Source organism: Chrysemys picta, chromosome 10 (genome assembly GCF_011386835.1).
Source record: "Chrysemys picta bellii isolate R12L10 chromosome 10, ASM1138683v2, whole genome shotgun sequence".
Lineage (NCBI taxonomy): Eukaryota > Metazoa > Chordata > Testudines > Emydidae > Chrysemys > Chrysemys picta.
The window spans coordinates 86,637,029-86,872,507 of NC_088800.1; the positions used below are offsets into that span (position 1 = coordinate 86,637,029).

The following is a 235,479-nucleotide window of genomic DNA, read 5'->3' on the forward strand; positions in this document are numbered from 1 at the left end:
AGGCCTGAGCTGTGGAACAGTCGATTTCCAGCAGAGCCTAGCCCACATTAGTTAAATGGCTATTTACCAAGGTAGCATTTCATCCCCCCCCCCCCCCCCCCCCCCAGTTAGAATCTATATTTGAATTGTCCTCCTCCCTCTTAGAGAAAATTTCCTCCAGTGCAGGGGCCTAGTCAATATTCCCGAAGTAGCAAGTAGTGATACGTTCTGTAGGCAAAGGGAAATCATAAAAGTTAGAGAAACTATTTCCTGAGAGATGTCTGTTCCCCTGTAAGGCCTGGAAAGCTCGAGGAGCCTATGACTGGCAGAAAATGGGTGCGCCTCCCTCCGCCGCAAAAGTGCCTCACGGAGAGGTCAGGGGAGACACTAGCTCCTATTCTGCAGGAAGCACACCCTCAGTGAGCCCAAAGCCTGGGTCTAGGCTCCTGCAACACTATAGAGGGAAGCTGTGAAAGTAGGGTTACCATACGTCCGGATTTTCCCGGACATGTCCGGCTTTTGGGGGCTCAAATCCCCGTCCGGGGGGAAATCCCCAAAAGCTGGGCATGTCCGGGAAAATCGGGAGGTCAGCCGGGCCGGCGGGGAGGCGGGCCGGCGGGGCCGGGAGCCGGGGGATGCGCCGGGGGCCGGCAGTGCTGGGCGGGCCGGGGGTGGTCGGCGGGGGCCGGCATCCCAGGGCCCGAGCCGACCCAGGCTGGAAACGCCGGGGGGCCAGCCTGGGCCGCGCCTCCTCCCCCCACACCCCCCTTACCTGCTTCAGGCTTCCCGCGAATCAAATATTCAGGGGAAGCAGGAGAGGGGGCGGGGTGGGGAGGGGGCGGGGTTGGGGGCGGGGCCGTGGGCCTTGGAGTGTCCTCCATTTGGAGGCACAAAATATGGTAACCCTAGTGAAAGTGCGAGGGGGGAAGGGAAGGGAAGGCTGCTCTCATAGCTTTGCATCTGGCGGGAGAGTGGCTGGGGCTAGAGCGGCACATCTGGGGTGCGTGGCTGGGTCAGAGCTGCACATCTGGAGGGAGAGTGGCTGGGGCTACAGGGGCACATCTGGGAGAGGGTGGCAGGGGCTAGAGCGGCACAGCTGGAGGGAGAGTGGCAGGGGCTACGGGGCACATCTGGGGGTGCGGTGTCTGGATCACAGCAGCTGCACATCTGGGGGTGCGTGGCTGGGGCTACAGGGGCACATCTGGGAGAGGGTGGCAGGGGCTACAGGGGCACATCTGGGAGAGGGTGGTAGGGGCACATCTGGGGGTGCGGTGTCTGGATCACAGCAGCTGCACATCTGGGGGTGCGTGGCTGGGGCTACAGGGACACATCTGGGAGAGGGTGGCAGGGGCACATCTGGGGGTGCGGTGGCTGGATCACAGCAGCTGCACATCTGGCGGGAGAGTGGCTGGGGCTACAGGGGCACATCTGGGAGAGGGTGGCAGGGGCTACAGGGGCACATCTGGCGGGAGAGTGGCTGGGGCTACAGGGGCACATCTGGCGGGAGAGTGGCTGGGGCTAGAGCGGCACATCTGGGGTGGCTGGATCACAGCTGGGGGCAGGAGAGCGGCTGCCCGCGGGGACGAGGTGGCAGGGCGAGACGGGGCGTTCTGGAAGCGGCTCCTTGCTCGCGGCGCAGCGGGCGCGCCTGTCCCTTTAAACCGGGCGGGAGGGGGCGTTCCCATGGTGCCTAGCGGCGGGCGGCTTGGATTTTAAATCCTAGCAACCAATGGGGAGCGCGCTGGGGGCTTGTAACGCTCCGGCTCGAGGTTTGAAATTGTTACAGTGTCGGAGCGGCCGGCGGCGAGAGCGGGGCGAGGTCAGCGCAGGGCCGGGCGGGGAGCGGGAGCCGCGGGCAGGGGCAGGATCATGAGTGCGGTGGCCGGGAAGGGGGTGAAGCCGGCGGGCGCGGCGGAGCCCGGGAAGGCGGCCGGGGCCGGCGCTGGGGTCGGGGCGGCGGCGGCCAAGGAGATCCCCAAGGTGCTGGTGGATCCGCGCACCCGCCGGAGCTACATGCGCGGGCGCTTCCTGGGCAAGGGCGGCTTCGCCAAGTGCTACGAGATCACGGAGCTGGAGAGCCAGGAGGTGTTCGCGGGCAAGATCGTGCCCAAGTCGCTGCTGGTGAAGCCGCACCAGAAGGAGAAGATGTCCATGGAGATCTCCATCCACCGCAGCCTGGCGCACCGCCACGTGGTCGGCTTCCAGGGCTTCTTCGAGGACAGCGACTTCGTCTTCGTGGTGCTGGAGCTCTGCCGCCGGAGGGTGAGGGGGATCCCGGGGGCGGCTGGTGGGGGGCCGAGCCCCGACTCCGCGAGCGCCCGGGTGTGGGGGGGGGGGTGGGGGGACGTTGGCTCGCTGCTGAGCCGCTCTCGGTTTGCCCCGCGGGTGGTTGGGATGCCCGCTGGTACCGTGGCCGGGGCCGGGCTGAGGGTGCGGGGCCCAGGCAGGGGACCACGTTCCACGGGGGGTGGGGGCGGCGCCACTGCCGGAACCCTGAAACTGTTTCTGCGTTCCACCATGTCTGAGCGTTCTAAGCGCCTTAAAGGGCCAGCAGCGGGGAGCAGCGGGGAGGGAGGGACCCTCCTAAACCTCCCCATGGCAACTCTCCTCTCAGCGGAGCTAGGGCGGGCTGATGCCCGCGGGGCAGAGTCCCCAGTCGAGGCACCAGGGGGTAGAACGGTGAGGGGGGCAGGATGGGTAGGGCCTGGCCCAGGGGCTGGAGATACCTGGTTTTCAGGAGGGTGGGTTGGGATGTCTCACCTGGGACCCAAATGGGCTGGGGTGGGAGGGGGCCGCTAACTGGCTCTCAGGGGGTGTTCATGGTCCTGCCTCTCTCCTGGCCCCCAGTCCCTGTTGGAGCTGCATAAGCGGAGGAAAGCATTGACCGAGCCCGAAGCGCGGTACTACCTGCGGCAAACCATCCTGGGCTGCCAGTATCTGCACGGCAACCGGGTCATTCACAGGGACCTCAAGCTGGGCAACCTCTTCCTCAACGATGACATGGAGGTGAAAATAGGTATGGACACCTGCAGGGCCCATCCCTAGCCACCTGCCTGTGGAGGGGAGAAGCCTGTCCAGGGACCCCTTCCCTTAGTCTCTTGCTGCAAAGATTCCTTGGGATGCTCTCCACTGAGCGCTCCTAGAAAGGACAGCAGAGAGAGGAGGATGCTCTGCTACCACAAAACCACATGATCGCTTCTTAACTTATGCCAGAATACGTCCCCCTATCTGGGCGGGCTACCCTGAAACCAGCCTCTCTCGGGCAGTTTAAGACTCAATATTTGGAGGCTGTTGCCTATAATTCTGCCACTTGTGGCTCAGCAGCAAGGTCTGTGACCACGGACTGTCAACTGCTGAGCTAAGGAAACAAGTCTTGTCTGCCTGGTGCGTAACCCTGACCGACACACACCTTCTTTCAAGGTGACTTTGGCTTGGCAACCAAAGTAGAATATGATGGTGAGCGTAAGAAGACCCTGTGTGGGACGCCAAACTATATAGCTCCTGAAGTGCTGGGCAAGAAGGGACACAGCTTTGAAGTGGACATTTGGTCCATCGGCTGCATTATGTAAGTTTTATGACAAATCTTCACTTTTTGTTTGTGTGCCCTTAAACTTGGGCCTTCAGCATGTAATGGGCTTAAGGCTGCCGAGATGAGCCAGCTCAGTGAACTAGACTGCGATCGGTTCCAGGTTAATCTTAGATTGTAAAGAGCCTTTTTCTTAAAGGAGACGCTGTAAAGCAAAGATGACCAATTCCAAGCCAGGACCTGGTTAAGTGCAAACTAAGAGTACGTCTATGCGACACCAGCTATGGCATTGCAGCAGAGCCGCTGTGGTGTTACAGTGCAGATGCTTTCTACATCGACTGAAGGGTTTTTCCGTCGATGGAGTTAATCCACCTCTCGGAGGAGAGTGCATTAGCTACGTCTAGGGAAGAAGTCTTCCATTGACCTAGTTGTGTCTAAACCACAGCACTTGGGCATGGCATTTTTCACAGCCCTGAGCGACGTAGCTAGGTTGATCAGATTTTTACACGTAGACCGGGCCTGAGGCTCTAACTACCCTGAGACCCAGCTGTGTGCTGTTCTCTAGCTACAATGCTGCTAACATGGTTAAAATCTCTGTACGGACTGGGTCTTAAATGTTACAATTTAAAATTAACTGTTTGAAAATTCGGCTGCCCTAGCAGGACTACTCCCATAAAGGTAGTAATTGAGGGGTGGAGATGGGTAATGATTCTCCGCTTCCTTCATGGCTCGTTTGCTTTGTAACTGGGATTTGACTATGTCCAGAAAATTCCTCAGATCTGACCATCACTGCAATTTTTCTGCTTACCTTGACCTGCCAGCTGTTGTGTGTGCACCCACTGCATTTGCAGACTAACTTCCTGTTGTAGGGCAGGTTATCTCTTTAAAGTCTCAAGTGCCACCTTCTAGCTGGAACTCTCTCCAGAAGGTACCAGGTTCCAATCTCCTCCCTTAGGGAGCAGGGAACTGGAAATCGAACTGGCATTTCAAATTCACTTGTCTTCTGCCCTTCATCTCCTGGGTGTGTGGTGATTTCCCCCTGCTGCAAAAGACACCTCGTGGAAATCTTGCGGTCTTCTCCTTGTGACCGGCTTTTATATTTCTTAAATATACAGGTACACTCTCCTGGTAGGGAAGCCACCCTTTGAAACCTCTTGTCTAAAAGAAACATACATCCGAATTAAGAAGAACGAGTATAACATCCCCAAGGTAAGGAGCCTGTTGCAGAGGGGAGCATTCGTCCTCCTGGCCGATCTTTGTCACCTTAGTGAAAGAGCCGATATCATGGAGCTGTGCAGAAGCCAAATTGCTTCTCTGGTGCCTGCTCATAACCATGGAAATGGTTTTCAGCATCCTGAAAGGATGAGGAGACACCCGGCAAGGAGCTACATTTGTGTTAGACCTTTCTAGGTCTTAGTGCAGGGGTGTTAACTTGAAAGGCCAACTTCCCAGGGGAAGGGAGGGGGTGCTAGCCCCCCAAACTGGCACGGAGATGCATTACAATATTTTGTTGGGTGATATCGTGGGCATGTAAGTGGCTCGAACTCCCTTCCTACCATTGGCCTCCTTCAAATTCTGAGTCCAGCCACAGAGGAGAACTGGTCTGGGTATCAAACCATCCCTGCCTGCAGCCTGTCAGGCCCTTCTGCAATCATTGTACTTGCACCAGGAGCTTTCTCACTGAGAGCCATTTAGAACTCTGGTCCTCCTCAGCTCCTCCAGGCCTGAGTCCCAGTGTCGTCGTCTCCTCTCTTCCCCCCCCCCCCAACCATGCACACCCTCTGCTTGGAGCAGGAGAGCCTCTCTAGTTGTGGGGCTGACCTATCCATTGTGCACACCAGTGCTAGGTTGTGCTTATCCCCTGGCCCTCACTCATGAACCCTGCCTGTCCCCTCTTTCAGCACATCAACCCCGTAGCTGCTAATCTCATCCAGAAGATGCTGAGATCTGACCCTGCCACCCGCCCTACTATTGACGAACTGTTGAATGATGAGTTCTTCACATCAGGTTACATCCCCACCCGGTTGCCCACCACCTGTCTAACCATCCCGCCTAGGTTTTCAATTGCCCCCGGTGGATTTGACCCGAGTGGACGGAAACCTCTTACCGCTCTCAACAAAGGTAAGATTTGGGGAGGGGGCGGGATGTAGGTTTTCACGGTGTGTGGCAATTACCAGAGAGCCCTGGGTTACAGTGGGGAGGCGGAGAAGACTGGGGTTGAGAGTAAATTGCAGATGAAAACCCTGCTTGGCGCTCTGTGACACACGGTTATGCCTAGTGAGCTCATGTGGCGATGCTGTGCTGGAAATCCAGCGCTGCCCCTTGCAGGAGCAGTCACTGCTCTTCTGACCGATCCCCCCACCACACAGGAGGCTAATGCCCTAAGGGAAGATGGTGCCCCCTGGCAGCTCTTAACGCCGTTCTCTTCCTTCCTACCTCTGCCCACTAGAGGAAGTGGCTAGTATCCCAAGCAGGGTAAGACCATCTCCTCCCATGAGGTATGGACACTGACACGGTCGTCAGCGTTAGCTGCGGTAATGCTGCTCTGATGGAGCAGGGTGAGGCTGGCAGAACTGTCCATTGCAGAGGTGGGTGTCTGCTCTCAGCCCTGTGGGGTGTCCTGCAAACTGCCACAGCTGGGTTGGAAGGTAAATCTAACTTCTCCTGAAACCATCTGCCAGCTTTAGCCTTCAGGCTACTAACACAGCTGTCGCGCTGCTCTTCTCCTCTGGCTCAGGCCCGGACAGCCCTGCCTTAGATAAAGCCCATGAAAAGGAAGACGAAGCAGCACTGCGGGAGCTGGGAGAGCCTGTCGACTGCCACCTAGCTGACATGTTACAGCAGCTGAGCATGGCCAATGCAGCGAAACCCTCGGAGAGGGCAGTAGTGAGACAAGGTGAGCTACGGTCTGGGCTGACAGATAGCAGGATCCCTGCACAGCCTGCCTTGCTATCAGACATGCTGCTTTTTGACCTCAGAGCCTACAAGTGCTACGAGGTGCTGGGATTAAAATCTCCCAAGGGGAGGGTTGGTGGAGGAGCTCCTCGCCCCTCCCCTGCCTCCCCCTTGCACCCAGCAAGTCAGCGGAGGGTTTCACAGGTTGCTTTACAAACATTATTTAACAAACTCCATTTCTGTTGCAGAGGAGGCTGAGGATCCGGCTTGCATACCCATCTTCTGGGTTAGCAAATGGGTGGACTACTCGGACAAGTACGGATTAGGTAGGGAGCGTCTTGGCGTGGCCAGCAGCCGAGTTCACTTCAGCTGCTTCCCCCAACTTCCCGGGTGGGGGAGATCCAAAGGCCCAGGGTGCAAATCATCCATCTGATGTAGCGGGTTCTTATACCCTGTTAACCAGTTAAGGTGCAGTGCCTCAGATGTTGCCATCCCTGAGAGCAGCACAAAATACTCAGCTGATCGAAGGAACCGTGAACATCCTGCGGCAACCCCTTACAGTCTAAAGAGCCTAGGATTTCCGATCCGCATCCTGGCAGGCACTGAACACCTTATGCCCCAGCGACCACATGGCTGGGTGGGGTGAAGAGGCTGACCAATGAGGCCAGCTGAGACAGCATTGGCATTCTGAGGAGGGCAGTACGATGAAGAGGGAAGCTCACTGCATTTATTTGTTAAATGACTGACTCTTGCAGGGGAGGTTTCCCCACATAGTCCTTTGAGAACAGGAGCTCTAGACTGTGGTTCTCAATCAGGGGTATGCAAAGTTTTTCCAAGGGGTACATCAACTCATCTAAATATGTAGCCTGTTGTAAAACTAGACCAATAAAAAGCACTAGTGAAGTCAGTACAAACTAAAATTTCATACAGCCTTGTTTATACTGTTCTATATATTATACACTGAAATGCAAGTACAATATTTATATTCCAATTGATTTATTTTATAATTTGTATGGTAAAAACGAGAGTCAGCAATAGTGTGCAGTGACACTTTTGTATTCTTATGTCTGATTTTTGTAAGCAAGTACTTTTTAAGTGAGATGAAACTTGGGGTACGCAAGACAAATCGGACTCCTGAAAGGGGTCCAGCAGTCTGGAAAGGTTGAGTGGCCCTGCTCTAGAGAGCGGAGAGGCACCAGGGTAAGCCAGAGTGGGGGGGGCTTCTGCTAAGGCACCCTTACAGCTTACAGCATCCCAAGCCTGGAGACATTCAGTGTGTGGAGATCTAATGTGTTCCCTTCTCTAACCAGGCTACCAGCTGTGTGATAACAGCGTTGGGGTTCTCTTCAATGACTCCACCCGTCTCATTATGTACAACGACGGGGACAGCCTACAGTACATTGAGCAAAACAGCACCGAGTCCTACTTCACTGTGAGATCCTACCCCTCTACGTTAACTAAGAAGGTCAGTCATTCTGGAGATGCAAATTTTAACAGCAGCTAGGAGCTGTGTCCTCCTCCTTCCCCTGCCACACTGTGGGTCTGAACGGCTATCTAAGCAGACAAAACATAATCAACATATCTAGGGTCTGGCTAGAGAGGTTACGTCTTTGCTTCCCCCCCCCCCCCCCCCCCCCCAAAAAGAGCACTGGCAGCCGTTCAGGTGGTTTCCACTTTGTAAAAACCCAGTGTGAATGCAGTTTCACAGAAACATTAATAGTTCCCTGCAATGCTGGAATCAACCTGGACTAAAAAATAAACCCATGAAGTGAGGCCAGGTATAACCACCAATCTAGGTTCATTGTCCAAGCACACTGTTCTGGTTTGTTCACATCTCACGATAACCTGGCAGGTTGACGTCAGGATGCAAGTCCTGATTTCGTCTCTTAGGTCACTGCCTCGTCCCGAGGTTTCACTGCTGAGGGCAATGGAACTAATGCTGATCGGCCCACTTGGGCCATGCAGCTATGGAAGCAGACACTGCCTTGGAAGTATGATCTTCCCCACACAGCCTCCTTCGTCCTGCTAACCCATGTGGCTGTCTCTATAGATAACACTACTGAAATACTTCCGGAACTACATGAGTGAGCACCTGCTAAAGGCTGGAGCCAACATCACGCCCCGGGAGGGGGACGAGCTGGCGCGCCTCCCTTACCTCCGCACCTGGTTCCGGACTCGCAGCGCCATCATCCTGCACCTGAGCAACGGCACCGTGCAGATCAACTTCTTCCAGGTGAGAGCAGCTCGCATGGTAGCAGGAGCCAAACCTCCGGTGGCAGCAGCTCACCGACCACGTTGGGGGCCTTGTCACCATCTTCTGCATGTGACATCAGGTGGTCCCAACTTAGGCCAGAGTTCAGACTAGCTGACCCAGGACTGAAAGGTCCTGTAGTCCATTTCTCAATACCTGAGCCACCCAGACTCACTAGCACGGCTCACTAATCAAGGCTATTGTGCCTTATTAATCCTTAGCGCTGCTGTTTGCCAGGGAGCCTGTGCAGATCTGGCTGGCCACGTGGTGCTGGCTCCCTGTTCTGTTGTCACGTGCTGAAATCCTTTAAAAGAACGAAACGCAGTAGGTGCTTTCCCGGTCCTGCTTCTCCATGGCAGCAGAGACAGGCGAGGTGATTCTACCTGGGGTGCACATGGGATGTGCTGCTGAGGACCCCCAGGGCTACCTGTGAACCAGTGGGCTCAGCCTGCCGAGGGACCTCTCCAGCTCTATGCGTTCTCTCTGTAGGACCACACTAAAATCATCCTGTGCCCCTTGATGGCGGCGGTCACCTACATCGACGAGAAACGGGACTTCCGCACGTACAAGCTGAGCCTGATCGAGGAGCACGGCTGCTGCAAGGAGCTGGCCAGCCGGCTACGCTACGCCCGCACCATGGTGGAGAAGCTGCTTAGCTCCAAGTCTGGCTCGGCCCGTACGAAGCTCTCCGCTTAGAACCCAGCTGTAATGGACTCCGCGTCTGTGCCAAACTGTTACGGCCTCGGCCGGAGGGGCCTCTGCAACAGTAACCTCCCACCAGCTGGGCCACCTCTCTGCTGCCAGCTGCACTGGGGCCGCAGGAGGGGCTGCTGCTGAGGAAATGGTCACGCTGGCCCCTCAGCACCCATTAGAAAGTTGCTTTTATTGAATATCTAGTTTTTCTAACTGTCCAATCCCCCCAGCCCTTGTTCCACGGCCTTGACGCAGCCTCCTTGGAGAACAGAGCATGGGCAGGGCGGAGTTCTGTAAGTTATTTGTATGTTTGTGATGCTCTGGGGCTCCTTTCCCCCTCCTGTAGCGACTGTAAGATATTTAATGTGCTCACATGCTGACTCTGAGCAATCAGCCTTTTAATATTGAAACTAATCTGCACCAAATTAAACTCTTGTATATTACGTAACTTGACTAAAGATTGGTCTCTGCAGCCCCCTCCCCCCTCGCATCTCTCTGGGTCCCACCTACTGTGCAGTGCCCCCGCTCTGGATGAAGGGCTTTGCCTGGCCCATGGGGGAGACCCTATTAAGTACAAGGTAGAAGGAAGATTTCTCACTCTGCTGCGTTCCATCTCTAACCCAGGAGGTAGGGTGGACTCACCTGCACATGGTCTGTTAATACAGCCTGTAAGGAATCCCCAGTTCTTCCAAGGGGCTGCTGTTTAATTCTGTGATGTGCTCTCCCCACAGCTGCAGCAGCCTTCTAGCCTGCAGTGCTCATCCAGTCTGTGTGCACACCTGCCTTGTCAGAGCAAAGCTATTAAAGGGCCATCTGCCTTCCTTCCCTGTGTGTGTGTGTGTGTGTGTGAAGACAAGCACCCTGCTGTTAGTTCTAGGGCAGGCACAGGAACTGAGGTAGTTCTCACCCTCTAGGCACCCTGGTGGCTGTTGTATTGCTGGTGTTTGTCCCCATAAGAACAGGAAGAGGCCTGGCCCCACCTCACCTCTTGGGGGGGTGTTGCAGGAGTGACAGAGACCATGATCTGTCCCCTCCTCCCAGGGTGGGTTTTAGGAGGGCCCCTGTCCCTCCTAGTCCTACATCCCCTGTGCTTTGGCTCTTGCTGTGCCTGTAGCCCATAGCATGGCTTCCAGAAGTGCTACAATTCAGCTGTGGGACTAGGCCCTGATACCTCTCAAAGAACTCACCATGGCCTGCCTGTCACAGATCCCCCAGAAACACTGCCTAGCCCAGTGCCAGGTGCTCTGAGTCAGTCACAGCTGCAGGGAGGGTTTTGATCTTCCCCTGTTAAGATGCAGGATTGGGCTCTACTGGGGGGGAGGGGAGGAGAGAAAGGGCTGCACCTCAGCAGGGAGTCCCTCTGCCCATTTGAGGCCAACCTGAGTAATTCTTCCTCCCTCCCTCCCCCCCCCCCCCCCCCCCCGGGGGAACTGAGTTACTGGTTTTGTCTCTTCCCTGCCTAACTCTGCTATTCAGGGGCAAGGGGTGAGGTCTCTACCATGCTTTAGGATGAAGGCTCATCCCTGAAGAGCCTGTGTGGGGCAGTGCCCTCTCTAGATGATCAATGCCCCTGCCTGCTATCTCCACAGATGAGGTTGTGGGAGTTCTGCCCAGAGAGGAGGGGGCTACTCTACCTCACATCACCTCCAGTTCCTCCAAGCTAACAGTGTAGAAAACATGGAGCTGCCTCCCCCAGCAGAAATGGATATTAAATATCCCCTAAGCTAAGTGCTGGGACTAGCTGTAACCCCGCACAGCCCAGCACTAATACCCCAGGGGCTGGGGGCTGCCTCTTCAAGCTCCGGGGGAGCTATAGACCTATTTCCCTGCATGCACAGGAATCTTCTGTAACTCACACCAGTTCCAATCTTGCTGCTGGAGGCAGTGCTGGGTCAGCCATGCACAGCCTCCTGGGTGGAGGGAGCTCTGCCTGGGGAAGCTAGCAATGCCAGCACAAGGCCTTCAGCCTGTCAGGCAGCATCAACCTGCAGTTAAAAAAAAAAATCTCACTGCTTTCATCGCACAGAGCCAGGAAAGCTGGGTTATTAACCCACAGGGGGGAGGAGACAGCTTCCTCTGAGGTCTTTTAAAGGGCCAGTGCTCTACTCATCCACCCCCAAAACCCAATCTGCCCAGAGGGAATCTGAGCTTGGCCTGACAACAGGAACAGTCAGGCTGCCTTGGCCCAGGGAGAATGTTTAGAGGGGCCTCGCAGAAACCCCCTTTCTCTACTCACAAACCTGTTACCTCCACTGCTACTGCTTCATTACTAGCAAATCCTAGAGCTGGTCAACAAATTTCCTCTCACAACAGTGTTTGATGGCAAATGGAGAATTTAGTGAAGATAGTTGTGAGAAATGGCTGTTTTCTCTGGAAAGTTTTGGATTTCTCAGAAAAGAGACAGGTCTGAAAAATGACATTTCAGTTTGGAAATGGTGCCTTGTTCCCCTGTATGGGCTGAGCTCCCTGGCCTGACTACATCTCCCATGATGCTCTGCCTCCCCTCTCCCAGAACAGAGACCTCGGTGGACCTTGGGAGACGCAGTCCAACAAGGCAGCCTGACCTCTAAAGGAGAATGGGAACACGATGCACCACAGTGACCTTCCAAGGCTGCAGCTTTTGCCCAAAATTGTTCAATATTCAAACTTTCTGCCAAAACCATCACAATTTCCAGAGCCAGGGACACACACACACACATTTTTGATCATCTGGTCAATCCCTCAAGAGGACAATAGCTACCTGGTTTGAACCCAGATCTCTTAGAAGGCAGTTCTGTAATTTAGGTCTGAGCAGTGTTGTGTGGGTCACTGAGGATCCAAAAGGACTCAACTCTGGCAGGGCTGAACATGTACATTTTGGGGCCTCACTACCTGTCCCTGTCCCTTTCCTTTGGAGATACAGCTCCTAAGCAGGGCTTTCAGACAGCTCCTAAGCAGGGCTTTCAGACAGCACTCCGTGCTGAGTTTCTTTCCCATTTTAACAAGTCCAAACTTTCAAAACAATTTTTTATTTACAACATTTTGTATAAAATATTCTCTGCCATATAAAATGTTCTGAATATACACAAGTACAAACTGATTGTCACCAAAGGAACACCCCCCCAACACCCACATACAAAGCGAAATCAAAACATACAAAACCCACGCCCCTAGAGAGGAGAGCACTGCCCAGGGGAGCAGAGCTAGCAGGAGACATTCAGGCATAGAGCCCCCAGACCCAGCAGCAACAGTGGCATGAGTTATCTATAGGCTCCCACACTGGCTCCAGTTGGGATCAGTGGAAACGGTATGTGGGTTGAAGTCTGGCCAGGGCTGCGTCCCAGCAGAGTGAAACCCTGCTCCCAGGCTCTGGGGATAGAAGGTCAGACCTTGAGGATGCCCACGTCCCACCTCTGCTGAAGGGGTATTTTTCTGTCCTTGCTGGACTGGAACATGCCTTGTTAGTGGGAAGGCTCCAGTAATCTCTCCTCCCCCATTTCTTGACCCAGGCCCTTGAGAAGGAGTTAGAAACATCTAGTTTGTAATTCATCACTTGAGACCCCAGGCCTGCAGAGAATTCTGCCTCCAGGCAGGCCAGACCTGCTCACTGACTGGGTCCCAGGAGAAGGAAAAACAGGAAATGCTACCTCCACCTCCATGTTCTCTTGGGCACGGGGGTCAGATTCTGCCTCCGCGGTGAAGAGATTCCAGCTCAGACGCTGCCAAGATGCTAGAGCCAGAGCAGCCACAAAAGAATGTGGAAGCGGTGGCCATTTCTCCAGAATCCTGGAGGCCCTGGGAGTGGGGGAGGCCAGGTACACCTTACACTCCAAGGGACGGGCTCTCTGCATGGATGAGGAGGCCCCCCTCTATACAAAGGGCTCCTCCTGAACAACAGCATCCCCCATCAAACGGGAAACAATCACTTGGGGTTCCAGAGATGTGACATCTGGCATCCATCTGAGACCTTCAAGCCTGTGAGCTGTGATGAACATGGGCTGCTGCAGACTGAGAACGGAGAAAGTGTTTGACTCACCAGAGACACAGGGACTTCATCATTGAGATTCTGTTGGGATCCTCTCCTACCTGCCTCCAGAGCTGGGCAACCCCACTCCTTTAATGGGCCAGGTGGGGCAGAAAAGAGGCAACAGGAGGTGCTCCTGCACCCAGGCCCTGAGGTTACATCCTGTAAGCTGAGCTTCTACAAATCCACTCGATCCAGCCCCAGTGACATCTACTGGCCCCTAAAACAGTGGGGAAGGGCCACAGTGAGAGAGAGAGAAACCTCTCATTTCAGCACTGCCGGTGGCCTACATCTTCTGTAGATCGTGGACAAAAAACCCAGCACAAATGCCAGGCGGGTATGTTGTCCAGCTAGGGCATAAGACTATATCCAGTGTCAAGACCACATCAGTCCTGCCATTCACATTGAAGTTTTAAACAGACAATCAGACAGACCCCAGTTTCCAATAGATCAGCACAGAAAGGAATCAATGAGAGAAGTTTGTTGCATCAGCCTCTGCCCTAGCAGATGCATACAGGCAACAGAGGACCTTGCTGTTTCCCACTCTGATGCTTAAGGGCTGGCACGGGAAAGACAGTGTCTTGGAAGCAAAATATAAATAGGCGAAAACATTTTCAATTAAAAATGGTAAAGCATCTCGATGCAGCTGATGGTGTGATGATTGCCACACTACAGCCCTATAGGAGAAGTCTCTTCCATTCTAATCCCCCCCCCCCTCCCCGCTCCAATTATCCTCTTAGCTGAAATGTCTCGTGATGGAGCTTAAACCAAACATTTACGTTTGGCTAAAACCCATTCAGATTCCCAAGAAAAAAGAGAGCCCGTGTCTACAGGCGTGTGTGCGCATGCACATACCTACCTCTCCAGGGATGGCTTTGCTCGGGAGTCACACCAGCCCAGTCTGGATTTACAGCTTTGCACTTAGTGACCGGGCCTCCGTCAGGGCCAGGCACACGCCATGGTTGAGAGAATTGGCGGCACCCTGGGTGTGCTTCCCTGTCTGCTTCAAGCCCACACTGCGTGCTGTTATCTAGCTGGGACACTCCAGCCTGGGTCAAACAGGTGACGGTCCATGAAGCAGAAAGCAACTGTTCTATACATGTCCCTAGCTGCTGCCCTCGGTGGCCCTGGCCCCGTTGACAAACCCATTTCCCACAATGCTCTACAATCTGCTCAGATTCCTCTGGATGGGTCACCTCCCTGGGAGAGAGTTTTCGTTCTCTGAAATGATTCAGGATCAATAGCAGCAGAGAATGAGCAGGATGGACACAGGACATTCGGGCCAGTCTCTGGCTGAGCCAACAAACGGAGGTGTTAGGGTTGGGATCTTCAAGCCAAGACACCGCTTAGACTCTAGGCAGTTTAAGAGGCGCCTGTGAAGGGGAAGGGTTCTAGCCCAGAGGATTCAGGGGACTGGAGAGGAGCCCAGTGGAACTGCAAGCTCATTGAGATCAACTAACTACCGTGGGACCCACCTGCCCCATCAGCACACGTGTGAAGAGCAGAAGCAAGAGGACCTGTCGGACTGGCTACAGAACCATTGACAAGTCCTGGTTCTGCCCTGGACTGCAGCTGCTCAGCACGGGGAAGAGCTACAGTAATGTCCTGTAAATACCATGGCCAATGCCGTTTTCGTTTAAAAGACATTCCCGAGAGAGCTCACTCCCTTCCACCCCACCTCCAGAGTCTCTCTGTTTCCCCACACGAGGCATTGTGGGGAGGGATAGCTCAGTGGTTTGAGCACTGGCCTGCTAAACCCAGGGTTGTGAGTTCAATCCTTGAGGGGGGGCATTTAGGAAACTGGGGTAAAAAATTCTGTCTGGGGATTGGTCCTGCTTTGAGCAGGGGATTGGACTAGATGATCTCCTGAGGTCCCGTCCAACCCTGATATTCTATGATTCTATGCGATTGAAGGAGTAGCCCCAGAGAGACGAACTGCTGAGAAAACTCCCTTGGGTTCCCACCACAGGCCTCTCCCTGGAAAGGTAGGCAGTGACATCCCCAGAGTGCTAGTGCCAGGGAGTGTCTGGAGATGCCATCCAGCTGCTCTCCAGGGAAGGTGGAGCTCCAGAACCAGTTTAGGGTGGTTGGCGGGGTTGTGAAGCTGTGCTAGGTCTTGGCAACTTAGTCGGCAGGATAAAATCCTGCAGAAATCTCTGCATTAAAAAAAAGATAAAATTGAGGCACATGTTGTCTGAGCCCCACCTGCTGGGATCCCTGTTCCAGCAGGATTCACCAGAGAGCAACCTTAGCAGCATAGGCCTTCACTCTAAGTTCTCTCCCAGGTGTGGCTTCTCCACTCATCTCCAAGGTCTCCTGGCTGCTGATGATAATAGGGGTGGAAGAGCCTCTCTGTGGCACAGATCTGCATGGCTCTGTGTGTGTGAAGCAGCAACTGGGGGAAGCGAGAAGTAAAGTACTGAACAAACTCATCAGGAACAGCCCCAAGAGTCTCCTGGACGTCTGTTGGCAGCTCGTGGTAGTGATGCTTCTACATGGGAAACAGTGAGATTAAACACGATTACCTGGGGTCACTGCACGGGGCACGCTGGACCTCACGCTGCTGGGGGGTGACAGTACCTTGTTCCTCATGGCCCGCAGAAGGTCACGTACTGAACTGCCCTTGTATGTTCGGAACTTCCTCAAGTCTGGAAACAGCAAGAGACCCAAATAAGCATCAGCAATGTTGGGCCTCTGCGGTAATTTGCTAACAGGGCATCAGAGCGGGAAATATTTTCCACTGGGGGGATGCACGGGGCTGTGGGACCGTCTCCCGAGGGAGATCTGCTTGGGGCATTTAAGACTGGGCAGAACAAAGCCCTGTCGAGTGGAAGGGCTAGTTGGATTCATCATCCCTTCTGGGTCCATGGGTTTCAGTGCTGGTCATTTGATTTCCAGCTGCCAGGAAGTGACAGCTGTCATTACATGAGCGCACGACACAAGCACTGGAAAGCTCCATGCAAACACTCCACATGGCTCAGCGTGAAACGGCTCTGTGAGGTTACTGCCAAGTGGTGAGCCTGACACCTGAGCCTTTACCTGTCTGCAGCGGGACAGAGATGTGAGCTCTCCAATTCAATTTCACGACCGAGCGCCCCCCGGACTCCAAGGCAGTAAGAATGGGTCCCTCGGCAGGTTCCTTCTCAATACGGTCGCTGACGTCCTGAAATCCAGAGAGGGGTGAGGTGGTCAATGGAAACCTCACTTTGTACTCACTTTGTACCAGTGCTGACATTTTCCAAAGGCGTATGGACACTAAGGGGACGTAGGGCTAGTTCTGCTCAACACTGGGTGACAACGGAACTTAGCAGCATGGTCCACCTACAGGAGAGACTGGAACCGAAGGCAAGGCCTATCGGCTAGGACCCGGAGGATTCTGGGAAAGGTCCCCCACAGTTGGCTGCAATGAGGTCTAGCAGAAACCTGACCCCTGACAGACCCCAGCCTCCATCACGGTGAGATGAGGTATTTGAAACTGTTTTTTCTAGAGGAGAGATGGCTCCACGCCAAGGCACTTCCCTCCACAGGGTCACTGCCCCCAAACCTGAGAGAAAGCTTTTCACTCTCCTTGCATGAAAGTCAATGGCTCACAATTAACGCCCCCTGCGCTCTGCAGACAGCTGGACCTACAATCTATGGCAAGGACCCTGAATTCATTTAACTTAAAAGGTGTGTGTGTCAAGTATCAGGGGGTAGCCGTGTTAGTCTGTATCTACAAAAACAACAAAGAGTCTGGTGGCACCTTAAAGACTAACAGATTTATTTGGGCATAAGCTTTCGTGAGTAAAAACCTCACTTCTTCGGATGCATCCGAAGAAGTGAGGTTTTTACTCACGAAAGCTTATGCCCAAATAAATCTGTTAGTCTTTAAGGTGTGTGTGTGTTTTACTGCTATAAACACACAAGTGCATGATCCAATCAGCACCGCAGTCTGTGTTGTTTATTTTTGCATTCAATTCAATCTATTTGATCCTCTCCACGTTGCCAGTTTTCAGAGTGCTGCGGAGTTCTGTGCTGACAATGAAGGTGGGATGCTGGAGATTTGACAACTGGCTAGGGGACAGCTGGGGCTTTTGGCACAGGGAGCAGTTTGGTGCTGTGGGATCATCATATTAGCTGGTGTGAAAGTAGAATGAATTATATTGTAGAAGTGGAATGAATTAAAGAAATGCTGTATGTTCCTTTAAGCAGGAATGAGGAATGTTGAGATAAAGTTGTCAGGAAGAGGAACATTAAGGTATTAAACAATGGGTTCACTTAAGCTGATAGTGGGACATTAACAGGAGATTGTTGAGAGTTAATAAGGACATGAGATATGTGTCTAGCCCCAGGTAAACTTATCAGTTCTGCTCCCTTTGTAAGCTTGTTAATTTCACCTTGTATGGGGCTCACGTTTTCTGGGTGTATTAGCAGAGAGCTTTTGCTAATAAACTGAGTGGTCTGACAAATTGTGAGTCCTGAGTCTGACTTTGACACTGGATGTTTCTGAAAAATTGATCAGCAGCGAAATAAACTGTCATCTTTAGGTTTCAGAGCCAATACTTCATTGAGCTCAAGGGGACAGTTCACACCTCTCAGAGCTTTTGTTTCAGGCTCGCTGTAGACTCAGGAAGACAGCACTGTGTTGGTTATGCTCTGATCGTATTTTCAAGATCTTTGTAACCAAAAGGTCTAGAAATAGTGTTGGTTGCTTGTCTTAAATGAAAGTTCAGAATCTGCTGCATGGAATGGAGCCCACAGCTAAAGAATCCTGGAACAGAAGGAGCCCTGCTCACAAAAAGGCAGTCATTGCAGGGGGTGGATTTTATAACCACAGAGCACCAAACCAGCTGGGACTAGCTGAGAATCCCGGGCTTCAGGAAAAGCACCAAACAGCTTGTTTTCTGATGTCACAGAATAGAGCTTTCATTGCTGAATTTGGAAATGGGGACAGAAGGACTGGGATCCACCCTGCTCAACCAGAGGGGTCTCACCTGGAAGAACTGCAGCTGCTTCTCCCGACTCCAGAAGAAGGGATGCATGAGGACCTGCGGGGCCGATGGGCGCTCCTGGGGCTCGTTGCTGATCATCACTGAAATCAATTCCCTTGCAACAACGTTGTCTTGGATGTGAGAGTGAAAGCAGAGAGCAGGTTACTAACACCCTTAGGGTTGAAGGGAGCCATCCACACCTTGAGCTCAGAGCTTTCACTACAAGTCACAGCTCAACTCAGGTTACTAACTCTCTCCGTGATCTGATCTGAATCCCAGATCATTGCGAGACCACGAAATAAAACAAAATATGTCTGGCTCCTTCTATACACCAGACTCACCGATGCCTCCCCATAGGCAAGCTATGGGGCAAAGGAATATTTCAGACAAGTCGCTGGAAATACTAGTGAGATCTAGTAGGCTGTGGAGTCATCTGCCAAGGAGGAACCCCGCTGCTTGAGACATTTACAACTCAACTAGCTACAGCGCCAGAGATTACACTGCTGGCCATTAGGGAATGGACTAGACACGACCGAACAGGCCTCTCCCATTGTTCTAGGGTTCTAGAGCTGCTGCTGCGGACATGCAGTCTCTGTCCTCTGGGCATCTAAAATGCTGGTCCTGTGGCTGCAGCATGAGACAGAATCAGGAAACCAGGCTCTGTCATGATTTCCTGGGTGACCTCAGGCAGGTCATTTCATCTCTCTGTGCCTCAGGTTCCCTAGCTGTAAAACAGGGTTAGCAGTACTGACCTGCCTGCCTTCCTCGCCCGGGCTAGCGAGGCTAGAATAAATCAACATCTGCAAAGCGATCTGAGAGCCTCCGATGGAAGGTGCTGCAGAGGAGCCGGGCCAGAGCGGTTCTGCAGCACCCAGATTCTACAGGACTGGGAGCTCTATAAATGTTCAGACAGCCTCAGAGAAGGGTCCTTACCATGAGTGTCTTCCAACAGCCATGCCAGGTGGTAAGTGCCCAACAATATATTAGCCTGTCGCCGTAAGCTGTCCCCGAAGGGGTGCTCCCCACCTGACACCACGTAGTAAAACACGCAGCCGGCTGAGAAGATATCCACCGCACACGTCTGCAAAACACAACCAGGGCCATGGGAGCGCTCAGCGTTGGTGGGGGAGGGCCTTTGAACTTCCCCCTTGTCTCTATTTCTGAACGCGAACACTTGATTGGCTAAAGATTTAGCCAGGCAACCGCTTAGTTTGAGCTCCAAGAATGACCACCTAGTGGTCTCTCTCCTGATAGGCGCGAGCTGCCTGCTGGGACCAGACTTTTCTCTGCAGAAAGGTGTCACGTTATTGATTTGAACTGGGACCATATAGAACATGGTTGCAACTAAAGTCCTGTAGTGGCACCAAATCTTGTATAAAGGGGGTCAAATGGGGTGTCTAAGACAAGGTTATGGTTTGCTGGTTATGATTATGCTGTCTATATGTGTGTAGCAATTTTGTAGTTGAAGTTATGAATATTGGCTCTATACTGTCTGTATTTCAAACTTAGGCTATGCTTCTGGGAGATATCCCAGACAAGTTGATGTTAGCTCTGCCTAGCCTGCTTGGTGGCCCATTAAGGACCATCAGCTATACAATTGACCCATTGAGAGAAGGCAGATACTGGTAACTCAGCAAAGTATGCAGGAACTTGCCCATGTGACTCCAAACTCCATTTTGCTGTAATTTTCCACAGTAAGAACAAAGAGGTGTTTTTGCACCTGGAAAAGACTATAAAAGGCTGATGCCTCATCTCCATCTTGTCTTCAATCCTGCTTCTTACCTCTGGAGGGACTTTGCTACAAACTGAAGCTCTAAACAAAGGACTGATGCCCCATCCCAGCTGGGGATGTATTCCAGAGACTTGATTTGAACCTGCAGTTTATTCTATCATTGGTACAAGACTGAACCAAGAACTTTGCCATTACTGTATGTAATTGATTCCATTTAATCAATTCTAGCTCTCATCTCTATCTTTTTCCTTTTATGAATAAACCTTTAGATTTTAGACTCTAAAGGATTGGCAACAGTGTGATTTGTGGGTAAGATCTGATTTGTATATTGACCTGGGTCTGGGGCTTGGTCCTTTGGGATCAGGAGAACCTTTTTTCTTTTACTGGGGTATTGGTTTTCATAACCATTTGTCCCCATAACGAGTGGCACTGGTGGTGATACTGGGAAACTGGAGTGTCTAAGAATTGCTTATGTGACGTGTGGTTAGCCAGTGGGGTGAGACCAAAGTCCTCTTTGGCTGGCTGGTTTGGTTTGCCTTTGAGGTGGAAAAACCCCAGTCTTGGGCTGTAACTGCCCTGTTTTAAGCAATTGGTCCTCTCCGTTGGGTCCCGCCAGAACCGCATCGTTACAGAAGGGAGTTTAACAGAACTCCTGGATGTATGCAAACAGTTCTCTCTGGAAGCTCTTTGGAGCAGGGACTGTCCCTTTCTCTGTGTCCGTGCAGCCCCTAGCGCAATGGGAACCTGATCCTGGCTGGAGCCTTTGGCTGACACTGCAGTAGAAATACTGAGAGGAGATTTTCAAATGCTCAAATGGGAGCTGGGCCCCAGGGTGCCATTTGTGACCTTTGTGGGGATTTTTAAGTTAAGAACAGGTGCAGGGTTTTAGGAAACCTGCTTCCAGCCCCCAGAGACACCCACACAGACCAGTAGCATGGGGGCCAACACAAGGACTTCCAAATCCTTAATGCCAAACTATTTGATTCTCTAGCAGTGATTGAGGCACCAGCTCTGAGGGCAGCTGCCTCCCTCCCTCGCTCCCAGATGCCCAGCACGGTCGCTGCCTTGCAGCAAAGCAGAGAGTTGGAGCCTTAGACGTGGGCAGAATGAACACCCCTCTGCAGGTGCAGGGGAGGAAGCGGCAAGGACAGAAACTGAGCTCAGCAAGCAGGGCTGAGAGGACACGGCAACAGCACACTCACGGGGTTCTCCTGTGGGTTCTCTCGCAGCACCTCCGGTGCGATCCAGCCCTCAGTGCCTGGGATTCCAGAGCGGAGGCTGAAGCTGTGCCGTCCCCCCTGCAGCTTCTTGCACAGGCCGAAGTCGGAGATGACAGCCCGGATCTGCCCGTGGCTGTTTGGGACAGAGATGAGGATGTTGCAGGGTTTCAGGTCACGATGAACTGAAAGAAACATCGTCCAAAGTGAGCTGGAGTTACCTGCAGAAGAGGCTGTGCAGCTGGAGGGCTGGGGTGGGGCTAGAGCGTCACCAGGGAATAACCTGCATGCCACCAATGCCACCGCACAGCGTGGGTCAGCGAGCAGCAGTCCTGCCTCTGAAACTGAAGGCTGTGGGTTCAAGTCCTGCACCAGGATTTTGGGCTGGAGAATTTCCCTTCCACAGACAATTCACCAGAACTGAACCTATTGCTCTAAGGCAACAGGCATCCCAACCAAAGCTGGGGGCAAGAGCTCCCTTACCTATGTTCAAGGAGTGCAGGTGTGCCAGGCCTGATGTGGTCTGATACAGCAGAGACACTGGATCCAGGTTCCGACGATCAAAGCTGGGGCTTTCCACATACTAACACCACCACATGAGAAAAAAACCAAAGAGGAAGTTCACCCAGGTCTGCATTTACCAGAGTCAGAGATTTATAAGGACTTTTTCTTCTGCAACCATAAACCACATCTTTTCCCAGCTTAAATCCTGGGATGTAGAAGAAAAGGACCAAGCTTTTGGTCCTTGGGGGAGGGATAGCTCAGTGGTTTGAGCATTGGCCTGCTAAACCCAGGCTTGTGAGTTCAATCCTTGAGGGGGCCACTTAGGGAGCTGGGGCAAAATCAGTACTTGGTCCTGCTAGTGAAGGCAGGGGGCTGGACTTGATGACCTTTCAAGGTCCCTTCCAGTTCTAGGAGATGGGATATCTCCATTAATTTACATTTATTTAAACCTCGAGTCTGAGGTTTGCATTCCCCTGGCAGAACCTCTCGGTTCATACAGCAGACGGAAGCAGCAGCAGCAGCAGCACCACACTTCACTGCAGGCCTTACAGAAGGGGACAGGAGCATGCCCCATTAGCTGTCCCGTGTGCACAGGAAGCCTGATGAAGCACTAGCTGCACTGCCACCTAGTGCCAAGGGGATCGAATAAGCAGGTGAATGAAGATGGTTGCCTAACGTATACATTTATATCTTCGGGGTGCCTTGCAACTCCCCCGGCGTGAGCAACGCAAGCATTATCGGTTCTCTCTTGTTCTGCAGGTGTGGGAACAGGTGTAAAGAGGTGGAACGACCTGCCCTAAGCCACACAGGAAGTTAGGAATTCCTGGGTCCCATCCCCACACTTTAGAACATGCTACCTCCTGTGACAATATGGCAGGCTGGGCCATTAGTAGCCGATGACAAACAAGCGATGAAATAGTTCCATGAGGACCCCTCGACCTGGACTGCATCGCAAACACAGAGCTAACAGCCTCCTTGCAGCACCAGCCCGCTGGCTCACCTCCTGCAGCGTGGCAGAGCAGAGCTCAATGGCAATGTAATGGAACTGCTTGTCCTTCTCCGTACAGAAGTAGCGCACGACATTGGGGTGCTCGTCCGACTCCCGGAGCAGTTGGACCTCCCGGTCGATGAGGTGAAAGCACTCAGGCAGAAGGCGCTTAACAGCCACATTCCGGCCATCAAACTGCCCCCTGGGATCAGGAGAGAGAGCCACCATCACACCCTGCCCACAGGCCAGCCAGCCCAGACACACAAGAGACTCTCAAAGAGATCCACCCAGGTTCTGGCCTAGCCCAGGAACTAGTCCCCGAGGGCTCCCCAGTGGGACATCAGGAGACGCACCACGAACACGAGGGCAACTGGGCCTCGGCTGAAATCTCTGCAGCCACCGGGAAGGACCAGATTTGGTTGAGCCTTTTCTCAGAGAAATAAAGTCCCCCCGGCCTTCAGAGCGAGTTCAGTCCTGGGGAAAGGTGCTATAGCTACAGCCCAGGGGATTCTGCTCGGCGTCAGGCAGACCAAGCAACGGAGCCTTTCTGTGCACCAGAGCAGACACCGCATGGGCAGGGCGGCACAGTGCAGCGCAGGCTTCCTCCAGTGTGTCTAGACGCCAGCCAAGAGGGGAGCTCAGTCCTTGGCTGCGACTGCCAGCTGGGGGGCCTGCTGTGCCAAGTGTGAGGGGGGCAGGGCTGGTAGCGGCCAGCTTTGTTTTCTACAAAGGCCACTGAATTCCAGTCCAACAGGAACCATCTGATTTGACCTGGGTGGGTGAGACAGGAAACCTCGATACCCCATTACCAGATGGCCCCAGAGCCAGACAGATCCACCTGTAAGGTCCTTCAAAGTTACTGCCATGGCTCCCAGCTCCAGGGAGGAAACAGTCGTGGCTCCTCCAAACCAGACATGGCATTAGCAAAAAGCAGGGCATTCTGGGGTGGGGACGGGGACTACTCACCTGAATACAAAGGTTCCCCTGGCTCCATGGCCCAGCACTTCCTTGGGGTTAAAGGAAACCTTCCCAACTACAGTCACATCGGGCTCTGCATCTGCAGAGAGTGCAGATCGGATTAACATCACTCACCATCCCCTCACTCACTGTCCACCTGCCTCTCTCAGGCCCCATCTCTACTTTCCTTCCTCTTCCCTGTGCTTGTCCAGCACCAGCCTCCTCTGTCTCCCCACTGATGTTAGAGCCTTCCCCTCTGCCTCTCTGCACCCCCTGGTCCTACTGCGGATGGCACCGTCTCTCCTGAATGCCCCGCTCTGGAACGGCTTGGGGAAAAACGTCATCCTGACCGGAGCTCTAGAACCTAGTTCTGCCTCCGAGCCTTGGCTTTTCCCTCCTAACGTGGCCCCCTCTGCACTCTGGGGAAGGGGACATGGGCAACCTGCCTCCCACAAGCTGGACCACAGGACAGAAGGCACCTCCCCATTGCCCTCCAGCACAGACCTTCAGCAGCTCCAGACACAGCCAGATCCTGGTCGGCCATTCCGTTGGGCAGGTCCTTCTGTGAGGAGGATGGGCCTGAGCTCCGTGACAGCTGCGAAGATGTTCGCTGGCTCCCACTCAGCGATTCCTCAGAGCTTGGGGGAAGACTCTCCCCAGAGACCTGGCCTGGGGAAAGCAGTCCCTGCTGCGGCCAGAGCTGCAGTGGCTGCTCCAGCAGTTTCTGGGGCACAAACAGCATGGGGATGTCTCAGTTTCTTGGAAAAGCAGGTGATGCAGATGAAGCTTCCGAGGCAGCATTACCACCCTGAACGCAGCAACGCGACAATTCTCCCTCCCCCATGACAGTGAAGGAAACCGGTAAACCCCCTCCTGGGGTCAAACAGCTCCAGTGGGGGTGGGCTCTGTGCAGTGATGGGAAAACTGAGCTTTTCTTTCCCGGGCCCTTGAACCAGCAGAAATGTGTACTTAATATGACCCTGGAGAGGCCTGCAGGGTTAATTGATGGCTGCCGATTCCTCTGGGGCAGCATGGGGAGGGCTGGTGACAGGAACGGCACAGCACCCTGTATGGCCATGCTAACCAGGACACTGTGTACCAAGGAATAGGGCAAGCAGCGACCAGAGGGAACTTCTAGCCCCCAAACCAGGGGGACTGCTGCCCAATCAGTTCCTGCAGCTGCCAGCGAGGGGCACCGCAGAGAGAAGAAACACTCACTCACCCTGAGACCGAAGCTCAGGAGCAGAACGACCCCGCCCAGTAGCACTGCAGTGACCACAAGGTCCCAGCTGCCTGATTCCGGGTAGATTTCCATTTGCTCTGCCTGGGTGGAATCCCAATGGTACCGCCCATCACTGCCCGTGCTGGCCTGATCCTCCATGCCGTTCGGGGTCAGAAACTGCAACACAGAGCCAGGGTAACGGGTTACACCAATGGGGACCCCCAGACAATCTGTGCTCTAGACTCCATCCCCCACAGCTACCCCCCCCATGCAGGAATGCACATGGAGCATGCCTCCAATTCCTCGCTCCCCCTGGTAAACCCCACATGCCAGGATACACCAGCTTGCTTAGCACACGAGACATCTCTCCTTGCCCCTTTGGGTGCCCCCCATGTGCCACAGACCTTTGGGCAGCCCCTCAGACAGTCACACCACTCACGTCATCAAACAGAGTCTTGGGAGGGGAGGTCTTCGGGATGATGGCTTCTGTAGTCTTCCTCAGGGTCTCTGGAAAGGCTCTTAACATTGTGGTATGGACCACAGGAGGCAGCTCGTGGTGCCCTGCGGGACGGAGAAAGCGCTCACCTGAGCACAGTCACACCTCAGTCTGCTTACCTGCTCACAGCTCCAATCTGAGCCCAGCAAGGCCCCAGCCAGACACACAGCATGGGGGTGTCTGCCAGGATGGGAAACATCTGGGCCTCACGCATGAAGGGAATCAGAGCAACATCCTGTTGGCTCAATCCCTGGGAGTGGGCAAGGACCCCTGGAGGGCCATGTCCTCAGACCATGGAGGAGGAGTGGCCCACACAAGACCTCCTTCAGTGGCAGCTTAGGCAGTGACCACTTTAGAAACTCCTCAGCCCAAGGGCCTGACCCCACGTGCCGGGTGTGACCGCTTGCAGTTACACTGCTGCTGCTTCACAACATGGGCCAAATTTTCAAACATGCTGCTGCAGACCTGTTCACTTGACATCACGACTGTGCACACAGTATTGGGGCGAGCACATGCACCTGTTTGCAACGGCTATTCCCCAGGCACGATCTCTGCGCACGCAAATCGGGTGCAGCGATTCATTCACTTGCATGCACATTGGTGAGCCTCACTTTGGTGAGACTCTGCCCCCCATGCCTGCACAGGAAGCGGTTCCCGGCAAGGAGCCAGGGATGCAGTGACGCTAGCTCCCAGGAAAGGGAATCCCAGCCCTAAGTCATTGCAGGGTCTTGCGGGTGCAGATCACAGCACAGGTTTTATTTAAAGTACCATGCAAAGCAGGTTACTCTGCCACAGTAAAGAATACCCCCAAACCTGCTCCCCCTTCCTGGGACAGGCTCCAGGAGCAACGGGACAGGGAATGCCCTGCCGTGCCCTGGAGCCCTCACCTATGAGCAGCCACTCGTTGTGCAGGGAGCTCATGCTGCCCTGCGGATACTTGACATCTGTGCTTGGTGTGATCTCACACTCGCCGGACTCTCTCACTGTCACATCATCCGTGGTGGGGCCATCGATCCTGGCCAGCGTGATCCCCTGGGGCTGGAGGAGTCAGACAGATCTGTAAGTACCAGGCAGGGCAGACGTGGTACTCACACCCACTCGCCTTGCCAGTCAAGGGCACGTAAGGGGCAGGCGGAGATATGGGACACTTACCACAAGTGCCACGCTCTCATGGACCAAGGAGGTCAGGGCGTAGAAGCTGGCTGCATGCTTCCCTACGTAGAGCGTCGGCCTGTGGTGCAGAGACAGCATCAATCCCAGCCTTTGCCACCGCATGGGACAAACTGAGCAACATAAATGCAGTGAGACCTCCCAATGAAACAGCCTTGGGGGGACCCCCAGCTACACCCCTGGTTCTGAGACACAGCCAGTTCCTTCCAAGGTGGAGAGGGGCAGGAAAGCATTTGATCTACCTTAACTTAAATTCCAGCCCTAGCATGTTCCTGGAGAGCCACTGTCCTCTCACCCAAGAGAGCATCGACTCCATCTCCAGAGCGCTCCTCAGTGCGTTGCCACCCTCATCCCCACCCGTAGGTACCAAGGTGCAGCCCCCAGCACGCTGCTACCCTCCTGCCCTGACCTGGAAGGCCCCTGAAACACCTACAGCAGCTGGGTCTTGGTGGTGGAGAAGTCCTTCATGGACTGGTAGTTCCACTTGATGAGGCGGATGTCCTGTGAGTGGAAGGTCAGGTAGCGCAACGTCTCCATGGCCACGTTGAGGTGGGGGACCCGGCGCAGACTGTCTTGGTGCCACATGTACAGCCCCACCACAGGGGAGCCGTAGTTCTGCATCCACAGGACATCACCGCTCTCCTTGTCCACAGTCACTACCAGGCCGTCCCCACTCGACGCAAAGTGAGCCATCTCTAGCCAGAGACACAAGGCAGCTAGTCCCACAGCATTTCCCGGGGAAGGTTATCTCCCCCACACCCCTTCTCACAGACTCTTTAGTCTCCCCAGTTACACACAGGTTGGGAATGCTGTCCACTGATGCTACTGGTGCATGCACCATTTGCTGGGTCACCACAAGGAGCAAAGCCCCTCAATCCAAACCAAAGGCAGCTTAGAAGGATCCTATAGCCCCAGCATCCCCCGGATCCACAGGGGCTGGGAGCAGGGAGGTCTTCCAAGACACGTGTGCTCTTTAGTCTGCCCTTCAGAAGTGTCAGTGACTCTCCCCCAGCCCAGGAGAGCTGCACACAGCTTGGGGCACTGATCAGCTGGCACAGCACCTGTGACAGACACGTCCTGTCGCAGCATCCCACTCTCTCCAGTCAGGCAAGCTCTAGTCCTGAAGGCTGCCCACACACTCCCTGCCCCCTGCCCTCCCGCATGCTATTGTGGGGGGAAACGGCTCCCCGAGGCAGCACTGATTTCAGATCAATCCTTCTGGAAATGGAGAGCCTCCCATGCAGGGACAGCATTGCTTCAAGGCTCCGTGCGCAAGCAAAGCTGACAGGAGCGAATAACCATGGAGGCGAGGGGGGCCATTCTCCCTTTGGAAAGCTGGGACTGCCTCACTTGCAGCTGAGAACAGGATCTGCCCAGGGACTCACTGTAATCGTAGGCCTCGTCGTAGAGCTCTGCTGAGTAGTCGTGGTAGGTGGCATTCCACCGCAGCTCCCGGGACTTGGTGTCGTACATGGTGATGACATATTCTGGGGATCAGACAGTAACAGCTACAATCACGGTGCTGGAACTCAGGCGGCTATTCTACCCAGAATGAGGGGCCTTCCAAAGGGATGGGCGAGAGGAACAGGAACGGGATGCTGACCATTCTGCTAACTACTTCAGAAGGGAACCACCCCACAATGCTGCTAGGCAACATTGAACTAATAATACTACATAGTCAGGAAAGCAGAGGAGAGCCTCCCCCGGAGAAGCCCTGCCAGGAGGTCAAGGAGCATCAGAAGAGCTATAGGGATTGTCCCTTTTCATTGGGTAACCACTCCCCATTTGTAATGGGAAAGCAGGGCCTTTCACTCCAGCACAGCAGAACCGGGAACTTCCTCCAACAGTAAGGATGGATGGCAGCCTGACTCGACACAGGGAACGGCCCTTCAGCCTTATGGCTCTGCGCCTGCAACCAGCAGAAAGGGGGCTTGGCTTACGGGTGCGGCCAATGTAGAGGAGAGGAGTCGAGGGACACAGGCCATCCCAGGCCTCTGTCGACAGCGTCGTCTGCTTCTCTCCCGACTTGGGGTCCACGACGAACCATGTGTCCTCTTTCTTCCCTGGAAAGTCAGAAATGCCTCTCTCTCAATCTCCCATGTGCCTGGTACCCCTCTTTCAGAAGCCACTGCTTCTCCAGGGTCCTTAGGCCCTCTCCCATGCAACATCAACCCGTCTTCCCCTCAGGCCAATGCTCCCACACAGAATCACCCCACCCCCCTCCAGCGAGTTCCCCCGTCCCAGAGGGGTTGGCATGTTCATACTCAAATTCAGATCTCGCCTAACTCTGGCTTGGCTCCAAAAGGGAGCTCGCTATGGCTCCAGCACACAGATCTGCACCCCACTAATTTAAACCCCTGCAGTGCCAGGCTGTCCCAGAATCATCTCCATGGCAGTCTGGAGAAGGGAGCGGCTGCCTTATGCACTGGAGAAAGCCCCTCCTCTCTCCCACAGGAGGGGGTTGCTCATACCTGTGTAGAGGACGCCATCCGAACTGCGACATGGTGAGGACTGGACCAGCTCTGGGATGGTGAATGGGAGTTTCTGTAACAAACAGAGACAGTGCAGCGGCCTGTGAGTGACAAAGAGCCAGGGGAGACAGCCACATGCACCATGGTCCATCCCCCAAGAAGGGGGTCCTCCTCCTGCGATGCACAAAGACAAGCCAGTCAGCCGCAGGAGTATTCCTGGGTGAGGCCGACCAGCCAAAGCAGACAGGGAGGAGACCCACATGGCTTTGCTGTCTCTCCCAGAGGCCATTCCTAAGGTGGCGGGGGTTAGCGGGAAGATCATGAGGCCCTTGCACCTTCCAGCAGAGCTGCCATCTCCTGCCCTGTTTCCATGCTCCACTGCCAGGAAGGATGGAGGGAGCACTCTGTAGCCCCAGGTACTGACCATCAGGCCTTCTTTGTTTTTGCCTCCCAGGATGTACAGGCTGCCATCATTGGGGTCTGGGAGAAATGCCGGTCTGAAAGGAAGGAGAACAAAATGCCAGCCATGTCCTGCTTCAGGACACAAGTCAGCTACGCACAGGGGATAGGGCAAGGATCCCCCTCCGCTGGCTATTCCATGATTGTTCGCTACGGGGGGCAGGTATGCCTTCCGGTGGATCTCCTGGATACCAAACCAGATGAACTATTGGTCTGTCCAATACGCCAATTCCTACACAGTCACTCCACATCTACCCCATTCTGATGTCCCGGCACATCCCAGCTGGAGTCATTCTATTTGCCTCCATGAATTCCCCCTGCAGTTTCAAATGGATGCAGAATTTTTCCTCATTTCTCATCCTAAACTTGTGTGGTGTGTTACTGTGCGCTGTTAGACAGCTGCCGTGTCCACCCTGGAGGTGGCTGCACATTCAGCAGTGGGGGAAGAGAGTCCTACATTGCTGGTATTTGTAGCAGTTCAGGGTTCCCTGGGGAGGAAAGTCAACAAGGAATCATAACTAAGAGTGAATGAAGCCTGGAATATCAGCTTGGGAGATGCCCTCAGAGACACAAGCAGCCCAGACCAGTACTAGAGAGCCAGTGAGTGATCCATTAACAAAGGCCCCTCAGATAAACACCCCCTTCCAGAGGAGGCGAGCTCTGGCTTTGATGGCAAGTTTCTGGAGACCCTGCAGAGAATCTGCCCAGCAAATGCCTGCCTTTGCACTCACATAGGCTTTGGCTGCATTAGGGTCTCTCAGTAAGTTTACTACTGTTGCTCCCACTGGTAGAAGCACAAGTTTAGACAGGGCTCAGGGGCTGCCAGCATGTTGTTTAGCGCAGTTGTGAGCAAGGTTCGATGACACAGCTGCCGGACCTTGTCTACGACAGAGCTTGCATGGCAAAGTGGCACCAGTGCTAGTAAAGGGGGAAAGACTAAGAAAAAGCCCTGGCGTTGGGCAGGCTGCTCAACCTCTCGGAGCCTCCATTTCCTCATTTTGCACCTCCCTGGGGAGCAGCGAGGACTCCTTAGTCAGTGACTTCAAAGGCCTGGGAGGATGAGAAGTGGGAAGCTTTATTGCAAAGACAACGAGGAGTCTTTGTGGCACCTTAGAGACTAAAATTTATTTGGGTATATGTTTTCCAAGTGGGTTCTAGCCCACGAAAGCTTATGCTCAAATGAATCTTTTAGTCTCTAAGGTGCCACAAGGACTCCTCATTGTTTTTGCTGATACAGACTAACAGGGCTACCCCTCTGAAACCTGTTTATTGCAAAGGACACCCTGGGGAGGGGAGGGGAGATGATACTTACTCTGCCACATAAACAGGCACCTGAAGAATGGGATCTGAAAGAGAGAGTGAAAGAGACACGTCAGTTGCCTCCTCTAATGTCCCTGCCAGAAGGGGCCACGTGGCAGCATTCACAGCAGCCTTTGCAATCACATGGTTACAAGCTCAGATCATTTACCTATTTGCATTTCAGACCCAGCGGGGAGCCCCAAGCAGCCACAGCTGCTTGTGTGAAGCTGCCCAGTGGTGCACGTACTCCCCTTAAAACAGCAAGACCCCTGGGACTGGGATATGCACAAGGTGTCATTCACCAGTGTCCCCTGCTCAGAGCAGCACTGGCAGGATCTGAACAGGAGGGAGGGTCTCCAGCCCTTCTCAGCCAGGAGGAGAGTCTCGGGGATGGGGTACCCCCACAGGCAATGGCAATCCCAGGGGACCTGACCCCCATATAAACACCCTCCAGAGTCATTGCTCACCATCCTTCAGGGTCCACTTGATGTCGCCTGTCTTCTTACTCACAGCGTGAAGGTTCCCATCAAGGGTGGACACAAACAGCAGTGTTTCTGGGACAGTCACTGCGCTGCCAGCGAGACACTGAGGGCAGAAACGTGGCAAAGATAATACAGTGCCTGACCAGGACAACAAGATCAATTTAATGGGCATGACAACTGCATCCCCCGGTACACCACTCCACTGTGTCACTGAGAAAGTGCCCAATGGATCAAGAAATGGGGGGAGGAGGGTTCCCCCCTAAATTGATACCACCTTGTACTGTAATCCCATCAAGTCTCATAACTGAAGCAGAGTCAGGATGGGTCACCCCTTGGGAGGGAGACATGGAAAGAAACCCCAAATACAGGAATTGGTGCTATATAGGGTGTTCTCCCTACTGAGTCTGTGTTGCCTTGTGACAGGGTGTCTGCCTCTTTACTGACCAGGGTCTTGGGGCTAGCCAGCCCTGTTTGGAGACAGAGCCCTTTGAAGAACAGAGGGGATGATCAGACCCCGCTGGAAGGGGTCAGGGCTGAAAGAGCTCATTTGAAAAGGGAGCTGCAGGAAGCAGGCCTGACCGCAGGGCAAGAGATGCAAGGGGCCCCCTGCAGCCTGCTTTGGTCAGGGGAACAGGTTTGTGTTACTTTGCGAGTGTCACATTTGATGAATAAACTGTGTCCTGAAGACAAGGTCTGAACAGACTCTGGGTGTAGCATTAGTCCTTCCTGTGCTGGGAAGACAGGCCAGCAGCAGACAACATGTCCCCAGTAGCCCCATCGCAGTGTGACAAGGCGTTGTGCTGCTGGAGGAACGGATTATTTAACAGCAAGTGGTACTGCCAGCAGCAGAAGCAAAAGCTCCTGTCTTCCAGTCCCCTGCTCTAACAGCCAGCCTACCCTGCCGTTCCAGAGCTGGGAACCGAGCCTAGGAGCCGGCCTACCCTGCCGTTCCAGAGCTGGGAACCGAGCCTAGGAGCCGGCCTACCCTGCCGTTCCAGAGCTGGGAACCGAGCCTAGGAGCCGGCCTACCCTGCCGTTCCAGAGCTGGGAACCGAGCCTAGGAGCCGGCCTACCCTGCCGTTCCAGAGCTGGGAACCGAGCCTAGGAGTCCTGACTCTGTCCACTATTTATTTAGATTTGTTGAAAATACCTATCAATAGAGCTTGGTGTGTTTACATAGTTATCTAGCACACAAGAATCAAACACAAAATGCCCTCTCCCTTACTTCCTTAATCTGAATGTATTAGAAATCTTGTAGTTTCCCCAAGAGTCAGGATGTAGACCCGGATTTTTTAAGCCAAATTCCAGTTTGGATATTTACATTTCACTTCCCAAAATTCCCCCTGCAGTTGCATCTGGATATGGGATTCCTCTCGATTTCCTATCCTCAACCGTGTGTGGCTTTGTTGCGCTATGTCAATAGCTGTCATGATCTACCCCAGAGGTGGCTGAGTTTCAGCAGTGGGTGAAGTGGTTCCTGCAGACTGCCTGCTGAATTTGCAAAATGCTTTCTAGGTACTCACACTACAAATAATACTAAAAAAAAAAAACCACACACACAGTAGTTTGAACCCTAACAGACCCCTGTTTTCTGCCCTTCTGAACAGAACATAATTTAACATGGGGACAACCAGCAATCCACACCAGCATGCTCCAGGTGGGGATGAGCTATAGAACGGAGTGGCTGTTTCCTAAATCACATTTCCTGGACGCTTTGCTAAAGGGTGACACAAGCTCACCCAAATACTGGCTTCTCCCAGAAGCAAACTGGCTGGGCGGCTTTTCCTGCCAGAAATGCCAGTGATACTGGCTCAGGACTTTAATGCCATGGATTTTACTGACCCTGACGTTGAGATGGTAACTTCAAATCCCCCACAGAAACAATGCTCTGTGTGCATTCCTTGCACTGCCGATGCCAGCTCACACCCTGCACCTTCCCAACACAAGCCAGCCACACCCATCAGCAAACAGGACGGAGGCTGAGCAAACAGCACTAGGGCATGGTGGGGAAGGGCAGCAGGCACTCTAGGCTGAGGAGGGAACCACCTGCTCTTTCCTGCTGCTCAGGAATCAGAATTAGGATTTGAATTCCTGCTAATCAGCCCACCTGCTCAGAGCACCAGACCACACTGCTTCCAGTTCCCGTTCAGGCTCCAGTAAATAAGCCATTCTGCCATCCTCACGGCCTCCGTTGACTAGCTGCGCTTAGCACCGCATTACAGGAAAAAGGAAAAGGGGTGACCTCTGCTTGGCTCTTGGGCATTGCCAGGAGATTACACTGGTGGTGACGAAGTAGGTAGTCTTTTCTCTAGTGGCTCACCAGCCCAGAGGGCTCACTGGGCCATGTATCTGCCTTGGATTCTGGGTGCTGTCACTGGGTGGCCCAGCTCCCACCTCTCACTCCCTAGGGTCTGCTAAATACAACTAGATGCCAGAGTATAGCCCAGACAGGGCAGAGAAACCCAGACTGAAAAGAAAATCCAACCCTGGGCAGGGTGAAGAGAACAAGAGCAGGAACTAGCCAACAGCCTCCAGTAGGCTCTGTGAGGACAGCTGTGCAGGCTATCAATGGGGGCACCAACCAGAGAGGGACTTGGGCCATTGTTTGCTGAAACTCACTCAGCTGTAACTACATAAACAAAAGCCATTATCACCCAGCACAGTTCAAAAGCCATTCGGTCAACCCACTGGTTCTCTCCCTCCTGTCCCCATTGATTACTTTCATCCAACCCACCTAGCAGAGATGCTTCCGTGCTCACTCCCCTGCCAGCCATCTCTCTCTCTCCCCCACTTCTATCATTCCTTCTTGGTTAACCTGAAGTACATTTAGTGCTGGCTCGGCAGCTCTCACTTTATCAACAGGACAAGTTAAGCGCAGGCAGAAACAGGGCAGGCTCCCCCTCACTGTACCTCAACAATAGGCCTCCACCCACCCCTATGCTGTAGGTGCCAGCAGGCAGTGGTCAGTCTTCATGGACTGTTCAGTCCTTGGTCCCTGCTGAGACTGCAGATGAGAGCACAAAGAGGGCTAATGGAGATGGTGGCTTTTGTGGTGAAGCCACCTGACTGATGGAAACTGGGCTGTCACCAAACTCATTTCACAAAGGCCCCTGAGCAGGCATCAGTCACTATAACATTCTCTGCCCCTTTCTTCCTTTCCCTCCCTAGGCACACTGGAGTTTCTGACATCTCCTCCAAAGCCCTTCTCTTCTCTTCTGTGAAGGATGCCCAAACTAAGGAGCTGCCCAACCCCAGCACACAGCCCCAAGCGCCTGCACAAGTCTTAGAGACAAGGTTCATACACCTGCAGAATCATCCAACCAGCCTGTCAATCCCAGGAGCTGCTAAGCCTGTTCGTTTCATTGTTAAATAGGGTGGGTCTCTTTACATCCAGCAATTCTCAGGCTGCCATGCATGACTGGGAGATGTTCTGGCCAATCTTATACCATGCACTGAAAGGCTAGACTGCCCATTGTTACTAAACCAGATTTTATTCAGGTGCCTATTTACCCTCGGATGTCAAAGGGCTGGAGGTTTCTACCAGAGCCCTGGAGATTTATCTGTAATAGACTTTACCTTACAGACATTGCTGCAGCTGAACTACAGCTTCTCAGGGAATAGGAGGAGTGAAGGCAACACCTGGACACATCTCTCCAGACTCTAGGGGTACATCTACACTGCAATAAAACACTTGCCACTGGCCCATGTCATTGCAGTGTAGACATACCCGAACAGAACTATGGAGGGGGCAAGCTCTCTTCAGCCTGCCCCTGGCAGTAAAGAGTCATGAACAAAAGGTGTTTGTCAAAACTACCTGGGGACAATTTGTACTCTGGCCACTGTGCCCCCAGTCAGGTTTACCACTGGAAGCTGGGTGAGCTGCCCCTGAGTGCAGAGTAGCTTTATCCTGAAGCTTCCCCCTCCCGGACTCCTCACACTGACACACCCCCTCCTGGTGGAGGTGACCCCAGAGCCCCCCACACTGACAGGCTCCCCCTCCTGCTGGGGGTGACCCCTGAGCTCTCCCAGACCCCCCCGCCTGCTGGGGGTGACCCCAGAGCCGCCCGCACTGACAGCCCCCCCCACCTGCTGGGGGTGACCCCAGAGCCTGCCCCCCACACACTGACAGGGCCCCCACCTGCTAGGGGTGACCCCCGAGCCTGCCCCACACACACTGACAGGGCCCCCTGCCTGCTAGGGGTGACCCCCGAGCTCCCCGCACTGACAGCCCCCCCACCTGCTGGGGGTGACCCCCGAGCCCGCCCCCCACACACTGACAGGCCCCCTCACCTGCTGGGGGTGACCCCTGAGCCTGCCCCACACATACTGACAGGCCCCCCACCTGCTGGGGGTGACCCCAGAGCCCCCCGCACTGACAGCCCCCCCCCGCCTGCTGGGGGTGACCCCAGAGCCCCCCGCACTGACAGGCCCCCCCGCCTGCTGGGGGTGACCCCAGAGCCCCCCGCACTGACAGGCCCTCTTGCCTGCTGGGGGTGACCCCCGAGCCCGCCCCCCACACACTGACGACAGCCCCCCGGCGGGGGCGGCCTTTACCTGCGCCAGGTGAGCCGCCAGTGCCCAGAGCCCCAGCAGGAGCCGCCCGGGCAGGGCCGGCCCGGCTCTCCCGCCGCCCATCGTGGTGGCCGAGCTCGGCGGGGGCAGGGGCTGACATGCTGCTCGCCGGCCCCATGCCCCGAGGCCGCTAGCGCCGCCGGCCGCCCCGCATCCCGCCCGGGCGCTCCGCGGGCTCCGGCTGCCACCGTCCGGGGGGCGGATCTGGGCCCGGCCGCCGAGCGGCGCCGCCCCTGGGCCGCCCGGGTGGGCAGCGGCCTGCGCCAGCCCCAGCCGCCGGGGTCGCGTGGGGGTCCCGCGGGCAGGCGGGAGGCTCAGGCCGCTGGCACCGCCGGGCCCCGCGCCCTCAGCCCCGGCCGCCGGCGGGTTAATGATTCACCGCTGGCCTGGCGGAACCAGGATGCGGGTTTCCTGCCCCGCCACCACGTCAGCCCCGCCGGCCCCGCATGGCAGGAGCGCCCAGCCGCGGGCAGGGCGAGGCAGCACCCATGGGTGCGGGGGGTGGCGGCGGCAGCACCCATGGGTGCCCCCCAACTGTCCCAGCCCCTGGAGCTGCAGGGAGAGGGGCAGGGACCCCTCAGCTCTATGGGCCCAGGCGGCTTCCCCACGCTCCTCCTGGGGCAGGGAATTCCCTACACCCCCCTGAATTTCCCCAACACCCCCCACCCCTTTTGTGAACTAGTTACGTGCGGTGTTGCCAATTTAGTGATTGGTTGGAAATTTGAATTGAAATTGAAACATTAATACATTTAAAAATACTTTAAAAGCATATACAGTGTAGGATAAAATGTGTATCTGAAAAACTACAAGAGATTTGAAAAGTACATAGACTAGCTGCCTCATAGAGCTGTTGTTTTTTATGACAATGTTAGTGTCTTCATTTTAGGGATGTTGGCCAACCTAATAATTTCAAATGAGCTCTCTCTGACAGCTTGTAGGGGAGGGAGCGCTCAGTGGTTTGAGCCTTGGCCTGCTAAACCCAGGGTTGTAAATTCAATCCTTGAGGGGGCCACTTAGGGATCTGGGGCAAAAATCTGTCTGGGGATTGGTCCTGCTTTGGGCAGGGGGTTGGACTAGATACCTCCTGAGGTCCCTTCTAACCCTGGTATTCTATGATGGGTTGGGGGGAAAGGTTTTAGGACCAGATTATACGTATGTTTATACCTAATCTACCTAGGTATCCAGCAAACAGAGCTGCATTGCCCAAGTGATAGATTTTGTCTGGGGTTGGGTTACAAATCACTTGAATTCATGGAATAATGACATTTTTTATTCTTATTGACCAAGGACAACACCAGTGAGTGTTAATGAGGCTGTTAAGAATGTTGAGGACACAACACAGTTCATACGAATAAACATGGCTGTGGCATCATACTTTCTATTTAAGCAAGAGATACCACACACTACAAACTGGAGGCCAATGTTAAGGGCATTGGCACTTGTTCATCCTGAAGCTGAACACTGGTTCTGAACAAGACCAGCAAGTGCTCACTATCTTTCTGCAAGAAACTCAACTGACTGGCTAGAAGCATGTGGTGCAACAGTGAAAGACTCAACAGTTGAAAAAGTGAAGAACTCTCTCACCACATTCAAAAAATTCACATGCATGGCTGATGAATGCACCAATGCAAATAGGCATCAAGTATTAAGTCATTGTGTACATTATCTTGATGTAAGTGGTAGACCAGTAAATGCATTTCTAGATGTTCAAGTTATAGAAGACACATGGGCTGCATTTGTGACAACCCACAGAAGAGTTAAATGCTTGTCAATTGGACCCCAAACAGATGGCTGTTTTTGCATTTGATGCTGCTGCAAATTTCTCTAGAAGACATGGTGGAGTACAAGCTTTGATCAGAGAAAAGTGTAACCCTAATCTCTCCTATACACACGGCAGAGGCCATCTATTCCAACTAGTGCTAGTACGAGCTGCAGACTCTTCAAAAGACATTTAAAAAAGCTATAAATGTAATGTCCTATTCTTTTTTCAGTAAGAGTCCAAAAAGACTGAATATCTTGGAAAATATAGCAGACACACAGGGACTGAAGTTCAAATTAGTCCAACCTGGGAAAACCTTCTGGCTTTCTCATGAGCGATCCTTGGCTGTTGTCTTAGAATTATTCCAGCCGTTATTACTGGCTTGGGAAAGTATCTACCAAGATGGGATGGATCTAAGGAGTGAGGCTGGTGGATTACTTTTGCTACTACGTTCAGAGAAGACTATTGCCATTCTCTCTCTCTTGTAAGTCTACTGTTGTAACCACTTGGGTCACTAAACAATGCCATCCAGGCATCTGCTATAACAGTAGTAGATCTTTGTCCAGCAATAGAGGCTACATTTGGATCAATCAGAGAGCTATCCACTGAAAAAGTACTGGAAGAAGCAAAGACTTCAGTCCCGAAGCTGACTAATGAAGGCATTTATATTGAATTCTTAAATGAAGAGGACAAGAAGTGTTTAAGACCACTGAAAAAGTACACAGACTTGATTCTTAAAAATCGACAGCAACTTCTAGACTCTACTCAACCTCTATGTAGCTTTTACAGATCCCTGTCCTATAAAACACCTACAGTTGAGTGGAGTGAGGCACTTCCAGCAATGGGGCTGCCATGTGCTCAGGACAGAATAGAGAATTTGAACACAGAGTGGAATATCATACAACGAATGAAGAAAAGATTTGACTTCAACTTCTTTTTTATCGTCACTAGTGGCTCGACCCGATCTTTGTGCTATGTTTCCTGGGATGAAAGAAGTAGGAATTCATCTCTTGCTCCTCCCAGTCACAACAGCTACAGTTGAGCGTTCTTTTGCCTCATTGAATAGAATTTTGTGTTCTGAAAGAAGTCGCCTTCTCCCTGATCATGTGAATGAACTAATGAGCATATCAATTGAAGGAATGGAGGTACCGGACACATGAGAAGCCACCAAAGATGAACACACTGCATTCAAGAACTTCATTAACAGAGTTGTGTAAAATTATAACAAGAAGCATGTAGATGGTAGTGCTTCATAGAAGGCTTAAGTAGCCAACTTTAATTTGTGTGATGATTTTAAAACATGAGTTAAATCTAATAAAATGGTCATGAAACATTTTTCAGTTTTTACTATAGTGCCATACAGCCCCCCTTCACCATCACAGCCTCACGCCTCATTGGCCCTGACCCCCCCTGTAAATTTGAACACCCCCCCCTAATTTCAATTCCCGGGGAAAACATTGTCCTGGGGAAATTCTGCACCGCTGCACATGCACAGAATTGATGTCCCTCGCAGGTTTCTTTGCTTCCCTGCAGAAAAATGACTTTGACAGGGAAGCAAAGGGAAGCCACAAGAGCGATCATGCGACCCTCCCCAGCAGTATGTTTCAGGTGCCCAGGGCAGCTGGCAGAGAGGTAAATCACTGTGGGGCAGGAGGCAGGACTGGGGAAGACCCAGCTGGTGGCTCCTACCCTGCTAGGCTGGGGAGGATGGGACTTTCTTCCCCTGCACAGCATCCAGGGCCAGGTCAGACACACCCCCAAGTTTCTCTCTCAGTTGCAGGAAGCTCTGCAAACTCCCCCTCCCCACTTCCTGCACCCATTGCTCCTCAGCTGCAGGGGGAGGGACTCCCGTACAGGGAGTTGCTCCCCCATCTGCCCAACCCCCATGTATCCAGACCCTCCTGCTGAGCCTCACCCCCCACCCTCAAAACCCCCCTGATGCACTCCCCTGCACCTGGACCATCCCCATGAGCCACATGAACTCGGCTCCCCACCCCACTGAGCCCCAACCAGCTACCCCTGAATCCCCCCCAGCATCTGAGCCCCCCACATCCAGACCCCCCCTGCCAAGTTCTATCCCCCACACACTCAACCCCCCCCACTGAGCCCCAACCACCTTCACCTGGATCCCCAGCAGTGTCCCATTACCGTTGCACCCAGAACCCCCCAATAAGCCCCTGTGCATCCAGATCCCCCCCAGATTGCCCCCCACAACCCTCTCAACACACACCTGGATCCCCCAACATTAAGCCATTCCACACTCGGAGCCTGCCTTGCTGAGCCTGCCAGCCCACACAGAGGGGCAGGGCCATAGGCTGTTTCTGGGGCAGGCCAGGTCCTTGTGCTGTGTCACGGTTGGATGCAGCCTCACCGCTGAATGTGTGCCCGGGGGCGGGGGGGGTTGGGAGGGGGGCTGCACAGTGATCTCCCACCTCTGTGCAGCCCAGGGCCCTGTGCTCCCCAATGCCATGTTGGAGCCTCCACATTTATTTGACAAATAAAATTTGCAGAATTTTAAAACACTGTGCACAGAATTTTAAATTTTTTGGTGCAGAATGCCCTCAGGAGTACCATGTGTCCTTCCACTTTCACTGCCCTATAGTCCAGACACGTATAAACTTCCAGCAAACTCCCTTCCTATAGACTTTAACATCTTCAGAAAGTAGAGATGCCTTCCTGCATCAACCCTATTTAAATAAACTTTAGTTCCTAAAAATAACCCCACATAGATATCCATAAACATATCTGGTAAAAAGCAACCAAGTTTAAAGCAATTTTAATGAGGTCTAGCTCACACCGAAACCATTTCCCCCCCCCCCCCCCCAACAATTATACTTAAAAAAAAGGCCTGCTGATGTTAGTCTGGAAATGAACACTTAATTTGCTGGGTGGAGGTAGAATGCACTGACACACTGGAAATAGTTAAGATGCAATCTAACAAAGTTTTTACTTACTGCACAGTAGACAGCACTGACAGCACTATTCAACCACAGATCTCAGAGGCAGTAATTTTCTTCATTTTCCAAATGGGAAAAACTGAACTGCAGAAAAGTTATGTGATTAGCAAGTGGCACACTAGGACCCCAGACTGTTTAGAGACTGTACAAACCCAGATTGTGCAAGCCCTGTCTATTACGTCAAACTTTTCCTCAGGGTCTCACTTCTTGTGAATTGGGAAGCTAAAGTGGGACTTTTGACTGAATTTTGGATTATACTTGTATGTTTTTACATTTTTAGTATGTGCGCACTCCACAGGCACATTCTATCATTTAAAACAAAACCTAACCTGATTTTTAAGCATAAGTGTAGATATTTGTGTCTCATAATTGTGGGTTTTTTTTTAAATAATACAAGGAACAAACTACATAGCTAATTCATCCATATTTGGAAGCCAGCATCTAACACAGACACTCTAGTCTATAGAACTGCCAACAGGTATCACTGGAATCCTGACTTCCTGGGCATCAGATAAAGGAGCACAGGAGCAGAAGTGAAACTGTGAGATGACCAGTATGCTGTGGACCACAGACATGCCTTTGGCATCTATAAATTACCTACACCTTGATTATTGGTACCAGGATAATTTCTACTTCTTTGATCAATTCGGAAGGGCTATGAATTTATCAGTGACTGCTAAGAATACAGTTTCTGTGTTGTTTTATTTTAATGAAATTAAAAGGGTGGGGATAGGACAAGAGAAAAAATGTAAAACAGAATGCAAGCACAAAAACCCGAAGAGGGAAAACACTTAAAAGGAGAGCGCAGTAAGGGAGAGAGGAAAAAAAAAAGCACCCACATCCCAATCTATAAGGAAGGGGGAGTTCTATTGCCTGTGTTATACAGGAGCTTGGACTAGATGATAACTATGGTCCCCCTCTCTCCTTGGTACATATGAAGTCATTCTCTAACAGATGAATTTTGAATTCTATTTTCTATAGGAAATAATGTGTGTAGAATGTAAATCACTCAAACACAGAATGCTTAATTATCAAACTTTAATAGATAAGACTAATTTTACAGAATAAAACAATAGGATAACCAGTCAAGGTTATGCTTAAAAAAATCCAGCAGTGCAAATCTAAGACTAAATATTTGTCATCTCCCCCTCCTCCAAAATAGGTAATAGATTATTTTAAAATACCATAAATATGGTACTTACATATTCCATTTTATAATAATTCTGCAGTGAAAACTTAAACATGGTCTTTTTTTTTTAAAACATACAGAACCAAAGAATGAATTGCCTAGAATATGGGTAAGACATAGTAAACTTCTTTGAGCCACACAAAGGAAATCTTTTGCTGGAAGGTAAAATGACCATGTGTTCTACATATGACTTGCTACAGCGATCCTGGCCTCCCTCAAGTATAATAAAAGTGACCCTGACAATAAACATAATAAAGAATCAACTCCTATCAGGCAGTGAAAGTCTAGAGTACGAATCTCCAAATGAAACAGGTGCCTGGGGAAAGCATAGTGACAGAGACAGAGAGAGAGGAGTAAACAGTGAAAGGAGAATTTGAAAGCAAAACTTGTACCACTGAGTTGGCACACCAACCAACTGGATCACAGAGTACAGAGCATGTGCTCTGAGGAGAACACGCCAGTGCCCGGATAGTTGCATCAGCAATTATTCTGAGGTAAAGCTGGAGTCCGGTAAAAGAGAAAAAGGAAGAAAACCCCACCAAAATATGGCACCTTTGATATAAATGGCATTGCAAATGAACTTTTTAATCTTTGGCCCTTATCATATGAAATGGTGGATACAATTTGTGGAAACAGCTACATAATTTATCAGGTTGTATGCATGTGCTACAAGTTAGAGTATTGCAGGTTATCAGTTTCTTAACTGATCCATCCCCTGAACCACTTTTTCTTTTTCTCTTGTGACTTTGCCCAACTAACCACCACAAGAGTATCCTTATCCTAGCTAGTAATACACTATCTTTGAGATGTACTTACTGGTGCTAAGAAAAATGCATGATTTACTTTAAGGTTGAACTTAACATGAGAAACCTACAGGTATTAAAAATTCTTCATACAAAAATGACTGAGCATAAGAGTTGATGTAGTTGATATTTGTGCCTAGCAAAAATTTAAAAACATTTATTGTACTGATTTGCAAATACTATCAGGAAGGCGTTTACACTTGGGATGTAGAGAGTTATGGAGTGAATACTATAATCAAAACAAGCAGAGATAAATGAGAAATCCAGGCAAGAAAAGATCAAAAGTAATACAGTGAAGGGCTTGTACTACATCAGTAACGGTAGCACCAGCTCCAGCACCGTGAGGTGTTCGACTTCAGTGAGGCTCCTCACTTCCATGGGTTGGTGCTAGTGTACTTCAAAGAAGTATGGCACCTAGAATAGCTAAAATGGATACTTTGGCCATACAACATATGAAAAGCATCTAGGATCTGTGTGCATGGAAATACTTTCCTCCTCATTCCCACCAAAAATATCCTCACTTGCATTCCAAATACTTTCACTGCTTGCCAGTAACCATAAAAGTGGGGCAAAGCACCTACGCTACTACTTAATTATGGGGTGCTATATCCCATTTAATTGGGAATTACATTCTTTTAGAATAGGGAACAGAACCCCCTATTAAAGGGTGTAATGTGAAAATAACTGAAGGAACTCAACTTCTGTATTGTTCATAAGCATAATTAAGAATTATTGCAAACTCACTACAGAAGGACTATACGAATGATCTTTAACAATCTTATTCAGCCAATCTAGAAATATATATTTTATTAGTACTTTACCTCTAACACTTATTTTGTAATAAATGATTTTATTACTTAAGGATATACCAATGTACTCTTTACTCCGTCACTGCCCATGTGCTCCTTGGGCTCTTAGGACCAATGGATAACCTGGATCCAACAAGGAATTTCCCATGGTTACATAAGGAGAATTCAGTGTAAAGACACAGAGTAGCCAATGGCTCTTGAACTTGGACTCAGCAGCCTGTAGAACGTATGCTGAAGTTATTGTGTATTTCTAAGTTTTTATGAACAAAGTTAACTATGGCTACGTCTACACTAAAGACCTTACAGTGGCACTGTTGTACCGATACAGCTGCGCTGCTATAAGGTCTCCTGTGTAGCCGCTCTATGCCAACGGAGAGCGCTCTCCTGCCGGCATAATTAAACCACCCCGAACGAGCGGTGGTAGCTATGTCAGTGGGATAGCGTCTCCCACCGACACAGCGCTGTGCACACCAGCACTTCTGTCCATGTAATTTATGTCGGTCGGGGGTGTGTTTTTTCAGGCCCCTGACTGACAAAAGTTTTACCAAAAAAAGTGCTAGTGTAGACATAGCCTAAGTTACTTTTTTAGGTAATACCAGAAGACACAAAGCTTCATGTCACTCCAAATAGTGTTGAGATAACTTGAAGGAGCACTGTCAACTTTAAAATTAATATTTCAGGTTGAATTTAAGAAACTTTCATAAAACCCCAAACCAATAAACATAGCCAAAAAACCCAAAGCCAACAATGAAAACAGGTTAGAACATCTCCCCTTGCTGTGTTGTAACCCAAACAACGGTCCTTAGAATCTGAAAGTAAAATTGGGTGAACAAAAACTAAACAGATTTCATGTTCTAAATCAGATGAAGGTAAAAAGGAAACAAGGAACATAAACAGGGACAAGTACATTTGAATTTAATATTTTTCTTCATTTGTAATAATATAAAATGTTTGTAACACAAGTAAAGATCTAGAATATTTTAACTGACAGTGTCCTTTTAAATATCAGTGATCTATTTTACCAGGCACAGGATGTAGAATCAATAAAGGCCTCAGGGAAGGAGCAAACAGGAACATGAAATGTTACACTGGATTCCGTGCCCTTGCTCTCTTGGAAGTGGTGAGGTCGCGTGTGCACACTACCACAGAACTACAAGCACTGGTGGTAGTGTGCGCTCAGCCACATTATTGAGTGTGAACACTGAGTTCACTGGAGTGTTTAGAAGGAGTTGCAAAACAGGACAGAATGCATTGGGGCCTTTCAAATGAGAAGTCAATGAAAGCACAGGAAAGGGAACCCAAGTGGGTTTATGGACAAGTTCAGGGGTAAGTGAGGCAGCGTGTGGAAGCTGATAGTCGCTGAATCAGCAAGGCTGGGTGAGGGTGTAGGTGAATGAGTATGAGGGACAGAAAATGCTACATGTGTGTCACTGCCTCTTGCTGTGCACTGATGTAGAGTGCGGTTGTGTCTGCTGTAGGTACAGCACATACACCTTCCTTCATATACTGCAGTTTTAGCCTTAATACTAAAATTGGACATTAGAAAATAAAAAGCATGATATCTGCATTTAAGTTTTACATATTGCTCAAAGGTAATGGAACTGACAGCAACTCTATTACCAGAATTAATGTACTTGCTAAGAACTTTCAGAGGTTGTCCTAGGAAACTGACATTGTACTACTTCAAAACTATCCCTGTTATAATGTATATATTATATGGCAAGATACATTAGTACCAGTTTTCATATGAAAAGGAAGTATCTCAAGCTACAAGTGGAACATGCATGTGACCAATTTATAAACAAGGGGAGAAGAACACCTTTAACACCGATTTATACTGCAGGGATGTTCAAACTGGAAAGACAAATCAGAACCAAAATTATGTTGCCACCAATAGTCTACAAGCAGACAGAGAACCTTAATCCAAATTGACTTTCAACCACCATATTTGAAAAAAAAAAAAAGCCATCACCATAACTGACCCCCTCCCCATCTATTTTTATAAAAATACTCATTCAGGAATTTGTATCTGCTGAGTTTCAACATGGTTATTTCAAATAAAATGAAATATAGACAAGGAATATGTTAAATTTAGCCTTTGCTAGAGAGGGATGTTTCCCTACCAATTTCACAAAATTTTGAACTACACGCATCAAACAATACTAAGAAGTGTACAGTGGGTTTTTTTTAAAAAACAGGAGATAAAAATCAGAACAGTGATCTGTTATATGCAGGTTAAACGGATAGCAGGACTGATTCAGCCTTGCTGTGCAATACAATCCGTTAAGGGTGTGAACCTTTCCAGGACTGAAAGGGTCCACTCAGAAAACCTGAGATAAATGGCACTTTAACTTAACTGCTAAGTTGACAGGCAAAATATCATGAGCCACAGATGAGGAACATTACTTCAGAAAGAACTAGGGTAAAGGACTAGAATAATTTGTTGGAAACTTGAGGAAAGAAAAGCTGAAATGGAGCCTTACCATCTTTACCCTTTAAAGATAAAGGTCAGTGGTTGGGTGCATATACAAAACTTCGTAAGACTCACTGAACTATATTACTAGGACTTTTCAAACCCAGATCACAAAGGACTGACTATTCTACCTATTTATGCAGTATCCAAATCAAGTGGCATCTTGGCCAGCTTATCCCAACAATTAATAGGAAGGTCTCTTTGGTTCACTTCCTTTAGCATCATCTTTGTTACAATTGCAGTGCACTGACTCCAGGAGTCCTTTGCAGAGTGCAGATTGAAATATCAATACTAACTCAGCCAACTAGGTCAGTGTTACGACTTTGCTGCAATAGGATTTTGGACCCCAACATAAAAGGTAAAGAAGATGCTCATAGAAACAGAATCCCCCTGAAAGAGACAAAGGGACAGAGCTATGCAAGCAACGAAGAATGACTGAAATTGCATGAAATGGGATAGAAGCAGCACCAAGCCATCTTGGCTACAGAAAGTCTACAGTGGTATCTTCCTGCTCCCAATATGCAACATTGCAAGCATCATCCCAGAGCTGCTGGTATAAAAAAAAAAAAAAAAAAACAGAGGAACTGGGCATCTTTGGGTTTAAAAAAAAAGTTTAAATGTTGCTACTAAAAGAAGTGAAACCTGAAATAAAAGGGCCAGTGTAATATGGCTTACTAAACCCCAATTTTGCATACTGTTTAAAAAATTTTTAAAAACTGTTTTCAAACTCTCAGTCACAACCAAATAACTAAATGAAGTCTGTTTGTAACTGAAGAATTATGAAAATATTTGTCTTTTGTTCAAATCAAGTAAAAAAATCTTCAACCATACATTGTAATATTTTCTTCTGAAAACTAAACTGGAAGATCTACTCTCAGCAGATTTAAGTGTATTACACACAATGTTTTATGAATTGAGATTTATTGATTTCCATTGTATTTACTTTAAATAGGATTGAAGCTGACTGCAGAAAAGGGATGCTGAAATTTTTAAGTTAAAAGTAAACTAATGGTGAAAGAACATCACCTCTGGCTTCCGTCAATGCCTCGTTATATCATATTTTATTAATAAAGTTCCAGGACTGTCAAATCCAGGGATGTCGGAGGCCTCTCCCAGCAGTGTCCTTTGTTTTGTGTCAGTCTCCTGTGCCAGAGGTGAGCGTGCTTTCAAAAATACTGCCATTTGCCCAGGACTGTGTCTTTGATTGCATCAACATATTGAGTGGGGACCCAGTAGACCCAGTAGTAAGATGCTTCCGTAGGGCCCAGTTGAAATGCCTGCAAAATTAAAAGGACAACAGGTAGCATTTACAGATTGGAAACAAACCGAACAAATGGTGTCAGACAATCTGGATGGACAATTCATTTACTCTACTGCAACTACTGCCTCCTCCAAATGCCCCTACCTCATACTCAGAGCAGAATCTGCAGCACAACTCCTAGAAAAAAATCTAAGCCAGTTAACTCAGTGCACAGGGCTGAGGCAGATGGCTGCATTGTAGCAGTTGAAGTTTCAGCAAGTATTTTGTATTTAAATGTTAAATACCATTATCTATTTATTATGACTGATGTAAATAGGAGAGAGAACTATGAAGTGGCAACAGTCTCTAGCCTTGTGGTTTGAGCAATAGTTTATGTCCTAATCTGAAGCCGCTGCTCTTCCATCTGAGTGATCACACATGGAACGTTTGGAAAAGGCATGGAACACCTTCCTCTTGCAGATAATTTTTTGCTCAGGGCATTTTCCCCTTTCCTCCCACAAAGAAAGAAGTGGAATTTCTGTCTAAGAAACTTATCTCAACATTACGAAGTTTAGTTACAGTGATATTCTTTAAAAGAAAAGCCTGAACTGGAAAAAAAAGGAACTCTTGGACTTTAAAAAGCCCCATAGCAGAATCAACATTACCCTTGCCTGATATGTATCCCTTTCCTAAACACATTACCAACCTTTCAGAGATTCAATACATTAAAATGGACGGTGGGAAAATTCTTTACCTCCATTGAGGCAAGTAGAGAAGATGAATGCAACAGGAATGAATACAGAACCAGATACGGGGAAGTACACCGCTACCTCGATATAACGCGACCCGAGATTACACGAATTCGGATATAACGCGGTAAAGCAGTGCTCCGGGGGGGCGGGGCTGCGCACTCCGGTGGATCAAAGCAAGTTCGATATAACACAGTAAGATTTTTTTGGCTCCCGAGGACAGTGTTATATTGGAGTAGAGGTGTAATACCAACAGTAACCTACCAGGAGCTAAGCTCTTTTCTGACAAAGGAACACCACCACAAAGTGTTTATTTTGAGAAAACGATCAGGTGGAAGTTCACTCTAGGACTAACAACTTTCTCCTACTGTAACCGTCAGTTAAGTTCTTACTGAGCTAAAGATAGTTCTGGCAGGGTTTTTTAGTGGAAAGTAATGCTGAAGATGTGGAATTCTTACTGGCCCCAATGTTAGGGACATAAGTGTTGTTACAAAGGAAGAAACTGAAAAGACAAATGTTAAATATGCATAAAATCAGATTACGGCCATGTTTTCAGAAGAGTGCAGCATCCAATCTGCACACAAGCTGAGCTCTTCTGAAAGCCTGTCCCCAACTATAATGATACACCATTTTAGGAAATACTCCAAATGTAAACATTTCTGACAGTGGCTGTGCTGTCATTTCAAGCCATAGGATTTTCAATGGTTTTAAAGCTTGGGTAGAAACGGTTCAGTATCGCGAAGTCATCGCAAGCATTCAGCTCATATTGCTTAGAATATTTACTCGGGAATAGCAGACAATATTGAAGGCTAAAGCCTTTCAGAAGTATTTAAAACCTTCAAGGCTGTCAGCCTTGGCCTTTTTCTAACTTAAAGCTCTCGTTCAATGTATTAGCATGGAGTTATTAGTCCATTATTACTTAAGCAGAGGAATTACTTACCATCATGTGATAATCCTCATGTCCTTCAATAGGTTCATTCACCACATTTTTAATGGACCCCATGGGTATTTTTTCTGTTCTCTCTACATTAAAATGGATAAAAATAATGTTTGATCTATCAGCAGTGCTTTGCTACAGTGCTTCAGATTGACTTCAGACACCATCTCTCACACTCCTGCTGGAGGAGGGACAGGGGGTAGCAGCATACAAGCAATTCAAAGTAAACCCAGTCCCTGCCACCTAAACTTCGATGACTCATATTGTGCCAGATAGCCCCTCTAAATACCAGACAATCTAATTTTCTTCAACCAACCAATATAGGATTCTGATCCTGAAAACACTTATGCATGTGCTTAGCTTTACTACTGTGAGCAGTCGAATTAAAATTGATAGGACTCAACTGTAAAGTGAAGCACGTACATATATGTATGTGGGATCAGGGTCTAAGAGTGTAAAACAATTACCGTATATACTTGATCATAAGCCGGTTCATTTATAAGCCGACCCCCCCCAAGATGGATAAGTAAATATGGAAAATTTTTATGACCCATTCATAAACCGACCCTATAATTCGGGGGTCAGCAAACTTTGGCTCCTGGGCCATCAGGATAAGCCACTGGTGGGCCGAGATGGTTTGTTTACCTTGAGCATCTGCAGGCACGGGGGTAAACCTAAGTAAACAAAGTGTCCCGGTGCGCCAGCTGCTTACCCTGACAGGCCAGGACAGCAACTGGTGGGGAAATTTTGGGGTGGGGAAGCTGGGAGTCAGGGGAGTAACCCCTGTGACCACCCCCATATGACCCCACCCCTAACCCGGGACCCCCACACTCTCCCCATCCCATCCCTTCCCGCCTTATCTGGGAAGGGCCAGGGGAGGATGTCTCTGGCCTGGCTGGAGCTGCTCCGGCAGGCTGGGCAGCATGGCCGCAGCCTGCTCCAGCGGACCAGACCAGGCGGCGGGCCGCAGCATGTTCCAGCAGGCTGGGCTGGGTGGCACGGCCGCAGCGTGCTCCGACGGGCCGAATGGCGTGGCCACAGCCTGCTCTGGGAGGTGGGGCCAAGTGGCGGAGCTGCAGCTGCTTCTGAGGCTGGGGGGAGAGCAGCGTGGCCAGAAGTGGAGAGACTCTGGCCCTGCCTCTTCCCTTCTGTCTCTGCTGCCTCTCCTTGCTCTCTCTGTTGGGGGGAGGGGCTGTGTCCCACCTCTCCCTCTCTATCCCCGTTCATAAGCCGACCCCCTTCTCTGGTGCTTCCCTTTTTTACTACAAAAATTCAGCTTATGAACGGTATATACGGTAACTCTTTTCATCCTTCCAATTTCTGCATAATTGAGCTATGAAAAAGTGTACAACTCTCCATCAAGATCTAGTCCTGTCTCCAGCACAAGACTGCAATTAGTGGTTATTATAAAGGTATTAAAATGATAGGAAGGGAAATATTCATGGGAGTATAGAAGGGAGAGAAAATACAAGAGATATTGAATAAATGACTATGATAACATTACAAAATAATGGATTAGGTAGTTAGCTGTGACCAAGAGGAATTACTAAAGCATAGGACTCACGATGGATTTCTTATCTATGACGTATGTCCTCACTTCTTCCTTTAGACTTTTAACTAAAATCTTTCCTTTTAACTCCTACTTCCATCACCCATGTCAGTCTGACACTCTAAGTTCATCTTCTTGAGAACAGGACATAGATAAAAACAAGCTCTAATTATAGAAGATAAGCCAAGCAATGCACACCTTAAATGAGGAGCACCCTTTGAAGTGCAATGCAGAAAGCAGCAACTGCTCGGAAAAGATACAAAAGGAAATGCAGCAGCACAGAGGCACTTTGTTTTTACACCATAGAGAAGACAAAAATGTAAACCAATATTCTCCATTTTAATGCAATAATTACCCTGGCCCTATGGCTGTCACAGACTAATTCCAATCAAATTGATGGGAGGATGATCATTTACTGAGCAAATTACTTGGCACTTATTCTGCATCCTCCAAACATTAACTGATTACTTCTCATAACATCTCTGAAATTGACAGGTCAGTGAGGCACAGCCAGGGGAAGTTGCTTGCCCTAGGATCAAAAGGTGCTTTAGAAATATTAATCCTCAAAATCTGTAGCAGAGGGAAAGGTAAGTAATTATTCAAACACTAATTAGCCAATAGAGCACACCTATCAATAATGAAATGGAGAGCAACTCTGACTTGACTGCACCAACACCCAGCCCATGCTGTAATAGGACTAGTTCTCCATCAATCATTTAGCCCAACAAAAATGAAATCACCGTACTGAGTGTTGCCACAAGATTGGTGCCACAAATTCATAGATTTTAAGTCCATAAGAGACCATTATGGTAATCTAGTCCGACTTCCTGGAAATCACAGGACCACAGAACCCAGACAGTGGTTTCTGCTAGGCCTTGGAAGAAGACCTGTGCTGTATGGGAGCTAATGTTTGCAAATCTCAATATAAGTATTAATTATTATTATCTTGCAGCAGGAAATTGTTATCCAAGCTAGCATAACAGTCCAGCTAAGCTCTCTTACTCAGACAAGTTCCCCCTATTCTTCTCCCCCATCTTTGCAGCATCATCCCGTTCTGGCCAAGGGGAGCAAGGCATGGGTTCCTTTAGTTATCTGGAGGCAAAGGGGTTATTTGAGAGTGATGTCCTCCGCATACTGTGCTATCTCCACAGCACTTTCAGCTTCTGCTGGCCTGTCTTCAAGATTGTAAATTGAATTCCCTGCAGTGGCACATGCTGTCTTCTCTAAACTAGATTGCAATTTCACAGCCCTGAAACAAGTCACCCAACTCATTTCAGTTCCTAGAACAGATAATGAGAGTGGTGCCAGTATTCCTAGCAGTATTCCAGCTCTGAGAGAGACTCTCTGTGGCCTTAGATAAGTCACTGAGCCTCCCTGTGCTGTGGGGATTAAATGACTTATGCAGTGCTCTGAAGATAAGAAATGTTATGAATGCTAAGTATTATAATCCACAATTGAGAGTTATGGCTAAGAATAAGATTATGTCCCAGAGGTCATGGATCTCCCAGGCACCAGCCCTGGAGCTCCGAGCTGCTGCGGGTGGAAGGGGACCCCGGAGCAACGAGCTCCCGTGGGTGGTGGGTGCTGCCCCCCTCATCCGTGACTTTTACTAAAAATAACCATGATGAAATCTTAACCTTATTTATGGCATAGTAAAACAAATAAACTCAAGCTTTCCAAGTACAGATACATAAAATATTTTGTAATATTCAGCCACCTGAAGAAAGCCTATCTGGGAAAGAAACAGAGTGAACATTTGATTTTGAATGATTAATATAAAAAGAGCAGGAGCTATTCCTTTAATAAAGTTTATTCTTGACTGAAACTGGTCTTTATGATGGGACTGCGAACAATGGCATGCACCCGATATGCGACTGCTAGCAGCAAATATCGCGAACGGCGGGAGACATGATGCTAGATGGGGAAGGCTCCGAGTTACAACAGAGAATTCTTTCGCAGATGTCTGGCTGGTGGGTCTTGCTCAGGGTCTAACTGATTGCCATATTTGGGGTCAGGAAGGAATTTTCCCCCAGGTCAAATTGGCAGAGACCCCGAGGTTTTTTCTCCTTCCTCTGCAGTGTGGGGGATGGATCACTTGCAGGTTTGAACAAGTGTAAATGGTGGATTCTCCATAATTTGAATTTTTTAAATCATGATTTGAGGACTTTAGTAACTCAGCCAGAAGTGATGGGTTTATTACAGCAGTGGATGGGTGAGGTTCTGTGACCTGCGATGTGCAGGAGGTCAGACTAGATGACCATAATGGCCTCTTCTGACCTTAAAATCTATGAGTCTAGTCTGTACATACACAACTAGTCAATACCTGGAGTAATAGTCTTAGTCACTTACCTTTAGTGCCTATCCACAGCTGATCTTGCTCTAGTTTAAAGGTCAGCCTCACTTTCCCCCCTGTTTTGTTGTACATGCCGGATAAGGGCACTGTTGGCAGGCGCTCCTAAAAATACGCAATACGAAAAGTGAAAATGCAAGACTTAAAATGTACAAGAAAAAGCGGTAGAGTACTAAGATAGCAGGGGGAAACAAATCTGGAAAAAGTCTCAGGGAGCATGAACAATGGGCTGGTAATGTATTTCCTGATCAGACAGTGGTCCAAGTGGTTATTTAACTTACCTGAACACCCTTAACAGAAGGCATCACGTCTTCAGGTTTTCCTTTATCCAATACTTTTCTGTGTTGCTATAACGAAAACCAGAAATTAGACTACTGAAACGGGACACAAAGCTTTTAATTTAACCCCTGACCACTTCCTGAAATACTGTGCAATAGCTCTATGTAACGTTTTTTTAAAATAGGGTAAGTCATTTATCAAACAGAAACTGGTTAGTTTTAAAAGTCAACAGGGTTTTTTTTAATGACTGTCTAAAGAAATACCGTGAGAATCAAAACCCAAAGAAGATGCAAAAAAGGAAAAAGTCTTCTATTGTGTGCAGAAGCCAGGCACAAGTTTAATATCACAGAGGAGTTATCCCTTAGCAAGACAATTGTAATAATCAGGTGTTATGTTCAATGACTGTCAAATACTTTATTAAATCTAGGGATTGTAACACAGAAACAAAACCAGAATAAATTAGAGCACTAGTACTAACAAAACACATGCTGGCAACTGACAAGTTTGCGGAGTACCTTTGAACAATGATTAAATGTACAGTAAATGTGAACTATGATAGATTATAAAAAGACAAAAGCATATTTCATAAAAGAGTTGCAAACCAACAGTGAACATTAACTTTTAATGGAATTTGTTGCTGATGAAAAATATGTGGCTGAAAACAACTAGAATTAAAAGCCCTTTATTCAGCCCTACCACAGATGCAGCACAGCCAGGAGAGCATGCTTTCTTACACTGTCGCTGAACTTTCTTATGGGGGGAAAAACACCTTTAGATGTGAGAGGAGTTCAGTGTTCTCTGGGCTGATGAAGCTGCCAAAAAAGGGACCAACTATGAAGGTGGTTTGGGAGACATAGAAACTAGACTGCTAGGAATGGGACTAAGATCATTAAGTTATTTCACATTAGTGACTGACCAGCCACCAATTTTTGCTCACCTGACCTAAAAGAGTAGACTAAAAATTGAATATGAAGCCTGTCTCTTGGGAATCCTTGCTACTAACATTTGTCTTACTGAGTTGCCGAGCTCCATAAGTCACCAGTGCAACACTGTCCTTGCAAATCCAGGGCTTCCACTGGACTAGATAGATACCAATATGTTCTGTTAGAACTCATCTAGGCTGGCCCCTTCTTGTAATAATGATTGTAAGTAAGAAATAGTCTACGTCAGAGTGGAATAGAACCCAAGGGTTAGAACACAACGCTACACAAGAACTGTATGAGCCCAGATTTCCTTGTCCCAGGCCAACAGTTACTGAGACATCACTTACCTTTTGTCTACAAAGAGGCTCTTTTTTATTTTCTTCAGATTTCACCTCTTGTTGAGCAGCTTCTTTGGGAGTATTTACTGCTAGCACATCATTGATAGTTGAACCAACAACCATTATTTTTGCACCATTTGTTACTTTGATTTCCCGTAATGTTTTCTCCTCTGGTAGAAGTCCTTTAAACATGACTTTCTGCATAGTGGGTGGAAGGCCTAAGAGGCAAGAATTAAAGGGCATTTTAAACCCCCATGAGTATATTTGTGGTCAGAAGAGAACCAAACTTATGTGGCAAGTAGTTATGTCTGCATGCTGCACACGCTACACTTTACCTGTGAGTGAGTGGATTTTCTCTTTCAGATCAGCCCCTGTGCTGTCAAGCGGGAACTTCACATCATATTTATTTTTGTTCCAAATGATTTTTAATTCTACTAGTTCCTTCCCAGTCTCGGAATCGCCACCGTTGCTGACTGAAGCCTGTGAAATGTCGGAATCCTCGTGCAGTTGGTCCATTTCCAGGGCTTTTCCAGCCGCGGAGGAATTGCTTTCCCCAGCATCTCCACAGCAGAGCTCCAGTTTCTGAGCTTCTGTTTCCATACCAGGTTCATCAACTTCTAAGGAGACAAACAGACCCAGACAAGCCCAGAGGGAGGCACGTTGGGCGATTAACGCTGCCGAGGGCTCCCGCCGGCGGCTCTGCTCTCCCCCGTCCCCTGGCCCTAAGGCAGCCGCTTCGCTCCGCTCCGCAGCCTCTGCTCCCTCCAGCCAGGAACCAGGGCCCGGGCTCTCGGGGGAGGGACACGCCGCCCCGCAGCTGCCCGGGAGACTCGGACACCCCTTCCCGTGGCGGGGGGCAGCTGCCAGGGCTCCCCCCGGTCCCGGGCTGCGCCTTCCCTCCCGGGGCCCTGTCCTCCCATGGCAGGCTCTGGGGCAGCCCTCCGACCCCGGCACCAGGCCCCATCCCACCACGGACCCTGCCCCGGCTGCCACCAGCGCTCACCCTCAGCGGAGGCAGAGGCGGCAGCCATGATGATTGTGTACAATCCGCCCGCGGGGGGTGCTGGGAAACGCCGTGCGCTGGGATTGGCCCCCACCGGCCCCCGTACGCCAAGGATTGGCCCCTGCTGGCCCCCGTATCCCGCTTCCACCACTAGAGGCGGCTAGGCTCGAGTCCTCCGGCCGCGTTCGCTGCTCTCGAGCCCGGTCCCGTGGCGGGCTGGGCCCGCTCCCCTCGGCTCCAGCGCGCGGGCAGGACGTGGCCCCTGCTGCACCCCGCGCCCCGAAACGGCCCCGCGCCAAACACCAGCTGCCGCCCTGGGGAGCGGGAGGGCTGGGGCCGGCGTTACCCCCCGGGTCTGGCCCCTCCTGCGAGCCTGGCCCCGCGCGCTCCGGGCATGGCTCGCGGCGGGGCCCGGGGAGAGGTGACGTTGACACCTTGCCGGGAATTCGCGCGCTGCGAAGGCACGTAGCCCCTTTGCACGTGCCCCTTCTCCAGCCTGACCCCCGCAGCCCCTGGGAGAACCGGAGTTAGTTGGGGTGTGGGGCTATGAGGGGCCAAGGCGGAGTGACTTGGAGCGCGGCCCCCCGTTTAGACACGACAACAGTGCCTGGGTAAAGGGGACCTTGCGCCTTTAATGGACGCCCCGCCCTACAGTGTGGGGGTGCAGCTGATTGGCTGGCTGTGCAAACCCGGATGCAATTCTCCGCAGCCACGTGGGTGCGGAGCTCCATGCTGGCTGTGCCGGAACGGGCTCTCCTATGGCGCCTGCGCTGCGGGGGGTTGGGCCCCTCCTGCGGGTTGCTCCTCGCTGGCTGCCCCCGCGGGGTGCCGGGGTGTCGTCTCAGGCGGGGGATGTGCCCTGCGGAGCGGGGGTGAGGGTGCGGTTCGCGCCCAGCCCCACAGGTAAAGGACCCCAGTCCCAGCACAGGGCGGCGGTAGCAGTTGGGGTTAGAGTTTCTTGTCCTTGCCTACATCTGAAGTTGTCCCTACTGGGATGGCACATTATTGGCCGGGAGGGGGTTCTGCCCTACTGGAAGGGACACTCGGGGTGGTGGTGGTGGTAATTTGATTGAGAATTGTAAATGTCTCTTTGAAACACCCATTGAGACTTTCCAAAAGGGCCTGACAACTAAATCAAAACTACCGAAATGTAGCTAATATTCGAGAGGATAAACTTGATGTGAGTTAAAAATGAGCCTCATTTGTTGTGATTCAGGAGTGGGGATGTAAATAGAATGGTGAAATTCCTTTGGAATCTAAATATTAACTTAAACTATAAAAATCTAGTACAGAGCCAGAAATAATTTAAAAAAATTAAAAGTTGCTGTTTCATAACCCTTCCCCCATCAATAATATTTTCTGCTCTTTTCCCAACCCACCTGCTTTTGGCATTTGCACTTTTGGAGAAACTCTAATTTAAAAGTTTTCAAAGTACTTCACGAACAATTAGATAAGCTTCACAGTGCCCCTGTGTGAGAGAGCTCTATGATATCACTCTTCTCCTGAGTTTAAAGGCCCAGGGTCACACGCAAAGGCTTTGTATACATACTGAAGTTGCATCAGTTGAGCTAGAATAAATGTCTTAAATCGATTTAGTTAAACCCATGGAAATGGCTCTATGCACTCTTAAATCTGGGTTGTGTCAATATAGTTTTAAGCTGATTCCTTCTCAATTTAAGTTATAATAGATATAAGCAATAGAAAACTGATTTAAGAGTATCCACACAGAGGTTTCCAGTGGTTTAAGTAAATAGATATATTTCAAAAAATGAAACTGATACAAGTTTTGTATCTAAACAAGGCCTGTGCCTGTGGCAGATCTGAGAATGGAACTCCAACTACCAGCTGCCACTTCTGGGTCACAGGAATAGATGCCTTAAAAATAATTAAGGACACAATCTGACAAACTGTTCTATCTGTATGAGCCCCTCAGCCTGTACAGAGACCCATGGACTTCAGTGTGTCAGTGCCGAGTGGTTTGTAGTAACAGCCTAAGATGGCTAGTTCTGCATGCTCAGTACTAGCACTCTCTCCCAGTGAAAATATACGGGTCTATTTTTAGTCCCTTTTGTTTTCAGGTTCTCTTTTGTAGCTTGCTACAAGGGTTTGTTTAATGTGGGTTGCAGGGGAAACCCTCTGAACTGAAACTGAACCTGAACCTTCACGAAAACACTTCTGCGATACCTGACATTTACATCCTTTCGTCTGTGAAGGCTCCCAAAACATTTAAATACCTTTAAAAAAATGTATGTTTTACACCAAACTGACATCGTCCCTTAATAGATCTGTCTTATCACACTTGGCAATTAGTTGCATTAGGGATCAGTTAAACTGCATATGGGTATGTTGTATGCCGAGTCAGGAGCAGATCTTGCAGTGTTCTGCTCCAGCAGTACAAGTCTCCCAAATAAATAAGATAGAGGGCAGTTTCCTTCCTCTGTAACTAGAAGCACCGATTAATGGCCTCAGCTCCTAGAGGATGGGATCATTACAAACTGGCAAATGTTTGGGCAGAGTTGGCAATATGTGCAGACTCTTGTGATCACACAGCCCATCCTGCCTTTAGTATGCCATTGCTTTTGACCCTCAGGTTGCATATTTACTCTTTGAAGACTTGTCTGTAATAGGAAATTGAACATCAATATGAGATCCCCTGAACCAGTACTGGAACTTGTGTAAGTGCTAGTGCAGACCACACAAAACTCTTCAGTGTTTCAGAGTGGAAGACAGAAGCTAGTTATGCCTTCTGAAAGCGTTTTGAGAATGGCTTTCTTCAGTGGACACTGTCATTTAAACCATATTTAGCACCAGCTCAGGGAAGCCATTTCTGAAAACCAGTCAACAGTGCTTCAGTTTCCTAGTGTAGACAGAGCTTTAATGGCCTGCATAGCCATTTGTTGTTTCACTGTGCTGTTCAGGTGCAATAATGTGTTAAATGCCATCATAAACAATAGTTTACAGCTCCTGTTGAAAAACCTCTTTGTCGATTGTATTTAATTTGGCCTGACTTGCTCTGCTTTCGCTCTGATAACCCAGGCTTTCTGCACTTGGGCGGCCTTCGTACTGCTTTGTACAATTACATTTTTGCCAGAAAACACCAAGGGGCTTTTATCTTGAGACTGGAAGATACGGATCAAAGTCGCGTGGTGACTGGGGCTGCAGAAGGAATAGAGGATATGCTGGATTGGGCAGGTAACTTCCAAGTCTACACACTTCCCTTCTTAACTACTGAAACAATCTACACCATGAAGAGTTTTACTATTAAAAAGAACCTCACTAAAATTCAAAGTCCTGTCAGCACTGTCCCTTGCTATTCAATATATTGATCTAGTGGTTATCGTAAAGGGCTAGGAGCCAGAAGGGTCAGACTTTAGCTAATGATTAGGTGAATGTCCTTTGGTTATCCTGTGCAGAAGGACCCATGCATGTTTAGCTGGAAAGAGATGCATCCCTCCCAAAGAGGTGTGTGGGAGGTTGGCGAAAAGGCCAGGAGTTGGAACTAAGAGAACTCAGCATGAGTTAAAAAATTGTGTGTGTGTAATTTGCAAAAAAGGGTTCTGTGACATGTCTTATAAGATTCAGAGGTGGCTGTTCATCTGTGTACACACCAGTCCCCGGGCTGCATCCTTTGCCTTTTTTTGTGCTTGGATGAGTTTTAAAGATACTACATTGGTGGTGAGCGTTTGAGAAGATGGTTTCAGAGTAGCAGCCGTGTTAGTCTGTATCAGCAAAAAAAACAGGAGTACTTGTGGCACCTTAGAGACTAACAAATTTATTAGAGCATAAGCTTTCGTGGACTACAGCCCACTTCTTCGGATGCATATAGAAGATGGTGTTACTGTAAATTCTGTTTACCATGTTTATATTTAAAGATAGAATTCCAAGTACTCTGGTAATCAAATAACTTTACAGTAGAGAAAATAATGGGTTCTAAAATCTCAGCTGTATTTCTGTGAAGATAGTGTAACTTACCAGAGGAAGCTGTGTGCATGTGCCCATACTTACATACCGCCACACTCGGCTACTTGAAACGTATTAGACCTGCTCAAGTATTTGCCAGTTTGTGATGGTCTCGCTTGCCAGTGGCGGGAAACCTGAAAGAGACTATAAACCAGGGGTGGCCAAACTTACTGACCGTCCGAGCCGAATCTGACAATCTTCAGAAGTTCAAGAGTAGGTCTGCCCGGGCTTGGGGCTTCTTCCCTGCGGGCGGCACCTACCAGGGCTCAGGGCTTCAGCCCCGCTCCTGCTGAAGCCCTGAGCCCCAGCAGGTGTGCCTTGCAGGACTGAATTCCCCAAGGCCGCCCCCCTCCCCACTGGGCAGAAGCCCCTACTCCACCATCTTCCTGCAAGACAGAGGTCCCGAGCTCTCTCCTCACCCAAGTCTAGTAGGTGGAGAATGGGGTGGGACTCCATGATCCGCACTTTAACTGTAAAAGAGCCGCATGTGGCTTGCGAGCCACAGTTTGGCCACCGCTGCTATAAATGCTAACACTATTGATGGCCATGGAAGATTCCGCTATAGTTCACCAGGTAGAGTCCCATGCTGCGTGTGAGCAGTGTGCTCTGTGGACACACTCCAAAGTAAAACTCTTGCCTTCTAATCCCTGTTGAATGCTCTGTCATCAAACTTTACCTTGGATTGAGAGCTTGTTAAATCCCATAACTCTGGCATTCCAGGTATCCCACCTGATGAAAGCCCTCACAGGGGAGGCCCGGTCGGGCCCTACCAGCAGTCTCACAGACTTGAGCTGTATAAGAAAGCCAGCGAGGTTCTTCTGGAGAATGGCGCTGCCTACCGCTGCTTTTGCACCCCTCAGCGCCTGGAACTGCTGAAGAAGGATGCGCTACGGAATCGGCAGACACCACGGTAGGGGGCTTCCTGTGGAGTGCGTGCATGCAAAACCAGTGAAGACGTCTCTGGCATTGGAATCTGAGACACCAGCTGCCCAACTACAGGGGCACTGAAGGCATTAACAGCTCAGAATAATTAGAGCTCTTACTTGTCAGTTTGACTTTAGCTCCAAATGTATCTTGTTGTTGAAGAGAAAGTCCCAGTCTCTAGCCTAAATGACCATGTTTAACATTTATATAGCACACACTGTTTCTAAAGAGCATTACACACATTAACTGACCAAGCTTCTCAATCCCTCACCCTCCCAGTGAGGCATGTAAGTAGATGAACATTATAATCACCTCACAGAACGAGGGGCTGAGGCATAGAGGTGAGGTGACTTGACCCGAGTGAATTGTTGCCGGAGCTGAGATTGGAACTCAGGATCCAGACTAGAAGAGAAAAAGCTGACCTTTTGCCAATGGTACTGACCCAAGACCGTTGCTCTCCTGTCCCAAAAGGTACGACAACAGGTGCCGACACTTGAGCTCAGAGCGAGTGGCTGAGAAGTTGGCGCAGGGCTCTGACTATGTGGTCCGCTTCCAGCTGAAGGAAGGTGTGGAGCCCTTTCTTGATCTGGTCTATGGATGGAACAAGCATGAAGTAGCTACCGTGGAAGGAGACCCGGTGATCTTAAAAGGGGATGGCTTCCCCACCTATCACCTGGCAAATGTGGTGGATGACCATCACATGGGAATTAGCCACGTTCTGCGTGGAACTGAGTGGCTTACTTCAACATCCAAGCACCTTCTTATCTACAGAGCCTTTGGCTGGGACCCTCCTCGGTTTGGCCACCTTCCGTTGCTCTTGAACAAAGATGGCAGTAAACTGTCCAAAAGGCAGGGAGACATTTTTCTAGAACATTTTGTTCAAGATGGCTGCTTGCCAGAAGCTCTACTGGACATCATCACCAACTGTGGCTCTGGATTTGCAGGTACTGGGGACAGGCCTGACACACTGGGAGCTGCCCTAGGTCTGGCTACTTGACACGTTTGCTGCTTGTGGAAAGATCTGGTGTATTAATGTTTTAGCACTGTCTGAGCTCTCTTTGGAGGGGGTCAAAAAGGAAGGTCTCAGAAAGGGTCTCTACAACCAAAATGCTGCCAGTTCCTCTGAAGTTCCCACAAGAGTGAAGAGGGTCAGGATACCTCTGGGGAGCTGTTTAAAATTGAGTCCAGTTCCTAGTGGGCAGAGGTCCAGATCTTAACGGCCACCCAGTGACAATCTCAGCAGAGAGGGAATGGATTATGGAGATTAACCCTCTCCCTCCGCTCCCCCCATCTGGGAGGTGGCCCCTCCACCCACGCTAGAGGATTTCAGTCCCCATGATTGTCTGTTCAGCACCAGCTTCACTATAAAATGAAAAGAGCTGGAGGTGGGGTGTCAGGGGAGCAGAGCTCCCCTGGGGACTGTTAAGGACACTTCTGCTGTCCGATTAGTATTTAAAACACTACATTAAAGATTTTCCCCTGCCTGTTTAACCTGAAAGTCCATGGGAAGCTGGGCCAGTCACTCCCCTTCGGACTCTCCTTTTGCAGGAGTCTCAAACAGTCTCATGTTTCAGCAAGACAGCACTTCCTGTGTGTGGCTCAGGAACCCCGCTGCGAATTAACCCCTTCCCAGGGGATGAAACTTTCTCCCTCTGAGCGCTTTTGCTGATGGGTTGATCAACGTGAAGATGATTTCTTTTTGAGAACTGAATCAGAATGGCAAAAAGCCAGAGGGACAAGTCCCTGGTTCCAATCAGCCATAGGGCCTCTCCAGGCTGTCTGGTGCATAGGAGATGCAGTATTGTTCTAGGAAGCTTCGCAGTAATGCTCTGAATCAGTGTTTTCCCCCCAACGTTTGTAACAATTCAGTGCTGCTGTGACATGGCCTGGGTACCCTGCACTGGCGCTGCTGGGCCGACTGCTGCACGGGCAGGTGTTAGAGATGCAGGGGAAATTATTAGTTAGGTAATGGCACTTCTACTCGAATACTTCACTCAATGTCACCCGTTTAAAACAGCAGGAATTCCCTGGGCACTGCCTATAGCTGAGACTTGGTAGAAAAGTTGGCGGAGTCTGCTCTCAGGACGAGACTGGTATTGTGCAAAGTCTTGCCATGGGGGCTCTGCCTTTCTCTTAAGAAGGTCCCCTGCTCTGTGTTGGCACTGAGCAGGTGTGGAGGGACCCTCCAGTGTCACTGTTTCCTTGTCTGCGATGAACAGCAGTGATACTAGCTCTCCATGGGAGTGAATGCATGATGCCAGTGTTGGGTTATTTTGCAGGGAATCAGATGGGCAGGACGCTGGAGGAGCTGATCTTGGAGTTTGATGTGGGCAGAATTACCACCCACTCAGCCCTGCTGGATCTTGACAAACTCCCAGAATTCAACAGGTATGACAATTGGGTGTAGCACCTTATTCATCTCCAACCAACTCTAAAAATTGCCCTCCGTGTACTTAGCTTCACCTGATGACTCAGTCCACCTGGTCCCCTGGTTTGCTATTCCATTCATGACCTCTTCTCTGTATTCTCCACTGTTGGGGTTCCTCTCTCCCTTGAACGCCCCTCCATCTACTGAAAAGCAAATAGTTTTCCAACAGCTCCATATATGCGTCCTGCCCATTGCACCCAATGGAAGGTTCAGCGCAATTGCTCCCTTCCTCTTTCAGCTGATGGAGCAAGGCCCTGAAATCCACCATTTTGCAAATGGATCCCAAATGGGGGGAATTGACCCAACCACCTAATCACACTAGCATTCATGTGCCAGGAGCTTGGATACTATGGTGGTGGTCATGGTAGAAAGCTTAGCTAGATGGGCCATGTTGCAAGGAGAATACAAGGACTTAAGTCTGGGTGAGAAATTACTTTTAAAAAATCATCATTATTAATGATGTACCTCTGTGAAGTGCCCCACCTTCTCCCAGAGCCGTGTATTGAGGACTATTGAATATTTGCACTCACTGTAATGTGGATTTTTCTAAATGATTCTATGGGTTTATTTTGTAAACCTTGTATAATGATGTTCATTAGTCTAAGTCTAAGCCAAAGAGGTCTATAGTCATTGGGATGGTTCTGTTTTCTGTGCAGGATTCACCTGATCCAGCAGATTGGAGATGAGAGGCTACGACGAAAGCTGGTGATGGAGCTGCAGATGCAGGTGGAGCAGGTCTATGGCAATCGGCTTGTGGACAGAGAGGTTCTAGAGAAGGATTATGTGGAGCGAGTCCTCCTACTGAGAAAAGTATGACAAGCGTTAAAGCTGTAGTGCCCTTTGGGAGAGGAATAGAGGGTGGGGAGGGCAGAAGCTCTACAGGTAACCCAGCTGGGTTCTGGGCAGGTCTAGAACTTGAGCTCTGAAGCTCCAAGCCCTCGCAAACAGTGAGAGGTCCTATCCTGGCAGTTCCAGGTACCTGCATCCCTGCCTAATGCCAAAATGTGGAGCTGTGGAGTCAGTCCAGGTTGCAGGTACGACACTCCAAGCATCTCCACTATCTTTGCAGACCTGTGTGTCTATGCAGAATGACCTTGCTGGGTAGTGAGCAGCCATTTGTATCACCAAACCCACCATCACAGATGGTGGTCTCAACAGAGAGACCAAGGACTGAATGGGCCTTCTCTTGCCCCAGGAGGTTGGTTATCTCCAGGGCTTGGCAGTTGGAGAAGCTTGCCTATCTTCTGCCTGTTCTGGGGCTAAATGGCGAGAGCATGTGTCCAACGATGTCAGTGTGGTACTTTGTGGTTAAATCAAAGGGGTTCCTTAATTCAGAGCCCTGATCTAAAAGGAGGTGGCAAAGCAAGGGCTGAGGGGGAGAAGAGGAGATGATGGCCCTGCCTAATGCTACATGAGCAAGACCACCTGGTTTCCTACACTCCAGCCCCATGAGATCACTGCAGGTTTAGGGGTCACTGCACATCTTGCTCTAGAAAGGCAAGAAATACCGTGGCTCTTGAAAATGTGGTTTCACTCTGGCAGCAAATACAAAATTACTCATGTGACTTCCTGCTTCTGCCCTCAGTGAATCAGCGAGTGAATGTGGCGGGAGCCATTTGTAGAGTCCTGCTCTGACTCAGCCTGCTTGCTCTACCGCTGGCCTCTGACCCTGACTCATTGTTGCCCAGCACTTACATTGTCATTTACGCCAGTGGAAAGTGAGTGTAAAATGCGACACAAGCCAAGTGTCAGCATTCTGCCCTCTGAACTGGTGAGAGTGCAGAGCAGTGGTGAATGACATCTAGCTGGAAATAGATTTAATCTTTTCTCTCCCTCAGCTGCCTTGACAGCCCTTCTTTCCATCCCGCAGGGTCACATAAGCCATCTGAAGAACTTGGTGGCGCCTGAATATTCTTTCTTATGGGTCAGGCCCTCAGTGTCCCGAGAGCAGCTGCAAACCATTTCAGCAGAAGTAGATGAGATAGGAAAGCTGGTCATAGGGTAAGTTTTTCAGATCTCTGGCATCATTTTATAATCCCTTGCCTATTGGAGCTAACTGTTTTTCTGGTGCTGCTGAGTTAGTGCTTAGTCTCCTAAAAGCAATAGTTTGCTTGTATGCAAAAGGGTCATTTGGGGCAGCTCCTACTGTCAACAGGAATTCCTCACTTCCATGTGTCACTAGACTGAGAGGGCATCTTCTCTCCCAAAGGCTGATGGAAGGGCAGACTGCTGCTCTGACTACAGAAGGGTTAAATGAAGACCTGAGAGGCCTACAGGAGCAGATAAGAGGGACCACGTACAGCAGCATGATGAAACTCCTCCGGTTGGCCCTCAGTGGACAGCAGGTAAAAGCCATTTGAAGTTGAGACCTTCCCATCCAGTGATAACAGCCTGCTCTCTGGTCACAAGATTTAACACCGAAAAGCCTATGCCACGAGAGAACTCGCCCTGGTTTTTAACAATCATTTTGGACCAGTGGAGGAATTTATTGTTGGTTACATTATGAACCATGACACACACAAGAACCCAAAAGCTAACAATGCCTCTTACAAACAAGCCAGCTGCCTTTCCAACCACACTGTGCTAATGTGAAAAAAGCTCCTTGGCAGAGAGGGATGCTAAGAAAGGCAAGAGGTACCAAGCCATCCCCCTAGAGTTGCAAACCTGTGGTTGGAAAGGCAGCTGGCTTGTTTGTAAGGGGCGTTGTCAGCTTTTGGGTCCTTGTGTGTCATGGTTCATAACATAACCAACAATAAATTCCTCCATTGGTCCAAAATGATTGTTAAAAACCAGGGCGAGTTCTCTCGTGGCATAAATCCTCTGAGTTTGATGGCGCTACCCCAGCAGAGAAGTTGGCCTGATGTTGGGGACTTTTCTTCCCAGACGACAGAACCAGAGTCTTATATTAAATTTCAGGATATTTTAATCGCAGGTGACTGACAACTCATCATTCAGTCATCTCCAGTATAGAGTGATACAGACTTGTACCCACTGGATGTTACCAAAGGAGAAACATAAAAAACTCCAACTTCTGATAGCGTTGTGATGAGCGCAGTGTGGGAATGTGAGTAGAACAACAGAGTGCTGGCTTTCACTTGTGCAATGTCTTTTGTGTGTGTTTTCAGCACGGACCAAGCGTTGCTGAGATGATGGTTTCCTTGGGACCTAGAGAAGTGTGTGAACGGATAAAGAAGGCACTCTCCAACTAGCAAGAAGCTTCCTAGAGGGAATGGCTCCAGCAGACAGCACTCCCCTTCAGATACGCCGAGCCCCATGTGTTCTTCAGTACCCTGGCCTAAATTCTGTGGTCACAGTATTTTCAGAGGAACTGGGCCTTATACCGTGCTGAATTTGTGAGAGTGCCATCAGCACACTTGCAGATCTCTGTGTGTCTTCATGAGGCATAGCCTAGTTCATATAAGGGGTGCAACTGAATTCAGATTCAAACCTGCTTCAGTGTCTTCATCTCATGGGACCAGGCTGGCATTCAGAATGGGATATGGAGTCCTTCATCTTAACTGTATGTTCAAGTCTAGCTTGGCAGTGACTGAAAGTGGTTACTTCTGATGGCTGTTTGATTTCCCATAAGCCACCAGCGTGGTGATCTCATTTTGGAGCTGTGTCCACATGACCCAGAAACCATCACAGCTGATTCTAATTAGCCCCCAATTGGCAATATGAGCAGAGAGGTCACATGTAAATGGGCAATGTAGATTTGATCTCCTTAGCCATACAAAATGCCCTTCCAGGTCTGGCTTGATGCATGTTGGTGGGGACTGTTGTGTGAAAGAAGTGTACACTTTCCACTGTCTCTGGTCTGTGGGTGACTCGAGGACCTTTCTTTCTAGCACTGTAACCTGCATTTTTCATGAATACTTAATTCTACTTTTTAAAGAAGTCCCTGATGTTTTTGTTTTTGAACTGGACTGAGGAAAAGATAACTAACAGCCGTTTCGGTGCTAGAATATCACAGTGCACATTGTCATTTCCAGTTAGCAATTTGATTTTTAAAGCCCCTTTTTTTGGACAAATGCACTTTCATTCTGACATGAAATTGGGATGCAGGATCCTTTCCTTGCAAGTAATCTTACCTGCCTCCCCACAAACCCCGCCCCATTAACGCAGCAGAGAAAACGGGCACATTTGTACAACTGTCTAAATGTGAAGTGAGTGTGTAACTCTTTCCTATATTAAAAATCTGTAAATGTTTTACTGTGGCCTTCTCTCAGCAGTTTGAGTGCATTTGAGGTGGGGAAGTGTCCAGGTCATTCAAGAACTGTACATTGGCACTGCTTGGTTTCACGTGTAGTAAGTTCTCTATAAACCATGGGATAGGTTGGGAATTGAGTGATCCGAGTGAGCATGTGTATTGTGTTGTGTAAGAGACTATACAAAAATACTGCTTGAAGTCCTGATTTGAAATTTGACCTGCAAAATGTTTAAATGTGAATATGATGCTGGGTGATGAGACCAGAAGGCTCTGGGGATTCTTATTAATCAGTTTTCAGAAGGGTGGGTAGTAGCTTTCTCTCTGGAAATATTGGATTATCATGGATAGGTGCTTTCTAGGGAACATCAAGCTACTGTGTGCTCCCCCTCAATGTCCAAGTGTTGCATTTTAAACATATGCGAGTTTACTTGTGGATAAATAATGATGGGCCCCATTTTGTTCTGAAGTCAACACAAGCGTAAGTGCGACAAATTGAATATAGTAACGTGCAAAGTCTGGAACTCGGTTGGGTGTATCCCACAGATTTAACACTTGCTCCTTAGAGCACTGATGGTCACTCAAACATATTCCAAAACTATGCTCAGATCTGAGCTGTATGTTCCCTGTTAAGCCGTGGGAGAAGTGCACTTTTAGTCCATCAGCAAAGGAGGCTCATGGAGTCGAGGTGGTTGGGAATGTTCCACCTTCAAAGTATGGGGCTCTCAGCTGGGGAAGGGGTGCCGTGTGTGCTGTCATGGACACAGGTTTTACTTGTGGTTTGCGAATCATTAGATTGGGGGCCAAGGGGGGTTGCAAATTTCCATGTGCCCTCCCTGCTGTAATGGCGGGGTGAGGGAAGTGCAGACCTTAGCTCCTGTGCGGCTGGAGCTGGTGGGGAGTGCAGCTCCCAGCATATGCTGGCCTAGGGGGACCAGATGTCCCGATTTTTGGGTCTTTTTCTTATATAGGCTCCTACTACCCCCCCCCCCCTCCTGATTTTTCACATTTGCTGTCTGGTCCCCCTACCTGAGCTGGCCCGGGGAGGGCAGGTGGACCGAGATAAAGCCCTGCAGTGGGGGCCTGAGCTTAACAGAGGGCACCTGTGGGCCAGAGCTGAGGGGCGCCGGTGTATCTCGTCTGTTGTACACGGCGCTGGCTCTGGCCCTCGGCGGTGCTGGGCTGCTGTGGGATCCCCATTGCAGCGGCCGGTCCCAGCCCCTTGCCTGGCCCAGGCGGGTGTTTTACCCGCTGTGTAAACGGGCTTGTGCCCCTCCCCAGAGGCGGCTGCCCGTGGGGGCGGGGACCCTGTAACCCCCCGGCCGGGGCCGGGCGCTCGGGAGCTGATCGCCGCGGCGCTGGGCGGAGCAGGGGGCCCGGCCTGGCCCGTCAGGCGCCGCCTCCCTGCGCCGCGGCTGCGTCAGCGGCGGGGCCGGGGCCGGGGCCGGGCCGGGGCGGGGTCGCTGTCTCCGGCCGGGCCGGGCGAGGCGCCATGGCTGAGGCGGGCCTGGGGGCGCTGGAGCAATTGCTCCGTGAGTAGCGGGCCGGGCCGGGGCTGGGCCCGGGGAGTGGGTGGGTCGGACAGACGGACTGGGGGTGCCCCGGGGAGTGGGCGGGTCGGACACTGGACTGGGTGCCACGGGTAGTGGGTGGGTCGGACACATGGACTGGGTGCCCCGGGGAGTGGGTGGGTCGGACTGACGGACTGGAGGTGCCCAGGGGAGTGGGTGGGTCGGACACCGGACTGGGTGCCCAGGGGAGTGGGTGGGTCGGACAGACGGACTGGGTGCCCCGGGGAGTGGGCGGGTCGGACTGACGGACTGGGTGCCCCGGGGAGTGGGCGGGTCGGACTGACGGACTGGAGGTGCCCAGGGGAGTGGGTGGGTCGGACACCGGACTGGGTGCCCAGGGGAGTGGGCGGGTCGGACTGACGGACTGGGTGCCACGGGGAGTGGGCGGGTCGGACAGACGGACTGGAGGTGCCCAGGGGAGTGGGTGGGTCGGACACCGGACTGGGTGCCCAGGGGAGTGGGTGGGTCGGACTGACGGACTGGGTGCCCCGGGGAGTGGGTGGGTCGGACTGACGGACTGGGGGTGCCCCGGGGAGTGGGCGGGTCGGACACTGGACTGGGGGTGCCCAGGGGAGTGGGCGGGTCGGACACACGGACTGGGTGCCCAGGGGAGTGGGTGGGTCGGACTGACGGACTGGGTGCCACGGGGAGTGGGCGGGTCGGACAGACGGACTGGGTGCCACGGGGAGTGGGCGGGTCGGACTGACGGACTGGGTGCCCAGGGGAGTGGGTGGGTCGGACAGATGGACTGGGTGCCACGGGGAGTGGGTGGGTCGGACTGACGGACTGGGTGCCCAGGGGAGTGGGTGGGTCGGACAGATGGACTGGGTGCCACGGGGAGTGGGTGGGTCGGACTGACGGACTGGGTGCCCAGGGGAGTGGGTGGGTCGGACACATGGACTGGGTGCCACGGGGAGTGGGTGGGTCGGACAGACGGACTGGGTGCCACGGGGAGTGGGTGGGTCGGACTGACGGACTGGGTGCCCAGGGGAGTGGGTGGGTCGGACAGACGGACTGGGTGCCACGGGGAGTGGGTGGGTCGGACTGACGGACTGGGTGCCTTGGGGAGTGGGCGGGTCAGGCGGACGGACTGGGTGCCCCGGGGAGTGGGTGGGTAAGGCGGACGGACTGGGTGCCCCAGGTGGTTGCAGGTTCTCTACAGAATTGGCTGCCCGCCTGGTTTTCCATTGCCCCGCACATCAGGGAGGCCTGGGCAAAATGAGCTTGGCAAAGGGGGTTGACAGTCGCTGCCCTGCAGCGGGTAGAGCTCCAAGTACGTCTCACCAAGAAGGCGCTGGGCAGAGCCTCCTCTTGAGGAGCAGACCCTGACAGTCAGTCACTCCTGGGTAAACCCCTTTGGCTTCACTGGAGTTATGGTGGGATGAAGTTTGCCTAGTTAGCTCCCCCTTTGCTCATCTCCATAGCAGGAGACAAATAACAGCGTTCTGTCTTGTGTGTCGGTCTGGGAGAGCAGGCACTGTCTCAGCGCTTGTCTACATTACCGCTTACGTCAATGTAACTTACGTCGCTCAGGGGTGTGAAAAAGACACACACCCCCGAGCAACGCAAGTTACAGCGACCTAAGTGCTGTCCTCACCAGCGCTATGTTGCCGGGAGATGCTCTCCGCTGACATAGCTTCCGCCTCTCATGGAGGTGGAGTAATTATGCCGATGGGGAGAGCGCTCTCCCGTCAGCGTAGAGCATCTTCACCACACGCTACACCAATGGTAGTGTAGACTAGCTCTCAGCTAGGCGCCGAGTGCAGCACTCCCTGGAAGGGTCACCATTTCCAAACAACAAGTAACTGCTCAGGCAGAGACCGTCTGAGCAGGCTGCCCAGAGCAGAATGAGGAAGTAGCACCTCATCTTGTGTTTTCGGTTCAGGGTGACCAGGGAACAGCTCAGTAATGGGAAAAGGCTTCTCAGACCTGCCCTAAACTATCTACCTAGGGCCAGGAATTAAATACTAGGACCCAGGGAGAAATAGTAAACTAACGATGTATCAATTTGGGGCTTTTGGCTAGCTTAGAATGAGGTGCAAACTGCTGCACAGCCCACGTCACAGCAGACAGTCAAACAGCAGCTACAGCTGAATATTTGATTTTAAAATTCCATTAGTTGTTTGTGGGGCTAGTTTTCAAAGCTGTCTAAGTTTTCCTGTAACACCTAGCACAGACCTTGGAGGTGAAAGGCCAGCATTTTAAACCACAGCTAGAGCAAGACCTGTGGGTGTAAGTTTGTTCAAGCAACTACTAATCAAAGTGTAGTCACAGTGGTGTTACCCAGAGGCTGTGTTATTCTGCAAATATTGCCTGTCTCACTAAGTTTCAGGTTGTAAAATGCAGCCTTGTGCTAAGGCATTTAGCAACACCACTCTGCAAATACCTGGCTCCCTGGGACTGCTGCTGTAATGAAGGGGCAACGTGTTTGCTTGGTCATCTTAAGCCATTTGGTTTTCACACACATCCCCCAGAAACCTGAGTCAATCCCACAGTTATTGTAAACCTGAGTCACCCATGAGCCCTGCAAAGTGTAGCTGTGAGCAGTTTGCACTGGAAACAATTGTGAGGAGATGTAACAAATGAAAAGGTCTCACACTTGATTGTTTATATATGGAGATATACCTATTTCCTAGAACTGGAAGGGACCCTGAAAGGTCATTGAGTCCAGCCCCCTGCCTTCACTAGCAGGACCAAGTACTGATTTTGCCCCAGATCCCTAAGTGGCCCCCTCAAGGATTGAATTTACAACCCTGGGTTTAGCAGGCCAATGCTCAAACCAAGTTTATGTAGGCTGAGTTGTATGCCTGGCTTGGCCCCACAGGGTGGTCTGACCGGAGTGGGGGCAAAGGGCCCACCTGCTGGAGGGATGCAAGAGGCTTTCAGCAGCCTACTGTCCACTAGAATCAGGCTCATGGAATGCCTGTGTTTTGCTGCAGGCAGAGGAGGCTGGTACCCTAGCCCTAAACCTAACCCTGAGGTCACTGCTTCATGCCTGGATCCAGAGGAAATCAAAACAGTTTGATGAATGGAAATCAGGCTTTTCTGGTTTTCAGATTTTCACCAGAATTTTATAGGGTTTTGCCCATTGATACTTGAGTATTCTCTGAAATGTTTTAAGTCACCAGATGCGGTTTTCAAAAGTTGCTGCATTACAGACAGAGAAGGGCCATCGAGCTGAGTGTACAGTCTGGCTTTTCTGGGACAAATACAGAGGATGGCATCATGATTAGCCAGAGAAGGTTCCTCAGCCTAGGGATCTATCCTGTCTTTGGTTCACTTCTGTTGCACTGAATTTTGGAAGTTTAATTAAAGCAAAACTTCATCTCCCAGAAATTGTGGGACAGCTGGAATCCAGCTGTTGTCACATTCCCCTAAACAGTTGGGACCAAATTGATCACTGGTGTAAGTAGGTGCGACCCGGTTGACATCTGTGGGGTAGCACCCACTCACACCAGGGGGAAATCAGGCAAAGAGAGAAAGGAGAACAGTCTGAATGAGCTTGGAAGGTGCCTAGACTGCCCTAAGGTCACATAGCTGTATGTAATGTAACTGTCCATAGATGGGCCCTAGGTAGGGGGCAGAAGCCTGTCCAACACCTCTGGGAATTTAATAGCCCCCACTACTTCCTGCCAAGGGTAACATCACTACTTTAACACCTGCCTCATAATTAATGATTGTACTTCTATGTGTTAGTCTCAGTGATGCTGTACTCGTAACACTGTGAGTCTGGCCCTGTATTAACCAGCAGCTCTGCCTGTTTGATAACAGTCCTGGAGCAGAGGTGACAGCGCAGTGGGAGTGAGTATGGAGCCTGGAGGAATTGTAATGGGGAAGAATGTATTTTGAACTCTCTCATCAGTCAGTCACTTGTATACATCTCACACTGAGATGATCTTTTCGTCTCTTCCCTGTAAGATAAAGCCACGGACCCAAGCATCCCTGAAGAAAACTGGGAATGTATCCAGCGGTTCTGTGACCAGGTGAATGCAGACCTGGAAGGGTAAGCTAGACAGAAGGGCTCTTTGTATTCTCTCTGCACTGTGCATCTGGCTCTGAGCTTTTCTGACCTCAGAGGGGGAAGGATAATCTGTAAATTGCAGTTTTGTAAGACCTTAGGAAGAATGGCAGGGAGTGGCTAATTACTGTGACTCCTGGAGATGCCTGTGTAAGAAGTGGGTAGATAAAGAGTGGCCAGATTATTGCGACATTGTGGTAACATGGCAGATCTAGAGGAAAGGACTTTTCATTTAGCAGGAGACTGCACCTTCTCCCCCTCACAGTCTCAGAGGTGGTCAGATCCCACCCTTTGGTGTTCAGAATTCCTGTGCTATGAGTGGGATGCTGATTTCCTCTGGGCTGTGTTGCAGAGAAGACCTGAGCATCTGTAGCTATTGATGTGGCTTTAGCTGCTGGTCTCTGGGAGATGAGGTCTCCACCAGGGCTTTCCCCACCCCTGCAGCTCATGGGATTGTCTCTGATATATGCAGCAAAGCATACACACTGATGAAGTGAAAGGGCTGATAAAGGTCCCTGAGGTAGCATTTCTGTTGAGCAGATGCACATAATTTCTGTCTATAGAACTTGCACTTGTTGCCTAATGAACGTTCCTGCTGTGGGAGACTTTGAGACAAAGGGCCAGCCGTGATGAACAGCAAAGTGGAGCACTTCTGCTAAATGCTGAGTGACCCAGTTGATGTGATGCTTCTGCAAAGAGTACACTGCCCTCTCCCTCCCCACTTTTCCATTCTAGGGGACAGCTCTTAGAGCAGCTGTAATCAGCACTTGCAGGACACTTCTGGCTTCCTTGCCTGCATTAATCTCTTCCTTACTTCTTGTGTGTATAACCCCAGCATTGTGCCGGGCGGGAGGGTTGCTGTGATGTGGTGTATCTGTGAACGTGGTTGCAAGAAAAGTAGCAGTGTTTGCTTTTCTTCAGACTTCCTGCCTGATCTGACTTGCTGCTTCTTCTCCCTAGCCCGTCCATTGCACCCAGGCTGCTAGCACATAAGATACAGTCGCCTCAGGAGATGGAAGCTCTTCATGCCTTAACAGTGAGTGCTTCCATCAGCACACAGACATGGGCTGGGATAAGCTGGAAATGTTTTTCTTGTGATAGATTTTTGTATCTGCCTCTTTTAAAAAAAAATTAGTGTCTCTCCCTTTTAACCCTTCACTGCGTTCAGATTTGTAACCCTGTTCCTGTCACTCATCATGGTCACCAGGATTCCTTGTGCATTCACAGCCGTAAGATTCCCATCATCCCAGTGATTCCATATGCCTCGATAATCCCCTTCATATCAAATATAATTTCCCAAATTACTATCTAATCTGTCCCAGCTCCTCCCACCCCTCTTTCCTGATTTACAGCACCCCTAGCTATTCCAGTCCTAGGCACCTCTTGAGCAGAGATTTCTGGTTCTGCCAGAATGTCTTTTGCTTTTCTCATGTGAACAAATGTCCGATAGGGACTAGACTGAGGCTCCGCCCTCCTTTCCTACTGGTGGCCAAGCGCAGATATGGAGGCTGGCTCCTGGAAGTTAGAAGCCATCACACGTCAGCTCCCTTTGCCACTCAGTCCCTGAAGCTTACAGCCTGAATGTTGTGTGTGGTGATTATGACAGGACATGTCTTAGCCATTGTCAATGTCTGTATTTATACCTATGAAGCGCTGCCAGTTTGCTCTTGCTCATTCATTTTAAACGGGTGAAAATGAGTGATGGATTTGGGTAAAAATGACTCGTGTTGCCTAATGAGCAGTTTCACCGAGGGTACTATGCGTTATCTGTGTCTGTGCTGCTAACAGGTTCTTAGATCTTTGTCTTGATGGAAGAGGTTTTAAAATTGCCTGGTGAGTTTGTTTTATGTCTCATGCTTTCCCCCCCCCCCTCCTCCCAGGTGCTGGAGACATGTGTGAATAACTGTGGTGAAAGGTTTCACTACGAAGTGGCAAAATTCAGATTTCTGAATGAACTGATAAAAGTGCTGTCCCCGAAGGTATGTGCCCAGCCACCCCAATCTAGCAGGCAAAGTGCACTTTTTATCTCAGATGAGAAAATGTGAACTTCATACCACTTCCACATAGGAACTGAGTGTGATTGTTTTGCTGTGCTTCCCTGGGACAATGAATGGCAGGGGACAGGCTATGAATTTCCCAGCAACAAGGATAGTAATTGAAACGTCTCTTTCGAATTCAAAGGGGGAGGGGAGATGGGTACAGAGTTGGGGTGAAATCTAAAAGCATTGAACAACTTGGCGGGCGCCACGAGAAGGCCAGTGTGAGAAAGGTGCTTGGTGAGCCAGGGCCCAGGTCGCGTGGTAGTAACTGTTGGTAAATACAGTAGGTTTTATTCCTGGTTGTCTCTTTCTGGGGGACCTTTTCTTCTTTTTACTGCTCTGAACTCCACTGCAATGTGTCGGTGACCCTAGAAGAGCCAATCTGCTCTTGTCATTCCCCAGCTTGCACTTTGCACGGTTGGACCTTCGCCCCGCACAGTAAGAGGGGGGACTCCATACGGGTGGCAGTGGGAGGAGTGGCTCATGGGCCACGTTTTGGCCTTGTATCATAGGCCCTTCCCCCGCCTTCCTGCTCTCTCTTCAAATTTCAGCCTTTGGAACTGTTCTTCTCAGGCTTTTGTCTTCAGTGCCTACACACAGCACAAGCCCATGAGAACCCCATGGGTCCCTCTCCCCGGGAACATCCCGAAAGCCCAGATAGGGAACTGTGAACTCCCAGTAGGCACCTGGAGACTCTGCCCTGATTTGCTTCAAGTGAGAGATTGGGGGGACTTAATTTGAGTTCTGCAGGGTGCTATCTCTGCTGCTCATCTCTCTTTCTGGGGTGTGCGCTACACCCTGCTCCCACTCAGCTTCCTGGATATCGTCTCCACGTCTCCTGGGAAAAGTAACTGCTAGGAATAGGAATTTTAGCTTGGAATGCTAAAGAAGCTCAATGTGCAGAGAGAATAAGCTCTCCAGTGCACTGACGCCTCCTGTAATAGTGGGAAATGGAGAGTAATTTACATCACTTACTGTGCATGATCATCACCTCCGTTCTTTGGATCAACTAGTAAAACTGGGACCCTTTTCTCAATAATTACAGGGACACTGTCAGGTTAAATATCATGGGCTTGGTTTGCTCTGCATTACCCCAACTCTGTGGCAGAGGACGACCTCCATTGGTTTCATGGGAATGTTTAAATCTAATGAAGCTGTTTTCATTGTAGTTAAAAACCAAATAGGTTAAAGCAAATGCTTCTGTTGAGTTTGGATTTAGGAAAACCTGGTTTTAGTGGTGCTCCACCAGTTCAGAGCTGGGGTAAAGTCATGAATCATAGAATTGTAGAATCATAGAATCTCAGGGTTGGAAGGGACCTCAGGAGGTCATCTAGTCCAACCCCCTGCTCAAAACAGGACCAATCCCCAGCTAAATCATCCCAGCCAGGGCTTTGTCAAGCCTGACCTTAAAAACCTCGTTTAAAAACCTTGAAGAATCAAGCCTCATATTTTAAACACCAGGTATCTGTCTCTGGATTCATAGTAATGTCAGATTATTAAAACTAAAAGAATTTTAAAACTCACATTTACCTTTCACCATTCATCCTGGTTGGTTTTGCATTTTATTCAACAAGGTGTTCGGATACTATGGTGATCGGGACCTACAAGTGTCTAGAAAGATAAAACTTGGGCACTGAAAACATAGTGTGCAGTTTCACTTTTGTTCATGGTCAGTTTTCAGTTTGTTTTGCTCTGGCCAGGTTGTAATGCTGAAGGTGGATGTTTAAATCCAAGCAGGAAACTATTTTCAGTGTAATTAAAAACAAATGAAAAAAGAATACTTTATATTGATCCTGGATTTGGTAAACCCTGACCACAGCAGCACTGAATGTGCCATCATTTTTGTAGAGATAGATTATTTATATAAAATTCAACACATTTAATAATATAACACTTACATATATAGCACTGTAATTGTATGTGGAATTGTATCTTCTGTAAGGTGTACAGTTGACAGCACTCTGAATAATGCATTGAGAACCCATTTTCACCCCAGTCTTTCAGCATGAACGTTCTGGGCAGAATCCCTGACTCCTGTCTGACAGTAACTTGCTGGTTGTAATCACTTACTTTTTTGTTTTCAGTATCTTGGAACCTGGTCTACAGAAAAGGTCAAATCGAGAGTTATAGAAATAATGTTCAGTTGGACGGTGTGGTTTCCTCAGGAAGTTAAAATCCGGGATGCTTATCAGATGCTGAAGAAACAAGGTTTAGTTCTGTTATTTCAGTTTCCTTTTGTCACGTCAAAGTCATGTGGATTCAAACCATGAATTGCTGAGTAATTGTTTCAAAGCTCATCCCATGTGATTTGACTTTTCCATAAATGATTATTTGTACAAGATGAAGGTTTAAGGGACAGATTTACAAAGAGATTTAGGCACTTAAAGATGCCAATAAACAACTAGTGGGATCAATAAAAGCACCTCAGGAAGTTAAATCCTATTAGGTGCCTACCTGCAAACTTATAATAATAATAATTAATAAATCCCTAGCTCTTACATAGCAACTTTTCATCAGTCGATCTTAAAGCACCTCAAAGTCTTTTAATGTATTTATCTTCACAACACCCCTGGGAGGCAGTGCAGGGCTGTTATGCCCATGTACAGATGGGAAACTGAGGCACAGAGCAGCTAAATGACTTGCCCAAGGGCACACAGGAAGTCTGTGGCAGAGCAGGAAATCTAAGTGAAGTTCTTGTCTCCCAAATATTAGGCTAGTGCCATATCCATGCCCATCCTTCCTCTGTATCTGAATACCATCCTAAATAAATAACTTCCTAAAGACCATTGTGCCTACACAGGTCTGTAAATCTGGCCCTGACTCCTGCTACAAGAAGCTTCTGCTTTAGTTGTAAATATTTGGCTACCCGTTGGCCCTGTGCTCTGGCAACAAACATCTTTTGTACGCTTGACAGGCACATTAAAATGCTGTCCTGTTGTGAAGCCGTTTGTGTGGTTGTGTCATGTGCTAGATACCCTTGCTCTCTTTCAGTGAACTACAACGCTGTCAGAGGAAAGCTTCTATATTAATGAGATGAGGAGGGTGTGGAAATGCCCAGGGATTGGGGTGGCTAGAATCGGAGAACCCACAACTGTTAGCTATTTGGTAGGGCTAGAGAGAAGTAGGTTAGTATAGAACGTGCTGCAAGACTAGGTGGGGTAAAGAAAGTGCTGCCTTATTGGATGGGTGGGAAGCATAGGGCAGACAAGGTGTCTGTTCACAGAGCTGCAGTGGGGAGACCAGAGGAACTGTACCCAGCCCTGAGAATAAGAATAACCTAGATCTGCCAGTGGCAACCAAAGCCTCTTTCAGATGGGAGTGTGAGCAGCCGGAAGCTTGGGATTGTCTGTCTCAGTGCAGGGCTGGCACTGATGAATATGGCAGCTGCCCAGACGGGGTGGTTATACCAAACTTGCGTGGTCCCTTTGTCAAATCCCGACTTGTAAGAGTATTTTTTCAGAGGCCAGGGCTAGTGTTTGATGGGGAGGGTTTAGGTTTGTTGGGAAGCCTGCACTAGGCAGGACCTGGAGGTATCAGATTAGGTGGCCTGCAGAGGTCAGGTGGACAGTAAATCAGTCAGCTGGCTGGATAGCACAGATTTTCACAAAACCAGACAGCAGCCTTGTGTGTGACTGGCTGCAATGTCTCCTGCATGCAGCAGTGGATTCAGCTGGGTAAGATGAGGCCCTAAAACATAAGCCCTTGTATCAGAGGCCCGGTATGAGACCTAAAGCCTGAACTAAAGTAATGGTCAAGACTTTGCTAACATAAAGCAAAGTTAAGCTGTGAGCCAGAGGCAGGCCCTGCTCGCAGAAGCTGGCAAGAAGAAGGCTGATGCTGCAAATATACACATACCTAAAAGGTACTAAGCACTAGTAATATAAACATGTGCCAGGATGGTACCAGAACATTCCGGTACTAGCACATTCCACATAGATAACAAGGAGCAGGCTGACCCATCCTAAAGACGGGGGCAGGAGGGTAATATGATGGATAGAGTTGTTTTGTTCCAACCAACATGTACAAAGTGAGAGGCAGCACCCTAACACGTAGACAGGTTGTACCTCTGTACGTCAGGAGTGATGTGTAACTTGTTTGTACCTGTGTATAAGAATGTATCCCTGAAGAGTTGTCTTTGTCTGGCCTAGGGGGCAGGGGAGAATCCCGCCACTGACTGAGCCGGTGCATTATCGGGGGCTCATATTCGTAGTATGTCCTGTAGAGTCTGCTGGAAACTATTACTGTGATTCGTTTGACAATAAACCTGGCCAGGTGCCTTCGTACCTTATCGGAGTCTATGGTCATTGGGGGTTCTCTCAGGTCTGCTGTGCCAGCGATCTGCAGAACCGGGGCAGCACACAGAGGGAACACATGCACACAGTCGACTGTTTTCAACATTGAACAGAGTGGAGCACCACACCCGTGACATCTGATGACATCAGCCTGTCACGCATGTGTCTAGGAGGGAGTGAAAGAGAATTTCACAGAAACTCTGAGGCTGCCTCTGCTGTGTGTTCATGTTAGTGAGCTGCCTGTGTTTTGGCTCTGGGCTCTGGCAGATAACCCTGCAGGGCTAAGCAGGCTCAGAAAGGATTTCTGACTTGCCTAATTCTGAACTAATGGAAAACAGAGCCCTTTCTGGGAGAAAGCGCCACAGATTCCCCTCTAGGGAAACCACCAAGCTTTTATTCCTCATTCCCCCATCTTCCTGTCCTGAAAGCCTCCCCCACCCTTTCCCTTGATCTCAGACAGCCAGGTGAGTCGTGTATTTCTTGTCTGAGCATGTACCTGCTTTTGGGGTACATGCTAAGCCCACTGGTTGCTTCTTCCCCTCATTCCTTAAAATCGTGTTGGGGCACTCCGTTGCCAGCAGACGTGGTAACGGTCAGCAGGGTCCGGTACCCGGCTGAACACTGTGCAATGCTGTATGGGGGCTGGTAGAATCTCTTTCTCTCTCTATTCATTTCAGGAGTCATAAAACAAGACCCCAAACTCCTAGAAGACAAAATTTTACCACCTCCTTCTCCGAGACCTAAGAATTCTATTTTTGATGTTGATGAAGAGAAATCCAAGGTAAATCTCATGTTTTCAAATCTGTGTCCTCCTCTGGCTAGGTTGTATTGTCAGGAGAGTGCGTGTGGTCGTATTTTGGGCCTTTACAGTTCCAGGGAGAAGATCTCCTTAGAATAATGCTAATACTTAGCCTTTGTGCAGCATGAAATGTGCTATCTAATAAGTAACCCTATCACCCTCTAGTCAGACAGGTGAGTATCATTATCTCTGTTTGGAGACGGGGAAACAGAGGCACCGAGGATTATGTAACTTGCCCTATGCCCCAGAGAGAGTCTGTGTCAGAACCAATATTCATTTTTCTAAACATCTGGCTTGTATTTGTCACCTGTTTTCCTTACGCACTGTTGACTATAGTTTCCTTCTGTCCTCTTGCTGACATGTGCAGGCAGCAATAGAAGCTCAGTGAGGCTGGCAGCCTGTGAGGCAGCAGTGTGACCCTGACCAGATTGTGAGACTTGAGTCCACATGTCTGTAGGGCTATAGCCCAGCTATGGCAGTAGGGCCCTGGACACATCTGCATTTATTTGGTGAGTGGCAGCATTCTGGTGCCTGGGGCTGTTGCTCACGCTGTCTGTCTTCTAATGGTCTCCACTCAACAGCTCTTAGCAAGACTTCTAAAGAGCAACCACCCTGAGGACCTGCAGGCAGCCAACAGGCTGATCAAGAGCATGATTAAAGAGGTAGGCACCAGGAGAAGCTCGCAGCTCCCTGTGTCAAAGCAGCTGCTGCTGGCAGGTGTGGGGAGAGGCGGGAGGGGAGGGGAGGGGAGGCAGTTTCACCGTCTGGTTTTACAGTGACACTCTGAAGTACTGTGTGCGTAATGTCTGCCGCTGCTCACAATGAAGCAGAGTTTGGCACCACTTGCCGTTGGCAGCTCACGGGTTTGCCTGGTCAGAGAACAACTTGTTTAGCTATAACAGAGAGGAGAGTTTGAAGACTGCGCAGCACAAGCTGGTGCAGCTGGGGTAACATTCGCCCCGTGGAGAGGACCAGAACAAGGCCCATGCGTTCTGGGGAGTCTGGCTCAACCCTTGGCACTTCAGGTGCTGCCTTCTGACGGGGTGAATTTCACCCACAGCGTCTAGCACTGAGGTGTGTTGTGTGTCCTTTCTAGCACGGGTCTCTTTTTTATGGAATACAGGTAGAAATTACTGGCCAGGCAATGGGATATTGAGGAAGTCCAAGCTATCTGCGTAAGGTGTGATGAGGTCATTGGCTAAACCAGGGATTTCATCCCCCTTTGCCCTGTGTTTTATTTTGTCTCAAAGGAACAAGAAAAATCTGCCAAAGTGTCCAAAAGATTGAATGCAATTGATGAGGTTCACAGCAGCGTTAAGCTACTGGGTGAAATGCTGACCAGCTACAAAAGGCAGGAGTTCTCCAAATCTGACCTAGAGATTCTGCAGGTGAATGACTCCTCCTGCCTGGAGGCTCATTGATTCGGTATCACTGGTGGTGTCTAGCAGCGACGGGATGTGAAAACTGGGGGCAGAGCTGTCTATTAATCTGTACATGTGAGTGTTGTGACTGGCAGAGGGTAGATCCCCCTCCCTCGGGGTGCGGTAAATCCCAGGGAATTCCCTCCAGGCCAGGTGTGGTTAGCCAGATACCACAAAACCTGACTGGATGTGCTGAAAGCTGGAGATGGCGGTGAGCTCCCCAGCTCCTGCTGTAGTCTCCGCAGTCTCCCCCTCTCAGCCTATTGGCCACATCGATTTCACTTCTGAGTGTAAATCGTTCTAAGTTAAGGAAACATCTGAGCCAGCTCATGGGACTCGTAGAGAAGCTGCCCGGCCCCCAAGTATCCACCAGCACCACAAACCTATTCCAAAAGCAAAACGCTTTGGGGGGTTGAATTTATGGTAAGTGGAAAGATCTCCTCCCTTGGCTGAGAGCAACCCAATGAGATGTTGTGTTGGGCTGGTGGGTGGTGGGTCACTTTCAGACCGCAGTGAGAGGCTGTCCTCAGAGTGGAAATGCTGGGCATGGTGCTGCTCTTGGGAGGAGAGTTACAAATTGCACATTTGCTTCCTTTGGTGAGTGCCAGTTTTAGTGGCCATGATGCTTTTACTATACGTTGAATTCTAAGATAAATCCACAAACTCCTGGGTTCCATTTCTTTTAAGTTGGACAATGTTGCACAGTGAAATCTGTCCTGCAAGACCCATCTGTGTGTGTAAAAGGGGTGAGGCTAGTTGGGAGGTTGGATGGGAAATTTCCTACATCAGTCTCTGCACCTAGGACTTATTGCAAAGGCTGCAAGTCTTTCATGGAAGTCATGGATTTCATGACTTTCTGGGACTTCTGCAGTGGCTGGTACAGCTGACCCCAGGACCGCCCGAGCAACTGGGGCAGTCCTGGGGCCAGCCGCACCAGTCGCTGCTTGGGCGGCCCCAGGCAGCTAGTCCTGGAGCAGCAGCGGTGAAGTCCCCTTTTCCCCCCCAGCAGCAGCGGCGGGGCCCCAGGCCCCCCCCAGCAGCAGCGTCCGCAGGAGTGCCCCCCCTGCCCCAGCACCTAAGATTTAGCTCGGGGTATTTTTAGTAAAAGTCACAGACAGGTCACAGGCCATGAATTCTTGGTTACTGCCCGTGACCTGTCCGTGACTTTTACTAAACATACCCATGACTAAATCGTAGCCTTACTTATTGCACATTTGAATGGGGCAGCAACAAGCTGAACTATCTTCTCTGGCGTCGACAAAGCCACCGTCTGGAACTGAGCAGAAAGCGTGGTTGCATTTTACCAGGGCTGCCTGTGTAGCTAACTTCCTTTCCTCTGTGGCCCCAGAGCCTGGGCCGGGATTCTGAGGACCTGTGATCTGACGAGCAAATAGCCTGACTCTTGTTCTCTTCTCCAGAGCCTGTTTGAACGCTGTGAGAAGCTCAGGCCACTGCTCTTCCGCCTTGCCAGCGAGACGACTGACGACGATGAGGCTTTGGGTAGGTAACAAAATATGCTGCTGTTCTTTCCTCGCCTCCTTCGCTCCCCATCCTACTGTCTGAACTTTGGGTATTCGTGCAAGCAGGGTCTGTGTGACTCTGCTGACGTTACTGACCTGGCCTACCCGTTCCTAACTGGCAGCATCCCTGCTGTTCCACTTCAGAGCCCCCCAGCTTTGGAAATGCACCTCCTTCCTCACCTGCCGCACCAGCCCCTGCTGTTCAGCCCCCTGAGCACGGGAGCAAACATATCAAAGGCTGCGATTTGGGTGAAGTGTAAACTATCCCCCCCAGCAAATAGATCAAGATCCCCAAACTCCCTGGGCTTTTGAGGACAGGATCTTAACCAAGAGCCATCTCCATCTTGGGGGTTCCATTTAATGTCTCTCACCTTCGTTTTGGGTTGTGGTGATAGCGCCCCCTGGAGTCAGGAGGCGAGTAGGCCCTTGGCTCTGTCCATCAGGACTCTACCTTCCCACCTAAGGATATCCTGACTCCCTGTCCCCATGTCTCAGACGCAGGCACTGTATCCCTGTGTCCAGTGGCGGATAAATGTTTTTGCTGCCCCTAGGCCCTGAAATAATTGCCACCTGGCCAGCCCCTGGCTCCGCCCTGACTCCACCCTTTCCCCGCCCCCATTCCAACCCCTTCCCCAAAGTCCCCGCCCCAACTCTGCCCCCTCCCTGCCCCTATTGGATCCCTTCCCCAAATCCCCGCCCCGGCCCCGCCTCTTCTCCCAGCGTGCCATGTTCCCCCTCCTCCCCCCTCCCTCCCTGCCCCGTGAAACAGCTATTTTGTGGTGCAAGCGCTGGGAGGGAGGGGAGAGAAACAGGACACGGCGGTGTGCTCGCGGAGGAGGTGGAGGCGAGCTGGAGTTGGGGGGCAGGGCGGGGAGGGGAGCTTCTCCGTGGGTGCTTTAATTTGCCGCCCCTGCAAATTTGCCTCCCTAGGCCTAGGCGTTGTCGGCCTGTGTCCCACGCACCCAGCACTTCAGTCAGGCTCAGATCTAAGCAAACCAGATAGTAACAGAGAAAGGGGCAATTTAAGGGAACATGTCCCCTGTCGCCCATTCCCAGTTTCTGGCATACAGAGGCCAGGGACACCATCCCTGCCCAGCCTGGCTAAAAGCCATTGATGGACCTATCCTCCATGAACTTAGCTAGTTCTTTTTTGAACCCTGTTAAGGTTTTGGCCTTCACAACATCCTCTGGCAAGGAGTTCCATAGGTTGACTGTGCGTTGTGTGAAAAAATACTTCCTTTTGTTTGTTTTAACCGGAGAATCCCAGCTCCAGGCTGCAGCCTCTAGGCAGGGCTCACAGGGCATGTGTGTGACATCACAGCATCTCAGCTAGATACACGTAGGTCAGTCTGAGAAAGAAGCTGGTATTAAATGGACCTATCCTCAACCCCTGCGACAAAAGCTGAGTGGCCCGCTGGGCTTTGCCCGGTGTATGGCAGGTTCCCAGACACAGACTCTGGCTCTGTCGTGACCAACGTGGAATGTGGCATTCCATTACCCTCCTGTTAGAGTATTCATAATTCGTTTCTCTTCCTCTTTCCACAGCGGAGATTCTCCAGGCCAACGACAAACTCACCCAGGCGCTCGGCTTGTACAGGCAGGTTGTAGTGGGCCATGACCAGGGCAGGAGGAGTTCGGTGACCAGTTCCACTGATGCCTCAGGTAGAAAGGATCCCACAGGGTCCCCCACAGCTGCAAAGGAACCTGCTTCCTGGCTGGTTTACGGTGTCTGAATGTGGCTCGGCTGTTTTTAATTTATAAGGGCGGAATCACACTCAGAGGCTTGCTGTGTGAAAGGGGTCACTAAACCAAAAAGTTGGAACACCACTGAGCTGGTGCCTGGGTCAGAGTGGCCGGGGCGTAGTCCCAGAGATGGCAGCCCTTTAACGCTCTCTCTCACTCCCAAAGCACCTCAGTCCCCGCTGCGCGGTACGAAGAGCTACACACTGATCGACTTCTCCGAGCTGGGTTCCATGCTCAAGTCTCTCCCGGAGCAGGGCGTGAACACGACAGCCGCGGCTCAGCACGGCAGCACCTCCGCCTGCCTGCTCGACGAGGAGCTAATGTCATTAGGTCCGTCCTCGGGGCACAGGGATGGGGTTGTCCTTGATCCTTAGGGAATATGGTGTATATTGCAGATTCGGTAGCTTTCTTTTTAATGTTTGTCACGACCCACCCAAAGCCCTCTGAGCCAGGGCAAATGCTGGGAGTTTTCAGAGAGTCCAAGCACAGTCCAGCTCTGCTATTAGACCTCGTAGGTACTTGGCAAATGGGAATGCCCTACCTGCTCTGATTGGTCTGTGCTTTGGTTACCTACCGTAGGTCTCAATGATTCCCCTGTTGGACAGAGACCGTCACCTGATTTCAGCTCCGTACAGGTGAGTGGTCCCCTAGTAGCGTAGTCCTCCATGTACAATCGACAGTTTTCTGCTGACCTAGCCTGCCCCAACATGCATTAGCTGCAGGTTCCATTTCTCCCCCACACATGCATTTTTTGGGGCATAGAATTACAAACAATAATGGCTGTCCCCCATTCCCCCAATGAGAGGTTGGCAATAATGTGCTGATCAATATTTGTGGAAGTCCAGCCACTGGGAGAGTTGATTTGGTAAGAGCACCACTGACCCCTACTGGACAGAATCAGATCTACAAGTGCTCTGATCTTCCTGCGAGGGAGAGATTAGAAGATGCTCCGAGCCCCAATATTGTAGACAGCTAAGGGGAGATTCTCCTTCAGCTTAGGTATAAAGGCACAGCCTTCTGCTACAGAAACAGGGGCCATGTGCTCCCTGTGCCTTGTAACACAAGAGGTCAAGGGACACTCCGTGGGTTTGTAGGTGTCTGTGGATGCAGAGCCACCAGGATGGCAGGCTGGGGAGGCATTTGTGTCCCAGCCCTAGTCTGAGAGTGGCAGTGTTGTGGGGTGGGACTTGCCACTACATTGCCTCTAATCGTCCCGCTTCAGCCTGTGTTTAAAAACAGGTTGTTTCAGCAGGACGTGTGTGGCTTCTGCTGGTGTTCTGTAGCTGCTCAGTAAATCAGGACCTCTTTATTTGGCAGAGTGCTGGGCACAATGGATATAATCAAACTGGAAATGCCGATACCCATCAAACCGTGGTGCTGGGGGACAGCTGGCAGGGCGGCTCGCCAGAGAGAAATGCGCTTCAGGATTTGGCAGGGCAGCTGTCTCCGCCTCCTGTGACCAGGCCATTTCCAACGTAAGCAGACTGTATAGCACTGGGTTGGAAAATGGGAGTCCTCTGTTCTGGCATTGAAGTACGGGAAACCCCTCATCATCTGTTAAACTGCAACCTGCCAGTAGAGGGCAAGCTGCTTGGCGGCTCCCTGTAACTTCGTCTCGTTGGATACAACAGTCATTTCTAGCTTTGCTGACTGGCAAGCTCGGGTCTTTGGGTATAGCCAGCGCCACGTTTTCAAGGAGTTCTAACTTGATGGACAATCCCAAGGGTTAGGAGCAAGCAATGAAAAAGACGGGGACTTTTCAGCTTGGAAAAGAGACGACTAAGGGGAGATATGATAGAGGTCTGTAAAATCATGATTGATGTGGAGAAAGTGAATAAGGAAGTCAAGTATCAGGGGGTAGCCGTGTTAGTCTGTATCTACAAAAACAACAGATATCTGTTAGTCTTTAAGGTGCCACCAGACTCCTTGTTGTTTTTGAATAAGGAAGTGTCATTTACCCCTTCATATAACACAAGAACCAGGGGTCAACAAATGAAATGAAATGGCATCAGGTTTAGAACAAACAAAAGAAATATTTCTTCACACAACGCACAGTCAATCTGTGGAACTCCTTGCCAGGGGATGTTGTGAAGGGCAAAAGTATAACCGAGTTCAAAAAAGAACTAGATAAGTTCATAGAAGACAGGTCCCTCAATGGCAAGTAGCTAAGATGGTCAGGGATGGTCGGTTCATTTCCTTTGAAGCATTGGGCACTGGCTGCTGTTGGAAGACAGGATACTGGGCTAGATGGACCAGTGGTCCGTCAGTCACACACACACGCGCGCACACACAATTTAAAATTGGGTCTTTTTCTAACACTGTAACTCAAATAACACTTGAAGCAGCGTTCTTCAAGTTTTGCCAACATGTTCTTCAAGGCCATTGGAGAAAATGTCACAATTGTCGGGCTAAATTAATCTTCCATCAATTTTAAGGCCCAAAAGGCCCATTGTAATGATCTAGCCTGACCGCTGGCCAGGGGATTTCACACAGTGATTCCTGCCTCAACGCCTTACTTTGTGGGGGAGCGGGAGCGTACTTTAATCTTGCTCCAGCATTACAGGGAGACTGAAAGCAGGGTTTGTAGTGGAGCCTGGCTGTGGTAGTCAGGGAGAGCCACTGGCAGCACCCTGTAACTAAATCTACTCCCTGCGACAGAGACAACAGTTCAGCCTAACGAACACTGAAGCAGCAGCATCTTCAGTGTAACATAGCGCTGCCTGCCTGCCTCCAAACTTGACAACAACTCCCGTAAGTCTTCGGACAGTAGGTTCTTTGGGGATGATTCTGAGGGCAGGGCAGATGCTGGAGAGGACAGGAGGAGATCCCGTACGTGATCTCGTCAGTTAATGTCAGTTATCTGAATGTTTTTCCTTCCAGGAACTTACCACCAGTGCAATTGTCCGCGGCAGGCCTTCCGAGCAGTTTAGCTGCAGACGCTTTGTTCTCTGACCCAGCCTATGAGCTGAAACCTGCTGCTCCTTCGCAGCCAGCCTCCAATGATGCTGCTTTGGCAAACCTTTTTGTCCCACTCATTTCAATTACACCGAGTAAGTGCACTGATCTCTGTGTCCCAGCTCTGCTCACCGCAGCGTCTTTATGGCATTCAAGGCTTGGATTGCTCATGGGGTGGGGAAGGGCAGCTGGACAGATTTTAGGACGACTCTTCCTAGTACTTATCGTGTCTGAGCCCAGCCCTGGAGATGTACTTAGCCCTCCCTACCCATGGCCAGGTTGCCTCCTGTTCTCACGATACACATACGTGAACTGTACAGTGGGCCTTGAAACCTGCAGGTGGCATCATCCTCTGAGCAGCTCTCTGCCGGGCCTGGGCACCGGCTATGCCAGAGTTTGCCTTAACTGATGCATTGGCAGGTTCTCTCTTCCATAAGCAGAGCTCTGCTCTTTTCCCTGTGATACTGGGCCCAGCGAAGCAAGGTACGGCTGAAGCATGTCAATGTCATGTTAAAGGCCCAGCCTGTTACTGCCCCTTGAGCTCAAAGGCTTTGTTACCTCCTTGCCTGCCTTCCCTCTTTTACGTGAAGGACTTCAGCAGACTTTGGAGGGCCTGGACAGTGAAGTCCCAGCGGGATGGTAAAGTCGGAGCTGCTGCTCTCCCAGCCCTGACTTTAGGCAGGCTCGGGTTCCCTGCGCTCTGTCACAAAGGAGCAGCAGGACAGGTGCACACAGACACCTTTGGGCTTTGCACTGACCTGTGATGTTACTGAGGAAGATGACGGTTTGTGAGAACGTTTCCTTTTCTTTGTTCCTCATTCTGTCTCTCTCCTGTTCTCTCTCCGAAGGAAGGGGCGGTTCCCGCTCCCATCCTCTCCTGACTCTCTGTTTTGTCTTTGACAGGCAGTATCCCTCCAGTTACAGTGTATGATCAAGATGGTTTCAAGGTCATGATCCATTTCTCCAGAGACCTAGCCCCCGGGCGACCAGATGTACTGGTGATGGTGCTCTCCATGCTCAGCACATCCACTCAGCCAATTAAGGACATTGTGTTCCAGGCCGCGGTCCCAAAGGTGAGAACGTGAGAGCGGGACCTGTGAAAATTATCCTGAATAAAAGCATTGTCGTTTCTTGCTTAGGGGTTTCCTCAAGCACTTGAAATAACGAAGTAACCAAGCTGCTAGTTTCTGGTAATGTATTCACTAGAGGCTTAATATGCATCTCTGCCCCCTGCTTTGCAGGAGACCTGGCCTGGGTGCATTACTTAGCATGAGGATAATAACCTCGTGAGGAAGCCCACATCCTGTCTTTGTACCTGTGCTCAATTAAAAGCCTTTAATTAAAATTCTACTGAAGGGGCATGCATTGGCTTAGAGCCTCTGCATGCCCCCCTCGCTGTACTGGGCCTTGGGGAAAGCCTAGGTATGTTATACACCTGTGTGAACAGAGCCGTGTAACAGAGACTCCAGGGGTTTGACACACTGGGTCTGTGCTCAGTTTCACCAGGTTTATGCGTGTGCCAAACCCCTGGAGTCTCTACCTTTGTCCCCTGGCGCTCTCTGCATCGTACTGCCTCCCAGTGTCACTGGGATGTCCCAGCCCGTGGACTCCTGTAGCTTTTTGCTCCTTTTGTACAGCCAGCCCCTTGCACTGACCACGCCCTCCAGAGACCACATGCAAGCCTCTGTCCTGAGCTTGCGGGCCAGTTTCAGGCACCCAGGCACAGAACCAGGACACCCCTGCCCCCTGGGTTTTAAGACGATAGTAGCAGCTTTCCTTCCTCTGGACACTGAGGGTGGTTTGCATTGTATGGATCCATTGCATGCTCCTCTCAGCACTCTTCGCTCATGGTGCACTGGTCATGTAGTGGATGACAAGACATGTGGCTGGCATACCCAGACTGGCTCTGAGTACTCCCAGCCCATCTCCAGTGGAGATTAGACTGTGTCTTGTGTTCTCTCTCTCCTGGCAGGTTATGAGAGTAAAGTTGCAGCCGGCGTCTGGTTCTGAGCTTCCTGCCTTCAGCCCTTTGCTCCCTCCAGCCGTGATATCCCAGGTTCTGCTGCTCGCCAACCCACACAAAGTACGTGGCAGTGACTCTGCTAAGCGCTCACCTTGGACGTGTGTATGGGGAACTGATGCTAGGAGAGGCAGGGCCATCTGGGTTCTGCCAGCAAGGCAGCAGCATTGGGGAGCTCTCCTGGCAGCGCAGAGCGCTGAATCCTGTGAGAAATCGGTGATATCTGGAGCTTTTTGTAGGGCAGTGGGGGGGATGAGCCAGGTGAGAGAGGAGAGACTCCAGCTGATGGGCTTGGTGATCTCAAGGTGCGGGGGGGAGAAGCAGGCTGTTGCGGGCTGCAGCTTGAACCCCTTCACTGCCTTACCCCGGTGCAGCCTGTATGCAGTGGTGGCACCTGGTGGGATCCCTGGTGCTGACATGCCATGGGAACGCTGGTGGCTCTTCCTGCTGGAACATGAGGCAACCCTAGAGGAGTTCTTCATGCTGGCCAGGCCCTAGAGGGTGACTCTGCGGTTAATGATTATGGGGTAGACCATGGGTTCCTCAGCCATCTCTGCAGCCAGAGAAGGAATGTGGCCAGGCGCAGCTGTCTGGGAACTCCCTTGGGTGGCCTGTGGGACAGCTCCCTCCCCCCCGTAGCATTACAACTGCTGTATCCCTTGCTTCAGCGTGTTGCCCTCCCCTTGCAGGACCCATCAGTCCCTTGGCATTAGCAGAGGTGGGGTGGAGGGGAGCAGACCACGTAATCTGCCCGTGTAACGTTCTTCTCTCCCCTGTCCAGGAGCCCATCCGACTGCGGTACAAGCTAATGTTCAGGCAGGGCGAGCGGCCCTTCAGCGAAGTGGGAGAGGTGACTGGCTTCCCGGAGGCCGAGCTGTGGCGCGGGAGCTGAACTGCTGCTTTGATGGAACGTGGACATTGCCGCATCGCCTTAGCGCAGCCCTGTGGGGAGCCACCTGGGGGGGCAGGGGGAGGCGCCCGGCACCCGGAAAGCCGGGGTGGGCTCCATGCTGGCTGCTCTCCCCGGGGCCCAGTCTCCCACTCCTGCTCCGGTTTTCCTTGCGGGTATCTGGTAGGAGGGAGTGCAAACCAGCTGCTCCTGCTCTTGGCCTTACTGCAGCATTCATCCCTCCAGTGGCTGGATGCTCCTTTTCTACCAGCATTTCTGCTTTCTTCTGCTTGTTGAGCCATTTCGCCCGCTGGCCTCTTCGAAAACAATTCTCCGATTCAGGCCCTGTTTGCTTCCAGGGCGGAGCAGCTCTTGATGCTGGTGTCCGCAGTGTCTGGGGATCGGTGCTCTGACCTCGCAGTGATGGGTGTGGTGTGAGCACCTGGGAATAGAACGGAACGACTGTGGCTTGAAACAGGGCCGGATCCATAAGCCAAACCTTTTTGGGTATTGCCACAGCCTCAGCACCGCAAGGGCCTGGGTCCTCGCCCTTTCCCCTGGGATCCGCGGTGCCTTCTCAGCCTCACCGTGATTCCTGAGGCAGCCTCCACGCTGGGCAGCATCCCAGCAGGCAGGGCCCCCTGCAGCATGGGGGTTTGTGTCTATGCAAAGCTTAAGTTTCCTTTCTGGTCACTCAAAACTTAAGGGGAAAAATGTATAAAGAATTTCACTGCTGCACAAGTGGAAACATGGATCAAGTACTAAGGCATCTGAGCTGCTCCACGGGGAGAGCTTGTCTGGAGAAATCACTTTGTACATCCGTGTCTAGATAAACCTCTGCTTAGGCCAGCTCTCCCCTTGTCCTCTGTGCCGGGAAGCAGGGGAGAAAGGACCCCCTGTGCTGTTATTAGTGGAACGTGCCCAGCCAGCCAGTCCAGCGTCCTGTGCGTCAGGTTTTATAAGATGCTGAACTTGCACATTTTTTAATCCAAGTATTTTTGACTCCTGGTTGTCATTGTTGCTGCTGGTGACCGAAATGCCATAGCGTTAGTTATCCCCAGCTCGGTGGAGTTTGGCCACACAGGGGCGCTGTTTGAGCTTTTTATTACTTTACAGAGCCCTGGATTCCCAGGTACAATCATAATAAACAGCATTTGCTTTGACAGGTGCTGCTTGCTGGTGGTCCCTGAGTTTGCATGCAAGGTCTCTCTGCCGCTCAGGAGAGTGGCTGAGTGAGGGGGACGAGGGGCACTTGGGCTTTAGCCTCCTCATTTTATTCAAACATGTTCAATGGCACTTCACAGCCAGAGCTGAAGACAAGGCTCCTGCTGCAGAGGTTATCTGCTGTAGCGAGGAACGGGCAGAGGAGAGAGAGCTGGAAGCAGACAGCAGATGTCTGGTTCACGACAGGAGCTGTGTCTGAGCAGTGGTTGTCAGGTACGGAGCTTGTTAAGCCATCCCCAGGGGCTGGAAGGGCCTACGGAGGAGAGGACATGCTCTCCCTGGCTCTGTGTAGCATATCCCTCCTGTCCTCTCTCTTGCCATCTCCCTCACGGCCCTGTGCCTCATCACACCCTGGCTCCTCCCCAAAGTAGCCTGGGGTCTGTCTCAGGTCTCACACCCAGTGCATCCCTGGGATATCCAAGCTCCTCCCTCTGTGCCACTCCCCCCCACCACCTTGCAAAGCCCTCCCTTTTTGGAGGTCAGTGTTAATATTGTCACTGAAGTGCCCATCAAATCCCTGTGAAAGGTGCGGTTGTCCCAGAGCACTGGGTCAGGCCCTGCCCAGCCAACTTCTGGCCTGGCCAACAGCTTCGGGCTTCAGCCGCCACCTGCCTGGGTCTAGAAGGGATTCCTCCCCCCATCTATTTTGGGTTGGTTGTGGGGTTTTGTCATCACCTTCCTCTGATGGCCACAGCTGGAGGGCTCTGAGCATGCTCGCTCTCAGGTGCTGGGCTGGCTGGTTCTTGCTCACATGCTCAGAGTCTAACTGATCACCACGTGCAGGGGTAGGAAGGAATTCTACCTCCACCCCTGGTGAGATTGGCAGTGACCTTGGGGGGTTTCGCTTTCCTCTGCGACAGGGGTGTGTGCAATCACTTGCCATGATTATCTGGGTCTATCTCAATCACTTCCCTGCCATTTGCAGGGACCTTGGGTCCAGGGGCCCCTCCTGCTCTCTGCCTGTGGCACATCATAGTCTCGTCCCTTGTGGGCTGTCATAGTTTGGTCTGACTTTGGTTGTTGGGTTGCGGGTGGTGGGCGCTGCTGGTAGCCTGGGCTATGCAAGAGGTCTGATGGGATGATCTGGCCTGAAGAGCTATGCTCCCCCAGCTTACTAGCATGTTTTTCCACCTGACTCTTCCTCTGTCCCCAAATTCTTTAAGGCACAAGCACTTCACAACTCAACCTCACCCCCATTAACCACCTTAGAGAGCAGCCGCCTAGTGCCTGTGACACTTTCCAATCATCTAGCTTAGCAAATACCCGGTCTGAACACCCCATCCCCACGGTAACTCCCCACCACCGGCCAAAGAACACGCTGTCAGCGGTTCCGATTTCCCCGAGTATGCATGGGGGTGAATCTCTCGCTGTTTGTGCCTCTCCCAGCCTCAGGATCCTTGCGGCTGCTCTTTGCCTTTCGTTTCCGGGCCATAGATGTTATTGCTCCTTACAGAGCAAATAACTCTGGGCAGGCGCCCAGCTAGGAGGAGAGGTCCCAGAACTTGGCACTTGGGCCAGTTACTGGGCATGGACTTGCAGTTGCAGTTTTTTTCTTTTGGTGCCATGAGGGTGGGGAGGGGAAGCTGAGCCACTGGAATTCAGAGTAGGACTCTGCCTCCTGTCTGTCTGTGTGGCTGGGCAGCCAGCGCTCAGCAATTGTTCTCCTTGTCGCTGTTGAGCAGTAACGGGCATAGAAGAAGCAGCCCAGTCTTGCAAAGTGAACTGGGGAAATCCTGTGCCAAAAAGTTAAATATTCTGAAAATAATAATTCTGTGCACAATATTTTAAAATTCTGCAAAATTCAGCGTATTTTATTTGTCAGAATAATATAATCACACCAGTTTCAATTATTTGTGGTCATTTATTTCAAAATACCTGTCAGCGAGTATGTAATACAGACAACAAAAAAAGATTCAGGAAATGTTTTTTTGACAAATAGATTCCTTGCTAGGCATATTAATACAGAACTGAGTAATAATTCATTTAAACTGCACTACAGAACTGTATTTCCCGCACCCCTCAGAAACAATGCAAAAGTTTGGGGGAGTCAGGGGAGGGGAGTAAATTGCTGGGAAGGAGACGGGGTGTGAACCTGGAGGGTTGTTGGTATGGGTGGGAAAAGTATGGAACAGGTTTTTTTTGGGGGGGGGGGGCGGGGAGGGATTGTTAGGGAACTTCCCCCATGCAGACCCTGGCTTACCCCTAGCCTCTCCCATTCAGTCAGGCACATCTGCCCTGTCCCATGTATTATTGCACCCCCATGTGTCCCTCCACCCCCACTCAGACACCCCCTCCCCCCATCCCTATGTGGCCCTGTACCACTCCCCCATCCCCGTGTGTCTCTGTGCCCCCACCCAGCCACTCCCTGTCCCTGTGCAGCTCTGCACCCCTCCCCCATCACCATGTGGCCCTGCATCTCCCTCCCTGCTGTGCCTCCACTCCCATTCAGCCCCTGCCCCAGTCTGTCCTCCCCCACTAGCCTGTATGAGCCCCTGTCTGACCCATTCAGCACCGCATGCTGTCTATCTCCCCATAGCCCCTGTCTCTTGACCTGGTCTGACAGGCTCTCTCTCTTCCCTCGCTGGCCAGGAGCTGCTGCTGTGTTCTATCGCCACAGCACCCTCTGGTGTGCAAAAGGCAGAACTGCAGAAGTTATTTTCTGCTGGGAGCTGCAGCTGTTCTTGCACCACAGCGCCCTGGGGTGGGCAAACAGCAGAACTGCAGCGACATTTTGTCAGCTTTTTTCTGCATAAAAAAATTAATAATATGCACGGCTCATTAATTATGCACATGCGCAGTAGTGCAGAATTTCCCCAGGAGTAAAAGTGCAAGTGTCTGGCCCCAGCTTTGCTTGTCTGCACACGGATAAATGAGCCCACAGACATGCAAAGTGTAAGCTAATAAATTTGGCCTCCCTTCCCATTTGTCAGACAGTTTTCTTTGAAAGTGCAAATTACCCAGTTTCTTTGCTTTCTTTGGGCGGATTCAGTAAAAGCAGTTGCCCACAACTGGCTGAGTCATGGCTGGCTCTTGGTGGGACAGCGAATGCTCAGCGAAACGAGACAAGGGGGGGTGAGGTAATAGATTTTCTGGGACTAGGGTTGCCAACTTTCTAATAGCACAAAACCGAACACTCTTGTCCTGCCCCGTCCCTGAGACCCCACCCCTGCTCGCTCTCCCCAACCCTCACTCACTTTCACTGTGCTGGGGCAGGGGGTTGGGGTGTGGGTTAGGGTGAGGGCTCCGGCTGGGGGTGTGGGCTCTGGGGTGGGGCCGGGGATGAGGGGTTTGGGATGTGGGAGAGGGCTCCGGGATGGGGCAGGGGGTTGGGGTGAGGGCTCCGGCTGGGGGCGCAGGCTCCGGGGTGGGGACAGGGATGAAGAGTTGGGATGTGGGAAAGGGCTCGGGGAGGGGGCAGGGGTGCAGGAGGAGAGTGAGGGCTCCGGCTGGGGGTGCAGGCTTTGGGGTGGGGCCGGGGATGAGGGCTCCGGGATGAGGCAGGGGGTTGGGCTGTGGGCTCCAGACTGGGGCGGGGTCCCAGTGGTGCTTAGCAAGACTCCCAGGAAGCAGCCGCCAGGGCAGCCCGTAGGCACATGGGCAGCCAGGGAGGCACCGCGTGCTGCCCCGCCCCCCGTGCCCGCTGGCTCCGCCCCTATAGCTCCCATTGGTCATGGTTCCTGGCCAATGGGAGCTGCGGAGCCGGGGCAGCGTGCTGAGCCTCCCTGGCTGCCCACGCCCCTAGGAACAGCTCCCTGCCCTACGCCGGGCGCAAACTGGAGCCCGGCAACCCCAGCGCCACCGGCCCGGCCCCTCGGCAGGAGCGGGGCCTGGAGCAAGACGAGGCCCGTGGGTCCGCCGGCGGCTTGGCTGGGCCGCTACGGTGGCCGGGCGGGGCCGATCGCAGAGCAATCCTCGGGGCGGCTGGGTACGGTGGCCGGCTGGGACCGGCACCTGGCGTTTCCCGGCAACCTTTGCGCTCTATGTTGTTCATGACACAACCAACATGGCCGCCGCCGCCTGCGGGGACTGTGAGTCTGGGCGTCCCCTCCCCCACAGCCGGTCTCCTGCCCCTCCCCCCGGGGCCTTGCGTGGGGCGGGGGCGTCTGCCCCGGGTGGGGCCGGGCCTGCGTGAGGCCAGCTCCCCGCTCCCGGGCTAGCGGCGCAGCGGGGGCTCGGGCCGGCGAGGCGGGCGGCTGCGCGGCCCCCGGGCGCAGCGGGGGCTCGGGCTGGGAGGGGCCCGCGGGGGAGGCCGGGCCGGGCGGAGCGGGGCCTGGCGAGAAGAGCCCCCCCCCCGGTGTTACCATCAGCCCCGCTTCCCCCCTTAGGAGCCCGGCGCTGATCGGCGGCGGCGGAGCGGGAGCGGCCCCGGCGATGGATTTCTCCAAGTTCCTGGCCGAGGACTTCGAGGTGAAGCGCTGGGTGAACGGAGCCTTCCGCGCCGTGCAGCAGCAGGATGCGCCCGGCAAGGTGGACGCTCACGCCGCTACCTTGGTGATGAAGTTGCAGCTCTTCATCCAGGAGGTCAACAACGCCGTGGAAGGTGCCGCTGCGGGTCCTTGCGCTCGGCCGGGTGGGGAGGGGGCAGCGCTCGCTGCAGCCAGGGCGGGTGCGAGCTTCCTCCAGCGACACCGCCCTGCCGAGGGGACGCGTTGGGACTTTCCCCACCCTTGTTCTTTTCCTTTAAGAACATTGATTCATGGAAACCCTAATTGCTTGTGGGGCGGGGTCAGTTTTGACCCATCTCCCGATTTGAAAACGGTACATTTATTTGTTGAAATCGTTGAAGCATCCCATGTTGATATTTTGGAAACAAAACGTTTTGTTTTTAATGTTGAAACAACTTTTCATTTTAAAATGGTAATTTATACTACAAAAATTTTCTTTAAAAAACAAAACAAAACGTTTAAAACAAATACAAGGAAGTTCTTCGCACAACGCACAGTCAACCTGTGGAACTCCTCGCCCGAGTAGGTTGTGAAGGCTAGGACTATAACAGGGCTTAAAAGAACCTCCATGAATTTATCCAGTTCTAAGTTCATTAATGGCTACTAGTCAGGATGGGTAAGGAATGGTGTCCCTAGCCTCTGTTTGTCAGAGGATGGAGATGGATGGCAGGAGAGAGATCACTTGATCATTACCTGTTAGGTCCACTCCCTCTGGGACACCTGGGATTGGCCACTGTCGGAGGACAGGAAACTGGGCTGAATGGACCTTTGGTCTGACCCAGTACAGCCGTTCTTATGTTCTTAAAAAAAAAGTCAATATTGAAATGAAATGTTTCAGTTGACCTGAACCCTTTTTGTGTGTTTTGGGTTTTTTTAGATTGGGGTAGGCAACCTATGGCATGCGAGCTGATTTTTCAGTGGCACTCACACTGCCTGGGTTCTGGCCACCGGTCTGGGGGACTCTGCATTTTAATTTAATTTTAAATGAAGCTTCTTAAACATTTTAAAAGCCTTATTTACTTTACATACAACAATAGTTTAGTTATATATTATAAACGTATATAAAAAGACCTTCTAAAAACGTTAAAATGTATTACCGGCACACGAAACCTTAAATTAGAGTGAATAAATGAAGACTTGGCACACCACTTCTGAAAGGTTGCCGACCACTGTTTTAGACTATTAGTTTGAGGATTTTGACTTTTTGTGCTGATTTGGAATAGGAAAAAAAATTGAAATTTTGAAAACTCTTGCAGGACGAGAGAATCTTTTCCTGCCCATGTCTGTCCTGGCCTGTTGCGTCTTCTGGTATTCCAGCCCAATTGTTCTTCCCTCTTCTGCTGTCCTACCAATCCCCCTGCCAGCATTGCTTTACATGCTTTGTCTTAGTATTATTTATATACACTGATAGGCACTTACCAAATGCTCAGAGGATTGTCCCTAATATGCAGCATGCCCTGCTATTTCAGATCTGGAAGATCTTTTTAAATATACAGTAGAACCTCAGAGATACGAACTGACCAGTCCACCACACGTCTCATTTGCAACCAAAAGTACACAATTAGGCAGCAGCAGAGAGACACCCCTCCTTCCCCCCCTCCCTCCCCAAAAAAACCCAACCAAAAAGCAAGAGCTAGTACAGTATTGTGTTAAATGTAAACTGCTAAAAAAGAAGAGAGCAGCTTTTTTCTTCTGCATAGTAAAGTTTGAAAGCTGTCTTGAGTCAATGTTCAGTTGTAAACTTTTGAAAGAACAACCATAACGCTTTGTTCCGAGTTATGAACATTTCAGAGTTACGAACAGCCTCCATTCCCAAGATGTTTGTAACTCTGAGATTCTGCTGTAGCTTCAATGCAGCAATGAAGATTTGTTGTACACCATGCTCCTTGGGAAGTTTGTTCTGTGTGAGGGTTGAGTCCCTTGTCATTCCATTGCTGTTTGTTTCTGCAGAAACAAGCCACCAGGCGCTCCAGAACATGCCCAGAGTCCTTCGGGATGTGGAAGCCTTGAAACAGGAGGCAACTTTCCTGAAGGAACAAATGATCCTTGTTAAGGAGGACATTAAGAAATTTGAAGCGGACACAGCTCAGTCAATGCAGGTAACTTCTCTCCTCACTAAATATTTGCCTGTGATTTCCAGATTTGCTGTAGCTGCCAAAGTTACTGAAGGTGCCACAAGTATTCCTGTTCTTTTTGAAGACTCTGTTTTGGTTTGTGCAATTCCAGGGGGGCGCTGTTAGCTCTCTGCAGCAGTTTGAGCTCTGGTAGATGCTGACAAATAAGGGGGACTGATTTCCTGCTCTGATATTGTGTCCTTTTTAAATTGCCACTGTTAGCCTGTTGCACTTCAGCAAGTTCTGAGGCTGAGATCCTAGATGCAAGGAATCTCTATGCTTTTTTCAAGCAGAACAGTCACTAAAAACTCCTACAATCTGGTAGCTTCTCTGAACTACAGACCGATTGTACTAGGCTTCAGCAATTTGATACCCTGTCGGCTGCTTCAGATTTTTCGTACTTTTGTGAAGAAGTAAAAAAGTTCTGGAGATATTGACTTTTTCTTATTGTGAATGAATGATCGTGCTTATTAAATTGAAGAACTAATAGAAGTGTCTAAAGCGGGATGTAGCATGGGCAGACGCAATGCAAATGTCCCTGCAGATTGTGCCTTGGTTCTGGGCTGCAGCACCCCTGATATTCCAGTCCAAAGCCTCTCTTAAGCAGAGAGTGATGCCGTATGGTGGTTTTGTTTGGGGACAGATGGGAGACTAGGTTGACATCCCCAAAAGCATTTTCCTTGTTAACTCAGCCATGCACTGTGTACTCAGAAGTGAAAAGCTAATGCAGTACCCACCTTACCACCAAGACATAGATGTTAGCAACCCAGACTAGAACTAGCTCTGATCAGACCTTCATGAGCTTATAACTCTCCTCATGTGAGTGATCCATCTTTCATGACACGCAGCAAGCTGCGGAAGCCTTTATTGTCTGAGCTTATTGGTGGTGGTGTTGTATTAATACCATGTTATAGAGTTGCTTTGCATTTTTCCAGACGAAATGGACGCTGATTATATTGAATCCCAAATTCAAACCAGTTTATAGGTGTGCTTGTTTTCTTGTGATGATTCAGGAGTGAGCTGCTCAAGCAGAGGGGCTGATGGTTTATCCACAGTACTGCAGATTTTGGTGAACCGTTTTGCAAGTTGTTTGTGCAGTTTTAGCTGCCATCAGAGCCCAGCCCCTTTTCCCTCGGATCACATATCCATATTACTGTTTAGAGTTGGGTGTAGACCCTGAATAAAAGCAACATTCCTCATTATGTTCTCAAATCTCTACTGATGATGCTCATCAGCTGGTTCAATTTTAAAATGGATTTTAATATCGTCAGCTCCTCGGAGAGATGATCCACTTCTGTGTAAATCCCTAAAATTGATTTTAGCCAACGTCCTCCTGAAATTGCTATCACCCAGTTTCTTAAACCCAAATATAACAGAAATAACCTTCTCCACCCCCCCCCTCCACCTTACTCCCCACCAAATCAAGCAGCTTCCACGTTTGTCCCCAATTCTGATGGGCAGCAGTTCCATCTCTGTTTCAGGTCCTGGTAGAGCTTGATCGAGTGAAATCCAGAATGCAGCTGGCTGCTGAGTCCCTCCAGGAAGCAGACAAGTGGAGCACACTGAGTGCAGATATTGAGGAAACTTTTAAAACACAAGTAGGTACCTGCTTGAAAAAGACAAAGGCTTGAAAATTGTCAATCATAAAGAAACCTAATTTTAAAAAAAGTCCTTTCAAGTCACCTTTCAAATGGAAATATGCCTCTGCTTCCCAGATGTCACTGTGGAACTTAGGATTTGGCATTTTTGATATTGTGTTAACAATCCCCTAACTTCCTTTGGTGGCAGGATGTGTCAGTGATCTCTGCCAAGTTAACAGGCATGCAGAACAGCCTAGCAATGCTTGTGGACACTCCAGACTACTCTGAGAAATGCGTGCACCTAGAGGCTCTGAAGAACCGGCTAGAGGCCATGGCCAGCCCCCAGATTGTGGCCACTTTCAACGCTCAGTCTGTAGGTCAGTACGGCTCTGTTTCCCTTGTCTTCAGCGTAGATGTATTTATATGTAGGTGTTGCCTTCATCAGGAGCGTGAGTCATGGTGCTCTCAATAGCATGCTTCCAGCCCCCCAGCTGCGGTTTGGTGCTCCTTCTGCCAAGCCTTGTACACCTCCCACCGTCTCCTATTCAATTTGTCCTTTCTTCATTTCTGTCTTTTTTTTCTTTTTTGCTTTCTGTCTGTTTGTTTTGGGGTTTGCTCACCAGAAAGCTAAATGCTGCCTGGGTTGGGAGTGTATCCATTGGGTCTCTTTGGGGCTGGGATACGTGCCCTTTCTTGGCAGAACCAAACGAAAAGAGATGCATGGCACAGCAGCCTGCAGCCCAGTACGTGTTGGACTCTCCCATAGTCTGCAGCCTTCTTTCCACCCCTGGATGCGATCCAGGTTGGGGAATGTTTCTTGAGTGTGTTTAAGATCCCTGTAGCTGCTATATCAAAGAGCTGCTGAGCGTATGTACTGTAGCTTGATATTGTAATCAGTGGATAACTTCATTGGGAAATGCTATGACTCTTTAGTGCCTTGTAAAAGGTGCATTCGAAACAAGGGAGAAAGTTATAAAATGGTTTGGGTTTTTTGGTCTGGCCTTGCTCCCTTTCCCCACCCTTACACTGTCCGTTTCTTATTTGTATTTCAGTAGCACCTAGAGCAGAGGTTCTCAAACTTTTGTACTGGTGACCGCTTTCACATAGCAAGCCTCTGAGTGTGATGCTCCCCCCCCTTAAATTAAAAACACTTTTAAATATATTTAACACCATTATAAATGCTGGCGGCAAAGCGGGGTTTGGGGTGGAGGCTGACAGCTCACGACCCCCCATGTAATAACCTTGCGACCCCCTGAGGGATCCTCACCCCCAGTTTGAGAACCCCTGACCTAGAAGCCTCCATAATGACCATGCTATTGTGCTGCACAAACACAGACTGAGACAGTCCAGGCCCCAATGAGCTTATTTTCTACTTGAAGACAAGATGCAGAGTGAGACAAGCAGAGGGAGGAAGGAAAAGGTTAATATGAAGGGTTCATGTGCTTGTGTTCTTTTTCACACTCTTCCTCCTTTACTTCTCTCTTCTTTGCTTTTCTCTTCCCATTTCCCGTCACTCTCTTTCTGGTCTTCCAGTCCATCACACTGGCTCTGTTTCCTTAGGTTCTGCACCCATCTGTCTCAGTATATGTGTCTGTCTTGTTGCTGCTCTTGGGCTGTATGGCCCTTTTGCAGGCAGATGCAGGAGACAGTGATGTTTGAGAATGTTTTCTCCCACCTACAAGGAGAGAGCCTCATAGAAGCTGCATGATATTAATGTGTCCCATATGAGTTCTTTAGATATGTCATGTAGCTGTGGTAGGAAACTGACAGCAGGTGGCGCTTCTGTATTGGCAATGGGTCCATTGCTTGGCTTAGGTATTCAAGAGGTTCTGGCTCACTTTGAGATAAATGCAGCCCTGAGTCTGTTACCCTTTTAATATTTCCTCCAGAGCAGCTGGCAAACATACATTTCCTTTCTGTTGATCGTATTTCACATGTTCTTCTGAGTTCTTCAAGAGATCTTTCTTAGATCTGACCCTGTAGATAGGAACACAGGACAACAAATGTGTCCTTTGGGGCGGGGGGAGGTGCTGTTCTCTCCTTTGTACTGCTCTAGAGCAACCCTAGTTACTTGCTGTGTGTCAGATTTACAGGAAGCCACCTGGGCCCTTCCAGCAAACCAGAAACAAGTTCCTAAATACGTCATTACTAACATCTCTGAACCCAAGTGTGTTTTGTAGACAAAGCCGTCCCCACTGTTCCGGTAATGCAAAGGGAGCAGGGAGACTTTCAGGCTTTGAGTAAATGGTAGCTGGGTCATTTAGTCAAGGTGAAGAGACAGATAGTTGTGGTCCTGGCACCTGGGGGTGAGGAAGGTAAAACTGAGGAGTGCAGTTCTGTTCTACTGACACGTGCTCTGGTCTGGAGGGCACTAGCCCTGTCTGTCTGAAAAAAGCATCTAGTCTTTTTGGGACTCAGTACTGTTACAGGGGGCCTGGAGTTAGAAATGTTTTCCCAAGGGAAGTTTAAAAACTCTTCCATCATCACTTTACTCTACCACTCTGGAATTTCTGTGGCTATGGATTCAGAGGCAGCTGCCCTAGGTGAAGGGAAAGGAACACAGGGAGGCCTTGTCACTTTCTTCACGTATTGTGGTGCTCCATCCCACACACTGTATCCAGGCTCTTCTCCAAACTGAAGAGGGTGGATTTTCCTGCTTAGTCCAGAAGACTTGTTTTGCTCAGGGCAGTACCTCTGTCACACAAGTTAGGAGGGTGACCTGTTAACTAATGTTCTGTGTTGTTGTATTTAGACCAGGCAAAGGTGTTTGTGAAAGTCTTCACTGAAATTGATCGGATGCCCCAACTCCTGGCTTATTACTACAAATGTCACAAGGTATCTAGTCTCTGTCATGGTCACATTTTAATTTGGGGGAGTGAAATGTGAAGTAGTTCCTTGGTTTAGCCTGTAGGGGGGGGCTGCCACTCTGGTCATCTCACTTGTCCAATTTAAACTGAGGATGACGCCTGTTCTCTTCCACATTTCATCCACCTGAATCTTTTCCTGGCTGTGATTACTCCACACGAGGGGGTTTGGGGAATAAGTCTCCAAAGGAGTCTTCTTGTGCCTTCCTACAGCAGCTAGTAGGCCAAATGAAAAATGTACTTGTGCATCCCTCTGTGCCCTGAAAAGGTGTTTAGTGGTTGCTTTTTCCTCCTTTTATGATTTCTGGTTGTTATAAACTTTATTGTAATTTGCTGCTGCTGAATTATGGAAACTCTCTTCAGATGGGATTGGAATTCTGGATGGTTCATTGACCTTAACCTGATCCTCCAAAGCCCTATTATCAGTGGGCCTTGTGCGGATTAGCTTCAGGGCTGGGGCCTGCCAAATATTTCAACTGTTATGGGGTGGTATTGGTTTCAGTCTCATTTATGAGCAAAATACCAAGGTTAATTAAATCTTTGGATAAGCCAAGAAGCTTTTAAAGTCTGAGCCCTCTTGGGTGCTGAATGATCGCAGGGTGGTGCGTTCAAATCTGAGGGATGCTGCCTTTGAGGAAAAGCAGTTTCCCTAGGACATGTCTCTGTTTGAGTTAACAAGGCCCAGTTCTGTAGCGTGAGTGACTTTTATTACCCCTGCAGGTGCAGCTGGTGACAGTCTGGCAGGATCTTTGCCAAAGCGACTTAAGTTTAAATCGGCAGCTGACTGAACTGTATGATACTCTGCTTGGAACATGGCACTCACAACTCCAGTGGGTCATGCAGGTACTGTTACTATCAGTTAACCACATCAGTGCAATGCCTGGGAACGCAGACTGCAAATTCCCATAAGGCTCAGAATAACTGATCAGCTCACAGACTCATTTTGTGCCTCTTCACTAAAGTCTTGGAGCTTGCTTTGAGGATCTAGCTCCTCTGCTGCCACAGAAAGATTAAATGTTTGACTCAAGACCAGTGGCAGTATCTCTGCATTGCTGCTGTTAAAGCTGCTCTATCTCTTTCATCGGTATCGTACATGAAATCTAATTTGTCAGTGTTGCATTTTGTTCTATTGCAAAACATTTGAAATACCTGAATTTCAATATCGCCTGACCTAGAGGAGGCCCTGGAGAGATTGCTTGACTGATTTGTGGTGTTGTGTGTGTGACTTCTGGGGGAACTCCTGCTGGAACCCCTCAGGATTGTGCAGTACCAAGAAAAGCATTTGAATTTGTAAATGCAGAGCTTACCATACTTACACCTGACCCCAAAAGGAGTTAGCCTCTCTTCATTTAGCCTAACAAATTATGTTGGACATTGTTGAGTCTGTCAGCGTTTTCACCCGTGAAGGGTAAGGGAGATCGTTATCTTATGGGTATGAAGCCTGTAACATGGGCTGAGGCCTTTCCTGCAAGGATACCCAGCCTTACCTTGAAATAATGTCTTGGGATTTTTTCCTGCATAACAATTAGTTGTGAATCACAGTTCAGATGCTGGCTTATTCACTAGCATGTGCTCTATGACCGGGGGCCTTGCCATGTGGACCAAAGCTCATGTCACACAGGGCTCTTCTCCCTAGTTCTCCTGCACTGCCTGTGTTAGGAAAACCATTTTTTCTTTCCTGTTCTACTTGCTGATCATGGTTTTACTGCTGCAAGTTGGATACTGGGGTTATATGTTCTGGTACTGCAGTGGTGGGGGCTGTATAAATACCTAGAGAGAATAGCTGACCAGTCAGTCAAAGTGGCGATGATAAAAGCTACCGCAAACAAAGATGAGGGTGATGGATATGAAGGTGAAGCTAGCCTTATGCTGATCTAAGGATAACATTTGCCAGCTGGTTACATTCTCGCTGGGGCTAGAATATAGTGCTTCCCAACTCTCCCCTCGGTCCATCCTGACCAGTCACCTAGCTGCTTATTCATGGGATTCTTTATCCCTTTCCTCATGCCTTTCAAAGGTACCTGTTTAAATTGTGTTTGAAGACACAGCATGCTCTCTACCTTGTTACTCTACTCTGTTGCCCATTATTTGCCTGTCCTCCTTTGGATCCAGCTTCTGCTCAACGTCCTAGATTCTCTGCTGCCTTAGATAAAGCGCTCTCCTTGTCTGGGCTCTTTAAGTGATAATGATCAACTCTGCTTTCATACCATTTAGTCAGCCTCTCCTGCATGCTGAACCAGCAAGGTTCCAGAAATCTTACCTGGCCCTGCTTTTAGTCTGGTAACATTTGTGAGTTTTCAGATGCGCTCCCATTAGTGTTAGTTGGAATTGCACATGCCCAGAGAGGATCCAATGATCTGGCAGTTTCCTGAGTGCAGTGTTCTTGATGTGCCACACAATTGTCTCTTAATGAACATAATTTAAATCTCATCTTTGGGGCAGTTTAGTCTCTTCTGCTCTGTGAATTGTTTCTGGGGGCTTCTGCATGGCTTCTGTTGACTAGGTCATTGTGCTGGTGTCCTTGCTAAAGTGGTGGAGCGTGGGGCTCCTCCTGTTCTGGGGCTCAGTTTACACAGAAGCAGTGGGCTGCTTCTGCTAACATGTTCATGCTAACAGCTTTCTTGTTCATGCAGGTTTTTAAGAACCCCCATGAAATTGTGACTGTGCTGCTGATCCAAACATTAGGTGCCTTGGTGCCGTCAATCCCAGTCTGCCTCAGCACCGCAATGGAGAGAGCCAGCCAGGAAACCAAACTACATAAGCTGCTGGAGCTGCATGACACCACAGCCCACTTTGCAAGAGGCTTGGAAGTAGCAATGGTGTCTAACTTAAGTAGGGACGGTTATTTCAAATATTCCCAGACTTTATGGTGTATTTTTGTGTAACCCTCTGTACAGGCTTTGGGTTGTGTGGTTTGTGTTTCGTTTTTCATGTAAGGGATTTGGATTTCATCCACAGTGTTTGCTGTTTACATAATGTTTGTACTGAACTATATATTTAACGTATCCCAAATCTATTGACACAATCCTGGCTGTGTTTACTGAAGCAGAGCTATTTTGATACTACCTTGTGTAAATAATGCTTAGCACTTTCCTTTTACAGCATTTGTGTGGGTGAATTACAACATCCCTATAAGGCGGATCAGTTTTATCCCTGTCTTATAACTGGAGAAATGGAGTCAGAAGATACTTGACTTGTCTGAGATCACATGGCAATAAAAGCTCAGGAGTTCTTGGTTTAGACCGCACCTCTCTTAACAAGTTCTCCTGAGCATTTGCTTTCTCAAACTCTCAAGGGAAAGTTTGCCAAAATGGTTTTCACTGGAATTTTAAAAAATGGTGGAAACCGTTCTGTTGGTCTTAAGTTTTATGGAAACCATGTTTTAACCAAATTAAACTGCTGGGTCAAATGTTATTATTTCTGACGTGTGCTTTTGTTTAGTGCCTAAAAGTGTGCTGTTCCGAACAAAGTAAAGACCCTCTCCCTGCCCTAAAGCATTTGCAGTTTAATTTTAGATAGAAATCCATGAGTGGTTGATGCAAACCATTGAAGGTAAGAGAGGAAGGAAGGTGAGTTAACAGCAATGAGACCATATGATTATATAGGCTTAGCACAGTTTTAATTTATGAACGTTTATAGTTGTATCTTAATTTGGCACAGTGTCCCTTCAAAGAGAGTGTTCAGGAAATTCACATGTGAAGGTTGATGGGTTATCTTAAACGCTGCATTTCCTGCCTGTGTTTGCTTTGCATCCTACTCCTCAGTTATTTAAACCCAGTTTTAGTAGATTACATTTAACTGCTGTGCCATTCCAGGAAGTGTGGCTGTTGTTCTGTGCTTGTGTTCTACTTTTCATTGGAAGTCATTGTGCACTCTTAACAAATACTTGCTACACACTGGTCTGGCTTAATTGAGGTAGGTAACAAATACCATAGACACTCTATAGAAAGAATTTGGAGAGAAGAACCCGAAGTCTGTAAGATAAGAGAATAGGAAACCAGTTACTGAACTGTTGAGAGTAAAAGTTGCATTCTTTATTTGCATATTATCCTGCAACAAGGTGGCATGCTCATAAAAGCCACACACACAAGCAGAAGCATCACAGGAATGGGGGAGCTGGGTGACTAAGCAGATTGGCAGTGGGGCATTGGGTCAACTGGTTCACTTTCAGGCCAGGTCGGGAGTGACGGTGGCTGTGTAGTAGTCTACATGAAATGAGTTGGCATTGTTTATTTTAGGTATGGATGAAGACTGTGTAGTTTCCTTTTTGATGGGACGTAAAATGAGACTATGCCTTCTGTAGGCAGGCACCGTTCAGACAGATTCCTTGCTTCATCTCTGATTGTGATAGCTGGCTTGAACTCTTGTGACCCCAGATTGTTCTTGAGCAGCCAGGAATATGGCTTAATAATTTCCTGCTGTGCTTGTTGAAATAGAATACCTGGGGATTGAGGAGCCGATAGTGATGATATTCCCATTTGTTTAAAAAGTCTGCAGCTCCGCTTTAAAGCCGCTAGGCAAAGTCCCAAGGGATATGCGCACATGGTAGTGGCTGTCAATAGGCACAACTCATTGAACGAGCCTAACATGCTGCTTTACGGCCACTTTGTAGCAGTTCGTTTATTTCTTTGTACGCTCACTTCTGATTCTTTGTAGAAGAGCATAACCTGGTAAAAGTGATGGAACTGGTGGAAGTAGTGTATGGGCCGTATAAACCCTACCAGCTGCGGTACGGAGACCTGGAAGAAGAAAATCTCCTCATCCAGATCAGTGCAGTGCCCTTGGTAATGTAATGTATTCTGCTCCATCTGTACAGTAATAGTCAGCAGGTCATTGGAGGCTGATATTTATAAGTAGTTTAAAGGATCTTTGTTAGGGTGGTTGGACCCTAGATTTTGGCTAGCATTTTCCAGTTGCAGTTTCCTTTGATATCTTTCTTTTAATTAAATATGGCTTTTTTCACCTAAGTTATAAAATTAATTCCAGCAGCTTTGTCTGCTCCTGGGCAATCCCCCAGTAACTGGTGCTTCATGCATCTGGTGTAGGGGAAACCTTGGGGATAAGCAGACCACTTCTTGGACACTTAAGCAGACTATTAGAAGCAAGGAAGAAAACCTCTGAGTTTGCCTTGTGTCTTTTAACCTTTTGCATATGTGACCTTCCGTCAGGATGAGTGGAGGGTGGGGTATTGTGTTAGGCGCTGTACAGACTAGAAGATAGTCCCTGCCCCAAATTCTTATGCTGCAAGTGGATATACCAAACCACTGCAGGGAGGATGGCATAACCATGACAAATGGTTACATAGACTAGCAATGTGCATTCCTGCCTCCTCTGTTGCTTTCTTACCGTAAACTGAGTGGGTGGGAGAGGGAATCTCCTGTAGCAGTGTTTCTCAACCTGGGGGTTGCAAGTGCTGGGCCGGCTTTGGGAGGTGGCAACCAGGGCAGTTGCTTGGAGCCCTGTGCCACAGAGGGCCCTGCAAAGCTAAGTTACGTGCTTCTGCCCAGGGCGGCGGGGCTCAGACTCCAGCTTAGGAAGGGGCTCACCTTTTTTTTTTTTTTTTTTTTTTTTAAAGTCCAAAGAGTGTCGCCAGCAAAAAAAAAAAAAAAAAAAAGGTTGAGAAACACTGTCCTATGGGAAGGTTAGGTCAGTGTGTTTTGTCTGGAGGCAGTGATGAGAATAGGAAAGGGCAATCTGACTTTTATGTGCTGTCACGTGTAGGAGGATGAAAACAAAGGAGACTGCTAGCCCTCAGTGCACTCCAGGAGACAATTAGACGTTGAGGGGAAGGTTTGCCTGTTGGGTTAAACTTCCTCCTTCCCCATCTGGGTGTTATAGCAACTACAGTGTTAGCTACAGAATGACCTGATACAATGTGGTTACTGCAGGGACACCTGTTGAAGGAGGGTTGGGATCAACCAGTGTATTTTTTGTTCTCCAGGAGCATTGGGAAGTAATTGACTGCGTCCAGGAACTGAGCCACTCGGTGAACAAACTCTTCAGTCTGGCTTCTGGAGCCATCGACAACTGCGTTAAACTCACCGATGGGCTGGGGGTGTGTGGGCTGCTGAAGGCACTGAAAGCTCTGTTCAAAAAGTAAAGCATTTTCTGTCTTTCTAATACACTTATCCCTGGCGAGTGAGCGAGTGTTCAACAGGTGGCTCTGAATGCAATGGGGGGCAAGCCTGAGGTCTTTGTGGTTTGTGATATCGTCACGTTTCTATAGACACAGCTAGTGTTGAGCATAATCCCTTCCCTTGTGATCTGCCACTCGGCTCAGCCAATAAAGATCCCTCGACTTGTTGCTTTTCATGAAAAGTGGAAGTTAAACATGACTGGAGGTAAAGCTCCTCATAGCCACAGTATGCCTGAATTGTCATTGATGAAGTGCCTAAAAGCACTTCTGGGAAAGAACCACTTCGGAGAGGACCTAATAGAAGAGAGGCATGGTAGGCTGGTGAGCATAAACCTCAGTGGGGAAACGTGTACTTTAACGTGCACAAGTGACCTTCCACTTACAGTAGTTGCTGCATACCTTCCCTGTAGAATGAGTGGCACTAATTAGAGGCAATGTATTTTTTCCTATTAAATCTATTACATACTCCCATTTAAGAGAGCATTCCAGTACTGATTTCCCCTACTTATCCTTTTTTCCCTGGGCCAAGGCAGCTGCTAACCTTGCATAAACTAAGCCTTGGCATCAGTGCATTATTGTGGGGAGTTCTGTGGGGAGAGCCCTATTCTGTGAGTAGGTGAAACCAGAGCACTGCTCTTCGATGAGGGAGCGAGAGATCTGCGAGCAGCAGTAGCCTCTGACTTTGGCTCATCTGCTCTAGAAGAGAGCAGTAATGCTTGTGACGCCGGAAGTGCTCTGCTCATACCTGCTTGATAACCGTGGCTTCCTGTCACTTAGATGCAAAGCAGTATTACTGCTTCAGCTATTCTGACTGGTGCTCTACCCTACCCCCTTGTTCTCCGGGTTGGGCCTGGACCTGCCACTGCTGGCCACCTCTAGCCTGCAAATGTCGGGACTTGGGCTGGAGCAAGGAATACTTCCTTTGTGCTCCTCTTCTTGTTCAAGTGCCTCTGGCTCTTTGCCTGAGACGAAGCGAACTGCTCATAGCAAGTGCCATTGCTGTAGTCTGAGGTCTTATTCCATTGTCTGTCTCTGCTCCATCTCTTTACACAGGTATGTGTCTGACTTCACTACTACTTTGCAGTCCATAAGAAAGAAGTGCAAACTGGATGATATCCCCTCGGATTCCCTCTTCCAGGAGGACTGGACCGCATTCCAAAACTCTATCCGGTAACGTGACCGTATGAGCCGGGCTCTTGAGAAATGGTGCCTGGTATTTGGTCCTGAGGGCGAGCTGGTTTTTAGGTGAAAATGGAAGGGGGGGAAGATCACTTTTATTGTCTTCGGCCTGGGGATTTTAGCTCCTTTTTTTAGCTCCTTCTCTATTGCTGGAGACTCCCTTTCGGACGTATGAAGAATCCCCACTCCCATTCCCCTTTTTTTTTTTTTTTTTTTTTGGCTAATTCTGAGTCTCTTCGCCCACCCATACTCTGTTAGTTTTGAGTAGAGCTGAAATTAACTAATGGTTTTCTTTGTGGCAACAATTGAATGAAAGCTCTCTGACATCTTCTCCTGCACACAAGCCTGCGTGGTAGTGTTGTCACTATTGTGGAAAACAGTGTTTCTAATTTGATTGCTTCTTCAGAGCCAGGCTGCTTGGGGAGAAGGGAAGGCAGGACACTCTATGGTGATAGTGGCTGCAAAACTAGAGGGGTTTTTGTTCTTCATTTTTAAAAACATCTCCTTAGTGGGATGGAGAAGTGATAATTTCTGAAAACCCTAACAAACCCCAAGGCAGTTGGAACCCCGGAGCCTTTGTCTCTCAGGCCGTAACCATCTGAATGCTTAAGAAAGGGACACTCCATAAGCTAGTATGATCTACTTTAAAGTTGGTTTGATATCAGACAAATGTGGCTCTGATGGGCCCTGCTAGTTCAGTTTCACATAGGGCTATGTCTACATGGCATCTAAATTAGTGGAAGTGTTAGTGGAGATTGAACGTTAGGTGTCTGTTGGCATTTTAGGCACCGTGTTGACTAATTCTGCTCAGAGCAGGACACATCACTTAAAATAGCAACAGTCACTAGGGCTCCCACCATTGGAGCTGAGCTGGTGTTAGCCATGGTGGGAATAGTGCAGACCTGGCTACAGTGCGACTTCAACAGGAGAGAGTGAAGGTATGAGCATCAAGTTAACTGCCAAGCTGAAAAAGTGATTCCTACCATGGGGAGAGCTCTCACCAATCACCCAGTGAGGAACTTTATTCCCAGAGACTTGCATACTAAGGCTAGATGGCGTGAGGGAGAGTCTGGGAACCTTTGTGCTGCCTACCCCAGGTTCACAGTGTGGTGTGTTTTGTTCTGTTCCCTCCCAGGATAATAACTACTTGTGGCGAACTCCTTCGGCAGTGCGGGGACTTTGAGCAGCAGCTAGCGAACAGGTAGGAAATGCTGGGGTTAGCGTGCAAGCCGTATGCGTGTCTATCCAGTTAAAAGGAACCAAACCCCAAGGGGCTCCGTCTGTATGGAGGCTACAGAAGGAACGCAAGAGCCAATGAACTTTGTTAATGGCTGTGAAAAAGTAGTGACTTTGTGTACGCAGTCTGTCCACCGAGGTGTCCCTGGTCAAGACCCAAATGTGTAATGGCCTATAAAATGGAGGGGGATAAGGGAGGCAACAGCTTGAAACGTTATGGGGTTATAAAATGAAGCTGGGCTTCCTAATGCAGGACGGTTAGAGATAGAGGTAAGAGCATGCACTGGCCGAGTGAGACAGCGTAGATGCTATGCTGTGTGGAATTGAGGTTCCTGGGAAGGCAGGAAATGCAGCCAGTAAAGTTTCCTCCTCCTGCTGCTGCTGCTGTTGGGAAGTTCTGATGAGCAGCTTATTGACAAAGCCCCGTGCCACCGGTCTCTTATCAGGAGCCATCTTAGTGACTTCCAGGAGATTCAGGAGCTAGGTAAATAATCAGGCCAGACAAAAGGAGCATGCCCTGTAGTGCTGAGGTGTCTGCTTGTCCATGGAGGATTCTGTAAATCACCAGCTAATGGGAACTTAATTTTCCGTGTACAAAGAATGGCGTTTGGGGATGACTGGGAGAGCAGGTAAGGGGACATTTTACAGAGGATGCCCCAACTCTTAACCCCTTAAACCTAGGACTGGTTTTGTGGTTGGGTTGTCTCCCATCCTGATTTTGGGGGTGAGATTCTGGCGTGCTGCAAGCTTATTATTAGAGTCCCTACAGATATCTGTAGCTGCGGTGTGTCCTCACATTGCCACATGGGAGCAAGTTTCTGCTGCAGATAGATCTGTGGAATGGCCACCTTATGTCTTAGAGATGTTCCTTTGGCCCTGGAGGGCTCCCTCTGGGACTTATGCTCCAAGATTGGCTGCTGGAGTGAGGTGGAGGTCACCACAGAGCAACACATGGCACCATTTCTGCCAACTGTGGTAGGGAGGATGTGAAATATAGTAGGGCAGAGTGGACTAACCACAGGGCCCGGTAGAGGCTGCTTCACTTGTTTGTCAAAGTTTAAAAAAAACATGTGGAGGGCAGGGGGCCTGTTAGCTTTCTCTGCTTTATTTCTCAAGCTGGAGCCTTGTGTGTCAGTAAAGCTGGTGATGCTGAGATGGGGCCTCCTAGAAGGGACGGGGGGAGATTCCAGGCAGGGCTGGGGCGGGGGCCATGGGGGAAGCTCAGGAATTCTCTTGGCGCAACCCAGTGCCAACTTCAGTGGAGTTTGCTTTTAACTTTTAGTCATGTTGGTTGGTTTCAGGATTTTATCCACTGCTGGGAAGTATCTGCTGGACTCCTACAGCCCTTGTAGCCTGTCTGGCTTTCAGGATGCCAGCTCTGCGGAGAAGAAGAACTCAGTCAAGAACCCCTGGCAGGAATACAACTACCTCCTGAAGGAGACTCCGTCTGAGTATGCCAGCCTCATGGAAACACTCCATACCCTAAAGGTAGGACTGCAGTGCTGCCCAGGACACATCTGGCAGTTGGGGCCACTGCCTGGTCACATGCCTCCATAACAGCAGCCTGTTGATTGGGAAGGGCGTTCCAAGTTCTCCTGACACACCCAGTCCCAACAGAATGGAATGTCCAGAGCTGTGAGGCTCTGGGCTAACTCCCTCTCTCTGAAGCGCAGAGCTCTGGTTGTGTGCAGTTCAGATGAGATATCCCAAGGCAAGAGGCAATGGAAAGTTTGTATTTGAGGGCCACCTTGAGCTTCAAGTCTGGTCATTGTCTTCCCAAGACTTTCTCAGCAGGTTACACTCTGCTGGTGTACCCATCCTGAACTGTAATTCTGCATGTGCATTCATGCGTGCGTCTGTGAACAGGGTAAAGCAACCCCACTTATCTCCAGTACTGATCTAATTTATGTATGTTTGCCTTCATTAGAACATTTGTAATAATAAACCTAAGTTATTTGTTCTGTCTTCCTTATTTTCCCAGGGTGTTCTGAATTTTTTGGTACTTAAATTACATATAACTCATGCATCGCTACCCTCAATATTACGCATTTGACTTGTGTAGAAATAACATAGTTACCTCTCTGTATTCAGCCTTCTCTATACCAACTTTTTGTGCAAAGCTTTTCCTTGATTCCACACAGCAGGCCAGTTGCTTGTGCCCTTTGACCATGGTCATCTAAAGGTCATGTTTGTATTCCTCCTCCTTATTTCTGTAACTTCATAATAGCTTTAGTGAGCAAATGGATTATATTATCTAAGTTTTCTTTTAGTGATTGCCTGGCAGAGTGCAATAAAATCTCTGTGCTGTTGCCAGCCCCTCCTGCAAATGGGCAGCGGAGTTATACGGAACCAGGGGAAATCTTTTGGTTGGATTGTGACTATTCAGCTTTGGTTTGTACTGCCTGGGGGGTGGCGAGGGCGTGCTGCTAGGAGTCAGCCGCAGTTTCTTGTGGGGAGTGCATACTGCCGTGGCAGCTCTTCCCCCCTTTCAGCAGGTACAGCTGTGCTCCCCTCCGTGCCTGACCAGGTCTGCTGGCTGGTGTGGAGCGGATGTGGTGGTGGAGGGTGCCACCCTTCCCTGTCCCCTTTCAGGGATCTTGCTCCCTAGGGGCCTTGAGTAGGAAGGGGAGGTAGTGCTCTCCACTGGTACTGTGTCTGGCCCTTGCGGGATAAGGATCCTTTGTGCTGAGCCCAATCAAAACCTTTCCTTCTAATATCTTAACCTAGGCCTCCTATGATCAGTTAAGTGACATTTGTATGTAACTTCCTTTCTGTGTTAGGAGAAAGGGACGAGTAACCACAGCCTGTTGTCCGCATCTCGATCTGCCCTTACCCACCTCAACCAGCTAGCGCACCAGTTGGCATTTGACTCTGTTTTCCTTCGCATCAAACAGCAGCTCTTACTGATTTCCAGGATGGAGGTAAGTTCGCTGGCTGGATGATTCCACTGATCGAGCATAGCGAGTGGGAAAACCTGGCATGGATCTCTCCGCACACTTTATGGGAGCCTGGGACTAGTAAGCCCTCATTGCCTCTCTACTGGATGCCCTCACACCTATGGGGATTTCTGTTTCCTCAGATGTAAACTCCCTTCTTGGAGCTGTGCTCTTGCTTCAATGGAGAGCCCCAACAGACCCACCACCACTGCATCATCTGCTGGGATTTGTGTCTTCAGCATTCCCACATTTCTGTGAAAATAGGTTGAAATTAATTATGTTCAAAGAACCGTGAGGAGTGTTTTAGAGGAGGGGTCTTTCCACAGTCCTTGCTTTCTTTAGGAGTCCACTGGCAATCACGATCCCTGTTACCATATGACCCCCCTCCCTTTCTTTGGGGCTGCTACTCATGCTGGCTGAAGAGAGCTTTGACTGGTTCTCTGCTTGACTCCTTCCTAGGGCTGGAGCTCAGCTGGCATTGGCGAGACGCTAACAGACGACCTGCCAAACTTCAGTCTGACTCCTCTTGAGTACATCAGCAACGTAAGAGCACATGGGGATCGTTTCTAGAAACGGCTGAATCTTGGGGGACTCTGTAATTTGGCTGTCTGAGTATTTTTGTTCATTGTATGAGGGCAGGAGTTGCTGTTTTGTTGGTTCAGATCCCTACCTCTAGGATTTCTGTTCACCGCTCTGAGGATTTTAGGCAATTGTTGGAAAGGGACCTCTTGTAAAGGGTGCCAGGAAAGCACTGTGGTTTCTGGAGAGCCCAGGAAAGGTGGTGAAAAATGACCTCTCTGTTGAGTTGTGTTAACACTTGTACTGGGGTGGGTTACGCTGCCGCAAGTCCTCGGCACCCCCCTGCTTGCTTCCATAGTAACTATGGAAAAGTGGCATCTTTCAGCATCTCTTCAGTCATGCAGCTCTTGGAGAGGCTAACTCAGCAGAGTAATCACACCGAGCACATAGGGCTGGAGTTCCTGCCGTATGCTGGGATGACTTTGTCATTATTGATTTGAAAAGAGCTTGATCTCTTTTCCCCTCGGTACCTGGGAGCCTCTCCAGTCTCCCTTTGTGCTGCAGAGATAATCTTCTGGTGCTGGGATGGCAAGAGTGCATGGGGGCCGTGAGCCTCGCTGCATTGTTCTTGCTGGTTGGTCTTGCTGGCTATATCTGTTTAATCCTTGCTCACCAGCAGAGGCTTGAGGACTGCTCCCTAACCTCTTCCAACTGCTGCTTCTCATTATTGCCTCTAAATGGGCCGGGGCAGTAATTCCGAAGCCTGTGCCAGTGAGTAAAGATCAGTCCGATACTCAGGAGAATTGCACTGACCTACTGGCTGCTGATTGCTCACTCCACCCCAAGTGTAATTTGACAAACAGGAGGATGTGTGCTCATCACTGTGATGTGCCCAGGGCAGCACTGCTCTCATTCTGCATGTCTCACTCTCAGACATGCACAAGGAATAGACCCTGAGGGGTATGCCCCAGCTGAGCGCTGAAGGGAGGGCCTGAGGCCATAGGATGCGGTCAGTTCATTTCCGGTGTTGGCATTCTGAAATTTGCCTCTCCCCGTTGCATGTAGATACCAAGAGTTGGTAGCCTGCTGAACTTTGGGGTCACTTCCCACTTCAGCCACCTGGGAGGCTTCTGTTACAACACAAGGTTCCTCGGCAGTGTAGCAGGAAGAAAAGAGAGGGGACACCCGGCCACCACATTCTTGTAACCAAGCTGCTGATGCAGACTGTCTGAGAGAGGCCCTGGTGGAATTGATGAAAGTGATGGATAGGTTTGGCAGCAGTGGAGAGCAATTTTAAACCAAGCACATCATGGCATCAATTAGGGTCACGTTCTGTAGGGAATTTGAGCCTTTATGGGCCCAGGAGGGGCTTCTGGGACTTGTTCAGATATAGAAAGTCTATTTCCTTTCCCAAGCACTCTTCAACCTGTGATTGAGAGGGGAGCGTGATTTATGGATTGAGACAAGTGGGAGTCTCCTTGGGTGGCCCCCAAACCAAGCTGCTGCATGGCCAAAAAGCTACAAGTGCCTTTTAAAATCAAATCCACGTAACTAGCCGTTATATGTAGAAGAGAGAGAGCAACATGAGCTCAGTAAAAGAGATGTTAATGAGACTCAGTCAGCTCTCCAGAGGACCAGTGGGTGAAGGCAGAGTGCTCTGAGCTGTACCTCTGCCCAGAGCAGCCTGTCCGGGGCATACAGGCAATCGGTGTGCAAAGGACAAGGGTCATGCACTCCTGCCTGGGTTTGTGCGGCCTCAGTGGCATTCTGGGAAGGATCGTGTCTGTAAACTTATTCTCGTGTAACGTGATCCTAAGGTTCCTGTTCCCTGATTTCGCTCCGAGCAGACTGTTTGATTCCCATCTACAAAATGAATCGCCAATAATTCCTGTAGGGGTCAAGGAGGCAGTTATAGGTGTGAATCTGTGTCCCAGTTTTTCTTGTCATTGTTGCTCCTGTAACTGGGCCTTGACCTCTTGGAAAATAAACGTTGTTTGTATAAAGGGAATTAATGGCCAGCGAGCGATGGACGTCACTTCCTGGCGTAGTGTATGTTGGTGAGCTGCTGTCACGGTCTGTGTTCAGACCTGGTAGGTGGGGATTCCTCTCATTCAGTGACGTGCCCACTTAATGCACAAACCTTAATAGCTCAGTGTCACACTTACAGTCCTTTTCCTTTTTATCCTAGATTGGACAGTATATCATGTCCCTCCCACTTCATCTCGAGCCATTCGTTACTCAAGAAGATTCTGCTCTGGAACTAGCCTTACATGCTGGAAAACTGCCGTATCCTCCAGAGCAAGGTAGGACAAGACCGATTCCCTGAGGTGTCTGGAGGACAGCCTGTGTTTAGCATTGCAGGGGATGAGGCCATGTGAGGTTGATTTCCCTGCTGATGTGGTACCTTACTGTGTAACCATATAGTGCCTTCCAATTGTCCCTCACTAATACTCACAATGAGACCGTAGTTAATGAGGAAAACTTCAGCACCTTCACTGAAACCGGAAGCGTTAGGTCAAGCTGTGCTGATGTCTGTATTGGGGGAAGTTGCTCTGCAGAGGGGATGAGCCCCCATGGGGGGTATGTGTGAGAGTGAAGAGATGAGTCGGTTAACGAGCCAACCCAATGCATTATTTAGTTCTCTAGGAACTGTCTCACGATCAGTGTGAGTTCCTGGGAAATGCTGTGTGGTTACCTTTGGGTGTTGAGTTCAATCACAATTGTAGCTGCACTTGATGTGTTCACTTATTTCTAGCTCTAAGTCTTCATTGTTTGTGACAAAGCCATGGAGCTGTGCTGTCAGCGTGGAAATGTCCATCATGAGTACCACTCTTTGGCTGGCACCAGACCACTGATGTTTGAGAGAACCACTGTCCACAGAGAATCTGTTTGGATCATTTGTCTAGCTATTTAAAGATTGTATGATCTCAGCACTATAACAAGCCATACCTAAGTAGCACATAGTGACACAAAAGTGGACAGAGAGTGCTGGGGGAAGCAGATCTATGTTTCATTCCTAGCTCAGCCACTAACTCATTGTGCACCCTGGGCAAGTCGCTTCACATCTGTCTGTTTCAGTCACTGCATCTGTAAAATGGGCACAACACTACTTCCTCCTCAGCTTTGTACCGTGCTCTGAGCTGCCTGGGAGAACAGCACTACACGAGTGCCAAGAATGCTGATTAATTAAAGTATTAAATGAGGGAGGATAACATTGAAACAAATTCACCACTTTGGTTGAGTCTCTTCTAAATAACATCAATGCCTGGCCTGCCAGACACCATCCCTGTCTCTTGCCCTCTGGTCCCATAACCCTGCTCGGGGGTTAAATAAGCTTGTGGCATCATGTCCAATCCTCTCACCTTCTCCCCGCTCTCCTCCCTTCTGTTCCTGAGTCTCCCAGTGCTTCCACACAGCCATCAGCTGTTGGTATGTGACTGGCTGAAGCAGGTGGGCACGGCCCTGAATGTGGTGAAGTTGAGTGGTGTTTTCAAGGAAACCGCTTCACTCACTGCAGTACCGGTAGCCCTCTTTGAGCCCTTGTAGCTGGCAGGAGTGAGGTTTCTGTGAGCGCTGCATTTGGGCCCTCCTTTGTGTTTCTCAAAGACCTCAAATGAGGCTTTTGGCTTTAATAAAATAAAAAATATATGGAGATATACCTATATCTCCTAGAGCTGGAAGGGACCCCGAAAGGTCATCGAGTCCAGCCCCCTGCCTTCACTAGCAGGACCAAGTACTGATTTTGCCCCAGGTCCCTAAATGGCCCCCTCAAGGATTGAACTCACAACCCTGGGGTTAATAGGCCAATGCTCGAACCACTGAGCCTATCCCTGCCCCTGACCTGTCCCTCAATTCTGTGTTACCTCTGTGCTTGTACCCTGACATGGCATGGAAAGCTGGCCTGGATAGTTGCTCATGTGACATGGATGCCAGTGCAGATATGTGCATACACAGGGCAGGCGATATTGGGGGTATGCTGGATTGCCGAGCAGCTTACTAGACATACTATAAAGAACAATAATTATACACAATGTTCATGTTTCCAACCTGCCCTTGTATCCAGATTGGCGTATGTAAGGATTAACAAGGGCTCTTCCTTCTGCTGTTGCTGATCAGATCACTCAGACCTCCCTGAGAGCTGAAGGAAAGCACCTGTAACTTGATTTCCTCATTCTATCCCCTTAATGTTAAATTAAATTGTAAAGTGGCTTGGTCTGCAGTGTTTAATCTCTTATGGACATTTGTTTTCACTGACAATTGAAGCAGTGTATGGCTTGATGCTTTGTGTTCCTCATAAGAACGGCCATATTGGATCAGACCAATGGTCTATCTAGCCCAGTATCCTGTCTGCTGACAGCGGCTAATGCCAGGTGCCCCAGAGGGAGTGAACAGAACAGAGCAATCGTCAAGTGATCCATCCCCTGTCATCCACTCTTAGTTTCTGGCAGTCAGAGGTTTAGGGACCCCAGCGCATGGGGTTGCATCCCTGTCCATCCTGGCTAATAGCCATGGATGGACTTAAATCCATAGAAAATATCTAATTCTTTTTTGAACCCAGTTATAGTTTTAGCCTTCACAACATCTCTTGGCAATGAGTTCCACAGGTTGTCCGTGCGCTATGTGAAGAAGTACTTCCTTTTGTTTATTTTAAACCTGCTGCCTATTAATTTCATTGGGTGACCCCTGGTTCTTGTGTTGTGTGAAGGGATAAATAACACTTCTCTGTTCACTTTCTCCACACTATTCATGATTTTATAAAGTCTATCCTATCCCCGCTTGGTTGTCTTTTCCGAGATGAATAGTCCCAGTCTTTTTAATCTCTCATGTGGAAGCTGTTCCATAACCCTATTCATTTTTGTTGCCATCTCTGTATCTAATTCCATTTCTAATGTATCTCTTTTGAAATGGTGCAACCAGAGCTGCACGCAGTATTCAAGGTGTGGGCGTACCATGGATTTATATAGCGGCATTATGATATTTTCTGTCTTATTATCTATCCCTTTCCCAATGGTTCCTAACATTCTGTTCGCTTTCTTGACTGCCGCTGCACATTGAGCGGAAGTTTTCAGAGAACTATCCACCGTAATTCCAAGATCTTTCTTGAGTGGTAACAGCTAATTTAGACCCCATCATTTTGTATGCATAGTTGGGATTGTTTTCAATGTGCATTACTTTACATTTATCAACACTGAATTTCATCTGCCATTTTTTACCCAGTTTATGAGATCCCTTTGTAACTCTTCACAATCTGCTTTGGACTTAACTATCTTTAGTAATTTTGTATCATCTGCAAACTTTGCCACCTCACTGTTTACCCCTTTTTCCAGATAATTTATGAATATGTTGAACAGCACTGGTCCCATACAGATCTCTGGGGGACCCTGTTATTTACCTCTCTCCACTGTGAAAAGTGACCGTTGATTCCTACCCTTTATTTCCTGTCTTTTAACCAGTTACTGATCCATGAGATGACTTTCCCTTTTATCCCATGACTGCTTACTTTGCTTAAGAGCCTTTGGTGGTGGACCTTATTAAAGTCTTTCTGAAAGTCCAGTTACACTATATCCACTGGATTGCCTTGTCCACGTGCTTGTTGACCCCTTCAAAGAATTCTAATAGATTGGTGAGGCATGATTTCCCTTTACAAAAGTAATATTGACTCTTCCCCAACAAATCTTGTTCATCTCTGTGTCTGATAATTCTGTTCTTTACCTTTTCCTCCTGTAGCTTGCTAAGAATACGACGTGTGGTTTAGCTTTTGATGTTAATGATTTTGTCTCATTAAAGTATTTTCGTATTTAAAAGGGTTTCATTAGCTTTTAAAACACCTCACGTGTAGCAGTGAACAGAGGACGCCTTGCATGCATACGTTCTTCAGGGACCTTTGTTGCTTATTGGAGGGCTTCTCCATGTCTGAATTAGAGAAAAAGTGCTGGCTCCGGAACCTAGCCCACTGCTGTGCATGATTGCCTCACATCACTATGGAAATGACTTGATGAAGATGAGTAACATGAAGAAAGAGTGTTGTGTATTTAGCTACCTTTTAATGTGAGCTAGCAGCTGATAACAAGGAAAAGAGCTAGCACCAATCACCACCCCACTCTCCATAGACCTGTCTGTCTAAGTTCCGGTACCTTAAAGTTTTTAGATTAAGCTGACTTTTTCTTTTACCTAGCACAGAATCCACCCCCCGCTACAGACTGAGCATGCGCAGACTGGTCGGGGTTCTGATGGCTAATGAGAACTTTCTGTTCAGGTGACGAGTTACCTGAGCTGGACAACATGGCTGACTACTGGCTAGGTTCCATCGCCAGAGCTACCATGCAAACCTACTGCGAAGTTATCCTGCAGATTCCAGAGCTCACCCTTCACTCAGCGAAGCAGCTTGCCACGGACATTGGTGAGCGCAGAACACACACTGTCTATGAGCTGCTTCTCCCTAGCAGGCCTTACTCTCCTAGACCCCAACCCTGCAGTGTGCAGTAACCTCCCAAACGGTGTGGTTTGCTGCCATTTCCTAGTGGGCTTTTTGGGAGATGAGCGTTTGTAAAGGAGCTGCTCGATATCTTGCAGATCAAGGCTTTTGATGCTGTTGCAGCTAACAGCTAAGATGGCTGGTTAGTGGTTCAGTCTCAAAGCCCATCGTTCCCTATTGGTGGGCTGCAGTCTGGCACACGCCCTTAGTGTCAAGACACACTCTGAGTGAAATGTCAACTAGTAAAGCTGCAGAAAGAAACCAAGGGGTCAGAGTTAGAACCCGACAGCTTTGTTTGGCAAGGCTTGTCTCCTGGACACTTGGAGAATCTGGGCCTTTCCAATAGGTGTTGATGGGCTGGGGAGAGAAGTGATTAGTCTGTGCAGTTACTGAAATGTAGCACCCTGTGCCTCATTCCTCTGACCAAAACCACTGATCACGTAAAGCAGTAACCGAAGATCCAAAATATAAGACGGGAGCCAGCCGCTATAAGATTCCAACCGCTTTTCGGGTGCTGTGAATTAGTCTGAACTAGTGCTGATGGACAGAGGACATCTGGGGTCGTGCTCTGGGGCAGAATTGCCATGACACTACTTTGGGGACTGTTTGACATAATAACCGCTGCCTGTTTAAATACATTTTGTCCTTCAATCTTGTAGATTATCTGATAAATGTGATGGATGCCCTCGGCCTTCAGCCTTCGAAGACACTACAAAACATTGTTACTCTATTGAAGACCAAACCAGAAGACTACAGGCAAACAGCCAAAAGCTTGCCCCGCAGGCTAGCAAGCAACATCGCCACCATGAGAAGTGTGGACTATTAACTCCAACCCCTCGAAAAACACCAGCAGGGGAGGTCTTGGCTAAAGGCTAAATTTCGTACATTGAATTTTTTCTCCAATAAACTTTCCAAGGATGATGGGAATGTAGTTGGGGGAAAGAGGAATTTATTTGTGACTCGTTTAATACATTTTCTTCGTTTGGAAATGTTGCGAGAGCTCTCCAGGTGTTTTGAACTATGAAATGGAAAAGAAAAATGTCTTAATGACCACATTTCCCTTTAGCCATCTGGGTGACCTGGTTGCGTTACAGCTGTCTTGTGACAAGTGTTCTGACGCTAGCTGGAGAGTACATGCCGCATGACAATGAAATGATGGGCTTCTTTAGTGCAGTCTAATTAATGCGGAGTGAAATGACAGGGTATGTGCAACGTGGATCAACTGAAATGAGGACTCTACTACCTGCAGGCAATGCGCATTGCTCAAGTCTCTCATTATCCACAATCTCATGAAGGTGGTGTCTCAGCAATTAGCAGAAAAGGCAGGACCAAACGAAGCCCTGACAACAAAACCAGTTTAGTGGGTTGTTTCTCAGGAGATTTTCTTCCTTCTGAAGCTATTGGGAAGCTTCTAGGGAATTGGATGTAGCAGTGTTGTAGTCTTCTTGTGAAATGGATGCAAGTGTGGTGTGTGGGTTTTTGCGAAAAGGCTTATCTAATCTAGGAACACTTCCAAGGGTATAGGCTCGGGGAAAGTATAAACTGATCCCACTGTTGGGATTTTGGCTGTGTGGGATCATGGTTGATACAAATGCCACTAGGGGAAACTCTGCAAGGCTCAGCTTCTGGGAACCTTTTTTGGGTGAATCAAGTCTTAGAAATTTAAAATGCCTGATTTTTTGGGGGGGAGAGAGGTGGTGGTGGTACTAGAAGAATTTCCCTGGAACATCTGCACCAGTGTAGTGTCAGTCTGAACTGCTTTTCCAAGCTACCTATAGAATTTGATACTTCATCTGCAACATTACTTTAACCAGTTTTTTTGGCAAGAGAGGAGTCCTGATCTGGAATGCAAACCAACACAAATATTCAGGTGTGTCTTGATTCTAAGCACAGGCTGTACCCGAAAGGGATTACGACTCTTGGTTGCTGGCAGCAGCAGCCCTGAGGTTTTACTGCTCTCCTATCCGAATGGAATCATCTATTTGACAGTGAACTTCCCTCCTCTGAAGTGTACCTTTTATCTGGTGTGTACTTAAGAAATGTGCAGTTACAGCCCATACAACCAAATAAAAATGAAACCTCTCTACTGCAGAGTTGATTTTCTTTCTCTTTTGCTCTAGCACTTTGTCCTTTCTCCCTCTTTTTCCAGCTAGAACAGAGGCATTTTCCTGATCTCAGTTGGTCCTTTCTGGATTTGCTGAATGCTCTGCCAGAGAGGAACCCATTCATCATGGATCATCTTCACAGATACCCCCTTGTCTTGAGTTCTGTGCCAGACTCCTCCATGCAGATGGGGACATGCACTTAATCCCCATTGCAGCAGTGACCTGATCTTCAGCCATGTGTCTGTTGTTCCTCTGCAGCACTCATTCCCCAGGCAGCTTTCAGGATCAGTAAAAAGCATGCACCAGACCTATAAACCTCTCTCAAGATGGGGGGAAATCAGAAGACACAAAGGAATCAAGTGGCTTTTAAGGATATTGGTCTCTAAACAATACTTCACACTGCTTCATTTTTACTGCTACATGGCTCCTGTCCCTGTAGTTCAGCAGGGGTGGGGTGCTGTGTCCTTCCAGAGGAGATGCCAGTTCTCATGGTGAGTTGCACAGGGAAGGGTGTGCTAGGTCAGAAGTGCTGTTCCAGCAGCCCCCAGCTCCTGAGACTCTAATAATGTAATTTATACACCCGGAGCTCACTGTCTGAGCACCTCAACAAAAATACCTCATCAGTTTAAGTAACAAGGCAACAAATTTAGGGGTGTCACAGAGCAGAAACAAAACCTCCTTATGCTCCCGCAGCGGTACAAGGCACGAAGCAAGTGGTGAAGTGCTTTAGTGTTTAGCGAGGAGGGAATTCTAGTGTTGCAAACCTTGGGGACCCTATCTCCTGCCCTCTCAATCTCATACTTTGAGGTTCTCCTCAGGCAGATTGGCCCTTCGTTATTTGCTTAAGGTCCATCGAGCGGGTAAGGCCTCAAAGCATACTTGCTGCTGGGCCTATATGTTGTCAATGGCCCATGGTCTTGCTGATTGGCAACATCTGCATAAGAGTGAAGTTGACTTGAGCAGCTCTCCCTGTAGGAATTGGGCAGCAGGCATGCGTATGAGACTTGTCTTATGGTGCAGCCTCTCCTTTCAGCTGGAACAAAGAAGCTGTTTGTGGAGCACACTGGAGAATCTCCAGTCTCTGGTGAGCTTTGAACTCGGTTGTTCTTTGTAGCCTGCCCAAGAGCAGCGATATGCAAAGTTTTGTTCTAAACTCTGCGGCCACTGAGCTGCTGGCAGTATGTGACTGTCTGGTTAGCTTGTATCCTTCCATGGGGCCCAGACTCTTCCACTTGCTGAGCCAACAGAACACCCCATTAGCAAAGGGCAGCCAAACCTACCTGTTCCGCGTTCTTATTGATCCCTTTGGGAGAAATAATCAAGTAAGTAAACACCCTGACTCAAGTACCTAAAGCACATTTTTCATTTTATTAGTTTGTCAAACACCCTCTATAAACCAGCATTGCCGAGAATAGTAAACTTTCCACCTGCTGCCAGAGAACATGCTGTTCCAATTTACCGTGCGAGGGGCTGAATGTCTCACGATTTGAGCCTCTCCCATCTTTTCTCTGCTTTGTAGCTCAAAAGTGAGGAGTCTAGTGGCAACTTTTTGCTTTTTGTTTCCAGGCTGTAACTGTTGTTGCAGTTCGCAGAGTGAATAACCCTTGCAGGCACCCAGCTAGGAATAAAGGTCTGAGAACATGGCAGATGTTTACTCCTAGGCAGGATCTTAGACATGATGGTGCATTTTTGCACCGTCTGGGGGTTGGTCCTGCTTTGAGCAGGAGGTGGGACTAGATGACCTCCTGAGGTCCCTTCCAACCCTGAGATTCTAGGATTCGATGATTTTCTTTTGGTATTTCTGTTGTAGTAGTGCCCAGCGGTCCCCTTCTGGGCCAAGCCTTATTGAGCTAGTCCAAGGATCGGAAACTTTTGGCCCGCGGGCCGCCAGGATAAGCCACCTGGCGGGCCGGGCTGATTTGTTTACCTGCCGTGTCTGCAGGTTCGGCCGAGGTGGCTCCCGCTGGCCATGGTTCGCCGCTCCAGGCCAATGGGGGCTGCGGGAAGTGGCATGGGCCAAGGGATGTGCTGGCTGCGGCTTCCCGCAGCCCCCATTGGCCTGGAGTAGTGAACTGCAGCCAGTGGGAGCCGCGATCGGCCAAACCTGCGGACGCGGCAGGTAAACAAGCCGGCCCGACCCGCCAGGGGCTTCCCCTGCCAGGCCGCGTGCCAAAGGCTGCTGATCCCTGAGCTGGGGATGCTATATTGGAGGGGACCTGATTCATCAACTGTTTTGGTGGGGGCTGGATTTGGAACAGACTCGTCTCCTCTCTCTGCAGCTGGCCTCCCGGGGTCACGCACTCTGCCTTGCTGTGGTGTCAGGCATGGGCTTGGGTCAATTGTGGGGCCAAACGAGATTTCGCCACATGCTTCTAAATCCACCCTGGCCCTGGGCTGGAACAGCTCTTGTGCTTCTATGAAATAGGAGCTGTTACAAATGATTGAGGCGGCATTGTCCAGTGGCTTGGACCCCAGAGTTGGAATCGGGAGACCTGGGTTTATTCTCAGCTCCCTGGTGTCTTGCTCGGTGCCTTGAGCAAATCGCTTCTCTGTGACTAGACTAACTCGTCTATAAAATGAGGAGAGCAATGCGTGCCCACTGCTGCACAGAGCTGTGGAGGTCTGTGGCGGAGAAGCTGCTAAGTGTTACTACAAACGTGCTAGAACGCACTGGCCCAGAACCAGAGGTTTGTTCACTTACCCAGTTCTCATGCAATGGCCACATGGGTTGCAGAGTGAAGCACTCTCAGGCTCTAGGGAAACTCTTTGTGAAGGCGGCTGCAATATAGAGTCATCCTCTGGCTAAGGAAGGAAGTAACCCATTTATTGGGTAGGAGGGGAGTGAGGAGTTGAACAGTAAAGGGCTAGGACGGCTCTTGTAAGAACTGGATCTTGCTGTCCTGAGCAGGTTTCCTAACTGCATTTCATCTGCCCTGTCACCAATTCTGGTTATTTTTACTTGCTTGCTCATGGCTTTGCTCTCGATGTACCCAGGGCTAGGCGATCTCTTCCTTACAACACCACCTGCGTAGATAACATAATTGGCTGTCTGGAATAGGCTGGTCTCCATCTGCTGTTAGATTGTGTCTTCCACAGACACTAACAAACTGGTGAATAAGAAGCACGTGAACTGGAAACAGCAACAGAACTTAAGTGAGAAGCTGGTTCATATGTGTGTCTGTTTATTGCACAGGACAGCAGACTCCCCTTTTATTAACCCTAAAAACATCTGCTGCAGATCCTGGGGACCTAAAGTGCCTCAACCCCTCTTGAGTGTGTTCCCTCACTGACTGCTGTGAGCTCATCCCGGCATGGTGCGAGTTCTGGGGTACGGTCCTGTCGGGTGCTGACGTAGCTCAGCAGGAAGTGTTCACACACAATAAGGAATCTGATCCTTGGAAGTGAGGTGCAGGCTCAGCCCTTTACTCAGTCAAGTGTGGTTGGCAGCTGTGCTGTTCCCCTTGTGTATGGAAAGCAAAAATGCCACGTTTTCAAGGCAAAAGTTTGACAGAATGGCTCCATTTACTGACATAAGAAGCTTCCTTTTGAAATGCTGATTATTTAAAGTATGTAGTGATTAGATGAGATATGCAAATAGAAGTTGCAGGAATGCTAGACCAGTATTTGGAAAATTAGACTCTACTACATAATCTAGTTATCTCCTGGTTTTAGCACAGTTGGAAGATTATAATGGATACATCTTAGATCCTGCCCCTTTTTCCTAGACCTGACAATGAACGCTGTCTCCGAGTGAGCGTCCAGTGTTTTGAATGAGATTAAAATATTGATTAGGTGGCATTAGTGGCAACGTGCAGGTTTTGTATCGTTTGCAAATCTGCTGGTAATATGTGGCACTGGTTATTTCTTTGTTTGTATTTGTAGAAATCGCTCTAGTGCGCAGAGTATCGGATCAGCCTCTAGCCCATAAATGAAAACACAATAGAAAGGACGGCCGGTAACATCTGCCAAACTCGCCCAGCCTCCTCCTCAGGAGCCCAAGAAACAGTCTTTCACCAATAATTACAATGATTTGAAGATGTCAAAACCATAAGTATTCCTAGTATAGACGGAAAGGGTGGGAATGCGGAAGGATAACCGAGAGACTGTTTTTTCCATATATTTAATGAATGGGAGGTATAAGGGTTGTTCTCTTAAATAAAAGCTTCCTTTGGCGTAAACAGAACACATCAAATTAATGGTTGAGAGAATAAGGAAATTCGGTTTCACTTCTGTGATGCTGGGGACTGTAGTAAATGTTCATTTATGTAGGGGAAAAAGATATTAAAATTCTTAAGAACCTAGATCATGATGTTGCTTTGTTTGCTATAGATAATCTCTGCAGATTTTAGGGCATTTGCTTAAACAAACACATTGTGTGGCTAATTTAGATAACTGTCTTTAACAAAAGGAGGGAAAGGATTCAGGGCACTATAATTGGTAAGATCAGGAAAGGATGATAGAGTAGCTCCCATTCATTCATTTTTAGTCAATTTATCCCTGCAGTCTGTGAAATTAGAGATTTCCATCTATCCAGCTCTCCTCTAGTAATGGTTTAATAGAGGGATGTAATAGAGATTTGGTCTGTAATGTGAATTCTCAAGTACTTAACAAATTGAGGTTATGAATACAGGAAAAGGCCTTTGGTGTCATTGATTTTTGAAACTAGAAATCTGCCCAAAATTATAATGTAAATTAATCACATTCAGGGCTGGTCTGTCTTAAGGAGGAAAAAGGTGTCCTCAATGTTCTGGGCTGTGTTGAGTTGTTATATTCTTCCTCTCTCAGTGAGCGCATGCAGAAAGTTTCTACTTCTTTGAAAACTGTTGTTGGTTTTTACCCATGTTCCCCATTGTAGGTGCAGGAAATTCCAACTGGCAGAAACTTTTTAAAATGTAGACGGCAAGTGGCTCCATCGAGGAAACACGAAGGGTGAGAGAGCCGTTTCCCAGCTGTGGGAAGAAAGCCATTCGCTTTTCTTAGAATCCCATCCTGTAATCAGTTCTGAGGGGGGTGATGCTTGCTCTGAGCCCCTGGGCTGTGCATGGGGACAGGTCTGCCCATCTGGCGCTCATGGCAGGTTTGGGGCTTTAGAGAATGTCACTTATCCCTAACTTTGTCCCATTTACAATAATTCCCACTAAATCCTGTTTCATATTGAAAGGAAAACCAATTCAATTTGTGCTCTCAGGAGCTAATGACAAAGCTGTCCTGGGGCTCCCCTTGCCTGGGGCAGAATGGCAGACATTCAGTGGTCTTGGTGACTTGTCTGTCCTGGTTTACAATGTGGTGCCTATGGCCGAATATTTTATCCAAGATGGTTAATGTGAATGGGAGGAGGAGACAGGCCTGTGCAGACTGCAGCTCCTTATCATTGTGTGTATTAGCGGTATGGATCGATCATCAGAGCGCGCAAGGCTTAGTACTTTGAACATGACTGGAAATATTCAGAATTCCAAACCAAGGACTTCTTACAATAACATTCCAGTGCAAAGCCCTGGGTGTAAGATGGGGCCCACAACTGTGCTGGGCACTGCAGCCACCAGGGCCTGCTGCGCTAGTCATCGATTGTGATTGTTAGGGTGTGTCTTGCTAGAATGTTGTTACATCAGTTGTGCTGCTGTGTGTGAGGACGATCACTTCTGTGGCTGTGTGAAGGAGGAATGGAGAGTCTCCAGCTAGCCTGGGACTTGAGCATTTTGTGTCTAATTCAGAGCACTGCACTTTGATAGCAGTTTTGAGCTGTGGATTTCAACATAAAGCCTCACCACCCCTCTGATAGGTGAGACTGTATTAGCCGCATTTTACAGGTAGGGGGCTGGGAGATAACTCGCCCGTGGCCACACAGCCGCGAACTGCGCAGCTGGGGATAATCCCCAGGACTCTCAGGACTTGACCACACAATCTTGTTTCTTCCTGAAGTTCTGAAAGCTGCTAGATCTGCAGCGTGGTTGAGAGGCAGCGGGGCAGCAGCCGTGGCATGGAGCTGCTCCCTCCTCGCCAAGACGTGGTTCCTATCTGCCATAAGGGCAAGGTCCTAGGCTCACCTGCCAAGTGCCCTATGGAGATCTGACTAGATCACTGCAACCCCGCTCCCTAAGGCAGTCTGCAAAATGGAATCGCAGGGCTAGTGCTGTTGCAGTAGCAGAGCTGGCTGCCTACGGAAGCTTGACCTAAATCTGCACCGGACCTAGTCCTATCCTGTCCTAGCAGCGTCTCTTTTTATAAGCACTAAGCGTCACCTGCTCTGCCACCAGGAAACTCAGCAATGAGAGCTGGTGTTTTTTGCCAAGAATGATACTGTTAGGTGACCTGCCACTCCACCCAGGGTAGGCGTGCTTGTATCTTTATTGGAATCTAAACTGTTTACCTCTAACATATATTAACAAATGTGCCCATCTGCAGGAAACTAATTACTAAAAATCAGAGCAGTGAGCACAGGAACACAAACAAAAAGCATAAGGGCTCCAGCAAGCAGCCAACACCACTTGTGTGTGGAGCAGGTCCCTGTTTATACTGCTGGTTATTTGGAGGCAGAAATATTGAGAGTGGAGAAGACCTTAGAAAAGGATAAAAAGGATGGGTCACTTCAGTTCTGTTACTTGCAGGCTAGCTGTACAGAAACAGATGTGTGTAGAACAGGCTCTAGTCTGTACTACCCCCTACAGCAAAGCCCCTATCAGCTTCTCATGCCATGGATGTCCCAGTCTCTTTCTACTGCAAGCCACCCTCAGTCTTTCCTTTGTGACTTTCCTCCCATGTAATAAATTTCCCGTTGTCATTGCAACAGCCTTTATTCTGGTAGCGTACTTGTATACCTAGTAGTACGATTCGTTTATCACCGTCATTCCATGAGAAGCTACTGATCACAGAAACAGCATGCAAAGAAGCACCTTCTAGATACAAGTGTGCGTGGGGGAGGAACTTGCTGAAAAAAATCCGTAGTATGTCTTAGACTGGAATAGATTGCAGTATTGAATTACGCACACGTTATACAGTAAAGTCAATGCCTGCCCCCCCCCCCCCATGCTTTATCGGTGGAATTTCTTTTAAATGAGCTTTGTGGCCTTTTTAGCCCCGGCCGCTCTCCTAACGAACAAAGCCCAGTGCCGAGTCAATTACAAGGGTCAGGTGGCCAAGTGCAGTGCAATATTCTGTGCTTCTTAACTGGCCTCTGCATCGCTGTCCGAGTCAATGCCAGCCCGTGGGTCTACCCGCAGGGAGTCGTAGTTGGGTGGTGGGGTGCCTGGCTCGGGTGGGAGTGCTCCAGGGGGAGGAACTTCATCACAGGGGGTGATGTTGGTGTCCTCATGTTGGAACCCAAGATTGGTGTGAGCCTCCACCAGCTCTGACACTGTCGGAGGTGTGTCTGGGTACTGGGCCCGGGCTCGTTTCTGCTTCAGGCCTTTGCACCAGCTGATGATGTTAATTATGGTGATCCACAGAAAGTCAATGATGATTTCTCCAAATTCAATGAGGCACAGCACCGAGCCCCCCATCCAGAACCCAAACTGGCCTCCCAAGCTTGACAGGAGCCACACAATCTGAAATAGGAAAACGAGGTCAGGACCCGCCTACCATCAGCCCCAGGAGCAACTGGGCAGCTGTGTACTCGGGGGGGTTACGTTTAACTAGGTGACTATCCACACCTAGATCACACCTGCAACATTTAGCTCAGGCCCTCATGTTGCAGGCACAGAGGCATGTGAAGGCAGCTGCTCACCCCAAAGGAGATTTCACCGTGCTCCTAACCATCGCTTTCCCCCGCCCCAACCAAGGATAGAGGAGGAGGTGGGTCAGCACCAGGACTGAAGAAGGGATTGTGAACCAGCCTGTAGAGGGTGGTGCTGATGAGGAGTAGGAGTTCAGTCCCATGGAGCAGCACAGCAGGTGCATTTACCACTCAGTCCAGGTGACAGGGACACCTCTAAACACTGCATGGACGCTGCTCAGAGACTGAGATTGGCAGAGTCATTGCAGTGGGAACTCTGCAGGTATTTGGCTTCTGGAAAAGGCTACGGAAATATGCTCTGGCACGTGTGTTAGAAGCAGGAGCCTGGCACTGCACTTACGGTTGTAGCCGCAGATTCCGAGATGGTTCTGTAGTTATACTCTTGGAAGTAAATATTTAGCTTGATGATCCCATTTCTGTAGGACACAAGAATTAATTCAGACTAAATTCTAGCCCTGTGCACTTACTCAAGTGTAAGCTGGACTCTGGTGCTCCCTGGGAGGGGCTGGGCTTGCATTTGGGATCAAGCTTCTCAAAGCAGCACTAGGGGTGACAGTTATAATATTCTTTCTGTTAAACACAGTCTGGCAAATAGAGGAGGTAGAAATGGTGAGCCTGGTTGCTGGGGGAGAGATCTTGTTCTCAGGCACCTTATAAACTGAATCCCTTAAGGGGTCAAAGGTGCGTTAAGAACAGAGCTGCCTAATGACTGTATTGGAAGTGCTTGGAGACTCCTGGGGGAACTTGCCAGGAGCAAATTTCTGGGAGCTGATTAGCAACCTTTCCTCTGACTGCCGCATCTGAATAACCCCTGAGGTCTGTTCTGGAGGCAGCCAAGGGATGGGCATAAACTGTGTGCTAGGGAGGCATTTGGTTTTGCCTGGGTTGGCATTTTCTGGTGGTTTTTAGAGCTGTTCCTGAGGAAAGTGCCGGAGCTTAGTTTTGTAGCCATTTGCCACCATTTTAAAAGAGACGTGGTAAAGTTAGGCTTCTAAATCCATATTCAAGCACCTACATCGGAGCTGGCTTTTCAGAGAGGCCAAGCAGCCCCTCTCCCACTGAAGCCAACGTGGGCTCTCGCCACTTCTAGAATTGCCAATTTTGGCCATCACCTTTACTTACTCATTTCTGCCAAGTCTCTGTCATGGTGGCACTTCCTGTTCGCTTCTGCCTCAGTCTCTTAAATCTATTTTATGACCGTAACATTATGGTAGAGTTAGGGTAACTCCCGTGAAGGCCTTGTTAATGTTCCTCTGCTGTTTGCCACAGAACATGGTCTCTCGCACATCACCAAACCTCCTGGTAGCTAGCTGGTTTTACTTTCATGCTCCGCCAAGCATTATTATTGTGCTACTTCCATCCATTTTTGCCAGACCTTTTATGGCCAGCCAGCCTCACATTCATTCTCTAATTCAGCACAGAATCTGCAGCTTTATCTGTATTCATCCCTTGGGCAAATGGACTTCAGTTGCGAGAACCTCCTTGTCCTGCCACAGTTTAAAACACCGAAGTCTGCAAATAACCCCAGGCTAACAGCACCTAATACTGGGACTCTCCAGGGGAAGAGTCAGGGTCACAGGTCTGCTCCAGGCGGTTGCCTCTAGTTCACTTCTCCCTCAGAACCTAATCACATGGTCTCATTCTGCACAATGGCATGATTTCGTGTCCATTGTAATCTGGACATAGCAGCATCCTCTGCATTATGCAGACTGGACGGGAATATGGAACCAGTTTCTCTATTTAACATTGTTAGTTCGGATCCTTTACACTGCTTAGGAATTGGAGCTGGAATTCTATATAAACAAGGAATGCAACTGCTACCACTAGGACAGGGATTCTCGGGACAAATGTTTTGGTGGCCTCCAAGTGTGGCCACCAACTCTTGCTGGTGGCCGCTCTCACATTTTTTCTAAGATACTTAATTAGCTATAGGAAAACCAAATAAATATGCACATAGACACGGCCAAATCATGGTAATTTATTTGTTAGCTAGTAAGTCTGCTGTGAAAAGTGATATTAACAAACATACAAGTATCACTTTACACAGCAGATTTAATCAGCTTTAGCAAGCCTGGGGACAAATTAAGTCCTAGATGGAGGGCTGGGGGAGGCACTGGGGGGCTGGAGCCTGAAGCCGGGACAGAGCCTGAAGCCATGTGGCCAGAGCCCCGGAGCTTGCTACCCCAGGGCTGGAGCCCAAAGCCGCCCCGCCCCTCCGGGAAGGTGGGGAACTCATCAGCTGCCTGCTCCTCCAGCACTGTGCCCAGGTGACTCCAGAGCGGGGCAGGGCCCAAACCCCTGCTGGCAGCCGCGGTAACCAACATCAGGGCGGTGCATCCAGGAGCGAGGGGGAGGGGGCTCTACTTTGCCCTCTCCCCCCCCCCCAATCACACTCAGGAGGCTGCGGCCACAAGAAAATGGTTGCCGCAGACAGCCACGGTGGCTGCATTTGAGAAACGCTGCACTAGGAGCAACAATGGACCACAACTGACAAACGTCCGGCACATTGAACTCCATGGGTCAGCACCGCATGTGCACGACACACAGGTAAACCGGTGATGCCAGAGTAGCCGGGCTTGGCTATGAAATCCAAGGTGTTGGTTTTCTGCGTGAGGAGAAGTGACTGTTCCTGAGCACAGACTTCAAACTAGTTTCCTTGTGCCTTTCTGCTAGGCTAGAACTAACTGCATTGAGGTCTAATTCACCTGGCTTTATGGCTTGATACGGAAGAGACACTGCTACTGTGATACCAATGTCAGTCCTGTGTCAGGGAGCTTAATGTTCACACCGTTTGGTTTCAGTGTGACCTGTTTCCATCTGATTTTTTTTTAAGCCCACCTCTAGCACTGTGTTCTGGGCTCAGCCTTTATGGCCAATCTGAGCTTTCGCATGACTTGTTTGCTGCATGTTACACGCACCTGTGCAAGCAGATGCAAAAAAGTCAGAAAATTTCCAAACAAAGCTACAGTTTGGGTTTGGAGTCAGATTATTTCTGCACCTCAAAGGCCGAGTGCAGATTTCCCACTTGTCCAAGGCCTCAGTTCAAATTATTAAATCGTATCGGCCATCTCCATCCAACCTGGTAGACTGGATTGGCTCCTTCAGAGGGTGGGTGGGTGTGTGTGTGTGTATACACGTACTCCAATGCACATACAGGTGCTGAACATTGGAAACCTGGGGCATTTTAGCCCTGGTCTCTGTTAAAACTTCTTTGGAGCTGACAAGACCCTGCTGTGTTCAATATGCTTTTTAGCTTAAACTCTGGTTGCAGGTTTTTGACTTGCCTAGTTTGTAGCTATGGCGAGTACAGTATCTGCATGCGCTGCTTTTGTGACTGTCTGCCTACGTGGCCAGGCAAGCACCATGTCCGAGAATCTGCTCTCCTCCCACGTGCTTGGGTTGATTGTCAAGGTCTGAGCTAACCTAATGGCAATAGGCGCCCAGACTATTTTCTCTCAGATCTGTTTTTACTCACCTGTCCAGAGTCACATTTGTTGACAGATCTCTTTCATAGGACAAAATATGGAAAATCCAGTCCTAGGAAATGAAAATTGATTCATCACTGAAAAGGGAAATGTTCTCTCTGAGCCGCATGTGCTCTGGGGGAGGTAAAATACCACCTACAAGGTCCACAAATTTTACACAGAAAGCTGGAACCTCTGGCACCCGCCCATGCTAAATAACCATTGATGTTACACTACATAAAGGAATTTGTGATTCAGCCAATAGGAATTGCAGACAGGTGACTTTCCTCCACCCCATAGAACCAGGGCCCAGAGAAGCAAATCAACAGGAAAATTCCGGCTGAAATGGTAAGAGGAGTAATTTTGCAGAGATTCCAATTTTCTATCAGTCCATGTTACAGGCCCTGATATTTTAGCTTCACTGTTTTCAACTGATGAGAAAATGTGGTGAGGTGACTTAGGGAGAGTTTGGGAAAATGGGATCAGACCGGAAGCAGAGACAAATTTCCATCATTGGAAGGATTTGGGGTCTGAACTCAAGTAAATGAAACCTTCCAAAGGGCCAGTTTGATGAAGTGGGTTGCCTATTATGGGATAGGGAGCGGCAATAGATGAGAACTGTCTAGAGTTTGAACAGGTGGGGGACTTAGGCCAGGAGAAGCATATCCCTTCACAGAAACCTCAACCTAAAACTTTATACCCAGTGGGGATGAGAGACAAGTTAACTGCAAATAAAACTAGAGCTCTAAAAATGCATGGAGGATAATCGGCATCAGTGTTGGAGAAGAGCATTTAAAGAGAAAATAAAGCCCAAGTACAGTAGGGAAGGAGAAACAACAGGAGAATCTGTAAGTATGCTGGAAGTCAGCAAAATCCGAGAACAGGAGCCAAGGGTGTTCTGAAGAGTCCAGCTGGGTAAATAGAAATACTATTCCCATGTCTGATTAGAACGATATCATAGAACCTGTGTCTGTTCTGAATAATCACTTTTATTACCCAGAGGTTCTACCTAGAAAAATGGGGGAAAGTGTTGAATAACGTATTCAACAAATACGATCTTCACAGCTCTAGTAGATCTGCTGTCAGTCTAGCGCCTGCTTTTTTGAGTCTCCAGGTAATTCCCTGGTTGCCCGGCGCGCTGTTCGTTGTTGCAACGTCGACTCTGTACTGTGCTAAGCCAGAGTGAGCGGCTTTTCCCAGTGATGACACCAAGGCAAGTGTCGGTTCTGCAGAAGCATTTACCAGCTATGGAATGAGTCCCTGAGTCATTCTCTCAGGTTTGAATAATTGTTCTAACCTGTTCTTAGATAAACAGAAGCTGGGTTGTACCACAGGAGGTGACACCACTTCTTCCATTATCTTCTGCTGCTCTCAGAAACCTGCTGGAACCCTGCTAAATCCTGCTCACATTTAAAACTCCCTGTAAAGTCAGCCATGACTAATGAAGTTGTGGGAATCTGAGGACAGCTGAGAGCGAGAGATGGCCTTTTAAATACTATAAGGCTTACATTGATCAAAGGTCTCTATAAACGAGAAAAGACCTTGGTCTTGAATATACACAAAGTAGCACAGACTAGAGGATGTTACATCCATCTAAAATCTCATCGAAAATCTTGTATGAATGTGATCATACAAACATATGACCACACAGAATGTGGTCATACAATTAAAGACTTGTCACGTATATGAAGAGCCCTGCACGGATACAAAATTGGTATCTGCATCTGATCTGCGGTCTGCAAACATAGACCATGGATATAAAGTGGATATCTGCAGATTTGCAGATCTACGTATATACATAAAGAGACAGAGTTAAGGCTTAGTGTGCAACTTTCTTTTTGACATTTCCTGACCTTTGGCTGCTTAAGTATGCAACTTGAACATTTATTTAATGAATATATTTATGGAATGTTGAATTTTCACACTGGCTATTCCGTGAGGTCCTATCACACTTTTCTACATCAGACAACTCCTTCATCTAGTACAAAGGTGGATGATTTTTGTTGTTCTCAGCTATTGAGAGAGGGTTCCATGTTGCTTCTGTAGCAGCTTCCAGCTGTTCTTGGGGAAGTGAAATATGCAGATCATAGTGAGGTGTGTCAGCTAGACAGGAAGTTTAGGGTGAAATGGCCAAACACAGTAGACTTCCGTTACGGCTGGGAGTCCTGTACCATGTTCCTATTGTATAGTTTTGGACGGGCAGCTCTGTCCGTGGCGCAGTGAGCTACAAAGGCGAGTGCGGTATTGATTTGAAAGAGGAGGCCATTGTTCTCATTGTAGTTAACATCTAAAATAATGAATAATTAAGGGCTGGATTCTCCTCTCACTGACACCAATGGTTCTAACTATCAGCTATTCCTGATTTTCACCTAGGTGAAAGAACTGAGGCCTTCTCTGCTTTTTAAAACCAGATACAATATTCCTGGCTCCAATTCTGTTAAAGAAAAAGCTCTCCCTCCCTGTTTGTATTTCACAGCCTGGAGAGGCTGTTCTCTGCTGAGTGCTGACAAGTGTCAATTAGCAAAGACAGGGAGGTTGCCTAGCTGAACATGTTAACCTCAAACACGGAGGGATTCACTTGGGTAAGAACATCTCATTATCAACCTACATTTTAAAAGTTAGAAATTGGCTTTACCTCGGAAGCTTCAGATGGCCAGTCTGCCATCGATATGGTCATCTTGTACTGAGTGTCACTGGAAAGAAGACACACGAACATTAATACACAGAATTTCTCACTTCTCTGAAATCACCAGAACTTGAGTTTGATTTCAAACACCCCAAAAAGGATTTCAGATTTTAAGAAGATCAGTGTTCACGGAGCGATGAAACGCAGGATTCCCTCCACCTTGAGAGCTGCCAGAGAGAGTTCATGTACTTACTTGCATGTTTCCTTACAAGAGTCAATACAAAACTGCCTGTGTCTTATACTTGATCTCAGTGAAGAATAGCAATATGCTGTTTGGTGAAAACAAAAAGCAAACAATCCTTTCAGATGAGAACTTTGCTGCTGCACAAATTTGCATCCCCTTTAACCTTCTGGGTTTTTGGTAAACCATTTAATCAAAACCAGTTAAACTCTTAGCTGTCTGCAAAAAGTTACATCATCTATTATTATTAAGGGCTTAACAGATTGATTATGCAGCACTGTACTACGTAAAATAGATCTTCATCACTCCAGTAGGTAGCATGGGCTGTCACTTGAAATAGAACCTCATTGAATATACTAATGCCCTTGTTTTACTACAATCCCTTTTCTATGCATGTCTGTCACAAGGGAACTGCAGCACTCGGAAACATTCAGAGCAGACACAATTGGGCACTGAGGATTACATCTGCTCTGTGCCACCTTGTACTGAAGGGGGAAATTTATCTGGGGCTCTGTACAAACCCATGGAGAAGTGCTGACCTTTCCGGGCTAGGAGACCTGAAATGCAACAAGGCCAGTGTGGTGGTTTGTGTTCACTTCATAGCAGAGAGTAGAAATCCCTGTTATCCCACACCGTGTTGGGTGTTACCAGCTGGCCACCTCTGTGTGAGCAGCCTTCAACTAAGCTGCTATCAGCGGCGGCTCCAGGCACCAGCGCTCCAAGCGTGTGCTGGGGCGGCAAGCCGCGGGGGGCACCTTGCCGGTCCTTGCGAGTGCGGCAGTCAGGGAGCCTTCGGCGGCTTGCCTGTGGGAGGTCCGCCAGTCCCGAGGATTCGGCGGCAATTTGGTGGTGGGTACGCCGAATCCGCGGGATTGGGGACCTCCCGCAGGCAAGCTGCCGAAGGCAGCCTGCCTGCCGTGCTTGGGGCAGCAAAAAAGCTAGAGCCTCCCCTGGCTGCTAGGGAAGCTGAGATTTCTTACTCTGATGCCAGAGCTTAAAGCTCTGCCTCCCCCCTCGCTATCCACCTGGTTAGCAAACAGAGCCACTGCAGAACTCAGACAAGCAAAGCCTTGAATTCAGTTACTTAAAATACTCCTGACAGAGCCCTGTGCGTTTCCGATCCCTTCCCTGACGCATTATGGGGCCTTGTTACTTCATGTTCTTACCCCAGTCTGGATCATCTTCATTGTTGCAATAATTTACCCCTTCAGGTAAAGGGAACAGATAGTGCCCACACCCACAATTTTCAAACATCTGAGCTTGGAAACAGGAGCGCAGACAAGCCTGCAAAGAGGGGACAAGGAGCCAGTTAGAACTGGAACATGCTCTCACACTGATCAATGCATCAAGGAGTGCAGACACCGCTCCCACATGCCTTCCTACCAGGCTCCCAAAGGGCCTATTCCTCCTGCGATGAATGGAAGATTTTGGAGACTCATGTTAGGAAAAGCTAATGTAACTCAGGGAGCCAGTTTAGCTGGTTTAACAAGATGAACTGCACTGTGTGACTTGAGGCTGATAGTTCTTACAGGTGGAGTGATAAGCATGATGCAAGGGATTTTGGTCTTTAAACGGCAGGGGTACAAATCAGAATGCCCTGGCAGACGATGGAACTCAGTAGTAGCAAATGTTTGGTTTACAATTCCCAGCTGTTAAATCTTTGCTTTAGAACTTCAGCTTGCTTTGCTCTGCACTTTTACTGCTTGGATATCTAGTGATCCCAGAGCTCTTTCCCATGGGGCGTAAATGGTAGTAACCCCATTTAACAGGTGGAATAATTGAGTCTCAGAGAGCTTAAGCAGCTTGCCTCCAGTGACACACCAAACTGATTATTTAGGGTTGCTGGCGCATTATATGGGGTTTCCAAACTGAAATAAAAAGTTAAACTAAACTTATGGACCTTGACATTGTTTCTTGGCCTTATATGGCATATTCTTATTTTCCTTTGATTTATGAACGTAGATGGATAATATTCCTGACTAGGTGTTGGACGCCATTTTTCAAAATCCTTCTAACTTCTATTAAAATGTGAATGATTTAAAAGCTCTTATTACAGGGAGCAGCTCTCAGAAAGCTGAATTTTCTTCTCTACCCGTCCACATCCTTCCCTGGAGATAGTCATGGGTGCAGCTTACCCTATGATCGAGGGCTGCAACGTTCTGATTAGCTTTTCAGTCTCAGGCCATTGTGAAGCAGGATGATGCCCATAAGACACTGGACTGGGATAATTGATGAAGGAGCAAGAGAACAAAGTGGAGACTAAGAAAAGAGAAAAATCCAACACCTCCAGCTGAATGAAGGGTCATATCTCCCATGCACTAGGAAATGTCTAAGGACTTTACTAGAAAATAGTCATAGGGCAATGAAACAGTTCCATTTTGATGACAGGTCTTTAAATGTCCCTTGGGAGATGTGCATTACAGATGGATTGAGGCAAAATTTAGAAACCTTTAAGCTAAGTATTATTTATTACGTATTGATGGTGTCATTTAAAGCATCTGCTTAGTTAAACATTTAATACATGTTTTAAAATGAATGTAAAGGGGTCTAATGAAAACAGTTATATGAAGTTAGGAATGTGAAATGCCTACTACTCCATCTAGCCCATTGCCCTGCCTGGGACGGGTGTGTGAATCTCCAATCCAGCTGCAACTGACTCAAGCAAAAGGGCTTCTGCTGTTTTCCTTAGCAAGCTGTTCCACCGCAGTCTGACATTTAGCATTATTAGGAAATATGTTCTGCTTAAATATCCCTTAGTTCTCTGGTATCCCACTGTGCCTCGTTACAGCCTCTGGGAGTGTTAGAAACAAACTCTAGGAAAAGCACAATATACATGCTAAGCAAACAGTCCCGCTTTCTCTCCCTTCTTTGATTCTGAAGCAAAAGGCAGGCCTGGGGCGAATTTGCATTTCCATCTAGTGAAAGCCAAACCTGAGTTTTCAATCTCAAAGAATTTATTTCACTTCAGGAAAACAAGATAATGAAAGAACAAAAGTGAAGCCTCCATGAGAGAGCCACGTTTGTGTGTTTAATTCCCGTCACAGGCGTCAGCAGTTGTGCCTGCCTGTCTCTGCAGAAGGCAGCGTGCTTAGCAGTTTAAAGTTGTAGCACACCTAAGTCAAAAGATAACATTTATACAGCTACGTAGACCAGAGATACCTTTAACCTCTCAATACCTATAAAACAGCAGTAATCATGCTGTTTCCCCGAAAGACTTGAATATTACAGTCTTAAGGAAAAGCATATAATCTTGACTAGCTTCCCATCCAGAATTGTGGTAGCTGTTTATGTTGCAATCCACCCAAGACTGTATATATGCCATCATGTGCCAGCAATGCCCCTCTGCCATGTACATTGGCCAAACTCGACAGTCTCTACGCAAAAGAATAAATGGACACAAATCTGACATCAGGAATCATAACATTCAAAAACCAGTGGGAGAACACTTCAACCTCTCTAATCACTCAGTGACAGACTTGAAGGTGTCAGTTTTGCAACAAAAAATTTTCAAAAACAGACTCCAAAGAGAGACTGCTGAACTTGAATTAATATGCAAATCAGACACAATTAACTTAGGCCTAAACAGAGACTGGGAATGGTTGGGTCATTACACTAATTGAATTTTTTCCCCCCATGTTAAGTTCTCCTCACACCTTCTATGGGTCATCTCGATTATCACTTCAAAGTTTTTTCTTCTGCTGCTATTGATAGCTCATCTCAATTGATTGGCCTCTTACAATTGGTATGCGTACTTCCACCTTTTCATGTTCTCTGTAGGTATAAATATCTTCTGTCTGTGTGTTCCACTCTATGCATCTGAAGAAGTGAGCTGCAGCGCACGAAAGCTTATGCTGAAATAAATTGGATAGTCTCTAAGGCCTGGTCCACACTAAGCCCCCAGTTGGAACTAAAATACGCAACTTCAGCTACGGGAATAACGTAGCTGAAGTCGAAGTATCTTAGTTCGAACTTAAAAGTACTTACCGCGGGTCCACACGCGGCAGGCAGGCTCCGCCTACTCCTCTCGCAGAGCAGGATTACCGGCGTCGACAGCGAGCACTTCCGGGATCGATTTATCACGTCTAGACAAGATGCGATAAATCGATCCCAGAAGATCGATTGCTGGCTGCCGAACCAGCGGGTAAGTATAGACGTACCCTAAGGTGCCACAAGTACTCCTGTTCTTTTTGCAGATACAGACTAACACGGCTGCTACTTTGTAAGACTGTAGTCGTTATTCTAGACTGATCACATGCTACTTCGGTTAGAATATTGGAGGGTAAAGTATTCACTGATTGTTCAATAATCCCTTCTGAGTTCAAAGCACATCCCTGGTGCACAGATGTAAGGATTACATTACAACTCCACGCCCATTGGCTAGTTAACTCACTGTTCTATAATAAAAGGATTTTAGTCAATCATCAGACACACAAATCAAACATTATCCCCTCAATCCAACAATGAAATTCTTTCCTTATTGACACTATGTAAATATCACAGTGCTGCTTTACAGGAGACCTGCAAAGGCAAAAATTGGTTTGTGCCTTTTGGTGCTTTATAATGACAAAAGGTCAGTAAAGTGTGGGATTAACAAGCTATAGATTGTCCTGTTGGTGATTTAGCTAAGAAATATCAGGAATGTAGAGGCTTGTCAACCCTTGTCCTGTTGGTGGACTCTAGAGAGGCCCCAGCTATGGACTAGGAGCTTTCTCAGCCCTTACTTGAGGGACTGGGGCATCCTGAATTTTAAATAAACAAACAGATTTTTTTTCCAACTGTTTATAAGCTGTGGAAGAAACAGGTGTTATCCAACACAGGTAGAAATTTCAAACTGTCCAAATAAAAATTCCCTCCGCACCCCCTCAAGCAGGACTTCTGGGGTATCTGTGAAGCCATAATTCTTGTTGTCTGTAGTGTCTTGTAAGAAAAATAGAGCAGAGAAGACCTGAATGTGGGATGAGGTCAAGCTGGATAATTTCTCTTTAAAAAGTGTTTCAAGCCCCCTTTATCCTTCATAAAGAAGCAAAAAAGGTCACACACCCATTTTCCCCCTTTGCGAGTCACCTTTAACACACTGGCCATGCCCCAGGGCAATTCTCACCTTGCCCCGCCTCCCAAGCAAGAAGTGAGGTTCTTACCCACGAAAGCTTATGCTCCCAATACTTCTGTTAGTCTTAAAGGTGCCACAGGACCCTCTATTGCTTTTTACAGATTCAGACTAACACGGCTACCCCTCTGATACTTAAATGCGTTTTTAATTGCTAAGGGGAGTCACACTCAGAGGCTTGCTATGTGAAAGGGGTCACCAGTATAAGCGTTTGAGAGCCGGTGCAGTAGGAGCCCCCGGCTAGGACGCCTCCCCTCCAACAGCTACGTTTCATGGGAGAGGCCTGATTACACGGTCTGTGACATGCTTTTCACAGCTGTGAATTTGGTAGGGCCCAATTCCTATGGTAGCTGTAGGGGTAATTTATAGCTACAGCGATTCTGGGCTATTTCTGCTCGGCTTTTGTTATGCCCTGCTAGAGTCGTGCTCAGCGCTGCAGGCCGTGGAAACCCAAGTGGCCTTAGAGGCGGGTGAATTGCAGACACAGCATTTAGGCCGGGAACAGGAAGGGACACTTTGAACACTTGGACTGGAGTCACCCTATTGCTGCCTTTGCTCTGATTTCAGGATGGAATGGGGCCTCCAGCAGTGGGACACTCAGCCCCGAGACAGAAATTGGGCCGTACTGTACCGACAAAGCTCACAAGCGCTGCCCGTCTGGACCCTGCTCTGTCCTGAGTTTGTTCTCTGACGCTTTGCAAGGGTACTTGTCCCGTAGGGCTCCCAGCCTTCCCAAAGCCCTAGGACATCCTGCAAACACACACACAAAACCAGCTCTCTGGCACTTTCGCCACATTCATTTTGGTTTTGTTCTGGCCAACAAGCTCTCCCTGGGTGAGAACATCTCACGTGGAGTCCTTGTCCATCTTGGCATTTCTCTCGTTTCCCTGGGCCCCGTGTGCAGGCCCTAGCTTTGCTTTATTCATTGTCGAGTTTTCCCATTACTTTACTGCTAATGCTCTGATTTGGGTACATCACATTTTGTTGCACCCTGCACTTTATCTGAGAACTTTTGCCATTTCCCCTTGACGGTCTGACCCCTTCATGCATTCAAGTTCACCCAACAGTTTGCATGTTCTTCTAAAATACACTCTACTGGAAATCAATTTATGTTCTGTACTCCTTTTCTGTTCTCTCCAATCTTCTTAACAGTTTTTATCTGGCAGAGACAGACATGCAAGCCTTTGGATGCTTGTCTGAAAGTAAATAAATGGGAGGAAAATTGGGAGGGATCCAATGAAAATGTACAAGTATCAGAGAGGTAGCCGTGTTAGTCTGGATCTGTAAAAAGCGACAGAGTCCTGTGGCACCTTATAGACTAACAGACGTATTGGAGTATAATGTATTTGAGGATGCACAGATATTCTAGATTCTGACTGCTTTGACTTATGTATAATAATCATCCATGTCACCTGAGCTCCCACAGTCTCTTCCAGGGACCAAAAGCACAACAAAAACATTTTGCTTTTTCAGTTTACAAATCGCTGCTTTGCTTGTAAGTTGCACTTATTGGAATTCTGTGCAACCATAAGGAATGTTGGAAGGGAAACTTGCTAGGCTACGGCTTTGCAGAAAGCTACAGAAAAGCAAAAAAATAAAGCTTCCAACTGGATAAAGTGAAAAGAACCATCTCCACCACGTCTTCACTCTGCCCAGCAATCTGTGTAGTAAGGTTGAGTGACAGAGAATGACATTGAACTGGATTCTTTGTCTGAGCAATTTAAAAATTCCTAGTGGCTTAATATAACTTTAACGAGATAAATTGTTAGGTTTTGATCCTGCAAACACGCACACGAGTTTTCCAACTGAACTCAATGGGAACATTCAGATGTATGAAGTTACGGACATGCATAAGTGTTTGCAAGATTAGGGCTCTCATTTGTGTTTTTAAAAAGTTTTGCTTGTGCTTAGTTCATGCTTACTGGTTATTTTAGAGATTCTGATCTATTACGTTTAACTTTCTTATTCTCTAGAATCGTTCATATAAATTAAGAATTTAAATTGCTTAAAAGATTTTGTTTTAAATTGTTTTAATTAATAATGCCCTTTACCTGTATGGAGTAGGAGGTGTTATATTCGTTATAAAGATTTTTTACAGGGACATCTGACCCATTCATCGTGCAGTCGCTGTAGGGATAACCCATCCGCTCAAGTTCATCCTGAAAGAAAACCAAACCCACCAAATATTTGTATGCTGTAGTCATAGTTCCTCTCTGTCACAGGTTTGTTTGGTGCAAGACCCTTTCAGACACACAGATCCTGCCAGTTCCCCGATCTCTGCAGTCCTGGAGAGGCTAGAATAGCCACAGGTTGCAATATTCAAGGAACATCATCTTGAGGAAATGCATGGAGCTGAACTGGAATTCTTTGGTGCTCAGAAGCGTGGGGCTTCCTGGATTCCCCAGCAAGAACCTCCTCAGACCCCACTGCTCTGTGACCCCATCCCATTGTCTCTTGGGGAGGATTAATGGCAGATCCATGGGTTCCACCCTGTCCCAAACCCCAGGTTATAGGTTCCGGTGATAAATGCATTATCACGCATAGACGGGAAGGATGGAGTGAAAAGCTGGGCTCTATGATGAGGGGGTTGTCTTAGCCCCAGTCAGTGCGTGGCAAAGGCTCACAGAGGCACAGCCAGCAAGACCAGTACCTTATTCATTGAGCGTACAGAAAGAAACAGGACACCTGCTGTCTGTGTAATTCTAGGAAGACCACGATGATAATGACAATGATACTATGCTCTTCAGACTAATGACAGGGTCAGTCAGCACGAGTAACATTCTGGTAACTGCACCTTAGGGAGAAGAAGGGGGCAAGGAAGAGCTGCCCTGCCCCAAAGACACCATCCAGTTCCCTTAGCTGCAGTGTTAAACGTAACTGAACTCGCTTAGCCCTGCAGCTGCTGCCACTTGGAGTGAAGAGGCAACAATTACCTAAGCTGCGGCTTTTGGCTTCGATACAGCAGTTACCAGATAAGTTGCATTCAATCTTTCATAAACAATGTTCCAAGCTGTAGCTAGTAGATAACTTGACTCTTTTGGATTGAGCCAGTTCAGCCAAGACTGAAAACAAACTTGGCTGCTGTCCCATCAGATACAGGAGTATTGTTCTCCGGTGGTTTGTTCTGATGAAATGTCACACATACCACTAATACGCCGATAGAGGTTTCTGTCCCAGACATGGCATAGATGCCCTGGTCTTTAAGAAACGGGAAACTCTTCTGCTCATGCAGCATAAGCCTGGCCCCAGCGGTAGATGTGAGGTAGGGAATGTAGTCTTGTTGGCTGATGTCCAGAATTAACTTCAGCCCTGTGGGCACCAAACACAATATTCAAAAACCCACAACATACAATGCAGCGTTTATATATAAAAAGGGAATGTTTAGAGGAACTCTCTTACTAGGCAGGGAAATCCCTCTCCGCTGAGAGAAGAGAACAGACTCTTCCTTCCTCCTTAGATTGACCATTGTTACACTTGTTCATGCTTTGAAAAGGACTCTTGCACTCAGCCAGTGTGTGGGAAGGAAACACCTGATTCTGTGGGTGTTTTCCCAGGTATTCAGCTGAGATGTACTTTTCTTAAAGTCATCCCATTATTCTGTGTTACCCTTTGCCATTTCGTATGTAATCTATGACCCTCTTTGGGGTTTACCCCCTTACTAATCCTGGCAGTCAGTTATCATTTCCCTATCCATCCCCTGTGCCCCCAAGAACTCATTCATAAGAACATAACGGCCATACAGGGTCAAACCAATGGTCCATCTAGCCCAGTGTCCTGTCTGCCGACAGGGGCCAATACCAGATGCCCCAGAGGGAATGAACAGAACAATCATCAAGTGATCCATCCCGTCGTAGCCCTAGATGATACCATAAATTGGCCTCTTCATAACATGTAACAGAACTTGCTTGCTGCAGATGAAACATTTCCCAGCCCTCCTGTTTCCTTTGTTCCTTGGGGTTTTAGTACTTACCAAACTCTGCTCCCGGGTTGGAAGAAATCAGGGCTTCCTCATCCATTCCCCAGTTAAAGATGTAGCAGTTGCCATGGTCAGGATGGTAGATCTGGGTGAAATTTCTGTAAGAATCATGCACAATAAGGTGTGACCTTCTAAGGTGGTAAAAGCATGGGACTAATTGATCCCATGTTTTGATATCTTGTCGTTATGCCAGGGCTGTACAGGTAGCTTGTTTATTTGCTGCACACTCAAATACAACCGTTTCTTTTGGTATGCGATGCTCCGTTTTTAAGTGGTATCGTTTCAGCCAAATTGCTCTCCTGAAAAATAGCAGCAGCAGCTCTTTGTGGGACTTGTTTGAAGGTTGTTTCCATTAATTTCCATGGCAAGATTTCATTTTTTCCTATTGAATCTGACAGTGTCGCAGACTCATTGTCCCATAGAAATCCCTCCTACTTCTGAGACAAGCATGGTGCTGGCTGGCAAAGGGAGCAATACACTAGGTGCTAGATCAGAGCTTCAGGTAGGTGGAGGTGCAGTGTCTTTACTGGTGTGAATTCTTTCAGTGCGCTTTACTTACAGGACCCTAAAGCACTGGGAGGAGGCTTAAATGGTGTCATCGATATGTTGTACTTAGCCAAAAACCCAAACAGAATTTAGAATATGGTATTCGAGGGCCTTGGAAAGACAGTATTTTCCAGGATCAGCAGAGGCAGACTGGGGGAAGGGGATGTCACACATTTAAACACAGAACTAAAATGCAGGTGTTCCCTCTGGGAATGGAACAAACTGCACGGGAGACGCTGTGACTTGAGCCTCAGTTGTCCCTAAGGTGCATTCAGTACGTCTAGAAGCACAGCCGTGGTGACCGCACAGCACGGGGGCTAGCCAGGGTGCATCTCCTCTGGGCAGGTTAGCGCCACTGGCAGTGCTTGCATCAGGGGAGCACCAGGCCTGACCTGGCACAGAGAGAGGGCAAAGGCTGCTTGAAGCACCCACCCCCTTTGCTCACCTGGGCAGGCTATAGACACAGTCTTGCCCACAGATCCAGCATCTCAGAGGTACGTGCTGTATGTGACGGAAAGGAGACTGCCTGTGATTTTCTATTGAATGCTACAGTGTGACATAAGTGTGGCACACCCAAATAAGTGCCTGGCTTAGGGCTGTGATAACTGACTCGCCCTAGGGTTGTGATAACTGACTCGCCCAGTTTGGATAAATACCCAACTATTTGTTTATTGATAATTCTTATAACGTCCTGTACAGAGCAGTACTGCCGGAAGGGCTCGTTACAGCCTAGGCCGGAGTCATACACTCAGTTCTGCAGATACAGAGGGTTTGTCAATCGCAAGGCGTGGGGAGGGAAGAAGTGTGTAATCCAGCAACCGGTGTTAGGAAAACGTGTGTAACCGAGGGCTTGCCCTTCTACACTGGGCCACATGCTGTGCTCTAGGGTTAGTTCTTCAGACAAACTCTCACAGGAGCCCATTGGGCTCTGACAGTGCTCGGCCCCTCTGAAAATCAGGTCGCTTATTTATGTGCTCAGCTTAAGGCTGTGAAGTTTAAAGATTGGCCTTAGTTCCTTGTCCGTGGCCATGAGGAGTCAGTGACAGAGCTGGGATTGGGACTCCTCTGATGCCCTGTCCTGTGCTCATATCACAGACACTCCAGTAGCAGGGCAGAGAGAAGGGATGGCTGGATGAGTAACGGTTGCTGAGCTGAGCAGAGCACCTCTCCGAGGTCTCCTGGCACCAAGGGAAGTTAGTACGCTCTCAAACACAGATGGGCAAGTACATCTGTCATGTGCATTGGCGCACAGTCTCTCCTCTGTTAGCAGGTGGAGCCCCCACTCTTGTCAATATAGGTTCCACTCTAAGAGCACGTGGAGGATACAACCCTTCATAATAACGAGCAAGGCCATCAACGTGTGTGGGAAGACTGCTGAGCGGACATTTGGTGCCCAAGCGCCCTGCAGAGTAACGGCTCTCACTCCATGCATGGAACTCCACTGACATCCAAATGGGAATCAGCAGCCTTGGGAATATGCCCAGGGCAATTGGCTTTGTTGCTGACAGGAAGAAACAGTGACAATGCCCAGGCTCTCTACCTGGTACACAGACACACTGGCATTGTTCTATATTGGGACACTGGGTACAAATAAGACCATGACAGAAGAGTAATAAAGTCTTTGTGCTTATGTTAGTTCCAAATCTTCCAAAATGATCCTCCACCTGTAACCGCAGGCGCATTTTCAATGACTCAGTCTGTACAGATGGAAGAAGGAAGATGAGAAATGGCTACGGGTCTAATCCTGCAGCTGTGAAGAGCACATAGTCCCCACTCATTTGGAGGGGAGCTTGGAGTAGTGTTGATATTAACTAATCCATAACCACCCTGCAGCCCATGTACATGTCAGCTCTTTTGCTCCGTAGGGTCATTTCTATTGATTGACATGAATATTATACATAATATAAATATTACAACTAATATTTGCCAGCAAATTCCTTTGCAATGCTCCTATTCAGAATAAAATTGATCTCCGTTACCCAGATTTACCAACTAAACCGTAAGTGTTCGCTTCTCAGTATGCCAATCTATACCTGTAATTAAAGTAAGAGCACTATCAGAGTTCACCAGGAGGGTTTTTCTAATTGTGTGTTGGAGCCTGTGGACAAGAATGAGACACTATAAGCAGGGAAAGGGAACAAACTCAGATCAAATAAAGACCAACTTGAACCTGCTTCTAGAACTCAAACCAACCCCATCCTGAGAATATTTTACTCTGCCCCTGCATGTCCACTGCAGCTGGGATCACAACCAGAAATCCTGCGGGATACGTTGGGAGCACTGGCAATCTCATGATTCACTGAGAAAAGCTTACGAGAAGCAGCCACCCCCTGAAGCCTATCGCAGTAGCTTTGTCCATCACTAATTACCGGTCAGGCCAATGGTCTTTGAGGTTCAAGTTTTTTAATTGAGGTGTTTTTTTTTTTAATTAAAAAATATTCTGCCATAAAGCTGATTATATGGGTTGTTTCCCCTGCTGCACTTCACTCTCATTGTGAAAGAGAGTCAAGTGGAGGCTCTCCACTAGCTGGGATCACCGAGATAGAGCTGCTGCATGAACTCAGGTGTCTTTTTTCTTTTTTTAAATAACTAACTATTTAAGAAGTTACCTTACATTTTGGCTGGAGGCTTTACCAGGTACTGGTTACCATGTAAACCAAATGAGATCCAGTAACTCTCCAAATGGGGAAGCTGCGATGGTACCTAGTTCAAGTTTAGGCCATTTAATAATTTGGTTTGAGATTCTGTTTTGCGATCCCTGCTCCAGTCAGGCTAATGAGCACCCAGCAATACTGGATGGATAAAAGCCAAAGTGCAATTCACTGCTGTAAGGAGTGAGACTTTGTGCTGTTTCTATTACAGATTAATATAGACTTCTATCTAAACATTTTTCTTTACCTTTTATGGACTTGATTCTGTACAATGAAAATATTTAGAAAAACAATAAAAAGAGCAGGAATCACACTTCCGTGTGAGACCCTGGCTCGTACATGATTTAATAATTCATAGTAGTAGTAGTAATTCATATTTCCACAGCATCTAGGAGTCTCCGTCAAGGACCAAGACCCCATTGTCTCAGCACTGTACAGACAAAGAAGAAAGTGGTCCCTGCTCCGAAGAGCTTCATACTTCTTTTGCCCTGTATAGTTTCAAGTGACACTGAGAGTAAGTAGAAGTTCAGTGGGTTCCACCACGTACCTGTAGCTGCAGGGCTCTGCCCCGTACAGACATGCTAGGATCATGTCCTCTGGCTGGTAGCCCATCCTGATCCTCTCTTGCAGCGGGACTTTAGAGAGGATGCTAGTGGACTGTAGAATGTACCATTCTGTCACCGCTTGGGCTGCGCTGGTGAAGTTCCAGTACATGCACTGGGGGATGTCCTTGTGGTGGCACTGAAGACACATGGAGTTAGATTTTAATGTGTAACTAACAGACAACCAGCAGGCAGCTGGCCTTGTGTTCAGAGGGATGGGATAACCTACAGGCTGGAGTGGCGACTGTGGCCCTCTGTAGCATTCACAGAGTATGGGGGTCACAGCATACATGAATGTAAATCCTGTGGCCACCCCCCAGCCCACTCCATCACCACTGCCCACATGGGCATTTGCATGGCTGGCATGGAGACCCTTTCTGCAGAGCAAGGACATCTAAGTGCAGTTCTGCCCATGGTCCCCAGGGCAGGGCTTCAGTGGACCTGGTGCATCTGGCCTTCACACGACAGGTGAATTTCACCTTGGAACCCATCTGCTGTCGGCTGCACCTAGCTCCGTTACCACATGACCCTGCTACTGTGTACTAAAAGATCCCTAGTGCGCTACTCCCATGGAGTGGAGAGCAGTGTACTAAGGAGCTTTCCGGGTGCGGGAGCAGAGTCCAAGCAGACTGTCAGTATGCAGTACACTAGCGCGAGAGAGATTTACACACCAGCTTGCTGTGCACTAACTGTTCATCCACACAAGCCCTGAGCATTGATCCTGGTGGGGGCCCTCAGAATCCCTAATGAATGACTGCAGCCAGAGTCCCGGGTGTGTCACCTGGGGCAGGATTAGGCCCAAAAGATTAGAAGTGAAACAAACTGGTTTTATGCTGGTGTGATTAAAAAATCCCAAACCCAGCAGCCCCCCAGTACGCCAGTGTTACCGGCGAGTCCTATGGAACGACCCTCCCGAGATGCACCAGCCTGCCGGAGCGGCCCCAGCCATACTCCCAGTGTGTCCCTGTGCGGGAAATCATTTGATATGGGGTCAGTGTTCAGTTCCAGCCAGCTCTAAACGGAGAGAAAATGGCTGGAAATGATGTACTGAGCTGTGCCAGGGCCCCTTTGTGAGCCAGCACGGACCACACGATGCAGCTTTTCAAGAGAGAAACCTGGTGGAGAAACAAAATCCAGAGGCCCCATTTGAAGCCTCTCTCAGACGGATAGAGCCCTGCGATGAGGTTATCACGCCGCACTTGTCCTGAAAGGATTAGTGAAGACTAAGGGGGGGAGGGGGCTACTGAACCCAAGAAGTCACAGCTGAGGGGAATCAGGTGGCTAAGCAATCCCTTGACTGAGGGAGGGAGTCCAGCTGAGGAGGAATGAACTGAGCTGGGACTATAAAGACAGGAAATTGGAAGCAGAAGGGGGGACTCCTGGGAACTCTGCAGTTGCTCCCTGGGAGAAGGGAGGTGCGTTTTAACTGGCAAACCTGGGAGCCAGGAACATAGGACAGGACTCATGGAAAGGCTGTAAGGTCTAGAAGGGAACAGACCTTGACAGCTGGCAAGAGGATCCCAAAGCTGGAACCCGCAGTAGAGGGCAGGTCTGGGTTCCCTGCCAGCCACAGAGGGAGTGGCGCTCCGAGGCAGCAAATGGGAAGACTGCCTAGGACTCCTGGCGAGGAAAGACTTTGATACCCCGGAAGGGGACACACGTATAGTGACCTGGCCGTAGGGCTGAGTCACAAAGAGGCAGTAGCAGCTTGTGGAGCTCAGACCCAGAGGCGGACAGATGGCGTGTAACGGTGGGAAGCGGCGGTGACCTTGCAAGCTATTCCCCGGAACGACCCGGTGGAGGTGCCACCTTAGTGGTGAGTGGAGCCCCCATCACAAGCCCTATCTGCCTTGCTCCCAGGGTCTACCTCTATTTATTCTCTGTATTATCATAGCAGCCAGGAGCCCTGGTCTTCAGCCGGGACCCTGGTGTGCTACTGCTGTCCAAAAACAGAACAAAAAGACAACCCCTGCTCCAAGCAGCTCACCATGTAACGCAGCCTCGAGCGAAGTGCAGAGCACGGAGCCATAAACCTCCACTTACCAGCTTCACTGCCACTTTGTGTTTCTTCACTTCTGACGTCACGTTGGACAGGGCGGGAGAGGAGTTGTTGGGTCGGGTTCCTGAACCGCTTTGGTCGGTCTCAAAGAGATCGATAATGACGGGATGGTCTGGGTCACTCTCATCAATCAGAACCAAGGGGATTTGGTTCCAGAGCTTCAGGTCTAACTGCTGAGAAACAGTCTCGCTGGAGTTTAGTGGGGGAGCTGAGATTGTGGCCCCGTGCTTGGACTGCAGGATCCTTTCCAGGGCTGCCTCAGTGAGCTCATCCAACTCTTTCAACAGATGCCTGACCTTGGAGTATCTGAAGGACAAAGAGCAGTTAGCAGGTGCGGGGAAGGTGACAGTGGCTGCAGTAGATTGAATTTCTATAGGGAACACGGAACTTAGGTAGCTTCATAAAAGTTACTGAAAAATGAATGCAGTTCATGTACGAAGTGTGATCTATGCTAGAGTATCAGAGGGGTAGCCGTGTTAGTCTGAATCTGTAAAAAGCAACAGAGGGTCTTGTGGCACCTTTGAGACTAACAGAAGTACTGGGAGCATAAGCTTTCGTGGGTAAGAACCTCACTTCTTCAGATGCAGGTTCTTACCCACGAAAGCTTATGCTCCCAGTACTTCTGTTACTCAAAGGTGCCACAGGACCCTCTGTTGCTCTATGCTAGAATGCGTATCCTGCCTGCCAGACCCTGGAGCAAGAACCAGATATAAAATTAGTGAGGCGATAAACAATCAGTGTTGTACTGATGACTTGCTGTGTTTACAGAAATAATGTCATTCTCTTTCAAATAACTCATGTTCCGGGGTCAGCAATGGGCTAACGTACCCAGGAGCCACTCTAGCAGGAGAAGACACAAAACTCAACCCACGCATTGTGGGTCTGCTCTGAGTTTCGGGAGACAGACTGGGGTGTATTACACTTAGGGCCACGCCTCTGCTCTGTTATATTGATGTAAATTTTAAGTACCTCCAGTGAAGTCACTGGACTGCCTGATTTCACAGGAGTGACTCTGAATTTCCAGTGAAGTAACTGAGAGCAGATATTGGCCTTTCGTGGCACCCAGATAATGGGGTTGGGTTGCAGAAAGTGTTTTCATTCATTTCTTTTGTTTCCATTTGTTTAAGGGCTTGCTGAATTACAATGGACACTTTCCGAAATCCCATATCTTTGCAATTGAGATGGAAAAGATTTACAGTGCTAGGCCCTGGAAATGTTACTGAGCAAGTCAGCTTCACAGCTAATACTGTATCACTTGGTGCAGCCAGGGAACTCACTTGTAGGGGCTGGCATTGCAGACTGTGACTGCTGGGAACTTCATGGTCTTAAACCCTATAGACAGAGATGAACTGACACTGTAGGAGAGGTATGTGTCAATGAGGATCCCCCATTGCCAGAAGACGAGAGATGCGAAGAGCAGAGTCAGGAAAAACCAGATGACTTTTTTCTTTGGCCCCTCTCGGATGATGCGCTTGGGCCCATGCGTGTTGGTGTTATCGCAGTACCAGACCAGCAGCTCTTTGTATGTGTATCCCGGCCCCTTCTGGAGACGGTGCAGCACTCTAATGAAATACCTTTTAAAGTTCATTGTCATGCCTGTGAACATGCGGGGGAAACAGAACTGGTTAGTCTTAGGCAGCGGGATTTAAATTACTTGCTGTATTCTGCTTGTAGGAGTCCTTCAGATGGGAGGCTAACCAGCAGGTGCCTTCAGCCTGTCTCTGGTAGCTCTCCAGGTGGATTTCACAGATCACAGGGGAGCGATCTCACCTATGCCCTAGTGGTTGTGGTCTGTGTTGCCAGGAGGGAAATGTGCATGAGATTCTCAGCCTCTCACTACCTGTGTTGAAAGAGACCTCTCAACCTCCCACTGTCCCGCTCCAGAGCTGGGCCTCCTCCAGCAATACTGAAAACCCTTCCCACCTAGACATGGGTACCGGAAAACATACAGTTATTGGAAGGCAAATCATACTTGCAAACCCATTCTGAGCCTATTACAGCCTAAACTGTGTAAGATCCTTGGAGAAGGGACCACTGTTTTGTCTCAAAGAACCATCATTCATGGCACTGTATGAACATTAATATATGCTACTACTGTAGACCAACCTTAGTCTTAAATCGTGATCGGCGCTAAGTCTGTTTAAACTGCATAACTCTGAACTGGTTTAGAACAGCAATTAGGCTAACTCAGTTCAACTCTCAATGTAGAAGGGACCTAAAGGGATTTGACTTGAAATGACTGGGGAAGAAGCTCCTTGGGCATCAAGTGTGTCCACCTCCCGAAAGGGGAGTAGGAAAGAGGGCTTTGGACACAGGTGTCCTTTTTCAAGCCTAAAAATGTCAAAGTGGTGAGGGGTGCCTGCGAGAGAAGGGACAATAGGTTTGGGTTTTTTTTCAGATTCCTTTGTTTGAAGATAATCTCAGTACATTTTGTGCTGCTGATGTGAGGGATGCTGCATATTTTGCACTGGAATTGTGAGTACCTGGGACATTTTATGCTGCTATTGTGAGTCGAGAATGCGTGTTACTAAATCTTTATATCCCAGAGCAGAATTTCACAACAAAAGAGAGATCTAGCTAAGAAGAAAATCGTTCAGAGGTTTAAAATGTAGAACGTCAGGATTGAAGAGCCATGTTAAATATGGTATGAAGCATACTGGGAACAGTAATACTGAAGGTTTAGCACTAGAAACGTTTCAACAGTCAGCAATATTCAGAAGAAAGAACAAATTCTGCTTTTATGCGATGTTACTCTTACTAAATGTAATCCCATGTAGATAAAATATCAAAGGAAAGTTGCTGTACAGGTTGCCGGGGTCTAGGCCATGCACACTCACATCTCTTTACAGCTCGAGAATGGGAAGACAATGCAGGCTGATTTCATTCGGTTAGATGGTCTTTTTCTCTTGGGCCTGTTTGGTGAGATGACTGCATCAGTTTGAAACCTTACCTAGCTGAGCAGAGGAACTGGATAGGAACTGAGTCATTGTTTAGGTTATGGCTCTAGGGCCAAATTCTTCCCTGGCCTGCGTGTGATGAAGTCAGTAGGATTGCACATGTGTAACTGAGAGGCTTACATAAAGAATGCAGGATTAGGCCTTATGTTAACGATAGCTCAAACTGGTGAACAATCTTGCTCCTGAATTGAGTAGCTGGAAGCAGCAGAGCTGACTAATAAGTAGGGCCCTACCAAATTCATGGTCCATTTTGGCCAATTTTATGGTCATAGGATTTTAAAAATCATAAATTTCAGCTATTTCAATCTTAAATTTCATAGTGTTGTAATTGTAGGGGTCCTGACCCAAATTGCAGTCCTGCTACCCTTACTTCTGTGCTGCTGCTGATGGGGGCGCTGCCTTCAGAGCTGGGCAGATGGAGAGCGGCAGCTGCTGGCCGGGAGCCCAGCTCTGAAGGCAGAGCCGCCGTCACCAGCAGCGCAGAAGTAAGGATGGCCTGGTATGATATTGCCACCCATACTTCTGCACTGCTACCTGGAGAGCTGAGCACCCGGCCAACAGCCGCTGCTCTCCGGCCGCCCAGCTCTGAAGGCAGCAGCGCAGAAGTAAGAGTGGCAATATGCCACCCCCCTAAAATAACCTTGTGACCCCCTGCAACTCCCTTTGGGTTCAGGACCCCCAATTTGAGAAACACTGGTCTCCCCCCGTGAAATCTGGTGCTTTTACACTATACTATACAGATTTCACGGGGGGAGACCAGATTTCATGGTCTGTGACGTGTTTTTCATGGCCATGAATGTGGTAGGGCCCTACTAATAAGTCATTAAGCCCTCATGGTTATGAGGGATGTGCTGCCTTTGCAGTTGTCATGCAGCGGATACAAACACTCTCCCTCAGTTTCCTACTCTCTTTGCCACAGGGTTCCTGTGAGTATTAAAACCAGATGATGAGCATCACTATCGTCACCAGCAATCCAGAACTGCTCTTCTCCACACCAAGTAACAGGCTGACAGTTGAGCAATCCCCTCCAGATGACTGGCTTCTATAGATAGCTTTGAATTTCAGTTCCTTACATTTCCCTTCCATTACCTCATCATTCAGAAGCGATTTGTAAATGTTAAGGAGATGTGCTCCTACATGTGACTGTGTTGACAGTGGAGTTATGGCATCCGGGCACAGTGTCAAACATACTGTAGGGGAAGAAAAGCAGGAAGTTGTCATGAATATTCCCACTGGATAAATTGCTTAGTTTTTCCCTTCTAATCAAGCTGGTGACGACTGAATGGTTCTCAGACTGCCAAGACATGAGCTTCACACTTCCGCTCCTGAATTCAGTGCCAGAACAGCAGTTCTGGGAAGAATCCAGGCAAAGAACAGCGAGGGGATGGGTGGCCGCAATGGAAAGTTCTTCCAAAATACCATGTCAATCTACCTTGAGCCTTCACGATAAACAGAACCTCTAGCGGTAAGAGGGGTGTTCCCTCTCCAAGTCCAGTGTCAGAGACTGTCAGACACGAAGATACTTTCTTTCTATTGTAAAGTTAGGTCAACGTCTGTTGACTGGGAACTGTCAGAGACCCGACCTCCTTCCACTAAGGCACTAGTGATTTTTGGTTGCCACTGAACAAGACTAGATCAAGAACCAGTGACCTGGGTGACCAGCAGGTTCCCTATTGCCAACCATCCTAGTCAGCCAGGATCACGGCACAGACTTCAGAGCTACAGGTGCTTTTCAGAAATGTTCTGAGTAATCTGAAATTGCAGATACATTCAGGAAAATCACTATTCATTAATTAGCCTTTCACTTTACTGCCCAGACAGCCACCGTTCATAATTCATAAAGCATGCATAAACTCGAATATTACAATACTGTAAAGCCTATCTTTCTTAATCCAGGATTGAAGGGTTTCCTCTTGTTTCTCTTCAAGCAAATGCTCCCCAGAAGTTTCATAACAAACACAGTATTCTCTTTAGAATAAACCACAATGTTTCTATAGTCTTCTGAATATTTAAACTATCAGTAATAATGCAGCATATGTACACCATTGAATCCTTATATTTTTATCTTTTTCAGATTAAAAACCCTAAAGTGTTTACTTATATTTCTTTGTTCACAATTTTGCAGCAGTCATTTTACACACACACACACACACACACACACACACACACACACACACACACACACACACAATCTTGAATTTATTTATATTTATCCATCTAACAAATGGCCCTTTTAAAAGGTACTTTGTAGCTCATATTTCCAGTACTTTCAGCACCCTTTTGTATTCTCTTGCAACTAGTTGTTTTCACAGAAATAGTCATCATACACTAGATTCAGATTACTTATTTTATAATGTTTTCCTATAATTTAAAACAGTGTCAAGTAGTTCAAACACAACATCTAATTGTTTATTTACTTACACTAGTGTTTTTAATTATTTTCTAAATATTCAATTAAAACTTTCTGTGGGATTCATTTCCATTATATTACACTGGTTACCACCCCACAAGAAGCAGAAAAATAACTACTAGTATAAACAAAACCAGCTAATCTGACCAGGTTTGTTTTATTGCTCAACCTAAGGATGCTGTCTTGCAACTCCTATTCACACGAGACATCCCACTGATGTCAAATGATGTGCTTGCCCGAGAGAGAATTATTCATGGGAGTAAACTTTTGCAGGGTTGGACCATCCGTGAAGAGAAAAAACAAACAGCATAAAAGGTGAAAATGAAATGAGAATTCTATATTCACAATTTGAGACATTATTAATAGAGGATTTTTACTTATGACTAATCTTGACCATGGCCCTTTAAAGATTTTAACACAATTGACATTTCTAAATCCATTTCTGGAGACATGTCCTAGTTCTGGACATGGGAAGTGCCCTGAATTGGCTCCAGCCTAGAGTTAGGCTCTGCCCACGTCTGCTGTGACTTCAATAACAATTTTGAGGAAATCTACCCATCTTTGCAGAACCGCTGGTGCACCTCTGCTGGTGACAGAAATGGTGGGAGAGCTACTGGAGGCAAGGCCGAGGCATTTTTACCTTCTAACATCAAGACTTGCTCTGAGCTGAGTTGGACGGCATGGTGGCAAAAGGGCTCTGCCCTGTTGAGGAGGAAGTTGTAATCCCCAGCTTGAGTAGCCATAAATAGAAGTGTAGCTGCAGAAGCATGAGCAGCAGGAGGGCTGGCTGGCCAAGTACACACCTACCATCTCAGAGGGGATCATAGGGTAGCTAGATCATCCTGTTGCTTGCACCACCGAGATTACACGGCTATTTTGGGATGCCTGCACCAACGCTGATCAAGCTGGCATGTCTACTTGAGCAGGAAAGTACATCTTCCGGTTTCGGTGTAGACATAGCCTAAAGCTCCCACCAGTGGAGCGGAACGGGTAGAGTAATACAAGGGTGGGGAAATCTCCTCTCTACCCCCACCAAAAAATGCTGTGGAGACCAGGCTACTGGAGATTACTGTTTATCCAAATCATTTTTAAAAACTATTTACTTGGGAGGTTAAATCCTTGCCAGGTAAATATCCAAAACAAAATAATCATAACAGCTATTATTTCAAGAGACTTTATACAAGAATATAGTCAGCAGATCTTTCTATAGTCAAATCGGTCTGAATCACAATTTACAACCCATTCGAGATGACGGGATTTATGTGCACTAGACCTAAACACTGGTCTACAGTAGCTTTTCAAACACGATTGTGAAATAGTTAACCCCTGCCTATGTTGACCAGGCAAATCCGATTAGCCTAAACTGGTTTTGAACAGTGTTTCAAACTGTTCATAAAAAGTTTTATCCCCAGAGCAGAGGGAGTCAGTCCTTATCTGCCTTCGCTTTATCACTTACACACAGTAGATAACGTAGTAGTGGGGACTCATATTCTAAGAACCAAATCTCACAGGAGGCAAACAGGCTTTTTACCCTGTGCACACTGATTTCAATGACCCTGCTCAAAGATTTAAAGTTAAGCATGTATCTAAAAGCTTTGCTGGATCAGGGCTAAAGTGGTCAGCATCTTACAGGACTGAGCACTCAACTGGCTGCCAGGTTAGCAAACTGATCATAAATTGATTTAAAACTACCTTTCCCAGCCCTGAAGAAAAGCTCAGTGTGGCCTGAAAGCTTGTCTCTCTCACCATCAGAAGTTGGTCCAATAAAAGATATTACCTCCCCCACCTGGGGGCTCTAAAAAAAACCCCGACACATTTTAACTATGTTCTGCCCAATGCTGGCAGCACAATAGACTGGTTAACAAACACCATTTTAAAGGGATTTTTCTAATGTGGCAGGAGGCCAAGAGCCAAGCTCGCTCCCTCTGGCCGGAGTAAGCATGGCTTTCAAAGGGCAAAGCTGGTTGAGAAAAGGAAAAGTTGCACGTTAACACACACAAATGGTCATTTTTCCAGAAGGAACGTAACCCTACATTTGTTTTTAACCTTTCCAACAACTTTAACACATTTCCTTACCTTAATTTCTACCATTTTTTTTTCTAAGACAAAATCTTACTCTTTCCTTATTCCTGCAGCCGGGTCGGGCCAGGGTAGCTTGCTACAGGTCTGCAGTCACGCCTGCAATCCTTGAGACCGCTCCTTGTGCTCACTTGAGCTTAATGTCAGAGGAGTTCAAGTGGCCCACGTTTTCTAAAGGGATACTTCAATGGCTTCTCTGGGAACCCTTCAGGCTGCCCGGCTCTCCCATTAGCTGGGATGTACCATGTAGTGCAAAGCACATAGGTGAGAAGTGAGAAACTGGCACCCACCCACCCACCACTATTGCACAGATAAATTTACTGACCCCCACCCTATCCCACCCTCAATCAGGGAACCCAGCAGCACAATACTCTTCCTCTCCCCCGCCCCACATCCAAATGGAGGGTAAGGTTGAGAACTTGGAAGGTGGCAGGAGCCAGACAGAACTCCGTAGAGGCAGGATACTGCAGTACAGATGAACACAGGGCAATGCATGTATTTGTCCCTGCTGCTTCCCCTAGATCGCACTGTTTACAAAATTGCAGCACACAGCAATAGCTGCAGCCATGTGGGAAACTTTATGATGCCCCATTGCTGCTTCCAGAAGCTTCTCGTTTTACTGTTTTACCTTCCCCTCCCCTGATTTGGGCACTGCTGGGTAAAGCGACTACCAGCTGCCTATCTCCTCCTCTTCTGCTGATCTTCACTTTGCCCCTAGACACTACTCGGGTTGTAAGGATTCGTCTCTAATACATAAATAAGAAATTAGTTTCATTTTTCTTCAGCAGTGTACTGCAATACTACTCTGCCCTTTTATAGTTATCTGAGGATCTCAAACCCTTTGCAAACTTTAATGGACACCTTCAGTCAACAATGGAGCAGTTGTCTACACCAAACAATACCTCCACCATTGTCCGGACACAGTTAAAGTTTGGCTCTTGCTGGCATCTGCTACCATAAATGTGTGATCGGAAATAATGTTCAACAACTGACCCTGAAAATCAGTTCTGGATGCTGGGCTTCTGTAGCGCAAAAGGAGCACTTCACACTCATGGAGGCCCTATCTGTGTGTATGGTCCTAGCACGGTTTGCCTGAGCATTGTGGAGAGGCTACTCCCATCGTACCCTGAGACCCATCAATCCAGTCCTGCTCCTGTTGAAGTCCAAGGGGACCCTCCTGTGCCAGATGATGCGTATAGGATCAGACTCCATGTTATAAAATCATGCTATAGACTACCTATTCGTCTGTAATAGGGTTTGGCTAGCAGAGTTCTCATTTAAAAAAAGTCCCAGTCCACGCTGATTAGGGAGGCTACACAAAAAGTCTGTTGGTAATGACTCTGTTTAATAACCAGTTGCTAACACGATTCCGATACTAGGAACGGCCCAGAATATCTCCTATTAGTTTCCTTGCTGAAATGCACAATAATAATTCCTCTTCAATCTTCATCTGATTACATGCCACCTTTTCCACCGCCTGAACCAAAGACAAAATGTAGCTAGAAATCACCTGTAGCCTTGTTTTCCTACAGAAAGGATTTTACTCTGTTTTGATTTAACTGTTGCAACCTAGGGGTAGAAATACTTTTATTTGCAGATGAACAGGCAGTGTAACAAAAATGGAACCAGTAGTGTACATACTCTTATCCGGTAGGAAAAACATTTACTGAACCCGAGTGATGTGTGACTTGATCAGCAAAGGTTTTGCTTCCATTATTGTGTATATCTTGGCTAATTCTGAATGAGATCCAACCTCCCTGTAGGGTCTACTCTCCTAGACACAACGCTTAATGCTAACAGGGGATGGGCTGTGTGTGTTACATGTCATTAGAAGACTTTAAAAAAGGATTACATTTTTAAAATAACAGTCTATTTCCAATATGAAAAATTACAGTACTTTTAGAGCCAGAACCACATAAGGACTTAGGTACCTAAAGTGGAGATTTAAGCATCACTGCAATCCACAACCCCCCTCCCACACACACACACTCAGCTGCCACCTAATCCCGCAGGTGCCATGGCACCTACATTTTTGCCATAAAAGTTCCCTAGGAACCTAAGTTTCTGCCTGTCTCTTGCCTAAGTCCCAGCGCATAATATTCAAACTAGGACAACACAGGAATTCCCCTGCCTATCTTGCCTGCGGGGCCCCATCCAGGAGGTGTGCTCTAAGCATGCTTAACTCCACACAGACGGCAGGGGAGCACCCTGGCCTTTCTTCTTCAACTATTGGAAACGTCCCACCTTGACACACAAATTCCGTGTTTCTCCTGTAAGAGTCAGTGGCCCTTCAGTCACTTAGAACAAGCCAAGGGACCACGTTCTTTGTGGGTTTTTAGTGAGGATGATGATGTTGAGAATTACATCTATGTATATCATACATATCAACAGAAACATGCTAGTGTGAAGAGAAGACTTGTAACTAGAGCAGCAAGAGCTCTAACCAGCAGTTCCCTCACAGGTTTGGCTTTCTTAGTGCACTATATCGGGGTAGATCCGGTAACACATCATACATCCCCAAGGGGACAGTTCTCTGATGAAAAATCCAAGTGACAGCCGTTTGGGGATGGATGGGACACCAGGAACCAAAAACATTGATATATACATATTACAGAAGGAGGTAAAATAAGTGATTCTTTCTTGTTATGTTAAGGAAGCAAATCATTTGCTGAGAGAGTCAAAAATAAAAAACACTTATCTTATTTGTTCAAACTAGTCCACTGAGCTGCCTGAACTTTGATTCCTCCTGTGAAATTAATTTGTCTTATAATATATAAAATCCATTAGGAGCATATTAAGGATGTTGTGAACACCGGAGTTAGGGGTTTATTGATTTATGTAAAGCACTGAAAACTTGTATTTTGCATTAGTATTTCCAGAATGTTTGCACAAATTGAGGGTTTTCTGTTGCCAACTTAATGATATCTACCTCATGCCTTTTGTATGGCTTTTTAAAATGTATTCCTCTTATTTATATAGGTTTTTCACCATGGCCTGTGGAAAGCTTCCATACTGAGAGTTTCTTCTAGTGATACCAATCCATTTTAGGACTAGTTCCTTGCCCTAGAATTTTGATGTTTCCTCTCTGTATGCTACACACCTACTCTGCCCTCATTTATACAAGGCGCTAATAAGTTTTTCATCTTAATTAAGCAAGACGCACACAAATCCTCACTCATGCTTAATCATTAGACAGCTGCCCAGTGTTTAGAGAAGTCACACCTGCTTTGCTCCTGAACAGATCTCATACATCCGGTCATTCCAATAAGGGCCTCCTCCTCCCTGCCTCACGTTATACAAAACTATCTGCTCAGAATGCTCGATTCTGCACAATATGCAGCTTAAAGCCTTTACTGAAGTCATGAGCTGAAATGCAAATCCATTTCTTGGGTTGTAAGAAAGGAATGACAGGTTCTTGTGACATCACAAACACACCAAATGAAAAATGAATTAAAAGAATGAAATACCTATTTCCTATTCTTACAATCTAAAACCAACCATTTAAATCCCCAAAGCTCTCTGATGGGCCTCCTCAGTATGTGTTTTAGGATAACAAGTAAACTCCATTCTTGGCTATTGATAGTCAATATCAGGGAGTGAATTTTAAGCATACTGCACAATTTTAACCACAAAGCCACCCATTAAAACTAATGGAAATTCTGTGGCTGCTTCTCTGACACTGCACAAACTCCAACCCATAATGGAAAATATCTATTTTATAACTGTCACTTATCCTTTAATGTAGCCTTGTGTATCAATACAGGTAATAAGGTGTTGCTGTTTTTATTAAGTGAATTTTAGTGCTAGTGAAAGGTGCCAGATTAACATCACCGAACACTGAATTGTCTTTTGTCACCTCAGACCACCTTCTTAGTGTTGCCAACTCTTACCATATCTGGTGTTTTTCTTAAAGACCCAGCTGCTGGAATTAGGTTATCAGCCAGGAAGCTCTGCATTTTTTAGTAAGTTTCTAGCCCCCATTTCTGGGGATAAAATCTTGAAAATGTGACCCCTGAACATTCCAACATCGGGAGGTAAATAAAAAGAACCACAAATACATTCTTCTTTTTAAAAACCTGATGATTTTTAACTCAATCTTATTAATCTGGGGGGCCTGAGATATGATTTTTGAATGCTTGGGGTTGGCCATAGACACTACTAACAGGAGCTGCAACTCTTGTTAGAGAGAAAGCAGGACAGCTCTGTTCTACAGACAGAACAGCAAAGTGTTCTGTAACTGTTTGTGTAAGCGATGCTGGGCTGGCCAGCCATTTGCCTGAAGTTGGCCCAGGGTAAAAGGTTCTTGGCCCAGAATCAACTTGTCCCATTAACAATCCCATAAAGGTTCCAGCCCCTCTTCGTTCTTTCGGAAATGCTGTCGAATGCATTTTAATGTGAGTCACGGAACATTATTCCATATTTCCAAAATGTACAACAGACAAAGGGAGGAGATGAGAGAAGCTACAAATGTTTTGAAGGTGTAAGGACTACAAGATTGGGTCCATCTTGATGAAGTGTCATGAGTCCCTATGCAAATAGAGAGGAAAACAAGTTCTGATAGCTTCTCTGTCCCTTCAGAATATAAGATGCACAGGGTAACATTTCTGTGCAGAATGGATTTTGAGGAGTGTGCATGCTGCTGTCAGATGTGGGCTGGAGACAGGGTAGCATCTATTATTCACTCAGTGTGGTAAAGGCACAAAATCATAGACTTCACCCTAGTGCAGGGGTTCTCAAACTTTTGTACTGGTGACCGCTTTCACATTGTAAGCCTCTGAGTGTGACCCCCCTTATAAATTAAAAACACTTAAATATATTTAACACCATTATAAATGCTGGAGGCAAAATGGGGTTTGGGGTGGATGCTGACAGCTCGCGACCCCCCATGTAATAACCTCGCGACCCCCTGAGGAGTCCCAACCCCCAGTTTGAGACAGGGCCGCCCAGAGTGGGAGGGCAAAGGGGGCAATTTGCCCCAGGCCCCGGGCCCCTCAGGGGCCCCCACGAGAATATAGTAATCTATGGTATTGCAACTTTTTTAATGAAAGGGGCCCCCAAAATTGCTTTGCCCCAGGCCCCCTGAATCCTCTGGGCAGCCCTGTTTGAGAACCCCTGCCCTAGTGAATACAAAGTAGTGAGGGAAAAGACTTCAGTGCCAGTGTTGCCTGCATATGCAGTGCAGGAGCGGCCCCAATACATGCAGGAATAGACCACAGGAAGACCCAGGGTACCATCTGTCAGAGAGACATTGCCTTGTCTGACTCAGTGAAACACCAGGCTATGTCAGGCTGTTTGAGTTTAGCTTGCTGCACATTTTACCAGAAAACCCAATATGGAGAACACCCTCTATCATCCAGGCCTGACAGACCTGGCCAGAAAAAAAACACTGAAAATTCCAGTGTGTCTGAAAGACAAAGGGCAAGGTGGCTGTTCCCGCCGAGCCATGCTTTCTGCAATGGTGCTGACAACAATTTTGTCCTGTTTACAGGAGCAAACTGTCTCCAGCCCTGGGTCAAGGGAACCCAGTGCTGACAGCTCATGTCAATCAGGGCTCGCTTTCCTGCGGATCTCAGAGCTCTCCTGAAGGCGAGCTCTCGCCAAACTACCGCCGAGCTAGTGACTTGTAAAGAACAATCATTCATTCTGCACATTTCATCTCTGCACATTTTCCAAGCGTGGATAAAAAAAAATTCTGGCACGAATTTGTGATTTGGGGGATTATTCAGCGAGCACTGGGAGCAGGGCTTTGCCCAGGTTCCCAGTCCATGCTGGGCTGGGTGGAAGGCCCTGCTGGGGAGAGCTGGTTGCAAACATTTTTGGTTACTTTTAATCCAACGTTTTTTACCCAGGAGGCTGATGGAAAATGCCGGGCCGGGAGATCCCCCGGGAGGGTGGGGGCAGCATGGCCCCTGCCCAGGCTATGGGGTGGGGTGGGGGGGATCTTGAGCTTGTTCCCCGGCCGCGGGTCTCTGGGGGCCCCATCACCGCAGGGTCTCGGCTTCGCAGGCCCCGACAGAGCCGGCCTCCCGGGCCCCGCGAGCTGGAGCAGGGCGAGGAAACTGAGGCACGGGGCGCGGCAGTGACCGGCCCCGGCCACGCGGAGCCGGCAGGAGAACCCAGGCGCCCCGAGCGCCCCCACTCGGGTTGGGGGGTCCCCGGGCAGATCCGGCCCCGGCCCCCAGCGCCGCGCCCGGCGGACCTTACCTGGGCTGCGGCGGAGGATGCGGGCGGCTCGGCTCGGCTCGGCTCTCGCGGCGGAGGCGTGCGGCTCCCTCCGGGCGCGGGCACGAGCGGGAGCGCGCGCGGCGCAGGGAGCGCGCACCGGACTCGGGAGCGGATTCGGGGTGCGAGCCGCCCCCCCACGCATTACACCCCAACCTCCTCCCCTCCCCCATCCCTCCCCCCCACACCCCGCCCCCTCACACCCTTCCCCCTGCCCCCTCCCCATGCCCCGTCCCCCAACCTCTTCCCCCTCACCCCGCCCCTCACACCCCGCCCCCAACCTCCTCCCCCTCACCCCGCCCCCCCACACCCCAACCTCTTCCCCCTCCCCCTTCCCGTCCCCCTCCCCCCCACACCCCGCCCCCATACACCCCTGCCCCCTCCCCCAACCTCCTTCCCCCTCACACCCCAACCTCCTCCCCTCCCCCATTCCTCCCCCCACACCCCGCCCCCTCACATCCTTCCCCCTGCCCCCTCCCCCGTCCCCCAACCTCCTCCCCCTTCCCCATCCCTCCCCTCACACCCCAACCTCCTCCCCCCCTTCCCCTATCCCTCCCCCCCACACTCCGCCCCCTCACACCCCAACCTCCTCCCCTCCCCCATCCCTCCCCCCCTCACCCCGCCCCCTCACACCCCAACCTCCTCCCCTCCCCCACACACCCCGCCCCCTCATGCCCCGCCCCCAACCTCCTGCCCCTCACCCCGCCCCCCCACACCCCAACCTCCTCCCCTCCCCCATCCCTCCCCCCACACCCCGCCCCCTCACACCCCAACCTCCTCCCCTCCCCCATCCCTCACCCCGCCCCCTCACACCCCAACCTCCTCCCTCCCACACCCCGCCCCCTCACACCCCTCCCCCTGCCCCGTCCCCCAACCTCCTCCCCTCCCCTATCCCTCCCCCTCGCCCCGCCCCCCCACACCCCAACCTCTTCCCCCTCCCCCTTTCGGTCCCCCTCCCCCCCACACCCCGCCCCCATACACCCCTCACCCTGCTCCCTCCCCCAACCTCCTTCCCCCTCACACCCCAACCTCCTCCCCTCCCCCATCCCTCCCCCCACACCCCGCCCCCTCACATCCTTCCCCCCTGCCCCCCTCCCCCGTCCCCCAACCTCCTCCCCCTTCCCCATCCCTCCCCTCCACACCCCGCAACCTCACACCCCAACCTCCTCCCCTCCCCCATCCCTCCCCCCCACACTCCGCCCCCTCACACCCCAACCTCCTCACACCCCACACCCCGCCCCCTCACACCCCAACCTCCTCACACCCCTCCCCTTGCCCCATCCCCCAACCTCCTCCCCCTCCCCCCGCCCCCTCACACCCCAACCTCCTCCCCCCTCCCCCTCCCCCCGCCCCCTCACACCTCTCACCCCGCCCCCTCACCCTCACACCCCAACCTCCTCACACCCCTCCCCCTGCCTGTCCCCCAACCTCCTCCCCCTCACCCCGCCCCCTGACACCCCAACCTCCTCCCCCCCCCACACCCCGCCCCCTCACACCCCAACCTCCTCACACCCCTCCCCCTGCCCCGTCTCCCAGCCTCCTCCCCCTCACCCCGCCCCCTCACACCCCAACCTCCTCCCCCCCACACCCCGCCCCCATACACCCCTCACCCTGCCCCCTCCCCAACCTCCTTCCCCCTCACACCCCAACCTCCTCCCCCTCACCCCGCCCCTCCCCCAACCTCCTCCCCCCTCACACCCCAACCTCCTCCCTCCTCACCCCCCTGGAGAACCCAATCTCCTCACCCCCCCAACCCCAACCTCCTCCCACAGACCCCCAACCTCCTCCCCCTCTCACCCTGCCCTCTAACATCCCAAGCTCTTCCCCTCCCCACCTCCCCCGAGGCCCCAAACTCCTTTCCTCGCCCTCCCAAGCCTCCACCACCAGAGACCCCCAACTGCCTCCCCCTCGCCTCACCCCCGGAGACTCCAACATCCTCCCCTCACACACACCAGCCCTCAGACTCCAACTTCCTCCCCCTCATGCCCCCTGCCCACTCAGATGTCAGCCTCCCCCCTCGCACACCCTGCTCCCCTCCCTCTCAGACCCCCAACCTCCCCCCCCTTTCACACAACTGCCTCTCCTTCTTTCCCCTCATCCCTCCCCAGTTCACCCTGTACCTTTTTCCTTTCACCCCTTTCCCTCTGCACCCCATTTCCACACCTCATTCCCCTCACTCCTTCCCTCTTGCGCTCTGCACGCTCTCCCCTGGAACACCCCTTCTCTCCTTCCCCTGCATCCTCTTTTCTCATCAACCCTCACCCCTTTCCCTCTGCAGGTTTCAGCTGGGCTGGACTCCGTGCTGCCCCCAGTGTCCAGTGGCACCTTCCTTGGGTGGAGGGGAGGGAGGTGTAGCACTTGGCAGATGTTCCCTTATCACAGCATCCTCTGGACACCAGCAAAGTAGTATTTGCGTAGAAAGACCCTGGAGTGTGTAGGGAACTGGGGAGGGAAATGGAGTCAATGCTCAGACTCTAGGGCCTAGGACCTGAGCTGTCTCTGCTGTGTGTTAAGAAAAGAATCTCCCTCTGCCAGTATTTAGCGTTAGTGGTCCATGTATTGGTAGTGCTCTCTGACGACAATGTCTGGAGGTGGGGATGGAGGCAGACTGCCAGTGGTACATGGTGGGAGATGGGAAATACCTAGCTGTAGTAACAGTGTGGGAGGTGAGGAATGCCTACTGGTGGTTATACTGAAGGGAGCGAGGTAATTATGCTGCTGTTGGGATGCCCACACATTTGACTGTCACAAGAAAACAAAACTTTTAAAGAAAGAAAACAGATTAATCGCATGGAATTACGAGGAACCACAGCTGTGTTTGGTGGAATGACAACTTTCTCTGTGGAGAGATGTGCCAGCAGCACTGGTTGCGAATGTTTGTCAGCAAAGTGACTCACATCCCAACTAATATTCCCCACCCAGATGCATAACCAGTTCAGGGCAGACTCCTTCAGGCCAATGCCGCACTGCAGTGGAAAGGCAAGGAATGACAGGTGTTGTCCCTGGAATGACAGGTGTTTTTTATGGTTAATCACATTTTAAATATTTCATCCAACATGTAAGAGTTCTAATTTATACTTTAAGTACTGGGCAGAATGGTTTGATAATGGTATTGATTGTAAATCAGTTTGTTTCGTTGATAATTTCTCTTGATCGTAAATATTTATGGTTATTGATTTTGGCTGAAAACAGAGACAAATGTGGATTTTTTCTGAAAGGAGTCTCTATTATAACTCAGACTCTTTTCATTGCACATTGCAACATCTCTAGTTAAGTAGTTTGTTGTTAAGCTTTGTTTGCCTTGAAATTTATAGTTTGTTTCCTTTCTGAACATTTGAGTGAATCGGTTACCATATATGAACAAAGGACATTTTACCTCTCTGATTTTTATGGACATGATTGAGTGGATATTGAGTGATTGATAATGTGGGTTCAAATCAAGATTATTCTTGATAGCTGGGGGTCAAAACTCAAACACAGCCTCTATATTGCACTGTGACAGCATCCCTTATTAAGGTGGTGAATGTACAGATTTCAGATCCTCACCTAATTCCAGTTCCAAGCCCCCTCTTCCCAATCTATCAGACATTAATGATTTCCTTGCCATCCACCTTATGGTCCAGCAGCCAGAGTTGTTTTCAAAGTGAGATGGCTTGGCCCATACCTCCTTCAAAAAAAACCCACATCTTAACTGAGGAGAGACCATAGTGCACCGTGATCACCATCACCCGCAGCCAAAGCCTCTTACCAGGGGAGTCTGTAAGCAGATCAGCAGGTTTTTGGAGAACCCAAACTTTCAAGTTAAACTCAACATTTTATTCATAAGGAACGCTACTGAACAGTTTAAGATGGGAAATGAAGAAGAAAGCTGTATTAACTTGAAACTGCAAGAGGAATTCAGGTATGTAGAGTATTATTAGAGTTTGAGGACAACTCTTGCTCTGATTCACACGCAGAAATTCCACTGAGCACAATGGAAATGTACAGAGTGTGTGAGGCAACACAATTTAGCCAGAATCAGGCCTGCTTGTGTGGTGTTCTGGTCTTCCGCCATACATTCCTGTTCCCTTTATAATCAACTGGTGTCTGATTATTCAGACAGAAAGAAACTGAGTTTAAACCTTGCTTAAGATCTGTGATGCAAGGTGCCGCTCAGCTTTCAAAAGGGCAGGGTGGAGGTTATTGTATCGCAGTAAGGAAAGGAAGGTTTGCTGTATTCTGTATTGCAGCCAGCTGTAATTGCAAAAATTGTGCATTGTGGTTTGTTTCTGAACTGGACCCTCATTATAATGGAAGCATACTAGAAGTTAAGTTCAGTCTTACTATAAGGGAGCAAGGTTTTAGTTGAGAAGCAAGTATGTATAAGCATAATAAATGCTTCTGAAGCCATGGAATACCCAAGGGTGTGATGTTTTCTTAACCAAATGTTTGTCCTCCCACAACTCCAATCTCTGTAACTCTGCCTACTTCATCCTCCATAATGTTGGCTTTGTCTGACATAGCCTTGATGACTCCTCTGCCGAAATTACCATCTCTGGCTTCATTTCTTCTAACCTAAACTACTACAGTTCCCTCTTTTTTGATGCCCCCAAGCTTCAGGTCAACAGACTCCAGCATGTGCAGAATGCTGCAGTGTTCTTGCCTGCTGAAGAACTATCACTACATCGTACCCAGCCTCAAACACCTTCCCTGACTCCTGTTCATTTCAGGATACAGTTTAAAATTGCTCTTCTGACAGGCCTCCATGGAGCTGCCCTAGTTGAGCTCCAAAATCTTGTCTCTTTCTACTTCCTGCTATCTCCACCCATCTTACCCTGGCTTCATGTCTTTCCTCTCCCACAGTCTCACCATTGGCAGTGTAAAAGCCATCAACGCTGTCACTCCTGCTGTCTGGAACAGCCTTTTGCTGCTTCATTAACTCTTCTCCACCTCATTTCAAATTCCAGGTAGACATCTGCTTTTCTCATGCCCATGCCGCACAGTATCTGTCTCCCTCTGCTGCTACTAATTATGTAATTCTGCGAAGAATTTTGAGATTGTTTGTATGAAATAAACTGTACAAAATAACATATTATTTCTACTGTAATATTGGATTGTGGGAGGTTTTCTTATCAGGTATTTATGAATTTTTAAAATATATTTTTGCAGTTCTCTTTCCTCTAGAGCTCAGGTGGCCCCCATCATGGAGCATCTTCCTTGCATCTCTCTCTCTCCCGCCCCCTCCCCCCCCGCTTTGGAAGAAGCAAGGAGACTCTTAATAGAATGACAGAATCATAATATTTGGCAATGGAAAAGATCTGTTCCCCTTAGGTCACATCCTTGAATAGCAGGAGCAATAATAATGTTGTAATAATTGGGGCCTAACAGGCCTACTTTAACTGGTGAAAAGTAGGTAAAAGTTTGTGGATCGTCACGATGATCTGTTATATACAATTGTTTAAGAAGAGGTGTCAGAAGGAGTCAGAAAGACTGAATTAATATAAACAGAAAGGGTTTACTGATACCACACAAGGAGTATAGCTGGTGAACAAAGGGAGTAGAGTACTGGACCAGAATCGGTGCTATGGACATTAGGTCTAATTGGTGGGCAAAATAATGAGAGGATGGGCCATTCCACCCATTGCCTTTTGGGGGGCCCTTCAAAAGAGACACTGGGGGAGGAAAAAAGACAACTTTTTACCATAACCACAGCTGGGGCAGAAGGATTGTTGCCAGAACACCAGACCTTGATACTCCAGTGGGAACACTTGACCATCATCGCTGCACCAGCGACGACCCAGCCTGATACGTGTGAAACCTGATCAGTCTTCCCCTTGTGTGCTCCTTTCGGTTCCCCGCTATCTTCCTCCTGTCCTCTCTCTCTCCCTCTGTCTCTCTCTCCTGGCTTTTCACTTGATCCTGACATCAACTGTACTTCACGGCCCCAGCACAGAGAGCTGAGATAGCCCATTCAACTCTGCTCAGTCTGAGAAGGACCAGTAAAGAGAGGGACCTGACCAGATGTCCCTGACCAGGAGGTGAGTCAGGGTTCAGACTGCCGGCTGTCATGGCTTGCCTGCCAGCCCAAAGCATCTATCCATGACTGACCAGCCGCCTTATGTCCTGAGAACATCAACAAAAGCCATATTACCTCCATCTTTACTATCCTATCTCTTCTCTCCCTTCTGGGTCTATCTGTTTTATCTAAAGCAGCAAAGTGACTATCATTCCAGTCACAGAATTGAACAACAGAACTAATCCTTTCTTCCCCACCAACAAGGTCTGCTTGACTGAATAAGAGACTTTAACCAATATTCAATGTCTCCAGAAAGGGACTTTGATAGGTTTTAATTGTTTGTTTCGCATAATTACTCAATTTCAGTTTCAATGCTCTTTCCCTCATTTTAATTATTTTCCATGTATGTGTTTCAATCAATACATTTCTAACCTTTAGCAAGAATTTCCTAATGTGTTTGCCAGGGTACTAAGCAGGCTGAGGTCTCTGTTGACCAAACCTCAAACCTTGTTTAAAACTGTTTAATGTTGGAACGTTTCAGGGTAATGTTAACACCTTTGACTCCTTGGGCTCTTTATTCCATCTAAATTAACCCAACAGACAGACCCCAGTCCATTTCCTACATTGCTCCCTATAGTAATTTATACTGGAAAATGCACCCGTACATTTTAAATGTTCTAAATGATGGGACCTCTACTTATTTAAATGTTTTAGCTTGAATACTGGCCCTTAGTTTGCTAATTACACCCCTCCCCACAATGTAATACAGGTGCCACAAGGACTCCTCGTTGTTTTTGCGGATACAGACTAACATGGCTACCACTCTGAAACCTAACACCCATATGGTGTTTTAAAATTGGGTCTCAACACATATGAAGTATTTTAAGGTGAGTTGTGCTAAAGGCAGTTTTCAGCAATAGATTTTATGTCTGCTTTTTTTACAGAAGCTATATCTGTAATTCTGCTTGTGCAGCTGGGTTTACTGTCAAGACTGCTGCTGGGTTTGGTTTCTCTGTGAACGTTTTGTATATTGTACATCTTGTGAGTGCACACTTCAGAAAATCTTGACATTTAAAGTGGAAGGCTTTGGGGTCTGTCAGTGGCTTAAAGCCAGCCATATGGGGCCTGAAAGATGATGAATAAGGGGATAAATAACCTCTGCTTCTATTAATGTAAACAGCAACAAAACCTTTTCATTCACAAACAGCAAAATATAAGGGCATCTGGGAAAGCCAGAGGAAAAACTCTTTAATGAACAAGACATTTCTATGGTTACTATTGCAGGTGGAAGGCAAGATTTTTATATAGTGCTTACCCTCTATGCATGTTTTCCATTTCTAGGGCTTCATCCTGCAGGGTGCTGAGCATTCTGGCCTTAACTAGCAAAGCATTCCGGCACGTGCATAGTCCTGTTAGCTTTGTTAGGACTACTCATGTGCCTAAAATTAAGCATGTGCTTAAATGTTTTGCTGGATCAGGGCCAGAGTGGTCAGCATCCTGCGGGATTGCACCCCTGAAGTGCTGTACAAATGTTAAGTAATTGTAGCATCTCGTATTAATTTGGAGCATTTTGAGTCTGATTCTGTGAAATGCTAAGCACCCCTAACTACTTCTAAAAAGCTTGTTGGAAATGCAAAGCCCTGCACAAGAGCTAATCACTGCATAAAATCTTGCTTCCCACTGTGAGAGCTAAGCCTAGAAGTTCTTTTCTCAGTCAAGAGTTTCTCAGACTTTCCCAGATGTCCTTATATTTTGTTTGGGAACAAAAGGGTTTTTTAATCTCAAACTGCACAAATGCACCCCCTGCCCCAATGTCAGAAAAGGAATGCAGGATTGTGTATAAACAATGCTTTCAAATGAAGCTAGAATAAGCAGGTTTGATGGTGAAGACCAAGACTTGGTCAGTTTCTGACCAAAATCCTGTCAAAATAATTGCCTTCTGATGACTATAAACTCCCCTGGAGAACAATATCTATTAACTACACACTGGCAGTTCTAATAATTTGAACAGAACAGGTTACACTTATTTAGTATGGAAAATCAGTTGAGAAGCCAACCAAACACACTGACCTTGAATCTGACTTTACCTTTGTCTTGTATCCTTCACTTATTTCGCCAGAAAGGTGCTTATCCCATAAGCAAAAGCCTCCTGTGAAAAATACAGCTGAAGAATACTCTGTAAATCTCCTTGAAGCACAACAAGCAGATACCATAATGCGCTGCACAGCACGTGCTACTCTGGTGTACTGTAGTCAGCGGTTAAATGCAGCTGAGAAATGAGATACACAAGACAGATTAACATTGAAATTGACTATTTTATCTCTCGAATCTATAGAATATCCAAAATATCAGGTGGTCCTTACATTTACCTGGTGGACATAAAAACAGTTTTTACATTGATCCTGGTTTTTCACCGCTGTTTTTGTAGGTGCAGGATAGGACCTTTAACTCAGTGACATTTTAGTTGGCTATAAGACAAGATGCTCAGTGTGAAAGATGCAGACGTCATTGTTATATTTTCACTCCTTTTTGTATTGACAGGGCTTCAGAAGAGAAAAATCTTCCTTGAAACCAGACAATGGTGGTGCCTCTTTTGCTTGAACAGATAGCTTATTCAGACTATTTGGGGTGAAGTCTAAGGAGTTGCCATTTTAGGGGTCTGTTTGCCCTTTAATCATACTTACACTACCAAAAGTGACTGCAGTGGAGCACCAGATTGCAGCATGGTAGTGCCAAACATGGGTTAAAATCTTTGGTTTTGTAGTGTAGTTGGGAATGACTTCTGTTTTAACTCTATTCCTGAGCTGTATTTCAGCCTTGGAAAAGTTCAACATGGCTTGGTCCTGTTTACTTAAATCACAATGGGGAACTACTGTATTGCAATCTATTCCCCCATCATGGTAATTTCTACAGAGTAGACAGGACCTTAAAATTAACCATGCTCATCAAGAAATCCCATTAGCTGCTAGGGGCGGTTTATGATTCCAGAACATTTTTTATATTGAGATTTAATTGAATATGGAACAATATGTATAGAATAAGCCTTGCAAATTTCTAGTTGCTACAAATGCAGGGCAAATAACTTGTTTAGGTGGATAAATAAAATATAATTTGTTTATTATCATAAATGATCATGGTAGAAGATATGTGAATAGATTTTCTGTCTGGGCTAGTAAATGTTCATGTTTCAGAGTGGTAGCCATGTTAGTCTGTATCAGCAAAAAAGAACGAGGAGTCCTTGTGGTACCTGAGAGACTAACAAATTTATTTGGGCATAAGCTTTCATGGGCTAAAACTCACTTCATCGGATGCAACATGTTCATGGTAATTTTGCAAGTTCATATAAAATAAAAGAAACCAGTACCCAGCACTCTGATACCAATAGGAAAAGATGCTGAGAGTCAGATTTTAGACCTGTGAATGCAAGAAGGTACTAGCATAATATTCATGTGTGCAATCACCATGGCTGCATAGTCATTTACTGTGATTGCATGCACATTTATGGTAACTGCAGCTGTAAAACACACACACATTTTTGCCTGTGCAATCTTAAAAATGTTGGCCCTTGATTGTTTATTAGTCATGAAATAGCATATTTAAAATGAGAATACATGTTGCAGACAGAGATTTCATACAGTGTTCTGCCAAATTTGACATACCGAGGTTTCTGGAGGAGCTAACTTGAGAGTCAATTAGTTGTCTTGAGTAAGGAGCTGCCTGGCATGTTTAATCACAATGAAGTGAGAGGATGGTGCAGATTTATTTTACATGACCTCATCCCCACTTATATTTGCTAAAACAGAGTGATTCCCAGTGGAAGTGGCTAATCTGTACTATTTCTCTTGGATAATTGAAGGTATACCATCCACCTTTAAAAAAACAATTTCAGTGTAGTTACAGCTCCACACCTGTGCCTTAGTCCTCTTCCCAATTTTTGTTTTTGTGCAATTATATTTTTAATAAAGTTTTCCACTCTGCTCTGTGAAACACCTGTGGAAATAACAGGAGATAATGACTGACAGTAGAGGGAAACAATTAAACTAACCATATACAAAGTGCTGTCAAATGGTCAAAGTAAACTGAAAAAATAAAGAAGACCCTAAAGTTATATACAACAATGGCAGGTTTTAAAAAAAAACCATATAAATGTAATTTTAAGTTGATAGTGTCCCTTTTAACTATGAAGTATGAGGGATAGGTCTTTGCCTTGCCATGCCCTGTCCCATGCATGACGCTGGTGATTTCTGTGTAAATATGAAGACTTATGACAGTGAAAAATAAGAAGTAATAGAATAGGAAAAATGGTTAATGAAATTGTGCATGTATTAGATTAGATTGAAAGTAAAAATTGTTAAAATCAAATGATAGTTTCAGTGCTAAAAAGAAATATTATTGGAATTTAGGTTTTTGTTTATTCATCCGTTCAATACCCCTGCTACAGTCTCTGGGTGCATGAACAATAACCGTTTTAAAACACAAACCATTTCTAGGGATATGATGTTTTATACAATGAAAGCTTTGCTGAATCCTTTTAACACAAACAAAACAACAGCAGCTTGAGTCAGTGGGGATTTGTCTGGCTCATTATATAGGTGAGAACATTTTTCTGTAATCATTAGGAAAATGCCTACTTGATAAAACTCTTCTTTTAAAAGTCAACATTCAATTTGTTTGACCTAATATTTACATTTTGTAAACATAATCTTTTACAAACCCTAAGATCAATAGATATGTTTTCACAATATCTTTCTAAAAATCCAGTGAACAAAAATGTTTTTGTAAAAACACAGCAGGAGAATGTTTGTAACCCAAGCATTGCAGCACTGAGTGAACCTGAAGTGAAGTGGACTATAAACCAAATTAAAACTGATTTTAATTGATTGTCATTGTCCAAGATGAGAAATGCCAGAAGGAAACAAGGAGAAGGAATAGTGATTGGATTTCAAAATGATTTCACTTTTATTTAAGGTCTTATTACTACCATTTCTAAAAAATTTTGTTTATTTACAATGTATGATTTTTATGATGATGATGTCCCTTTAACTAGTATTCCTGATTTTCTACTAGGAACCCATTTCTGTCGTCCATCCAGAATACTCAGCACACACTTGGTGATGGTTTGTTGTGCTCAGGATCTCTCTATGATGTAGCCACTTTGCCAGCTTTGGTTGCTCTTCCTTCTGGATGCTGAGATGCAGGTTCACATTCCCTCATGACAGCAGTGTAATGGTGAAAAAAACGTGGGTAAACCAACAAACTAAATTCCATATTCCCCACATCAGAAATGGATAAACTCCATACTCCTCAAATGAGAAGTCATGTTTACCCATAACTGCTTTACTGCTTCATGATTCTTGGCAAGCCTGCAAGAGGGATGGAAGTGAACGTCTTCCAGGTTGTCCAGAATGCAGATGAGAATCCAGAAGTCAGGAGGCTCTGGCCTAAAGATCAGTATAGCTCTTGCACTTGGAAGCATAAACATTGCAATGTTAGCCCAGATCAGTGATTTTTTGTACCCTCACTGACTTTCACAGAGGCCATGACTATATGCATGTGACTGTGTGGGTGTCTGCTATCTTTCTGGAACTTTCTCTTCTTCTGTGTGTCTAGGTGACATATGCTTTCCTCTCCTAAGCTCACCCAAAATCCAAAAGGGTACTGTGGCTGACATCGGGTTTCTATGTGGCACATACTAGCATGGGAATTGGTCACCTGGGAGAATGTCAGCTGTTGGTGAGGAGTTAAAAAACATCAGGGCTGAGATAGGGTAGCTGAATAGAGGAAGGAAAAGAGAGGCTAAGCTTGAATATGCAAGATAGTGCTAGCATGACTCCGTAACAGGTTTCTTAAGGGGACTGTAAAAGATCAAAAGCATTTCTCTGGGGAGTAGGAGAGCTCCACAGGACATCTGGGGGAGAGGCGTAATGGGGCAGGAGCCTCCCTCACACAGACCAAAGGACAAATCCAAAGGAGAGAAACTACAGTGAAATTAGCGGATCTTAGCCCTCTGCAAAGACAAAGTGACTCGTTTTGTGGGTTGTTTAGTCTGTATTTTCTTTTCTTTAGGCCAAATTCTGCCCCTCAGCATGTGTGGTTTGAAGTCCCATTGCTGTGACACTTGATAATCCTCATTTCCAGAACTATGTGTCTGACTTTCCAGTTCCACTCTCCTCAGAACACATACAGCACGCTCATCACACCTGTGTAATCCCTGGTCTCTGGGAGACCCGGGTGATTGTGCAAGCCTACCTATGTCCGAGGGGTGCTCTAATGGGCAGAGCAGGGGATGGGGAGTTCTATTTTTCAGGGTTCTATTTCTAGCTCTGTTATTGACTCTTTGTATGACCTGAGATCATGTCACCTCCCTGTATTTAGGGTTCCCCAGTTGGGGTTAATGAAGCTGATGCAACAGGAGGCTTATGAAGCTTAATTAATTAATCTTTGTAAAGTGCTTTGAGATCCTGGAATGAAAGGGGCAAAGTATATTATTGTTTATCTGATTCCTGTTGATGCATTTTAAGACTGCTATCCTTTCAACATATCAGAAGCCTTTCCTTAGTAACATCATCCTATGTAAACCACAAACGATACTATATTGTAACACCCTCGCTTTACGCACACACCACAACCATTCAAACCAATTAGATTGCTCTCTAACCCAGGCAGCAAGCCCTGTGTGCTAAGAATAAACCATTCCCTTGGTTGGCTTCCTGGCTGGGCCACCCTTCCATTTACAGGAAACTCCAATGTGGAGCAGTAGCAGGAAAGAAACAACTCGCCTTTTGTCATATTACCCACTTAGCATTTCTGGTGAAGTGCTGCAGTCAATAAAGCAGGCAAATTTCTAACACCGTGTGCTATCCAAACAAACCAGGCTTCTCTTGTCCTTCTACAGAACTAAAACAGCCTGTTTTACCACTTGAATTGCTTGGTTTATCAGATTCATTTTCAGACATATGTCGTGATTAAACAAAATAATATATACAGCAATTTGAGATGTGACCAGTAAACTCCCAAAGGCTCTGAGCATTTAGACAGCCTGCCAAGCACAGGTGCTGGACCGAGAGGTGCTGGGGGTGCTGCTGCATCCCTGGCTTGAAGTGGATCCCATTATATCCATTATATTTACAGTTTGGTTCAATGGCTCTCAGCACAGGTGCCGGCTTCTTCTGGGTCCCAGGGGTGCTCAACACCCCTGCTCCGCCCATGGCCCCACCTGCCTCCTTTCCCTAAGCTCCCACCTCTGCCTCGCCTCTTCCCACTCCCTCTTCTCCCCAGGTCCTGCCCTCACTCCTTCCCCAAGACCCTGCCCTGCCTCTTCCCACCCCACCTCTGCCTCGCCTCTTCCCACTCCCGCTCCTCCCCAGGTCCTGCCCTCACTCCTTCCCCAAGACCCTGCCCTGCCTCTTCCCACCCCACCCCACCCCTTCCTCACCTCTTCCCACCTTCTTCTGCCCCCTCCTCTGAGCGTGCCCCATTCCCACTCCTCAGCCTCCCTCCCAGCACCTCCTGCATGCTGTGGAACAGCTGATTGTGGTGGGTAGGAGGCGCTGGGAGGGAGGGAGAGGAATTGATCAGCAGGGCTGCTGGTGGATGGGAGGCACTTGGGGGGAAGGGAGGGAGCTGGCTGCCGGTGGGTGCTAAGCACCCACTCATTTTTTTCAGTGGGTGCTCCAGCCCTGTACACATTGTTCCAGCACCCCTGCTGCCAAGTATCCTTATTACTTGTCCTACATAACACACCTTTAACTCGCCTTTGTTTGCCTGATAGAGCTAGGGTCTATCAATAAAATGAGCACAATTTCTGTTTTACAAATGACCGATGAATATAAAGAAAGTGGTGCCCATCTGTATGCATTCAGTTTAGTGCAAGTTCCCATGGTGAGCAGCCTTTCCTGCCAGACAAGTGGGGAACTGGACAGGACAATGCATTCTGCAGTCAAATGATCATTTTCAAAGTCTTGTGCTGATGGCAGCCATCTTGCTGAAAAGTGACATCATTTATGAGCATCTTCAAGAGTCATGGACCGCTTTCCTCTTGCTGTCTTTGTTTACTGGCAAAGGAAAAGGCCTTTGGAGATATGAAGAGGCAACTCAGATTTACAACGGATCTCTCTCTTTCTCACTCTCCCTCCCTACCAACCAACCAACAGCCAGGGGGACAGCTAATAAGATTTACAATAACTAGACAGCACTAACGCAGCCATGCCCTTTAAGTGAACACTTACAGAGTTTTTGCCATCTTAATACTTATCTTGAAAAACTCTGTATCTTTGGAATGTTGAAAGTATTTCACAAATATAACGAAATAAACTTTTGAAGTAAAACTTTGCAGATTTGGCCAGCACTAACGATGACAACCAGAGAAGAGTAAAATAAGAAGAAATGGCTTTCATCCTTGTCAGAGAGACACCATTCTTCTTCATTGCTACCTAAGCTTCTCTGCATGGTCCTGTGAGTTACAAAGAACGGGGAAGATATGGTGGGCCTAGTGTCCCTTGCTGTAGCATGAAGACTAAGGACTATAGTAGCTTTTGTCTTAACTAGTGTCACTGTAGATGCATGTATAGATGTGCTGCAGAACTAATAGACTTGCACAGCAAAGAAATTCCATAGGCATAGTGCCGGAAGACCAGGCAGATCATTTGTTATTGGTGTGATTTTTCAACCGCTTTTCACAGTACTACTACACAACCAACAGACAGCACTGGAAAATAGTTTTGCACATTAATTAAAAGTCGTTTTAGTACAAAAATAACCAGCTTGCTGTTACATCATCTTTCTCTAAATACTCATGGCTCAAATCATGTCCTTAGTTACAGGTACCTAGGGTTGCACTGGTGTAACTGAGGACAAAGTTAGTAGTATGTGCTCTTTGAGGAATAGGTATTTGAAAATCTCCCATAGCCAGCACTTTATTTGTTCCTTCCTGTTCTATGAAAAGTGAAGTCAGACACTTTTTGTGACTGGTGAATTTTTCAGCATGAGGAAGAATTTGAAGGATCACTGATTGTGGCTGTCCGAATGACAGGAACACACTGTACTATTTGCATTAGTTATGTAAGCTTTGTTAAGAAGGTCTTTATTTTTGAGCAAGATATCATAGCATTGTTGCATATGAAAGATGGCATGATTCATTATGATTCAGTGACCTGTAGCTTAATCAGGCTTTGGCTGTGATGTTTGAAAAACCAAGGTGAGGCCACTGGTATATCTTCTGGGATGAAAACAGCTTCCAGTGAAACCACAATGTTTTTTGAGTATTCTCTGAAGGGAACGTGTGAGGGGAGACATCTACTTTGGGAGAAAAAAAAGGGACACCAGAAACGTCAGTGTGTGGCAGCACAACCATGTGGAGCTGGCAACTCTACTTCCCGGGGCTTGGGGAAACTTTCTAGAGTTTAATTTTGGGTGGGTTCCCACTCCTTGAGTTTTGTTCTGAGTCTGTTCAAATACCAAGTTCAAAGCAATACTCAACTAGGGAAGGAAGGATGGACACTTCAGCGCATCTCAGTGGATTTGTGTTCAGTCTCTGACTCTGGCACAGACTGAATGGGTGACTTCTCCCGAGGGACTTTTTCTCTCTGTGACTCATTTCCCCATCTGTAAAATGGGGGAAATAATACTTCCCTACCTCTCAGAGCTGTTGGGAAAATACAGCTGTGTATACTGGGCAGGTGCCCTGAGACTTTGTTGATGGGGCCATGTAAAACCATCTATTTTGCCTTTTTTTCAAAAATAATAAATTCATGATGTTTGATCAAAATTCAGCCCGGGTTTATTTGAATGGTCCAGGAACACTGATGACCTTTTAGATGATCCTGTGCCAAATTTTGTTTTTTGTCACAAAACCTTTGCACAGCTCAGTGTAGCAGCCTGAGCCACTAAATCGGAAACTGACGAACACAAAGGATACCGTCTTGTTCCCTTTTTAAGTTAATTTGCCATTACTAGGAGCAGGAGCAGGGACACTAAAAAACAAAACAAAGCCCAAGGTGCCTCACCACTACTGTGAAACCTGTCCAGTACACCAAGACTTGGGGTAATGCCCACAACACATTGTCATGCCAGTAATGGTATTGAAATAGGAGTAGTAGGAAGCATTGAGAATTGTGAAATTCAGGGCTATGTGTATCAATAGAATGAGTTATTGGACAGGTATGGAAATTGCTACACAGTCAAACATAAAATGACAATAATAGTTTATCTGAACTCTTTAAGGGCAACAAAACCAACCAAACAAAACTTGGTATGTTTGACCTAAAGCCCAGAAACTTATTTTGCTAGTACATGTAATTATATATCTGTATTGCAGTGTTTTTGTAGCCATGTTGGCCCAGGAGATGAGAGAGATAAGGTGGCGGAGGTAATGTCTTTTATTGCACCAACTTCTGTCGGTGGAAAGGACAGGTTTTCGAGCTACACCTCAAGAAGAGCTCTGTGTAGCCCGAAAGCTTGTCTCTCTCACCGGCAGAAGTTGGTCCAATAAAAGATATTCCCTCCCCCACCTTGTCTCTCATTTATATATATATATATTACAAAAATCCAAAATGGGGTTTCCCTCTCCATTTTGGTTTATTTCTTGAAGAAGTGCCCTTCACTGTTTTCAAAGTCTTTGTTGTTTGTGGCATGCAATGCACCCCTGGTGATTTTGGCTACTATCTAATATCCTCTTGAACATCCTATGCTATGGATATTAGGTGTTTTAAATGCTCTTTGTTATGTAATGTCATAAGTCCTTGAGAAGCAGATTTGGCCCCGATCCAGCAAAGCAATTAAACATTTGCTTAGTGTTAAGCAAATGCCTACGTGTTTGCAGGATCAGGGCCTTAGTGCTGGGTCTGGTTCTCAGAATGATGTGGCACATGTTACTGAAGGCTGGTAAATGAAAGCTTCACAAGAAGTTTCCTTATAGATTTTTCTTGTAAAGTGAGGGGTCCGGGTGTAACTGATTTGGAAATGCTGACAGAGAGGGAGTTTGCATTCTGTTTTGTATTTATCTGGTGTAGTTTCATTATTGCATAACAAAAGAATGGTGTGTTTCCTTTGTCATGAGCCGGGCTGGTCTAGTTGTCCTAGAAGATGCTGTGCAAACACACATGAAGTCACAATCCCTCCTCTGAAAAACCTTACAACCTAAAAAGGGTGCTTGCCAGCCCAGTGTGCTGACCAAGTTATATTTTATATTCACTCTAATTAAATCAAACTCTGCAATTTCATCAGGAAAAGGTATTCTTCACTTCTCATTCATAAGAACATGTAAGAACATAAGTGATCTCTCTCCTGCCATCCATCACCATCCTCTGACAAGCAGAGGCTAGGGACACCATTCCTTACCCATCCTGGCTAATAGCCATTAATGGATTAACCTCCATGAATTTATCCAGTTCTCTCTTAAATGCTGTTATAGTCCTAGCCTTCACAACCTCCTCAGGCAAGGAGTTCCACAAGTTGACTGTGCGCTGTGTGAAGAAGAACTTCTTTTTATTTGTTTTAAACCTGCTGCCCATTAATTTCATTTGGTGGCCCCTAGTTCTTATATTATTATAGTTCTTATATTATTCCAAAATCTTGTATGTAGTATGGCTGTGTGCTGTAAAACAGCTGATTCATTCCACCTCAGAAGTAGCTGCATTTCAGTGGTGGACGAAATGATCACTGTGTATAGTTTCTATACCAGCTTAAGTTTATAAAATACCACAAGATCCCTTGTCATGAAAGATGCTAGTTAAATATGATATTATCATTACACATAATAGTTCTTCTATTGTATTTTACACCCAAAGGGACTCGGTGCTTTACAGCATTAATTTATTAAGCTTTGTGTTACCTCATTTGAGGTAGAGACGTATTGATTTCAATGGGAGCAGGATTTTGCTTATTATATCTGTTATACCGATGGATAATTTGAGGGAGAGAGAGATGAAGTGATGTGCTCTCGGTCACAATGAATTTGTGGCAGAAGCCCATGAATCCAGACTGTCTCTCCTGCTAAAACCTGTGTCTCCTGCATAAGCCATGGTGTTTCCTTGTTTTTATATATTAATTTATTTTGGTAAGTGACAAAAGTTCTCTTGATGCACAGGTGACATTCATGCTAACCTGCCTGTCAAGGGAAACCCTGCTGCTGCAGGGTAGCTCCTGGAAACCTTTCTCCAGGTCTCTGACAATTCTTCTCTGAAGGGTGGCGAGTCTCACACGGGAACTAACTGCACCATGGAGGGGGAAACTCTTTGCAGTTTTTCCTCCTCTCTTCCAAAGTAGCTCACAATAAACAAACATTTCACAGTCCAAGTTGCCTGGAGCTCAGGGCTGCCCCCAGTGGGACGTTGAGGCAAATAGTGTAACAAGGTTTTTAAAAGGGCTGGGAGTAGACAATATTATGGGCATTGATAACATTCACAAGGATAGAAGCTAGAAGTCAGTGAGCCCAATCCCCTCCCCAGGCTGTACATTATGTGCCACAAATCAATATCAAAACTCCCAGTGCTTTCTCCCGGAGCAGGACTGGGCCCACCGTTATACAAGTAACACGCGCTTCAGAGTGTAAACGCATCACCTGCTGGAGGAGCGAGTCCCTCCCAATGTGTACAGTTTGGCTAAGGAGCATTATGATTTATTTGTTTTACTGGGTATTTTTCTTCCTCTGAATCATCAGGCATAGGCCACTAGCAGAGGGCCAAGAGACTATTGGTCTCATACATTACTGAGCCTACCAGTCCCTCACAGGGCGGTTTTCACTTGTATGATATTTTATCACTTTAATTGAGTTCTTAAGACAAATGGGTGGAAGGTGCCCAGAGAGTATTCTTTCTTAGGCAGTGAGCTCTGTGCCACAAGTGGGTGGGGCGGTGGTATTTAGCACTTTGCACATTGGGACCACTACCTGCCTAGGAATAAATACTGTAACAAGAAGAAAGTGAGGATCTCACCAGCACAATTAGATGGGTCACAAAAATGTTAACGGGGGAACTAGCTATTGGCTTCAGGAGTCTATATGGATGTCAGGAGATAGTAAGTTTTGCACATTCTTTCACTTTTAGCTAGACATTTCCCTGGGCCATGCGGCCTGAGAGGTCCCCTAATGCTAGCAGCTGTCACCTGAGTGCTGGGTTGATGCTTTTTAAATCATTCGGTTATTAGAATTATAGAGGCTGTGCTTAGAGCTCAGTAGATACAAAAAGGATTTTCATTCCACGTAATAACACCTTATTACTATCTATAGTAGTAAAGTATGCTTAATTAGAGGTTTGGTTTTATAGCAGTCTGAAAAGGTTTCCGATTTCTTTCAGAAGAAAATGTTATGAATTCACAGTCCTTTTCAGAGCAATCAGCATGGTTCTCCGTTCTTCCTAGGAATTCAGAGGCTCCCAACATGTCCATAAGAACAGATTATGGAAGGGAACATTCATCACAAAATCCTCCAAAACTGGACTAAATGTTCCAACAAATATAAAGGAGACAGCCACATGCTAAAATGAAGAAACTACTTCTCCAACATTTTGATAGACAGCTCTAGCTATCGAAAGAGAGAAAACAAAGCTTGGGCTACTGATTTCCTTACTCTGGGGCCTATTTCAAATTTGACTTTCCAGAGGCTCAAAACATTTAATAGCAGTAAATGGAATAAACCATCACTAACGTAAGCAGTTCACAAGAAACTGACACAGCAGAGTTGGTCATGGTTATTCCATGAAACAAGTTAAAAATATCAAAAGCACCAAGTGACTTAGAGCTGAAGTTCTATTTTAAGTCAAGTGTATCTATACAGAGATTACATTATCATACTATTCTATGAATAATTAAGTTGCACTGGAACTAAAAGGCAATTACAATCACTAAGAAAAAAATGCCCATGTTGCAATAATGTGAAAGCCACTGGGGATATCCAGAAGGGAATAAGGTCACAAGGCAGCAGCTGCATTTACCAGCTTAAGCAAGATTTGGCCATTGAAAATCTACAACTTAAAGGTTCCTAGTTTGATCTTTAACTCAACAGTTATTGCCATATTAACATATGGATGTGAAAGATGGAAGTCCACCAAAGGTATAGGTAGAAGTCTAAATGCCTTCAAAAGTAATTGCCTTAGAAATATTCTAGTTATTAAACTGAATTACTTTACGACAAATACCACAGTTTGTTAGAGTTCAATAATGTTATCCAAAAGAAAAGATTAAAATATTTGAGACGTATGAAGAATGAAGCAAGTGTGTCTTCCATGGCAAGTGCGCCACTGGGCAGCTGGAGAAACGCAAAAGGAGCCATCCCCTCCTTCGAGCAGTACTCAGAGAGGGAAAACTTATAGGACTTAACAACATAGAGGATATGCAAAGAGCAGCCCTGGATAGACCAGAAGGATGGAGCCTTTTCCATGCCCTAAGCAATGTCTGAGGGCGTGGGAATTACTCAGATTCAGAGGATAAGAAAAGGATTCCCCTTTGGGTTTATCAGAGCAGTGAAATGGAAAGTGAAAATGCGACTCCCTTGTTAAAATGTGAGTTACACACTCCCAGGGATATCGGGGACAGTGCAGCCAGCACACAGTGCCTAAGGATTCTATGTTATCTGATGATGGATATATTTTCCTTCCTTGCTGTTTTTCCACATGGAGGCAGAGGAGGAATGAAGGACAAAGTGCAGCCTACCAGCCATGATATCCTTCTGCCAGGGAGTGGGCAGCTGGTTTCCATATCAGCCATAATGACCACCCCACTATTACTTTTGTTCTCCCATAAGGAGGTGAGGAACATGTGTGCTTACACTCCTTGAAGGAGAGAGTGAGAAACTCCCTCACTAGGTCTGAATTTAGATGTCGCTGCTGTTACTGTTCCCACATACAAATCTGACTCTGAAGGGTTAATGGGAATTGGTCATGCAAGTCCCTCTAGGCCAATGGAAGAATTTTTGTGGTGACCTAGCTACTGCCTCTCAGAGAGCTGGATTTACTACACTGATGGAATAACCTCTTTTATAGCTGTAATATGTCTACACTAGTTCAGTGATACAGCAGCGTGATCTGCAGCAAGACCTTGGGCAAATCACTTCTTTTCTCTAGACCTCTGTTTCCCTCTCATTCTTTCTCTATTTTGTCTATTTAGACTATAAGGTCTTTGGGGAAGGGACTTTTTCTTGTTACATATATGTACAGAACCTAATAGAATGGGGCCTTGTCTTGTTGCGGCCTCTAGGAGAGTTTGTATTATAAATAATAATAATGGCTGATTTTATTTATTTTAGTTTGAAAATATCTTTAAAATGACTCAGAACCATCTAGTTGTGCACACTGTAACCCTACGGTCTCAGTATGGTGACCTTCATTTCCCTTCCTATTTGTCACATCCACTTGTTACATCTTGTTTCAAATGATCTGTAAGCTCCTCAGGACAGTGTTCTGTGTTTGTGCAGCACCTAACTCAAAGGAGCCCTGATCCTGGGGCCCCTGGGCATTACTGTCAGACAAATAATAAGAACAGTCATAATAGAGGGTCTGATCCTCATTTCCTTTACACTGCGAAGTCAGGGAATAAAGAACATTTCTGTGACCTTTAAGGACCGGAGTAAAGGGACATTAGTGTAAACGAGAATCTGGTGCAGAAAATATTGATAATTTGGTTCGTTCCATGTTTTTACTGCAATGGGAAAAGTATTTTTGTTATCATGACAGCTGATCTCTCCACTCCAGCTTTGCATTCTCTACTTGTCGAGATGGTGGCTTCCTGTTATTCGTTACTTGTTTTAATTAGCTTGTTTAAGAAACATTTATTTTTTCCTGGTTGTTTCTCCTATGCAGTTCAGAGTGGTGCATAGAATTTCATTGATATGACCCTTGAGTTTTCCTTTATACATGAGGCTGCAGAATGGGAATAACAGCATCCAGAACGTCAACTCCACAAAGATTCTTAGGGCCCAGATAAACATGCACTGCACAGCTAAGAAGCAGAGGAAACTCACTAATTTACCCTCCCCTCTCTCTCACTGGATGTGGTTTGCAAGCCGGGCTCCCCCTGGGGGAGTGTGTGAGACAGGAGAGTCTGAGCGAAAAGAACTGGCAGAGAATTCCAGTCAAATACAGGTGGTGATCAGGGATCCTAGAAATCCATTTGCCACAGAAAAACACACAAAAATACTGAATTTGCCTTTTTACAGAGAATCTTTAGTTTTTGTATTCTGTGAAAAAATAAACATATATTAACTACATTTTATAGAAAGTACCAGTGTCACTTATTCAATGTGCGCAACCTCCCCTTCTTGTCGTTGAGTTTTGAATGTGCTGACTGCCCGAGCCCCAGCCACCAGAGCGGCTGGTGGTTCGCTTAATACGGAGAGCTTGGATAAATGGGGTTCTACTTTACATAGCTAAACATATTCCAGTAAACTGCTTCCAGCGTATAGAGGTTACTCAATGGTGTATAGGGGTTCGTGTTTTAATGCATCTCAAATTTCACTTCAGCCTCCAGGACTAACTCAACAAGTCAGTAATGTTAATAGAAAAGTAATTTTTGCTTTATTTTTTGTGCATTTAACGTGCCCCCCCCCAATTTTCTGAAAATATAGAATACAGACATAAGTATTAGGGAAATCTAAACAAATTGCAATTCTGTTAATTGGATTTTATTATAATGATTGATGGCACTGGTAGGCTTTGAACTTGCTTAAACATTGTAAATATATCAATAAAACATTGTGTTCAACTGATACTTATATATATTGTGGATAGGGAAACTAAAGTTCAATGTTTCATTTTAATTGTGGAAAACATGGATTTTTATGTTCTTTTCATTGGAGAATTTTGGGTTTTTACCACTGAAAACTAAGATCCCCGGTGATGATTTAAAAAGAGGAGGAGAACAGTGTAATGTTAGTCCAGACCCTACAATTAAGTATGTTCTCTTTTTGCTCTTTCAAATTACATCACAACCATGCTCACAGGCAGGAGGGACTCATGAGACTTCAGTTCCAACTCCTGGGGATCTCTGAGACCTGATCGTGTTGCAAGCTAAAGGGAAGAATCGCGTTAAGTACATTAAGTTATTTTGCAATAAAGTTGTAGCCTTGCATTCCAAGGCTCATGCCAACCTGTGTGTCAGTCAAGGCTCTGCCCAGGCATTCAGGCTGGTTGGCGAGTGAGCTCAGGAATGGGAATTAGAAACTCCTAAATTCCAATCCCAGCCCTGACATGGCCTCCTCCTGTGGCTCTGGGCAAGTCCCTTTACCTTGCTTCCTCAATGACCTCACCTTTATAATGGGAACAATGCTTTCTTACCTCACCTGGGTGTCATAGGGTTTGATTAATGTGTGTTGCGCCCTACCTATGCACTCCACATTATTACTACATACTATCTACCTGTCCCAGCCGGTCTGTTTTCCTAGTTATTCCAGGAGGGTCAGTTCAGGGTGTGGCTGCGGGGAGTGGCTCAGCACTGGGTTTCCTTTTGATGGGGTTCGAAGGCATTTTGTGGCTGTTGTCTACTTTGATATTTGTAAACTCAGGGCTGTGGATGAGTGGATTAGCTAAATGTAAAGAAATAAAAGAAAGGCCCCAGTTTACTGCAGTGTAAAGAAGAGATGTCAGAATTCCATGTACAGAATTCTGGGGACAGATGAGGTCTCAGGATCCTGTCTACAGAACTGATAGCAGCATACGAGAGAAAGAGGATATTAGTCCCTGTGCTTCCATTTTTTAAAATCTTTCATGAACTGTGCACTAGATTTCCCTCCACTATAGACCCTGGGTCTGATTTCTCAAGGTGCTCCCATTATTTTAACTGGAATCGTGGATGCCGGGCACCTCTGAAAATCAGGTCCCACGTTACAGTGATCTCATTTGTGGCTTCTTCTTACTCACATGGGAGGAGCTTTCACAGCTGGTAAATAAGAAAGCCATGACTGTTGAAAGGGCAGGGTATAAGCTTTGGTAATAGGAAGGCTGCCAGGGGGATTCTCAGCCTGGGAAAAGAATGGCACAAGCTTGATATTAAAACAGGATATTTTCAGTGGGACAGACTGTGATTGGCAGCCAGTTTTCACAGAGGTTAAGAACTGTATTGGAATTGTAACCTGCTTCCTCAATGGTTGTTCAGGCTTTGGACTGTCATAGGTCCCTAACACAGCCTCTGCAAACTGAGTTCTCCTACGTAGGCAGGTGCTACTCACACAAAGGTTGGACACAAAGCTACAGTAGGAGGGGGATACATGAGAAAGAAATTTCTTCAAAGCTCAGCGACAATGAAAGATTCTCCGCCAGAAAGTGAGGAAGAAAAATTGAGCAAAACTCTGGGAGAAGTTAAACCAATGACAAAAATAGCTTCAACTACAATGTAGCAACCTACCACATGCACATGAAATGCTCATAAATACCAAATAGCTACATGGCTTACTAGCACTCACTCCTGGAATGGGTTCCCTAGGGAGGTGGTGGAATCTCTATCCTTAGAGATTTTTAAGGTCAGGCTTGACAAAGCCCTGGCTGGGATGATTTCATTGGGATTGGTCCTGCCTTGAGCAGGGGGTGGGACTAGATGAGGTCCTTCCAACCCTGATATCCTATGATTCTATGAATGCAAGGCAGGTACTGTTGCAGAAACAGGAGGGGGTGACTATGCAGGCCAATAGGGAGAGTTTGGGGAGCACACTGGCCCACAGCAAAAAGGGGAAACTCTAAAGTTGTCTACAAAGGGAATGAAGTATATTTTCCATGAGGAGAATTGTCCACTGTGCTCTGTGATTGTGCCGTTTCCTCACGCACCATCTCAGCTGGACCTGAACTCCTTTGAATTTTTTTAAAACGTGTGATCAGTTTTGCCTGCCTTAATTTTCCAGTAAATAAGCAATGGTGACCACAAGGACCTGTTTATGCTGTGGGTGTGGTGTGGAGATGGCAGGGACTTCACACCTGCCAAGTCTGGCTCATCTGCAAGGAGAGCCCCTCATTTTGGATTAACCTTAAAGCCAGTGCTCAAATTATTGAGGAGTTTGGGGGGTGCTTACTACTTTCAGGGGCTACCTCACTTCTGTCTATGGCCTCCTTACTTCACCCTACTGTTTAAATTAAGGACAGTCACTTGACCCTCAGGTGCCGCCTACTTTTTACCCATAATTTGAGCTCTGGTTAGAGCCATGTCTAAAGTATCTCACTTTCCAGAGGAAGTGTTGCAATGTGTTATTCAAAATCTGTCAGAATTGCCTGAAATTCTCTCAGTCGAATCCTCACACAGTCTGATTGTTTTGGATGCTGTGTCTGAACTATGCAGGAAGGAGAAGGCATTTAAAGACACTTCTGAGAAGCAGTGGAGTGAGAACTGCTGACTGAGATAATTCAATTTAAATATTTTTGTTGGGGGCTGAGAGTGAGAGAGATCAAAGAACATTATCCGGTTCTCTTCAGGTTCTTATATTGTGCCCATCACCAGGGTATCTGAGCACTTAACTCTTTTATGCTAGGAACTGAGACTCAAAACCGCCAAGAAGAGACAGGAATTCAAATTAATTAAGGACCTGTCTGCCCAGACTTTGTGGGCACAGCTGTGGCACATGGCTTTAAAAGTGTGTTTTTTAGAACATCTCTCCAGCCTTTTATTAAATATTACTTTTCTCACGAGGGATTGTTTCGCAGCCAGGGACTCCTGGTTCATTAACAATAAGAGAAGTATCAGGCAGGCAGAGTTGGAGGAAAGTGGCCGTTGCTACACCTGGGGCTCTGCACTTGGAGAGCTCGCAGCCTGGACTCATCTTGCAGTCCTGAGCCCACGGTGTCACACTGTTCTAGGTCCGTCCTGAAGCTTGACCCTCTTTCTCTAGCTCCACTTCTCATACTGTAGCCATATGGGATGCAAACGTCCTTTGGAGCTGGAGCTGAAGTTGATCCTCCTTTCAGACCATGAGCACATTGTGACCAGGTGCTGATAAGCCTCGAGCAAAGGAAGCGACTGGTGTCCCAAAGGGAGCTGGGTTTCTCTTATGTTACAGAACAAACCAAAGCAAAGATACAACCAGCCCAGCCTCCATAGCACGCGAGGCTCCTGTTCTGGACATCTCAGGTTGTGCCTGCCCCAGATCAGTGGCCTACAGAAAGGATGAGAAATTCTCATCCCAGAGCCCCCTGCTTCCTAAGTGCTGGGCAGTCACAGGGCCCCGTTGTTTGGGTTGCCCTTTCATAAAGCCTCTCCCAACATGCTCTGTTGATAGCTGGCCCTTTAAGTCTGGGAGAGAGAAGCAGGTGCAGTCCTAAGGTGGCCATATTGTCTTCATTTACTCCAGACTCCAGCTTCTTCCTTTCTAGCTGGTAAGTACTCAGCTGCTTTTATGTTGTTTTCTTCTTTTCCTGCAAGGAAGTGATACGTCCACACACACATACACTGTCCTTTCCCTGAAGTCTGATTGGCCGAACCCTCTTGGTGTTTGTACCTTTAATCTAAGGCTCTGAGCGAAATGTGGAGCCTTTCTCTGTTTGATTGTCCTGTCATTCCCCCCCTAATAAGTCTTGTTATCCTCTTCCTCTGTATGGCCTGGTGCAGGTCAATGTCAGAGAAAGGATATTGGACTAGCTGGAGCATTGCTCTGATTCAGTCTGGCAAGTCCCATGTTGCTAAGGGGTAATAAATAATAAATAAAGAAATTAATGGAGATCTCCTATCTCCTAGAACTGGAAGGGACCCTGAAAGGTCATCAAGTCCAGCCCCCTGCCTTCACTAGCAGGACCAAGTACTGATTTTGCCCCAGATCCCTAAGTGGTCCCCCTCAAGGATTGAACTCACAACCCTGGGTTTAGCAGGCCAATGCTCAAACCACTGAGTCTTTAAATAAGGCTAAGTATCAGGGGGTAGCCGTGTTAGTCTGTATCTACAAAAACAACAAGGAGTCTGGTGGCACCTTAAAGACTAACAGATGCATAGACTGAATATATATATATATCATATATAGAATGCCTGCATCTGTAACTTTCACTCTATGCATCCGAAGAAGTGAGGTTTTTACCCATGAAAGCTTATGCCCAAATAAATCTGTTAGTCTTTAAGGTGACACCAGACTCCTTGTTGTTTAAATAAGGCTAAGTTACTGCACTTGTCCTGCCTGTTGGAGACACTCATCTGACAGAAACAGTAAAGGAACCTGTTGAAGCATTTTCCTTTTTTGTGAACAACACTTGTATTGTTTGCAGAAAATCTGGAACCATCTTGATCCAGGAGGAATTGCAGTGGGATGGGCTCTGCAGTTTGAAAGGCCCATGTGTGCAAGGTGCTGAGCAGAGTGACTGTGCCCATGTGCTGTGAGTTGGAGGACTGGGGTCAAAGTGATTTTATCCCTGTAAGAAATCTATCTTGGGCTGGAACCTGGGATTTGTCTGCTTATGTCCCTTCTAGTCTCTTGGATCAGTATGTTGGATGGAGGAACTGTCTGAATTGTTTTCTAGGGTGGGGGCATTTTGCAGTGTGTGTGTGTGCGCGCATCCAGTTTCTCTTTACCTCCCCCAGCTGTGTGTAGTGGGCCTTCCTCTCATAACTTGCTGTCATAAGGCAACTACTCGATACCGGATGTTGTGGGGGTGGCCTGGTCATTCTGGTTTTTAATATCATTCTGTTCCTTTTGTACTTTAAAGACTATAACCCCCCTACAGACTTCCCTGTGATATCTCAGCCCAGTACACACTTACTGGGGAACACCACAGACCCACAGCAGAGCAGCAAGTGTTCAACCATCAAAAAGGAGTCAGACACTTACAAATCATGAGCTTTTAAAGGTAATTAATTTTGCGTTCTTGTGTATTTGCCTTCTGGTTTTGGAGCCTTTGGAGTTCTTGTTCTCAAGCTTTTCTCCACAAGTCTGAGAGATGGAAATTTACTTTGGGGGGGGAAAGGAAGCCGAGATTCTCAGGAGCTGGGGCGTTAAGAAAAGCTCTGAATATTGCAGAGCTTGCAGTAAAACAGCAACACTTCCATTTCAGCAGGTGTCTGAGGGCTGCACTGGCTGTGTGAGTTACAGGGAAGCGAGCACAATACATTAGAGAATGGTTTTAATCCTGTGTTATTCACTAACCTGTGTTGGGGCTTCAGTTACTTTGAGTTTATAATCTGGTCTTGAATAGCCAGTTTGATCTATGTCCATTGTCAAACGCCCTCGATAGCAGTGGAGAAATCACCTTTCAAACACCAGAACATCATGTGAATGCAGCTGCCCTCTCCTGTAGTAAAAGCAACTCATTTATGACACAATCAATCAAATAGATGATTGACAGCTGCACAAGGAATTCCAATAACACCACGCTGCACCTTGAAGCCTATGAGATCCATACAGGATTTATTACATTCTGGGAATAACAGGGTTTAAGATTTTATGGCAAACCCTGACAGAAAGGCATGGAATGAATGTCAACTAGCAATTCTACTTCATTTACCCCTGTAATGGAATGGTATTGCACTAGCAGTGGGCGGCACACTGCTTTGGCTTCTTATGCAGGATTTAGAGACCTCAATCGTAGTCATTAACGGGAGCCCAAATACCTCCTTGTCGATGCGATTTCAGTGTCAGCCAGGCCTGGAGTTGGGCACAGCTTTTTGCTAGTGTACCTGAGGGCAGGGCCGTGCTGTGCAGCGTGTGCACAGAGGAGCCATCATGCTTGAGATGGGTAAGAGCTGCAGGACACCGACGCTTCCGGTATTTGGGAGTGGAGGTCGATATAAATGGGTCATATTTGGGGCTCAAGCTCAGCCTTGAGACCAGCTAGTCAATTGCTGGGATTTCCCCCCTTTATTCCCTCTGGGAGGCTCTAGGTATCTCTTGCAATCAGAAGTCTGAGAATCTTCTCTGGTCCAGAGCTCGGTCTTTTATACTATACGTATACAATGATGGGGTCTAAATTGGCTGTTACCATTCAAGAGAGAGATCTTGGAGTGATTCTGGACAGTTCTCTGAAAACATCCACTCAATGTGCAGCGGCAGTCAAAAAAGTGAACAGAATGCTGGGAATCATTAAGAAAGGGATAGATAATAAGACAGAAAATATCATATTGCCTCTATATAAATCCATGGTATGCCCACACCTTGAATACTGGGCAGATGTGGTCGCCCCATCTCAAAAAAATTCTACTGGAATTGGAAAAGGTTCAGAAAAGGGCAACAAAAATTATTAGGGGTATGGAACGGCTGGTTTAAAACAAACAAAAGGAAGTATTTCTTCACACAACACACAGTCAACCTGTGGAACTCTTTGCCAGAGGATGTTGTGAAGGCCAAGACTATAGCAGGGTTCAAAAAAGAGCTAGATAAATTCATGGAGGATAGGTCCATCAATGGCTATTAGCCAGGATGGGCAGGGATGGTATCCCTAGCCTCTGTTTGCCAGAAGCTGGGAATGGGCAACAGGAGATGGATCAGTTGATGATTACCTGTTCTGTCCGTTCCCTCTGGGGCACCTGGCATTGGCCACAGTTGGAGGACAGGACACTGGGCTGGGTGGACCTTTGGTCTGACCCAGTATGGCCGTTCTTATGTTCTTATGTCTTGCAGTGTCTTGTCCAGTCCTATAGGTACAGCTCATTCATCTTGGTTGCTTGTAGCAAAAGTCCTGCCTATTCTCATATGATAACATTCCAGCATTTGAAAAAAAGATACTGCTCTTCCAGGTGTCATCCAGGATCCATTCTGAGAAAACAACAGCGTTCTATCCCACCTGCTACAGCCCTCAATGCAGGGCATTGGGAGCTAGGCTCAGGCGGCCTGCTGGAGATGGATGGTGTGGCTTCCATGTGGTATTCCGATGAGTGGAGCCATCCCTTCTGTACGAGATGTTGCGGGCGCTAGGAAGGATCATTTGAAACAGGAATTAGTGGTTTCAGTGGCTGTCTATCTCTCCAATATTCCTGCACTGAGCACATCCCATTTCAAAGACTGTAGCGGAGCTACAAGTATATCTCAGATATTTGGAGCAATTCCGTTGTCTGCAATTATTAGAGGAACAAAACAACAAAAAAATAAAGGCAAAACTGTCCCGTCCTTAGCTTTGTGCCAGCTGTGGTGTCTCTCTCCTTCCACCAGGGCTGGGGCTCAGGCCCTGGGGTAGGACAGTCACCCACCTAGGGGACCCTCCATGACAAGGAGATGACGCAGGGAAACAACTCGTGGCTCTAGAGTAAAGCTGGGCAAAATTGTTTGGCTGAAACTGTTTTTCCCTGAAAAGTGCAGATTTGGATTGACCGAAGCATTTTGTGAATTTGTATCAAATTCACCAAATTGGTTTGGTTTGGAAAAAAACAAATCTGAAAAAAATCTCAACATTCAGTTTCCACATTTCAATTGAAATGTTTCAATTGTTCAATTTTTAATTTTACTTCAATTAAAAAAAGGTTTAATGCCCTCAGAAACCAAATGTTTCATTTTAGATCAAATGAAAGATTTTGTTAAACACCAAATTAATTTTTGTTTTTACTTTTTTGATTTGTGGAAAAATTCATCTAGTGATTGGAAAACTCCGTGATTTGCACGGCTCTGCACCTGTGGATCTGATCGTCGCTGTGTTCTCTGGCACCTGAGCTGACGTGAAGTATCAGAGGGGTAGCCGTGTTAGTCTGAATCTGTAAAAAGCAACAGAGGGTCCTGTGGCACCTTTAAGACTAACAGAAGTATTGGGAGCATAAGCTTTCGTGGGTAAGAACCTCACTTCTTCAGATGCAAGTAATGGAAATCTCCAGAGGCCGGTATAAATCATTTCAGTGAAATTCGGACGGCTTTCCCCACACAGCCATGGGCTGCTGCTCAGACATCTACCTCAGCCAGACTCCAGCTGGCCAGAGAACAGCAGCTGAAATGTGAATGAACTGGTTGTGATAATTAATCATCCTTAACACTTACATAGCATTTGCCATTTCAAAGCACATTACAAGCATTCATTGATGTGTCTGGGGCCAACTGAACGTTGTATTTTTGGGCCAAATCTGCAGGCAGAGGAGAGAGCTGCTTTGTGTAATCCAATCCATCTGCGTTTCTCAAGGTCCTGTCGCTCTGGTGTGTAGGCAGCGGCTTAGTGGCTGACTGTTCTACAGATTCAAGTACCAGTTCTTATTGCTAGTGACAAGGAAAGTGGGTCATAAATATTTACAGTCTTATTAAACCAAATGGCCTTTGCTGCAGACCAAGTTTTTAAGAAAACACCCCGGAGTCCAACGCTTTGCACTGAACTCTGACTGTAAAGGCCACTTTATTGCTCACTGTTGAACTGTGTCTGCAGTAGGGTGTTTTTACAACAACGTTCCCACTGTGGTCCTGGTATATGCAATTTTAGGAGCCTAGTGTAGACTTTGTGTCAATTGCACCGGGATTAGCTAGCGTGGACAAAGCCTTTTAGATAGCGGCACCTTAGCTATGCGAATAATCAAAAGAATATCTGGTAGGTAGCAAAATATTCTGTTTGCATGGTCAGATCGTGTGGCTTTGTCTTCACAATATGTCCCATTGGCTATGAACAGAACATGAGGAACTATCTTGCCCAACTGGACAAATATTAGCTTGGTGTTTCTGATATTTAAGAGTGTCGGGAGTCTAACCTTTAACTATGCTGATATTTAACTAGTGATAATTAAGGTTCAGGTTTAAAACCCCCTTGAGATAAAAGGGAAAAATTCAAATGATGTCCTCTTGCTCCATGGCTCGGTCTGCAGGCTCCCAGCACTCCTGTCTGGGCTCTGAACAGTCCTTACAGCCTGAATAGCTTATGCTCGGCCCCACTTACCTTAATGAGGCATTTAACTTCAAAACCCGTTTGGGGACCATTGAAATGTGAGTGTTACCTTCTGGAGTGGTGGAGTTTTTAACCCCATCAGTGCTGGTGGAATGTGCTGGATGTGTTTCTTGGGAGCAGCTTTCAATGGAAAGTCCATTCGAACCGATGGGATGTCAGGATGTCTCCACAAACTTATGTTCTAGGTGTCCTTGGCATGGCTGTTCAGTGGGAAAGCCCAGCAAGCCATTGTGTTCACCCCTAATTTACCATAGGGCTCTTCTTCCACTTCCCTCCAGCCTCCCAGGTGAGGCACTCCTGGAGGACAGCCTAAGCAGGGAGGAATTTCTGTATCACTTCCCAGTCTGCCTCCAGCTGGGAACATCTTCACTTAGCACTAGGGTGTGGCCCTGGGCCAAACACGGTCCCCAGAGTGTGACGGCCTGGCCCCTGGCTTCAGCAGGGAGTATCCTGGTTTACAGTCTCCGAGGTGCGCCGTGTGTCTGCCCAGGGATGGCACCTCATGCCTTTGGACAGGCAGCTGAGTTGTTTGAGGAGTTAGTGAGTGGGAGGGCTCAGCTGGAGAGGGTGGGAACGAGGGCAGGATTCGTGGACAGCCTGGGCGACATGGGCCGAGTTTGACATTCAGGGGATGCTGTGTGGCTGCATAGCCCTGGGCGATGCTGGGCAGCAAGTGGCTCAGATGACAGTGTGGTTAGTGAGACAAAGGGAATAGCTTTTATTAGACCAACTTCTGTTGTATCCGATGAAGTGGGCTGTAGCCCACGAACGCTTATGCTCAAATCCATGTGTTAAGGTGCCACACGTCCTCCTGTTGTGTTGGTGAGTCACACAAGCTTTGGAGCCACAGTAAGCTCTTCTTCAGGGCTCTCAGGGTCACAGGAAAGGAACACTCAGCATCACCGGAAAATGCCAGCTGGGACCGAGTGTTAGCGTAGGTAGTTCGCACATGCTGTAAGGGACCATTGAAGGTAGAGAGACCTGTTAACATCTCTGCAGTTATAGGCCAAAAATGGGGGTTAGTGGGTTACGGATCCTTGTAATAAGCCGTAAATCCAGAGTCTCTGGTCAGTCCATGAGTTTTAGTGGCAGAGTTATGAGTGTTCGCTCCTGGGCTCATCTTTCGAAAGTGTTGTGCAGGTTTCCTTGGAGGCTGAGGACTGAAAGGTCAGATACAGAGTGACAGAGAGACGAGGTTAGTGGCAGCTGGATCTACACAGCACATGGATGATCTCCGGCTGGCTAATGGCTGGCTCGCCAACACTAGGAATCGCATGTGGTGTTGTAGCTGTGTTGGTCTCAGGATATTAGAGACACAAGGGGGGTGACGTAATATCTGTTACTGGACCAACTTCTGTACGTGAGAGAGACCAGTTTTCAACACAGAGCCCTTCCTCAGGTCTGAGAAACTAACTCCGTGTCACTGCTAACTACAGGCTTTGCACAGATTGTTTAGCATATGCAGTTAACACACTGTTTCAAGAGACCATTGATGGTGAAGTGGTCCATTAACACCCCTCCTGTGGTAAGGAGGAAATGGGGGGAGGAGCAGCTGAGAGAGGTTTGTTAGTGGGTAACAGATTGTAATAAGTCATAAGTCCAGTGTCTCTAGGAAGTCACAGCTCAGAAGCCAAATCAAAATAAACCCATGAGATTTACTTCCCCCCGGAGCAGACATGGAGCCCCATACTCAGTGCAGGCCCTTTCTCCTGGGAATGTGCATTATGGCAAGTGAGCAAGAAGATTTGCACTTCATCTGCAGAATATGATGATATAATGAACAGGAAAGTGTTTGTGGTTCTTGCCTGAAGCCCCGAAGCTCCGAGTTAAATCTCGTCCTTATGGCTAAAGGGTTCCTCTGCACTGTTAGTGTCTCCTCTGGGGCAACAAGAAATGGATTCTGACCATCACGGATTGTGTGTTCTACTGAATGAAAAAACTCTAAATATGGGTGACATACAGGCAGCACCTTTGCCCCTGCCCACTGAGCCTGGATAGAGTGGGGGGAGCTCTAGGGTGCATCCCTCTGTTTTAGGGGCTGCTTGCCCACACGTAAAAGTGTAGCCTCTTTACCTATGCAGGCCTAGACTGACAGGCCTGTCCTATGCAGGTGCACTTATATACTGTACGTGTTAAAGGGCTGTAGCCCACAATACCTTGTTCCAGATCAGGAGTTGAAATAATCCAACCTGCTCCAAGACACCGTCATGCTGCTGTAAATGCCCCTGCTCGTGGGCTTGTCCGGGTTGGAATGTCAGCAAAAATTCACACCCCAAACTGAGATGCTTATTTCGCTCAGACGTGTAAGTGCAGAGCAACCTGCAGTGCATGTCTCCCATGCTTAGCACCCTCTCCCCCTCCAGCACCGTGAGCCGTCCTGCTCTCCACGCCTGCCTGTGCCGTACGCTGGCAACTTCCTGGCCCCTCTGGCTGCTGCCTGCCAGCACCCAAAAGCCCCAGTTCCTTAGTATTAAAAATCACAGCAAACAAACCACCAGCAAGAAGCTGCCAAACATGAACTGGCCTAATGCCACCCTCACCTTATGATCTAACGTAGGCCCTGACCCTTCAATCCAGCATGGCGCCCTGCGCCCCCCAGAAGCCCCGTTGGGCCTCCTTGCTAGTGGATCCAACTGCAGGATCAGGGTGTGACTCTGTGAACTCTTCTGGACAGGGACTTTACTGTGTTTGGCAAAGCTGTGGGCCCTCTCTGTGGTGCTGTAGAAACACTGAGTAAAGGCGGGATGTAGAGACCACGTCACACCTTCCTCTGAGGTGACCCCTCACAGCTGTGCTGCAGCACTACACAACAGCTTCGACAGGAAGTGAAGAATCCCCTGGGATGGGAATTTTTTGTAGGTAGAATGTAATTACCCAAAGTGGAACACCGAGCCTAAGTCTTGTCCATGGGATCTTTAATTACTGGTGAGGGTCAGGACATCAGTGCCACGTCTGCCAGCCTGGGGCTGCCGGACACCACCCTGGGCCATTAGCTGAGCACTGCTGGCCAACAGGGAAGAGCATGAATCATCTAGTCCATGTTTGGAACACCTGGGTTTTCCTGTCGAAAGCCATGTCTGCCAGCAGAGCTGTCAGTCCGGGGCGTGAAGAGCTGTGATCCATGGCTGTGTCATCAAGAGTCTGAGCGTCACACCAGCAGAACGTTGCCTGTCGCAGTCTAGCTTGTTTTGCTGCAGTGTGTGTGTGTGTGGAGTGAGCTGGACTGTACGCACCTGACTAGCCGAGTAGCCGGTGGGTCACAGACGTTATTCAGATAATTGAGACGTTGGATAATCTACAAGGCAGAAGCCATTCAGCAGCAGAGTGGCCTTCCTCCTGGCTAAGTGCTCATCCTCTTCCTCCTTGCAGTCCTGATGGGGGGAGGTCTCTTCTCTGTTATCTGTGCACTACTGCATTAGCCAGATCCCTTCCTTGTCTCAAGCACTGAGTTGCTGCAGAGGGCAGTAGCTCATGCCGGGGACAGGAAGTGGGGTTTTGGTTAAACGGGGCGTTAGCTGTACCAGCAAAAACCTGCTTTGTCAGTACAGCTGCTCCACGCTAGGAGTGCTTTGCCTGTACAGGGGCCTGCATTAGATGGCTGGGACGGTCCCTTCCAGGCAGAAACGTCTATAAGTCTACAGTAGACTGGTATTCTTCAACTGGCAAAGTGCTCCTAGTGCAAAGTATTGACCCAGACCCAGTGTTGTTCAGTTGATGACAGATAAAATCTTGGCCTGCGGTGGTGGCTCCCGGCCAAGCATAGAACGGATGTTATACAAAGCGACCCTTCTCAAGCCAGAAAATTCCTCAGCACCACATGCTATTTACAGGCTGTTGCTGCCAAAGTATGCACCCGCCAAAGATTGATCTCCAAAGGTCCCGTCAGCCGAGATGGCCCCAGAAGCCTTCAGAATCAGGCGCCAGCACAGACTTAAACCCGACGTTGGGGAACCGCATGTTTCCTAGTATCAGAACTCCAGGCCATGTAGGCATTGAGTCCAGCGACACGTGCTCAGCAGACTGGCAATACACACCGGTGATGTGACGCTAACAGGGGCTATCCAATTGCTTAGGGCGTGAGAGTACCCAAAACGAAGTCAGCCACATCCAGTCACTAACTGAGGTAGAAGCGAGGTAGCACCCTTCCTCTGTCTCCTTATCCTGGGAGACTTACAACATCACCCTGAGTCTCACAGGCTGAGACGGCTTCCCGAGTGGCAAAGACGTGGCTTTTAAGATAACGGACATTCTCATCTACTCCCCAAACGAGTGATTGGTGAGAAGGAGGAAGAGATGTTGGTGTTACACAGGATGGAGCGGGGTAAGCTAGTACAAAACTTGTCTTGGACTCTTGGAGCGCACGAAGGCTGGGGTGTATTGAGCAGCTGTTTTCTGCCCCTTTTCTCTGCCTTTCTGGCATTTAGGAGTCGGCGTGTATACAGTAACTAAAGCTTGAATTAACCCTCCCCACACATGCCCATGCTTGTACAGCCATGCCAGCGTTTTCTGCCCTTCAAGTCGCATCAGCGAGGACAGGTGTGATGCAGCTGCATTGATGATGGAGTGCAGTCTTCTAAAGTATGTAACGTGTAATGGCTCATTCCCGAGCTGGCTCTCGCTTAGTTACAAAAGCAACTTCTAACTGGGGCAGGTGTGGCCGTTTTCTGAGGGGAGTGACCCTGGCGGAACTCCCCTACCCCACCTTCAGACAACTGGATGCTTCAGTACTTTTAAATCAACCAAATAGCTTTTCCCGTACTGGAATGTCAGTTCAAATGCAAAGTTTGTCTAGTGGGCACATTGCTAAAACCCTCAGCTTCCTGGGAGGCGTTGGGGCTACTCTGCCTAACTAGTTATTTTGGAAAGACGTAAAATGCTCTCGAACTCCCATTGTGTTGAACATGCTGGTTCCTTGCCTAGAGAGGGCTAAGCAGGTCTGGCTGCAGCCCTGGTTCCTGCATAGCCAGGGCGTGGCATTGGTCTGTCCGTGTGACACACAGGCCCCCACACTCCTCACTGCTACCAAAAAGTGAAGCACAATTGGTGACATATCTCAATGGCCACGACGGGCTGAGAACATACCAGCTTCACCACATCCTGCTGCACACTGGCAATGCCAGGCTCACGGCTGCCGCTGGGTACATGCCCAGAGGTCATGCAGCATGGCCTGGTGAGAAGCCAAGCTGTGTATATGTACATCACGGCTCTCCAGGTGCCATTGTGCATATGGGGCCTGGCGTCCTTCCTCCCTTTTGGACGTTAAACTTCCTCATGGAGCAGAGGGGGCACTGACTGAGGTCATACTCTTGGTTTCATCCAACTAAATGGAGGAGAGGCTGGGAAAGGCCCTGCCTTAAGAGCATGGCAGATAGTGAGCTGGGGGGGGTGGTACCACCCTGGCTGCATAGGAAAGTGGGAAAGCCCTTGACATGTTTCATTTAGAATCTCACCCCACAAAAGAAAAGCACGTTTCAGTTCCCGAGCGTTGTTCTGGCGCCGGTGGAGAAGCATTGTTCCAGGCAGAACCCCGGAGAGTCCGCTGCCAAGGAGCCCTGCCTTTCTCGCTAGAGATCACAGCACATGTACAGTGTTAATGAGGTGTACCTTCTGGGAAATGGTCACCTGACTACAGCACACACCTTTGGCACCTTTGTTTGGATTTGGCACAGAATTGAATCAGGAAGGTGGCAGAAGGTATGCAGGAGGGAGAGCTCAGTGGTTTGAGCCTTGGCCTGCTAAACCCAGGGTCATGGGTTCAATCCTTGAGGGGGCCACTTACGGATCTGGGGCAAAAATCTGTCTGGGGATTGGTCCTGCTTTGAGCAGGGGGTTGGACTAAATGACCTCCTAAGGTCCCTTCCAGCCCTGATATTCTAGGATTCTATGCCTTGTGGGAGAAGGTGCCTCTTCAAATAACAAGACATGGTTATTTATAAAGAGGACCCAGGCAGCCAACCCTTTGCCCTCAGCACTTCATCCCTTCAAGGCAGAGCACAAGGTAAATCCATTGCACTATAGCAGCTTTGGGCTTGTCTACACGGTGGGGTAATGTACTCTGTACTCTAAAGTGCATTAAGTGGTCCACGTAGACCCTGCTGGTGGTTAAAGCCCTCCAGGGAATGTGCAGTATGCACCAGCAGGGACCACATGGACCAATTAATGTGCAACACAACGCGCTTTAGAAATTACAGCCGCATGGTGCACATTACATTAGCCCCCGTGTAGACAGGCCGGAAGAGTCACTCCCAGTTGCTGAGCAGTTCTGAGTTGGTCCCTTGTTACATATGTAAAGGGCTGGTTTAGAGCAGGCCAGGGAGAGCGAGGCGCAGCTCACTCGTTCGCAGCAATGACTTCAGACATCCAAGCAGAACAACAAACACATCCATTAACTAAAAAAAACCAGTTTATTCAAAAATATATCTTTCCCTGTTCGTCATTTTCCAGCCTCTCTGCTGGTAAATAATTCAGTTAAAAAAGACGTCTTGTATTGCACACTTGGAAACATCTTTGTTCTCACTGTTAAAATGCCTGATTCATTTGACAACACAGTACTCCGAAAGCCCACGAAGCCACGCCGGCCCAGCACGCATCCATCCTAAGACTCACACAGCCCACCCTACTCAGCTCCCAGGAGGCCATGGCAGGAACCGGCTAGGAAGAGGGAGATTATGAGTCATGGCTGGGCGCCCACCCCTCCATACAGAATGCACTTGCCAGGAGTGTGCTCACCTGCAATAAACTGGGCACACCAGAGGGCACAATGGGCTGCAGCCTTCACTCTGGGGTCTCAATGGGAGTTTTGCGGGTGACTTCAAGGGGGGCAGAATTGGGCCCTGAATGTTCTCGTGTTCATGTGCTCAAGGCAGGGAAACTCCAGTGATTCGGGCTAACCCATTCTGTGAGACCGGGCATGAGCAGTGACCGTTTTAGAACCAATGTTTGAAACCCGGTGACTGTTTTCATCTCAATTCAGTGGGTCAGATCTGCAGGTACAGTGCCCCCCTGGCCAGGGCGGAACTAGTGGTAGGATCCAAGAAGCTCGTGCACAGGGGCTTGGCATAAGAGCGTGCAACTCCACAGGGAACTCGCTGCATGCTAATGGACAAGGGGAGTTTGAGGGCCACACGCCTGGGGACGGGATCAGTGTATCTTCTGCTCACTGTTCCCCATTGAGGCTGGGTCTGGGTGCAGGAATTCCCTGGGGGCTCTGCTGCCACTGTGCCCTGGAGTGGGATTCCTCTTCCTTCCTGGCTCTTGAGATGCTCCCCAGAGCACAGCCCAGTTCTTCGGGCTGTGTGTGGGCTAAGGGTGTGTGCCAGCCAATGGGGCTGGCATTTGAATGGTATTTCCCAGCAGAAGGGCCCGGTCCAGGTGTCAAATGTCTGTAGCATGAAGAGGATTCAGGTGCTGGAACCCGAGTGTGCCAAGGGCACCTGCACTTGAAGTGGGATCCTTTGGGGCTAGTGTAGGAGTGGGTCTGACTGTTGTTTAAGGAGCGCACTGATTGCCGTGTCTGGTCATTATCCTGCTCAAAATTAGCCTCCAGGCATTTTAAAGGAAGGGTTGGGGCTGAGTCTGGCTCCCTTTTACTCAGGCTGAGTAGTGCCTTACTCCAGGAGGAGTTCGACTGGCTTTCAAGGTTCTCCTCCAGGCTAAGGAATTTCTCTCTCGGGAGTGGCTGGCAGAATCCTGCCGCTTGGGGTTTAGCCGAACTGGTTAGAATCTGACCCCACAGTGGCATTTTCCTTTCCCCTCACCACCATCCAGTACCTGCCTGGTTTTAACGCTTTTCCCAGGGCTTCCTCTCTGCCTGCCCCGAGCCAAGTAACACAAGCCGTCCCAAAGGCCTGGGTTGTTCCCACAGGTCAGGTCTGGAGCAGCTGCAGGGTTATGCTGGATATGCCCACTTCTCCTGAGGTGTGATTCCTACCCAGATGAAATGGGGAGGGGTGTGTGGCTTGTCTCTGTTTGGCAAGGCCCATCACAGCTCAGTTCCACATCCTGCACAAACCAGCGCCAGCACCCTTTCATGGAAAACACCAAGGACTCGGACCTGGCGTTACCAGCCACTGCTGTATGCTGGGGGGCTGAGTCCCAGAGCTCTACACCCTACCCAACAGTCCCGCAGTGCTCCCCCCCAGACACACACCTCTCGTTCCTGGACACCCGGATTACACGTTCATTGCCTACTTTGGCCTCTGGACGAGGAGATAAATACTGTCAATGGCAGCTGCCCTCCAGAGTGTCGGGCAGTGGGTCTGTGAATGCAGCGTCTAGCTTCAAAGTGCTGTAGTTGGGCGGCGGAGTCCTGGGCACGTGATTTTCCTGGGGCAGTGGTAAGTGAAGGGCAGTGTTAAAGGTGGGCAGGTCCTCGTCAATGCACACGGGGTTGTCGTGGCCCTCTTTGGCTGGAGCGTTAACCTGAGCGGGTGCTGCTTTTCGGTCACGCCACCATTTCTTCGCCTTTTGCCAGCGGCGCCGCGTGACGATGAAGAAGGAGTCGATGAAGAAAACTTCGATGATCTCAATGACACAAACCACAGAACAGCTCATCCACAGGCCCAGCTGGCCCCCGAAGTTGGAAAGAAGAATGACAATCTGGAGGAGAAGAGAGCGCGAGGTTACACCGGAACCCGCCAGGCGTCCGTGGGGGCCAGAGAGGAGACGGCTCCGAACTGGAGCAATCAGCCTCCGTCACTGGGTAACTAGACACAACCTGCCCAGTGCAGAGGAGTCTGGTCGCTACAGTGAAGGCAAAATGTAATGGGCATGTCGCTAAGCTTCCTGCCTGCTCCCCTCTCACTTATGCTTTAGAAACAGCAACTAACACAGCAACCGAAAAGTCACTTATACTTGTCTCAGGGCAGTTCCTAGAGGAGAGGTGCCTACGTGACAGAGGCCAAGGACTGAATGAGCCAAGGAACCTGAACTCCCCGCATGCCCCTGGAGATGGTAGCGACAGGACAGGACTGGGGCACATTGGAGGGCCCTGTTTGGGGGAGCTTGTCCTGCTGCTATTTGCACTGGACCCATTCTGGCTCTAAACCGGCGCTTGCAGACGTCAGAGCTTACGTTGTTGGCGGGATTCTCGGAAATGAATCTCTCGTTCAGGTCTTTGTAGAACACCACGAGGTTTGCGAGGTCCGTTCTGGGAAGGGAGAGAGAGAGCAGGCCCTGGCTTTAGTCAAACAATAGCGTGAGGCTCTCTGAAGAGTGATTTAAAGAACCAGTTGGACGAGTAGGGCCAGGCCCGTTGAAGGGAGCGTTCTTTTCTATTGCCATTGTTAGGGCCGCGCCGATTGTATCTGAACTCGGGACACCGGCTGGAAATACACAGGGGGAAACTTACTTGTTCAGCATTTTGTTGATTTTCTGCCCTTTGTCCCAAGAGAGGACGCGAAGCATCCAGTCCTTGGAAAACAAGAAAACAACGTAACTGCCATGAGTGCAAGCCCAGGGAGCCCGGACGCGACAGCTCGTTTGGCCCGGGTTTCATTCTAGAACGCCATGACTGTGTGGTGGGGACCTCACGCGACTGCCGGGTGGGGGGGTCTCGCAGACCCAGAGAGACTGAACCCCCAGGTTAGCTGGTGAGCTCCTTGGCCAGGTAGGGAAGCCTCACGCATTGCAAGGGTTCAGATCCCCTGCTCAAGAGCATCAGGCCGATGCTCACAAATACCGAAGGGGGGGGCCTCTCACTTCCAAAGCTGCACCTCTGGATTTTACCTAGTTCCTGTTGGAGCTGGGAAGCTTCTCCTCCCCCTTTCGTTGTGGGAGGCCGTTTGCCCTTGTAACTTCATCTCCCCTCACTGAGAAATCTGGGCTCATCCCTCCCTGTGGCGGGGGGGCAGCCCGCACCGAGACTGCAGGGAACCCCTGGAGGACGGGACACAGCAGCAGAAGCAGGGGAAAGCCCCAACCTGACAATGATCCTGTGGGCCGAGGCACGAGGGAACCAAGCCAGCCTGGACGCAGCGCCTGCTACCCGCATTGTGGGTCTCAGTTGGCTGAGCAAGCGAAGCAGAACTGGGAGCTCACCTCAGAAACTGAAGATGGCCACTGGGCTAGGCTGGTGGTCAGCGTCCATTCCTTGAAGCTGCGGGAAAAGAGGCTGGTGTTAGCTGTAAATCCGAATTCCTGCATGAGGAATGTTTCACTTCTGGCCTATCTGGCCGCAGGACTCACCTGCAGGCTTCTTTGCAAATCTGCTGACAGCCCAGCTGCTCCTTCACAAACGTCTCATGCAGCTTGTAGTAGCAGTACACTGCAGAAAGAGAGCCCAGGGTAACTGGCTGGGGAAGCCAGAGCGCGTCTGGGCTTGGGAGACCTGCCTTCAGTTCCTGGCTCTGGGACAGACTCCCTCTGTGCCTTGGGCAAGTCCCCTCTCTTCTGAGGGTCTCATTTCCCCCACTACAAAATGGGGATAAATACTTCCGCCCCGGGGCAGGGGCAGGGGCGGGGGCAGGGCAGGGGCTGGGGCAGGGGCAGGGGCAGGCTCTTCTATGCATCTGCACAGAGTCTAGCACAATGGCCACCAGCGGTTTTTCTTGTGGCCACAGCCTCCTTCACTGTGACTTGGGGGGGAGGGGAAAGCAGCGGCCCCTCCCTGTTGCTCCTGGATGCATCGTCCTGGGGTTAGTCGCTGGGCCGCCAGCAGGGGGTTGGGCCCTGTCCCCCTCTGGAGACACCTGGGCAACGCTGGAGGAGCAGGCGGCTGGTGAGTTCCCCACCTTCCCAGGGGCGGTGGTGCTCAGGCGTTGGGCTCCAGCCCTGGGGGGGCAGGGCAGCAGGCTCCGGCCGTGGGGCTTTGGGCTCCAGCCCCGGGCCCCATCCCCTAGCCACAAAGCTTCATGCTCCGGGCCCTTGCTACCTCCCCTGGCCAACCACCCCGGTGCCCCCTTACTAGCTAGCAATAAATAAGTTACAATGGTTTGGACGTGTCTATGTGCATATTTGTTCGTTTTTCCTAACGCTAATTAAGTATTTTAGGAAAAAGTGTGAGACTGGCCACCAGCAAGAGTTGGTGGCCACCAGCAAGAGTTGGTGGCCACCAGCAAGAGTTGGTGGCCACCAGCAAGAGTTGGTGGCCGTGCTCTGACTGTCAATCAAAACATTTGTCCTGAGAACCCCTAGCACAACAGAGTCCTGGACTCAGGCGGGGCCTCCAAATGCTACCAGAGCACAACCCAGTAGCGGTCTGAAGCGTGTAGCTGAGATTTCAGAGACACGGGAGCTCTTGCTAGCAGAGAGCTAATCTCCAGGCTGAGCAATAAAAGCCGGCAAGGGCACCCGCGTTACTCCAAGGCAGATTCACCTTTCCTCCAGCCCGGCTGGGCTTGTGTGGGTGGAGAATAGTGTGTGTGGTAATGATCTAATGCCGGGGCTGAGCTGGGGCGTGTCTGTCAGGAGCACATTTGGTGGTTGTAACTAGGTGGTAAAGGAGGCTGTGTGGGGACTTGACTCATGCTGTGGAGAACTTACTCCAGTTGGGGTATTTCTTGTAGTTGCAGTACTCTGCACCAGGAGGTAAGGGCTGGGCGTACTGGGCACAGCCACAGGTATCCACCATGGCCCTCTGGAAACAGGAATGCAGGCAAATCTGCAGGGAAATAAACCAAGAGTTGGGTTTCTATGAGTCAACAAATGCGCAAGGATGCCTGGGTTGCTTCTAGGTTCTGCCACTTACTGCTCATCCCCAAAATGGGTTGTCAGTTGGAACCAGCAGGAACGAACATTTTCAGCTGGAATTTCCATCTTCAGCCCCTACCAACTGCAGTGCAGGGCTCTGTGCTTTAATGCACTAATCCTACTGGAGGCCTGTGTGACCTCAGCTGGCATCACATCACAGGGGGCTGCATTTTCATACTCAATCAAAGAAAAATCAAGCCCAGGTGCCGGATTTGCAAAAAGTAGCAATTAATATAAGAGCAATGGGAATGATCATGGAGGAACCCAGGATGCCTGACGCTCTCAAGGCGGAGCCTATGACAGGAGTCATGCAAAACTAGTGGAAACTTTCTTTGTAAGCATTCTGCTGGTTGGACACAGATTAGATCGTATCAGTTATTCATGGAGTCTTATCTGACAGGGGTCACAATTTCTGGCTTCAAGGGTTACACTACGCTGCAACATTTGTTTGGCAAATATTTTCCAGTCCAGCAGTGCCAGAGAATTTCATAATGAGCTAATGTTCCTGCCATATGACAAAATCCCCAAGGCAACTTCAAGCTTCAATCACTTTGGAACAAAACCCTGATTTTAAAAGTACTACGGTATTCTACAGCTGCGCTCCAAAGCATTTCACCTGAAGCAGAGCTTCTGCAGGGCTGGGGGCTAGCGCTGCAGAATACTGTGCTGTTTGTCTACGGGGATCGCCCCAATGACTGAAAACCCTGAGGAAGAGCTCGGTGCAGCTCAAAACCGTGTCTCTCTCACCAACAGAAGTTGGTCCAAGAGCAGATTTAAAAAGATGCTGTTTAAACAAAAAGGGGACGGTACAGAGTTTAAGCACAGAAGTTTCTGGTTATCAGGGAATTATTACATCCCCCACCTTGTGTCTGAAAAAGCAAATGTAAAAGAGCTTTACCTGAAGCGAGTAGCTCTTGTTGTAGAGGTTCGCTACTGGAATGTCCGTGCCAGTCTCGGTGCAGTCGCTGTACGGTTTGCTTAGCTTGTGAGACCGAGTCTGAAAACCAGAAAACCAATGTTGATTTGAGAGACCCCAGCAGAGCTGAAGGAGAGAGACCATTCAGTGCTGCTTATTGGACACCCTGGGTCACAGTCCTAAATGATAACAATGATGAGGCAGGACTGAAGCTACTTCCGGGCTGTGCCTACACCGTATAGCTTATGTGAATTCGCCTGTAGGACGTAGGTTGCTTTTATGTAGGAGATTATGTGGCTAGAATTGTTCTTAGATTCTTTCTTAATTACATTTGACGCCTCCATGAGATGCCTCCTGCCTCAAAGCCGTAATCTTTTCTTTCCCCATTCTGTCTCCTGTGCCTGGAATAAGGGGCCTCCTGATTGAGGGCTCAATACTGAGAGGTGCGGCGTGGCCTCAACCTCTCCTGAAGCCAGTGGAGCACTCAGCAGCTCGGAGGTTCAGGCCACTAGTGCATGTGGCTACCTCGCTTACCTCCTTCCAACCTCCCTGCTTCTGCCTCGCCTCTCCCATTCGCCCACCGACAGTCCTGGTTCTGTAGCATCCTAAAAGAATGCCTGGAGCTACAAGACGTGCACCAGATCTCAGGAACACTCATTCAAGCGTCTGTACATCCATTCTCCCTGCCCGTACCGTGTCTGACTTGGCCACAGATCCTGCAAAGGGGCTCCATGTGGGTACAGGGTTCTGTGCTAGCAGATCTGACTGTAGGACCAGGGGCCCAGAGGGTAAATTCCTTGGGGCAGCACCTGTCTGTAAAGCACTATGCACAGCTCTGGGGCTATAGAAATTCCAGACCCTAACAACCCTGGCTGCGGTCACTCGTGCAGTGCAGCTCAGTTGCTTCAATCAAAGACTGAAATTACACCCGGAAGGGGCAAGGAAAGACACTGAGTCAGTCTGGTGAGAGCAAGAAGAGACTGGTTGCTTTTGAAAATTCATGTGAAATGGCTTTTAAGTGTCGCTCTTTCAGTTCTTGGAAGAGATCTAATGCTAGGAATCCTGCCTCGCAGGATCTGCTACTGGGTCCCTTTGCTTGTCTTGTACTTGGCTTGTGATAGCTGCTTTTGGTAGAATTTCTGCTGTGGCATGTGCTCCTTTTCTGTCACTCCTGCACTGAAATAACATTGCTCTGTGTGTGGACGAGGGGCTGGAAATATTACCTATGTCTGGTTTAGGACATTGTGGGCAATATATTTAGAGGGTGGAGGGTCTTGGTGCATCCACAGAAATGCATGTGCATCCATTATGTATCCAGAAACCCACATTTGCAAAATACTAAGTGCCCGTGTACAAGTCCATCTGTGCGCACACACACAGCCGTGTAGTGGCCTGGGCATTGCAGGGTGTGTGCGCACTGGGCTCTCCTTTGCACAACCAGATGCATGTGCAGGATTGATCAGGGTGCCCTGAGAAGACAGTCGTGTGGGGGTTGCACGTGAAGCAGCTGTCTGTGACAATCCCAGAGCGCTCTCTATAAAGGCTCCCAGGAAATGTCAGACTTAGATTCTTGCTCCTCATGAGAGTCACGACTGATATGGCACCAAGATGTAGTTTTGGATTCTGAGATGAAGAGACTGGAAGCGGGATTCTACCGTCTCTGATCCAGCCGGGTGCAAGCAGACTGTCTGTAAGCTCTTAAACCCAACTCCAAGACAATGTATTGAATCTTCTTGTTGTGTATTGCAAAAACTACCATATTTTAGGGTACTCGAAGTCTAACCACCTACACAGTCAGAATATTTGCAATGGCTTCCTGCTAAACAATATATTGATTATGAGAGGGCACTTCTTCCGTGTCAATCTTTTCTGTTTGAGTGACTATCTTATTCACTGGGCACCAAGTCGTGTCCTGTGACCACCTGATGCCAGAAATCGACTGCCCCAAGACACAGCTCTGGGACTTGAAGGCAGTGTATGGCATAGTTGAGGAATGCCAAGGCAAACCATGGTTTTCAATAGCTAGAGTTGTTCCAGGAGAGTTTCTGCTAATGTGATATGTGGAGTTGTTCTTATTCTGTAGGCAGCAGAACAAGGACATTGGGGGTTAGGCAGGACTGGGAGGTATTTTAGGTCTCTAGAGATCTAACCCTCCGCTGCTGATTACTCATGCCTGCTTTTATAGAAACCTACAAGCCTCTTTGGGAAAGTCCCATATTTTTAGACACTATAAAGTCACTTGTCCCTAATGTTTATCCAGACACCTGGAAGATAGCCATCTATATGCACATTTGAACCTGTCAGACTTTATCCTACTGTCCTTTCTAATGCATGGACTATCAGGGCATGGCATGGCACACCCAGCCACTCCAAATAAACAGCTTAGCTGGGTGTTTATGGTACAGTGAACAGCAGAGGAAAGGAAAGCCCAAATGATCACTTAACTGGTCCTTGAGTTAATGGGGAAGTTTGTATCTTCTGATGGCACATCTTTAGCTTCTCTGCAACAGACATAGGCCCCTTAGGACACTATCACCTGCTCTACACTGAACTACTCTGGGAAACTCCCAGCACCTTATTTCAGCCTCCCCCCTCCCCCCGGTGATAGCAATGGTGGGAGAGTTCCCTAGGCAGGTGAGTGCAGACACGGCCATCTGGAAGGGTCTCTTCACAGCCAGCCCAGGAGGGCAGTAAGCACAGAACCCATCTATCCAATCACAACAGCCAGATGTCAGAGTTGTTCTTTAGCTTGTCTGCTCTGGCAGCCAAACCCCATCAGAACCTGACTGGACCACAACCATGTCTGTACCGTGCTACAGCACATGAGTTAAACCAGGGGTTTGATGGTGTGGCTAGTGCCTCAAACGTTGTAGAAAACGTCAAGAAATCCATGGGATAGAACCAGGGTCGCCCATAGGTGTGGGATGCCCACAGGCCTGCATTTCCAACAGCTCTCACCCCTGAGCAATAAAATGTGGTTCCGAAGAGTGCTCTAGCAATTACAGTGGCTCTCTCTCTCTGGCCTCTGCTTTCTAATGCACTTGAGAGAGCCAGGCCTGGGGCATAAACGTCCCCTCCCAGCTCTCTGCTAGCACTCCGGGAGCCCGGGAGGCAGCAGCGGGATCTATTTAACACAGTGAATACAGGGTTTGTAAGCGCTATTGTGAGCCTGAGGAGAAAGATCTCTGCCACTCACAAAGTGCATCCCAATGGAGGTGGCTGTTGCAGTCTCAATCTCAGTCCCGATATCTTCAATAAAGGGATATTCATGCTGGTCGTGGACAATGATTTTGGCCCCGGTCGAGGTCACCAGGAAGGGATTGTAATCGGCTTCCTCTATGTAAAGAACAACCTGCAGTCCTGCAGAACAAAGAAATCGCATTAACGGGGTTAACACAGCTAGAGCCCTAGCGCAGGGAGAGCCGACCAGTCTATGGCCACTGTACAGTCTTCTAACTGTCACCAAGTGGAATTGTCAGGATATCATTGAGTGCTTCAATGCCTGTCCAAGCCTCCTGCCGCTAATCTTTAGCATCCAGCACCCCTAATAATAAATAGCTGGGGTAACTTAGAATGTTACTGAAAACCTATTAAAAAACAAGTTACATAACTGGGGAGGATTGGATAATTTCAGGTGGAAAAACCCTAGTGAGGCAACATTTGATTCGTGTGAGTTGGCAACACATTGGGGAAATGTTCATTTGAACCAACACAATCAGATAACATGTCTAATGCCGACGTGTCAGTCAACCCCCTTGGGATGCAGTTCCCTGAACAATCTGCTTTCTAGTGTCTCTACTAACTTGGTTCCCTTACCATACTCGCTGCCTCCTGTAGAGGTGGTCAGGACTTTTCCGTTTTCTCCACTATTGAAGGTGTAGCAGTTGCCATGCAGTGGATGATGGAAAGGGGTGAAGTTTCTAAAAGAGAGCAAACATTTTTTTCATCCTAGGCTCTGATCTAACTGCCTGTGGCAATGTAAATTACTCACTGGATCTCCCATCAGCCTGGAGAGATAGCAAGCGGGTTTAACAGGTGTTAAGAGTCCTAAATTTGACTGTTTGTTACTTAAGTGATGAGGCTCAATGTACATATTCATGCCATATCGATACATAAAACAGCCAACAAACATGTTACAGTCCTAGGAAGAGAAGTATGTATTAGGGTATTCAGTCACTAACTTCAGAGTTGGGGCAGCCATGTCTGTCTGTATCAGCAAAAACAATGAGGAGTCCTGGGGGCACCTTAGAGACTAACAATTTATTTGGGCATAAGCTTTCGTGGGCTAGAACCCACTTCATCGGATGCATGGAGTGGATAATACAGTAGGAAGATATATATACACAGAGAACATGAAAAAATTGGTGTTGCCATACTAACTATAATGAGAGTAATCAATTAAGATCGGCTATTACCAGCAGGAGAAATTAATTGATTTGTCTCGTTAGTTGGTATGGCGACCCCCATCTTTTCATGTTCTCTGTATATATATATCTTCCTACTGTATTTTCCACTCCATGCATCTGATGAAGTGGGTTCTAGCCCACGAAAGCTTATGCCCAAATAAATATGTTGGTCTCTAAGGTGCCACAAGGACTCCTTGTTCTTTTTGCAGTCACTAAATGAAATTCTGGTCCAGAATTTCTTCCTAAGAGCACACTAAATTGAACCAATACAACCACAATAAATGGCACTGTCTGGTTACATTAATATATTGAAGCAATCTTCACCTGTGTTCCAGACTTCACCTTGTTAAATCTGAAATAATCTTCAGATCTAATTAATATTTATCCCCTGTGCTGTTTTCTTTATGCATATTTCTTCAAGCTTGGAAAACAGGTCTCTTTCACTTGGCTTTATATCTGGTTTCCAGACGCTCTCTTTTCCAGGCTCTTGTGCACTAGCACAATGCTGCAAATGTTGCAGGGAAACGACTGCTAAAAATGTTTCCAGTTAAATAATTAAGAACGAGTTATAAGAACATTTTTGGATCGAATCTGCATCCTAGGGAAACTCCAAACTCCCTCTGAAATCAACAGTTCCAAGGGGACAAGGAACACAGAAAGGAGCACTTCTATTGGGTCCCAATTCTACTAACCGTGTCTGTTTCAGAACCGATGCCAAACAATCTGTGCTCCAATGACTCTTACGTGGGACGGGGGGCTCGGTGCAGATGTGGTCCCTGACTGTGCAATGGAAGCCTCAGCCGTGTGTTGGCGTTTGAAGTCCATTGGTGTTTGAAATTTATTGTAACAGTCTCTCTTTGTGCTCCAAATGACCCTCCTCCTTCATTCAACCCACCTTCAAATGCACTTTTACTGCTAAACCGGTCAGCGACAATCCGTCAGAGCAAGACGTGTGTAACACAATGTTACAATTTACACATCTGTCTTCACCATTCTGAGCCTGGCGATTGGCTGATGGTCAGTCTGAACTGTGTAGTCTGCCTAATCTAGATCGTAAGTAAGGGATGGTGGCTTCCTCTATGCTCTGTACATTCCTGAACACACTGATTTGCATTCTGTAAATAACAAACATTTAATTCCTAATGGTTTGAGATTTATTTTAGGAAGTGAGAAGTTAGTTTTTGTGCACTGACCTTGTGTCACAAGATATGCCATCGAAGAAACACGTCAGCAGAAGATCCTCAGCAGAGTAGCTCATGTTCACTTTCGTCTCCAGGGGTATTTGTGCCATGATGTTCATATAATGCAGCTTGTACCATTCTTGAATAGCATTTACCCCAGAGCTGAATGTGTAAACTGCACAGTCACTGCTGTTGTTTGGGTCACACTAATAATAATAAAGGAGGAAAAGGAGTTTCAGGTGAGGAAGACGTGGTGTAATTTTCCACTGAAGGGTTTGCAATATGATTTCTACTGAACAATGCTACTCAAGCAGGAAGTTTCTAGTTGCGGGAGAGAAAAAAAGGGAGACAAATGAGGTATGATGGGATACATAAACCAAGGAAGAAAACGGATCCTCTTCAAAAGGTCCTTGGGTAGGTCCTGTGTGCATTCTGAAGGCAGATCAGTCTGGAAAAGGTACAGAGGAAGCAAAGTGGCTCATTTGGGAACCAGTGGCCTTTTCTGTGAGCATGGACATCAGGAACGGAATGTGTATCACCTTAAAGAAGCCTGGCTGGTGGGGGCTCATCATGTGGGATCTAAGAAATGACCTCTCCAGTGTCATGGTTGGCAATAAAGAGGAAGCAGTTTAGGCTGGATTTCAAAAAGGACTTTTTCTTCCAGAGGGTTGCGGGTATGTGGAATAATCTGCGGGAAGCAGTGGATGGACATGTTTAAGGAACCGGTGGATGAATGTTTACCTGCTGAAAATTGCACCCCATGTCAGGGGGCTGGATTTGGAAGATCTACAGTACATGGGTCTCCCCATCCTTGAAGGTTCTTTGTATCTATTCCTCACTAAAGCCTGAATTAACTCTTGAAAGCTTATCATTTCCCTCCAGTGCTACACTTGTCATCTCCTCAAACAGCGGTGCCTGCCCTAGCACATCCACTCCCTCTGCCAACACCACACCCAGTCACCAGGTGGGGATGGAACTCACCAACTGAAAGCCCACGACATCTTGTGGATCCCCAGTATTCACCATGCTGGAACCTTGGTGAAAGACACTGGTCTCAATTTTCCGCTTATTGCCACTTGGAATCTCAGTCACAGTCTTCTTAGAGAGGTCTTCAAACTTTAGCAGAGGGATTATTTCAAAAAATTTGCTCTCCGTAGCGTTCCAGTCATCTGCATCCCGACGTACCTTGGATTTGCCCTCTGAAAATCCATATAAAGTCTCCAAAGCATTTTTTGTCTCTTTGTCCAGTTCAGACAAGTGCTCTTTCATTGCACTGTACCTACATTGGAGAGAAGGTAATAGGAAATAACAGGCCATATTCTCCCCGTGTCACCTTGCTGGACTACTCCATGCAGTCCTATCCTGTCCTATGCATTGTACAATGAATAGCTTATTATAGGGGACAACCAGCTCTTCCTCATTCCCCTCCGTAGACTGACTTAGTACTGATGCTTCACTTCATATGCTGTCTGGAACTTTGATTCACACAATTAATTTGAATTGGCTTGGGTAAAAGCTAGATCCTAGAGATTGCCCATTGACTGAAGGACTATGGACAACAGGCCATTATAAACAGCAACAGACTAAACTGTGAAGAGGTCTCTGTAAGGTCTGAGCTTCTTTAATATCTTAATTAATGAGCTGGAGAGGCTAGAGAAGGCAGTGACAGATAGTAATACGTTGGGGGATTGCACTAAATGAAGAGGAATTGCCCAAAACTAGAGAGAGCAGAAAGATGGACAGGAAATGGAAAAGATTTATCCTGGGGTCAATGCAGCTGGGACAATACAATCTGAAGTGCAGATCCTCCGTAGGCAGGAGAGACCAGAGAGCAGGAATGGCAGAGAGAGACTGGGATAGGGAGAGGGACAGCAGATTATACGGTTTGGCAGGAAAAAGAACCCAGTGCGATTTTGGATGGGCGTCCCATCCAAGAGAGAGGAGATGGCAAACTCTCCGCCCCCCGCTGGGGAGTGTGTGCCTGGAATATTAGTTAGGCCTGAGCTCTCCATTACTGGAAGGATCAGGGGGCTGACTTGTGCAGAAAGATAAAACGAGCTAAATGCATCTCGCTTGGCTCAGCACTGGAAAGTCAAATATGGCTACAAATGTCCGAGGAGTGTGAACAGCCAGGGAGTAGAGGTGCAGCATTTGAGGGTGCTGCGGGAAGGGGGCAGAGCTAACAGTAAGGAGATGGAAGTGGTGTCACAGCAGCAGGATAAGCTTCCTGAGGGGCTCAGTGCTGGAAAGAGTTTTGAGGGGAAATTATTTAACGAATGTCTGAGAAACACTTTCCTTGTGCCCTCTGAAAACACGCTCACCCTGGCTGTAATGGTGTGACTGCCATTTATACCGCAATTAGCCACCCCCAGGCCCCTCATGGCTTACTTGTAAGGGTTGATGTTGCAGATGGTGACTGCGGGGAAGGGCAGCTTCTGGAACTGCACGGTGACTGAGACGGAGGCTGTGTAATAGGACATGATGAGCTCAGCACACTGCCACAGGATCAGCCCCACGGCGCTCAAGGTGAGCAGGATCCAGATGAACCTGCGTAAGCGTCCCCTTGATACCACGATCCGCCGGCAGCCGTGCGTATTGGTGTTCATGCAGTACCAATGCATCAGCTCACTGACTGTTGGAGCCTGAGGGCCAGTCACTGGCAAAGTCTTCTTGATCTTGGCTTTGATCGTCTTCCCAGGAGCCATGTTTAACTCTACACACGGAGGGAGACAAAATATTTTAAAGAAACAAAATGGGTGAGGTAATATCTTTTATTGTACCAGCAATGGGTGAGAGAGACAAGCTTTTATGATCAACGGCTCCATGTCTAGTTGGCAGCTGGTATCAAGCGGCGTGCCCCAAGGGTCGGTCCTGAGGCTGGTTTTGTTCAACATCTTTATTAATATCTGGACAATGGGATAGATTGCACCCTCAGCAAGTTCGCAGATGACAGTAAGCTGGGGGGAGAGGTAGATATGCTGGGGGGTAGGGATAGGGTCCAGAGTGACCTAGACAAATTGGAGGATTGGGCCAAAATAAATCTGATGAGGTTCAACAAGGACAAGTGCAGAGTCCTACACTTAGGAAGGAAGAATCCCACGCACCACTATAGGCTGGGGACCGACTGGCTAAGCAGCAGTTCTGCAGAAAATGACCTGGGGGTTACAGTGGACGAGAAGCTGGATATGAGTCAGCAGTGTGCCCTTGTTGCCAAGAAGGCCAATGGCATTTTGGGCTGCCTTAGTAGGAGCATTGCCAGCAGATCGAGGGACGTGATCATTCCCCTCTATTCGGCACTGGCGAGGCCACATCTGGAGTATTGTGTCCAGTTTTGGGCTCCCCACTACAGAAAGGATGTGGACAAATTGGAGAGAGTCCAGCAGAGGGCAACGAAAATGATTAGGGGGCTGGGGCACATGACTTACGAGGAGAGGCTGAGGGAACTGGGCTTATTTAGTCTGCAGAAGAGAATAGCGGGGGTGGGATTTGATAGCAGCCTTCAACTACCTGAAGGAGGGTTCCAAAGAGGATGGAGCTCGGCTGTTCTCAGTGGTAGCAAATGACAGAACAAGAAGCAATGGTCTCAAGTTGCAGTGGGGGAGGTCTAGGTTGGATATTAGGAAACACTATGTCACTAGGATGGTGGTGAAGCACTGGAATGGGTGACCTAGGGAGGTGGTGGAATCTCCTTCCATAGAGGTTTTTAAGGTCAGGCTTGACAAAGCCCCGGTTGGGATGATTTAGTTGGTGTTGGTCCTGCTTTGAGCAGGGGATTGGACTAGATGACCTCCTGAGGTCTCTTCCAACCCTAATCTTCTCTGATTCTATGATTTTGCATTACAGAGCTCTTCTTCAGGTCTGGGAATAGGGTTGCCAACTCTGATTGAAGCTATTCTGGGAGATTCCCCCTCTCCCCCCCCCCATGACATAATGTCATTTTCTTAAAATATCCTATTAAAATCTCCCGGATTGCTTTCAGTAGTCACCAGGAGATCAATGCCAATTCCAGGGGACTCCAGGCCAATCCTGGAGGGTTGGCAACCGTATCTGGGAAAGGTACTCAGTATTTTAAAAGGTTTCAGAGGAGCAGTATTTTAAAACAATATGGAACCGAGTGAGTACAAGGCCACTTCCCTAAGCAGAGAGCGGTCTCTGGAGGGCATTCACAAATCTAGCAGAGGCAAATGCAAGCTCAGTTATCTCTGGTATTTCTTGCTTGCTCCCTTTGGTAATTATCCAGGTGATCTGTGTTAAGCCAGGGCTCCTCCTGCACCAAATTCACTGCGGGCCCAATCCTGCAAATCCTGTTGATCTCACCGCCGGGGTTTGCTGACATGAGTAAAGTTACTCTTACGCAGAAGTGTTTGCAGGATTGGGCCCTAAGTGAGAATTACCGGCACTTCCAGGGCGATAGACACCAAGCAGCATCATGACATCCACACAGCAGCTCACTGACAGAGCTGCCGGGCTGGGACGCACAGACCTCTGATTACAATAGAAACTGCTGCAGTTACAGAGATGGGAACCCAGAATTACCGGTACTAGCCTGGTTTTGTGTACCAGGGAACCTGAGCATCTAGAAAGTGTCCTGGTGCAGTGCCAGCGGCTAAGTGCATCACTGAGCATCTTGCTAAATATTTCCCAACTAGGAAGCGTCACTGTAAAATATATTTGTGCAAAAAATAGCAAAACACTTTCACACAAATGACACCTTCTACAATCTGTTCTTATTGCAGATTTGCCCAAGTCTCTTGAATTCATAAATCTTTTAAAGGAAAATCACACGATTTAAAACTAGACCTAAATACACATACCTGTGCAAATCTCCAGTAATGTACAAAATGTTAGAAAAATGAAGTTTACTCAGGAAATAGGAAACCATCATTTTGTACATACGGACACGGGAGCCAATTGCAAATGATTTAATCAAGTGAGCAACTTTACTGGTGCAGTCAGTTCCATTTAAGTTAATGGGGCTACTCAGATGAGTAAAGTTACTCTGGTGCATGAGTTTTCCCAGGATCAGGGCCATGATTTGTGGCACAGGAAGGGTCCCTCCCCATCTGAAAGCCAGAGCCAGGCAGGAGCCTTTCCCGTGTGGTTTAAGTTGTTCATTATTACAAGTGTTTGCTGATTTTAAGGTGAAAGATCCACACTTATTTTCTGCCCAGATATTTCTAGGAAGTGGAACTGAAGCAGCTGTGGAAGGCACCAGCCTCACCTCTCTGCTAACTGGGGCTCTCCTTTGTCACCCCCTGCCTGAGGCTCACCGTGTGCAGACCTGCCGGATTTATCCTGCACTCCCCCTGGCCCTGGGTTTTGCCTATACAAGTTGGGAAGGATCAAGGCTCCTGCTGGGAAGCAGCAGTAAATGGGCGCCCCCCCCCATCGGTCCTGGGAGCCTTGGCTCTGGGAGAGAGCGACGGGATGGACAGCTCTGCCCTGCCCCAGGAGCCGGGGTCCGCCAGCTGCTCGGGCAGGCGCTGGGTAGCTGCAGAGACAGGATCGCCTTTGAAAGGCTCCGGTGTTTCCCGGTGTCTCCAGGCCGGGGAGGGGAGCTGGGGACACGAGACCCGCTCTGCCCGGGGGAGGCTCTGGCTGCCCGGACACAGGAGGGGGCATCGCAGCGCCTGGCGCAGGCTGCCCGGCTCATCCCAGCGCAGAGACGGGCAGGAGCCGCATAGGAGCCGCGGGGCGGAGATGCCGGTGGACCCTGAGCGCCCAAGGACGGGCAGGTGCGCACTCCCCGGGTCCCGCTCTGCTCCGGCGCCCCCCGGGTTCCGCTCTGCTCCGGAGTCCCCAGGACCCCGCTCTGCTCCGGCGCCCCCCGGGTCCCTCCCTGCTCCAGGCCCCCCCGGGTCCCTCCCTGCTCCAGGGCCCCCCCGGGTCCCGCTCTGCCCCGTGGCCCCCCGGGGCGCTCCCCCCGAGCCCTCCGGGTCCCTCCCCCCGGGTGCCCCAGGACCCGCTCTGCTCAGTGGCCCCCCGGGTCCCTCCCCCCAGGACCCCGCTCTGCTCCGGAGCCCCCCGGGTCCCGCTCTGCTCCGCCCCCCCAGGACCCCGCTTTGCTCCGCCCCCCCCAGGACCCGCTCTGCTCCGGGCCCCCCAGGACCCGCTTTGCTCCGTGGCCCCCCGGGGCGCTCCCCCCCGAGCCCTCCGGGTCCCCCTGGACCCGCTCTGCTCAGTGGCCCCCCGGGTCCCTCCCCCCAGGACCCCGCTCTGCTCCGGAGCCCCCCGGGTCCCGCTCTGCTCCGGAGTCCCCAGGACCCCGCTTTGCTCCGCCCCCCCCCCAGGACCCGCTCTGCTCAGTGGCCCCCCGGACCCCTCTCTGCTCCGTGCCCCCCGGGGCGCGCTCACCTCGCGTGTCTCCGGGCCGGGGGGGCTCCATGCGGCCGGCGGGCGGGCGGGTGCTGCGGGCAGGGAGGCGGCCGGTGTCACTGTGGGATGCGAGCGGCGCGCTCCGACCGACCCCTGCGGCCGCCCCGGCTCCGGTTGCTGCCCCGCCTCTGCTCGGCCCGCAGCGGTCCCGCGGCGCCCCCTGCCGGCCGGCCTGGTGCTCAGCCTGCCCCGCCCATGCGGGCCCCTTGGCCCGGGCGTCGGGGCCGTTCCCTGCGGAGCCGGTGGGGCTGCGGCTGCGGGGAGAGGGACTGGGCTCCGGCCTGGGCTGCAGGCAGGAGCCTTGGGGTGGCTGCCCCCCTGGTGGGACATGGGGTGAGCCCGGGCCCACGGGACCTGCCAGCCGCAGCTGAGCGCGGCCGGGGGTTCCCATGCCCAGGACAGCTCCCTGTGGACAGGGGCATCCCAGTGGGCAAGTGAAAACCCTGGATGAGGGGATGGGGCACGAGAAGGGGTTAAAGGTGGGGAGCGTCCCCGCCTGTCCGTGGGTGGGGGGCAGCGCTCCCCACTGCGCCCTCTTGGCTGGCACCCGCGCCTGAGAGCCTAGACCAGGGGGAGGTGCAGTGAGTAGGGGGTGTGCAGTGGATTGGAGAGGGTGGGTGCGCAGTGTGTTGAGGGGAGTGTGCAGTGGATTGGAGGAGGGATGGGCAGGCAGTATCTTGGAGGTTGGCTCTGTGTGTGTAGAAATGTCTGTATCACGCTCCTGACCTGGGCAGACATATTTATAATGTTCCTTCAGAAGAAGATTCAGCAGTGTCCCTGTCTATGAAAAGTGCCTCTATTGGAGGTCTCCCTCTCCCCCACCCTTTTCTGGTGTCACTTGTCTTCTCGGGCTGTGAGCTATTTGGTGCAGGTGCCCCTGTGCTGCCCCTAGTGCAGTGGGGCCCTGTCCTGACTGGTGACTCTGGGCACTACTGCAATACAAATAAATAACAATAGCTGCTATTGTATTTTGAGGATGTTCTCTTATTCCCCACTGCTTTTTGTTAACTCACCCGCCTGAGTCAGCAAAGGTGTCTGGGTGGCTCCGAAGGAGGTTTGGGCAGGAACTGGGTTGCGTGTTTGGTTGTTGACAGAGCAATGTTGATTTAAAGTCAGACATGAAGAGATTGGTCCCTAGGTTGGTGGCTCTCCTCCGAGGGAATATGCCCTTGCGGTGGGCACATTGGCTCTTCTGAACATTGCTTTCAAAGGAACAAGGCACGTTCTCAATGTTGACACAAACACAAGACACATAAAACCTGTCCCAAGGGAGAGCAAGTCACAATGATACTGTCCGAGGATTCCCAAACCGAGTCTCCTGTCTCCCTAGTGTCAGCTCCAGGCCTATTGTGCCCTGGGCCCAAGAGCCTGCCTGCCCTCCTTGCTCTTCAGTTGCTCACTCCAAGGACAGTCAGTACGTTGCTGGTGTTCTAGATCAGGGTTTCTCCACCTGTGGTCTATGGACCCCTGGGGGTCCGCAGACTGTGTCTAAGATTTCCAAAGGGGTCTGCACCTCCATCCAAAATATTTTAGGGGTCTGCAAATGAAAGAAGGTTGAAAACCACTGTTCTGGATGATCACCACTCTGGATGTCCCTTCTGCTGCCTGGTGAGGGGTGTATCACACAGGTACAACATGTGGGAGACCCCAATGTGAGCACAGGTTCCCCCCAGATCTTGGGAGACGGTGGAGAGAAATGCCTTCTGAGCACTACGAAATCTCTTGGAAGGCAGGGTATGCATGTGTGTGGGGGGTTGGGGGGATGAGGTATGTGAGGCTATTGGGGATTTTGTGCACATGTGGGGAGGGGGTTATTCCCCATGATTTTTTTAATAGTATTGCTCTCCTGTTACTGCCCCATAGCTTTTCTTCCTTGTGTATTAGCAAGGAGGAACAAATGCCTCCATTGGACAGTGATCCTGAGGGTTAGACAGAAGTTTTGGTTGCTCATCCCTACACATTGTGGATTCACATAATTCTCAGTGGGGAAACGTGAAGAGAAGCAGTGAATTGTGCAGTTCTGGTCAGTTTCCCTCTGCAGCCAGCTGTGTGTGTAAAGCACTGCTGCACTGGAAAGCCACTGCAACCACCCGTCTGTCTGCTGCCCAAGGTGGGAGGCTGGTGGCAGCCAGCCAGCCAGGAAACAGGGCACATGGCTAATCATCCTGGTTCTTTGTCAGACATAAGTGCTGCTATGAGCGAAACAAAGGGCCAGAGATAATGGCAGAATCCACAAAAGAGCTTTGGTGCTAACTGAAATCCTCCACCCCCCTGCTCAAGTTACTGCCTAACTCTGTAGGTGCTGTTTCTCTGGCAAAGTGGCCGAGGTGTCTGCCAGTCGGTATGCACAAACCACCTACATCCTCATACTGAACAGCTCGTCCCCCTCACCCAGGCCTGACCCCCAGCCCAGCTTCAGCAGAATTCCCTAGCGTGGCGGGTGGTCAGGTGACTCACCTGGGATGTAAGAAACCCAAATTCAAGTCCTGGCTGTAAATCAGGCAGAGTAGGGATTTGAAAAAAGCTTTCCCACATCCCAAGCGAGTGCCCCGATCATGCCCCCTGGGCTACTGCTGTAATGGGGTCTCCCACTCTCTGTTCTTTATTGAGAAAGGGAGGCTGACCTGATTTTGGTGCCTAATTCCAGGAGAAGATTCGTGGCTGTGAATCCCAAGCAGAGCTAGGCGCCTTCCTAGGGCCCGGAGTTCAGTATCTAATTACCTCGAAAGGGCAGGGCTTAGACTGAATATTGCAACACCTACATCCCTTTGTGGTTTTAGCCCAGAGACACAAAGTATGTTATGGAGGGAATGGGCCTGGTGTGGAGGAAAACTCTGGCACTCCAGTTAGTCCCACTGCTTCCTGAAGTGGCATTGGCGCTGGTCTCACGCTCACTCCATGCATGCTAACATCTTGGGGCTTGGAAAGGTGGGCGTTGAGGAGTTTGGGGAAAGAATGGCCCCCATGATGAAATGCTCTTGGCTTCTTGTGATCCCAGCAGTGCCTGAACCCAAATTTGGAACAGTTCCCTTTCCCTATAGTCTGAAGTCAGCCACTGGTCACAGGGAGCTGGCTAATCTTTATACAGTTCTGGGTCATTTCCAGGGTGTGGAAGTGGCAGCCTTGCATCACTAAACCCAAGAGCTGCAAACAACATCATGACTAGAATTTCAGAGTTTTCCACTGGTGCTGCCAATAGAGAGGGGAGAAAGAGGAGGGCTGTCCACAGGCCGTGTCTGAAATCAGCTGTACTGGAACTGTTCCATTACATTCAACGAGGGCACGTGACGGGGTCCAGAAAGATGTTTGCAGACGAAGCGCTGACATGCTAAAGCAGTCATTGTAAAAATTACAATTGCTCATCTCACTAATCCCACACACCTAAGAGAAGCATTTCTGAGAGTCCCGTATTCAGGGTTCTGGACTGGCATCCATCACTACAGTATCTGAGCACCTCCTTGGTTAATAATTGACTTGGTAAGGTCCCCAACTGACTTCATGGAGGCTTTGGCCTTTCCTCCCTCCCCTGGGTTTTTGGGGAGGCCTGGGGAGAGGGGCAATTGTGACTATCAAGAATGTGTCACTTGTTTTCTGATCCCAGTGCGTGAACTAGTCTGTGTGATCCGTTTCTCTTTTTGTGGGGGGTGATCGGTCGGAAGGCCTCTGCTGCTTTCTGTATCAAGTCAGTGATAGGGATTTGGTGGGCCCCAGTCACACCACCATGAGTCTCAGACTGTGGCCTACAGGTTATACAAGTCAGACCTCACAAAGCGGAGAAAAGTCACTTCTGAACTCCCTGCTGCTGCCCAATAGTTGCATATGACTGAAGTCAGTAGGACGTAGGGGAAACCTATTAATAAAATCTAACATGTATTCTAACCAACGTTAACCTACTAGGCACAAAGGCTACTTCCAGACTACCAGACCCTGCATCCACCTACAGAACTATTTAAATACTGTAATACAGTATGTCTGGAAATAAAAACATAGTGAGGGAATTTTTGTAACAAACATGCAGGTAAAAGGAGGGTTCTTGTCCAGTGGAAATAAACCAGACACAGACATATGTTAACAAATGCCTGACCAGCTAAGTCGTCACAGCTGCCACGACAGTCCATGCTTGGAATTTCACACCAACCATTGGGACAGAACCCAGATCCTCCTGTTTCAAACCACAGGCTCCTACCACTGAGTTAAGGAGACTCTCCGCTAGCTAGTAGCAGTACAGAGGCTTGCTCTTTGAGTCAGACTCTCTCTTACTATATGTTTCTATGGGGCCAAGTCTGGACTGGGGCTTCTGAATGATACTGTAATTATAACTGTAATTTAATAAGAGAAAACTGGAGCGGTTTTGATTCTAGCCAGTAGAGGGCAGACACTAGCTGACTCATTGCAATGTGTTGCTAATTTACCCCCCTGCAGAAGGGTAGCCCTGAGCGGATAAACACCAGCTGTGGTGTGCACACGCAGACATTCAGAATTTCAGAGCATAGTAAAACAGAACAAAGAGCTGGCTGACGGGAAGCCACAGACATACTGCCAGGAGTGAGATGTGGTAAAATACCTTCTACAAAAAGTGTCAACTAACCAAAGCACTTTTAGGAATGAAACGACTGTATGTGAGGATTTGTGTGCAAACCACACTAGCGGAGCAGTGAGGCATGTCTGCAAACCGTAAGCTTAGGGAAAGCCAAGCTGACTGGAAAGGCTGCTGGATATGGTTTGCAGCAGTAAATTACCAAACCGCACATCTGAGTACCAGGTAATATAGGCTGCTGACCGATACAGAACTGATTTATGCTGGGCTCCATTGCTGGGCCAGTGTGTGGGGACAGAACCTTGCAAAGAAAGGCCATTGTGTTGTTTCTGATAAGACGTTGGCCTTGCCTCTGAGTGAGCAAGGCACAGCTCCAGAGGAGGAGGAGCTCATGATCATTTTATGCCACTTTTACAGCCGCCCAAATTCTTGGCCTAGCCCTCAGCCCTTGGACAGGGCCTGGTGAAAAGGGGCCTGGATCAGGGCCTCTAGTGTTCTCACAGTAGAAATGATAAATAACAATAATAATAGTAAAGTGGATGCACACAATATAAAATCTATGCACTGTAAGGAAAAAATATAACCTCAGTAGGGCAAAAGTTATAGTTCCCACAATAATTCAGCCCCCTTTTCCTCCCATCTTCATAACAAGGGTTCTGCTCCTCACAAATCCTGTTGTGTACCACATTCTTTTCTATGGAAGTGTGGGAAATGTGTGTGAAGCCACCACCCAGGTCATGGTCTCATCAGATGTCACAAGCTGAGTAGCGTTAGGCATAGTCATTATTTGGAAGGGAATCTACCAAGGAAGACCCAGGTGATGTGGAAAGTGTCTTGAGTGAGTCAGTACATGGCACGCTTCACACAGTATGGGTCTTCACTTCAGAAGTTCCTTGTAGATTTGCAGGGAGTGCTTCTGGCCCTGGCCTGGCTCTTGTACACTGCTATAGTAACACACAGGGGCTGTACAATGAGCCACAAGCGACCCAGGAGAATTCTCCCAGGGCAGGAGCATTGTAGGACTGATATCAATGGCTCTACGCTGTCCCCTCCGTGGAACTTGGCATAGGGGACATTTTGGGAGTGGGGCTTGGAGCAGACTGAGGCCCTGCCACAGAGGGTATTAGAGGTTGGGCTTGGAAAGGATTGGGGGTGGGGTTATGCTAGAGTTGCCAACTTTCTAGTTCCAGAAAACCGAACACCCTTGCCCCACCCACTGCCCCGTCCCTTCCCAGAGGCTCCGCCCCTTCCTGAGCACTCCCCCCTCCTCACTCTATCTCCCCTCTCTCTCTGTCGCTTGCTCTCCCGCACGCTCTCTCATGTGCTCATTTTCACTGCAAGGCCCAAACAGGGAGGAATGTATTAACAGATGTATTATGCTACGTTCAGGTTTTATTTGTTACAGGATGCTAGAGCTGGCAGCAAAATAGTCAAAAAGGGTAATTAAAAAAAAAAAGACATTTCACAAAGGTTTTCATGATTCTTTCCCTCCCCTCTTCCCAATTTTCATAACCAGCTCCATGTTTTTTGTTCACTAAAGTTACTGTAATTTTATGTGTGGAATTAGGACCACACATTATCACAGCTGCAATGGGTCCATTAAATGCCCACTCCTGAAGCCCAAATACAAATCCATAGAGCACAACCTCTGAAATGCACCTGTCCAGATACCTTATATAAATAAATCTGTAGAAACTGACTCCCACCCCTACCTGCAGATACACACGGGTATTCATGTGTACACATCTAGCATGCACTAACACAGACTTCCTCATTATTTAATGTTACAATTGTTGTTTAGTGCTGAGAGACCCCAGCTAAGATCAGGGCTGCAGGGTGGTGGGTGCTGGACATGCTCATAAACAGAGAGAGTCTGCAACACAGAGTTTATAACGTAGCTAGACAAAGGTGGGGAGAAACGTCTGATCCGTCGGCTCGTCTGCAATGACTAGTCAACAACGTTCACTGATTAAGAAATAACACATTGCTTTTAGAGTTCCCTTCTCTTTTAAAAACTTGTTATGAAATGAACACACAACATATTTTATGCCATCAGTTGTTTTGCGCGCAAGCCAGCAAAAGGAATAGAAGTCAAAGAGTTAGGCTGCAGATTTTATTCACACAGGTACACACACGTGGCAATACACACACCTCCCTACACAGACACACAGTCTCTTACACACACACAATGCATGGAGGCACACAATTACCTACACAGAGACACTTTTTCATACACTTTTTCAGGGGCTGCCTAAATCACCCAGCCAGGAAGAGAGGAGGGTGGGCTGGAGGGGGAAAGATGGGGGTGGAGGAGAGAGGATGGGGAGGGAAAGAGGCCAAGGACGAGAGCAGGGTGGGGGGTAAGAGGGGGCAGTGAAGGAGAGAGAAGGGGGTGTGGGGGTATGTGGGGTGGATGGGGATGCAGGGGGAGGCAGAAGGCTATAGATGCATGAGGATGTGGGGGGCACAGGGGTGTATAGGGACATAATGGGAGTGCAGCAGTGTATGGAGGTTAATGGGGTGCAGGGCTGTGGGGGATGAGGGACATGGGATCGCGGCTCTGGGAGGTGGAGAGGATGGATGGGAGAGCGCTGTAAAGGAGTACAGGGCTGGGATGGGTAGGTGTGGGGGGCAGGATGGGATGAGACAGGGGAGGGATGTAATGATGGCGGTATGAGGGTGTGCGGGGATTGGGATGTGGAGGGATGCAGTGATAGGGGATGGTGGTGTGGGGGTGTGGGACGGGATGCAGTGAGGGGGGATGGGGGTGCGGGGTTGGGATGTGGAGGGATGCAGTGATGGGGGATGGGGGTGCGGGGGCCTGGGACGGGATGCAGTGAGGGGGATAGGGGTGTGGGGGGTTGGGACAGGGAGGGATGCAGTGAGGGGGTATGGAGGTGCGGGGGGTTGGGACAGGGAGGGATGCAGTGAGGGGGGATGGGGCTGCGGGGGTGTGGGACTGGGAGAGATGCAGTGAGAGGGATGGGGGTGCGGGGGTGCGGGACTGGGAGAGATGCAGTGAGAGGGATGGGGGTGCGGGGTTGGGATGGGAAGGGATACAGTGAGGGGGATGGGGGTGCAGCCCCATTCCCAGCACTCAGAGTTGGGGATACACACATCTCGTACTCTGGGGCGATGGGGCGACAGACAGACCACGGTTCATCGCAGGGCACATGCTGCAGCTCGAGCCCAGTCACGAGGAGCAGGGGGTTGGGCAGCAGTGGGAGAGACGCGCGCCACGCGACTCCTCAACAGCCACCGGCTGAGCGCTTGTGAGTGGCGCTCATTCTTCCCCTGCCCTGCCCCAGCCAATGGGAGCTGTGCCTGTGGGCAGGGGCGGGGCAGCACGCCCACCTCCCTGGCCGCCCCTAAGCCTAGGAGCCGGACATGCCGGCTGCTTCCTGACCCGGGAGCCATGCAGCGCAGTGGCTAGCAGGGAGCCTGCCAGCCCCACTGCACGGCGCCACCGCCAACCGGACAGTCAGTGGCCCGGTCAGCGGGACTGACAGGATCCCTTTCTGACCGGGTGTTCTGGTCCAAAACCGGACACCTGGTCACCCTAGGTTATGCTTGTAGCTGCTCTAAATTATATTGAGGGATGTTTTGGCCCCTTTAGCAGCCCAGAATCTGGAAGGCACATAGGTGGCTGAAAGTCACCGTGTCCTCCCTCCCTCGACTGCACTTTCTGTGCACTGTCTCTTGTGAGTTGCATCACAGGATCTGCTCCATAGTTTTCATCTTTACATTTGCTGTATCCCCTGGGCTCTTGTCACCCCTTATTTTGTATAAACCACATTCTCTTTCAAATATGTGTAGTTATTACAGCTCTGAACTGTCCTTAACCCCCCACTAGCTCAGTAAACACACTGAGGGGATCCCTTGGGGGGCCCTGTTGGGTTTCCCCTTTGGACCTCTCTTCTACTCTCCCCTAAAAAGAGAAGAGAAATAGTTAGTTGGCCTCCCTCTCATTCGTGGTGATCTTTACCCAGTTCCCTCTTTACAAATCAATATAGGAAGCCCAGCCCTTGAGCTGCTGCCAATACCTGAACACGGAGGAAAGCCAGACATTGGAGCCATGGGACTGGCACACACTGAAGGGTCATTGGTGCCAAAGAAAACACAGGAAATCTGCAGGAAATGTGGGCCTGGAGAAATAAGTGTGCATGGCATGTACACGTGGGTGAACTCACAATTAGTGCCTGAGGTTGAAGGTACCTGTCTGGTTTTAAGATTAAGCTAGATAAGTTTATGGAGGGAATGGTTTAATGGGATAACATGATTTTAGTCAAAGGAACAGCGTGCCATCGCTGGTAAATAGTATAATGGCCAATGAGGGTCTGGCTGGAGAATCATGCCTACATGCTCGGGGTTCTACTGATCGCCATATTTGGGGTCGGGAAGGAATTTTCCTCCAGGGTAGATTGGCAGAGGCCCTGGAGGTTTTTCGCCTTCCTCCGCAGCATGGGGCGGGGATCGCTAGCTGGAGGATTCTCTGCTACTTGAAGTCTCTAAACCACAGGATTTGGGGACTTCAACAGCAGAGTCAAGGGAAAGAGTTGGGACAGCTTTGTGGCCTGCATCATGCGGGAGGTCAGACTAGATGATCATAATGGTCCCTTCTGACCTTAAAGTCTATGAGTCTATGAGTCTAAGTGTCTGACTGAGACCGGCAGTAACGAGCGCTGCCCCGGGCACTATGTGAGGGCGGTCTCATGGTAGAGTGGCAGCAGGGTGCCCCAAAGGCAAGTTTCCCTTTGCTTTGAGAAGTTATTAATTATTATTAATGCAAATGCAACCAAGGTCAGTCAGGCCGAGAGGCCAACCACCAACTAGATGATGGGATACGGTATGCAGGGACATGACCAGGCTGGGCTTAATGGAGGAACGAGCCGTGGGCAGGAATGAATGGTGGTGCTGTACTGTTTTCCATGTCAGTAAGGATGCTTTGGGATGAGAACAAAATGATTATTATTTTAACATTTATAATGAGGTAGCACTGAGAGGCTAGCCAGGCCAGGGCCCCATTGTATTGGGGGCTGTTAAAAGCTGACACAACCATGTGACTATGGGGTGGGTCTGCAGGCATAATCCTTACTCTTTAAGTGAATGCTGGATTGGCAGTCCTGGAGGCTAATGTGCAGTTTTATTCACAGAACAGAGACTGCCCAGGTGGCAGTGGCTGACAGGTGGGAGCAGTTGTGGCATGTTGTGATGGGGACGGGCAGTGATGATACTGGTAGCAGGTGGTGAGCATGATATGGCATCTGGAGAGGGTGGCAGTTGGTGGCAGCAGGCATAGGGGCAGGCAGCAGACTTTCCAGCTCTTGTGATATTATCACACGTCTTGTGATTTTCTGAGGGTTTTTAAAAGTGTGATCTCAGGAGCAACTGTGAATGTCTCAGGACTTTTTGCCTTTAGTATTACAAGGAAGAGGGAGAAAAATTGTTCTCCTTAACCACTGAGGACAGGACAAGACGCAATGGGCTTAAATTGCATCAAGGGCGGTTTAGGTTGGACATTAGGAAAAACTTCCTGTCAGGGTGGTCACACATTGGAATAAATTGCCTAGGGAGGTTTTGGAATCTCCCTGATTGGAGAGGTTTAAGAGCAGGTTCGACAAACACCTGTCAGGGATGGTCGAGATAATACTTAGTCCTGCCATGCGTGCAGGGGACTGGACTAGATGACCTCTCAAGGTCCCTTCCAGTCCTACGATTCTATAATTCTATGAAATGTAGAACTGGAAGGGACCTCAATAGGTCATCTAATCTAGTCCACTACCCACTGAGGCAGGACTAAGTTGTTATCTAGATTCTAGACCATCCCTGACAGGTGTTAGTCTAACCTGCTCTTAAAAACCTCCAATGATGGAAATTCCACAACCTCTCTAGGTAATTTGTTCCAGTGCTTAACTACCCTTAGCGTAAGGAAGTTTTTCCTAATGTAATCTAAACCTCCCTTGCTGCAATTTAAGTCCATTGCTTTCTGTCTTGTCTTCATTAGAACAGTTTATCACCCTCCTCTTTGTAACAACCTTTTCTGTACTTGAAGACTGTTATCATGTCCCACCTCAATCTTCTCTTCCCCAGACTAAACACATCCAATTTTTTCAATCTTCCCTCAAGGTCCTGTTTTCTAGATGTTTAATCATTTTTTGTTGCTCTCCTCTGAACTTTCTCCAATTTATCTACATTTTCCCCAAAGTGTGGTGCCTAGAACTGGACACAATACTCCAGTTGAGGCTTATCAGTGCTGAGTAGAGTAGAAGAATTACATCTCATGTTTTTCCTATAACGCTCCTGCTAATACATCCCAGAATGATGTTTGCTTTTTTTGCAATGGTATTATACTGTTAACTCACATTTAGTTAGTGATCCACTATAACCCCCAGATACTTTTCTTGGCAGCACTCCTTCCTAGGCACTCATTTCCTATTTTGTATTTGTGCAATTGATTATTTCTTCCTAAGTGCAATACTTTGCATTTGTCCTTATTGAATTTCGTCCTATTTATTTCACACATTTTCTCCAGTTTATAAAGATCATTTTGAATCCTAATCCTGTCCTCCAAAGTGCTTGCAACCTTTCCTATTTTGGTATCATCCGCAGACTTTGTAAGTGTACTCTCTATATGCCATTATCCAAATCACTTATGAAGATATTGAATAGAACCAGACCAGGACAGATTCATACAGGATCCCACTCGACAAGCCCTTCCAGCTTAATTGTGAACCATTGATAACTGCTCTCTGAGTACAGTTTTCCAATCAGTTTTGCACCCACCTTATAGTAGGTTTGTCTAGGCTGTATTTCTCTAGTTGTTTATGAAACCACGTGAGACCGTGTCAAAGCCTTATTCAAGTCGAGGTATATCATATGTACTGCTCCCCCCATCCACAAGGCTTGTTACCCGGTCAAAGGGGGATATCAGGTTAGTTAGACATGATTTGTTCTTGACAAATCCATGTTGACTGTTCCTTGTCATCTTATTTTGTTCTGGGTGCTTACAGATTGATTATTTGTTCTATTATCTTTTCAGGGACTGACGTTAAGCTAACTGGTTTATAACTCCGTGGGTTGGCATTATTCCCCTTTTTATAAATAGGTACTATATTTGCCCTTTTCCAGTCCTTGAGTATCTCTCCTGCATGAGAACATGGCCATTGGTGACAGTCAGGGCAGTTGGTGGCAGAATATGGCTACTAGTGACAGGTGGGGCAGTTAGTGACAGAACACAGCCACTGGTGACTGGGGTTATCATCTTTGAAATGCAAAAAACCCAGCAATTCCCTCCCCCCCAAGGCAAGCTTGCCACAACACCAACAAGGTAACTCCGCAACTCCCCCCCCCTTCAACAGCCACTTATAGTACCTAGAGAGAGAACACATATAGATAAGATTGATAACATCATTGATAATAAAAGGGCATTTGTTTTATCAGCACATTTTGCCAGCCAGGCTTTGTAGTCTGTTTCGTTTAGCCAGTTATCACTGACTGTGCAGCTTTTTTGGGGGGGATGTAGTAGGATCACTCGCACCATTGCCCTGATCTTCCATTATTTAATACGTCTCTTCACTCGCGTGACTCAAACCCTTGTGCACTTGCGTGTTGATGGGCAGACAGCTGCTGTATTTTCCACAGTTTTGATCTGTTATCGCTTAAATTGTGGAAGTGGGAACACTGCAGCATCTTTAGCTGGACACAGACACTTCTGGGGGGCATGAAACAGCGTTCACGTCGCACTTCCTGCCAGTGCTCCAACCAGTGGACTAAATTTGGTGATGAATCCTGGTCACGTGCCCCTTGAGACACTAAGAAGAAGAAACTTTTAACATTAGCTATACCAATATATTGTGATAATGCAAATCTTTAGACCCACAGGAAAAAACAAAACAAAGCCGGCAGACTAAATTATTTTTCTGGTAACTGGAAAATCCATAAAAAAATAAAAACCAGTCAGGCCAGTCAAATACTGGCTGGGTGGTAACGCTACTGGTGACAAGCAGGTGAGAAGACATGGCCGCTGGTGACAGATCAGGGACAGGCAGGGCAGTTGGTGACAGGCGGGGCAGTTGGTGACAGAACATGGCAGTTGGTGACAGAGGAGGGACAGACAAGGCACTTGGTGACAGGCGGGGCAGTTGGTGACAGAACATGGCAGTTGGTGACAGGCGGGCTAGATGGTGACAGACCAGTGACAGGTGGGGCAGTTGGTGACAGGCGGGGTAGATGGTGACAGAGGAGGGATAGGCGAGGCAGTTGGTGACAGAACAGGCAGTTGGTGACAGAGGAGGGACAGGCGGGGCAGTTGGTGACAGAACATGGCAGTTGGTGACAGGCGGGGTAGATGGTGAGAGACCAGGGACAGGCGGGGCAGTTGGTGACAGACCAGGGACAGGCGGGGCAGTTGGTGACAGAACAGGCAGTTGGTGACAGAGGAGGGACAGGCAGGGCAGTTGGTGACAGAACAGGCAGTTGGTGACAGACCAGGGATAGGCGGGGCAGTTGGTGACAGAACAGGCAGTTGGTGACAGAGGAGGGACAGGCGGGGCAGTTGGTGACAGACCAGGCAGTTGGTGACAGAGGAGGGACAGGCGGGGCAGTTGGTGACAGACCAGGCAGTTGGTGACAGACCAGGGACAGGCGGGGCAGTTGGTGACAGAACAGGCAGTTGGTGACAGAGGAGGGACAGGCGGGGCAGTTGGTGACAGGCGGGGTAGATGGTGACAGACCAGGGACAGGCGGGGCAGTTGGTGACAGAACAGGCAGTTGGTGACAGACCAGGGACAGGCCGGGCAGTTGGTGACAGACCAGGGACAGGCGGGGCAATTGGTGACAGAACATGGCAGTTGGTGACAGGCCAGGCAGTTGGTGACAGAGGAGGGACAGGCGAGGCAGTTGGTGACAGAACAGGGACAGGCCGGGCAGTTGGTGACAGGCCAGGCAGTTGGTGACAGACCAGGGACAGGCGGGGCAATTGGTGACAGGCCAGGCAGTTGGTGACAGGCGAGGCAGTTGGTGACAGACCAGGGACAGGCAGGGCAGTTGGTGACAGAACAGGCAGTTGGTGACAGAGGAGGGACAGGCGGGGCAGTTGGTGACAGGCGGGGCAGTTGGTGACAGGTGAGGCAGTTGGTGA

At 48.6% G+C, this 235,479-nt stretch overlaps 8 protein-coding genes across 18 annotated transcripts; 4 read left to right on the plus strand and 4 right to left on the minus strand.

Annotated features, from left to right (window-relative positions):
• Window positions 1-1,743: 1,743 nt before the first annotated feature.
• On the plus strand, window positions 1,744-9,792 carry PLK1 (polo like kinase 1). The gene is made up of 10 exons (XM_065560354.1): window positions 1,744-2,241; window positions 2,827-2,995; window positions 3,400-3,544; window positions 4,621-4,714; window positions 5,407-5,626; window positions 6,243-6,401; window positions 6,649-6,726; window positions 7,711-7,865; window positions 8,451-8,633; window positions 9,141-9,792. Exons 1-10 carry the CDS (start codon window positions 1,849-1,851, stop codon window positions 9,345-9,347), a joined length of 1,803 nt encoding a protein of 600 aa, XP_065416426.1. The 5' UTR covers window positions 1,744-1,848; the 3' UTR covers window positions 9,348-9,792.
• Window positions 9,793-12,336: 2,544 nt separating this feature from the next.
• Window positions 12,337-36,258, minus strand: ERN2 (endoplasmic reticulum to nucleus signaling 2). 2 transcript variants are annotated; one of them, XM_008164862.4, is made up of 22 exons: window positions 35,869-36,258; window positions 31,300-31,417; window positions 30,846-30,879; window positions 29,499-29,571; window positions 29,075-29,147; window positions 28,544-28,666; window positions 27,989-28,090; window positions 27,037-27,298; window positions 26,586-26,664; window positions 26,321-26,471; window positions 25,377-25,498; window positions 24,938-25,114; window positions 24,220-24,439; window positions 23,725-23,815; window positions 22,771-22,960; window positions 21,750-21,849; window positions 21,252-21,451; window positions 19,251-19,398; window positions 18,321-18,448; window positions 16,387-16,510; window positions 15,928-15,995; window positions 12,337-15,838 (listed from the first exon to the last, which is right to left on the minus strand). In XM_008164862.4, exons 1-22 carry the CDS (start codon window positions 35,947-35,949, stop codon window positions 15,617-15,619), a joined length of 2,886 nt encoding a protein of 961 aa, XP_008163084.2. In that variant the 5' UTR covers window positions 35,950-36,258; the 3' UTR covers window positions 12,337-15,616. The 2 variants fall into 2 exon arrangements, with proteins under 2 accessions (XP_008163084.2, XP_023958128.2); XM_024102360.3 differs by having other exon boundaries at window positions 23,725-23,809; window positions 35,869-36,082.
• An 8,043-nt stretch (window positions 36,259-44,301) lies between these two features.
• On the minus strand, window positions 44,302-55,400 carry UBFD1 (ubiquitin family domain containing 1). 2 transcript variants are annotated; one of them, XM_005288905.5, is made up of 7 exons: window positions 55,245-55,400; window positions 54,577-54,858; window positions 54,251-54,459; window positions 52,983-53,048; window positions 52,701-52,806; window positions 48,806-48,888; window positions 44,302-47,153 (listed from the first exon to the last, which is right to left on the minus strand). In XM_005288905.5, exons 1-7 carry the CDS (start codon window positions 55,270-55,272, stop codon window positions 47,043-47,045), a joined length of 885 nt encoding a protein of 294 aa, XP_005288962.1. In that variant the 5' UTR covers window positions 55,273-55,400; the 3' UTR covers window positions 44,302-47,042. The 2 variants fall into 2 exon arrangements, with proteins under 2 accessions (XP_005288962.1, XP_065416433.1); XM_065560361.1 differs by having other exon boundaries at window positions 55,218-55,352.
• A 247-nt stretch (window positions 55,401-55,647) lies between these two features.
• On the plus strand, window positions 55,648-66,765 carry EARS2 (glutamyl-tRNA synthetase 2, mitochondrial). Of its 2 annotated transcripts, XM_005288904.5 has the most exons (9): window positions 55,648-56,147; window positions 58,281-58,436; window positions 59,925-60,114; window positions 60,600-61,072; window positions 62,408-62,516; window positions 63,213-63,366; window positions 64,427-64,557; window positions 64,766-64,901; window positions 65,682-66,765. In XM_005288904.5, the coding sequence occupies exons 1-9, from the start codon at window positions 56,003-56,005 to the stop codon at window positions 65,763-65,765; spliced, it is 1,578 nt and encodes a 525-aa protein (XP_005288961.2). In that variant the 5' UTR covers window positions 55,648-56,002; the 3' UTR covers window positions 65,766-66,765. The 2 variants fall into 2 exon arrangements, with proteins under 2 accessions (XP_005288961.2, XP_042708951.2); XM_042853017.2 differs by lacking the exon at window positions 58,281-58,436 and having other exon boundaries at window positions 55,877-56,147.
• A 1,373-nt stretch (window positions 66,766-68,138) lies between these two features.
• On the plus strand, window positions 68,139-91,193 carry GGA2 (golgi associated, gamma adaptin ear containing, ARF binding protein 2). Of its 5 annotated transcripts, XM_065560359.1 has the most exons (18): window positions 68,192-68,295; window positions 72,031-72,135; window positions 72,253-72,337; window positions 73,313-73,388; window positions 74,233-74,331; window positions 76,476-76,599; window positions 79,361-79,464; window positions 80,064-80,144; window positions 80,733-80,870; window positions 82,322-82,403; window positions 83,969-84,085; window positions 84,332-84,496; window positions 84,746-84,801; window positions 85,484-85,641; window positions 87,047-87,216; window positions 88,025-88,194; window positions 89,094-89,204; window positions 89,923-91,193. In XM_065560359.1, exons 4-18 carry the CDS (start codon window positions 73,365-73,367, stop codon window positions 90,031-90,033), a joined length of 1,710 nt encoding a protein of 569 aa, XP_065416431.1. In that variant the 5' UTR covers window positions 68,192-68,295; window positions 72,031-72,135; window positions 72,253-72,337; window positions 73,313-73,364; the 3' UTR covers window positions 90,034-91,193. The 5 variants fall into 5 exon arrangements, with proteins under 5 accessions (XP_065416432.1, XP_065416430.1, XP_065416428.1 ...); XM_065560360.1 differs by lacking the exon at window positions 72,031-72,135 and having other exon boundaries at window positions 68,139-68,295; XM_065560358.1 differs by lacking the exons at window positions 72,031-72,135; window positions 84,332-84,496 and having other exon boundaries at window positions 68,140-68,295.
• Window positions 91,194-95,142: 3,949 nt separating this feature from the next.
• Window positions 95,143-122,824, plus strand: COG7 (component of oligomeric golgi complex 7). Of its 3 annotated transcripts, none has more exons than XM_005288902.5 (18): window positions 95,143-95,282; window positions 95,580-95,794; window positions 97,650-97,798; window positions 99,295-99,411; window positions 99,602-99,770; window positions 102,146-102,228; window positions 102,978-103,100; window positions 104,891-105,089; window positions 106,914-107,041; window positions 108,199-108,353; window positions 109,447-109,563; window positions 110,708-110,773; window positions 112,110-112,296; window positions 113,589-113,729; window positions 114,204-114,287; window positions 116,452-116,566; window positions 120,520-120,663; window positions 121,398-122,824. In XM_005288902.5, the coding sequence occupies exons 2-18, from the start codon at window positions 95,626-95,628 to the stop codon at window positions 121,562-121,564; spliced, it is 2,313 nt and encodes a 770-aa protein (XP_005288959.2). In that variant the 5' UTR covers window positions 95,143-95,282; window positions 95,580-95,625; the 3' UTR covers window positions 121,565-122,824. The 3 variants fall into 3 exon arrangements, with proteins under 3 accessions (XP_005288959.2, XP_065416427.1, XP_042708947.1); XM_065560355.1 differs by having other exon boundaries at window positions 95,235-95,282; window positions 95,580-96,012; XM_042853013.2 differs by having other exon boundaries at window positions 95,235-95,282; window positions 99,278-99,411.
• Window positions 122,825-129,615: 6,791 nt separating this feature from the next.
• Window positions 129,616-165,660, minus strand: SCNN1B (sodium channel epithelial 1 subunit beta). 2 transcript variants are annotated; one of them, XM_065560362.1, is made up of 13 exons: window positions 165,495-165,660; window positions 153,122-153,440; window positions 151,829-152,150; window positions 149,731-149,924; window positions 145,981-146,084; window positions 145,156-145,319; window positions 144,062-144,169; window positions 138,070-138,187; window positions 136,916-136,991; window positions 136,672-136,729; window positions 134,048-134,109; window positions 130,913-130,988; window positions 129,616-130,384 (listed from the first exon to the last, which is right to left on the minus strand). In XM_065560362.1, exons 1-13 carry the CDS (start codon window positions 165,655-165,657, stop codon window positions 130,004-130,006), a joined length of 2,145 nt encoding a protein of 714 aa, XP_065416434.1. In that variant the 5' UTR covers window positions 165,658-165,660; the 3' UTR covers window positions 129,616-130,003. The 2 variants fall into 2 exon arrangements, with proteins under 2 accessions (XP_065416434.1, XP_065416435.1); XM_065560363.1 differs by lacking the exon at window positions 165,495-165,660 and adding an exon at window positions 155,891-155,991.
• A 37,962-nt stretch (window positions 165,661-203,622) lies between these two features.
• On the minus strand, window positions 203,623-221,988 carry SCNN1G (sodium channel epithelial 1 subunit gamma). Its single transcript, XM_008164820.4, has 13 exons — window positions 221,783-221,988; window positions 217,817-218,141; window positions 216,410-216,707; window positions 215,441-215,634; window positions 213,658-213,761; window positions 213,038-213,201; window positions 209,824-209,922; window positions 208,719-208,836; window positions 207,423-207,501; window positions 207,276-207,333; window positions 206,587-206,648; window positions 206,310-206,385; window positions 203,623-205,835 (listed from the first exon to the last, which is right to left on the minus strand). The coding sequence occupies exons 1-13, from the start codon at window positions 221,811-221,813 to the stop codon at window positions 205,458-205,460; spliced, it is 1,986 nt and encodes a 661-aa protein (XP_008163042.2). The 5' UTR covers window positions 221,814-221,988; the 3' UTR covers window positions 203,623-205,457.
• Between the last annotated feature and the right edge of the window lie 13,491 nt (window positions 221,989-235,479).

Coding starts and splice junctions, on each gene's coding strand:
- EARS2 (XM_005288904.5), top strand. CDS start 56,003: ATGGCGCCTGCGCTGCGGGGGGTTGGGCCCCTCCTGCGGGTTGCTCCT. Junction 62,517..63,212: donor AAACTCCCAGAATTCAACAG/GTATGACAATTG, acceptor TTTTCTGTGCAG/GATTCACCTGATCCAGCAGA. Junction 63,367..64,426: donor GAGTCCTCCTACTGAGAAAA/GTATGACAAGCG, acceptor TCCATCCCGCAG/GGTCACATAAGCCATCTGAA.
- SCNN1B (XM_065560362.1), bottom strand. CDS start 165,657: ATGCGTGGGGGGGCGGCTCGCACCCCGAATCCGCTCCCGAGTCCGGTG. Junction 152,151..153,121: donor TGCAATGCCAGCCCCTACAA/GTGAGTTCCCTG, acceptor TTTGTCCTTCAG/ATACTCCAAGGTCAGGCATC. Junction 130,989..134,047: donor ACAAATGTGACTCTGGACAG/GTGAGTAAAAAC, acceptor TGTGTCCTACAG/AAATGGGATCATCAAGCTAA.
- PLK1 (XM_065560354.1), top strand. CDS start 1,849: ATGAGTGCGGTGGCCGGGAAGGGGGTGAAGCCGGCGGGCGCGGCGGAG. Junction 2,242..2,826: donor TGGAGCTCTGCCGCCGGAGG/GTGAGGGGGATC, acceptor CCTGGCCCCCAG/TCCCTGTTGGAGCTGCATAA. Junction 3,545..4,620: donor TGGTCCATCGGCTGCATTAT/GTAAGTTTTATG, acceptor TTAAATATACAG/GTACACTCTCCTGGTAGGGA.
- ERN2 (XM_008164862.4), bottom strand. CDS start 35,949: ATGGGCGGCGGGAGAGCCGGGCCGGCCCTGCCCGGGCGGCTCCTGCTG. Junction 24,440..24,937: donor TCCTGAGCTTCGGTCTCAGG/GTGAGTGAGTGT, acceptor TTTGTGCCCCAG/AAACTGCTGGAGCAGCCACT. Junction 21,452..21,749: donor CCTGCACTCCTTGAACATAG/GTAAGGGAGCTC, acceptor TGTTTCTTTCAG/TTCATCGTGACCTGAAACCC.
- COG7 (XM_005288902.5), top strand. CDS start 95,626: ATGGATTTCTCCAAGTTCCTGGCCGAGGACTTCGAGGTGAAGCGCTGG. Junction 99,771..102,145: donor TTTCAACGCTCAGTCTGTAG/GTCAGTACGGCT, acceptor TGTTGTATTTAG/ACCAGGCAAAGGTGTTTGTG. Junction 114,288..116,451: donor CTCTTGAGTACATCAGCAAC/GTAAGAGCACAT, acceptor TTTTTATCCTAG/ATTGGACAGTATATCATGTC.
- GGA2 (XM_065560360.1), top strand. CDS start 68,256: ATGGCTGAGGCGGGCCTGGGGGCGCTGGAGCAATTGCTCC. Junction 72,338..73,312: donor GTGAATGCAGACCTGGAAGG/GTAAGCTAGACA, acceptor TCTTCTCCCTAG/CCCGTCCATTGCACCCAGGC. Junction 88,195..89,093: donor TCCAGGCCGCGGTCCCAAAG/GTGAGAACGTGA, acceptor CTCTCCTGGCAG/GTTATGAGAGTAAAGTTGCA.
- SCNN1G (XM_008164820.4), bottom strand. CDS start 221,813: ATGGAGCCCCCCCGGCCCGGAGACACGCGAG. Junction 218,142..221,782: donor CCGGCCCGGAGACACGCGAG/GTGAGCGCGCCC, acceptor CTCCGTGTGTAG/AGTTAAACATGGCTCCTGGG. Junction 206,649..207,275: donor GGCCATCTTCAGTTTCTGAG/GTGAGCTCCCAG, acceptor TTGTTTTCCAAG/GACTGGATGCTTCGCGTCCT.
- UBFD1 (XM_065560361.1), bottom strand. CDS start 55,272: ATGGCTGCCGCCTCTGCCTCCGCTGAGGGTGAGCGCTGGTGGCAGCCG. Junction 53,049..54,250: donor AGCCTCTTTGTAGACAAAAG/GTAAGTGATGTC, acceptor TTTTCGTTATAG/CAACACAGAAAAGTATTGGA. Junction 48,889..52,700: donor GCTGTGGATAGGCACTAAAG/GTAAGTGACTAA, acceptor ATTTTAATGTAG/AGAGAACAGAAAAAATACCC.